General features: G+C 40.9%; 3 protein-coding genes and 1 non-coding gene across 15 annotated transcripts; all 4 read left to right on the top strand.

Annotated features, from left to right (window-relative positions):
* The first annotated feature begins 201 nt into the window (after positions 1-201).
* Positions 202-103,685, top strand: AKAP10 (A-kinase anchoring protein 10). Of its 8 annotated transcripts, none has more exons than XM_045199325.2 (15): positions 202-444; positions 14,204-14,251; positions 15,917-16,068; positions 18,306-18,462; positions 38,153-38,251; positions 42,552-42,636; positions 43,425-43,548; positions 44,943-45,079; positions 47,247-47,391; positions 49,696-49,866; positions 58,116-58,225; positions 60,974-61,056; positions 68,406-68,458; positions 69,073-69,168; positions 100,782-103,685. In XM_045199325.2, exons 1-15 carry the CDS (start codon positions 357-359, stop codon positions 100,836-100,838), a joined length of 1,605 nt encoding a protein of 534 aa, XP_045055260.1. In that variant the 5' UTR covers positions 202-356; the 3' UTR covers positions 100,839-103,685. The 8 variants fall into 8 exon arrangements, with proteins under 8 accessions (XP_045055260.1, XP_045055257.2, XP_045055256.2 ...); XM_045199322.2 differs by having other exon boundaries at positions 15,942-16,068; positions 17,905-18,462; XM_045199321.2 differs by having other exon boundaries at positions 15,949-16,068; positions 17,905-18,462.
* Positions 103,686-108,806: 5,121 nt separating this feature from the next.
* On the top strand, positions 108,807-232,619 carry ULK2 (unc-51 like autophagy activating kinase 2). 5 transcript variants are annotated; one of them, XM_053930761.2, is made up of 29 exons: positions 108,807-108,874; positions 110,668-110,760; positions 111,864-111,905; positions 125,568-125,625; positions 128,143-128,175; positions 128,473-128,509; positions 139,955-140,128; positions 140,947-141,020; positions 143,102-143,203; positions 144,309-144,367; positions 145,731-145,813; positions 149,439-149,486; positions 149,820-149,908; positions 155,459-155,630; positions 165,338-165,398; positions 174,965-175,102; positions 177,415-177,560; positions 181,763-181,843; positions 184,514-184,800; positions 185,642-185,829; positions 186,205-186,308; positions 189,604-189,633; positions 218,613-218,762; positions 220,144-220,352; positions 222,247-222,425; positions 222,879-222,997; positions 224,950-225,107; positions 227,176-227,311; positions 228,106-230,345. In XM_053930761.2, exons 5-29 carry the CDS (start codon positions 128,170-128,172, stop codon positions 228,162-228,164), a joined length of 2,889 nt encoding a protein of 962 aa, XP_053786736.1. In that variant the 5' UTR covers positions 108,807-108,874; positions 110,668-110,760; positions 111,864-111,905; positions 125,568-125,625; positions 128,143-128,169; the 3' UTR covers positions 228,165-230,345. The 5 variants fall into 5 exon arrangements, with proteins under 5 accessions (XP_053786736.1, XP_053786735.1, XP_053786734.1 ...); XM_053930760.2 differs by lacking the exon at positions 125,568-125,625 and having other exon boundaries at positions 108,808-108,874; XM_053930759.2 differs by lacking the exons at positions 108,807-108,874; positions 125,568-125,625; positions 228,106-230,345 and adding exons at positions 109,249-109,381; positions 230,886-232,619.
* On the top strand, positions 218,335-218,503 carry LOC112308986 (U1 spliceosomal RNA). The gene has a single exon (XR_002975194.2). It is a non-coding gene; the product is annotated as a U1 spliceosomal RNA (small nuclear RNA).
* A 32,177-nt stretch (positions 232,620-264,796) lies between the features above and the next one.
* On the top strand, positions 264,797-272,324 carry ALDH3A1 (aldehyde dehydrogenase 3 family member A1). The gene is given in 13 exon segments (XM_071219271.1): positions 264,797-264,921; positions 265,098-265,178; positions 266,614-266,834; positions 266,837-266,884; positions 267,317-267,402; positions 267,646-267,854; positions 268,465-268,582; positions 269,071-269,212; positions 269,836-270,002; positions 270,336-270,435; positions 270,810-270,940; positions 271,035-271,239; positions 272,239-272,324. Coding segments are annotated over 12 exon segments (1,443 nt in total). The 3' UTR covers positions 271,050-271,239; positions 272,239-272,324.
* Positions 272,325-277,406: the final 5,082 nt, after the last annotated feature.

Consider the following 277,406-nt stretch of genomic DNA (forward strand, 5'->3'; position numbering starts at 1 on the left):
GGGCCTGCACCACTCCACCGAGGGCCGGCGCCAGCCACAGCAAAGCTGCGGCCAGGGTCAGGGCCCTAGCTCGGTGGTAAGTGGCGCAGGCCGCACAAGCGCAGGAGCACGCGGGCTGCACGGGTAGAAGCGCGCGCCACAGCACCCTGGGACGGGGGCGGGGCCTGACGCGGGCCTCCCGTGAAGCCTCGCGCGGGGAAGGACCGGAACTCCGGGCTGGAGGCTTGTTATTAATATGGCGGCTGGACCTTCCTGGGCTTCTCGAGGAGGCTGTGGGGCCCAAACCTGGAGAAAGGGTCTCTTTTTGGGCTAGTGCGGCAGCCGCTGCGGACCCGGACGTCCGGGCCGGTTGCTGAATGAGGGGAGCCGGGCCCTCCCCGCAACAGTCCCCCCGCGCCCTCCGCCCCGACCCGGGCCCTGCCATGTCCTTCTTCCGGCGGAAAGGTAGCAGAGGGGGCGCCGGCGGGGAGTCTGCTCGCCCTCAGGGGCAGCGTTGGGGCTGGTGGGCCTGCAGGGGCTTCCTACGGGGCGGCAGTGAGGCAGACGCCCCTTGCGTGCCTCGACTCTGCAAGGAGGGAGAAGGTAGCTTTCTCACGCGAGGTCATTGGGGGGATTGTCCACTGGTCCAAAATCGTTTGGTGAAGCGTTTGCGAGTTAATGCCTGTTTGCGTAGGCAGCGCTTTCCGGGGGTGTGTGTGAGTGTGTGTACACTGTGAATCAAACAAAAGGAAGTTCCTTTAGTAGCTTGTTGCGAAATGTTCTGGCTTTTCAGAATATTGAGGGTCTTTTGTCTAAAAGCAACGTATGAAAAAATTGTTTTCTTCAGCTAGTGCTACTTTCCAGTTTTCCTTTTTTGGGGGGGAAGAGGAGTTGTGCTGTTCCTAAAATCACATTACTTACTGTTAAACGGTCCCTAATGAAGAAGACTACTTTTGTTAAGTTTACTAACTACTGGAACGCTACGTTTGTAAACACTACTCGTATTTCTGATTTTCAATTTCAATAACAGCTGCCCAGTTTTTAGGTAGAGACAGCATGATTTGTGTGTATGTGTGTACTGGATTGTTGCATTTCATTAAAAAAATAGCTGCACAAAGTGAACAGTGTATTTTGGGATGATAGTGGTCTTGTATCACTTCTTGCTGCTTCAGAGAAAGGTACCAGACAAAAACTGGTTTTGCAAAAAGCACTAAACTGTAATAAATCAGGGACTTGGGTTTACATGACAGCTCCACTGCTGAGTAACCTAGGACAGAAAAGTGTTCACCGACTTTGCTGTCCTCTCTCAGCTGAGAATTAAAATTTCCCTAAAGGCTCCATTATACTAAGACTATAAATTAAAGAATTCCTTTTAAGTACATACAAAGTTTGGTGAATGAATGAAAACAGTGCTGAGTAGATGAAACCCAGAACTCTGTAATTCGTTTGACAGTTTTGAAGTGGGTATTTTTTTTGTCATTATTCTATGTATAGTGAGACAAACTGCATGTTGCACAATAGACTGTTGTCTCAATTTATTCATCGAATACTTTTTGAAGTCTGCTCTTTGCCAGGCACTGTGCTAGGCTCTGAGCATAAGAGAGCACTAAACAAGAAAAAGTCCCTGCACTCATAAAGCTTACTGTCTTCACTCTCTTCTGGAGCAGACACACAGTAAATCAATGTCAATCTCTCTCAGTTGAGGAAGGTGTTTTGAAAGAGGTAGCTTGACAGAGGAAACATTTAGGTTAGATATTACAGAAAGGCCTCAGCAGATGACCTTGAAATTTAGAGCTGCAGGATCAGCAGGAGGTAGCATACAGAGGCCAGGGAAGAGCATTCTAGGCATAGAAGAAAGACCCTGTCCAAAGGTGGGGGGGCAAGAAAATGTGCCCTTCAAGAAAGGAAAAGAAAGTTACGCGATTCAGGCTTAGAGAGGTAGATGAGTCAGATGATTCAGAGCTTTATAGGCCATGGTTAGGTTTTATTCCAAGTGCAGAGACAATACTAAAGAGGAGTGATTTAATCTTGTATTTTGTTTTAAAAAGATTATTGTGGATGCTTTTTGGAGACTGCGATGAGAGTGGAAGCTGGAGGTGGTCTTACTTAGGGATTCCGTCCAGTATTTAAACACCATTATTAAATACTACCCATATGCTTATGATTCTCAAGTTTACATTTCCAGCTTGGATTATCTTCCTTGAATCCAGACTTGCATATCCCATTGTCAGCCCACTTTATACCTATTAAATATCTCATAAAGACTATTAATGGATAGTTAATTCTATTGATAGATATAGTAGATTAATAGATAAGTCTTTAACTGACTGTATCTAAAACCTAATTTCAGATTTAGTTCTCCCAAATGTTCATCAGCTTTCCCCATCTCAATAAATTTCATTTCTGGCTTTTTAATTGCTCAGGCTAAAACTTCAGAACATTCTCAGACCTCTCTTTCACTCCTGCTCTGTATCTGATCCAGCAAATCTGTTCTATGCCAGAACACCTGTAAATTTAACTACTTCTCACCATCCCTAGGCAGTCACCTCTCTTTAGATCAGGGGGTAAGGGAGTCCTCTGAGAGGATGCCATTCCGACTTCAGCTTAAATATCAAGAGGAAGCTGGTTTTATGAAAATTGAAGAAGCAGGATTATTTTGCTTACAATTTGGTTTCCCTACTTTCATCCTTGACCTATATGGTATATTTTCAAAATACCTCTGTTCAGTTTCCTCCAATGGCTTCCTGTGTACGTGGCCCTCAATAATCTAGACCCTGTTTCCTCTTTATGTTCACCTGCTTCTCTCTTCCATCACTCTTCCATTTATATTGCCCTCCTTGTTGTCAACTATATTTCCATTTCAGTGCCTTTGTGCTTCTGTCTCTGCCTGGAAACCTCTGCCCACAGATACCCACCTGTTCTGCTTCCTCATCTCTTTCAGGGTTGGTTTGCTTTTCTTTAAATATTTTATTCATTTATTTTTAGAGAGAGAGAACGGGAGGGAGAAAGAGGAGAGAAACATCCATCAGTGGCCTCTCGCACATCTGCAACCAGGGACCTGGCCTGCAACCCAGGCATGTGCCCTGACCAGGAATTGAACTGGCAACCTTTTTGTCTGCAGGACAGTGCCCAACCCACTGAGCCACACCAGTCAGGCCTCTTTCAGGTTTTTGATCAGTTGGCCTCTTAGTGAAACTTTCTTTGACCATGCTACTTAAGATCGTAGTCCCTGGTGCCTGCACTCGCATCCCCTTGCCTTTCTTTATTTTTTCTCTAGCATTTATCACCATCTGCATTACTATACATATTATTATGATGGAAGCCCACTTTTATTTTTAAGGGCTATATCTATGTCTACGTCAGTGCCTGCAATATAATTTGGAATTTAGTAAATGTTGGTTGAATCAGTAAATAAAAAAAGAAATATCAGTTAGCAGTAAGTTCTGTGCAGGGAATTTAAATAGCAGTGTAGGAGCAGATCACCAAGGGAGAGCCTAAGAAGATGGAATCTGAGACCTGGATGAAGTCAGAGAGCCAGCCCTATCAAGATAAAAGGAGCTGCATTCTACCCTGAGAGAACTGGTAATACAAATGCCCTGAGGCAGGAATGAGCTCCGTGTGTTCTGGAAACTGAAAGGCTGGACTGACTTGGAGAGGAGGACATGGATTTTAGAAGTAGAGACAGCATAACTTGAATGGTGATTGGAGTGAAGAAAAACTGAGAAAGCTTTGGGCTTAGAGCTCGGGATAGGAGGAATCAGAAATTGTGTTTTGACAGTTGTTAGTTTGTGATTAACTTTTAGACATCCATGTGGGTATGTCAAGGAAGCAGTTGGACATAAAAGTCTGTAGTTCTGGAAGGAGGTCAGAACTCGAGATCTGGATCTGGATTTAGAAGTACTTTGCATAACTGATCATTAAAGACAAGGGACTAGATGAGATCACCTAGGGATCACATATGAGTTAGGTTGAAAGGCTAAGCTTCCATAGCAAAGAAACATGCAAGAATAATGGCTCAAATAAGACAGACCTTTATTTCTCTCTTGTGTAACAGTCTGTATTCCTGGTCATCAGGTGGCTTTGCTTCATTCAAGGATCATTTTCCTCCCATATTGTTATTTCTCTTGTGCTTGGATTGTGTTCTGTTTTATCAAAGGCAGGTGGTAGCCTCTTCTGACTTTTCTCAGTCCTCTGACCCATGCATGGTAAGAGGAAAAAGTATAAAGGAAAAACAAGCTTTGGCCAGAAAATGGCATATGCCAATTTTATTTATATTCTGTTGTGAGAGCCTTGTCATATGGTCATGGATAATTGCAGAGGCTTCTGGGAAATGAAGAGTAGCTAGCCAGTTCTGTGCCAGGCTGTAGCTAATAAGGGGAGAATGAGTTCAGTGGCCAGGTAGCATCTCCTGCCATACTGTTGACAAGAAAGGAGCCTTGGAGAGGGCTCTGAGGTTAATCCAACTTTTAGAAGTTAAGTTGAGGAACATACCCAAGGGCAAAGGAGAATTGAAAATAATTGAAAATAAAATGTCAGGGATATAGGAGTGCAATGTCATGGAAGCTAAGGGAAGACGTTTCCAAAAGGAGGGAGTATTGTGTTGAATGTCATCTGCAAGGTCCAGATAATGTGGAAGTAATCAAACACTTTAAGCGGTGTCAGTGGAATTGGTGGAGGGAAGAATGTGAAGTGAAGAAAACAGTAAAAACACCTTTTTCAAGAAACTTTGCAGTGAAAAGTAACAAAAAGTGTCAATAGCTGGAAGGGGATATATTGGGTTGAGGTGTGTTTTTGTTTTGTTTTTAAGATAAAAGATACCAGAGGATATTTGTTTGCTGATAGGAATGATCCATTAGAGAGGGATAAAATGATACAGAACAGAGAGGTGTTGCGTGCTTTTGAGTACAGTTCTTGAGGACACAGACGTGTGGAGTGGGGAGTAAGCCTGCCGACACCAAGATTGCTCAGGACACGCTGCTGCTGGAAATATCAGTGCAACTGCTCGTGTGAAGTTAAAAAACTTCAAACAGTATTATATATTGTTCATAGATAACATAAATCTGTTGAAGAATAAAAATGTGGGTGGCAACAGTAAACATTCGATTTATGAATTTGTTTCTCCAGGGAGAAGGGTAACGAAATCAGGGTAATATTTCATTTGCACCTGCAGTGTTTTATTTCTTTAAAAAATTTTTCTGGAGCAAATACAATGTTAAGATTTGATAAACATGAGTATTCCTCATATTAAGTTCTGGTCTTATTTTTACATTTTAAATGTTTCATAATAAAAAAAATCATATAGTACAAAGTAAGGTGGCAGGAATGAACCTAACTGGATCAGTAATCACAATAAATGTAAATAGACTAAAATGTATATGGCTAAAATTCTAGTAAAAGTTCATATAACTAAAAGATAAAGACACAGGTTGGATGATAAATTAAAATCCATCCATAAGTTATTTATCAGAGATACAACCTAAACATAGGGGCATAAAGAATTTGAAAATAGGAGAGAACCAAGATGGTGGCGTAGGTGGACACACTGCGCCTCCTCGCACAACCAGAACTGACAGAAAATCGAACGGGGAGGAAGTCCAACACCAAGGAAATAAAAAATAAACATTCATCCAGACTGGTAGGAGGGGCGGAGACGGGCACCGGGGCGGAGAGGACTCGTGTGGCCGTGGCAAGACTGAGACTGGCGGAGTGTGGGACGAGCGGGGCAGGCAGTCTGAGCACTGGCAGACCCTGCGACCCCACATTCGCGCACAGATAAGTCGAGAGGGCCGGACTCAGAGTGGCAGAGAACAGGGCAGGCAGAGCAGTGGGTAGCACCCCGGGGCCCCACATTCGCACACAGATAAACCGGGCGAACGGCGGGGATCGAAGCAGACTGCACAACCCAGGGCTCCAGCACAGGGAAATAAAGCCTCAAACCTCTGATTGAAAGCGCCCGTGGGGGTTGGGGAAGCAGCAGGAGAGACTCCCAGCCTCACAGGAGAGGTCGTTGGAGAGACCCACAGGGGCCTAGACTGTGCACAAGCCCACCCACTGGGGAACAAGCACCAGAGGGGCCCAGTTTGATTGTGGGTATCGGAGTGAAAGATTGAAACCCGGAGGAGAGTGAGGCAGGCGCCATTGCTCCCTCTCAGCCCCTCCCACACGTACAGCATCACAGCGCAGCAACCAGCGTTACCCCGCCCTGGTGAACACCTAAGGCTCTGCCCCTTAAAGTAACAGTAGCGCCAAGACAAAAAAAAAAAAAAAAAAAAAAAAAAAAAAAGGCCCAAATGACAACACTTCAAAGCTCCAGAAAAAATACAACTAAGCGACAAAGAGATAGCCAACCTATCGGATGCACAGTTCAAAGCACTGGTTATCAAGATGCTCACAGACTTGGTTGAATCTGTTCGAAAAGTAGATGAAAAAATGAAGCCTATGCTAAGAGAAACAAAGGAAAATGTACAGGGAACCAATAGTGATGCGAAGGAAACTGGGACTCAAATCAATGGTGTGGACCAGAAGGAAGAAAGAAACATCCAACCAGAAAAGAATGAAGAAACAAGAATTTGGAAAAATGAACAGAGGCTTAGGAACCTCCAGGACATCTCGAAAAGTTCCAACATCCGAATTATAGGGGTGCCAGAAGGAGAAGAGGAAGACCAAGAAATTGAAAACTTATTTGAACAAATAATGAAGGAGAACTTCCCTCATCTGGCAAAGGAAATAGACTTCTGGGAAGTCCAGGAAGCTCAGAGAGTCCCAAAGAAGCTGAACCCAAGGAGGAACACACCAAGGCACATCATAATTACATTATCCAAGATTAAACGCAAGGACCTACATCCAAGATTACTGTATCCAGCAAAGCTATCATTTAGAATGGAAGGGAAGATAAAGTGCTTCTCAGATAAGGTCAACTTAAAGGAGTTCATCATCACCAAGCCCTTATTATATGAAATGTTAAAGGGAGTTACCTAAGAAAAAGAAGATCAAAAATAGGAACAGTAAAAATGACAGCAAACTCACAGTTATTAACGACCACACCTAAAACAAAAACAAGAGCAAACTAGGCAAACAACTAGAACAGGAACAGAACCATAGAGATGGAGATCACATGGAGGGTTGTCAATAGGGGAGTGGGAGGGGGAGAGGGGGGGAAAGGTACAGAGAATAAGTAGCATAGATGATAGGTGGAAAATAGACAGGGGGAGGGTAAAAATAGTGTAGGAAATGTAGAAGCCAAAGAACTTATAAGTATGACCCATGGACATGAACTATATGGGGGAATGTGGGAGGGAGGGGGCGGGCAGGATGGAGTGGAGTGGGGGAGGAATGGGACAACTATAATAGCATAATCAAAAAATATATTAAAAAAAAAGAATTTGAAAATAAATGGGTAAATACACTAGGCAAATGTTCACCAGAAGAAAGCTTGTGTGGCAGAGGAACTATTGTACTTTAAAGTATAAAGCATTGTTAGGGCAAAAGTCACTACATTATGATAAAATGAACAGGATACTAGGAAGATAAAATTCTTAACTAGTTTGTATCTAATATCAGTATCAAAATATATAAAGGAAAATATACAGAATTAGGAGAAATCAACAAATTCATAGAGCTTTAAGAATACTCTGTTTTAGAAATAAAGATCAGTAATCACAATAAACAGAAATGGGCTAACTCACATGGTAAGAAGATGGTGATCTTCGGATTGGACCCCTGCTATTTATATTTAAATATAAAAAAGATAATGGGAAGGTTAAAAGTAAAAGGATGGGAAAATACATTATAGCTATACAAACATCACAGATACACAAACATCATAGATAAATATATTTCTGCTATACAGAAATAAATTCCAGGTAGGTAAGAGCCAGAATTTGAAAAAGCAGAACTTGAAATCATATAAAAGAAAATGGAGGCAGAAAATCTGATCTTGGGGTAGGAAAGGATATTTTTAAAATAAGATAGGAAAGTACAATTCATGTAATGTAAGTTTGACTACATTAAAATAGAAAAACTTGCTCTTGCCAGGCAGCTCGGTTAATTGGAGCACAGTCCTATGCACCGAAAGGTTGTGGGTTTGATTCCCAGTCAGGGCACATACCTAGGTTGCAGGTTCAATGCACAAGTGGGAGACAGCCGATCAATGTTTCTGTCTCTCCCCTCCTTCCCTCCCTCCCTCTCTCCTCCCTCTCAAATCAGTAAATATAACCTGGGGTGAAGATTGGAAGGGAAAATAAAAAAAAGAAATAAAAACCTCATACAATAAAATATACTAAGGTATTTGCAATGCCAACAACAAAGGATTAGTATCCAGAATATGTATGGGATTTCTAGAAAAAGTAAAGAACATAAATAGGCAGTCCATAAAAGAGAAACCTGAATAGCCAACAAACACAAAAGGGTGTTACATTGAAGGAAATCAAGGAAATGAATTAAAAACATCATCAAATACCATTTGAAAACTATTAAGTTGGCGAAAATTAAAAATGCCAAGTATGCAAATATGAGCACAAGGATTGTGTAAATTGATAGAACTACTTTGGTGAAAAACACATAATTCGTTACCTAGCAGCTTTATTACTAGGGATTTATCCTGGGTAAATTCTTACATATAGATATAGGAAGACATGTACTAGAATGTTTGTCCCATCAATGTTTGTGAAAACCAGAAAATAAAATGTAGATTTTTAAAAAAGATTTTATTTATTTATTTTTAGAGGGAGGGGAAGGGTGGAAGAGAGGAAAACATCCATGTGTGGTTGCCTCTCACACCTACCCTGCTGGGGACCTGGCCAGTAACCCAGGCATGTGTCCTGACTGGGAACCGAACCAGTGACCCTGTGTTTCTCAGGCCAGCACTCAGTCTACTGCTCCACACCAGCCAGGGCTAAAACCTAAATGTGACCGAACAGGAAAATGGGTAAATAAAAGTGTATTTATTTAAAGGAATTGAGCAGCTAAAATAAACTAGAGCTACATGAAAACTAGAATTGCATCAATATAGACAAATGTCAAATTATTGTATGAGTACGAGTGTAAGATAAGTGTAGAAAAAGGCAAACCTCGGAGATAATGTGGGTTCAGTTCCAGACCACTGCAATAAAGACAGTGTTGTAATAAAGTGAGTCACGTAAATTTTTTGGTTTCCCAGTGCAGTAAATATAAAAGTTATATTTACACTATAGTCAATGAAGTGTGCAAGCAATAGCAATTATGTTTAAAAATTAATGTACATATCCTAACTGAAATAAATTTTGATTAAAAAAAGCTAACCTTCATCTGAGTGAGTGGAGGGTCTTGCATTGATGTTGACGCTGCTGACTGATAGGGGGGTGGTGGCTGAAGGTTGGAGCGGCCGTGGTAATTTCTTAAAAGTATGACAACAATGAAGTTTTCCACAGTGATTGACTTCCTTTCATGAATGATTTCTCTGTCGCTCGCGATGCTGAATGATAGCATTTTACCCCTACTAGAACTTCTTTCAAAATTGGAGTCAGCCCTCTCTCAAATCCTGACACTGCTTTATTAGCTAGGCTTCTGTAATGTTCTAACTCCTTTGTTGTCATTTCAAACATCTCTACCGCTAATAGATTCCATCTCAAGGAACCACTGTGCTCCATCACAGGAAGCAACTGCCCACCCGCTCAAGTTCCATCGGGAGATTGCAGCAGTCCCATCACACGTCCGGGCTCCACCTGTGATTCTCGTTCTCTTGCTATTTCCACCACACGTGCAGTTACTTCCTCCACGGAAGTCTTGAGCCCCTCGAAGTTATCTGTGAGGGGCGCTATCAACTTCTTCCAAACTCCTGTTAACGTTGATATTCTGACTTCTTCCCATTAAACACAAATGTTCTTAATGGCATCTGGAATGGTGGATCCTGTCCAGAGGTTTTCAATTACTTTGCTCAGATCCATCAGTGGAATTCCTATTTATGGCAGCCATAGCCTTACAAAATATTTATTTTTCTTTTTAAAGATTTTCTTTATTTATTTTTAGAGAGAGGGGAAAGGAGGGAGAGAAACATGATGTGCCAGAGAAACAGCAATTGGTTGCGACCTGGCCCACAACCTTTCGGTCCGGGGGCTGGCACTCAATTCACTGAGCCGCACCAGCCAGGGCACAAGATGTGTTTCTTAAATAATGAGATGTGAAAGTCAAAATTACTCCTTGGTCCCTGGGCTGCAGGGTGGCTCTGTTAGCAGGCATGAAAACAACACCAACCTCATTGTACACCTACCTCTGTCAGAGCTCTCAGTTGACCAGGTGCATTGTCAGTAGCAGTAATACTTTGAAAGGAGTGTTTTTTCCTGAGCAGTAGATCTCAGTAGCGGGCTTAAAGATTCAGTAAACTATGTTGTAAACATCTAGATGTGTTGTCATCTAGGCCAGAGGTGTCAAACTCATTTTCACCAGGGGCACCATCAGCCTTGTGGTTGCCTTCAAAGGGCCGAATAATTTTAGGACTGTATAAATGTAAATACTCCTTAACTGTTATGGAGTTGAAATTACATTTGGCCCTTTGAAGGCAACCAGGGGGCTGATGTGGCCCCCAGTCAAAAGGAGTTTGACACCCCTCATCTAGGCTTTGTTCCATTTACAGAGCACAGGCAGTTGATTTAGCATAATTCTTAAGGGCCCTGGGGTTTTTGGAATGGAAAATGAACACTGACTTCACCAGCTGCATTTGTCCCTAACAAGAGAATCACCCTGACCTTTGAAGCCACGCCTTGTGTTCTCTCTGGCTATGAAAGTCCTAGATGGCAGCTTCTAATAAAAGGCTTCTTTGTCTACATCGAAAATATATTGTTTAGTATAGCTGCCTTCATTGTCTTAGCTGGGTCTTCTGGCTAACTTGCTATAGCTCCAACATGAGTATTTGATGCTTCACCTTGTCCCCCTTGTTTTTAGATTTTTATTTTTAGAGACAGGGGAAGGGAGGGAGAAAAATATGAGTCAGTTGTCTCTCACATGCCCCCAGTAGGGGGCCCGGCCTGCAACCCAGGCATGTGCCCTGACTGGGAATCAAACCGGTGACCTTTCAGTTTGCAGGCCAACACAATCCACTGAGCCACACCAGCTAGGGCCACCTTGAAATTTTATGTTGTGGAGATGCCTTCTTTCTTAAAGCTCATGAACCAGCCTCTGCTAGCTTCCAACTTTCCTTCTGCAGTTTCCTCACCTCTCTCAACCTTCATAGAATTGAAGAGTTAGGGCCTTGCTCTGGATTAGGCTTTGGCTTCAGGGAATGTTGTGGCTGGTTTGATCTTATCCAGACAACTTAAAACCGTTTTCATATCAGCAATAAGACTGTTTCACTTTCTTATCATATGTGTCTTCACTGGAGTAGCACTTCTGTTTTCCTTCAAGAACTTTCCTTTGCATTCACAACTTGGCTAACTGGTACAAGAGGCCTAGCTTTCGGCCTGTCTTGGCTTTTGATATGCCTTTCTCACTAAGTTCAGTCATTTCTAGCTTTTAATTTAAACTGGTTCACTTGAACACTTAGAGGCCATTATAGGGCTATTAATTGGCCTAATTTCAATATTGTTGTGTCTCAGGGAAAAGGGAAGCCCCAGCAGAGGAGGAGAGATGGGAGTGCCTCGTTGGTAGAGCAGTCGGGCCACATTCAGTATTTATCAATTAAATTCATTGTCTTGTATGAGAGCTTGTCAAAATCATTAAAATAGTAACATCAAAGGTCACTGATCACCATAACAAATACAATAATAATGAAAAAGTTTGAAATATCACTAGAATTACCAAAATGTGATACAGAGACACAATGAACAAAAGCTTTTGGAAAAATGGCACCTACAGGCTTGGCTAAATGCAGGGTTGCCACAGACCATCAATTTGTAAAAAAAAACTTGCAATATCTGCGAAGTACAATTAGGTGCAGTGCAATTAAAGAAGGTATGCCCAAACCATTTACGTAATTTTTAAAGGTGTGCAGAATAATACCATGTTTTACTTTTTTATATATTCATACGTAGTAACAGCCTAAAAACATGCATGGCAGTCAATGCACCTAATTTAGGATATATTTATCTATGAGAAGAGAAGAGGAACATAGAGATCAGGTAGTGAGTGATAAGAACCTTTAACTATATGTATAATATTTAGAGGGGAAAAAAGGAAATAAGGCTGAATGCTAATATTTGGTGAAGTCAGGTTGTGTGTGTACTTTCATGTTTGAAATATTGAATGGAAGATCTGATGGGTTAGATAATAATGCACTGAGTGTGGCAAAGTGGAGCTGTAGAGGTATATTTTGGTGGTAGAATCAGTTGGTTTTCATTACTTACAAGTAATGATTTGGGTGTGGGAAGTAAGGGAGAGACTATGTTAAGGATGAGTCCAGATTTGGGGCCTGAGAAACTGTTTGGAGAGATGGTGTATCATTCATGAGAGAACACTAAGACTGCGGTAGGAACAGGTTTGGGGAAAGATGGTACATTTCGCTTTGGGTAAAGGGAATGATCGATGTAAGGTAGGTGGTTAAGTAACTGAATTTAAGATCAAAAAACGATTTAGACCCCTGGCTGGTGTGGTTCAGTGAATTGAGTGCTGGCCTGCAAACCAAAGGGTCACAGGTTTGACTCTTAGGACACATGCCTGGGTTTCCGGCCAGGGCCCCAGTTGGGGGTGCACAAGAGGCAACCACACACTGATGTTCTCTCCCTCTCTGTCTCCTTCTCTTCTCCTCTCTAGAAATAAATAAATAAAATCTTAAAAAAAAAATGAGTTAGATTAGAGATACAAATTTAGGAGCCATGGCATATCTCTGGTATTGAAAGCCTTAAGCATAGATAAGATTATCCAGGAAATACATACACTCATACTCACAGTGGGGCAAAGTAGGTTTACAGTTGTGATACAAATCAGTAACACAACAATTAATAATAATATGAGAATAAACTTTTGTGTACTTACAATGGTAAACCTACTTTTGCCCATGCTGCTATGTGGTGAAAAGAAAGGGGATCCAAATCCTTTCCCCTAGAAACTCCCAGTGGTCAGAGGAGAGGTCAGCAAGGGGACAAGCTAAGTAAGGAGTGGCTAGAAAACCAGGACAGTAGGGCGTCATGGAAGCCAGGATAAATTCGTGTTTCAAGTGGATGAAGTCCACTGGCAGATGCTGGAAGGGCTGCAAAAACCAGTGATCTGCACCTGAAAGATCTTAACTTTTGTCCACATTTGTCTCCACACACTTGCATGCGGACTCCTTGAAGGCAGGACTGTCCTCTCTGAGTGAGGAGAGTGTCTGGTATGTAATAGGCACCCAAATATTTGTTGATGGATTGATTTATCAGATACTGTGAGAACTAGTTATTTCCTGCTGCTGCCCTTCAATGTTTAAGAGCACAAGTAGAGAGATGGTTACATTGTGGGATTCATTCTGATAATATTTTCATGGTGAGGGTAAAGAAAATTTCATGTTGGAAAAACACCAGAAAAGAGGGTTAAAAATACTCTTATGTTAGATCCTGTAAGAGTTCGTACTTGGCCTAGGCTGCCATGCACCTTCCTTTCTAGGGCATATTGTTAGAGTATCTTCAATAGCAGCTCCATTGTTTTGTGTGATAGAGGGGGATTGTGTGATTTTTTAAGAAACAAGTTGTTAAACCTTGAGTATTAGAAGTTTAGTATGTTTGTAAGTTTAGAATGTTTGTATTTGATGCTGTGGTGGGGGATACACAGCAAGTAAGATGTGATGCACAACCAAAGAGCTCTTTTCCTTCACTAGTGGTTAGTACATGGTAACATTAGTTAACATCCTAAATTTACTGTGTGATGGTATTTCCCCTAAGCCCTTTAGAAGTATTTATTTTTTCATCTACAACCCTCTAAGGTAGGTATTATTATTGTTGACCTAATTTTATAAATTAATGAAATTGAGACAAGGAGGAGTCAAATTACTTGTTCATGATCCCGTGGCCAATAGGTGGCAGAGCCAGAATTTGAACCCAGGAATTCTGACATTGTCTCTTCACAGCACACTCAGCGTTCAAGACCGAATGCTGTTCAGAGGTCACTTCCTTAGAGATACCTCCCCTGTGACTGCGTGCCCTGACCCCTCTCCCAGTCAGTCCAGCCATGTATAATAGAATTTTGAATACTCATCTGTTAGAATAAAGCTTATCTAAGTTTTATAGTGTATAGAATGTATCTTTTTTACTGGAAATGTTGGTCATGATGCTCTTTTATCTTCTAGTGAAAGGCAGAGAACAAGATAAGACCTCAGATGCCAAGTCAGTTAAAGGTGAGTTCAGCAGCATTCCATTGTATTAAAAAGTGATGCGCTTTGCACTTACGAGATTTTTAATCCTGTTATCTTCTCCCTTCTTTTGCCATTAATCATTTCTGCCTTTTCTTAGAATTATTTATGATTGACTTATTTGCAATTTAACTTTTATATGCTCTTTGACACCTAGCATATGATGGGCTTTTACTAAGCACCTGTTGGCTGTCCTAGTGATTACAGTGAACCACTGCCTTTCTTACTAATCCCACATTTAATTGTTCCCTGTGATTAGTTGACTTTATTTATTTAAAAAACAATCACGAAAAGTACTGTTAACTTACAGATGAGTGATGGCACTGCCAGCACAGGCTTGCTTTTCTGTTTATCCAGAAGTGTGGGTGGTTACAGTTCACACTTCGTTACTTTGGATGAATGGCCTTAACTTAAAACTTATTCTGAGTACTTTATTGGAATCAATGTATTGACCCTATTCAGAAGAATTTCTTAAGTTATAACCTCTGCTGTAGTTTTGACTGATTTCATTCTGTCAATGTATAAAGATTAGAATGGGAAATTTATAATGGAAGTTATTTCCATAGCCATTACGTATAAATTTTATAAATGGAATTTATTTACATGATATCTATGGATTGCTACTTATTTAGATTTTTCTTTCAAATGTTTATATGTTGTGTGACTAGCATTGAATATTAAGTCTATAAGCTCAGTTTGCCAGTGTGACTAATTATAACTTGTTAGAGATTTGTAAGATGATTACTTGTTTATTTCTAATAATTAAAAGCCAGTTGAATTCCATGTTAGGTCATACTGCCCTCTAACATGATTGGCGTTGATAGAGGCTGAAAGCCCTTAGTAAGCAGAGCCTTGTGAAGACTAGATCTGGTTGTACGAGAAAAGAGGGACTTGGATGTCTCAGGCACACCACCCTTGTACACTAACAGTACAACTTTGGAAGTCATGTCACTTTCTTTAGAGTCTTCATTTGTAGAATGAAAGGATTGGCCTACCTAACTTCTAAATCTATACCAGGCTAAAAAAAAAAAAAAAATTCATGCTTGCACTCTTTTTATGACAGTAAATAATCCATGTCTAGCATTCCTAACTTAATTGAAAAAAATCATTTGAAGATAACTTCATTGCATAATTCTCCCAGCTCTTGTTGAATGGCCAATAAATATAGATACCTGAAAACAGGTATAAATATTCATGTTCTTATCTGCATTCTTTTATAAACACATCTCAAGGAGTAATAGATTAAATTACCGTCTTTATTCTGCAGCTTTAGTTTTATTCCTTGGGCAAGCAAGGGTTAAGGAATGAAAAGGGCCCATTTTCAGAAAGTTTGCTGGCCTTAGTATTGTCTGTCCTCAGAGAACTTCTCAAAGAAAGATCTCTCTTTTTTGTTCCATTTTGGCACAGTATTTTGAGAGTTGTAAATAGTAATATGGCATTTCTTTCTACTTTTCTGCTGTTTGATTAATTTACCTTTCCCTTAAGTCTTGTTGAATGTGCTCACTTAAGAGAAATGTTACAGAACTTAACTTTTGAAGTTCTTCTTAAGCCCTCTTTTGAGACACTTTAGAAACTACCAATTTTTGTTTAATTTTTAACAATTTTTTGAAAAATTATAGCCTCAATATCCGTACATTCCCCACAAAAAAGCACTAAAAATCATGCCTTGCTGGAGGCTGCAGGACCAAGTCATGTTGCGATCAATGCCATTTCCGCCAACATGGACTCCTTTTCAAGTGGCAGGACAGCAACACTTAAGAAGCAGCCAAGCCACATGGAGGCCGCTCATTTTGGTGACTTGGGTAAGTGACAGTCACTTTTTGTTAACTTATAAAGAAGGAAGGAGTTGAGTATAGTATGTGAAACTGCTGTAAGTGGATACTGAACTGTATAATTGGAAGGAGCTTTGCAAAAAGTGTATTTTAATTAAAATAGCAGCTATAAGTGTAATGGAAGCACTGTTGTGTTCCTATAAACACAAAATATAAAGCACACCCAACAGAAAAATTGGCCATTTCCAGAAGAAGATATACATTGCCTGTTGAAAAAGATGCCTCATTTCACTAATAATCAGGGAAATGCAAATTAAATAAAAAGTTAATGTTCCCCCTAACACATTAGCAAGTATTTAAAGTTTGATGATTTGAGTGTTAACGTAGATGTAGAGAAATAGCCACTTCTTTTTAGTGGAACTCTGAATTGTTGAAGAATTTTTAGAAGGCAATTTGGAAGTATTTATCAAAATATATACAATCTAGTCCTTAGGTACACTCCCATATATTCATAAAGATGTATACATGACTATGTATAAGGCTATTCATTGCAGTATTGTGATAGGAAAAAATTAGGAACAACATATAAATACCCATTAATAGAGAGGTGGGCAAATTTTGGTATACCCATCCTCAGGAATACTATGTAGCCATTTAAACATCTGAAGAAGACATAGAGAAATATCTAAGATATGTTAAAGTGAAAAAAGCAGGTTACATAGCAGTATATGTAGTAGAATCCCTGTTGTGTTAAAATAACTTATTATCCCCCCAACCCAAAAAAGATATGTGGGAGATTTCTTACAACTGCACATGAACCTCCTATATCTCAAAATTAAAAGTTTAGTTGAGAAAATTGTAAGTCTTGGAGGGAATCAGGATTTCCTGAAGTTCATGAAACTGATGTCTACAAAGATGGACTAGTTAACATTGACAAGAAAGTCAGCAAGGATGATGACATGTGAATTGCTTCAAAGAATATGATTTGAATAGCAAAAGATTAAGAAAGCCCTTTTGAAAAATTGATGAAGCCATCAGTTAATATTATGAAAATGAACCTCTTTATGTCATCCTGTGACAGTTAAAAAAAAGATTTAATATTTTTCTGATAGCTGTGGTTATAACCATAATTTAAATTTAATTAAATATAAAACAAACTTGTTTTTATTAAGTTTAGTTTTATTTTTAAAGATAAAATTCCAGAGCTGCTCTTTATTCTGTTTTAAATAATGCTGAGAGTTCATAACACTTTCTAGCTATATCTACACATCCACAATTGTTCCTTAGGGTTAGTTCCTAGAAGTGGAGTTATTGGATTGACAGTCATGCATATTGCTAAGGTTTGCTATCTGTTACTGAATGCTCCTCAAAAAGGTTTTGCCAGTTGACATTCTCATCATCAGTGGCTGAGGATGCTTCCTGTTTTGTTGTGTCCTTGTTAGTGCTTGTTATTGATTTTTGAAAAAATATCTTTCAATTTGACAGGCAAAAGTGTTATCTTGTATTAATTTGCTTTCTTGGGATTTTTAATGAAGTAGAATATTTTTTAAAAATTTTACTAACCTTTTTTTCTTGTTTTGGGACTAGTATCGTAAGATTTTTAAAAAAAGGATTTAAATGGTCTGAATTGCCATTAAAAGAGATAATAAGGATTATTTGAGTAACATAGAGCTTTTTAATAATTTTAAAAAGTTTTGGACAGTTGTTTCTTTGCTTGTTTAGGAAACAAAACCATAATATTTCTAGTTCTTTATTCATTTACAGTGCTAGGAAGTAAACTTTTGAAGAACTTTGCTAAAGGTGAATGACTAACTTGTCATTCACCTATTTGTTACTGAACTGCTAAAATTCATTTGCTGTTTTTAGGCAGGTCTTGTCTGGACTACCAGATTCAAGAGGCCAAATCAAGCCTTTCAAAGACCCTTGAACAAGTCTTGCATGACACTATTGTCCTCCCTTACTTCATTCAATTCATGGAACTGCGGAGAATGGAGCATTTGGTTAAGTTTTGGTTAGAAGCTGAAAGTTTTCACTCCACAACGTGGTCCCGAATAAGAGCACACAGTCTGAACACAGTAAAGCAGAGCTCGTTGGCTGAGCCTGTCTCTCCATCTAAAAAGCAAGAAACTGCAACATCTTTTGTAACAGAGTCTCTTGACAAGGGATTAGAGGATTCTAGCTCAGCCCAGTTGCTTATGACTCAATCAGAAGGAACTGACCTAAATTATAGAACTAGCAACACCCAGAATCACTTGCTCCTTTCCCAGGAATGTGACAGTGCCCATTCTTTCCACCTTGAAATGGCCAGAAGAGAAGCTCATGAAGTTTCCACAGACACCCAAGAACCCTCCCTGAGACTTAAAGTAGCCAGGACAAATAGTCTCTCTTCTCCACTAAAGGAATTATCGGGAAAACTAATGAAAAGTAAGTATGTGATATCCATCTCTCTCTTTTTCCTGGTTTTGTTTTGTTTTTAGCAATGTACAAAATGGTGCTTGAGGTAGGGAATAAAAGGACTGGAATAATTTTTTTTCTCCCGTATCAACGTTCAAATTTGGGAGGATTTGGCAAGTGCCCTGGAATAGGATCAGTGTATAGAAAAAGAACCAAAGGGATATCTATTGTGATTGGATCCTCTAAGGAGAATGTTAGGAGAATTAACAAAAGAAGAAGGGTCAACTGCCATCCTGCTTTTTCCTTCTACAGATTTTGAAATCGAAGCATTATCCAGATAGGCTTAGTCCATCCTGTCTGTCTTAATTTTATTACAACCTGACTGTACTTTACAGATAAGTTTATTTTTTAATTGCTGGTAGTGACATTTATTGAGTTCTGTGCTAAGGGCTATACTTAGATTTCATTTACTAGTAACAACACGTCTGTGAGGTAGGCAGCATTATCCTGTTTTACATGAGAAAACCGTGGCTTAGAAGGGTTAAGTTGAGGTAGGCTATATAGTAACTGGGGAGTTAGAGAATAGCCTAGGCACGGGACAATAACACCTTTCTTTTTTAATTCTCCATTTGGAAATTGTGCACTCATTTTTCAATTATCACCTTCTGGAATTCTAATTAGACAGCCTCTGTTTTTTGTCTTATTTGTTCCTTGTTTCTCAAAGGGCTAGATGATTTCTTTTTCTTGTTCACTTTTTTCTTTTTCTATTAAGATTTATTTTTTTAGAGCAGTTTTAAGTTCATAGCAAAACTGGGGGGAAGGTGTAGATTTCCCATGTACTGCCTAGGCATTGTTTTGGTTCAATCTTCTGAACCAAATGATTCAAATGGTTCAAACATTTTTTGAGCCCTGAGCAATAGCCCTTGAAACTGCAAGCTCTAAGTCTCTTGAACTTGGTGGTTTTTCTCAGGTGAATACCCTCCCTGTCTTACACTTTTACTCTTGATTTACACTGGCTTCTATGGGTCCACAATTCCTTACCTACAATTCAGAAATCCGGCAAATGTCAACTGCTACAAGTTATTTTTAAAGTCAACGAAACTTGACCTGAACTGGTGTGAACTGGTATTATTGCAGAAATATGAACGTGTTTGATTATGAGGTACTGTCCTCGTGTTGCTGGGGTGTTGGTACAGTATATGTTAATACAGTGCGTGACCTCTGTAATACCCTCCCCCCAGTTCTGAATTCAAAAAGATTACCAGCTCCAGAGGGTTCAGATAAGGGAGCCACCTGTGCTTGTTTCTGCCTCTCATTTCCCATACTTTACCACAAGCTCTGATACACTTTTTAAAAGCATTTCAGGAGAATTTAGTGTTGGGGAGAGCTTGGTTGGGCATCTAGCCTACCCTGTTTCTAGAAATGGAAGTACAAAGTCTGTTTCTATAATTGTAATATCCTTTATTGTTTTGGGAAACTGTGTTTTGGTGGTACTTTATTTCAATAAAAAATAGAAATAGTAGTGGAGTTATTAAAAGAGTACTTGTTTTTTTCCTTTTGCATTACCTTTAAAATTTATGTGCAGTTCAGTTGACCTTTTTGATTTATACTTGTATGAATTTTGACACATGCATAGAATCCTGTAACTGCCATCACAAGCAGGCTAAAGATTGGTTTTGCCACCTAGGTAGTTAAATCCCTCTGTATTCCAACACTTGTGAATGAAATCACTGACCCATTCTCATTGTCTAGTTTTGTCGTTTCTGGAGTGCCATGTAAGTGAATTTACATAGTATGTAGCGTTTTAGCCTGGTTTCTTTTACTCTGCATAATAGCTTTGAAGTTCATCTATGTTGCTTATATCAATAGTTCATTGCTTTTTATTGCTAAGTAGTATTCCACTGTATGGTGGTACTATCCATCCACCTGTTGAAGGACATTTGGATATTTTCCAGCTTTGGTGATTATGAATAAAGCTGTTATAAACATTTGTTTACAGGCTTTTGTGTAGACAAAGTTTTTATATCTCTAGGGTAAATACCTATGGGGGTGCTGGATTATGTGGTGTGTATTTAATTATGTAAGAAACTCCCAGACTGTTTTGTAGAAGGTCTCTACCATTTTGCATTCTCACCAGCAGTGTGTGAGTTCTGATTGCTTGTCTCTTTGCAAGCACTTGGTAAAACTGGCTTTTTGTTTATTTGGGTGTTTTTAAGCCATCCTAACAGACGTGTGGTGGTATTTCATTATGGTTTTACTTTGGCTTTCCCTAATGATTAGTGATGTTGAATCATGTACATCTTTGCCATCTGTATATGTTCTTTGGTGAATTGTTCAGGTCTTTCTCCATATTTTTTTGGATTGTTTTATTATTGTTGAATTTTGAGAGTTCTTTTTATGTTCTGGATATAAGCCTTGATTTTCAAATGTTTTCTCCTAGTTTATAGCTTGATTTCTTCCATTCATTTAATAGCATCTTTCACAGAGCAAAAGAACTTTATGATTAAACTCAGTTTATCAGTTCTTTTTATGGATTGTACTTTTGGTGTCATACCTGAGAGCTCTTTGCCTAATCAAAGGTCATGAAGATTTTCTTCTATGTTTTCTTATGAAAATATTATGATTTCATACTTTACATTTAGATATATGATCTGTTTTGAATTAATGTAAGGTATGATGGTTAGGTCAAGTTTTTTGTTTTATTTTTGCATGTGGATACCTGATTATTCCAACAGCACTAACTGAAAAGACTGCTCTTACTACATTGAATTACCTTTGTACTTTGGTTGTCTTAGTGTAGGTCTTTTTCTGGACTCTGCCCTGTTCTATTGCATATGTCTATTTCTTCACCAATGCCAACCCTGTGTAATTTTGAGACTTAGGTTAAGTCTTAAAATTGGGTAGTATGATTCTTCCATCTGTGTTCTTTTTCAAATTGTTTTGTCTGTTCTAGTTTATTTTATTTTAACATAGATTTTAGAATAATCTTATCTCTATCTATGAGAAACCCTGCTGGGATTTGTATTGGAATTGCATTCAAACAGTAGGTCAGTTCGGGGAGAATTTACAACTTAACTATGTTGGCAGGGTGTGCCTCTTCATTTGTTTAGCATTTTATAGCTTTTAGCATAAAGATTCTTTACATGTTTGTCAGACTTATATCTAAGTATTTTTTTGGTGCTATTGTAAATGACATTTAAAAATTTTTTGTTTCTGATTTTTTAATGCTAGTTTATAGAAATATGACTGACTTTCATATGTTGACCTTCTATTATGACCCTATTAAACTCACTGATTACTTTTAGGAGCTTTTTGGGTAGATTGCTTGGGATTTCCTACAAAGACAGTCATGTTATTTGTGAATAGAGACTGGATTATTTCTTCCTTTCCAATCTGTTTTTCTTTTTCTTGTCTTACTGCACTAGCTGGGACTTCCTGTACCATATTGATTAGGAGTGGTGAGTCAGTTAAGTATGAGATTAACTGTGGGGTTTTTGTAAATGCCCTTTATCAAGTAGATGAAATTCCCTTTTCTTAATTGTTTATTTAGGGCGGTTTGAATCTTGAATGGTGTTGAATTTTGTCAGATATGTTTTTGTGTCATTTGATATAACCATGTAATTCTTTTTTGTCTGTTAATAGAACGTTGATTTTTATTTAATATTTAATAAGCTTGTGTTCTCACGGCAAGACACATTTGGTTGTGGTATATTATTCTTTTTATGTTGCTGGATTTGTTTTCCTAAGCATTTTTATTTCTAGGCTTATGATGCATATTGGTCTTTAGTTTGCCTATACTGCTTTTGTCTGGTTTTGGTATCAGTGTGATGCTGGCCCCAAAAATGAGTTGGGAAAGTTTTCCACCTCTTTTGTTTTCCAAAAGAGATGGTGTAGAATTGGCATTAAATGTTTGGGCCCTGGCTGGTGTGGTTCAGTAGATTGAGCGCCAGCCTGTGAACCAAAGGGTCTCCAGTTCGATTCCCAGTCAGGGCACATGCCTGGGTTGCAGGCCAGGTCCCAGGGGGAGGGGGCTTGTGAGGGGCAATCACACATTGATGTTTCTCTTCCTCTCTCCTTCCCTTCCCTTCTCTCTAAAAATAAATAAATAAAATATTTTTTAAATGTTTGGTAGAATTTCTAAGAGCCTGGAATTTTGTTTTTCAGATATTTTAAAGTGTGAATTCAGTTTCTTTAGTGTGTGTAAGACTGATCAGATTATCTTGTTTTTTAGTGAATTTTAGTCATTTATGGTTTTTAAGGAATTGTTAATTTAACCAAATTCTTGAATATATGGGTATGTAATTATCTACCATTACCTTAACACCTGTTTAATCTTGGGTGTACAGTGATATCCCTCTTTCATTCCTGATATTGGCAGTTATGTCTTCTTTTTTGTTTGTAAGTATGTGTAGGGACTTATTTGTCCTTTTCAAAGAATCAGCTTTTGATTAATTGAGCTTTATTTGTTGTTTTTCTGTTTTCAGTTTAATAAATTTTATGCTCTATATGTTTTCTCTCCTCCTGCTTGTTTTGGATTTATTTTATTTTTCTAGTTTATTAAGGTGGAAACTTAGATTGCTCATTTGAGATCTTTCTTTTTTAAGATAAGCATTTAACGCTATGTTTCCTTTTAACCACTGCTTTCGGTACATCCTACATCTTTTGAACTGAGCAAAAGTTAAATGTCTAACTTCCCTTGGTTCTTACCCATTTGCCCGTGGATTAATTAGAAATATGTTGAGAGGATCCAAGATGGGAGCAAAGGAGGTAGAAGTCACACTCATCTCCTCCCAGGACCAAATTGGAATTGCAACTAAAATATAGAACAATCAACCTGAATAACCAACTGAAGACTAGCTGAATAGAAGTCTTTACACAAGGATTTACACAAAAAGCCACATTGAGACTGGTAGAAAGAGTGGAGGTGCAAAAAGTGCTGGTTCCACACCCATGTGCAGCGGCTGAGAGACCAGAGGGATATCTCATCTGTAAAGGTGCCACCCCTAAGGAGCATGGGGTCTTAGCCCCACACTGGGCTCCCTAGCCCAGAGCACCAGAGCCAGGACGAGGAGCCCACATATCATCTGGCTGTGAAAGTCTGTGGGGATTCTGTCCATCAGGGAGAGACAGGAATCTTCTACAAACTCAGGTGCCCTCTTAAAGGGCCAGTGCACAAAATCACATTCACAGCTACTCATGCTGGGCTCTGGTAGAGGGCAGGTGACTCAGAGCAGACTAGAGTCATGCAAGGAGAGACTGGGTTTTATGGCTCCAGGGAGAGAGCAGAAGGAATAGCCACCAGTGTCCCTGTACTGAGTTCCTCTCCCACATAGCTCACAGATGCCATCTTTCTTGGGTTAAGCACTCCCTACCATATGCCATCAACCTGTGAGAAGGAAATTGCCTCACAGTCACCCTGCGATGTGGAGTTCACACCATGCAAACCAGGTACTACCTGGGCCCCTGTTACAGAGGTATGGGCACGCTCGGGTATATCACAGACTGAGTTGTGTGGCTCTGGGATAGGGACCATCCCCCACCACTCCCCAGAGCCTGAGCAGTGCCCACACCTACCCCCACAGGGGATCCGCAAGCTCAACCCTCCTGACTTCTGAATTCCTACTCTGCTGAGCTCGAGCTCTTGAGGAGCCTCAGGCAGAATGTGGGACAGATGGATTGTGTGGCTCTGTGGTGGGGGGCAGGGCAGCCAGTTTACCTTTGCATGCGTGACTGTTGCAGAACCCTACCTTCACACAGCCAAATCTTGGTCTGTTTGGGCCTGATATTCTCTGCTGGCCTCACCCTGATGACTCCCTGAGACCTCGCCTCGTAACAAAGATTTGCAGTCACCTGGTGATTCACTGAGACCCTACCTCATAGAACTCATATGCTGCAAGATGCTCTTTCAGTGAGTGAGCCTAATAGGCAGCTGGCAGGTGGAGGCTGATTGCAAGGTGTCTTAGGCCTTTTGCCTACCTGGCCCTGGACTTAATAAAGGTGGAAGCTGGTTTTGGGGCACAGCTTGGCCCTTCCCACACAAGCCCAAGCCCAGGCCCAGCAGAGACAGCCACAAAACTAGATCACTTTGTAGCTCCAAACAGGTTGGTGAGGGCTAGTCACAGTCAGTGTATGACATTGATTGGCACCTGGTTCCTCCGAAAGAGACTCCAGAACCAACAGACCCAGTGGAAGACTTAAACCATCATCAGAGCAGGACCCAGGTAGCTCCACAAGTGGCACGTCCAAAGGGAGATCTTAGAAGGCACCAGACCCTCCTGAGTCGAATTGTGCTTTCTGTGGTCAGCACCTGAACAGCTGCTAGTACACTGTGGTTGGCGTTGATCCTCATAATCAGCCAGCCTGAGGGTTGACCCCATGCACAAGTGGGCTAACAGCAATCAAGACTCAACTAGAACAAGAGGGTCCACATCCACACAAAGGACATTCCCAGAGCACCCATATCAGGTGATCAGGGAGAGTGTACCTCTGGGTCCCACAGAACACCTATTGATAAGGCCACCATACAATGACTGGGAGACATAGCAAGTGTACCTAACACACACACAAACACACAAAGGCAGCCAATATGGAAAGACAAAGAAACAGGCCCCAAATGGAAGAACAGGAGAAATTTCCAGAAAAATAAGTGAGATGGAGACAAGCAGTCTACCAATAGAGAGTTCAAAACAATGGTTATAAGAATACTTAAAGAACTGAGTGAGAAGTTTAGCGGCATAAAAAAGGACATAGAAATCATAAAAAAGAACCAGTCAGAAATTAAGAATACAGTATCTGAAAAGAAGAATACAGTAAAAGGAATCAAAAGTAGGCTAAAGTAGAAGATCAAATCAGTGATTTGGAAGACAAGATAGAAGAAAACAGAATTACAGCAGCTAAAAGAAAAAAAGAATTAAAAATGTGAGGATAGTTTAAGAGACTTTTGGGATAACAAAGTAAAACAACATTTGAATCAGGGGTACCAGAAGAAGAAGAAGAGCAAAGGATTGAGAACCTTCTGAAGAAATAATGACTGAGAACTTCCCCTAATCTGGTGATGGAAAAAGACACACAAATCCAGGAAGAACAGGAAGTCCCAAAGAAGATGAATCCAAAGAGGCCCACACCAAGACACATCATTATTAAAATGGCAGTGGTTAAGAACAGAATCTTAAAAGCAGCAAGAGAGAGACAGTTACCTACAGGGGAGCTCCCATAAGACTTGTCAGCTGATTTATCAACAGAAACACTTCAAGCCAGAAGGGACTGGCACAAAAATTCCAAGTGATGAAAAGCAAGGACTTACAACCAAGACTATCTACCTAATATGGCTATCACTTAAAATTGAAGAAGAAATGAAGAGCATCGTAGAGAAGAAAAGGCTAAAGGAGTTCATTACCAACAAACCAGTATTGCAAGATATGTTAAAGGGCATTCTGTTGTATTACAAGAACAAGAAGAAAGGGAAAAAAAAGAACTCCACAGAGGAACATAGTTAAAAGAACAAAAGGGCAATAAATAAGTACCTATATCAATAATCACTTTAAATGTAAATGTCTTCAATGCTCCAATCAAAAGACAGGGTAGCTGAATGGATAACAGAACACGATCAAGATATATATATATATATATGAAAATATATATACATAAGTAAATAGAAAAGGTCCAGCCATTGTTAATATAATGAGAACAGTTTGGGTGACATTGATGTAACCTGGCAGCCAAGGAGAGTGGACTGGAATGCGCATGCGTGAACAGTGACAACTTCACTGTACCAGTGAGTGAGGTCAGTAGACACCATTGAGTTAGCATGTATACTGTGTGGCCATCACATTCAAAATGACTGAGTGAGTAAGTAGAGCAACAAATCTGCATTAACTTTTGCCTTAAGCTTGAGCAGTCCTCCGTGGAAACTATTCTGATGATTTAGAAGGCCACAGCTATGGGTAAACTGGTGATTGGCAGCTTCATCACGACAATGCACCTGCTCATGCGTCATGTCTTGTTCAGAGTTTTTCTGCAAAACATCAAATTACCCAGGGGACTCAGCCCCCCTACAGCCCACATTTGGCACCCTGTGACTTCTGGCTTTTCCCAAAACTAAAATCACCTTTGAAAGGGAAGAGATTTCAGACGGTTGTTAAGATTCAGGAAAATATGACAGGGTAGTTGATTGATGGTGATTGGGAGAACTATGTGAGGGGCCAAGGTGCCTACTTTGAAAGGGACTGAGACATCATTGTCTTACATACAATGTTTCTTAGATCTACTTCAATAAATGGCTCTACTTTTCATATTGCATGGCTGGATACCTTCTGGACAAACTATAGTGTGTGTGTGTGTATGTGTACTGTCTACAGGAGACCCACCTCAGAACAAAAACACATACATAGACTGAAAGGAATGGGATGGAAAAAGTTATTTCATGCAAATGGAAATTTTAAAAAAGTTAGGATAACAATAGTTACATTTGACAATATAGACTTTTAAAACAAAGGCTATAGTAAGAGACAAGTAAGAACACTATATAATGATAAAAGGAGCAATCCAACAAGAGGATATAACCCTTGTAAACATTTATGCACCCTACATAAAAGCACCTAAGTATATAAAGCAAGACTTGATGGACATAAATGGAGAAATCAGTAGTAATACAATCACACTAGGGTATTTTAACACCCCATTGATATCAGTGGATAGATCTTCCAGACAAAATCAACAAGGAAACAGTGGCCTTAAATGGCATACTAGGCCAGATGGATTTACTTAATATATTCAGAGCTTTCACCCCCAAGCAGCAGAATATACATTGTTTTCAAGTGTACATGGAGCATTTTCTAGCATAGAGCACATGTTAGGCCATAAAACCAGACTCGATAAATTTTAGAAGATTGAAATCATATCAAGTATCTTCTCCAACCACAGTACTATGAAACTACCAATAGATTACAAGGAGAAAGCTGAAAAACACAAACACGTAGAGGCCAAGTAACATCTACTAAACAATGAATCATTTAATAATGAGAGCATGAAGAAATCAAAAGATACCTTGAGACAAATCAATATAAAACTACAATAACCTCACATGTATGGGACAGAGCAAAAGACATCCCAAGAGAGAAATTCATAGCATTATAGAAAGAAGAAAAATCTCAAACAGTCTAACCTTACATGTAGAGGAACCAGAAAAAGAACAAACAACAAAGCCCCAAATTAGTAGAAAAAGAAATAATAAAGAACAGAGCAGAAATAAAAGTCTAACAAAAGCAATATAAAAGATCAATGAAACCAAGAGCCAGTTCTTTGAAAAGATACACAAGATTAATAAACTTTTAACCAGACTCATCAAGAAAAAAAAAAGGATTCAAATATATGAAGTCAGAAATGAAAGACAAGTAACAGCTGACACCACAGAAATACAAAGGATTATATGAAACTATTATAACTATATGCCAACAAATTTGACAATCCAGAAGAAATTAATAAATTCCTGAAAGCGTACAATTTTCCAAAATCAAGAAGAAACAGAAAATTTGAAGACTGACTAAAAGTAATAGAATCGAAGCAGTAATAAAAAAACTCCCAATAAACCAAAGTCCTGGATCGATGATTTCACAGGTAAATTTTACCAAACATTCAGAGAACTAACACTTACCTTCTCAAACTATTTCAAAAATTCAAAAGGAAGGAAGACTGAAGCGTATTTTAAGAGAGAAGTACCCTAATTCCTAAACCAGATAAAGACACTACAAGGAAAGAAAATTAGAGGTCAATATCCCTGATGAATATAGGTGCAGAAATCCTAAACAAAATATTAGTAAGCTGAATTCAGCAATACATTAAAAAGATCACAGAGATCAAGTGGGATTTATTCTTAGGATGCAAAGTTGGTACAATATTCACAAATCAATTAACTTGATACACTGCATAAACAAAATGAAAGATAAAAATCATATCAATAGACACAAAAAATGATTTTGATAAAATCTAGCACTCATGATAAAAACTCTCAGCAAAGTGGGAATAGAGGGAACCTATCTCAATATAATAAAGGCCGTATATGACAAGCCCACAGCTAAGCTTACACTCAATGGGGAAAATACTGAAACCATTTCCCTTAATATCAGGAGCAAAACTGGGACGTTTACTTTCACCACCCTTATTTGACATAGTACTGGAAGTCCTGACCACAGCAATCAGACAAGAAGAAAAAAATAAAAGGCACCCGAATTGGAAAAGAAGAAGTAAAACTGTCGTTATTTCCAGATGACATAATGTTCTATGTAGAGAACCCTAAAGATGCCACCAAAAACTACTAGGAGTGACATCAACAAAGCAGCAGGATACAAAATAAATATTCAGAAATCAGTTGCATTTGTATACACCGATAATGAACTATCAGAAAGGTAAGCTAAGAAAACAATCCAATTTATCATTTTATTTAAAAAAAACCCTAGTAATAAATTTAATCAAGAAGGTAAAAGATCTGGACTGGGAAAATTATAAGCCACCAAAGAAAGAAACAGGACAATACAAATAAAAGCATATATTGTGTTTATGGATTGGAAGAATTAACATCATTAAAATGTCTATACTTCCCAAAGCAATCTATAGATTCAACACAACTTCCTTTCAAAATATAAATACTGTTTTTAACAGAACTAGAACAAATAATCCAAAAATGTATATGAAACCACAAAAGACCTCAAATATCTACAGCAATCTTGAGAAAGAAGAATGAAGTTGGAGGAATCATGCTACCTGAATGAAAATATACTTAAAGGCTATAGTAATCAAAACAGCATTGTGCTGGAATAAAAAGAGACATATAGATCAATGGAAAGAAATAGAGAGCTCAGAATAAAATTCACACCTATGTGGTCAATTAATATTTGATAGAAGTGGCAAGTACATACAATGAGGTAAAGGACCACCTTCATCTCTTCAATAAATGGTGTTGGGAAAATTGGACAGATAGTGCAAACAAATCTATACGACTTTATTTCACCATATACAAGAATAAAGTGAAAATGGGTTAAAGACCTAAATGTAAGATTGAAATCATAAATCTTTGGGGGAGAAATATAAGCTGGAGCATTTCGGACATTTCTCGGTAATATGTTTATGATATATCTCCTCAGGCAAAGGACACAAAAGAAAAAATAAATGGGGCTACATTAAACTGAAGAAATTTTGTACAGCTAAAGAAACCATTAACAAAAGTAAAATACAACCCACTGAGAGGGAGATGATATTCACCAAAGATACATCTGGTAAGGGGTTAATATGCAAAGTTTATAAGGAAATCACACAATTCAATACCAAAAAAACACAAACCAATTTTAATATGTGGAAAGTCCAGTGTCACCCCAATACATTTCAGTAAAAAGGAAAAATATGGGCAAAGGACTTCACTAGACAGTTCTCCAGAGAGGACCTACAGATGGCTGACATACAAAAAGATACTCAACATCACTAATAATTAGAGAAATGCAAATGAAATCCACAATGAGATATCACCACACACCTCTCAGAATGGCCGCCATAAACAAATCAACAAACAACAAGTGTTGGAGAGAATGTGGAGAAAAGGGAACGCTTGTTTATAAACTGTTGGTGGGAGTGCAGATTGTTGCAGCTACTGTGGAAAACATTATTCAGTAACCTCAAAATATTAAAAATAAACCCTCGACTATGTGACTCAGTTGGAGCATTGTCCCATTACCGAAAGTGTGTGGGTTTGATTCCTGGCCAGAGCACGTACCTAGTTTGCAGGTTTGGTGTTCTGTTGGAGAGCATACATCTCTGGTTCAAGCATGAATGGCCCTCAGTCTAGTATGTTTGGAAGGCAACCAGTCAATGATTCTCATATTGATGTTCCCCCCCCTTTCCTCTCTCTAAAAAGCAATGAAAAATTGTTCTTGGTTGAGGATAAATACATATTATGAATGAATGAGTGCATGAATTGTGTTATGACCTGGCAGTTCTACTTCTGGGTTCATATTAGAAGAAACCCAAGGCACTAATTTGAAAGAATTTATGCACCCCTACATTCATTGCAGCATTATTTACAATAGCGAAAATATGGAAGCAGCCTATGTCCATCAATAGATTATTTGAAAAAGTAGAATAGGTACATATATACCATGGAATATTATTCGGCCATAAAAAATAAGGATCTCTTACCACTTGGACAGCGTGAATGGACCTAGAGGGTATCATTGCTAAGTGAAACAAGTCAGAGACAGACATGATTTCAATCATATTTGGAATCTAAAGAACAATATAAAAGAACAAAGAAAATAGAAACAGACTCGTAGAGAATAAACTGATGGTTGCCAGGGGGAATGGTGTTAGGGGACTAGGTGAAAAGGTGAAGGGATTGAGAATTACAAAATAGTCATTAGGATGTTAAGTGGAGCATAGGAAATATCATCAGTGATATTGTAATAACTATGGATGGTGCCAGGTGGGTACTGGCATTATGCAGTAACCTCAAAATATTAAAAATAGACCCTCGACTGGAAATATTGAGGGGAACACTTTGTAATGTATATGATTGCCACTATGCTGTGCACCTGAAACTAACACAAAATAAAATTGAATGTAAGCTGTAATTGGAAAAATTAAATTTAAAAAAAATATATTGTTTAGTTTCCTAGTTTTGGGAGAATTTTTTTGTTATTGATTCCTGAATTATATTATGGTCAGAATATATTTTGATGGCTTCAACTTTTAAGTTTTTTAAAATTCTTCAGTGACCTAGGACATAGTATGTTTTGGTGAATATCTTATGTACAATGTAAAGAGTTTGTGTTCAGCTGATGCTGGGTGCCATGCTCCTGTTTATCTGTGGTAACCTCCATGTTCTGAGGTAAGAACTATCTGCTGCCAGATTTATATAGCCACTCCAGTTTCATTTGATTAGTGTTTCCGTGGTACCTTTTCCCATGTATTTACTTTTGACCTACCTTTATCATTCATTGTTTAAAAAATACTTTATTTATTTTTTAGAGGAGAAGTGAGGGAGAAAGAGAGAGAGAGAGAAACATGAATAGGTTGTTTCTCTGATGCCCCCAACTAGGAACCTGGCCAGCAACCCAGGCATGTGTCCGTACCCAAATTGACCTAGTGACCTTTTGGTTGCAGGCAGGTGCTCAATCCACTGAGCCACACCTGCTTGGGCCATTGATTGTTTTAAAAGTGAGTTTCTTGTAAGTAGCATGTTGCTGAGTCAGTTTTTTCTTAATCTGTTCTGACAATGTTGTTTTTTGTTGTTGGTAAATTTATTTCAGTCTTAAGTTTTAGAGTAATTATTTACATTAAATAATTATTACAGTATGATTATGTGAATTGTAATATGTAAATATAGTTATTGATATTTGTTATTATAACCTAAATGTAATTGCATTAAGTGTAATCCTTGGATTTAGTTTACCATTTTATTATTTGTTTTTTGTTTCCTCTGTTTTCCATTCCTTGATTCCCTAGTTTCTGCTTATTATGGATTGTTTAAATTTTTTTAGAATATATTTATTGAGTTCTTGGTTATATCTCTTTGTGTAGGGTTTTTAATGGTTTCTCTAGGGATTGCAATATACATAGTTTTCACAGTCTGCTTAAATGTGATCCTTTATCACTTCAAGTGGAAGGTAGTGACCTTACCACAACATAGTCCATTTAATGTTTCCATTTACATGTTGTTAGTTGTCATCTACATATGTTAAAAAACCCATCAGACAATTTTAAATTTTGCTTTCAACTGTTATATGTGAAGAATTTAAGAGAAGAAAAATTGTCTATTTTATTTAAACCAGACATTTGCTGTATCTCTTCCTTCATTCCTGAAATTCAGTTTTCATTTCTGTTATGTCACTAGTGTCTCAATTTCCTTTAGGCTTTTTTAGAGTAGGTCTGCTGTCAAAGAATTCTCTCAGTTATCCTCCATCTGAGAAATGGTTTATTTTCCTTTTTCTTGAAATAATTTTCACTTGATAGAGGATTCTAGGTTGATAGTTCCTTTACCACTTTAAAAATGTTGTTGGCTGCCTGTGTCTTCCATGGTTTCTGGTGAGAAATCTGCCATCTTGGAATCCTTACACTTAACATGGAGTCGTGGGTGTCTGTGAGTGTGTGGCCACTTTCAAGATACTTTCCTTACTTTTCATGTTAGCAGTTTGCTTATAGTATCTAGACATGGAGTTTTGTAGTTGCTTCCTGTTTGAGATTCACTGAGCTTCTTCCTTGATTTTATAAATTTGGTTTCATGCCATATTGGGTTTTTTTGTCATCATTTCTTTAGGTATTTTTTTTTGCTCTGTAAATTTTTCCTTTCCTTCTGGAACTTCAGTGACCCAAATCTTATACATTTGTCATCCCCTTGTAAGTTCTATTTACTTTTCTTTATAAATTTTTTTTGGGGGGAAAATTTCTTTTCATCTATCCCCAAATTTACTGACTCATTCCTCTATCATTTCCGTTGTGCTTTGTCTTTCTAATGAATTTTAACTTTTGGGTTGTTATGTTATTTAGTTCTAAAATTCCCTTTGTTTAAAATCTTCTGTTTCTCTGTAGTGGCAGTCTTCTATATGTTTCAAGCGTGTTTGACCTAATGGAGCATGATTATAATTGCTTCTTTAAAAAATTTTTTTTGTTGTTGTTATATAATTCCAGCATCTGTGTCATCTTATTAGGTTTAGAGGTTCAACCCCTGGACAGGGCACATACAAGAATCAACCAATGAATGCATAAATAAATGGAACAACAAATTGCTTTTTCTCTGTTTTGCTCTCTCCCTCTCTGTCTCAAAATCAATAAATAAAAAATTAGAAAAATAAAGTACTTGTTGATAGGGTGGGATTTTCTGTTATATTCTGGTTTTCTGAGTGTCTTTTAGGTCTCTTCTCCCTCTTTTTCTCTCTCCCTGTTTTCCTTTTTTTTTTAATGTAGTGGGCTTACATAGAAGGTCTTAGAGTGACAGCAATCTATTTTAAGCCAATAACAACTTAACTTTAATCACATACAAGAACTCTATGCTAGTAGTTCTCCCTGGCCCCATCCTTACCCCAGCACTTTTTGACTCAACTAAGTCATTTTAGTTTTTTGTACATAAGTTTCTTTTCTATAAAAATAGGATAAGCTACTCTGCTAACCCCACAGGTTCTATAAGTATGATTTACACACCCAGCGAGGGTCCCTGAGGCCTTTTCAAGGGGTCCATGTGACCAAAATGATTTCCACAACAATTCTAAGATGTTGTCTTTTTTGTGTGATCATGTAGGAAATATGCAGAAGCACTTCTGCATACTGAAGCATTTTACTTCTGTTAAGGAAAAGTACATGTGTAGCTGATTGTTTTTGTGAATTCAAGTAGCTGCTTTTTAAATGGAATACAAGTTTTACTTGTAAGAATGACTATAGACTATGGTTATGCAGAGTTGGATATTCAGCAAACATTTTCTTGGGAACAAATGAAGTAAACTTGTTATTTCAAGAACAGCTGACAGTATTTGTTGCCCAATGGTAAAATTTAAGCTTTTTGAGTGAAAATTACAATTTTGGAAAACTTGTATTCCCCACTCTGTGCCTTCACATCTTTAAAGAGCGTCCTGATAAGATCATTGCTAATACTGAGGATGTGATTTCTTTTTCTACTCTCTGATGCAACATAGATTTGAAAGATCTGCATAAGCCAGTAAACCAGTAGTTTCTAAAATATATGATGGAAATATCTGATGTTATAAAATCATGAGGAAAGAGATCCATGAAATTTGGGAGCTAGAGCAGTCAATTTTAATATAACAGAATATAAGTTCATTGTTGTGGTTTCAGAGTCTACATTCTTTTTTTTTAAATATATTTATTGATTATGCTATTACAGTTGTTCCATTTCCCCCCCTCCACTCCATCCTGCCCACCCCCTCCCTCCCAAATTCCCCCCCTATAGTTCATGTCCATGGGTCATACTTATAAGTTCTTTGGCTTCTACATTTCCTATACTATTCTTACCCTCCCCCTGTCTATTTTCCACCTATCATCTATGCTACATATTCTCTGTACCTTTCCCCCCCTCTCCCCCTCCCACTCCCCTATTGACAACCCTCCATGTGATCTCCATCTCTATGGTTCTGTTCCTGTTCTAGTTGTTTGCCTAGTTTGCTCTTGTTTTTGTTTTAGCTGTGGTCGTTAATAACTGTGAGTTTGCTGTCATTTCTACTGTTCCTATTTTTGATCTTCTTTTTCTTAGGTAACTCCCTTTAACATTTCCTATAATAAGGGCTTGATGATGATGAACTCCTTTAAGTTGACCTTATCTGAGAAGCACTTTATCTTCCCTTCCATTCTAAATGATAGCTTTGCTGGATACAGTAATCTTGGATGTAAGTCCTTGCGTTTAATCTTGGGTAATGTAATTATGATGTGCCTTGGTGTGTTCCTCCTTGGGTCCATTCTTTGGGACTCTGAGCTTCCTGGATTTCCTGGAAGTCTATTTCCTTTGCCAGATTAGGGAAGTTCTTCATTATTTGTTCAAATAAGTTTTCAATTTTTTGTTCTTCCTCTTCTCCTTCTGGCACCCCTATAATTCGGATGTTGGAACGTTTCAAGATGTCCTGGAGGTTCCTAAGCCTCTGCTCATTTTTCCAAATTCTTGTTTCTTCATTCTTTTCTGGCTGGATGTTTCTTTCTTCCTTCTGGTCCACACCATTGACTTGAGTCCCAGTTTCCGTCGCATCCCTATTGGTTCCCTGTACATTTTCCTTTGTTTCTCTTAGCATAGGCTTCATTTTTTCATCTGGCTTTCGAACAGATTCAACCAATTCTGTGAGCATCTTGATAACCAGTGTTTTGAACTGTGCATCCGATAGGTTGGCTATCTCTTCCTCGCTTAGTTGTATTTTTTCTGGAGCTTTGAAGTGTTCTGTCATTTGGGCCATTTTTTGTTTGTTTGTTTGTCTTGGCGCATCTGTTACTTTAAGGGGCGGAGCCTTAGGTGTTCACCAGGGCGGGGTAACGCTGGTGGCATGGCTGTGACGCTGTATGTGGGGGAGGGGCCGAGAGGGAGCAATGTCCCCCGCTTCATTCTCCTCCGGATCTCAATCTTTCACTCCGCTACCCACAATCAAACTGGGCCCCTCTAGTGCTGGTTCCCGAGTGGGTGGGCTTGTGCACACTCCAGGCCACTGTGGGTCTCTCCAACGACCTCTCCTGTGAGGCTGGGAGTCTCTCCTGCTGCCACTCCAACCCCCAGGGGCACTTTCAATCAGAGGTTTGAGGCTTTATTTCCCCACACTGGAGCCCTGGGTTGTGAGGTCTGCTTCGCTCCCTGCCGTTTGTCCAGTTTATCTGTGCGTGAATGTGGGGCTGCAGGGTGCTGCCCGATGCTCTGCCTGCCCCATTCTCTGCCACTCTGAGTCCGGCCCTCTCCACTTATCTGTGCGCGAATGTGGGGTTGCAGGGTCTGCCAGTGGTCAGACTGCCTGCCCTGCTCGTCCCACACTCTGCCAGTCTCAGTCCTGCCAAGGCCACGCGAGTCCTCTCCGCCCCGGTGCCCGTCTCTGCCCCTCCTACCAGTCTGGATGAATGTTTATTTTTTATTTCCTTGGTGTCGGACTTCCTCCCCGTTCGATTTTCTGTCAGTTCTGGTTGTGCGAGGAGGCGCAGTGTGTCCACCTACGCCACCATCTTGGTTCTCCCCGGAGTCTACATACTAACTAACCTTTAAGAAAGTACCACTTGGTAAGTTTTGGTGCAGTATCAGAGAAGACTATGTCCACAGTTATCTTAAAAAGCTAACTGCTTTTAACACTCCTTTTTCGAAGTACACATCTCTGAAGCCAGATTTTCTTAACATATAGAAAGAAATCCATTTTTCTCTTCACAACACTTCTGATACAAAATGTATGCTTTTCAAAGCAGTTCTCTTTCTGTGGACAGTAACTGGGAATTTTCCAGTTTCATTCATTCTGACAATAACTGCCTGGATTTAGTGCAGAATCCACAGGCTAAGGGCTCAGTCTCACAAGACTGCTCCCACCACTACTTCACGTGCCAGTTGTAAGTCCACTTACAACTGCTTATCTAGATACAAATTGTCACCTGTACTTCTGGCCAACTAGCTATAAATCAGGGATTTTTACAACACCTTCCTCTTCAATAATTTGCTATAATGGCTCACAGAACTTAGGGAAACACTTTGTTTACTGGTTGATATTAAAGGATAATAGAAAGTAAACAAAAGAACAGCCAGAGGAAGAGGAACATAGGGCAAGGTTCAGAAGGGTGTCAAGTGCAGGAGCCTCTGTCTGTGTGGAGTTCTGGTGTGCTATCCTTTCGGCACATGGATGCATTTACCAACCTGGAAACTGAACCACTTCATTGAGGGTTTTTATGGTTCTGGTATATGGGCATGATTGATTAAAATGTTGACCATTGGTCCTGGCTGGTGTGGTTCAGTGGATTTAGCACTGCTTGTGAACCAAAGGGTCGCCAGTTCAATTCCAAGTCAGGGCACATGCCTGGGTTGCAGGCTAGGTCCCCAGTAGGGGGTGCTCGAGAGGAAACCACACATTGATGTTTTTCTCCCTCCCTTCTCCTCTCTCTAAAAATAAATAAATAAAATCTTTAAAAAAATCTTTAAACTTTAAAAAAAGTGTTGACTACTGGTTATTAATTTATGATACCCAGCCTTTCTACCTTCCCCAGAGATCTAGCAACTAGCACCCTTTCTGCCAGTCACCTCATTACCATAGACTTTTCTATGGTTCAGAGGGGCTTATGAATAACAGAAGATGCTCATTTTGTCCCTACCACTCAGGAAATTCCAAGGATTTTAGGAGCTCTGTGCCAAGAACCAGAATGGAGAATATATGTATGTGTGTGTGTATGTATACACACACATTTTCTGTTATATTATGGTGTCACAATATACGTCAACCAAAACAAAAAAACCACACCCGATTGAATGCCAAAGCAGATGTGAGAGTCCAGTAATTTGCTCAGGACAAGTGTTAAACACTGCCCTCTTCTAACTAAATTTTTCAATTTGGAGAAGTCATTTTCCATTAAACAAATGTCTATGTTAACTTCTAGCAGATTTAACATTATTAATTTTAACTGAGTTTTCTCCTTTTTAATTTCTAATACCCTTAATATCTATAAATAAAACTCACATAAACAAAAATTGAGGTCCTCAATTTTTAAGATCATCAAAGTCCTGAGAAAACAAAGTTTGAGGTGCATTGTATTAACATTCTAGGGTTTTGAAGGTCAAATGAGTGAAACATTCATGAATGTGAAATTATTTTGTAACGTATTTAAAATGTAGATTTATAAATAATTTTTGAGCTCCTCCCTGTATATATTGCTGAGCAAGTCCTTCAAGTTCAGGCTTTGAAGAGGAGACTGGAAAGAGAGCATGCATGTGTCATTGCTCTTACAGAGCTTGTTAGCTTAGATGAGGAGTGGAGGGGAAATACACATATAATTCCTCCTTTCCACAAATCAGACTGCGAACAGCGATACTATGATGAGATCTGTTTTGTCCTAAATATATTTTCATGTGTATTTGTATGTGTAGTATGCATACAGGCACACACATTTGTGTGTGTGCACATGCATGTGTGTTTAGGCTCACAGCTGACTAAGCCCTGCTATTCATGAATATAATCCATTGCTAGTTCAATTTGCATTGTGAGTTTCAAGTTTTCCCCTTCTTCCTTTACAGGCATAGAACAAGATGCAGTGAATACTTTCACCAAATATATATCTCCAGATGCTGCTAAACCAATACCAATTACAGAAGCAATGAGAAACGATATCATAGGTAAGCAGTGCTTGAAGCTATGGCAAAAAGAAAGGTCTATTTCTCGTTATAAAAAGTTATCTTTTTATCAACATGGAATCCTAGTCTGTTTTCAGATATCTTTTTTTTTCCCCAGGTGTAATAAAGCATGTTTATTTTAAATATAACTTACAGGCTCTTAAGCACAGTTCTGTGTCCTTTCCAAATACTGCCACACAATCTGACATTGCTTCCTTTTAGAAAAACTCTAATCTTTTTCTTTGCATTTTTAAATCATTTTATTTTTTAATTACAGTTGACATACATTGTTATATTAGGTTCCGGTGTTCGCCCCAGTGATTAGACATAACTTACTAAGAGATCATACCGACATATCTCATACCCATCTGATACAATACATAGTTACTACAACACTATTGACTATATTCTGTGTGCTGTATTTTGCATCACATGACTATTCTGTAACTACCAATCTGTACTTAATCCATTCATCTTTTTCACCCACACCTCACCCTGCCTCCCATCTGTTTTCAGATATCTGTAACTCACTTACAAACTTACTCTCTTATATGTTAGGCCCAAATTCTTAGACTTTGACTGGAATCAAACAACAGCAAGAGCAATAATATCACACATTTTTGAGTACTTACTGTGTCCCAGACAATATTCTAAGTACTCCATGGGTAAACTCATTTACTCTTCTAAAGAATCTTGCGGTTTAAATGTAGTTATTTTATAAATGAGGAAACTGAAGCATGGAGAGTAAGTAATTTTCCCAACATAACACAGCTCAGATGTGGCAGAATCAGGATTTGAACCAGACCTGTACACATTAATCAGTATGCTATTTGGCAGTGTTTTTTAAACTAGATTGAGACTAATCTCTGTCCTCATCCCACTGCCAAAAAACAATAGACTAGAAAATCAAAGTGCTTCACAGTAGTAAAGGCAAAGAAACATAATTTCAGGAAGTTGTTTCCATTTTATATACACATGTATGTGTGTACTGAGTCACATAAGTATGTTTGTCTGTAAACCACACACACACAAAAAGTTAAGGCTTTTACTGTGTTTCCTCAGCAAGACCTTAGGTGCACCTGTAATCACAGGTAAAAATGGTTCATTTATTCATTGAACAGCTATTTCCATCAAGTTCTAGTAGTAAGTTCTGTATTTTTGTTACAAAAATTAGTAGTTTTGATTTATGAAATATAACATGTTATTCAACTCTTAGCAGATTCTTCCCAGCATGAGGTTCTTTCAGTCTTTACTGTAGGTCCTTTGCATTCTCTCATTATTGGAGGCAGCAAAACCTTCCCCAGTCTCAGCTGTGCTTCTTACAGTTGTCCTACCATACTGGCCAGTGAACAGCCATTGCTGTTTTTGGGTCCATCAGATGCTGTCCCTGTTGTTTTCCTTTTCTTTGACAGACACCTGTAACACATAGGTCTTAATGGCTCTTGGTGGTTTGTCCTTATCTACTAGTATTTGGGGATTTTCACCCAGTTTTGTTGCAAAGTTGTCATGGGATTTTGGTTTTTCTATGTAGTTCCATTGTCTGTTTTTATATGGGAATTTGTTGCTACTGTCTTCCAGACTTCCCTAGACTGACTTTTTCTAATAATACAACTGGAGTGTCTTAACTGATTAGAACTGGGCTAGTTAAAGAATTGGTTGGCTATTGATTCCTTAGGAGGTTTGTACCAATTGATAACCAAACTGGGGTAGGGGAGAAACAGAAGACGTTTTGAGCCAAATAAAACATTTGAAAATGAAATGTCATGGTAATTCTAATTTTTCTTGTTTTAAACTTTATCAAATTAATGATATAATCCCATGAGGAGAAAAATCTTCTGAAGGGTCAAGATGACAACATCTAGTGATTGATGGATCTGAGAAAGTTTCCATCCAGTGTCTATTATTATGCATTTTAAAAGGTTAATTACCTATATATCTTTAGAGCAATCACTTTTCCTTTTTTAAACTCATTCTTCTAAAGCCTGCCCTAATTATTTGTCTCTCTTCGGTTTGCAAACCGAATTTTAATACAGCTGTACTTTAAGTAAGTGGTTATTTGAAGAAGTCTACACGTAAGCTATTGTTATTGCGGTTTTTGTGTTATTATGGGTTTTTGTTATTGTGTTATTATGGGGTTTTGGTGTTTCTATCTAATTACTTAGTTTTTCTGTGGGGGTTCAAACTGACCCAAAGTCTGTGCTTCCACAGCGTCCTCCATTTTCCACAAATCCTTGAAGTGGTGGGATATTAAAAATACTTTGAAAGTACAGCTGACAGAATTTACTTTTGGTTTGAAAGTGAGTGTGTGATAGGGAAAAAGGAATCCAGCATGACTCAATATCTGAGAGAGTAGTTACCATTTACAACATGAGGAGGAGAGTGGGTGTAATAATAGCTTGTGGGGAAAGTCGGGAGTTTGGGTGTCGGATATCCAAATGGTGAATGTCAGGTAGGAGTTTGTACATCTGTGTGAGGAGTTCATGAGAGAGGTACAGGTTGGAGATAGGTGTTTGAAAGTCATCAGCATATAGATGGGTTTAGTCATGAAACCGGATTACTGCCAAGTGTATGTGATGAGTTAAGACAAGAGACCTAAGGACTGAATTCTAGAGCAGGCCTAACATGTAGAGTCTGTCAGATGAGAAAGAACTAGCAGAGGAGAGTTAGAAGTAACAGCCAGTAGTAATGTAGGCCCTTCTACATCAACTGTGTATGAAGAGAGTAGTTTTTTCTGGAACTGAAAAATGTTTCTGGGGGGAAAGGAGTGATTGGAGGTGTTAAGCCATGCTAATAGGTGAAGTAAGATGAATAGTAGGAATGGAATGGATTCGGCAACCCTATGGGCAATTGGACCAATGGTCATTTTAATTAGAGTGGACCTTTAGGGACAAAAGCTTAATTGGAAGAGCCTTAAGAGAGAAAAGGAGGAATGAAGACAGCAAGTACAGGCAGCTCTTAAGAGGCATTTTGCTCTACAGGTGAGCTGGAAGGGGATGTTACATCAAGGGACAGTGGTTTTTTGTTTTGTTTTTTTTTAAGTGACATGTTAAAAACAGATGGATGGTAGCATACAAACAAGTATACAGTGTATTTAGCTGGTGGGAATGAGGCAATCGCAAAAACAAAATTGATGCAGAGGAGAAGGGGGGACAGTTGGTAAAGCAGTTGGTAGAGAAGGCAGACGAGGATGGGGTCCAGTGCTCAAATAAAGGGTTGCTCAGGCAGGTGCGCGGACCGTTGATCTGCTGTTAACAGGAGAGATAAGTAGAGATACAGGTGGGTTGGTAGACGTGGTGGGAAGTTACAGAAATAATTTTCTGATTGCTCCTATTTTATTAGTGAAGTAGGAAGCAAAGAGAATAGAAGAGGTGTTAAGATGTGGAGAAGATGTGCCATGTCTAGGAGAATGTGAGAGAGTAAATGGACCGGGAAACTGTAGTACAGGCCTTGGGTTTCAGTAAGTTCCCACTGAGGTCATGGACTTAAAGTGAAAGCAGCCATCATGGTCGTATGGTTTTTTTCTAGTGATGTTTAATAGCTAAACAGCTTATTGATGTGCTGTAGTTTATTTAGGCAATTTCTAACATTAGCACATTTTATGTCTTTAAATTTTGGTAAACTTTTTTCCACATAAATCTTTACACAAATCCATAATCCTTTAGGTAACAGTCCTAGAAATGAAATCCCTGATGGAAAGGGTATGTTCATTTTTAAAGCTTATGCTAGAAACTGCCAAATGGCCCTCCAGAAAGATATACTAATTTATATTCCCACTATGTTAAGCATTTAAACACATGGATTGTTAAGATACTTTTGTGCCGGTTTACTAGACGAAAGGTGGAGTACCTTCTTATTTTAATTTGTAATTATATTTATTTGATTACTAATGAGTGTGCATATGTTTTCATATTTGCCATTTTATATTTGTTCTTTTGTAATTGTCTTTTCATGTCCTTTACTCTTTTATTTTTTGGGACATTTCTTATTAGTTAGTAAGACTCTTGATATACAAAAGATAATCTGTCATACATAGAGGAAACTGTCATACATGCTACAAATTTTTCCCCTATTATGTTTTTGAAGTGTTTTGATGTGTAGAATTAATTTTATGGTAAATCTTTTGTTGTCTGCTTTTGCATCTGTATATGCTTTGAAAGACCTTCTGTACCTCAAGATCAGCTGTTCTGTATTTTCTTTTAGTTTCATTTAGAACCTAATTTATTTTTCTTTATAGTTATTTCCTATTTTGATTCATAAATTTTGGGTTTAATAGAAATTTAATTATTTATCGTTTCTTTGACAGCAAAGATTTGTGGAGAAGATGGACAGGTGAATCCCAACTGTTTTGTTTCAGCACAGTCCATAGTCTTTAGTGCAATGGAGCAAGAGTAAGTTAATTTCATACTTTTACATTTTGCATTCTTTCTTGAGAGTTTGGGTTTAGTATTAGGAATGGGTTTCACTGACTGAAAACAATTTATCTTTGAGGATATAAGTATTTTGAATGTTTGTGGGATCTTACAGGCATAACTCTAAGACTATCTTAGTTAATTTTTTTAATGTAAATTATGAACTCTTATTAAAAATAAAACAAGTTTTCATTTTTGATGTTAATATTTTCTAAGTTAAAAGAATTTGTTTTTAATTTTGAAGTCATTTTGGTTTAATCGTAACTATTAGAATTGGTTTGTTTATTCAAACAATGCATGTGTCTTTGGGTAAATATCCTAATTTGTTAGTGCATGCTAGTGAAACTGCCTCCAAAGGGCTTTTTTTTTTCTTCTTAATTACTTACTGCTGCATGCTCTTAAAAAGAATCTTTGTATTCATTCTTATATTTAACATTTGTGAAAGGGTGCTTTCTGTTCAAGGCCTAGTTAGATATATTACCTGCCTGGAAGGAAGTTGCAGCCTAATGAGAGAAATAGGGCATGCTCTTCTGTTACTGTAACATGAGGTAGCATGTGTTAAATATCAGAGGAAAGCTATAGAGTCACCAAGAGGTGGGAGAGATACTTAGAGGGAGAGAAATCAGGAGCAGCCCCATGGGGAAGGGAGGTGGTGTTGACCTAGGCTTTTAAGATACAATAGGCACATTACGGAAAGAGTGTATTTTTCCCAGTTAAGCTCTTTCCCTTGGTCGTCCCTCAAATTGTCCCTTTTTGTCCATGTGCAGGCACTTTAGTGATTTTCTGCGAAGTCATCATTTCTGTAAATACCAGATTGAAGTGTTGACCAGTGGGACTGTTTACCTGGCTGACATTCTCTTCTGTGAGTCAGCCCTCTTTTATTTCTCTGAGGTAAAATCTGCATTTCCTTTCATACTCTGTTAGAGCATTTCAGCCTCTAAACTATAAATGCTGGTGCCCTGTCTATAGAAAATATCATAGAAGAGACAAATGATTTTCCAATAGGTCAACTGGATTTGAATAATTTCATTATTGTTTAAGTTGTATGTAATGGCAAGAGAACTCTAATGACATATTGGTCAGATTAAAGAGAGAACATGAAAATTCAGTGTAAAATAACTATTTTGAAAAACCTAATTAAGAAGAGGCATATTTTTAGTTATTTGGAGCTGTTTTAAAACTACAAAATTTGATGCTTGGTTCTAGTATGTAAATATTTGCAGACCAGACTTCAGAAGAGAAAAAGGAAAGTAGTAAATTTTTTCCTACTGTCACCACCTTTGCTTTAGCCACTTAGTGGGATGGCACAGTAAAGCATCTGCAAAATGCAGTGAGTATACTAATCTCTTTGGGGAAAACATTTTACATACCATATTTTGTGTATAACACGCTCCCATGTATAATGTGCACCCACATTTTTGACTCAAGCTTTCAGGAAAAAATCTTCCGTTTTAATTTTTTAATTCAGTTTTTATTTATTTATATTTAGATACTTGGGAGTTTTTTGTATTATAAAGGAATTTTAGCATTTATTTTTGAGCATATTATATAACAAATAATTACAAAACACAAGAACAGATACAAGGTATTTCAGGTACTACCCATGTATAATGCACACTCTTATTTTTCCCTCAAAAATCTGGGCAAAAAGGTGCACATTATACATGGCAAAATATGGTAGCGTAACAGTATTTGTAGGCTTCAGCAAATGAAATTCTTTTGTTGCAAGCAAATGACTATGAAGCAGAGGTAAGAGGATTCCCAGTCTCACTAAGCAGTAACTTCAATCCATGCTTGCATTCTATATCTTCACAAGAATACAGTTTAGTTGATTTATTTTTTCACTCCCTCTCTTTGCCACAAGTTTATGTCAGCATTTGTTCAGGTTACTATGGCTGCATGGAATGATGGAAATGATCAGGTATAAAAGGGTTGGTCTGGTGACTTTATTCTTTGCATGTTTGCCAGCGAGGAACCACTAATCCATCTTCACTGTAGTTTTTACTCCAGTTCATTAAAGTTTGCATCCAGCTGTGTGGTGGTTGTATTTTTGTAAGTTTTTTGGGTTTTTTTCCCCAAAGGAATGTTTTTAAACTTTTCGATTTCAAGTGACTGTAAGTTGTGATTGGCATTAACTAAACACATGGACCTGTTAGGGTTTTTTTGTTTTGGGGTTTTTTTTTTGCTCATATCCTATATTTTAATAGCTAGAGCTTACAAATCAGGGATGGTGAGAGAAATCTGAATGTAGTCTTATTTTCCTCTTTTGTATTTTTCCTTCCTAGTACATGGAAAAAGAAGATGCAGTGAATATCTTACAGTTCTGGTTGGCAGCAGATAACTTCCAGTGTCAGCTTGCTGCCAAAAAGGGCCAGTATGATGGACAGGAGGCACAGAACGATGCCATGATTTTATATGACAAGTGAGTTTTATTGCAGATATATTCAGCATTTACCAAATATTTTCCGAGTATTTGATACGTACTTCAGAAATACAAATGAATGAACTCAGTCTCTGCTGTCAAGGGACTCACAGGGAGCTGCATAGAGCTGCTTTGCATATGGTGTGTGTGCTTACAGGAAAACTTTCTGCTGGAGAAAAAGGGGAGTCTTGTGTGTGACAGGTAGAACAGTGGTGTGGAGTTTGGGGAGGGTTTCACAGAAGAAAGATTTAAATTGGGTCCTGAAGAATGAATTGAATTTTGCTAGCCAGAGAAGGCAGAAAAGAACATTCTGGGTAGAGCACTGACAAGCAAAGTCATAGAAACTTGAGAGAATGTGGTACTTTCAAGAAACTTAAGTTTGGGTAATTGAAACTTGGGCATGGAGTATTAGAGGAAGATGTAACTAATTGGAATAGGCTATAAAGGGTCCTGAATGAATATGTATGGTGTATTGTATTTTCTGGTGCAAATCTGCTCAGCCAGCTTAAGTATTCAGTGAATAATTAGTTTTCACTGAAAAGGAGAGGGCAGTGCAATCTTACAGTGAACAGAATTGAAAATACCAGGCAAGTGATAAAGCTGAGGCCGGCTTCACTTAACTTTTCTTACTTTGTGAAGAAAAGTAATGTGTTATTTGTATCCACAAACAAGTGCTAGGGGAACAGCTTCAGGGAAGAGAACCCATGAATGTTAGGGTTGGAAGAAAGCAGAGAGCCTCCAGATCAGTGATTGCTGAGCGTGGCTCTGCAGGCTGGGATGGCTGTCTGCCGGAGAGTTGCCGGGAGCTTATTCAGAGTAGGTTCCAGTCTTCTCTGAGAGATGGTGATTCAGCAGGTTTGAGGTGTGACTGGGAATCTTTATTTTTAGAAGACACCCAGATGATTGTGATGAATAGCCAGATTGAGGATCTCAGTCTGATTTTCCCTATTTTGCAGATAATAAAACTAAGGCTCAGAGAGGTAGTGACTTTCTCAAAGTTACAGAGCAAGTTAGTGGCAGCACTTGGACTGGAATGTAGTTCTTCATGTTTGTCCAGTGTTTATTGTAGTATATTTCTGGAAAATATGTAAGAAATATTGTTATATGGTCATTGAAATAGCAGGTATTTACATTTAGAGATTTAGTCTGGGGTGCCCAAAAATTCAAACCATGAAGGAATATTGATGAACTTATTTGTTACAAGATGGAAGATTCACTTTTTGCCAAGAAAGCACTGACAACAAAAAACAAGAGTTTTCTTTCTGCCGTAACAGAGAGTGGCCCTAGTAAGGTCCTGGCTGGAACTCAGTCACCACGCAGGGCACAGACCCTGTTTCCCCAGGGCTCCCATGTCCATGCAGGGAGCCATTTCTCAGTGAAGGTTACTATTAGGGTCCCTCACCTGCCTGTCGGCATCATCACAATCACGCCTCATCTGCCTTCCTATATTTGTATCACACAGAGGAGTCAGAAGCCCTAGAATGCTTCGTAGAGACCATATACATGTTTTTCTCCTTTAATGCTTTTTTCCTTTTAGTATCCACTTTACAATCAGCTTACCAAAACACTTAATTGCATTATATCCTGTTAAGTTAAAAATCTTTAAGTTATCATTGATTATTCCTTTTCCTTTAATACCAGTCATCAGCAAGTCCTATTATTCAATCCAAATAAATCAAATCCATCTACTTCACCCTCATTGTGATTTTGTTTTGAATTTATACACATATTTATGTGTGCCTCATAGTTTTGACAGTGTGTTCTCACTGAATCCTGTGCAGGGGTTTTTTTCTGTTCTGTTTCCAGGGGAAATGACTGTGTCTTACCCTAGTTCAAATCCATTGCTTTCTACCAAGTGCTGAACAGAGAATACATTCCCATTAAATATGTGTGATTGATCTATTTATTTGTGTGATTATAGCCTGACCCTAGAAAATCTTAAACGAGAGCTAAGTGTGAGGGAAGGCAGGTAGAAGCAGCAAGCAGGCTTGGCTGTCTTTGGCATAATGGGAGTAGAGGTTGCAGCCCGGCTGTCAGTGCACAGCTCTGTAATCCAGGTCTGCAGGCTGAATCAAATTCCCGCAGAGGAGGGTCTCCGGAGTAGATGCCAGATGTTGTGTGTATTTGCTGAGGAGTTTGTTTTACTTTGGCTGTCTTTCTGCCATAGGTACTTCTCCCTGCAGGCCACACATCCTCTTGGATTCGATGATGCTGTGAGATTAGAAATTGAATCTAATATCTGCAGGGAAGGTGGGCCACTCCCTAACTGTTTTACAACTCCATTACGTCAGGCCTGGACAACCATGGAGAAGGTAACCAAGAACTTTGAAAGTGTTAAACTGTAAGATTTACTGTTAGAACCCAGAGAATACAAAATGAGAAAAAACAAATCAATAGGACAGTGGAAAATTTCAGTAGCACAGTATAGTGATTAAGAGCAGTCTTTGAGTCTGACTCTTAACCTTTATGAGCTTCAGGCAGTTACTGAAATTCTTTAATGCCATTTTCCTCAGCTGTAAAATGGGGGTGATATGGATACTTATCTTGAAGTAATTTTGAGGATAAAAATGAGGTAAAATGTATATGAATAAAGTGCTTATTAGTTATATAGCCGTATTGGGGAAAGTTAGCTTAGGAATGATCCAGATATTTCACCAATATTTTTCAACAGGGTTGGAGCACTAGTTTTGTATAGTATCTTGATCACTTATTAGGGTATCACTACTAGCTTATTAATAATAAAGTACTAGAATTTGTGGGTGAATTATTCTTCTAATGAACTAGAACAGCTTTTACAAGGAATTGCACAGAGCCCAGGATAAGCCCATGAGGTTATATCGCTTACATGTGTCATGTGTATCTAGGTAGAGGAGTTAAGTAAGCACTGTTATGTAATACCTACATAAAAACTGAACTCCAGTAATATGGAAGAGTTAAATATAAAAATCAAATCATTAAAAAGCTAGTGGTAAACTGAATAGAGTATCAGCTATTGCCTAGGGATAATACATTTTCATGTTTAAAATTAAAATCTTTCTGATCTTAAAGGAAAAGTTCCAGGTCTATATCATATAAAGAATGTAAACTTCCTGGGTAATAAAGAAAATGAAAACACAGAGAAAATGAATTCTAATAATATATTTTATCAAATGTGTGTATGTAAAGAACTTACACTAATTCTAAGAATCAAGTAGATAAATAGGAAAAAGACAGGCAATTCCTTCACCATTTCTATGGGTATTTCTGCACTAGCTCTTGGTGTCAGTGGTACACGAAAGACATGTGACTTCTGCCCTCCTGGAGCTCTGTCTGTGACGAGGCACACATTAAACATGGGAGTAACTATGTACAGTTGTGCTGAGTGCTGTGAAGGAAAGATTGATAAGAGCAAATGCCAGTAATAAACATGAGAACTTATTCAGCATCGTTCATAATTTTTGAATGTGAATAAGAACATTCATGCATTATTAGGCATTTATTTAACAGTAATTTGAAAAATACAACCCCCTGTTAGAAAGCCTGTGTCAAAACAGATCCCTTGATATGTTGCTAGTGGGACAAAATGACAGCATCCTTCCGAAGGATAAATTGGCCATATATGTCAAAGCTAAAATGTACATATTGTTTAACTCGGTAATTGATGAAGACCCCGGCCTGCGGGATCCATGTGTTGTGGCTGCAATAAACAAATTGACACGGACTACAGAAGTCCTGTGGAGAAAAAGGGACAGCATGGCCTCTCTCTAAGAGAGAGAGAGGGCGTGAGGGCCCCCAACCCCTGCCTGGACAGGCTTTTATTGCTTTTCTGGGTACATTACATTGAGGATGGTCCTCATTTACTATGCACAGGTTTGCTGTTAGGTGATTACCTTTTACAGATAACTAAGGAAAGAATGTTGCTAATTACTTCAAAGAGAAGGATGTTACAGATCAAGGGGAAAAGTGGTTGAACTGGATACACTCCATACTTGGGAGGTTTAGCACAGATTTTAGGAAGTTACTTGAGAGACATGCAGTAAACATTTGCTGCCTCAATCCAGGGTGACGGAGTTTTAGCAAAAGCAAGTCTCATAGCAGCCTATGTACAATGCAGGCCTGATTCCCCATGGGAGAACCCATCCGAGGGCGTGGGTCCTGTGCGCTGGACCTCGCTCCCTACTGGCCTTTCTGAGTGGGGACTGGGCTACATTCCCCACGCCAGGCAAAACGGTTCCTATAAGTAATCACCCTCCTAGTAACTTATAATAAGGAAATCAGTTTAAAAGTAAAAGTCAATACATGCCCAGAGACTTCAATATTTATAACAAACCAGAAAAATCTGGTTTCAATATATATCCACTGCCTAGACTATTTCCTGGTCATTAAGAGTCTAAATATCAAGTCTATGTAATAGTTTCAGCAAATGGTTTTTTTTTGGGGGGGGGGCCTATAAATTGCCCACATATAATTTTAGTTACAATGTAAACTGTGTATAAAGGGATAATACCTGAAGTGTAAAAAGGAAAAGTGAAATTATTTGTGCTAGCTAATAGAAATATAGGTAAAATTTTGTTTTAAAATAAGGTTTTGGTTGTATTTGATTTCATTTTTAAAATTATGCTGGTCCTCTTGTTTAGGTGTTCTTGCCTGGCTTTTTGTCTAGCAACCTTTATTATAAATACTTGAATGATCTGATCCACTCGGTGCGAGGGGATGCGTTTCTGGGAGGGAACGCCTCGTTGACTGCTGCCGGCTCTGGCCCTCCTGATGACCCTCCCCAAGGCGGTGCTGACAGCTTGGCCTCTCAGGTACTTGCCAATTTGCCTCTGCCTTTAGAAAGTTGTACTAATCCTTTCCTTCAAATCCAGTAACAGATCCCATTTGTAACTTTTAAGTTGAAGAAACAAAGGAGGAATAGAATTAGCCTCTACTGTATATTCTGATCAAAGTGTTTGGGCCCTGGCTGTGTACCTCTGTTGATTAGAGCATCATCCCAATATGTCTGGGTTGCAGGTAAGGGCACATGCAGGAGTCAACCAATGAATGCATGAGTAAGGTGAACAACAAGCCAGTGTAGCCTCTGAAGAGTGCTTTGTGTACTTATTTGGGAAATTTTAGTAACTAAATTTGGGGTGCTTTTTTATAGAATAATTGAGTGAACTGCTAGATTTCTTAATATTGTAGTTCACTGAAGAGCTTTTGATTTCATTTTGAACTATACTGATTTTACATTTTCTTTTTTTTTGAGTGCTTTCATATATCAAACCTTATTGATTCTCCTCCAAATCCCATGAAATAGGTTATCCTCAGGAGAAGAGATCTAAGGAGGCACTAAGTGAACTGATTTTATTAAAGTCCCACAGTAAGTGCTAGAACTAGAACTCTCTTCCCTGTCTGGTGTTCCTCACCATAAGTTTAATAACATAGCATGATTATTTCATCATCTTTTGACAAATAATAACACTTTGGATTTTGGACCCTGGGCCTTGGACAAATTTTCTTAATTTATAAGACAGTACTATCTTATTGCCATCACCAAGGCTCGGTACATTTTCCTCCTCTGGAGGTTACATAGGAGGTAACCTGCTGGATGTGGTTGCCATTTTGTCTCTTTTATATAGGCTGGAATGTTTGGGGCTTTTTTAAGCATTTTAAAGGTCTAGGTACTAATTGTAAAAAAATATTTTTACATTTTGGTTGAAGTATAATATACATATCATAACTAACACAGCTTGAAGACTTTCCATTGCTAAGAACTAACCCTTAGCCAGCATCCAGACCAAGAAACAGAGCTTTATCAGTACGTCAGAAATTCTCTTGTAGCCCTTTCTAGTCACTAGCCTCCCCCTGCCAGGATGGCTACTGTCTGACATCTGATGGCATAGACCAGCGTTTTATTTGTTTTTGTCATTTTATAACTGAAGTCACACTGTATGGGTTTTTTTCTGTTTCATGTACAGATTTATTGAGATACAATTCACATACCATACAGTTGACTCATTTACATTGTATAATTTGATGGTGTTTAGTATGTTCATAGAATTGCTTACCTGTCACCACAATCCAAAGGAACCCTGTCCTTTAACTGTTGCCCTCCGAGCCCTCCATTCCTCCAGGCTATGCCAATCTACTTATTTCTTTCTCTATTGAGTTGCTTATTCTGGATATTTCATATAAATGGAACCTTACTGTAAATGGTCTTCTGCGACTAGCTTCTTTTACTTAACATATTTTTTCTTAGCATAATGTCTTCAAGGCTCATCTCTGTTTAGCATGTAACAGAAGTTTATTACTTATTGTGGCTAAATAATATTGCATTGTGCAGACACACCACATTTTGTTTATCCACCAGTTGGTAGACATTTGGGTTGTTTCTGCCTTTGGCTATTAGAAATTTGTGTTGCTATGTTTTTGTTTCTCTTGTGTGTTATACAATTGATAGGAATAGAATTGCTGAGTCAAATGGTAACTGTCTTGATTACTGTTGCTTTGTAATAACTTTTGAAATCAGGAAGTGGAAGTTTCCAGACTTAGTTCTTCTTTTTCAAGATTGTTTTGACTTTTCGGAGTCCCTTGAGTTTCCATTTGAATTTTATGATCGACTTGCCAATTTCTATGAAGAGCCAGTCGGGGTTCTGATTAAAGAGTGCATTGACTCCACAGATCAATTTGGTGTATTGCCATCTTAACAGTATTAATCTTCTGGTCCATAAATATGGCATGTCTTTTCATTTATTCAAGTGTTCTTTAATTTCTTTCAACAGTATTTTGTAGTTTTTTAATATGTTTTGTATTTTTAAAAATTTATTTCTAAATATTTTATTCTTTTTGATGCTATTATACATAGAATTGTTTTCTTAATTTCATACTCAGGTTTATTATAAGTGTGTAAGAATATCAAATAATTTTTTTTTCATGTCTAATTTTTATTCTGAAATGTAAAGCTCTTAATTAAAGTACAGTTGACATACAATGTTATATATTAGTTTCAGGTGCAGAACATAGTGAGCTTTCACATTTATGCACCTTACAAAGTGATCACCACAAAAAGTCCACTATCCATCAGTCACAATACTAAATTATTGTGATATTAACAGTCCTTACGTTGTCCTTTACATCCCCATGACTATTTACATTGTACCTCCTAATCCCCTTGGCCTTTTTGTCCATACCCCCACCGCCCAACCCTTTGGCAATTATCAGTTTTTCTCTATCTATGGGTCAGTTTGTTCTGTTTGTTCATTTTAGTTTTTTAGATTCCACCCCTAAGTGAAATGATACAGTATTTGTCTTTCTCTAACTTAATTTCACTTAACATAATAGCATCTGGGTCCCTCCGTGTTGTTGCAAATGGCAGGATCCGTTTCTTTTATAGCTGAGTGACACCCCAGTGCGTTGTGTGCACACACACACCAACTTCTATCCGTTCATCCAGTGAGGAACCCCTGGGCTGTTTCAGTGACTTGGCTGGTGTAAATAATGCTATCCCAGCTTCTCCTTTTTTTTCATTTCCATTTCGATATCTTTTCCATTTATTTATTTCCAGTCTCTGTGTAACTTTCACTCTGGAGTCTCATGTAGGCAGTATATGTAGGGGTCTTGTTGTTTTTTTTTTTAACCATTCAGACATCCTGTTTTTGCAATGGAGCACTTAGTCAACTTCAATCAAAGTAATTATTGATAGGTATATGCTTATTGCCATTCTAATTGTTTTCATACTACATTTATAAGTGATTGGTCTACTATCTTTACTATATGTTTGCCTTTACCAGTACATATTTTTTCATCTTATTTCTAGTTTTGGTCTTTTCCACTTAAAGTATTCCCTTTAACATTTCTTGTAATGCTGGTTTAGTGGTGACGGACTCCTTTAACTGTTGCTTGTCTGAGAAAATCTTGATCTCCCCTTCTATTCTGAATGATAACCTTGCTGGGTGGAGTATTCTTGGTTGTAGGTTTTTCCTTTCATCATGTTGAATATATCGTGCCACTCCCTTCTGGCCTCCAAAGTTTCTGTTGAAAAGTCAGCTGAGAGTCTTATGGGAATACCCTTCTATGTAACTAGTTGTTTTTCTCTCGCTGCTTTCAAGATTCTCTCTTTATCTTTAACTTTCAACAACATAATTATAATGTGTCTTGGTGTGGGTCTCTTTGGGTTCATCTTGTTTGGGACTCTCTGTGCTTCCTGGACTTGGATATCTGTTTCCTTTGCCAGATTAGGAAAGTTTTCAGCCATTATTTCTTCAAATAGGTTTTCTGTCCCTTTCCTCTCTCTTCTCCATCTGGGACCCTTATGATTCTAATGTTATTATGCTTGATGTTGTCCCATAGGCCCCTTATGCTATCTTCATTTTTTTTTTAATTCTTTTTTCTTTTTGATCTTCCAGTTGGGCGACTTCCACTATCCTGTTTTCCTGATTGCTGGTCCATTCTTCTGTGCCATCAGATTTGCTGTTGATTCCCTGCAGTGATTTTTTTCATTTCAACTGTTACGTTCTTCAGTTGTGTTATGTCCCATCTTGGAATGTTTAGGTCTTTGTTCAAGTTGCTGAAGTTCTGACTGAGTTCCTTCATTTGTCTGCACAGTTGAATGAGCATCTTCATGACTGTTACTTTGAACTCTTCATCTAGTAGACAGCTGACCTCAGTTTCATGTATTTCTTTTTCTGAGGTTTTATCCTGTTTTTTTGTTCGGAATATATTTTCTATTTTCATTTTGCCTGTCTGTTTCTATGTATTATATTAGGTAGGTAAGCTAAATCTCTTGGTCTTGAAAAAGTGGCCTTATTTTCCTGTGGGGTCCTTATTTTGATGTTCCCCTTGTTACCAGAGCCAGGTGGTCTAGAGGGGGGACTAGTACAGCCTCCTGTTGTGGCTGGGCCACAACTTCTGTGGACACACTAGCAGGCAAGGCTGCTATCTGGCCTGCTGGCTGTGAGGTGTGGCCATGACTATTGCAGGCTCAGTGGAATGCAGGGCAAGGCCTTGATGTAGCTGGTTGCAAAGCCCACCGCCACTGTTGGAGACACACTGCTGTGTGCCAGTGCTGAGTGATGCTGTCCACTGTGTGTGGCAGGGCAGGAAGTGCTTTAGAGGGGTGCTACCCTGGGTGGGCCCTCAGGGAAATGCCAGGGTGGGGGCGAACAGTGATAAGCAAGGTTAATGGATAGTGTCAGACCAGCCAGGTTCAAGGAAGTGGAAAAATGGTGCCCACCAGCACCTGTGGCGCTAGCAAGTTCCAACAGATCCCTGTCCCTCCAGCACACACCCTAAAATTAGTCAATGTATCACCTTCATGTATGACCTAGCTGCTTTTCAAACTGTTCCCTCTGTGCCAGAACTCAGAAAGAGTGTGACTTGGGTTTCCTACAGCCCTTTGGCTCTCCCAGATGTAAGCGTTGCTGGTTTTCAAAGACATGTTATGAGGGCTCCACTTCCTGATTCAGGTCAACCAGGCTAGGGTTCAGACCCTTCACTCTCCAGGGATGACCTCCACAGGTGTGATAACCCTCCCACTCGTGAGTCACTGCATGAGGAGTAGGGTGGGTGCTGACTAGGGTTAGTCTCCACCCCTCATACCCTTCTCAGTGTGGCTTTTACTTTATATCTGTAGCTGTAGAGAATCTTTCTGCTAGTCTTCAGGTGGTCTCAGAGATAGTTGTTCTATATGTAGTTGCAGTTTTGGTGTCAGTGACAGGAGGTGAGCACAGGATCTTCCTACTCTGCCATCTTGAACTTGAAGTCAAGGGCCTTGCTCTTGAATGCCAATTTAGTTTGTCCGTGAAAACTTGTTCCCTGTGGTCGGGGCACTGCCCCTGCCAGAAACGTGCCTCCAGACCACGCCGCCTAAGTCACTCGAATATCAAGTAATTTTTTTATTGAGGTAAAATTCACTTAACATGATAAAGTACACAAGTGAGTGACATTTGTATATTCCCAGTGTCGTGCAGTCAGCACTATACTGTCTGCTTCCAGACTTTTTCATTACCCTAAGTAGAAACCTTGTGCCAATTAGGCAGTCACTCCCTATGGCCACCTGTTTTCTTCTAAGAGTTTTAGGCTTTTGATCCATTTTGAGTTAGTTTTGCATGTTATGTGAGGTAGGGTCCAACCTGATTCTTTCGCATGTGGATATCTAGTTGTCCCAGCACAATTTATTGGAAAAAGAAACAACAACAACTGTTCTTTCACCATTGAATGGTCTTGGCATCCTTGTCAGAAATCATTTTACCATAGATATATGGGTGTATTTTTGGACTGTCAGTCCTGTTCTGTCAATCTGTGCTTCTATCCTTATGTCAGTACTACATTGTTTTGAGAAGTATTTGTCTTCCAACTTTGGTTTTATCATTTGCAGCAATGTTTTGGCTGTTCTGGGTCCCTTGCAATTCCTATGACTTTTAGGATCAGCTTTTACCATTTTGATCAGGATTACACTGACTCTGTAGATCGCTTTGGGAGTGTTGTTATCTTAACAATATTAAACCTTCCAGTCCGTGAACATAAGATGACATTCTGTTTATTTAGGTTGTCTTTAATTTCTTTCAGCAACATTTTGTAATTTTCAGTGTGTAAGTTGTATACCTTTTTAAAAAAAAATTTTAATTACACTTTATATTCAATATTATCTTATATTATTTTCAAGTGTACAGCATAGTGGTTAGACAATCATATGCATTACAAAGTGTTCTTCCCCAGTATCTCAGCTAACCCACCTGGCCCCATACATAGTTAGTACAATTAACTGTATTCCCTGTGCTGTAGTTTACATCCCTGGGACTATTTTGTGACTACCAATTTGTGCTGCTTAATACTTACACCTTTTTCACCCAGCAGAATTGTTTTCTTAATTTCATTTTTTTAATTGATAAACTGTTTATTTGTAGGATATATCACATCTGCCCACTTTTTCAATTTAAATATTCTGTAAAGTTTTGTTTTTTTTTAATATCAAGCCCCTGGGTAACATTAACTTGTGATTATATTTATTTATTGGTTGCTTATTGCTGGGAGGGTTCTTAATGAAAATTTTCTTCTAGGAGTTAATCAGGACTAGGCAATTGAAGTTACACAGTTCAGCTTTTGTGCTTATGTTATTTTCCCTGAACTTGTAAATATTTTTCTTAAAACTTTTCCTTAAGCTGTCACTTGTTTTATCTTGAATTGGATCAGATTCTTCCTTTCCAAAAGTGCTTTTAATTTGTGTGTGTGTTGGGGTCTTTGTTTGTTTGTTTGTTTTTACAGTCTGGGAAAGTAAACCTAATACATCCTTCTATTCTAAAAACATCATACATTATGAAACTGCCCTGACCAGTGTAGCTCAGTTGGTTGGGCATCATCCCACAAAGCAAAAGGTCACTGATTTGATTCCCGGTCAGGGCACATGCTTGGTTTGTGGGTTCTGTCTAAAGGCAACCAATTGATGTCTCTCTTTCACATCAACGTTTCTCTCCCTCTCTTTCTCCTTCTGTTCCCTTCTCTCTGAAAATAAAATAAAATCTTTAAAAAACATTATGAAACGTTGATTTTATATATAATTAATCTCATTTTTTGATTCATCATTGATAATGCATAGAAATGTAACTGCTTTTTGTGTGTGATCTGCCTTCAACATTACTAAATCCATGTTAACTTCAATAGTTTTCTTGTGGATTATTTAGATTTTCTGCGTATAAGATCATGTCATTTGTGAATAGAGTTTTCTTTCTTCCTGTCCACTTATTTCCTTTTCTTGCCTAATTGTTCTGTCTAGAACTTCCAGTACATTGTTGAATAGAAGCATTAAAAGTGAGCATCTTTGTGTTGTTCCTCATCTCAGGAGGAAAACTTTCAGTTTTTCATTATTTAGGAATATGTTAGGTGTGTGTTTTTCATAAACTCCTTTATGAAATGGAGGAAGTTCCCTAGTATTCCTAATTTGTTGGATGTTTTTTATCAAGAAAGTGTGTTGGGTTTTGTCAAATACTCTTTCTTCATCAGTTGAGATGATTATTTATGCAGGCTCTTGGTTTTTACTCTTGATATAGTGTGTGCACTACATTAATTGATTACCAGATATTAAGCCAGCCTTGCTTTCCTGGAATAAATCCCACTTGGTGGTGGTATATAATTATTCTTGTATGTGTCTAGATTTGGCTTGCCAGTACTTTATTGAGGATTTTGCATCTATAATGAAGACACATTGGTCTGTGGTTTTCCTGTGCTGTCTGGCTTTGGAATCCAAGTATCAGTGGCCTCACAGAAGTGCTCCCACTTCTTTACTCTGGTGCCTCTTTTTCTTTTTAGCCATGTGTCCTTCTTGCTGCATTAAGAGAACCCTCCCTCACCTTCACCCTCAAAGTATCTTCTCAGTTACTTACTTTATTAATTTAACCTGTACTTTAGTCGTGAGTATTAAGTGTGTTCCTGTCTTTTGTTTTTTTCAACAATGCCGCAGTGAATAATCTTGTTTATAAGTCATTTTGCAGAACCGTCAGTGTATAATTAAATCTTTAGAAGTGGAATTTCTGGGTCAACCCATGGCTACCCATGGCTCTGTATTTCATAAAAGCATCAATTTTAACTTGCTTTTTATGTGCGGGTGAGGAGTAGAGAAGTAGAATTGTGGAGGGGACTTTAATACACTCAGGTATTAATACTCTCATGGTCATCTTAGAAAGTTCCCTTCAGCTTGTTTTGTCATCTGGCATTCATGCTTATCTTGTGCAAGCTGGACTTTACATTCATTAGGCATATGTATCTGTATAGATAGGAGTTTTGCACACTAGGAACCCTAATGCTGTGAAGACAACACATTTGTGGGAACTTCAGTTGTTAAGAAAAACAGATTTGGCATGTGAATTCATCTTGTACATTTTAATAGTTGTTTTTTCCCTGTAGTTATATATTGATACATTTCAGAATCATTGCTGTTAAGCATCACAGTAATGATGGGGTTGAGTGAAAAATTACATGTATTTCAAACACTGCAGATTTTGTAAAAATCTGTTACATTCCAAAACCAGGAGTGATTTGATTCCTAAATAATATACTACTAATTTTACAATTTCTCTTGTAGACCAGTGTGAAAAAAGCTAGTGTTAAAATTCTGAAAAATTTTGATGAAGCAATAATTGTGGATGCTGCAAGTCTGGATCCAGAATCTTTATATCAACGGACATATGCAGGGTAAGCTTAGCACATGTCTAGAATTTTTTCAAGTGTAGGGAATTTTGCATCTTTCTATATTTTAACTTAATCTATTTTAATCTACTATTACATGCCCAGCACTTTTACATATAGTGTACAGTAGGACATGTTTAAGAGTGAAGGCTCAGGAATGACTGCTGGGTTTTAGTCGTGGCTCAGCCACTTACTGCCAAATACTTCACCTCTTTGTGTCTGAGTTTTCCATCTGTAAAATAAGGATAATGCTACTTCATTGGGTTGTTGAGGGGATTAAAGGAGATAACACATAAAAGCATTTAAAGCATGCTTACCATCTAGTAATCAGTCCACAAGTATTATTACCATCATTATTCCCTCACCATGTATGGGTTGGATGCAGTGTCATGTTGAAATGGTACATTTGGGGCTATTTTGTCCATATTTCATTTGATCCACATGTTAACTATTTCAAAGTCCCTGTCTTAAAACCAAAAATAAAATTCAAGTACAAAGATGCTAATATCATTTATTATGGTACAAAGATGCCAATATCATTTTACTGTATAACTAATACTTGTAAAAAAGGAATAAAATTATTCTTATGTATTTGAGAATTAAGTTGGTTGTTTATATTAGCCTGTAACAAAAGACAGTGATTTATAGGGTATGCCACTTACTAAATTTTATGAAAGATCAAATCATAAAATCACTTCCTCTTGCCTAAATAAACCTCTGTAATGGCTTGATTACTCAACCCCAACCCCAGTCCCAGCAGTACCATAAAAAAGGGATTTCAACACATTTAATTGCTTTTATCAGAAAGTAACAGTGATAGTTGGAAGAATAAGGAGTCTGAAAGGTGCTTTCAAGTAAGTGAAAGGTTATTTGACCACATTGTCTTTGGAAAGCACACTTCGGCTGTGCCAGCACTGATTTCTTTTAGGAAATGGTGGACTATAATCCTAAATGAGTTAATTTCCAAAGGTGATATTTATTCTTAAAGAATGGTCGGTTCATTTATTTAAAACCTTAAGAAAATGTCAATTGCAAGATGTTCTGTAGAGTTTCTTGGGTATTAAATATAATTTAAAAAAATAATTATAAAATTGGTCATAAATAGAGGTGATTTTTCCCCATCCTTTTTTTAAAGACTTTATTTATTTATTTTTAGACAGAGGGGAAAGGAAGGAGAAAGAGGGAGAGAAACATCAATGCATGGTTGTCTTTCATGCACCCCCTACTGGGGAGCTGGCCCGCAATCCAGGCATGTGCCCTGACTGGGAATTGAAACTGGCAACCCTTTGGTTCGCAGGCCACTGCTCAATCCACTGAGCTACACCAGCCAGGGGAATTTTTCCCCATCTTTAAAGGTAGTTTCCAGTGTTTACTTTTATGATTTTAGCATCTTCCTGAAATTTTTCTCAAGGGAAACAAATTTCTGTCAGCTGGTATAGTGGACCCATATATGAAATGACTTACTAGGAAGGCTGTCTCTAAAATCAGATCCACTTTGCCTGAAAGGAAATAATATATAGGCATCACAAAAGTTTGTTTTTCTTTTTTTAACTCACTTTTAATTACAACTATATTAATCTCTTCCTATAAAAAATTAAATGTATAGATAACACTAATGTCCCCTTTGATCACACACCAGTGCATATTTTCTCTCCTTCCTGATGAGGATAATCATTGTTATAATATAGTGTATATTTTTGTTTGTTTTTATGTAATTGATAATCACAATGTATTCTGTTTCTTGTACTTTCAGTCATAGTTTTGTAGATTTTTCTATGTTAGTCTATACAGATTTACCTCATTTTAACTATCTCATAGTATTCTACATATAATATTAATTATAGCTTATAACTATGGCAAAATGTTCCATATAACATATTGTGTCACTACTTGGTCATTTTGATATTGAGTATTTAAGTTTTCAATTTTTCACTGTTAGACACAGCATAGCAAAGCACCTCCTTTTATATCCTTCCTTGTTCCAAGAAGCAGATTTAAAATTTTAATAGATCTTACTAATTTACCTTTAAAAATATCTGTACATTTTACATTCTTACCAGTCATTAGTAAAGATACCAGTTTTCCCCACATCATTGTCAACTTTAATATCAAACTTTAAATTTTTTTTTAACCAATCCTGTATTATTGCTCATGAGATGGAGCTTCTTTTGGCATCTTTGTTGGTTGTTTAGGACTTTCCTTGAATTGACTCTTCATCTCCTTTTCACATTTCTCTGTTGGGTGATTCTGAGTGACTTGTTGGAATTCTGTATGTTTTTGGATATTAACTATTGGTTAGTAATAATCTGTTAAAAATAAGACCTTTCACTATGTTTTTTACCTTTTAAACTTTGCTTTATATTACTTTAGCTTTTTAGCATAATTATGTTATATGTTACTCTATTTTCATAGTACATTTTGCCCTACCATTTTTTCTCTTCTTTTACGAAATTATCTGGCTATTGTTGTGCTTTTTCTCTTCTTTTTGAATCTTAGAAATGTGGATTACCTGTGAACTTGTCATGTTTCATAAACCTTTTTGGGAATTTAAATGGAATTGCATTAAATTAAATATTATTCTGCTTTTTGTGGGGAGTAGTTCTATTTAAAATAAGCCTCACTTTGAATAATATGGGATAGCTATGAATTGTATTTCTTGCTTTTTAGATTTAGATGAGATGCTTTAAATTTGATATTTTTCTTCTGAATTTAAAATTGATTGTTAGAAATTATATTCTTTTCATACTTACATAGGAAGATGACATTTGGAAGAGTCAGCGATGTGGGACAATTCATCCGGGAATCTGAGCCTGAACCTGATGTAAAGAAATCAAAAGGTTTGTGCTGTTTTTATACTTCATTTTAAGCCCTTAGTCACATTAGTCATTGACTGTAAGTGAAGGATCATTTCAGATTTAAACTTATTTATTTTATAAATTAATCGACATATTTCACCTGTATTTACAGTCACAAGTGAGTATAAAGGCTTCATGTAATCACATCTCTCCATATATAGTCTCTTTCTCTCTGAATCAAAAGTTACTTAACTTGCTTTACCATGCAGAAGACACATCTGTGTAAAAAAAATATTCATCACCTTTTTATTTAATGATGAAAATACCCACTCCAGGTTGAACTTGAGGTTTATCTTGAGACCCTTTATCTTATTAAATTTCCTCTAAATTGCTGAAAGTTGTTATGAAATGTATGTGGAAATTATTAATAGGTGAAATTCAAATCCTTTGTTTAATTGGCAGAAGAGTACTTGGTCAATTCCAGGAGTCAAACACAAAAATCCTTTTTCTGACAGTGCATTTTTTTGTAACTAATTTCAGCTTATGAACAATTGGTCTACACAGGAAGACTTTGGAAATCAATGTGGATCCATTTAGATGATACCTAGAACATTTTCAGTGTAACTGGACTGACAGTATTGTCTTGAGTAAAAGATACTAACTTTTATAAGAAGAAAATACTCCATTTTAATGGGTGTTAATAATCTTCCTATTGAACTTAATAGTACTGTGTTCCTATTATGTTTATCTTACTTTTTAATGCAACTGTTGTTGGGCTAATGAATCCTACCAGTTTGGTTGATCAACAGTCTCCTTTTGGATTATATATACCTTGACAAAGTATATAAAAAATACAATCGTTAAAATAATTTAGACCAAAAAAAGGGCCTGTTAACCTACTTGACCTCACTAGTTTATCCAAGTAATTGATTTTATTTACTGTTTTGCCAGAGAAAGGAGTCTGAGCTACACAGTTGGGGAAAATGTAAAGACTGAAGAAAGTCTACACAGTTAATTCAGTAAATAATTTTTGAATGCCTCTGTGCACTCACATGCTCAGGGCAGGATAGAAGATACAGATCCTGCCATTAAGACACAGTTTTGTAGTGTCTTTCATTGGGTAAAAGGAGGAGGTCACTGGTGGCCTTAGGAAGTGCTAGACAGCCTCTTTGGGGGCTTCACCAGAAACCAGTCTGCGTGGTCAGCAGGGCTCCAGTATTAATAGAATCTCAGAGCTGTTTTGTTTTTTTATTAAAGCGGGTCTTATTTCTCTGACAGTTCCATGAAGAATGTTACTGCTCCAGAGTATCGGTGCTGGGTACTTGCAGTTTGTTATTGTTTTGTGTGAATCAAAGTATATTATAAGTAGTTAAAGACATATGAGAACATTTACCCAAACCAGTGTCTCTGCTCATTCTATTTAAGTCTCTTCATTTTATTTATTCATTCATTCTAAACTGTGAGTGTCTACTATATGCATCTACCATTTTGGGCATTGGGAAGAAATAAAATTCTTGCCCTCGAGGAGCTTACATTACAGTGGAGGAGACAGTGAATAAACAAATGCCATGTATGTGCATGTGTTTCTATACTTAATGTAAACATGCGAGCAGGGTAAGCAACTGGGAGAGCAGTGGGGAGTGCTGTTTTAGCAGTGGTTGTTAGGAAAGGTCTCACTGAGGAAGTAGCGTTTTGAGTAGCGTCCCAAGCAAAATGGGGCAGTAAGTCTTGGCAAAAGGAACAAGAATAGAGGCCCTGAGGCTTCAGAGCTCAGCATGACCAAGGAAGAGCATGACCAGTGTTGCTAAAGAAGGGTAAGGAAAGGTGCTATGGCTGAAGGTGAGTAAGGTTGGGACTCAAAAGTATAGGGGACACATTGCAAGTTGGAGCAGGGAAATAACAGGATGTAATTTATGTTTCGAAGCAGTGGCTCTAACAGATGTTTGGGAAATAGAGTCTAGGGGTTTAGGTGGAGAAGCAGGGAAACAACATTTTTGCCATGGTCTACGTAAGGGATAACAGGGGTGGCTGTAGAATAGGCAGTGGAAGAATGATTGTATTGGGGTTATATTTGAAAGTAGAGCCAACTGGATTATATCTCTCCTACAAACCCACCCATCAAGTTACCTGCATTATTAATTTGAGACATGCCTGTGTAAAGGAATGACTTTTGACTAAATAAATTGAGTAAATAAATCTGTATATCCTGGTACTTTCTCTAGTTGTCCAGATGTCTCTTTAAGTCATGTACTATTTTGGCAAGTAAATGACATAATGTAGGAGCCTACAGATTCAGTTCATTCACTCAGAAGTCATTTAAGTGATTCCTGTGTGCTGAACACTGTACTAAATGCCAAGGATACAAATAGGAGGATGTAGTCTCAGTTTGTTTTAATCCTGTTTACTCCCTTTGTTATGAGGCTGACTTGGTAAGCCTGTAGTAATCCTATAAAATGCAGGGGTTTTGTCTATCTGATTAGATACTATATTCCCTATTCAAAAATTATGCCTGGCACATGGTGGACACTCATTGCATATTTGTTGATTGAATTAACCTAGAAGAGTTTCAGTAGAGATTACTTCGGTGGCAAGATTATGGATCATATTTATTTTAAGCAAAAAATAATTTTTTAAACTGGCATAGACACTAAAGATTACTTTATTCTTCTGAGAATAATCACAGAGCCTCATTCCCCCCTTCTCAGACCCAAAATAGTGGAGATTTTCTTAGCATTTTCAAGTTCATGCAAATCTTAGATGGTACATCTGTGGATACCACCTCCTTATCCTATAAATGAAGAAGTTGAGGATGAGGGAAACTGTAATTTGTTAGGGATCACATGGCAGGTTAATAGCAACCCCAGGGCTTTGGTTTTTGACAGTGGTTGGCAGTTCAGCCCCACTTCTCCCTTCTTCTCCTTCCTTGCTGAGGGCTCCTGCAAAGAGTATCCATCAGTTACCAGTCTACAGTTTCAGTTTGGGTTTTGGAACCCTGATAGTAGAGCACAGAGAAAAGGATTGAGTTTTGAGAAGGGTGTGTCTCAGGGGCTTCTGAGAGTATAAGAACTTTGCTTGCAGGGCACACAAGGTAATTTTAAAAGTTACATTCAAATCATCTAGGAGAAAATGTAACAACGGGGAATTGTAAATGGTATTGTGAGCATATGGTCCCTGTGGTGGCTGTCCTCTAGTGTCTGGATGCAGTGGTGGGAGATGAAGCTGTGTGTACATTGTGTAAGTACTTGTGTCTCTTCTTAAGAAACCTGGGTTCCTGTCACATAGGTATCTGGGATTGCTAAGGAGAATACTAACTAGATGCATTTTTCTGACAGTGGTGTAGGAACAAATTGCGTCAGGTAGTAGAATTAGCTAGTGCTGTACGTAGGGGGAAAAAAGAGGATTTGAAGGTAGTTGGTAGCAGGAATTAGAAAGAATGTCAGATTAATAAAACTTCCAAGGGGGAATGTAGAGACTGCATCCAAGGTAGAACTTTGGTGGCAGATTTCATGTGGAGAGTCAATGAGGAAGGTAAATTCAGTTTTTAAAAATGGGTTCTCCGGATGAAAAATTATGTTAATTTTCAATAGAGGATTAAATTAATTTCTGAGATAGAGGATAGGCTCCCTTTGGAACATGTAAAGTTTAGGATGCCTTTAGAACAATCTGTAAATACGGGTTTGACACCCAGGGATGAGTTTTTGAGTGACTTGGATTTTAAGGGAAGTTAAAACTACAGGAAGGGGTGAGATCTCTTAAAGAAAATGTGTTGAGGGAGAAAAAAAGGATGGGAATGGGATCTCGGAGAAGCCTCATGTTAAAGGGAGAGAGAATACACAGATGTGGATACTAAAAGAAAAGGAGAAGACTTCCCTTTCAAGATGGGAGCATGGGTAAACACAGCTCACCTCCTCACACAACCACACCAAAATTACAAATAAACTACAGATCAACCATCATTCAGAACCACCAAAAGTAAAGCTGAATGGAAGTTCTGCAACTATGGAATTAAAGAAGAAACCACATCAAGACTGGTAGGAGGGGCAGAGATGCGAAGCAGGCTGGCCCCACACCCATGTGTGCCAGATGAAAATCAGGAGGGATTAACAGGAGCAAGAGACTTCATTTCCATACCAGGTCCCCCTAGCCCAGGGTTCTAGTGCCAGAAAGAGATGTCCCCATAACTTCTGACTGTAAAAACCAGTGGTGAATGAGGCTGTGGAAGACAAACTGCTAGAGTCCCTGGCAGTTCCTCTTAAAGGGCCCATGCACAGACTTACTCAGACTCACTTCCTTTGAGCTCCAGCACAGGAGCAGCAGATTAAAAGGCACCAGAGGTAGTCAGGGAGGAACTGAAGTGTCTGGCATCAGAATGAAAGCTGAGGGAGCTGCTTTCCCCCAGACACAAGTGCTGGCAGAGGCCACTGTTCCTTTTCTGAGCCCTACCCTGGTGATTCCCTGAGGCTGTCCTGCCCAACTTTTGGGCCCACCCAAGCTGTTCCCCGTGGCTTTTCCATGCAAATGTCTTGGCTCATGCTTCAGATTTTCTTAAAATGCTCTCAAACAAGCAGCATCTGGCCTCAGCGTGCCCTGAGCCTATTGCTAAGTGGCCCTAGGCTTGTCACTACCAGCAGCTGGCCTTGGTTTATAGCTTGGACTTGCTTGGGCACCTCCAAGCCAGCAGAAGTAGTAGCCATCTGTAGATTACTTCGTAGCTTATGCCAGGTGGCCCTGGACAGAACACAGATGGTGGCTGACCTTGGCCTGTACCTTCCAGGATGCACCAGAGCCTGTGTATAATGTGGACAGCTACAGACTATAGTGGAGTACCATCACTTAACCACTTCCACAAGTGGTATACTCAAGAGGTGGATTCAGCAGGAACCAGAGCCCTGCTGAAGTGAGTCTTGCTCTGTGGAGTAGGCCCCTACACAGCTGATGTTCCATGGGGGTTGGGGGTTGGGGGTCAGTGGTCACAGTTACTCCTTGCAGCTAATCAGAAATCAAGGCTCAACTACAGGAGGAAGGTATACACAGCCCACAGAGTGGGCACAGCTCCAGTGCCCAGGTTGGGTGATAGGGGAAGCTGTGCTACTGGACTCTATGTGACACTTACTACATTAACCCACTCTTCCAAGTCAGGGAGTTGTAGTAGCTCTACCTAATACATGGAAATAAACACAGGGAGGCTGATAAAATGAGGAGACAAAGAAACATGGTCCAAATGAAAGAACAGAACAAAACTCCAGAAAAAGAGCTAAACGAAATGAAGATAAACAATCTACTAGATGCAGAACTGAAAACACTGGTAATTAAGATGCTCAGTGAACTTCGTGAGAACTTCAGCAGCATAAAAAAGGGCATGGAAATCATAAAAAAGAACCTGTCAGATGAGGGATACACTAACTGAAATGAAGAATAATTTACAGGGAGGAAGCTGAGAATCAAATCAGTGATTTAGAATATAAAGAAGCAAAGCATACCCAGTCAGAACAACAAGAAGAAAAAAGATCAAGAAAAAGGATGATAGTGTAAGGAACCTCTGGGACAACTACAAGTGTACCAACATCTGCATCATGGTGATGCCAGAAAAAGAAGAGGGAAAGCAAGAAATTGAAAACCTATTTGAAAAAAACAATGATGGATAACTTCCCTGACTTGGTAAGGGTAATAGACATACAAGTCCAGGAAGCACAGAGAGCCCCAAATGAAATGAACCCAAAGAGGCCCACACCAAAGCACATCATAATTAAAATGCCAAAGGTCAAAGACAGAATCTTAAAAGCAGCAAGAGAAAAGCAGTTGGTTACCTACAAGGGAGCTCCCCTAAGACTGCCAGCTGATTTCTCAACAGAAACTTTACAGGCCAGAAGGGATCGGCAAGAAATATTCAAAGTGATGAAAAACAAGGACCTGCAAACAAGATTACTCTACCCAATAAAACTATCATTTAGAAATGAAGGACAGATAAAGAGCTTCCTGGACAAGAAAAAGTTAAAAGAGTTCATCACCACCAGACCAGTATTATATGAAATGTTAATGGGTCTTCTTTATGAAGAAAAAAAAAGATTAAAAATATGTACAATAAAATGGCAATAAATACATATCTATTAACAACTGAATATAAACAACAAAATAAACAAACAAGCAGAACAGAAACATTCATAGATACAGAGAATGTTTTGATGGCTGCCAGATGGGCAGGGGGTGTAGTAGAGTGGGTGAAAAAGGTGAAGGGATTAAGAGGTACAAATTGGTAGTTACAGAACAGTTATGGGGATGTAAAGTACAGTATAGCAAATACAGTAGCCAAAGAATATATGTGCATGATCCATGGACATGGACAACAGTGTTAGAGTGAAGGGGGTTCTGGGTTGGGGGTGCCAAAGCAGGGGAAATTGAGACAACTGTAATAGCATAAACAATAAATTAAAATTAAAATTTTTTAAAAAGAAAAGGAGAAGCAAAATGTGGTATTAAATGAAAAGGAGATAACATTAGCAAGTAGGAGATCATCAACAGTGTGACTGACAGAGGAGAGCTTTGAGTAATTCTGTGGACATTTGAGGCTTTATAGGTAGATCATGGGATGTTGGCCCTGTTGACTCTGCTTGGCCATAAAATTTGACCAGACCAGTATTCAAACTTTTAGCTAGAAATGAAAAATATTAAGGGAAAAGGATCAGGTTTTGTGTTTTTCATGAATGCTATGTATGGTTTTATCCCAGTCTTTGAATGAATCAGGAACTTACCTAAGAGATAATCTACCAACCACTTGGTTTAAGGCAAAGTTAGGATTTGAGCCTTATTTGCATTAGTGAAAGGATAAGCTATGTATTTCATTCATGGAAATAGAGGTTAGCTCACTACCTTGGTGATTTTTTTTTTTAGCATCTGAGTACAGTTGTAGATAGGCTTATGTGTCTTCTAGGAAGTTGAGGTGTGCTGTGGCTTAGACAGAGTATGGCTATTTAAAACACTGCTCTTATGCAGATGATTTATATAACATGTCATAGCATAATCTGTAGTTGAAGCTCTTATATAGTAGCTGCTCTGGAAGGTTTGATTATATAACAAGTAAATTGATATCTCCTGAAGTATTCCTATATTTTTACCCCAAATCAAATCCAAGTCATGGTTTTGTTCTTGATTTCAGTTTGCTGCAAATCTACCACTAGATTATAGTTTCTTTTATGAAGTAAAGAAAAATCCAGAACTCAGAAACAGCTTTTCAAAGGTTTTCCAAGTTTCTATTGATAGTAATATTCCTTAATGTTCAAGGGAGATGGTACAAAGAAAAGAATGTCCATGTCTGAAAGTAGCTTATAAGTAAGAGCATTTTTAATGTAAAATTATGCATGAAATTTACATTCAATTTTGGCTTTGTTTACTAGGATCCATGTTCTCACAAGCTATGAAGAAATGGGTGCAAGGAAATACTGATGAGGTAAATTCTACTTTTAGTGTAAAGAGATTCCTGTTTGTAAGTGGCACTTTGTCTAACTAAGGTTTCAGGATTTCTCTTTAGTCGTATGTTGAAGCAGCTTGGCACATCATTACTTCTTTATCCGGTATATAAGAAGAAAGGGTGAGCCTTCTTAACATCTATTAATTGCCTATTGGAGGCAGTGGAGGTATCTTCAGCCCAGAGATACCTCCTGGTCACTGAAAAATAACCATGCCTTTGAGTTTACCTCAACTAGCAGGCATCAGTAATCATTAAAGAAACAAAAACTGAAAAGTGTCCCTTCTGTCATTCAAAAAGTCTTTGTTGTTAAATAGTTAAATGCATTGAGAGATGAGAGGAGGGGAAAAAAATGTTTTGACCATCTAACATGAAAATTGTGTGATGTTGGGTACCCAGTGGCTGACTTTGGAAGACAGGTATGTGTTAATATATCCTAGCCAGAGGGTGACCTGAGTTCTTCAGTACATGTCCATGTGCTTATCTAAATAAATAGAAATGATATGCATATACAGTTGTCTTTAGAGCACTGGTAATGTATGTCTTGATTCTTCTAATGAATAACTGTTATCACCAGTTTCAATTACTTCTTTTAGGCTCAAGAAGAGCTAGCTTGGAAGATTGCTAAAATGATTGTTAGTGATGTTATGCAGCAGGCCCAGTGTGATCAACCATTAGAGAAGTCTACAAAGGTAAGGATGACTCGTGTTCTGATAGAGCTTGTTTAAAACTGACAAGATTTGGATTCCAGATATATAAAAGTAAAAAAAGACATAAGAGAGCTTATGCTTCTGCCTTTGAAGGCTTAATTACTATAGGAATTACCCTCTTATCATAAACAACTAGAAAACTGACAAACTAAATGAAACAACTATTTCCAGATACCAAGTAACAGGCAGTAGAGGGCTGAAATCTATTTTAAAAAGGGTTGCATTGAGATGATCCATAGCTCACTGATCAGAAGAAATTTCCAAAACAGGTAGGGGAAAGCCTAAGAGAGCTCACAGTCTCGCTGAATTGAGGAGTCAGAAATCGACATTTAGGGAGCCTAAGCCAAGGTAGCTAGAAGTCACAGAACAGAGTACCAGAAAAGGAGCTGCACGGAAAGAGAGCTCCAAAGATACTTAGCGAGGTCCCTTCAAGTTTTGGGTGAGTACATATGTTGGATGAAATGTCGATGGCCAGGGAAAGAATACTGCAAATTAGTGGGCTGAATAATTTCTGGAACATGAGGCTAGGACTAGGTCACGTGTCTACTTGCCAGTGTGGACAGGTCTTGTAATAACACAAAGCATGGGTAGTTCTTAACTACTGGGCAAGCCTTACTACTGGAGCTACAGTAGCCCTAGAATAAAGCACCTTAACCAAGCTTTAAAAGCAGTTTTTGGAAGACTCAAACTGCTCTGTAAGTAACAACTGCATGCCAGAACAAAGGCCAACCCTCCTTAAATGAACAACAAAATTCAGCACTTAACTGTAAAAATACAATGTCTGATATCCCATCAAAAATTACCTGGCATGCAAGGAAGCAGAGAAACTTGGCTTATAATCAGGAGAAAACAAACTCAAAAAAATACTAAATAGAAAAAAAACTCTGGAAAACAGGAGGAAAAAAAGGGATCAATGGGCAAATAAAAGACAAATAGCAAAATGGTAGATTTAAACCAAACCACATTAATAATTACATTAAACATAAATGGTTTAATTAATGTTTAATTAATTTAAATAATCTAGTTGAAACATGGAGATTGTCAGATCGGGTAATAAAGCAGAACCCAATCCTTTTATATGTGGTTCACTTCTGAACAGCACAGATTTGAACTGCATAGGTCCGTGTATATACATGAAGTGTTTTCCGTTGACTGAAGTTCATTTGATCCATGCAATTTAAACCCATGTTCAAGGGTTAACTGGCAGTTGGGAATCCATGTATGAAGAGGGCTGACTTAAGTCACATGCCGGTTTTCAGCTACATAAGCAGTTGTGGCTGCTAACCCCAAATTCATTCAAGGGTTAACTTGTACTATCAGAAACACATTAAATGTAAAGATACAGGTTAAAAATAAAGGGATGGAAAAGATATACCATGAAAAAACTATAATATAGATAGCAGCATTACTATAAGTCAGAGTAAACTTCAAAAAATAAGGAATGTTACCAAGCACAAACAAGGACATTATATATGATAAAAAAAGGTCAGTTTCTCAAGGATCTAAATGACATTTTTTAAAACAATGCATCCAGCAACACTAGAATATACAGTCTTTTGGTGTGTACATGGGACATTCACCAAGATATACCATATTCTGGGCTATAAAACAAGTTTCAATAAATTTTAAAGCATTTAAGTCATGCAGTTGTTCTCTGACCACAAAGGAATTAAACAAGAAATCAACAGCAGTAAGATTATGTGGAAAATCCCCTAATATTTCAGAATTAAACAACATACTTCTAAGGTAACTCATTAGTCAAAGAAGAAATCAAAAAGGAAGTTGAAAGAAATACTTTGGACTGAGTTAAAATGAAAATAAAACATAGTATTTTGGGGATAATGCTAAAGCAATTCTTGGAGGAAAATTTGTAGCATGAAATACACTAGAGAAGAAAAAAGTCACAGTCTATTTTAAGAAATTAGGAAATGAGAGGCATCTGGTCAAGATGGCAGCATAGGTAAACATGATACTCACCTCCTCCAACAATCACATCAAAATTAAAACTAAACTATAGAACAACCATTATTCAGAACCACCTGAAATCAAGCTGAATGGAAGTCCTACAAGTAGGGAATTGAAGAAGAAGCTACATCAAGACTGGTAGGTGGGGTGAACATGGAACAGACTGGTCCTACACCGACTTATGGCGGGTAAAAATCAGGAGGGATATCTTAGCTACAGATGTCCCCTGAGGAGGGAGCATTCCCAGTTTCACACCAGGCCCCACAGCCCAGGATTCCAGAGATAGGAAGAGAAGTCCCAATAACTCCTGGCTGTAAAAACCAGCAAGGCTTGAGGCTGAGTAAGGTGGAAACTTGTGTAGTCCCAGGCAGTTCCTCTTAAGGGGCACACACATGGACATGCTCAGACTCACTCCCTCTGAGCTCCAGTGGTGGGGGGGAGTAGGGGTGGAGGGTAGCAGCTTAAAAGGCACCAGAGGTATACGGGGAGGAACTGAGTTGTCCAGCATCAGGGCGAGAGCTAGGGGTCAGCTTTCTCCCAGACAGAAGTGTTGGCAGAGGCTACTGCTGCTCTGACGAGCCCTCCCTGCACAGAGCCAGCAGGTGGGCACTATATCTGATGAGATTCTATCAACCTGGTTCACATTTTTGGCCCCACCCTAGTGATTCCCTCAGACCTCACCCCACCCAACATTTTAAATTCACTTTAACTTTATTATTTTTTATTTTCTAAGTCATTTTTTTCAATTACAATTGATATACATTATTATATTAGTTACAGATGTACACATCAGTGATTAGACATGAAATAACTTGCTAAGTGCTCATCCCTATAAATCTTGCACCCAACTGACACCATACATAGCTATTAGAATATTATTAACTATTCCCTGACTGTACTGTAAATGCCCATGGGTATCCTGTAACAACCAATTTGTACTTCTTAATCCCTTCACTTATTTTATCCATCCTCCCAACCTGCTTCCCATCTGGCAACTGTCAAGAAGTTCTCTATCTGTGAGTCTGTTCCTGTTTTGCTTCTTTGTTAATTTTGTTTAGATTCAGTTGTTAATAGATATGTATTTATTGCCATTTTATTGTACATATTTTTAAGTTTTTTTCCTTCATAAAGAAGACCCATTAACATTTCATATAATACTGGTTTGGTGGTGGTGAACTCCTTTAGCTTTTTCTTGTCCAGGAAGCTCTTTATCTGTCCTTCATTTCTAAATGATAGTTTTATTGGGTAGAGTAATCTTGTTTGCAGGTCCTTGTTTTTCATCACTTTGCCGATCCCTTCTGGCCTGTAAAGTTTCTGTTGAGAAATCAGCTGGCAGTCTTAGGGGAGCTCCCTTGTAGGTAACCAACTGCTTTTCTCTTGCTGCTTTTAAGATTCTCTTTGCCTTGCTTGGTGTGGCTGAATGGATTGAGCACTGACCTGTAAATCAAAAGGTCACTGGTTTTATTCCTGGTCAGGGCACATGCCTGGGTTGCAGGCCAGGTCCCCAGGTCAGGGTGTGGGAGAGGCATCTGATCTATGTATCTCTCACACATTGATGTTTCTTTCCCTCTTTCCCTCCCTTCCCCTCTCTCTAAAAATAAATAAAAATGAAATAAAATAAAGATTCTCTCTTTAACCTTTGGCATTTTAATAATGATGTGTCGTGGTGTGGCCCTTTTTGAGTTCATTTCATTTGGAGCCCTCTGTGCTTCCTGGACTTGTATGTCAGTCTCCTTCACCAGGTTGAGGAAGTGTTCCATCATTTTTTTTCAAATAGGTTTTCAATTTCTTGCTCACTCTCCTTTTTCCAGCACCCCTGTGATGCAAATGTTGGTGTGCTTTCAGTTGTTCCAGAAGTTCCTTACACTGTTCTTTCTCTCTCTCTCTCTCTTTTTTTTTTTTGCATTGTTTTTTGCATTGTTTTTTGTTTTGCTGTTCTAATTGGGTGTTTTGGCTTTCTCATATTCCAAATCACTGATTTGATTCTTGGCTTCATCCATTCTGCTGTTGATTCCCTGTAAATTATTCTTCATTTCAGTTAGTGTATCCTTCATTTCTGACTGGAACTGTTTTATGCTGTTGAGATTCTCACTGAGTTCATTGAGCATCCTTACAACCATGTTTGAACTCTGCATCTAGTAGACTGCTTATCTCCATTTTGTTCTTTTTCTGGAGTTTTTTTTTTTTCTGTTGTTTCATTTAGGACATGTTTATTTCTCTCAATTTTGGCAGCCTCCCTGTTTTTATGTATTAGTAGAGCTGCTATGTCTCCCTGGCTTGATAGAGTGGCATAGTAAAGTAGATTTTCTCTAGGGTCCAGTGGCACAGCCTCCCTATTCACCTAGGCTGGGCACTTGAGGTTCACCCTCACCCTGTGTGGGCTGAGTATACTCTCTTCTTGCATTTGATCCTTGACTGCAATTGGCACATCAATGGGTGGGATTTACCCCCAGGCCGATCAGCTGTAAAGACTGCCTGAGACCACCGACCACTGTGGAGGGTCACCTGTGCAGAGCAAGACTTCCTTCAGCAGGGCTCTGATATCTGCTGAGTCTGTCCCTCGAGTGTGTTGCTTGTGGAGGTGGTTGGCAGGTGATGCTTTGATGTGGCCTGAAGCTTTCCACTGGCTACACTGGCTCTGGGGCCTCCTGGGAGGTGCAGGCCAAAGTCAGTCACCACCTGTGTTCTGTCCAGGGCCACCTGGCATAAGCTACAAAGTGATCTGCAGATGGCTGCTACTTGGCTGGGCTTGGAGGTGCCCTGGTGAGTCCAAGCTGTGAGCCAAGGCCAGCTGCTGCTAGTGCCAGGCCTGGGGCCACTTAGTGAAATTGTATGGGGCTTGCTAAGGTCAGATGCCTCTTGTTTGAGAGATTTTAGGAAAATCTGAAGCATGAGCCAAGAAAGGCCATTCATGTAGAAAAGCTTTTGGAGACAGTTGGGGTGGGCCCGTAAATTGGGTGGGATGGGGCCTCAGATAATAACTAGGGCTGAGGGAACAGTGTAAGCCATGTTGATGGACTCTAAGATACGGCACCTGCCTGCTGGCTCTGTGTGGGGAGGGCTTATCAAAGGAACAATGGCCTCTGCCAGCACTTTTGTCTGTGACAAAGCTATTCCCCCAGCTCTTGTCCTGATGCCATTCAGTGCCTCCCCGTATGTTCTGGTGCTTTTCAAGCTGCTGCCCCAGTGCTTGAGCTTAGAGGGAGTGAGTTGGACTAAGTCTGCAGGAATTGACTGGAAATCCAGAGTCCTCTGATTCCCTGCTGATTTTACAACCAGATGTAATGGGGACTTCTCTTCCTGGTTCTGGAACCCTGGGCTGGGTGGCCTGGTGTGGGGCTTGAATCCCTGGCTCCTCTGAGGGACCTCAGCAACCTAGATAATTTCCCCCTGCATTTACCTGCTACATGTTGATGTGGGATCAGCCAGTTTTGCATCTCCACCCCTCCTACCAGTCTCAGTGTGACTTACTTAGTTCCTTAGTAGTATGGCTTCCATTCAGCCAGAATCCTGGTGATTCCAAATGATGGTTTTCACGTAGTTTAGTTGTCATTTTGTTGTGATTGTTGGAGTAGGCAAGTACTGCATTTACCTACTCCATCTTGCCAGGAAGTCCTGGCAAAGATTTCTTACTTCATACAAAGCATGAGACAAAAAAAGAAATTGATAAACTGAATTTCATCAAAAGTAAAAAATTGCTCATCAAAAGACATTGTGAAGAAGAAAAAGCAAATTATGAAGTGGGAGAAGATATCTGCAGAACATCTTTCTGATAAAGGAGTTGTATCCAGAATAAGAGCTCAAACTCATTAAGAACAACTATCTGATGGTTTTTAAATGGTCAGAAAATATGAACAGACACTACACAAAGCAGATAGACAGATGGCAAATATTCATATGCAGAGAGCTCAGCATCAGTAGTCATTAACTAAGGTCACAGTGATACACAGCTGCATACAAGTAGAATGAGTAAAATTAAAAGGACTGACAGTACCGTGTGTTTGCAAGGATGTAAAGCGATTGAACTCTTAATTCATTACTGATGGGAATGCAAAATGCTACAGCTACACCATTGGCAGTTTCTTAAAAAGTGAAACATAAACTAGCCAGGTTTCCTTAGGAAACTGAGTTCTTTCTTTTTGGCCTGATCATATTCTCCAGAGAAAACTTTACCAGTCTCTTTCATATCTTGCTCCTTATTCTGCCTGGCAGATAAAGACCAAGCTACCAATGCCTAGGAAAGCTAGTGAAGTCTCCGGAGTCATTATATGGACCCTTCCTTAATCCCCTCTTTTCATTTTAGCAGCACCCTTGTCCTTGGTCACACCTCATATATCCTAGACCAAAGACCCTATTTTTAAACTGCTTAGAAAGGCATTCTCAGATTCTTCTGCTTGGGTTGGTTTTCAGGCTGAGCAGTCACCTCACTGATCAGAACTGCAGAACAATAACTATAGATGGTTCATTTCTAAAGATGGGCTTTTAAGAAATCCTTATATTTGCTTCCACCTCTGTTCCCTTTTCCACAGGTACTGGTGAAACCAGTTCCCAGGCTCTGGGGCTCTGCTTTGGCAAGCAGGGCGTTTTCGTAGCTTTTTCCACTTCACTCTTAGGATTGAGGTTTCATGCATCTTCTAAGTGACTTCCATTCATCCATTTGCTTCCAGCTTGAAATTTTGTTGTTGTTCCCTCTTCTCTCAGGTTATTCATTCATGTGAATTTGTGGGTTTTATTAATAATGCCATTTTACGACAGAATGAGTGTGATCAGAATGCCACCCTTACCTGGAGTTCAATAGCTACAATTGTTAGGAATGTTTGACTTGCCACAAGCTAACACTCTGTTTGTCTAGAGCTTCACCCGTTACTTCTAGTTTTACCCACAAGAGCCACACAAATAATGGTTAGAAAATTGCAGGCAGCCACTTAGTCCCCTCCCAGAGTTTCCTTCAAGTCAAACATTCCCAGTTGCTTCACCAGGTTTACTTTCTGTAACTTGAATTGATTCACAAAGACTTAATGTGACAGAATTTCTGTGAAGTCAGTAAACTCCTCAATCATTTACATTAGCCAAAGCTTAGGAATCAGAGTTAAATTGTTCAAATAGCACCCCATATAACCCTCAGCAGTTTCGAAGACTTGAATTTATATTTAGGTCCAATATCACCCTTTCCTTGTTGACTTTCTAGTCAGCTTTTCACTCTAAGACCTGTTGTTACGGAGCTTGGTTTAATTTTTTTTTAGTTTTTATATTTTTCGATTATAGTTCACATACTGAGCTTGGTTTAATTTTGATCTTTTCACCGAACTGATTCTTACCAAAGATCTTGTTCAGTTTTGCAGACTCAGTTTTCTTTTCTATGTGAGGGTGATAATTTTATCTATATTTAGCTTTATTGGCTCAAACCTAAAATAGCAAAGAGCAAGATAAAGGTGTTTTAAGAAGTACAAGGTAGTTATTTTTGTGATTCCCCATTATCATGTTGATGGTCAAATGTTTGAGAATATGAAGTTTTTTTTTAGAAACCATTTTGGAGAGCAGATGTTTAAAATTAGGCTTTTTGTTTGAGGTGTGTGTTCAGATTTTATCACCATGTGCTATTCATGTTGGGATATACAGATATATTTCGCAATATTTTCTTTTTTAATCTCGCCAGGCCTTCTCTTTGGCTGGCCAGGATGGATGTCTGTCTGGCATGTCCCTGAGGGCCCAGCAGTTTACTAGTATGGAAAAAGCACTAGGCTGGCAGAATTCATTTAGTCCATTTTTAGTCAATATGTGTGACCCCTTACAAGTTATTTTCCTTCTCCAGTCTCTTATTTTCTCATCAGTAGATCAGAGAAATTGGAGAAGAAAATATTGTAAGACCCCCTTCTAACTCTCATACTATGATTTTATGAATGTGAGAAGTCCTACATCCGTAAAGGAATGATCAACCTCTTTATTCTATACCTCTCTGCTTTGAAGCTCCTACTCGACACTTGCCTATAGACTGTACTCGGCATTTAACGTAAACTGCCTGCCAGCATTACTGAACTGTTCCATGTGTGTATGTCCCATCTCACAAATAAGAAAGACCAACGCTTCTGTGACGTTTCCTCCCCAGTGCTGTGAGTAAACAGGGACTGCCTACAAGCTTGGTCTTTTTTTCTTCCTAAGGCATTTGACTGTTTCATATCATGACTCTTTCTTCATTTAATGAGTCCCCTGTGGATGGTCATTTAGGTTGCTTTGTGGCTTTTCCCTGTTACAAACAATACTTTAATGAATATGTATATAAGTCTGTGCCCTCTGTTATGAGTATGCCGTTGGGTTAATTCGGAGAATCAGCAATATTCTGTCAAAAAGCAGATATTTTGCCCTGGTCGGGTGGCTCAGTTGGTTGGAGTGATGCCCGGTAAACTGAAAGGTTGTGGGTTTGATCCCTAGTTGGGGTGTGTACGGGAAGTCATCAGTTGATGTTTCTCTCTTTCCCTCTCCCTTCTTCTCTCTGTAAGAATGGTGAAAAAAATACGTCCTTGGGTAAAGACTAAAAAAATAAAAGTAGACATTTTGTTCTAATCTATATATATATTGCCAAAATGGAGAGAGAAAAGCATCACTGGGTGCCAATCCTTCTTATGTAACCTGGGGTGAGTTGCTTGACCTCTCGAAGCTTCCATTCACACATTTGTAAATAAAGATAATAGTAGTATTTTACTTTACACATTGTCATCAGTGCTGGTATATAGTAAACATTTACTCAATGTTGGTTCACTTCTTCTTTAATCTGTAACATCGAGTATCCCTGGTATAGAAATGTACCTTACCTTTTTCTTTTTCTTTTTTTCAGCTATGACTCAATACCTGAGATAAAGGAAATCAGCTTTTGAAAAATAAGAGAATGTTTTTCCTTTGGTTGGATTCTTAACACAGCCAATGAAAACAAAGCACTGTATTTCTTTTCTCTGATTTATCAACTGTTGTTCCCAAGAAAGAACGGCAGACAATCCTAGACTTCCACCCCAAGCAGAGTGACATGTAGACATATTTGCTGCACATCATGATCACAAGTGAAAGTCATAAAGAGACAAAGTGGTATTGTTTACATTATAGAAGATTGGTAGTTTTCTAATGGCAATAACCCACTTACGTGAGAGTTTTAGTCACTGGAATAGACAGGGACCACATACTGTGGCAGGCACACAAGCATAGCGCTGGTATTTGATGCACATCCTGTAACGTAATCCATCCTTAACAGCACTGTAAAGCAGGTACCCGAGGGGTTTTGCTTTGGCCTCTTGAAATGAATGGGAGTGAGCCCCTCCGAGAGCCAGGCGGCTCTGAGTGGTGGTGCGGTGCCAGCAGATGTTTTCCTTCCATGGATCAGGGTGGAGGATCAAGTATAGGCTGCCTTCACAGAGGCATTGATTTGGAAGAAAGCTGATAATGTCACAGGTCAGGTCTCAGTGACATGATCCTTCCTTTTGCTGGCAGTATACAATTCTCGCATCTCAACTGCTCCTGAGATGCCATGTACTTAAAGCCAGTCTTCCCCTGGTAACCATAGGGTGCATCGGCTTGATTTTGAGTGTTAGAACTTGCTCCTCTGGAATTCTGTGCTCCGGGTTACTTAACTTTCCCTTCAGGATACATGTGGAAAGGAGTAAATAATAATGATCACTCCATTGCCCCCCCTGTGGGGTCTGGGACAAAATGTTTATTCCCAGATCGTATGATGTTTTTTTTTAAGAAGGGAAGCAGGCAGGGGTTGAAGGGAGGAAAAGCACTCAGTTTTGACTGCCTCCCCTTTCTTTGCTCTGAGCTGGAAAGTATGCAGTTGTGGCCTTTTTCCTGCCTGTCTTCAGGAGAGGGAGAGACTGCCCATTGCACTCCGGCTCGGTCAGCTTCGGGTCTGGACTGTGCCGCGTTCAGCAGGGTGCCCCGCAGCAGACACGCTCCACTGGCCAGGTGAGGCTGGTGCTTCCACACCACGTGTGGCTATTGGAGGGGAAAGAATGTTGTCTTAGGTGTCACTGCTTTTGCTCAGACTTTGCAAAAAAATACACATATATATAATTATTAATCACCTCTGTCCTCGAGGAAGTCTTGAATGAATAGAGAATTTATTCCATTGCAATATTTGACTGTGTAGAGAGAGGCACACTGTTTCATCCACAGAAGAAGCAAAAAGGCTGCGTATAAGTGTTTGGTACTATGTACCACCTCTGTTACTCTTGTAAAGCTGAAGTATTAATGTACTTAAATCATATTCTATTTAATTGTGTTTGATTTTAAATATATATATATATGAATTATATTTAAAATTGTGTCAACTTTTCTGCTTTCAGGGCATTTATAGCTCTTCTATTAAAATGTGTTAATTCTCCGAAACATTTCCATTTGCTTTTCAAAAACCCAGAACATGAGCCATTGCCGGACTCAGCCTTGTGTTTGGAGCATATGATGTAGACCTGAGGTTTTATGAGGTGTATAAAGTGTGGTTTCAGTGACTCTTGCTGCCTCTGCATGCTTTGGAATAACAATTTCTGTGAAGCTCTAGGTTATTTAAATTAGTGCTTTCAGTTAAGATACTATTTAATCATTTCTTTGTATATATTTTGTACTTCTGAGCTAGAGATAATCAGTAGTTGTAGGGTTCTTCTAAGAACAGCAAGCTTGAGACTCAGTTTTTTCATCCCTTCCTGCTATGGGACACAGAAGCAGAATGTGTCCTGAAATACTAGCTAGATTTAATATTTGATCTAAAGTAGATCCTTGTACTTATTTTCCATTGGAATTGAACTCACCTAACATGGATCACCCCCTGTGTTCCCAGCTCTGTGCAGTGTGCCCACAAAGTATGACTCCCTGACAAGATGTTTTTAGGTTCAAGGAAGTAGTTGACTGTCCATCCCTCTTATGTTGCTGAGATAACACAAGTTGTTAGACAAAATGTTAGTGGGAAAAATGATACCTTTTGTAACTCGATGTATGTCTCTCACTCCTATAAGATTTAATGAAAGTAAAGCACAAATGAGAGCCAAGTCCAGTGAAGAGCAATGAAACAGGAAGTGGCGTTTAGCTCTACTTGGCTGCAATTTTCATAGAGGTGTATGGAATGTGAGTAATTCACTGTGCTGGAACTTGGATTAAACAGGAATTTGGAGGGGAGGTCACTCTGAATTGTAGAAAATTACACGCCTGGCTGTTTAAGTACTGGTAGCTAAGCACCTGATGTGGCTGGCCTCTCTTTGACGACATTGTCAGGGTACCGGCCTGACTCACACTGAACCCACCCTCCCCCTCCCACATACCCGTCGATTGGACCCAGATTGAATTCCTGATCCAAGCAGGCCCAAGAAAATTCTTCATCTTAAGAATTTTGCAGGGGACACAAGGGATACCAGCCATCATCTCACAAAGTTGGAACCTGGAGCCAGCACTGTGTGCACAAGCAGAGGGTTAGACATGGAAGTGCAGAGAGGATGTGGGTCTGAGGGAGCAGTGCCTTGGGCACCTGAGGACTCGGCTGGTTTGTGAACCTCAGTTCACAAACACACACCCTAGCAGGGGACACCAGGTGCCCCTTGGGTAGCCCTAGAATGAATTTTAGCTTTTTGAAAATCAGTCTAAAGTGAGTTTTTATTACCTGCACTCAAAAGGCCTTGATTAAAATACTACCAGCCTGCTCCAGTTACTAATCACTAGGTCTGTTTACTGTGTTTGCCACGTGCCACAGGATTCTGAAAAACATTTCTTTAGTAAACCTTCCTTGGTCATTTTGTGTATACTCTTCAAGGTGAAATTCTGAACTAATGGAAATAAAAAGACACTTCCTTGTCTTTACATGGAGGAGCTACTGAGCAGAAGGCCTAGGGGAATGGCTGGTCCCTGCTGCGTTGTGGAAGGGTCCCCCTTAGCATTCAGGCCTTCTGCACCAGGGGCTTCCCACACTTCCCACCCTCCTCCTGAAGGACAGGCACCATCCCACTTCTAGCACCTGTAAATAGACCCAGAAATTAGAGGGCCTTTCCCTTAATGAGTAACTGATGTGAACTTAAAATGATGGAGGGCAGTAATTATTAGAAAGTTTAAGTGCTGGCAAGGTCTCTGGCCAGCTACTGGCTGAGGGAAAGCAAGTCCCAGCAAAACCCTCCAGGGCTACGACTCAGAGGCCCCAGGAGTCCCTCTCTGAGGCCTGTTATAGAGAGCACTGTGGGCCTGCAGGAGGCTTCGATTAGGTAGCACTGGGATGGGCCCAGAGTAGGAAGTGTGGCACCATGGGTTTCATGGAGGGCTCTGGAGGGACCACTATCAGCAAAGGTCCAGAGGGCATTTATGTTCAGAGGCAGAAGCCTATATGCTTTCCTGTCACATAAGGTGATGAGTATTTCTGCCTTAGTAATTTTATGCCAACATTTGCTCAGTCTGTTACCTTCCCACTTCCTGCTCTGGCACAGTCACGGTGTCAGAACTCACATGGGATAGGCCAGCCCGTTGCTTCAGGGCAATAGTGCATCCATTCCCCCAGCCACTGCTGGGGCGCCCATGACTGCTCCTTCGTTGTACCCTGAGTAGCACTTGGGAGCACAGCCTGGGCAGTTGGGCCCTCTGGACCTAGCCTGTGCTAGGGGTGAGAGGGGCAGCATGCCTAGAAAGTGAGCTTAAGTTCAACTTGATGGAGCTGGGATTTGCCAAGAAGCAAGTGCACTATCCTGACTTTACCTGTAGGCTCAGCCGTCAGTGACTCCCAGTTGGCCTTTGCCTGTCACAGTAAGCGCCCCACATTCTGTAACCTCATGGAAGCGGCTCTGGCTGAAGAGCGCCTGGGGCCTCCAGATACCTACGTGTGCTCAGCAAAGACCAGCAGGCTCCCCGCAAACCTTAGGTTTGGCAGAGAGCAGCCTTTGTTCCTTCCAATTACAGAACTAGTTTAGCAAATGTTCACACACTTGGAAGTACTTTAATGCCTACTACGTGCCAGACACTGGTGCAGGGACACAGGGATAAAAGAAACTCTGAGCCCCTTGGAGCTTCCATTCTACTGAGGAGGAGATAGAAGTCTGACGTTTCATCAAAAAATGTGTGCTGGTGTTTTTGACTCAAGATGACCTCTTGAGCCTGTGATACAGCACCCTTTCCTTACCAAGTCCTGTTGGAAGTCACCAGGCTTTTCCAAGCCCACAGGGAGACCCTTAAGGAGGGGTTCCTCCTGTGACCTCTCACCTTACCTTTTCTCGAGCCCTCCAGAGGCCCTGGAGGACCATTGCTTTGCCATTCCATGTGCCCACTGCAAGAGTGGGCACTCAGGTGTCCAGCATCTGGTTGACAACAAGGGGTGGGCCCCCTGATGTCCAAGGCTGGATAGGGTAAGTTGCTCTGAATAGGGTAAGGCCTATAGGAGGCCCCAGGATCAGTCTCAGCCCTGTGGGGCTCTGCAGAGTTTTGGAAAATGTGACTTCTTGGGCACTAGAAATAAGACTAGTATGAAGTTAATTCTCTGCATGTGATACAAAATCCTGACCTTGGAAGAACCCTGGCCAGCCACTGAGCTCATTACCTGAGGTGCCTGGCTCCTTCTGAGTTCTGCTTTAAGGAGAATAATAACCAGCAGAGCTGAGTATGTACTGTGTGTCAGACCTCATCTCTGATCTGTAAAGGAGTTTCTCCAGGGCCCACATCCAGGAGTCAAGTGCCGGCAATGAGACCACCCTCTTCCTCACCACCTGCTGTCCTGCAGACCTGCAGCTCTTGTCCCACAGAAGACTGGTATATCTGATGTCAAAGGGTCAAGACAAATTTAGGGGATTGTGACTTTAAACACATCCCCCTTTCCCTCTGGTAACCACCGTGCTGTGTATGAGTTTTTGTTTGTCTTGTTTTTTCATTTCTTGCTTTCAGTTGTCTATCTCACATGAGTGGAGTCATATGGTTCTTGACTTTTTGTCTGACTTATTTTGCTAAGCATGATATTCTCAAGATCCATCCATGTTGTCGCAAATGGCAGTATTTCATCCTTTCTTGTGGCTGAGTGGTATTCCGTTGTATGTATGCACCACATCTTTATCCAATCCTATATTGAAGGACACTTCAGTTATTTCCACGTCTTGGCCACTGTGAATAATGCTGCAGTGAACATGGGGGACATCTGTGCGAATAAATGTTTTCAAAGTTTTCAGGTAGATACCCAGAAGAAGGGTTGCTGGGTCATAAGGATGGTAACTCTGTACTTAATTTTTTGAGGAACTGCCACACTTTTCCATAGTGGAAAACTGTATACATTCCCACCAGTAGAGAATGAGAGTTCTTTTTCTCCAAAACCTGTTAATTGTCTTGTTGATAATAGCCATTCTGACAGGTGTGAGGTAGTATCTCATTGTGGTTTTGATTTGCATTTCCCTAAGAGCTAGTGAAGTTGGTCATCTTTTATGTATCTGTTGGCCATTTGTATATTTTCTTGAGAGATGTGTCTGTTCAGGTCCTCTGTCCGTTTTTTAATTGGATTGTTTTTTTTGTTTGCTGTTATATGAGCTCCTTATATATTTTGGATACTAACCCCTTGTTGCTGTCTCCAAACATCTCAAATTTGGTCAATTACCTTTTTGTTTTGTTGAGTTACTTTTGCTGTGCAGAAGTTTTTTAGTTTGGTATAGTCCCATTTATTTATTTTTGCCTTTGCTTCCCTTGCCTTTGGTGTCAAATTCATAAAATCCTCTTTAAGACCAAAGTCCATGAATTTAGTAACTATATAAAGGGTAAAAGGAGTAAAATGTAAGGTGACAGAGGAGATTGACTTTCATTGGTAAACACACAATGCAGTATACAGATGACAGCATAGAATTGTACATACACAAACACACAAACACATCCCATCCATTACCTTAAAGCAGTGCTTCTTAAAGTTGCACATGCATCAGGATCCCCTGGAGAACTCATTAAAACATGGATTGCTGAGCCTAACCCTCTTGAGTTTTAGTAGGAGTTAGTTGGTCTGGGGTTGAGCCTGAGAGTTTGCATTTTTAAGACTCCCCAATAATGCCACTGCTGCTCCAGAGACCACACTTGAGAATTGCTGCCTTAAAATCTGTGTATGTGGAAATGCATATTTTCATTCCTTTTTATTGGAAAAGCCCGTGCTTTACAGATGTGTAATTTGAGACCTGTTTGTTACTCGTGGTTCACTCAAATAAGCACATAAAGTTTTGTTAGTATTCAGATGTTTATCAAAGCCAAGAGCACCCCAACTGTCTCTGTCACCAGGCAGGTCCAAGACCACAGAGGCAAGTCTCTCCCCTGGAGTAAGGCTTTGAAGAGGCCATTGACAGGTCTCAGCCCTGCAGTCTGCAGCTCCCCTGACCCCAGTGCCTTCGCTGGAGACAGTGCCCCTGACACACTCCTCTGGGCTGACTTTGGGCTATTGGGTCACACCCACGGTCCTAGTGGAACCTTTTGCACAAATGCCATGTGGTCTGTTTCCTTTTAGTTTGCCCCCCAGGTCCTAGATGCCAGCTGCCCTCTGAGGTCCAGACCATGCCTCTCCTGACCCATCTCTTCCTGCTGTCCTCGCCCAGCCCCCATGGGCCACTGGTACCTCATTCTTCCTTTCCCCTCTTCAGTTCTCCCTCCTCCCTGTTTCTCCCTAACCACATCATTTGCTGAGGCCTGTTTTGTGCCTGTTCTTGCTCAGGGTGTAGCAGTGCCCAGGACAAACATACTGCCTGCTCTTCCTGCAGTCTAGAAAACATGAGTATTATGGGAGTGAGCAAGGAACCTGTCGGGGGGGAGGGTGTGCGAAGTCTAGGTGGACTCCCCCTTTAGAACCCACAGACGTCCGATCATGCCAGTCTTTCTCCAGGACCTTTGTATGTATCTTTTCCCTCAAGATACCAGAATTTCTTCATTCCTGCTGTGTGCGGGTCACTCCTCCCCAAAGGACCAGGGCTTTGTAACAGCATTGTCCATGCCCACCCACCCCTGGCCAGTGCTGCTTCTAGGCCCTGCCTCCCTGTGCTGCACTGCTTTCTGAGGGGCTGTCCTCTCATCTCCGTCACCTGCTCAGCTCCAGGACTCCCCACACCATCTCTTTCCAAGTCTTTGATATGCCACTCCCACCTTTTGTCACTTCTTCATTCTCACTCCAGGACACGTCACTATCCATGATGACGATGGCTCCACAACCTGAACTAGAGCTCTTTGGCCCTTTCTATTCCCAAGAACACATTTTACCCTTCAGACACTCCCATAGCCAGACTTCAGCGTTTCCTGCGACTGCTCTACCTCTGGTTTCTCCTCCTATGTTGCCCACAGCGACCTCCAGTGATGCAAGTTTTGTGGGGTTGTGATTCCTCGTATTGGAATGAGTGAAAAGAGGGGAGCAAAGAAATGTAATTATTCCAGAGGGTATACGATCCCTATTACAAGAGTCAGGTTTTGTAAACCAGCCTTTTAAAGAGCAATTTCAAAAGCAATAAGTACCCAGTTCGTTTTAAGGATTGCAAACACGCACCTACGTGGGGAGCTGGGGCGGTGGAGGACCGTCCTAACGTCATGACTTGGATCAGACTTTCCAATGACGTTGTCATCCAAGTGTTATAAAATGCTGCATCTCAAACACCTTAGATGTGAGTGAAGGAGATAGGCTTCAAGAAACTGGCTGTAGATAATGAGGAAGACACTGATGTCCAAGATGCATGTAGAGAGTTTGAATAAAATTTTTACCTGAAATGTCAATGGAGGAAAAAAGCAATATTTTGTATTATTGTATATAATGTTATTTTAAACATGCATGTGTAACTAAATTAATAAATAGTATAACCAGACATCTGACTACTTTGTCAACATTCCTAAGAGTTAAATACTCAGATCAATACCTTAACTTTTTTCATTTACCTTAAATATAGTGTCACATACCATTAATGAACTCCCTGTTGTCTGCTGAATGAAGCCCAAATTTCTTATTTAGCATTTAAGGCCCTGACTGCTAAGCATCCTAGACCTTGGGACATGGCCTTAAGCCACACCTCTCACCACTCTTTCCTTACCATCCTACACTTCAGAGCCCCTGCCTTTGCTCAAACAATGCGCACAATTTAAAATGTCCTCCCCCACAATCTGTCTAAAGACATCTATCTTTGAAGGCTGGCTCAATTCCTCCTCTCCTCCCAAAACCTTCCCTGATTTCTGTCTCAGCACACCTTACACAGCATCCAATTTGACATCAGCGAGGGTCAGTTCTGGACCTATCTGCTCCAGCAATTTTGAGTGAGTGTTTCCTAGGGGTGGCCTGGGTTTGACTCAGCACATGGCTCAAGAGATGATGGGGTGGCCAAGCATTGACGGGGAGAGGGGGCCCTGCTTTAAATGAGCTAGGCCCAACTAATGGCCTTCCACCTGCCCAGGATTAGAACTAAGCTTTCCTATGCCTTAATGGTTGAAGGGGTCCCTACCCATTCCTAACAATGGGTTGGTGTTAATTTGTCTCTCTCATGCTATCATGAAGTGTGACTTGAGTGCCTGAGTGTCCCTGAGACTGTCTCAGGTCTGTGAGGTCAAAGTACTTTCATAGTAACACTAAGACATTAACTGCCTTTTTCACCCTGTGAATTTGCAGTGATAGTGCAAAAGTAATGGTGGGTGAAACTTTTGGCACCTTAGCAGGAATCTGGACAGTGGCCCCAAAGTGTACAGGTAATCATTGTATTCTTCACCACCACGTGCTTGCCAATAAAGAAAAAAAAAAACCCAGTTTCCCATAAGAATGGCCTTGATGAAGCACTAACGATTATTCCATTAAGTTTCAACCTGCAGCCCTGGCCAGGTAGCTCCATTAGAACATCATCCTTATGCACCAAGGTTGTGGGTTTGATCCTTGGTCAGGGCACATTCAAGAAGCAACTAATGAATGCATCAATAAGTGAAACAACAAATCAATGTTTCTCTCTTCCTTTATCAAAAACTTAAAAAAAAATTCCACCTGCCGTACATGTTTTTTAGTATGTGGGACAAAAAAGGAAGCTCACATCAAACACTTCTGCACACTGGAGTGTCATGGCTGTCCCAGGCAGAGCGCTTCTGCAGGAGTTGGAGCTGTGAGCAGAACCTGCCACCGTTGAAGGGAAAACCATGAAAGAACACACTGGGTTTTCAGGCATTTTCTTGAAAAGGAATGAAGTGAGCCTGTCACTTCAAGAAGAAAATATTGACATTTATTGCCAAAGATAAACTTTGAATTTTCAAGTAAACATTACAATTTTGGAAAACGACATTCACCACTGTGAGCTTGATAGCTTCCCAATACTTAAAGACATTTCTGATGAGGTCTGATTAACAAATGTGATTTTTTAGCCCTGACTGGTGTGGCTCAGTGGATTGAGCACCGGCCTGCGAACCAAAGGGTCACAAGTTCCATTCCCAGTCAGGGCACATGCCTGGGTTGCAGGCCAAGTCCCCAGTAGGGGGCACATGAGAGGCAACCACACACTGATGTTTCCCTCTCTTCCTCTCCCTTCCCCTCTCTCTAAATATAAATGAATACAATCTTTAAAAAAATGTGATTTTTAAAATACACTGTTGGATGAAATGTGTCAGCATTTTCCAGATGACCAATGTGTGAGGTACAAGACCATGCACTCAGGTAAAAGATCCGTTCCAGGTGTGGGAGAATAAAAAGCCCATGGATATGGTCTCAGATTCGATGCTGCAACTTGCCTTTAAGAAATACTTGTCAGGTTTTGGTGCTGGGTCAAATATCCACAAAGCTATTAAAACACTCTTCCCTTTTCCAACTGCAAATCTTTGCAGCCAGAACTTCTTCATATGCTTCAGCCAAAACAACAGATTGAATGCAAAAACAGATAATGATAATCCAGCTGTCTTTGTTTAGCCAGATACAAAAGAGATTTGCAAAAATGCAAAACAACACCCACTAAATTGTTTTAAAAATCATTATATTTATATAATTACATAATATTAATGCATATGGTCCTTTTTAAATAAATATATTAAGTGTTTTTATGTTTTAACCCACACAAACCAAAGTTCTTTGGAGATCTTCAAAGCATTTGAAAACTGAGAAGGGTTTCTGAGATGAAAAAGTTTGGGAAGCACCTGCTAGTCCACCCTCAGGCTAGTGGTGGAAGCCACAGCAAACAGGCCAGAGCTTGTCTCCACTGTGTCATTCTCTTGAAAGCGGGTTCAGTTCTGTATCAGGCCACATCCTTGCTGTGGGATCTCCAGCACTTCTCTCACCTACCTCACCTCCCTGGACCTCATTTCGTCCATAGAAAGGCAGGTAGTGATGCTTTGGCAGCTGCTGGTGGCAGAGTGAGAAAAGTTCACTGACTTGGAAATATTTGTAGTGTGATTAAAAGATCTTAATTTTTAAAAAATCTTTATTGTATTTTTTTCCATTACCATTTAGTCCTCTTATACCTCACATCCCCCAGCAATCACCACATAAAAGGTCTTGATAATGATGATGGGTGGTGTGGCTCAGTGGGTTAGGTGCCAGCCTGTGAACCAAAACGTCACTGGTTTGATTCCTGGTCAGGGTACATGCCTGGGTTGTGGGCCAGGTCCCTTGTTGGGGGCATGCGAGAGGCAAAAAATCGATGTTTCTCTCCCGCTCGCTCTAAAAATAAATAAAATATATATTGTTTTAAAAAGGTCTTGATGATGTATTATGAAGAGTGTGAAGAGTTGGTTTTCTTTGGTTTATTACAAAGAAATCCTCTTTCTAATAACCATATTTAGTGAAGGCTGCTGTCATAGTGAAAATCCAACATTCATGCAGACCTTGCATCTCTAATCCTGAGGGTTTATTTTTAGTTGTGTAATTGCCAATACAGGGAAACAGACTTCCTTTCCTCCCCACTGTGGTGAGAATTGCTGATCCAATGTCTTTACCCAGTTCAAGAGGAAGTGAATGTTGTGCCCTGACCAGAGAACCCAAAGCTACCTCTTCTGTCTCTTGAGCACCTGGCCTGGACACCCTCCCACCTGAGGTCAACCACACAGCTGACATGCTGGGCCTCTCGGGAAGAAAGAGCATGGAGGGTGTGGCCTTCCTCAAAAGAAGGAAGAAGCAGACTAAGGGCAGCAAGAACTCACTGTGTGTGTGGCCTCAGAGCAGAAGCAGCAGAGGTCAGGGGAACCAGATGGAAAGCCCTGAGGCACTGGCTGACCCTGGCGGGGAGGAGGGCGGTTAGACACCAGGAGAAGCTAGCAGTTGCGTGGTCCTCCCTAGCCTAAGGGGCACCTCCTCTAGGCAATTCACAGAAACCTGATTTCATGGCACCCAGAGGACAGGGTGCAAGTTTCTTTCAAGAAGAGTTCACATTAATCAAGTCCCCAGAGGCTACGACACTAATATATGCCAAAGAGGCAATTTATTGATTTATGAGGGGAAAAAAATTAACATTTAAAAAAAAAGTAAACCAGTAAGAGCACTTGACAAAATCTGTACCCAGTTGTGATAAAGATTCAGAAAATTAGGAATAGAGAGGAACTTCTCTCAACTTTGACATTCATCAAACCCCATAGAATGCACAACAGCAGGAATGAACCCTAAAGTAAATATGGACTTTGGGTGGTGATGATGTGTCAGTGTAGGTTCATCAGTTGTCACAAATGTCCCACTCTGGTGCTGGATATTGATAATTTGGGAGGCTGGCTGTGCATGTGTGGGGGCAGAGGGTATATAGGAAATCTCTGTACCTTCCCCTCAATTTTGCTGTGACCCTAAAACTGCTATAAAAAAATTAAGTGTGTGTGTGTGTGTGTGTGTGTGTGTTTAAGTAAACCAAATGATGTTGCTCCCTTGTTTAAAACCATACAAAGTCACCCTGGCCAGTATGACTCAGTTGGTTGGAGTGTCCTCCTGTACACTGAAAGGTCATGGGTTCGAAGGGTCAGGGCACATACCTGGGTTGCATGTTCAATCCCTAGTTGGGGTGCATATAGGAGTCAACCAGTCAATGCTTCTCTCTTACATCAATGTTTCTTTTTCTCTCTTCCTTCCTCTCCCTCTCAAATCAATAAATATATATATATGTATTTTAAAAACATACAAAGTCTTCTTATCTGACCCAGGGGAAAAGCCAAAGTCCTTATAATCACCTATGAGACCCTGCAGCATATGGCCTATTGTCGCTGTGACCTCATCTCCATCACCCTCCCCCTTACTCTGACCTCATTGGGCTACTAGCATGCTCCTGCCTCAGGGCTTTGACACTTGACATCCTTCAGCCCCAAGTGCTCTCTCTCTGGCCCTGGCTGGGTGGCTCAGCTGGTCAGAGCATCATCCTGATACACCAAGGTTGTGGGTTCCATCCCAGGTCAGGGCACATACAAGAATTAACCAATGAATGCAAAAATAAATGGAACAGCAAATTGATGTTTCTCTCTCTCTAAAATCAATAAATTTAAAAAATAAAAAAGAAATGCTCTCCTTCTTCTGATGTTGACTCAAAGGTCACCTTCTCAGTGAGGTGAGGCCATCCCTGGTCATCTTTTCTCAAGCTTTATCCCTCCCTCCATGCTTCCTGTCTCCCTTCCCATAGTAGTTTTCTCCTTAGTAACTGTCACCAGCTAACACTCGCAATACCTGACTTTAGACAGATGCCCTGACTTCTTTTCCCTTAGATTGTCAAATAAGAAAATGACAATAGTCTAGTGTAAATGAATCAAAATCATACCTATTTTTGTCAGATCAGCAAAAAATATACCATATTTTTTGGTGTGCCACAGAATTTTGGTAATTAGTTTATGTGCGCCAAGAGATGGAAAGGGCTGAAAATCACTGCTCCAGAGAATTAGCTCCTTGACAGCAGGTGCCTTGTTAGTTTTGTTCACTTATCAACTCTTGTTGAATGAATGAGTAAGTGATGATCTGATGGGCTAGAATGCTTGTGTCAGAAGGTCATGACATGCCTCGGCACTGCAAAGCCACATGGGCAGCCAAATCTTCAGAGGTACTGAGTGAGCTAGAATCATATCCAAGGTTATCTGCTGATGTTGGTTAATGGTGTTGCAAGCACTTACCACATCAAGGCAACTAAACTTGTAACCAATCCCTGGTCTCTCCATTGTCTCCTTGACTCCACCTTTGTAGTCTTGCATGGTCCACAGCCCCTCTCTGACTGACACAGACCTTCTTAATTTATGCTCAACTTTAAGATCTTGGTGACTTGGCAGTTGTATTTTTTTTCTCTAAAATATTTTGCATAAACTCTGCAGCGAAACATTGTGCTGATTTTGAGCTTTGACTCTTGGAGCCCACATTCTGTACCTGCGGCCTTCCTGTGAAATGTCGATGGCACATACCTGTGTCCCGGTAGTCCCAGTGCCTGGTGCAGTGCCCCAAGCCCTGGAGGAGCCTCATGTAATACATTAGTCTGGGAAGACTAATGAACAATTTTTAAAAGTAGAGTTTTGGACTCCCAGTCAAGACGGCAGCATAGGTAAACATGGTTTGCCTCTTTGTACAACCACATCAAAATTACAAGTGAAATACAGAACAACCATCACTCAGAACCAATCAGAAATCAAGTTGAGACCAAGATGGAGGCGTAGGTAGACACACTGTGCCTCCTTGCACAACCAAAAGGATAACAACAATTTAAAAACAAAAAACAACCAGAACTGACAGAAAATCGAACTGTATGGTGGAAGTCCGACAACCAAGCAGATAAAGAAGAAACATTCATCCAGACCGGTAGAAGGAGGGGAGATGGGCAGCCAGGCAGAGAGGACTGCCAGCAAGTCAACTGCTGGCGGACACAACAAGGCGGTGGACTGGGGTAGGCAAAGCTGCAGCTGGCCAGCGAGGCAGTAGCTGGCGGACTGGGCGACAGACCATGCAACCCAGAGTTCCACATGGGGAAATAAAGCCTCAAACCACTGATTGAAAACATCTGTGGGGGTTGAGGCAGCAGCAGGAGAAACTGCCAGCCTCACAGGAGAGTTCGTTGGAGAGACCCACAGGGTTCTAGAACGTACACAAATCCACCCACTTGGGAAGCGGCACCACAAGGGCCCAATTTGATTGTGGGTAGCAGAGGGAGTGACCAGCAGAGAGTGGAGCAAGTGACATTGCTCCCTATTGGACCCCTCCCCCACATACAGCATCACAGTGCAGCGACCAGTGTTACCCTGCCCTGGTGAACACCTAAGGCTCTGCCCCTTTACATAACAGGTGCTCCGATACACACACACAGACACACACACACACACACAAATGGCCCAAATGAAAGAACAGATCAAAACTCCAGAAAAATACAACTAAGCAAGAAGAGATAGCCAACCTATAAGATGTACAGTTCAAAACACTGGTAATCAGGAAGCTCACAGAGTTGGTTGAATTTGGTCACAAATTAGATGAAAAAATGAAGGCTATATACTAAGAGAAACAAAGGAAAATGCACAGGGAACCAACAGCGATGGGAAGGAAACTGGAACTCAAATCAACGTTGTGAACCAAAAGGAAGAAAGAAACATCCAACCAGAAAAGAGTGAAGAAACAAGAATTCAAAAAAATGAGGAGAGGCTTAGGAATCTCCAGGACATCTTGAAACGTTCCAACATCTGGATTATAGGGGTACCAGAAGGAGAAGAGGAAGAACAAAAAATTGAAAACTTATTTGAAAAATAATGAAGGAGAACTTCCCTCATCTGGCAAAGGAAGTAGACTTCCAGGAAGTCCAGGGAGCTCAGAGAGTCCCAAAGAAGCTGGACCCAAGGAGGAACACACCAAGGCACATCATAATTACATTATCCAAGATGAAACAGAAGGAGAGAATCTTAGAAGCAGCAAGGGATAAGGACACAGTTACCTACAAAGGAGTTCCCAGGAGACTGTCAGCTGATTTCTCAAAAGAGACCTTACAGGCAACAAGGGGCTGGCAAGAAGTATTCCAAGTCATGAAAGGCAAGGCCCTACATCCAAGATTACTGTATCCAGCAAAGCTAACATTTAGAATGGAAGGGCAGATAAAGTGCTTCTCAGATAAGGTCAAGTTCAAGGAGTTCATCATCACTAAGCCGTTACTATAGGAAATGTTAAAGGGATTTATCTAAGAAAAAGAAGATAAAAAAATAGGAACAGTAAAAATGACACCAAAATCACAGTTACTAACAACCACACCTAAAACAAAAACAAGAGCAAACTAGGCAAACAACTAGAACAGGAACAGAACCACAGAAATGGAGATCACATGGAGGGTTATCAACAGGGGAGTGGGTTGGGGAGAGAGGTGAGAAAGGTACAGAGAATAAGTCGCATAAATGGTAGGTAGAAAATAGACAGGGGGAGGGTAAGAATAGTATAGGAAATGTAGAAGCCAAAGAACTTATAAGTATGACCCATGGACATGAACTATAGGGGGGGAATGGGGGGGGAGGGGGTGTGCAGGATGGAGTGGAGTGATGTGGGGGAAATGGGACAACTGTAATAGCATAATCAATAAAATATATTTTTTAAAAAATCAAGTTGAATTGAAGTCTGACAACTATGGAATTAAAGAAACCACATCCATCCAGACTGGTAGGAGGGGCACAGACGTGGAATGGGCTGGTCCCTCACCCACACATGGTGGATAAAAATTTGGGAGGGATATCTTGGGACCAAGTAATTCCAGCCCATACCAGGCCCCCTAGCCCAGGGTTCCAGTGCCAGGAGGATAATTCCCAACAATTCTGGCTGCAAAAAACAATGGAAATTGAGTTGGTGGAAGAAACAGCTGGAGCTACAAGCAGATCCTCTTTAAAAACCCATATAAGAACTCACCTACTATTGAGAACCAAGATGGCAGCGTAGGTAAACACACTGCGCCTCCTCGCACAACCAGAACTGACAGAAAATCGAACGGCAAGGGGGTCCGACACCAAGGAAATAGAAAATAAACATTCATCCAGACTGGTAGGAGGGGCGGAGACGGGCACCAGGGTGGAGAGGACTCGCGTGGCTGTGGCGGGACTGAGACTGGCGGAGTGTGGGACAAATGGCACAGGCAGTCCGAGCACTAGCAGACCCTGCAGCCCCACATTTGCACAGATAAACCAGACGAACGGCGGGCAGCGAAGCAGACCGCTGCGCAACCCAGGGCTCCAGCTCAGGGAAATAAAGCCTCAAACCTCTGATTGAAAGCGTCCGTGGGGGTTAGGGAAGCAGCAGGAGAGACTCCCAGCCTCACAGGAGAGGTTGTTGGAGAGACCCACAGGGGCCTAGAGTGTGCACAGGCCCACTTACTCGGGAACCAGCACCAGAGTGGCCCAGTTTGATTGTGGGTATCGGAGTGAAAGATTGAAACCCGGAGGAGAGTGAGGCGGGCGCCATTGCTCCCACTCGGCCCCTCCCCCATGTACAGTGTCACAGCGCAGCGACCAGCATTACCCCGCCCTGGTGAACACCTAAGGCTCCGCCCCTTTAAGTAACAGACCCGCCAAGACAAACAAACAAACAAAAATGGCCCAAATGACAGAACACTTCAAAGCTCCAGAAAAAATACAACTAAGCGAGGAAGAGATAGCCAACCTATCGGATGCACAGTTCAAAGCACTGGTTATCAAGATGCTCACAGACTTGGTTGAATTTGTTCGAAAAACAGATGAAAAAATGAAGCCTATGCTAAGAGAAACAAAGGAAAATGTACAGGGAACCAATAGTGATGAGAAGGAAACTGGGACTCAAATCAATGGTATGGACCAGAAGGAAGAAAGAAACATCCAACCAGAAAAGAAGGAAGAAACAAGAACTTGGAAAAATGAGGAGAGGCTTAGGAACCTCCAGGACACCTTGAAACGTTCCAACATCCGAATTATAGGGGTGCCAGAAGGAGAAGAGGAAGAACAAAAAATTGAAAACTTATTTGAACAAATAATGGAGAACTTCCCCGATCTGGCAAAGGAAATAGACTTACGGGAAGTTCAGGAAGCTCAGAGAGTCCCAAGAAGCTGGACCCAAGGAGGAACACAACAAGGCACATCATAATTACATTACCCAAGATTAAACACAAGGACCTACATCCAAGATTACTGTATCCAGCAAAGCTATCATTTAGAATGGAAGGGAAGATAAAGTGCTCCTCAGATAAGGTCAAGTTAAAGAAGCTCATCATCACCAAGCCCTTATTATATGAAATGTTAAAGGGAGTTACCTAAGAAAAAGAAGATCAAAAATAGGAACAGTAAAAATGACAGCAAACTCACAGTTATTAACAACCACACATAAAACAAAAATGAGAGCAAACTAGGCAAACAACTAGAACATGAGGGTTGTCAATAAGGGAGTGGGAGGGGGAGAGGGGGGTAAAGGTACAGAGAATAAGTAGTATAGATGAAAGGTGGAAAATAGACAGGGGGAGGGTAAAAATAGTGTAGGAAATGTAGAAGTCAAAGAACTTATAAGTATGACCCATGGACATGAACTATGGGGGGGGAATATGGGAGGGAGGGGGGTGGGCACGATGGAGTGGAGTGGGGGGGGAATGGGACAACTGTAATAGCATAATCAATAAATATATTAAAAAAAAAAACCTCACCTACTCAGATTACTCCCTCCGAGCTCTGGGGTAGCAGCTTGAAAGGCACCAGTGCTATACAGGGAGCAACTGAAGTGTCTAGAATCAAGGTGAGGAGAGGCCATTGTCCCTTTTCTAAACCTTCCCCTCGTAGAGCCAGCAACTTGGTGCCATATCTGAGACTCTATCAACCTGGCTAACACTTTTTGAACTGCCTTGGAGATCCCCAGAGACTGGCCCCACCCAACTTGTAGACCCACCCAAGCTTCTTTTCCATATGAATAGCTGGTCTTGGTTCATGCTTCACAACTTCCTAAATCCTCTCAGACAAGCAACAGCTGGCTTCAGTGAGCCCCAGGCTCAGCACTAGCAGCAGCTGGCCTAGATTCACAGCTTGGCTTCCCCTGGGAATCTCCAAACCCAGAACAAGTAGCAGCCATCTCAGATTGCTTTATAACTCAGGAAGGGAGACCCCGGGCAAAACACAGGTCGGGGCTGACCTTGGCCTACACCACCCAGGAAACCCCAGGGCCTATGTACCCACTGGAAAGCTACATATTATATTGGATCACCAGCACCCTCCCCCTGCACAGCTGATCCTCTACAGAGGGGAGAGGTTGGTGGTCAGTGGTCACAGGCAATCCCTGTAGCTGACTGGCCTGGGTAAATCCCTCCCATTGATCTGCCAACAGCAACCAAGGCTCAACTACCAGAGGAGGGTGTACTCAGCCCACATGAAGGGCGCACCTCCAGTACCCAGCTTGGGTGATAGGGGAGGCTGTGCCACTGGAACCTACAGGACACCTACTACATTAGGCCACACCACCAAGACAGGAAATCATAGCAGCTCTACCTAATACATAGAAAGAAACACAGGGAGGCTGCCAAAATAAGGAGACAAAAAAACATGGCCCAAATGAAAGAACAGACAAAACTCCAGAAAAAGAGCTAAACGAAATGGAGATAAGCAATCTATCAGATGCAGAGTTCATAACACTGGTTATAAGGATGCCCAAGGAACTTAGTGAGGACCTCAGCAGCATAAAAAAGATCCAGTCAGAAATGAAATATACACTAATTGAAATAAAGAACAATTTACAGGGAAATGACATTAGAGTGGATGAAGCCGAGAATCAAATCAATGATATGGAACATAAGGAAGTAAAAAACAACCAATCAGAACAAGAAGAGAAAAGAACCCCAAAACATAAGGATAGTATAAGCAGCCTCTGGGACAACTTCAAGAGGTCCAACATTTACATTATAGGGTTGCCAGAAGGAGAAGAGAAAGAGCCAGAAATTGGAAATGTATTTGAAACAATAATGAAAGAAAATGTCCCTCATTTGGTGAAGGAAATAGACATGGAAATCCAAGAAGCACAGAGTCCCAGACAAGATGGATGCAAAGAGTTCCATGCCAAGACACATCATAATTAAAATGTCATAAGTTAAAGATAAAGAGAGAATCTGAAGCAGCAAGAGAAAAGAAGTTAGTTACTCCCAAGGGAGTTCCCATAAGATTTTCAGCTGATTTCTCAAAAGAAACTTTGCAGGCTATACGGGATTGGCAAGAAACATTCAAAGTCATGAAAAGCAGGAACATACAGCCAAGACTGCTCTACCCAAAAAAGCTACCATTTAGAATGGAAGGGCACATAAAGTGCTTCTCAGATAAGGTCAAGTTAAAGGAGTTCATCATCACCAAACCATTATTATATGAAATGTTAAAGGGACTTATTTAAGAAAAAGAAGGTGAAAACTATGAAAAATGAAATGGTGAATCTAAAAAACAAACTAAGCAAACAAGGAGAACAGAGACAGAATCATGAGTACAAAGAGTATTTTGATAGTTGACAGATGGGAGGAGGGTGTGGGGGAATGGGTGAAGAGGTGAGGGTTGAGAAGTACAAATAGGTAGTTACAGAATAGCCACGGGAATGTAAAATACTGTATAGGAAATGGAATAGCCAAAGAACTTACACACGTGACCCTCAGACATGAACAATGGTGTGGGGATTGCCTGAGGGAGTAGGGGTGCTGGGTGGAGGGCAGCAAAGAGGGAAAAATTAGGACAACTGTAATCAACTAAATACAATTTAAAAATAAAAAATAAAAGTAGAGTTTCAATTTAATATTTTTGGAAAATCTAAATTTCAGATAGATTTAAAAAATTAAATGGAAAAAAGAAAACTACCTAAGACAGGAAACCCGAAAGTTAATTGGGAAAAAACCCCAGAAAGATCTGTTTGAAAATCAAAAGTGTACCAAGAAGGATACCCATAAACTAAGCCGACAGGTAAATTGTAGATTTGGAAAAACAATGTGTTCAAGGCAAATGACAAGCATGTGTGTGTGTGTGTATGTTTTACACTGTTTTACACTGTATTTACATTGTGTGTGTATGTCCTACTCTATTAGAAGGAACCTATGATTTTCCACCTCATTTCTTCCCCCCCTTTCTTCCCCCCACCTCATTTCTGTCTCCTTTACTACTCACACAGCTGACACAACACTTCTGGCCCCAGGTGTGTGGGGAGTTTTCCCCACAACAAGCAATCCTCTGCTACACCAGCTGGGTGCTCTGCAAGTTAACTCAATTATCTACTTGGAAAGAGTGTCAGATCTCAAAGGTTAAGGGCTCAGTCCTACCAGACTGCTACCACCCTCCTTCAGATGTCAATCACAAGGGATAGGTCCCCAGGTTACCCACAACTTCAGTCCTACTCTCCTATAAATCAGAGGTTCCCATGACCCCGTCCTCAGTTGGATTAATTTGCAAGAACGGCTCACAGAACTCAGAGAAATGCTTACTCACATTTACCAGATTATCAAAGGCTATGATAAGGACACAGATGACTGGCCAGATGAAGAGACACAGGATAAGGTCTGAGAGAGCCCTGGGCTTCTCTCCTCGTGGAGTTGGGGTGAGTCACCCTCCTGGTGTGTAGTTGTGTTCACTGACCCAGAAGCTCTGAGATCCCCCTACTGGTGGGATTTCATGGAACTTCTTCTCATGGGCACAACTGATGATTATTTCATGTCCAGCCCCTCTTGCTTCTGGGGAGATGTGGGGGCGGGGCTAAGAATCCCAAGCTTCTAATTAGAGCTTGGTCTCTCTGGTGACCAGCCCCACCCAGGAGCCACCCAAGGTCTCCTCATTAGAACAAGAGGTGCTGGTAGCAGCCCTGGCCAGGTTGCTAGGTTGATTGGAGCATTGTCCCATACACCACAAAGTTGCGCGTTCAATTCCTGGTCAGGGCACATACCTACATTGTGGATTTGGTCCTCTGTCAGTTGGGGAGCCTACGGGAGGCAAGAGATCGATGTTTCTCACATTGATGCTTCTCTCTCTCTCCCCTTGCTCCTCCTTCTTCTCTCTCTAAAATTAAAAAAAAAAACCACATTTCCTTGGGTGAAGATTAAAAAAAAAAAGATGCTTGTAGTGCTCTTATAATTTAGGAAATTACAAGGATATTAGGAGCTCTGTGCCAGAAACTAAGGGCAGATACTAATATATATGTTTTCTATTATTTCACATCTACAAAAAGCTCTGACATATTGCCAAATATTAAAATAAGCAAATCACAAAAGAGCAAACCCAAATGGCCTACAAATATATGAAAAGATGTGCATATTCTTTAGTTTCTAGGGAAAAAACACATCAAAGAAAAATAAAATGCTATTGCCATTAGACTGACAAACGGTAAAGAGGTAAAAGTGGAAACTGTGACAGCATTTTGGAAAAATAATCTGGAAAAGTTCATTACATTTAAAAATCAATATACTGTTAGACCTAGGCATCCCACTACTGGGAATCTATTCCAGGAAGTAAAAGCACCCATACATAAAGGATAAATGCAGTACAGTTCATAGTGGCAAGTAAGCATGGCCACACACACACACACACACGCAACAGGCAGCGGTGACTGTCCAACCTCAGGGAATGATGGAATATATTCTGGTGCGTCCACACTAGAATATATTCTAGTGGGCTATCATGCAGCCATTAAAAAGGGTTAACTAGATCTGCTCCAGGTCATTTGAAAGTATTCCATTGGGTAATATGTGACAATAGCAAAATGCAGGACACTGTGTGTCATATGTTCCCGGGTTTGTCATACTCTGACGTGTGTGGGAAAGGTATTTTCCATGTTAGGTGTATAAACACCATTTATGTGTGTTTCTCTATGACTTTGTTTACATGGGGTAAATCCATGACAGGTTATTAACATGTGCCCCATGGGAAAGAAAGAAGGGGGAGGTGAACAAAAATAGAAGAAAAATAAAAAAGAGAGTAGTGAAGCAAAAGCCTAGTATGTATAGTACAATACCATTCATACTATTTTTAAAAATCTTCATAAGTGATTTCATAAATAAACTTTAAAATAGTAAAACATACAAAAATCAGAGGCACTATCCCTCTCATTTCTTAAAATTTTAAACATGGAAAAAACTATGACTATGTATGACAAGACTGGATGTCCCTTGTATTTTCAAAATTTTTGACAATAAATTACTATTGCTTTATTGTAAGTAAAGATCATATTATAAACCAAAAAGTCAGGAAGCATTTCTTAACACCCTCCCACGAGAGTGGGGGATGGGGAAAATGGGAGAAAGGGGTCAAAGGTACAAACTTGTGGTTATAAATAAATTTCATGAGGATGTAATGTACCATGTTATGACGTGGTAGTTTCCATGTCATAAATTTCATGAGCACGGAGACTACCCTGCCTTGTGTATTCGGAAGTTACTAAGAGAGTAGATCTTAAAAGTTCTCATCACAAGAAGTTTCTGTAACTATGTGTGGTGGTGGATATTAACTAGACTTATTGTGGCGATCATTTCACAATATACACCAAAATCAAATCATTATGTGTGCCACCTGAAACTAATATGTTATATGTCAATTATACTTCAATCAAAAAATAAAAATAATTGTAAAATAAAAAACCAAAATGAAAGCATAGGAATCCTAAAAAAATAACTCCTCCCCCAGACGCTTGAATGGCTACTGCTTCCTCTTAAGATTTTGGGGTTTCCAGCATCCTCCCTCCTCTCTTTTCTTGTCTTTATTGCTTCAACCCTCCTCACTGAGTTCACTGATGACTTCCAAACCTCTCTCTTGTCCAGGTATTAAACAGGTGTGTGCTGAATGAAGAAAGCTGGATCCCCTCATTCCCTTCCTAGCTCCATCTTCATCCCCTGGTCAGTCTCTATGCTCCGGCCCCACCGGGTCATTTATAGTTGCTGGACCTGGGCACAAGTTGCTGACTTGGCCTGGGAACACTGTCTTCCTTGTGAGCACCTGACTCACTTTCCAGATTCACCTGAAACACCATTTGGGGCCTCACCTGACTCCATCCAGATATGATCAGTTGCTTCTAGTTCTAGTTCTGTTTTCAACACACCGCCCTGGCTTGTGGGAAGAAGCCCCATCACTGTGTGAAAGGTAAGTCAAGAGATAAGATGTATACACACAACCAATCGAGCCTGTCTGTGTGTCAGGCACCATCGAGGTGTGGGGTTAGAGCAATAAACAAAGCAGTCACATCTCCCTGCCCTCACAGAGGAGACAGGCACTGGAGAGACCAATGGGTAAAACAGATGAGAAAACAGTGAGGGGCCATGTGGAAGCACGGGGGCTGCCGGCCCAGGGACAGTGGATGCACAGGCTTTGATTGCAAGGTTTGCTGAAACTTGCAGTGAGGGGATCCAGCAAGGACTGGAGATTCCGGGGGAGCTTTACTGAGAGGGTGACATTTGAGCTAGGCCTTTAAGCACAAAAAGGGTTTTGATAGAGAATCAAGTCATGCTGGGCAGAGGGATTACAACAGCAGTCAAACCTCAGATGGGTGAAGGGGCAGGTATATTTGGGAAATACCTGGTCCCCGGAGTGTCTGGGGCAGAATTCAGGGCATGTGAGGAAGAGTGTGAGAGAAACACGGCAGGAAGGAATCAGGATGCAGATCCAGGTCTCCAATTTGGGAGATGTCACAAGACTCTGGGGGAACCGAGAGAACGAAACCACCCACCCATACCCCAAAATTAACTTCCACTGATTTTCAAATCACCATCTGCTCAACTAGTTGTCAGGAAGTAGCCATGCCTGACGACTGGGCCTATGGCTCCAAGGTGAGGTGGCTCCCCCTCTGCCCCTGGCACCAGCCCCTGAGGATTTCCCGGGGCATACAGTGTGGCCTGAGCCCTGAAGGAGGAGCAAAGACTGTCTGGTACTCCCACCCAATTGGTAACCAGGACTGATGTACTCAAAGCATCGTGGGAATGCAGAACGACTGGAACGCCTGGGCTCAGCTGGTGGGATGAAAATGTGTATGACTGCTTTGGAATGCCCTTTCTTAGGGTCAGTCAGTGCTGAGTGGGTGAGCTGTCTGTGACCCAGCAATTCCACTATTAGGTATATAACAAACAGAAATGTATACGTATGTTCATCAAAATCCATATCCCAGTGTGCTCATAAAAGCCTTCTCTGAAATGGACATAAACTGGACACCACCTAGATGTTTATCAGAATGGACGAGGAAGTTGTGGGCCTTCTTACCACGTGATACTGAACAGCAATGAGAATGAACAATGACAATTGCAGGCAGCAACCTGGATGAGTCTCCCATGCATCATGCTGAGTAAAGGAAGCCAGACACAAGCCAAACAAAAGTAAGTCTAGAAATTGGGATCATGCTACCCTTTTAGGGTGGTGACAAGATTCGGGCAGCAGGGCATCTCTGAGTGAGTCCAGCCCACACCACATGAAGAGGCCTGGCTTTCTGTCAGCTATTCAAGCCAGGGCCTGGGACAGGCATCAGACATCCCAGTGAAGCTGTCGTGGACCCTGCAGCCTCCATGGAGTCACCGCAGCCAGTGCCATGTAGGGCAGAAACGAGCCATTCCTGACAGGCTCTGCCTGGATTCCTGACCTGCAGAACTGTGAACAATTTAAGAAGAAGGTACTTCTTTGAAGTGATTAAGTTTTGCAAAACAGCAATAGATTACTCATCCTGGAGGGGCTACTGAGGGCAGAGACCAAATCTTTCCTGTATTTAGTGTATGACCAAAATATTTAACAATATTTGTCCTGGCTGGTATGGCTCAATGGATTGAGCACTGGCCTGAGAACCAAAGAGTTTGCAGGTTTGATTCCCAGTCAGGGCACATACCTGGGTTGCAGTCCAGGTCCCCAGGTGGAGGGGACCACACATTGATGTTTTTCTCCCTCTCTTCCTCCCTTTCCCTCTGTCTAATAAAATCTTTTAAAAATAAATAAATATTAAAAATAAAATCTTTAAAAAATTAACAATATTTAATATATAAACAATATAAACAGCATTTAACAATATTATGTATTAACATACAAATGCATAAATAATCTCAAACATTCTATTTTATTCTCTGAGAAAACTAACAAGATAAGATGTAGCACAAATTATGTATTAAGTGATGTAGAGAATATCTCTTAATATTAACTATATTGTTCATAGCCCTGAATCCTCTTAATCCTTATAATAATGTCAGAGTTTTTACATATATTCAACATCTTTATTTTCAGGTTTACATAAAATAATTTGTTTGGTATGTCTTATTTAGTTAGTTCACATAATTTTATTAATTTTTGTTCATCTTTAGTCCATGGGGTTAAAACGTCATTTGGACAAGTTTCAGAATTTGATAAATGGAAAGATTTAAAAGTTCACTATAATTTTCACTTTTGTCATTTAAAGCTCATTTTCATATCTTAAACAACCTAAATGTTTCTCTTAGAATTGATACTTTCATTTCTAATAGTATATCATATCTTTGTTTTTTTTTTCTTTTTTTCACTCTCTTTTCATAGTTTTCCTTATTTAGCTTTATGTGCTCAGTCACTTTTATCATTTTCTGGGTTAATCCAGCAGTTCACAAACTTTTTAGTCTCAAGACCCCCAACATATTTGTTGTATTAAAAATAAAAACTAAGAGCCCTGGCTGTTATGGCTCCGTGGATTGAGCACCAGCCTGCTAACAAGAGGTTGCCAGTTTGAATTCCAGTCAGGGTACATGCCTGGGTTGCGGGCCAGGCCCATGGTTGCGGGTATGCGAGAGGCAACTGGTTGATGTATTTCTCACACATGGATGTTTCTCTTCTTCTCTTTCTCCCTCTCTTTCCATCTCTAAAAATAAATAAATAAAATAATAAACAAATAAAATAAATAAAAACAAAGAAATTCAAGATATGTTTATTCTTAATTTATTTAAAACAACAGCAATAAGCCATAGTAAATTAACACAAATAACATTATTAGAAAAAATAAGTATATTTTCCAAAACAAATTTAGTGAGGAAAGTGGTTTTGCATCATCAGGGCCAATATTGATACAGTGAAAAGGGCAATTAGTGTCTTTGTGTTTTTATGAAAATAGTTTTGACCTCACAGAATTCCTGAAAGTGTCTCAGAGAACTTCAGGAGTCCTCAAAGCTCTTAGGACCACTGAATTGATCTCAGCTTCAACCACACTTTTGTAAAAATAAAGTAGTGGCTTTTCTATTATAATATATAGTATCATTTATTAAAGCCAAACTTTTTTAAAAAAGTATTTTATTTACTTATTTTTAGAGGGAGGGGAAGGGAGGGAGATAGACAGGGAGAGAAACATCAATATGGGAGAGATACATCGATCAGTGTCTCTCGCGCACACCCTGACCAGGGACTGAACCTGCAATGCAGGCATATGCCCAGACTGGGAATTGAATGGGTGACCTTTTGCCTTGTGGGATGATGCCCAACCAACTGAGCCAGACTGGTCAGGGCTAAGATATGATTTTAAGATATGATTTAAGGTTCCTGCTTGTTCCACCTAATCCGCAAGACCCACTAAATGATCTTCCAAATCTTCTATTTTGCACTTTAAAAGTATTGAAATACTTTTATGTGAAACAATAGACCTGTCATTCATTGCTAATGATAGAAATTTTACAGCTTGACTCCAAAGTTTTCTAAAAAGTTGTTGTAGTTGCCTCTGAGATGTGCTGCTTACACCCCCTGGGAGAAAGACCTAAGGCCTGGTTGGGGAAGAAGTATGGTCAGCCTCCAGCTCTCTGCCCCGTAGGAGCCTCAGCCCCAGAGAGCTGCCTAGGGTGCTCAAGGTAGGGAATGCAACACCCTCCTGGGCAGGCCCATCAGGCAAGTGAGTGAGCTGGGACACTGGCTCAATACAGGTCAACTCTGATGTTTTGCTCGCAGGGCTGTCCAACCTTTGGGCATCTCTGGGCCACCCTGGAAGAAGAGTTGTCTTGAGCTACACATTAAATACATTGTGACACGTAATCACAAAAATATCTCATAATATTTTAAGTAAATTTACGATTTTGTGTTGGGCCGAATTCACAGCCATCCTGAGCCGCATCCTGCTAGAGCTTTCTGCTAGGGTGGCCCAGGCCTGGTCAAGCTGGCATCACTGTTCTCTCTCTGCCAGTCTTGCTTCCCACCCCCACCTGTCACGATGTGGATCCTCAATAATCATTTTGCACCCCAGTTCCAGGTCAGCATCTGTTTCTGGAGAACTCACCTGGGGCAGTTTTCTACTTTCAGTAGGCACGTGCTTTAGAAGAGGGAGCTTAAATCTAGCTTACAACGTTACATTAATACTGATTAATCTTTTTCAAAGTTCTAATAAATCCATCATGGCTGAAGGTGTTGTGTCCTTTTTAAGCCATACAATAGAATGTTTAAATTTTTGCATAAAATTTTTTTAAAAGTTGAAAATGTTTTCATTTTCTTTATCATCACATCAGTAAAATATTTCTTTCAGGAGTTTTAATATTTTGGTTGTTTTATTTGGGAAACTGACTCACTATATTTTTTGAAATTTATCTCACTAATGTTTGTAATTATTCTTTATTTCGACTCTTAGTATTAACACAGCATTGTGACCATTCCTATAAAATACGCACTTAGCAGTTTTAACTTTTAATGATTCAAGTTTTGAGCACTGTTTGTGTCTAACAGTTATAGCAACAGTAAAAATAAGCTACTTCTATTTTTATTTGAAATAAAACTGTTTTTATTTTAGAAATGAAAATTTGATACTGATTCTTGCACAATATACAAAGATGTCCCTTGCCGTTCTCATATTATCATAGTTTCAGAAAAATTCCTAGGTTATAGTTTACTTTTGATAAAATTTCAAAAGCTTTATGTTTATGATTCAGATTTATGGTTATGGTATTTTCTAAAATGTTTAAGAAATGTATCTAAACTTTGTTGTCTCTTTATGTTTTATTTCCATATTTTATTACAAATTCATGCATATATGAATCAAAGCTGTACACACTAACTATTCACAAGAATTTTAAAGTATCAGCAATGTAATTAAAGTAGAAAGAATGGACCCCAAATGGAAGCCACAACAATAATGATGTGATTTGAACATACGAACAAATTGGTGATCCTCAGAATTGTTTCAGAATTGGAATTTGTGTTCGCTGCCCAGGAGACTGGGTGTGAATGTTTCTCATGCTTACTTTCACAAAGATCCCTCTATCATTGGAGTAGCCTACAGTTTTTGGCTGATAAACTAAGTTTATAGTATTAAAATGTACATTGGTAATTACTTTTATCTCTCATTGCAGTTACTATTATAAAATTACTAACTGACACTGAAACATTCCAGTAGTTTATCAACAGTCATGTTTACACACACGGTTAATGGGAAAATTAAGAACAATGACAGTGAGTCAGACTGGCAACTTTGAGTGGCTTCAGAAGCAAACTAACCCCCCGCCCCCATTCCTGAACTGAGCCTGAATTTGTCCTCTGGCAAACACTTCCTGAGTCACCTGTCTAGCACCTGCATCTGGGGATTGCCCCCTCCCTCCCTCGGACACCCACAAGTGTGTTTGGGGAGCAGCCTTAGTTATACAACTCTACTTGACTCCCTCGACTCCAGTTCCTGGCTTCAGAGGATTGTTCAGAGCACCTCCCCTAAACCGTGCCAACTGGAACCCCTTCCTTAAGAATCTGGGTTTGAGGCTGGTCACTGTCAATGCTTTTGCCCTGAGCCATGTGGAGGGGATGCTGAGGTAAAAGGGGAAAGAATCAGGGCAGGGATGGGAAGCAGCCCTCTTTGAGTCCCTGCTTCCACTGCTAGTTTGCTTCTTAGGCCCTGTCTGTGAACTGAGAGGCACACCTGTATCTGTATCTACATTCCTTTCTTGTCTTTTGCTTTATCACACTTGGTGTTTGTTATTTGCTACTGATACAGTCCTAAGTAAATATTACCTTATCAAGTTTCCCCACACCGCCACTTCTTTCCAACAAAGAGCCCCAAGGTCAGAACGCCTTATGTGTGCAAGCTACACACTATTTTTTAAAGCAACAGAATGGTGTGATCATGAGGCCCAAGCTTGGTCTGTGCATACAGGTTGTGATGCAGGTCCAAATTAAGGTCCTTTTGTTTTAAGAAGCCCTTAAGGGGCTTCTCCATAATGTCCTAGTATGGGGTTATGATGACATTGTTTTGATGACATTGAATATAAGCAGTTCATTTCCTAGCAGATGTGACCTTGTGGACAGGGCCAGATTATGAATTATGACCCACGACAAAATCTCTGAGACACAGATGTGCACAAATTATGCATTGGCTCAGCTGACAATGCAGGAAGGTTGAAGTGCTGCTCCTGCAGGGTACTGAGTCTCAAGAAAGTGCCTCGTTGGACAGACCTCCAGGCCAGCAGTTTCAGCTGCCTCTGGGCTGCTTAGGAGGGTTCCCCCTGTGCTCCCTGGGATGTCAGCTACTACCAGGTACTACGTGGGAAAAGCTGCCAGACTTAGTTCAGGTGTGATAGCCCACTCCCATTTGCTTTCCTGCTCTCCAAAAATTTTATACTCATTGCTTTCACAGAGGAAGTTTATAGGAAGTCTTAAAAATAACACAGCAGGCCCTGGCCAGGTGACTTAGTTAGTTGGAGTGTCGTCCTGTTCACCAGAGTATTGTGGGTTTGATTCCTGGTCAGAGGTCACACTGGAAAGACACTGGGAAGCAGGGGTTCTCGTTAGAGCCCTTGAAAATATATATAATACTGAGTCTGCCTGCGTAAGCGTTTTTCTGGGAAGAGGTTTCTGAATTGTTACCAGCTTCTCACAGGAGCCAAAGCACCCAAAAAGGTACATGACCCCTGCTCTACACCATTTCTTCTAGGACCCTGAGCAGTACAGACAGAAGGGTGGGGGATAACGTGCAGTTTGCCAGCACTTCTGGTTTTGTTATTGAACTCAAGGGGTCCACCACTTGGGGTGCTCTATTAAAATATGAAATGTGGTTGTAGTAAGGCAGTTTTATTTACTTGCAGCATGTAAAGGAGGCAGGATTCACAAAAGTTCTGCTCGCAGGAAGGGAGACCTAGCCATTGCTTCTAAGCACTATTTGGTCAATTACATGTTGACTTCTTTGCAGTTGGCTACACTTATCAGGTTGGGCTCCTATCAATCTTATCCTGTTTATAGCTGGTCTCCAAAATGCTATGTTACATTTAACATTTTGCAAGAATAGCAGTTAGCCCTGTATGGTGTGGCTCAGTCAGAGGGCACATGCCTAAGCTGTGGGCCAGGTCACTAGTTGGGGGCTTGTGAAAGGCAACCGACTGATGTTTCTCTCCATCTATTTCTCCTTTCTTTCCCCTCTCTCTAAAAATAAATAAAGTCGAAAAAATATTAACAATGACCCTGACCTTGAGACTCTTGTCGTAATAGTTCTGGAGGGTGCAGTAACGGCATCTAGGAGATGCTCCTTTGCCCTCACCGGATCTCTGGGGTCTACACCTGCACAAGCTCTTCTCTGGTCCTTCTGACACCCGGAGTTCAAGACCCGCTTCTACAGCCTGCCTCCCAGCCAGTCTAGCCCAGGCCTGGCAGGCTCGAATCTCTTTCCACGCCCTCGCGGAGGCTGCAGCGAGCAAACAGAGTGGCCGAACGTCGAGTACCCCTAGTCTCTGACTCGGCGATTGCCTGGGGACCACCGGGGCTACGGGCACCGCGCCGAAAAGGATGCGCGCACTCCTTTTCCTGGCGGAGGGAGCGTGACACTCCGCGTGCGCTGTTCTACAAGCCTTGCTGACGTTGCGGAGGGCCGGCACTCGGTGCGGGAGTGACCGACGCGCGCGTGCGTTGGGCGCCGCCGTGAGGCCGGGAGGCGCGAGGGGAAGGCGGCCGCGTTGGTCTGAGGGCGGCGGCTGCTGTAAGAATAGCGCCCTGGGCCGAGAGGGTCAACGCGGCCGCGAGCTGGGGATGGGGTGGATCGGATCTCGTACCTCTTCCGGGCGCGCGTGCGGCTCTGGAGGTGCACAGTGACGGCAGCGGCGCCCCTGCCCGAGTAGCGCCGAGGCCGTTCTCCAGGGAGGCCGCGGCTCGCGGCGGGCCGGGCCATGAGGAGCGGCCGGGGCCGGGCCAGGCCTTGCTCACCCCGGCCCCGTGTGGCAGCTTCTCCCCGTTTTCGCCTCGGTCCCTCGGCATGAGCGTCCGCCAGTGCCCGGGGCCGCGGCTGCCCCAGTCCGGCGGCCCGCGGGCGCGCTCCCGGTCGGCGGGCCCGCGGTGCTAATCCCGGCACCGCGCTGCACTGCCCGCTTGCCCCGCTGTGAGCCCTGGGGGTGCGGCCATGGAAGTGGTGGGCGACTTCGAGTACAGCAAGAGGGACCTCGTGGGACACGGGGCCTTCGCCGTGGTCTTCCGGGGGCGGCACCGCCAGGTGAGCCCCGCGGGCCAGGGTCTGCAGCCGCGCGGGGCCTCGGCGGCCGGTCCCGTCTCCCGCCCGCGCGGCCGCAGCTGGACTGGGTGGTCCTGGAATTAGGCGAAGTCGTGGGCGTCGAGGCCCCTGACTTGGCTCGCCGCCGGAGGCCTGCCAGTGACAGTGCTGCCATTGTGCGTGCTGTCAGTGCGTGTGGTTTGTTTTGCTCGGGCGAGGCTGTTTGGGGGCCGAAGCCGCTAGACAGCGCTCCACCTACCGACGGGCTGCCGGAGCTCTGATTTCCATTCCTAGCCCGGGCGCCTGGTAACGAGCGCTCGGAGGGACGCATCCTTTGGGCTGCCAGGGGAAGCTTTCACCTAAATTTACCCGAATCCTAGAGGACTGCAAGGTTCCCCGCATAGCTTGGGGCTCTGGGGTGGATGGAACTTGGATTTGAATCCCCTCCTTGCGTGGCCGGGAGTCGACACCTTTGAGGTCGGTAATTGCAGTCCCATCGGGAAACTGCCAGCTTTTCCGTTAGCCCGAGGCTTTCTCAAACTCGGGAGGATCCGGTTTTCCGGCTTGGTTCCCCTGCACCCCGACTGGCCCCGGACTGTCTTCACTTCCTGGGGTTACATAGGCTGGTGCCGAGTGGAAAAGATGGTTGGACGCTCCATTTTCCAACCCAAGTCAACATGAAAGCAGGTTCAGCTTTTTTTTTTTTTTTTTTTTTTTTTTAAGTTTTTGCCATTTCGACAGTAGGGTCGTAGGAGGACTTAGAATCTAAAGAATTTGGAAAGTCACCTCGGGAGTGAAGATAATCATACAGGGTTGGGTAGTTCCTGATTGTTGCCAAGGGGCTGGCTTTATTGCTTATCTGATAAAGTAATAAATACTGCTTTTCATTTGTTATGAAAATAACTTAAAACTCAAGAAAAGATAGTTAAAACGCGGCTTAATCCTGCCAAGTTATCAAATACTGTTTTCAAGTTAATCATACTACCTTCCAGTTTGTTACCCACATTTCTCCATAACTTCAATAGTTGTAATTTGTTCATTTTTCATTTAATGCTAGGTACTATGTGGCCTTCATATTTTTTAGTGATGTCTTGTAGAACATTAGCTGCTACACTGTAATAAATGAAGTCATTTTCTAGTGGTTGGAGATTAAGGGTCTTTTCACTGCCCCCCCCCCCCCCAGTGCTGTACATGAATTTGTTAAAACATTTTTAAGCTTATAGATTTTTTTCTTGTTGAATTATTTCTGTGAAGTAATTTCCAGGAGTAACATTATTTTTCCTTTTCAGAAAACTGATTGGGAGGTAGCTATTAAAAGTATTAATAAAAAGAACTTGTCAAAATCACAAATACTGCTTGGAAAGGAAATTAAAATATTAAAGGTATGTGGTATTTCATACTGGATTAAAACTTACTTTAAATTAAATGAACACGTGATGACATACTTTGTAATTTTGGTAGTTGGAACCAAGTTTGAGAGTTTTCTTCTGTTCTTATTTTTGCACATTCAGTTTTCTAAAACATTGAGTATTGACTGGGAAGCTATTTTTAAAAATAAGCGTTTGGGGCTCTTGTCAAATGCTTAGAGGGATTCTGTGAAAACTCATTTTAGTTTTTCATAATTTCTTTTCCTCTTTCCCCTATTTTTTGTGTTACTGTTTGGAAGGAGGCAGGCCCCCCTTATACATTATTTACTTCTTCTGTTGATCCCTTTCACAGTACAGTTTATGAAGAACTGGGCGCACTTGGGATCTTATTTTCCTTGTAAATTGAAGAAAGCTATTTTCCTTGAAAGTGGGAAGTGGTCTTTTTAGATTACTCACAGGCAGTGTTACCCAAGTGAGATACTTTGAGGAAAAAAAGAGTCCTGAGGTCAAATAAATTCTGTTTACTAAATACTTCTTGGAGAGTCTCAGAGCATTTGGCTTATTAAAGAAAGTCTGAAAATTATACAACGAAGAACCAGGTTTAAGTGTATTAACCCAGTGTATCCCAAACTAGTGTGAACATGGAACCTGCATCTAACACCAGTGTGAATCACTGCTGCTATTCTGTGGACGGCGCTTCGAGCAAAGAATTATACTTCATTTTCGTTCAGGCAAATAATTATTTTTAAGAAGGACTTTGGGATTTTGTGCCTCTATTGCTGTTAGAAATTGTGTATTAAAACTTAAAAGACTAGCAGACAGTCTGTAGTCATACTTACTGTAACATTTATTTTGTAAACGAGAGTGTTTTGGTAAGTACCTTGTTAAGAGTCTTAAAAAAATGATAGTCTTGAAAAAATATTTAGGCCCCAAGTAAATTTTCATCATGCACATTTCTTATTTAGTATATTGAATTTTCTAGTAACAGAACTGTAGTGTACTAGAAATAATATAATATATGTGTGTATGTACTTAAATTAGTTTTTATTTGCATATTGAAATATATTCACATTATTAGAATAAATACAAATATTTTGAATTCTTAATTTTCTTAACAGGAACTTCAACATGAAAACATTGTAGCCCTCTATGATGTTCAGGTACCTTATTTTGGATTTTTAAAAACTACTTTCATGTTTGTTAATAAAGAACTTACATTTTTTTCTATTTCATAGAAATTTAAGTGAATCTTAATAGAAATAGAAAATTGTCTTATTGTTGAAAATATAGATATCTTGAGTTATATATTAAATTGTTTAAAATAGCATAAATAGGACAATAGGATAAAATAAACAATTGCTACATGAGTAAACTTTTTAATAAGTGATAATATACTATAGTAGTGTTGTTTTAAAGGTCAACTGGAGGAATACTGATACCAGATCTAGCATTTTTGTGATAGATGTAAAAAGACTACTGTGGACTAATAAAGAATTAGAGCTTTTTTCTTACTGCAAAAGCAACATTTACTAATTGTAGAGATACTATAAAGTAAAGTAAATATAAAGGTAACTGGCTCTGGCCAGGTGGCTCAGTTAGTGGGAGCGTTGCCCTGTACACCAGAAGGTTGAAGGTTTGATCCCCAGTTAGGGCACATACCTGGGTTTCTCCCTAGGTCTCCCCCTCTCCCCCTCTCCCCCTCTCCCCCTCTCCCCCTCTCCCCCTCCCAACATCCTGGGGGTGAGGATTTAAAAAAAAAGGCAACTGCATATTCATACCTGAGATGTATTTGTGACTATCCATATGGCATAATGTAGATTCACCTTTAATTTGGAGGTGGAAAAGCTGGTTTCTGAAGTTATCTTTTAAGGCAACATTTCTTAACGTTGCGAGTTACCTCACTTTGTAAGGTTTTGAGTGGCTACTATTTGCCAGGCATTGTCCTGAACTGATTGGAATACAGCAGTGAGTAAAACAGTCCTTGCTTTCTTGTGTGCTTACTTTTAGTGGGGTAAGAAAAAGTGGACTTTTTTCTTCAGTCAGTCATTGATCATGTAGTCATACCACTTCACAAAATATTTAACTAAACCCATGTTGTAAGATGTTTAGGTTTTTCCCATAATAGAAAAGTGCAATGAGGATAATACAGGGTGGGGCAAAAGTAGGTTTACCATTGTTTGTAAGGAAAATAATACGATCATTAATAAATAATGTGAGAATAAACTCAACTGTGAACCCATTTTTACCCCACGCTGGGTATACCTTCTGAACATACCTAATTTTTTCTTTGAGTTTCAGTTTCTAGTATTGGAATTACCATGGAAAATAGCATGCACAGTTTTAAAGTTCTTTGTACAGTGTGATTGTTCTCCAAAAAAATTGTAATTTAAACTCCATACATGGACTATGTGAATGCTATGGGGTATATTTTATTACCTGTTTAAATTGGTATAACTCGTTCCTTCATTTCAGAAATTCAAAGCAGCATAGAAACAAAGTGGGAAAAAGTTTAAAGTCAAAACTAAATTGATCTCCTGATCCCTAGTTGAAATGTCATTTCTCCTCAGAGCTCTTTGTGTGGCTTGTCCTAGTTTCTGTTGTTAGAGGGCACCAAGTGGTACATGTCAGTGCCTAGTATAACAATTGTTAAATAATATTAACTTAATTTCCCATCTTTTGAGATGCATGGAAAATTTACTTGGAGACTAAGTTTTGCTTTCTGAGTACTTAGATTTTGACTATCAGAATGAAAAGTACCTTTTAAGTGTTATCCTCCTTGGCTGTAGAATGAGATATGTACTCAGAAACCTGACTTACCACGCAGTCAGGAATTTCAAGGTGACTGCATTAAAATGTTTATTATTTTGTGTGTTGTATAGTACTGGAACTATTGTATGTAATTTATAAAAATTGACTTAAGAAATATCTGTCAGGGGAGTACAGTCTTAAGCATTTGGCTATGGAGTAAACAGTCTTGATCTAATATTTCAAGTTTGTGTCCTTGACTCTGTTTATCAAGGGTACAGTTTGTTTGTAGAGAGTAGTACAGTAATTTTATCAACTTGGACATCATTTTTACTGGCCATCAACTTTAAAGATCCTTCGGAAGTTTATGCACATACTTTTAAAAACTGAGAACTTTTGACATTCTTTATAAAAATTAGGTTGCAGTTTATATGACACTTGAAACACATTTTCCCTAGTTGCAAAAGTAATATATTACCATAATTAGTTAAACATTGTCAAAATGAGTAAATTAGAAATGTCAATTCCCACAGATAACCACTGTTGGTTATATTTCTTCTAGAGTTTTCTAAATACATATATGAATCTATAGTAATGTAGGTTTTAAGCTTTTCCTTGTGAGAAAATTATTAATGGTATTTTTATAGAAAAGCAACTTGTTTTATTAAACTTAATTATCTTGGATTATCTTCTCCTTATAGGATATCTTCTTATATCAGTATAATACTGTAGGGCTAAATAATTTATTTACTTGAAACCAGATTGTGGCTATTTGCATTGTTTCTTTTATTTTTCTATTGGAAACAGTGCTGCAGGGAAAGCTGTGTACATACATCTTTGCTTGTTTGTTTGGATGTTCCTATAGAATAAATTCCTGGATGTAGGATTACTTAGTCAAAGATATTACCATGCTGCCTTCCAAAAGGTTGTACCAATTTATTTTGACCAATAATCACCTGTGTTTTTCTTTTTCTTTTTTGGACAATCTCTTAGGAGAAAAATACCTTAGGTTTTATTTTTTATTTTGTAACTTAGTAGTGCACTGACTATCTTTGTACTTTATGTGACTTTTCATGTTTCTTCTGTGACTTTCCTGTTGCTATTCTGTGATACTTCTGCTCATTTTCCTTCCTGATTTCTTCATGATTAGTACTTCTTGGGTCAGTTAATGAGGTGTAGAGGGGTATGGTGCCGAACACAAGAGAGATGATCCCTGCCCTGGTGGAACTTGCAGTAGTAGATTAGGGAAGATAACATGAAGCAAGTAGTACTAATTCTGAATGTGCTCAGCGCTGCAAGGGAGAACTATAGGAGAGATTTGGAGGAAACATATGGGGGTTCAGGGAGTCAGGCAGCCCACTCTGTACTGCTAGGGAAATTTCCCCGAAGAAAGGATGTTTAAACAGCTTGAGGGAAGAGTGGGAAAAGGTTAGGCTTGGGTAGGTGGGAGAAGAGCAAGTAAGCCAAGCTTCCCAAGCAGTTGAAGCCTTCTGCGAAAAGCAGACAGGAAAGATCAGAGTATGAGTAACTGGAAGAAGGCCAGTGAGAGGGGCGTGCCGGAGTGAGGGAGGGAGTGATCTTAGATGGTTCCAGAGAGGTTCACAGGGGGCACATGTGACCTTCATTCGAGGCCATGGATGAGTTTTAAAAGCAGAAGAGTAATTTCATCTCTCTTACGTATCTTTGAGAATATGGGCATGAGATAAGTATTGTCAGTTAGGAATACTTACCTACATAGCTGTCATTTATCTGGATAAACATCCATGTCGGTAATTTTTAGCATGGGGGAAAAAGATGACTTCAAATAATAGATGATGCTGCAACACTGAGACATCTTAGAAAAAATAAAGTTCTATCCCCATTCTCATTATTTTCTAAAATAATTTCCAAATGAATTAAAGGCTTAAATGTATAAAATATGTAATAACAATTTTAGAATAGTATTTATATTACTATATATAGTTCAAGAGATAGAAAGATATTTTAAATCAAGAGAAGAAACTCAGAAGCTATAAAGGTAGGGACATGTAAAAATTTTAAAAACATTTTATGGCAAATACTACCATGAACAAATTGATAGCCATAAAAAGAAGCAGACTCAGTACATGCCATGACATAGGAATCCCAAACATTATGTTGAGAAAAAGAAGTCAGCTACATATAGCTACTGTTTGATTCTATTTTTGTGAGTTTTAGCAAGAGGCAACTCAGCCAGGGTGGAGGGAACTTTCTTGGGTGATGGAAATGTTACATATTTTGATTAAAAGGGTAGTTACATGACTGTATATATTTGTTACAACTTATACACTTTAATCAGTCTGTTTCAGCAGATGTAAATTATACCGTAATAAAAATACAGTTGACAGTTTGAGAAAATACTGTGTGTTGCAAACACAACAGGCTAATGTCTAAAACATATAAGTCCTCTCACAAGTTGATAAGTAAAAGGTAACCCGAAGAGAAAGTAAGCAAAGGATATAAATTGTTGGTTTTCATAGGCATAAAAATGGCTAAAATGAGATACTCTTTATGAACAAGTAGTCAGAAACGTATAAATTAAAGTAACAGTGAGATGCCACTTCTTACCCTCCAAACTGGCAAAATTAAAAAGTGCAGTCATTCTTCACAGTGGAATTGGGGAGGAGGTGTAAAATATTTTCATGTATCACTTGCAGAAATGAAAATTATTAGAATATCTTTGGAATGCTGTTTGGTTATACTTTGTTTCCTTACCCCGAAGAATATTCCCCCATGTGGCAAGTAAAGTATCCCTGGTAATGCAGGTCAGGGTCTGCTAGCCAGACCTCTGCAGTGGCTCCCCACTTTTATGAATGGAAGCCAAACCCTATTGTCTCCAACTCCACCTCCTCTGTACCTTGTTGCTTTGCTTCATCACATGGGCCTCCCCAGGCATTCCACACTCTGGTCTGTTGCTCTTTTTTTACTTTTGCCTAGGATCTTCCTCCTGCAGGTGGACTCTGTATGCAGATATGTTTCAGTCTCTATAGTGTACACAGCTATATTCCCAAGCTTTTTTAGGTTTTTACTCAAACACTGCTTTCAGTAAGCTTTCTTTAGCCACACTAAATACAATTGCAGCCTCCTTGCCCTCACTATTTATCCTCATTCTATGCTTTTTTTCCTGGAAGCATCTTATCACCCTCTTCCATACTCTGTATACTTATTTGTTTTGATTATTGTCTGTCTTCTAAACCTTCTGTCTTAGAATGTAAGCTTAAGGAGAGAGCATTTAACTCTGTTGGCTTTCTGCTATATCCTCAATGCCCAAAATAGTGTCTTATATATAGTAGGTAGTTAAAAAATATTTGAACGAAGACACATACCTGTCACTATTAGAAGTACCCTTGTACTAAGCAACTTGGATTCCTGGCATCTATCTCATAGCCCTAAAGCGTGAGATTTAGGATATATGTCCAAGAATCAGTGTAGCATTCTGTAGGCTTATAATGGCTCAACAAACAGTGAAGTAGTCACACTATGAAATATTATACAGTTACTAAAAAGTTGTGTATATATAGCTGATTTGAAGGGATTTCTATAGTGTATTATTGAGGAAAGCAAGATTTAGATATCTATTTATGATACCCCATTTTTTCAAAATAAAGTGTGTGTGTGTGTGTGTGTGTGTGTGTTTAACTTACGATTGTATGAGCAGAAAAAAAGGTATGGAAGGATACATGCCAGATATAAACTGGCTGCTTAGAGAGGTGAAGATGAACAGATAGAAATGGATTATATTAAAATAAACCCAACAAGCACACACTTCCTTTGGGTGTGTGTGTAGAGATAGATTCATGTAAGCATGCTCACTAGCATGTTAATGGGGCCTCTTTCAGATGGTGAAATAAAGATAATTTTAAAAATTTTCTTCCTTGAAAGTTTATGTATCCTAAGTCTTTGCAATAAACAATTTTTCAATAATTAAGAAAAATCAATTTTTCTTTTTTGGGGGGTTTAGGGAGTACCCACTTTGCTTGCTTGCTTTCTATAATCATTGGGTAATTTCTGATTATGAATTAGTATTCCAGGTACTTTTATATCAGTAGTGGACTAGATATGATTATATATATGAATATTAGACTTAACCATTGTGGTTAGGGAAAGGAGTATTCTCTATTACAAATTAAGTGGCATAAGAGTTTATTGAAGTACATCAAATGCTGGCTGCTCTGTGGAGAATGGACAAGAGTGGATTTGGGTTCACCTCGTAGTAGGCTTTGGGGTGGTTATGGACCCAGTGGAAATGTAGAGGCCTGGAGAGATTGGTGAGATGTTTAGAAGATGGGGTTTTGAGGACTTGGTACTTGGCCTGTGGGAGGTTAGGAAGAGGGAATCAGAGTTGGTAGCTCTTTGTCGTATGTATTAAAATGTTTTCTCTCTCTTTTTGTTCTCATTTTGGCCTCTTTTTGATACATGGAAGTTCTTATATAGTTAATTTATCTATCTGTTCTTTAATGATCTCCAGGTTTTATTTCATGTTTAGGATTTTTCCACCTTGAGATTATAAAAATGATCCCCAATGTTTTCTTTTAGTACTTACGGTTTCTTTTTTTTCATATTTACATCTTTGATTTCTGGAATTTATTTGTGTATATGTAAAAGTGATAGGGGAGAACCAAGATGGCGGCGTAGGTAGACACACTGCGCCTCCTCGCACAACCAGAACTGACAGAAAATCGAACGGCAGGGAAGTCCGACACCAAGGAATAAACATTCATCCAGACCGGTAGGAGGGGTGGAGACGGGCCCCGGGGCGGAGAGGACTCGTGTGGCCTTGGTGGGACCGAGACTGGCGGAGTGTGGGACGAATGGGGCAGGAAGTCTGACCACTAGCAGACCCTGCGGCCTCACATTCGCGCAGATAAACTGAGAGGGCCGGACTCAGAGTGGCGGAGAACAGGGCAGGTAGAGCGGCGGGTAGCACCCCGCGGCCCCACATTCGTGCTTAGATAAACCGGGACAAACGGCGGGGAGTGAAGCAGACTGCGTAACCCAGGGCTCCAGCGCAGGGAAATAAAGTCTCAAACCTCTGATTGAAAACGCCTGTGGGGGTTGGGGCGGCAGCAGGAGAGACTCCCAGCCTCACAGGAGAGGTTGTTGGAGAGACCAACAGGGGCCTAGAGCATGCACAAGCCCACGCACTTGGGAACCAGCACCAGAGGGGCCCAATTTGATTGTGGGTAGTGGAGTGAAAGACTGAAATCCGGTGGAGAGGGGAGTGGGTGCCATTGCTCCCTCGGCCCCTCCCCCACGTACAGCGTTACAGCGCAGCGACCAGCATTACCCCGCCCCGGTGAACACCTAAGGCTCCACCCCTTTAAGTAGCAGATGCGCCAAGACAAAAAAAAAAAAAAAAATGGCCCACATGACAACACTTCAAAGCTCCAGAAAAAATACAACTAAGCAAGAAAGAGATAGCCAAACTATTGGATACACAGTTCAAAACACTGGTTATTAAGACACTCACAGAATTGGTTGAATTTGTTCGAAAACTAGATGAAAAAATGAAGGCTATGCTAAGAGAAACAAAGGAAAATGTACAGGGAACCAATAGTGAGGCGAAGGAAACTGGGACTCAAATCAACGGTGTGGACCAGAAGGAAGAAAGAAACATCCAACCAGAAAAGGAAGAAACAAGAATTCAGAAAAATGAGGAGAGGCTTAGGAACCTCCAGGACATCTTGAAACATTCCAACATCCGAATTATAGGGGTGCCAGAAGGAGAAGAGGAAGAATAAAAAATTGAAAACTTATTTGAACAAATAATGAAGGAGAACTTCCCTGATCTGGCAAAGGAAATAGACTTCCGGGAAGTCCAGGAAGCTCAGAGAGTCCCAAAGAAGCTGGACCCAAGGAGGAACACACCAAGGCACATCATCATTACATTAGCCAAGATTAAAGATAAGGAGAGAATCTTAGAAGCAGCAAGAGAAAAGGACACAGTTACCTACAAAGTAGTTCCCAGAAGACTGTCAGCTGATTTCTCAAAAGAGACCTTACAGGCAACAAGGGGCTGGCAAGAAGTATTCCAAGTCATGAAAGGCAAGGGCCTACATCCAAGATTGGTATATCCAGCAAAGCTAACATTTAGAATGGAAGGGAAGATAAAGTGTTTCTCAGATAAGCTCAAGTTAAAGGAGTTCATCATCACCAAGCCCTTATTATATGAAATGTTAAAGAGAGTTACTTAAGAAAAAGAAGATAAAAAATGTGAGAGGTAAAAATGACAGCAAACTCACAGTTACTAACAATCACACCTAAAACCAAAACAAAGAAAACTAAGCAAACAACTAGAACAGAAACAGAACCACAGAAATGGAGATCACATGGAGGGTTATCAACAGGGGAGTGGGAGGGGGAGAGAGGGGGGGAAAGGTACAGAGAATAAGTAGCATAGATGATAGGTGGAAAATAGACAGGGGGAGGGTAAGAAGAGTGTAGGAAATGTAGAAGCCAAAGAACTTGTATGTATGACCCATGGACATGAACTATAGGGGGGGAATGTGCGAGGGAGGAGGTGGGCAGGATGGAGTTGAGTGAAGGGGCGGACATGGGACAACTGTAATAGCATAATCAATAAATATATTAAAAAAAAGAAAAGTGATAGGGTGATTCACTGTGGAAGTGGATGATATCTTCTGTATGACTTAAAAAGAGGTAGGACTTAAGCAATTTGAAGTATTATGGGCAAATCAGGGTCAGATTAGGTGGGTACTTTGTTATCAATTTACAGATTCATTTGAGGCTAGTTTTATGGTTGAAAGCTTGTTTTTTCCAACACCACGAAGCAATTAACCCAATTTTGACACTATCAACATGGAGATAGTATCACATCACACAAGTTAAGGGCTCAGTACCACAAGACTAGCCCTACCCCGCCTTTGGACACTAATCACTAAGTTTAGGACGTTGCCAGTGCTTCTGTTGGCAGTGAGATTGGCATTAAGAACGGTACCAGGTGTTAGGCCAGTGGGGTCAGACTGGACCTTGGTTTAGCAACTTAGTACTTGAGTTTTGGCTAGGAAAGAATTCAGAGCCAAGTCTCAAAACTACAGGGTCTGGCAGAAGTAACACCTGCCTGAGTGTGATTGGTAGGATAATAATATGGGCATAATTTATAGTTTTAATTTGAACACTTCACCTAAAATTTCATATGGTGTGCTTGAGGGTGATATTGTTATGTTACAGAATTACGTGCTTATGATTTTTTAATAAAAAGGGGGTGTTACTTGTGCTGGACCCTGTGTAAGCAAAAGTTTGTTTAGAAAGTCACAGGTAGAAGTGAGTAGTAGAAGAAGTGGGCTCAGGTTACAGAGGCAAAAGAAGGGCCCTTGGAGCTTAGGAGAGAGAAAGGTGAGAGTAACATGCCTGGGGCAGGAGTAGGGAGGAGGTGGATAAAGGGGGAGGGAAAGGCCAGGGAAGGAGAGTGCACTGGGTCCTCTGCCCTGAGGGCTTTTAAGGGCAGAGATTTTTAGGCGAGGACCCAGGGGAGAATCTCAGTAGAATATTCATCAGCTTTTCAGGTGTGTCCTTTCTGGCTCATGATCTCTACTTAGAGGTTGTCACCAGAGTTGGTCATTAGTCATTGCAGCTGGTACTGAGGTCAGCATGGTATTGCTTGCTGCTATTCTGGGCCTGGAGCTGAAACACAACTGAGGCCTAGATGTATTTGATGTGGGTCAGAACCTCATTGTCCTGGGGGCTTAATGCTTAAGGGCTGTTCTCCAGCCCCCTTGTTTGTTCCTTCTCTAAGAGGAAGGTTGCTTGTGACTAGCAACATGCCAGGCGAGGAAAGGTCAGTGGAGGGTTCGAACCGCATGACCAGCAATATGAAAGATTAGAAGGTCTAAACTGCATTACCAGTGGTATGCTAGGGGAGGAAAGGTCACTATGGTGGCTAGGTGCTTGGTTTCCCACTTTTGCTTGTTGCTAGGCACTGGGGCACTTTCCATCCTGGTAAACTTCTGTACCTGGCCCATTGTCCTGCTCTGCTCAGGTCTGTCTACCACACTTCTGACCAGCCTCTCCTTGGGTTCAGTAAATTTGGTAGAGCAGCTTATAGAACTCAAAGAAACATGTTATTTACCAGATTATCAGTTTATTATAAAAGGATATAACTTGAACTGCCAGATGGAAGAGATGCATAAAACAAGGTCTGCTCTCTGGGTGTGGGATTCTCATAGAACCTCCATGTGTTCACTAATGTGGAAGCTTTTGGAAGCCTGTCCTTTGGGGTAATTATGGAGGCTTTATCATATAGGCACAACTGATTATTAATTCATTGGCCATTGGTGATAGGACTCGCCCTCCAGCCCTTTCTGTTCTCTGAGGTCAGGGAGTGGGACTGAAGGTCTCAGCCCTCTAATCAAGTGGTTGGTCTAGGTAACCATCCCCCAACTTTAGCTTTCCCAAAACCACCTTATTAACATATTAAAGGACATCACTCTCATTTCTTTGGAAATTCCAACAGTTTTAGGAGGTCCGTGCCTGGAACAGGAATGTAGAACAAATATGTATCTCTTATAAATTGTAACATCACAAATATATTTTGAATATTTTTGAAGTCTTTTGTATAATTAGTATTATTGAGATGCAGATTAAGGAAAAGGTTTTTCTGCAAGTCTGTGTTGGTTTGTGTCAGGTCAGGTAAGCTAGAACTGTCTTTCACTATTGTATTTTGTGTCTCTGAGTTTTTAGAGCATAATGGAAGCATCCTGGATGGAAACGAGGAAACCTAAGTGTAGAGTACTGCTTTTATATCAAACTCAATTTAGGATTTTGAACAAAACACTTTCTTTTTTAACAGCACCCCCTAAGTAAATTGGGGAAGATAATCCATCCTGTTTACTCATGGGATGCTATGAGGCTGTCTGATATGAGGTGATCCCAAGGGGAGTAAGTTTGAGGATTGCTATAATGGTATTGTGTTCCTCTTTTCCTGGGAGGTAACCCCATAGGTGGCCTGAGGGTCAGAGAATGAATTAGGAAAAGTAGCAGAGAAATGTGTGGTATGGGTCATCAAAGCCATAATTTTTCTTTGAATCTTTCTCTTGCTATTTACTTCTTTTGTTACTTTGTAGTTCTCCACTTCCACATGTTTGAATTCTGTTGGAGAGAACCATCTACTCAAGTTATCTGACATCTAAAATTCATTTTATCTTTTTTAATTTTTTAAATCATTTTTTATTTTTAAATTATAGTTGACATACATTATTATATTAGTTTCAGGTTTACACCCCAGTGATTAGATGTTACAGAACTTGCTAAGTGATCACTCTGATAAATCTAGTATCCATCTGACACAGTACATAGTTATTAGAATATTATTGACTGTGTTCCCTGTGCTGTACTTTACATCCCCATGACTATTCTGTAGCTACTAATTTGTACTTAATTCCTTCACTTTTTTCACCCATCCCCCCAAATACCCCTCTAATCTGGCAACCGTAAAAATGTTCTCTGTATTTATGGTTCTTTTTCTGTTTTGCTTTTTCATTTGTTTTTTAGATTCAATTGTTGATAGATACGTATTTATTGCCATTTTATTCATATTTTTATTGTTTTTTTTCTTCTTCTTAAAGAAGATCCTTTAACATTTTGTATAATACTGGTTTGGTGGTGATGAGCTTTTTCTTGTCTGGGAATTTCTTTATCTGCCCTTCCATTCTAAATGGTAGTTATGCTGAATAGAGTAATCTTGGTTGTAGTTCCTTGCTTTTCATCACTTTAAATATTTCTTGCCAATCCCTTCTGGCCTGTAAACTTCCTGTTAAGAAATCAGCTGACAGTCTTATAGGAGCTCCCTGGTGGGAAACTAACTGCTTTTTTCTTGCTGCTCTTAAAATTCTCTTTGTCTTTAACCTTTTGCATTTTAATTATGATGTTCGTGGTGTGGGTCTCTTTGGGTTCATCTTGTTTGGGATTCTCTGTGCTTCCTGGCCTTGTATGTCTATTTCTAGGTACATAGAAATGACATACATAGAAACAAACCTAGGGAGGCAGCCAAAATGAGGAGATAAAAAAAGACGGCCCAAGTGAAAGAACAGAATAAAACTCCAGAAAAAGAACTAAACAAAATAGAGACAAGCAATGGACTAGATGCAGAGCTCAAAACACTAGTTATCAGGATGAACTTAATGAGAACATCAACAGGGTAAAAAAGGACCAATCAGAAATGAAGAATAATTTATAGGGAATCGACAGTAGAGTGGCTAAAGCCAGAAGCAAGTCGGTGATTTGGAATATAATGAAGCTCCCTGCCCCACCCCCCCAAAAAAAGAAAAGAAAAAGAAAAAAAAAAAAAACTCAATCAGAACAGCAAAAAAAAGAAAAAGAGAAAAAAAATCCAAAAAAAAAGAAAAAGAGGATAATGTAAGGAGCCTCTGGGACAACCTCAAACGTTCCAAAATTTGCATCATAGGGGTGCCAGAAAGGAAGAGAGAGCAAGACACTGAAAAGCTACCTGAAAAAATAATGGCAGGAAACTTCCCTGTCCTTATTATTTTTTTTAATTACAAAATGAATAGTCCCTTACTGGGAAAACAATTCAAGTTGTCTAGCAGTGTATAATGTACCTCTTCTGATACCTCTTTCTCCTTTTTTCAGGAGAAGCCACTGTTGTGTTCTTCCCACCCCAGTGCCTCCTTGAGTTAAGAGGCTAAAAGATGGAAGTAATAAAAATGGCTTGTTGTTATGGTTTCTCCTTTGGTTCCCCCTCTTTCATCATTCCTCCTTGATGAAATGGGTCTCAATCACTAGGAAAGGAATTTCTGGATAGTAGGGTGTGTGTAGGCCCAGTTTTAATAGCTCCTGCCAGTATATTGGTGTATACTCCCACCAAGTATTTGATAGCTGAATTTACTCCATGTCCTTGCTGACACTTAACAGTTTTAACCATTCTGAGGTATCTTATTATGATTTTAATTAGGGTTTTCCTGATGACTACTGATTTGAACACCTTTTGTAAGTTTATGAGTCATTTAAATATCTTCTCTGATATTCCTACATAAGTCTCTTTTTATTGGGTTGTCTTTTTGTTATTCTTTTGTTGGAGTTCATTGAGTATTGTGGATATGAATCCTTTGCCAGATATATGTGTTTTAATGACTTACCCACACTGTGACTTGCCCTTTACTGGCTTAATGGTTTATTTTGATGAACAGAAAGTCTTAATGTAGTCCAGTTCATTGTTTCTTTCTTTTATATTGAGTGGTTTTGTGTCATAATTAAGAAAATTTTGCCTACGCCGGTGTCATGAAGATATTCTCCTATGTTCTTTTCCCTGAGTCTTCATTGTTTTTCACATCCAGCTCTATAAGCTACCTAGAAATGATTTTTGTATGTGGCATGAGGTGAAGGGGTCAGGGTTCACTTACTTTTACAAATGGGTAGCCAGTTGAGCCATTTACTAAACAACATTTCTTTTTTTTTTTTTTTTGTACTGTAGTGTCTGTTTGTCACAAATTAGTAACCACACATGTGTGGGTCTATTTCTAGACTCTCTTTTCTGTCCCCTTAGCCTTTACCTTACTGTTTTCCTTACTGTAGTTATGTAGGAAGTCTTGCTGTCTAGTAGTATAAGTTCTCCAAGTCTTTTTTTTCCTAGATATTAAGTTATTTTTGACCTTTTGCATTTTTTTAAATCCTCACCTGAGGACATTTTTTCATTGCTTTTAGAGAGAGAGGAAGAGAGAAGAGAGAGAGAAGCACTGATTGGTTGCCTCTCACACATGCCTGAACTGGGAATCACACATGCCTGGACAAGGGATCAGAACTTCAACCTAGGCCTGCACCCTGACCAGGACTTGAACTCGCAACCTTTTGGCTAAGGGATGACGCTCCAACCAACTGAGCCACACTGGCAGGGCTTACCCTTTTGTATGTCCACATACATTTTAGAATTAGCCTGCTAATTTCCCCATATGAAGAAAACATTGCATTTTGCCTAGGATTACACAGAAACGTAAGGGGAATTTGTTGGAAAGGGTGTAAATTATAATTTATTTCTTTAATGAATATGAGCCTTTTCTTTTTTAAGATTTTATTTTTTCATTTAGAGAGAGGAGAAGGGAGGGAGAAAGAGAGGGAGAGAAACGATGACATGAGAGAGACTTGGTGAGTTGCCTCCTGCACGCCCCCAACCCAGGACCAGGTCTCCAACCCAGGTTACCCAGGGAATCAAACCGGTGAACTGCTTTTGTGGGGTTTTGCCCAACCAACTAAGCCACACTGACCAGGGTTTGAATATGGGCCTTTCAAAATTTTTCTTTTTCTTGTCAATTTTAGTAAGTTTTGTTTTTCCTTAAATTATTTTTCAATTTGTTTATTTCATCTACATTTTGGAATACTGGCATAAAGTTGTTCATAATATCCTTTTTTTTCTTTGGGGATTTGGTATTTAACTTAGTTATTAAGGAGTTTGAGTAGGAAAATGATAAGATGAAATTCACTAAGTTTACTTTTGCTGATGGAATTGCTGGGGAGCAGTTCAGGATGAGGATATCTTAATATTAGGAAAGGAGGACGCACATGTGTTCAGCTTTGGGAAACCCTGAGGGGTGTGGCTCCCAGGTTATACTGGCCTCACTTCTTGGCTTGTCTGACCCAATGAGCATCTCTTCAAATTATTCTCTGGTGCCCAGTACCATTTGAGCTTCAGTCTGTTTATAGATGATGTGGTTGTTTCATTAAAAAAAAGAATACTTTTTTCCATCTTATTATTTATTGAATGAGTGGGGGAAACAAAGTGGTTATATATAACCCCCAACTTGTGAATACTAAAATAGAAATTTGATTTCTTTATGCTGAGTGAACAGGCGTTCTTCATGGCTGTTTAGCCTCTCCTAGGAATTCCTAGCTTTCTTTTCTCTTCAATAGTTAGAATAAGGTATTATTATCTGATTAAATAATACTGATTTTAGATACTATTTTGTTCTTTATACTTGAGAAGGTGAAAATTTTGTTGAAAGTTATGTTTAATGATTTCTTGGTATTTTTAGGTATGATAGGATAGTTTGGTCTGGATTTGATCAGGTTTTGTGATTAAGACTAGTTTGCAGTGGAGATGACTTAACAAAAGCAAAAATATATTTTTGTTTTTATTTGTGAGAAAAGGAAGTAAGTATTTCTTTCTAGCAGACTTACTCTCCTAGCCTGCTGAACTCCGACTGTTGTCTGCCTCCTTTCTGACTTGTTGGGGGCTGCTGCTCTGAAGCCAGGCCTGTGCTAGGCTTGCAGGCTGGCTCCACGTCCCCAGCACAGAGCTGGAGGCATTGCCATTCTTCTGAACCTGCATGTGCCATTGGGGTTGGGGGTCAAAGAATTGGGTGTGGTACATTTCAATTTTTTACCCAGTCCTCTTGATAAATGAGTGAAATAAGCCATCTTTCGTCACTGAGTCTCCTGTAGGACATGATTTTATCCAGGTCCTAACTCATGGCCCCATCCCTTGGTGGATGTGGGACACCACTCAGTGGCAGCCCTTGTTTGCTCCTTGTCCCACAGAAGTGCTCTAACCCAGCTACTGCGAAACACCTGTTTTTATTGTTAATCTGTGTGAACTGATACTTGTATAAAATCCAATAAAAATGAATTAATATGAAAATGAAATAAAGGTGCTACAAACATGTTTAATATTTTTATTATTAGGGTCAGCAGACATAAAATTATTTTGTTTACTTTAAACCTTCAAAAATTCTTACTCCTGATTTCTGTAGTTATTTCATTGTGAGCCGCTACCAGATAATCTGCTGACTGGCACTGGATGTGAACCTCACTCTGAGGAATGCTGCCCTAGACCTGCCCTCTTTCTACCCTGGTTCTCCTCTGGTTTCCTGTGGAACTCCTTACTCTTGAATTTAGGATCTTGGTGAAGCCAAGTGGTACTTGAAAGGGCTATCTCTTAAATCACATTTGAACAATGGCTCAAGTTTAGCTGTAGGGAAGCCCAATTTAAAATTTAATTAGTATTATAAAAATTGTTATTGAAGAATCAGCTAATGTGTCGTTGACTTGCTTGACCAGGCAACAGAACTGGAACTATGTGAATTTGAGAGACTGGGTAAAATTCCTCAACTCAGTTCCGTAAAATCAGTCTGTTACCAAGATGTGATGAAATGTTTTCAAGGAAATTGCCAAAAATTCCCAGATAATGTGATTGCTTCCAAATAAACATAAAAACTAGAAAAATAAAAAATTAAGGGTCCTGGATCATGTATTCCAGAAATTAGATTGTGCCTGTCATGTTGCTAAGGAGGATATCAAGCTGTTGCCCCCCGATCATGAACTTCCAAAGCAGGAGTGCTCTGAGGACAAGAGGGTCCTCCCAGTTTTTCACCAGTGATAGGTTGACCATAACTATAACCAAAAGATGAGGCTTTCTTGAGTTCTTCCCATGAACAGAACAGAACTTCTTGATGACTACCTCTGTGTCATCAAAACCTGATTTGGCTTGGAAGCTGAGATGCTTAAGTCATTGTGTTGGGGATTTAAAATTTACTTGCTAATGGATTTTGGATTTCTTTTTACTTGTTTAATAATGGGAAATAATAGTATTTTTGTTAAGGTTATTTTTTAAATTTGTACTTAATTTTTTTCTAATCTAAATGATGTTTAATATTGTGTATTTTTTAGGAATTACCCAACTCTGTCTTCCTGGTGATGGAGGTAGGTGGTATACAAGCTCCTGTTTAATTTATTTCAAATTCCTTTTGATTAATATGCCCTTTAAGAGTAGAAATTCCTCAAATTTTCAAATTTGAATTAATAAATTGATTCAGTGATTGAGATTCTGTTTAATAAGGAAAATAGTATTAACATTTTTGATTCTATAATTCTTATGTTTTTCAGACTAATTTACTTGTATACAAATGAACTTTTAATTAAAATTAACTGAAAATGGATTGAATTAACCTTAAACTGATGTCCTTATTTTAATTACTTTTTTTTTTATATTTATATCAGTATTGCAATGGTGGAGACCTGGCAGATTATTTGCAAGGTAATATTTTTGTCTGTCAGTATTCAATAAAGATAGTCCTGTAATCTGTTTAATTTTGATATATAGTCTCTGTTTTCCACCCTTTATCACTCTTATGTAAATATTTGTGTACTTGTTTAATTATGTTCACTTTGCTCACTAATTTTAGTTTATTGTGGTTTTGTTCTCAAACTATACTTGTGTATAAGTACTTTGTGTGTGCCTCTCTTTGACAGTGTTTGAGAGGTGAGTCCTCTTCCCAAGAGAGAAAAGAAATCAAATAGATTTCTGTTCTTCAAAGGACTCTCCTGGGTTGCCGTCAGTGAACCTTTAGCCCCTTTCATTTCTTTCAAAATAAAAGGAAAATTATAATGGAAGAATGTGTGCAAGAATGTGTTGATTAATGTGAATGTTTTATGTAAATTAAAAAATGTTATAAGGGATTAAAGGTAATATTGAAATTATTTCCTGGCACAGAGATAAGATTTTAGTATTAGATAATTCTTGAAATTCTGTCTCCAAAATTTGTACATGTAGGGTACAGGATAAGCATTCAGGTCAAATTGGGTCTCTCAAAAGTATTTTTTTAATGATGTTAAATGAAATAAGCCTCTTCTTGTATCCCTTAAAGATGCAGGGGAAATACGCAGAAACATAATAGAAGGTTCAAAATCAACCTATAAACAGATCATAATTGATGATAAAAACACTAAGACATCAACAGATACAGCCATAAAAAAGTATGGACAGTTTTCAAAAGAGAAATAGCATAGTAAAAATGCTCAGTTTCACTGAGTAATCAGGGAGTGCAATTAAAAATGAGACTTAGCCCAGGCTGGGTGGCACAGTTAGTTGGAGCATCCTCCTGTACACCAAAAGTTTGCGTGTTCGATTCTGGGTCAGGACACAAACCTAGGTTGTGGGTTTGGTCCCCCATCAGGGCATGTACAGGAAGCAGATGATCGATGTTTCTCCCTCTCTCTTTCTCTCTCTCCTCTTTCTCTAAAATCAATAAACATATCCTTGGATGAAGATTTTTAAAAACTGAGATTTTAAAAAATATTTAAATTTTAAAATATTGATGAATTCAGAAAATGTGTAGAGAATTATATAAAGAACACTGGTATTGTCCATTCCCCAATAAAGAAGAGAAATTATAAATACAGTTGAAGTTCTCTGTCAGTCCTTCTGTAGTCCCATTCCTGCCTTCCCCTGTAGAGATAACTATCACCCTGAATGTGGTCATTTATTACACATGTGTTTCTGTATTTTTCCTAATGCAGATTCTTTTTTTTAATAAATATGTCAATTTGGTAAAAACATGTGTTTCAAAACTTAATTTACTAGTAGAAAGCAGTGAAACAGGAACTATTACTCACTACTGGTGGAAAGGAGTTCAGGCTAGTGGACTCCTTGCTTCCCCTTCCCCCAGCCTCAATCCTGAGTCCTCAACATGCTTAGTAAGTCAAAGCACTTCCTTCTGCAGGCAGAATGAGGGGTGCCTCATCAGTTCAGAGCCCTCATTAGAATATCAGTTTCCTTCATTAACAAAATTTTTATTCACTCATATAGGCACTAGTAGTGGTGTGGCAGATAAAAGTTTGCTTTGACAGTAGCTGTGTCGATGATGTTGAACTCTGTATTTCATATTACAGAGCAATAATGTTAGAATAGGAGACAGAGGAGTGAAGAGCTTACTTGAACATTGGAGTCAGATAGGCCAGCTGGTTTGCAACAGTTCCACTGTTTACATTACATAATTGCTATATGATTTTGATCAAGTTTTTTAACTTCTCCCTTGACCCTGTTTGCCCCAATTCTAGGTACTTCCACCATAATCATCTTTGCCGTAGACAACTGTGCTGCAAGCATTTTTGCCACAAACATTTTCACCAAATAACTGGCTATAGGCAATTTTGCCATGAAAAAGATAAAATCTCAACAAAAGGGACCTTAAAAAGGATGTAATAAAACATGAAAAATGAATAACAAAATTAAAGACACTTGTGAAGCTCTGGCTGGTGTGTCTCAGTGGATTGATCACTGACCTGGGAACCAAGGGGTCACCAATTCAATTCCCAGTCAGGACACATGCCTTGATTGTGGGCCAGGACCCCAGTTGGGGGTATGCGAGAGGCAACCAGACATTGATGTCTTTCTCCCTCTTTTTCTCCCTCCCTTCCCCTCTCTTGAAAAATAAATAAATAAAATCTTTAAAAAAAATACTTGTGGAATATAAAATATTTATGTGCATTTAAAATGTGTTTAGATTCATGGCAGTATTGGACCAATAACTGATTTTATTTTGTGAATTGTAACTAAGCACTTATGTGGGAAGTGTGAGCGCAACTATATGCTCCCAAAGAAAGAAACCAGCTTGGACATCATCATCACCACTTGAAAGAAATGCTATTTTAGATGCCACTGCATCTGCTTGTCACTACAGATCATTATGAGGGCTAGCTAAGATTTATATGGAATAGAAAAATAGAAGTAACAGTATGAACTTCATCAATGAAGTAAACAGAGTTATGAAACCAAACAATAACAACAACAAAAAAAAACCCAAACTGTCAACCAGTTATTTTATCTTTTTTTACAGCAAAATTGCATTATAGCCAATTAGTTTTACAGCAAAAATGCTTGTAACAAATACGTACTGCAAAGATGGCAAAAATACCTGACAGTCTACCACAGTCCTTGTAGTTTCAAATGCTTGGAAAGACATAAATGTCATTCTCAAAAAATTATCTATGGTTATACTGTCTAATATGGTAGCCACTGACCACATAGGCTAGCCTGAATTGAGGTGTGCTGTTATGTAAAACACACTTTGGATTTCGAACACTTCATAGGAAGAAAACAATGATTATATTTTACTAACTTTTTAATATATTTTTAAAATTTTTATTTGTCGGGTTTTTTTGAGAGACAGAGAGATATCAACTCGTTGTTCCATTTGTTTGTTTATTCATTGGCTGATTGTTGTGTGTGCCCTGACCAAGGATCAAACCTGCAACCTTGGTGTACTGGAACGATGCTGTAACCTACTGAGTTACCTGGCCAGGGCCAAGTTCTTCATATTGATTACAAATTTGAATGATAATATTTTAAATATATTGCAAGTTTGATAATATTTTAGATATATTAGGTGAAATATATACTATTACTGTCACCTGTTTCTTCTCACTTTTTAAAATGTGGCAACTAGAAAATTTAGTTACGTATGCAGCTCAAATTTCTGTTGAGAGCACTGGTCTAGAAGATCTGGAATGTCTAAAAAGTTTAGAGTCTATTGCCATTATAGCACAACACAGTTATTTAGTCCTTGTTTTAATGAAAAAGTACCTTTCACATTTCAAAAGATAGAAAAATTGCAAATTTAAAATAAAATTCTAAATTAGTAAGTTGTACTTTAACATTAATTTTAGCAGAACACATTAAGTGTGGCAGCTACAGTTGAGCCTACTCTCTAAGGACTAACTTGCTCAAGAATTCATTCATTTCAAAGAATTATGATGTTGGGAATGACTTTAAAATACAGTTGACCCTTGAACAATGTTGGTTTGAACCACACGGGTCCACTTGTACATGGATTTTTTATTATTTATTTATTTTATTTTATTTTATTTTATTTATTTTTAGAGAGAGGGGAAAGGAGGGAGAAAGAGGAGAGAATCATCGTTCAGTTGCCCTAGCCTGCAACTCAGGCATGTGCCCTGACTGGGAATTGAACCAGTCACCTTTTCTGCAGGCCAGTGCTCTGTCCACTGAGCCACACTAGCCAGGGATATATGTGGATTTTTAAAAATATATAGTTTGCTCTCCTTATCCCTGAGTTTTGCATATGTAGATTCAAACAACTGGATCAAAACAGTATTTTCTTTGTTTTAAATTAAAAACATTAAAAAAGTTTAAACTCGACATTCAATATTATATTAGTTTCTGGTGTACAGCATATAGTGGTTAGACATATATATATTTCATGAAGTGATCCTCCTGAGAAGTCTAGTACCCACGTGGCACTATACATAGTTACTACAATGTTATTGGCTATATATCCTATGCTGTACTTTATATCCCCCTGAATATTGTAACTATCGGTTTGTACTTAATCCCTTCACCTTTTTCAACCCCCCCCCCCCCCAGCCCTCTCCCGTCTGGCAACCACAGTCTGTTCTCTGTATCTATGAGTCTCTCTGTTTTATTTGTTTATTTTGTTCTTTAGATTCCACATGTAAGAGAAATCATATGGTATTTGTCTTTCTCTGACTTACTTCAGTTAGCATAATACCCTCTTGGTCCATTCATGTTGTTTCAAATGGTAAGATTTTGTTCTTTTTTATGGCTGACTAATGAACCACAACTTTTTTATCCAATTATCTATTGATGACCACTAGGTTGCTTTCATATATTGTCTATTATAAATAATGCTACAATGAACATAGGGGTGCATATTATTTTTTCTTTTTTTAAATACATTTATTGATTATGCTATTACAGTTGTCCCATTTCCCCTCCTTCACTCTACTCCATCCTGCACACCCCTTCCCCCCCACATTCCCCTCCTATAGTTCATGTCCATGGGTCATACATATAAGTTCTTTGGCTTCTACATTTCCTACACTATTCTTACCCTCCCCCTGTCTATTTTCTAGCTACCATCTATGCTACTTATTCTCTGTACCTTTCCCCCCTCTCTCCCCCTCCCACTCCCCTGTTGATAACCCTTCATGTGATCTCCATTTCTGTGGTTCTGTTCCTGTTCTAGTTGTTTGCTTAGTTTTCTTTTGTTTTGGTTTTAGGTGTGATTGTTAGTAACTGTGAGTCTGCTGTCATTTTTACCTCTCATATTTTTTATCTTCTTTTTCTTAGATAAATCCCTTTAACATTTCATATAATAAGGGCTTGGTGGTGATGAACTCCTTGAACTTGACCTTCTCTGAGAAGCACTTTATCTGCCCTTCCATTCTAAATGTTAGCTTTGCTGGATACAATAATCTTGGATGTAGGGCCTTGCCTTTCATGACTTGGAATACTTCTTGCCAGCCCCTTGTTGCCTGTAAGGTCTCTTTTGAGAAATCAGCTGACAGTCTCCTGGGAACTCCTTTGTAGGTAACTGTGTCCTTATCCCTTGCTGCTTCTAAGATTCTCTCCTTCTGTTTCATCTTGGATAATGTAATTATGATGTGCCTTGGTGTGTTCCTCCTTGGGTCCAGCTTCTTTGGGACTCTCTGAGCTCCCTGGACTTCCTGGAAGTCTATTTTCTTTGCCAGATTAGGGAAGTTCTCCTTCATTATTTGTTCAAATAAGTTTTCAATTTTTTGTTCTTCTTCTTCTCCTTCTGGTACCCCTATAATTCAGATGTTGGAACGTTTCAAGATGTCCTGGAGGTTCTTAAGCCTCTCCTCATTTTTTTTTAATTCTTTTTTCTTCCTTCTTTTCTGGTTGGATGTTTCTTTCTTCCTTCTGGTCCACACCGTTGATTTGAGTCCCAGTTTCCTTCGCCTCACTATTGGTTCCCTGTACGTTTTCCTTTGTTTCTCTTAGCATAGCCTTCATTTTTTCATCTAGTTTTCGAACAAATTCAACCAATTCTGTGAGTGTCTTAATAACCAGTGTTTTGAACTGTGCAACGGTTGGCTATCTCTTTCTTGCTTAGTTGTATTTTTTCTGGAGCTTTGATCTGTTCTTTCATTTGGGCCATTTTTTTGGTCTTGACGTGCCTGTTATGTAAAGGGGCAGAGCCTTAGGTGTTCATGGGGGCAGGGTAATGCTGGTCACTGCACTGTGATGCTGTACGTGGGGGACGGTCTGAGAGGGAGCAGTGGCGCTTGCTCCACTCTCTGCTGGATTTCAGTCACTCCTTCCGCTACCCGTAATCAAATTGGGCCCCTCTGGTGCTGGTTCCTGAGTGGGTGGGCTTGTGTACACTCTAGGCCCCTACGGGCCTCTCCAAGGAACTCTCCTGTGAGGCTGGGAGTTTCTCCTGCTGCCACCTGTACCCCTGCGGGTGTTTTCCATCAGAGGTTTGAGGCTTTATTTCCCCGAGCTGGAGCCCTGGGTTGCGCCATCTGTTTTGCTCCCCTGCTGTTCGTCCTGGTTTATCTATGCATGAATGTGGGGCCACAGGGCCCACCTGCCACCACTTTGTGGAGTCTGCCAGCTGCAGCCTGGCCTGCCCCGTTCCACAGTCCGCCACCTCGTGGGTCCGCCAGCAGCCGCCTTGCTGCAAGTTCTCTCCACCCTGGCTGCTCGTCTCCGCCCCTCCTACGGGTCTAGATGAATGTTTCTTCTTTATCTGCTTGGTTGTTGGACTTCCATACAGTTCAATTTTCTGTCAGTTCTGGTTGTTTTTTGTTTTTAAATTGTTGTTGTCCTTCTTTTGGTTGTGTGAGGAGGCACAGCGTGTCTACCTAGGCCTCCATCTTGGCCGGAACCTGGAACCTTTGTATATTATCTTTTCAAATTAGTGTTTTGGATTTCTGTGGATAAATATCCAGAAGTGGAATTGCTAGGTCAAAAGGTAGTTCTATTTTCAATTTTTTGAGAAACTTCCATACTGTTTTTCATAATGACTACACCAGTTTACAGTCCTACCAACAGTGCAAAAGAGTGTTTCCCTTTCTCCACATCCTTGCCGGCACTTGTTGTTTGTGGATTTATTGACGGTAGCCATTCTGACAAATATGAGGTGATACCTCATTGTGGTTTGAATTTGCATTTCTCTGGTGATTAGTGACATTGAGCATCTTTTCATGTCTATTTAGATTTATTTTGGTGTTAAGTTGTATGTGTTCCTTATATACTTGGGATATTAAACCCCTTATTAGATATCTCATTGGGGAATATCTTCTCTCAATTGATAGGTTGTCTTTTCATTTTGTTGATGATTTTATTTGCTGTGAAAACACTCTATAGTTTAATGTAGTCCCATTTGTTTATTCCTTCTTTTGTTTCCCTTGCCAGAGGAGATGCATAAGAAAAAAATGTTACTAAGAGTAATGTCAGAGGTTTACTGCATATGTTTTCTTCTAGGAGTTTTATGGTTTCGGGTGGTATATTTAGGTCTTCAATCTGTTTTGAATTTATTCTTGTATATGGTGTAACAAGGTGGGCTAGTTTTGTTGTTTTAAGGGAGCTCCCTAGTAGGTAACTAACTGCCTTTTTCTTCCTGCTTTTTAGACTTTTTCTTTGTCTTTACCCTACTAGGGGTGTCCAACCTTTTGACATCTCTGGGCCACACTGGAAGAAGAAGAGTTGTCTTGGGCCACACGTTAAATACACAAACACTAACGAAAACTTACGAGCAAAAAAGAAGGGATTTAAGTAAATGTATGATTTTGTGTTGGGCTGCATGTGGCCCACCTGCCACGGGTAGGACACCCTGCATGCTATTCTAATTATGATGTGCCTTGGTGTGGGCTTCTTTTGGGTTCATCCTATTTGGGACTCTGCACTTCTGGATTTGTATGTCTCTCTCTCTCTTTTTTTTTCTTTCAGGATAGGGAAGTTTTCAGGCATTATTTCCTCAGATATGATCTCAGTCCCTCGCTGTCTTCGCTACTCTGGTACCCTGTGATGTGGTTGTTGTTACACTGGATGTTACCCTAGGGGTCTCTTAAAGTATACTCATTTTTTAAAATTCTTTTTTCTCTTTGCTGTTCTGATTGATTGTTTCCTGCTACCTTATCTTCCAAATGGCTGATTCAGTCCTCTGCTTCATCTACTCCATTGTCGACCCCTATTAGTGTAGTCTTTATTTCAGTTATAGTCTTCATTTCTGGCTGGTTCTTTTTTATGGTTTCTGTGTTCTTTATTATGTTTACTATTGCTTGTTGATGTTCTTACTAAGTTCCAGTTTTTTGAACTCTGTTTCTGGTAGGCTACTTGTCTCTATTTCATTTAGTCTTTTGTTTTGTTTTGTTCCTGATTTCTCCTGTTCTTTCATTTGGGGCATGTTTCTTTGTTCTCCCCACTTTGGGTGTCTCCCTGTGTTTGTTTCTAGGTATTAAGTAGAGCTGCTACATCTCCCCATCTTGGTAGAAAGGCCTTGTGTAGTGGGTGTCCTGGACCCCAGGGGTGCAGTCTCCCTGGTCACCTGAGCCAGGTGCTCCAAGTATATCCCTCGCATGGGTTGTGCGTGCCCTCCTATTGTAGTTGAGCCTTGACTGCTGTTGGAACCTCAGTGGGAGGGATTGACCCTCAGGCTAACTGTGAGGATTGGCTAGGACAACAGTATAGAGCTGTTGAGCTTGTACACTGGGGTTCACCTCAGCAGTCTCTGGTGCATGCCAAGACCACCTTTAGGGCATGCTTCTGTGCAGGTATGTGGGAGAGGCCACGCTGCAAACGAAGGCCAGCTGCCACCAGTACCAGGCCTGGGCTGCTTAGCAAAAGATACAGGGCTCACCGAGGCCTGCTGCCACCTGCCAGCTGCCAGTGACACACAGCCACTGAAAGAGCCTCTGCTGATACCTGAGTTGTGTGAGGTGGGTTTCAGGGAGTCCCCAGGGTAGGGTGAATGATGTTTACTAGTTTAATGCAGATTTAGATTTGAGAACAGTGCTGTGTTTGTGGCCACTCAGAAAAAGGCACAGGGCACACCAAGGCCAGCCGCTGCCTGTCTGGGGCCTGCAGACCTTGGAGAGTTTTTTTAAGAAAATCTGTAGAATAGGCCACAATTGGCTGTGTGGTGCCAAAGGAGCCTCCAGTGGTAGTTTGTTGGGTGGGGTGGGGTCTCGGGAGTCATTAGGATAGGGCTTGTGGTGTTCGCCAGGCTAATACAGATTCAGATTTGGCCATGTGGGGGGAGGAGTCGATATAGGAAATATGGTGCCACTTGCCAGCTGTATGGGAGGAAGGTTTAACACAGACACAATGGTGGCTGTCCCTTCGATCCTAGCTGAAGCCACACAACACTCCCCATATGTTTCTGGTGCCTTCTGAACTGCTGACCCTCTGCCAGTGCCCAGGGTGTGTGCTTGCAAGTGGGTAAGTGTGTGCAGGAGCCCTTAAAAAGACACCTGGGTTTCCAGCCGCCTTCAGGCTCACCTGGACGGATGGAATCCCTGCTGATTCTCACAGCCAGATGTTATGGTGGCTCCTGTTCCTGGCCTTTGTGCTCAGCGTGGAGCCAAGACCCCACTCTGCAGCTGAGATATACCTCCCAATTCTCTACTGCCACTTTTGGGTGTGGGGCCAGCCCATTTTGCATCTCTGCCCTTCCTACCTGTCCCAGTGTGGCTGCTTTTTTATGTCCTTAGTTTTATAGGACTTCTGTTCAACTTGTCTTCAGATGGTTCTTCAGGTTGATTGTTCTATAATTTAGCTGTAATTTTGATGTGGTTGTGGGAGGAGGTGAGCATACCATTTACCTACTTTGCTATCTTGATTGGATCCCAGAAAACATTGTTTTGGATCTGAGGCTGGGAATCCACAGCTGCAGGAGGCTGATGGTATATGTCATTGTACACCATTTTATATAAGGAACCTGTGCATCTATTGTTTTTATTATCAGTGGGGGGATCCTAGAATCATGTCCCCCAATGATACTGAGAAACTAGTACATTAAGTTTTTAATGTGGGAATTTGAGTTTATTGGATTGTGTTGAGAAACGCACATCTCATGTTCATAAAAATATGTGAGTTTTTACTACAGTTTGCACCCAGAAACAGCCTATACTAAATTAGATCATTAGTTTTCCCCCAGAGGAACAGTGTTAGAATTTGGATTCTGAATTAAATAAATTTTAAGTATATTCAATTGTGCGTCATGGGGCAGAGATACAAGTTCTAAGTAGTTACAGTCATTTAAAGTAGTGAAAATTTTTCTAAGCCACAGAATGATAATGTAAATGAATGAAATGGAAAAAAACGTCCATACTATCCATTTTAATTGTTGCAATGTAATTTAAGTAAAACATGACAAAAAAAAGCTCCCTCTAGTGTTACTTTGACCCATTTATTAATATGTAATAATTTATCTGTTGTCATTAGCAAAAAAGTAGTTCTGGAATCATGTACTATAAATTTAAACAATAGTCATCTCAAGGGTATGGGATTGTGGAAAATTTTAATTTTTACTTGTCTTAGGGTATTTGAATTTTTATTGTTTTACAGTGAGCCTCAGGAACAGAATTCCAAAGAATTAAAAAATGGGGATAGTTTAAAAATAGTCCTCACAATAAAGAGTATTTGATAATTTTTAAACCAAAAGGATTTGTTTTATTTGGAGATATGAAGACATAAAGTGCCATTTAACATGTCATTAAAATGATTTTAAAACTATATTATTTTCCTTGTTCCAAATATTAATTTTCCTATCTTAATGGCATATAGGAAGGTAATATAGAACACATTCTGGAGTTGTATGGATGATTTAGATATTAAATCCCAAATGGAGTTTCAAGGAATTATACTTGTTACTTTTAGTTTCATTGCAATAACGAGTTTATATTTATGTACTGACTATATTTGAGTATCTATGTGCCAGGCCTTTATCTAAAGTCTTCATGATTCAATATACTGTCTTGTTTGATTTCTCAGCAACCCAATGTGATTAGCCTAGTTTCAGCTTTTTATAGATGAGGGGTGGGCACAGAAGGGTCATCTTGCAGGGTTACACAGTAAACAGCTGGAGAAGCTGGGATTTGAACAAAGGCACTCTGACTCCAAACCAAACTGTTAAGCATTACACAATTCAGCATACATACAGAAACACTGTAACATTTACTGAAAAATGACTGTCCTTAAAAAGAATGTTCCTACTACCTCTTTGTCATAGTGAGAACAGGTTAAAACATTTTTTCCGAAAGGTGTCTTTAGTTATGAAAGGTGCTGTGGTGGGGCAGGAGTGTGGGTGGGTGGCAAGAGAGATTAGAGGGGGAGGATGTAGGGACACAGGTCCTGACAGGTCTAAGTGGCAGTAATGACCAAGTGTCTCCATCCTAGGACTTGATCTGCTTCTAATTTGTGCTCATATAATGGTTGGAATTGAATATGGACGTTTATCCCAGATATTTGACTAATATGAAGGGGAACTTACTTTCCAGTTTGTAGAGGGGACTCACATTTGTTGAGCACCTGCTGTAAAAAAAAAAAAAAAAAGAGTAATGGACAACAGTGTGGTGATTGCTGGGGGCGGGAGGACGGGTATAAGAGGACTAAATGGTAATGGAAAAAAATACAATAAAGATTTTAAAAAGTAATGAGAAAGGAAAACCAAAAATGAACACCAGTGAAAACAAAAGATCCAGATCTAAGTCAGTTCTCTTTACAACACATTTAAACTTTTGAGATATCTGCTGTCTCTCCATAGACTTAAATTATTAAAGTAGAAAAAGGAAAAAAATGTGAATCCAGTTCTCTCCATGGTCTCCTTAGCAACCTGATTCTATTGGTGTCATGTACAGTTGGTATTTGATTTTGTGTGCTTAAATATTTATGTGACTCCTTTTCTCCTAGTGAAAGGAACTCTCAGTGAAGATACCATTAGAGTGTTTCTGCATCAGATTGCAGCTGCCATGCGAATTCTGCACAGCAAGGGAATAATCCACAGGGATCTCAAGCCACAGAACATCTTGCTATCCTACGCCAATCGCAGAAAGTCCAGTGTCAGTGGTGTTCGCATCAAAATAGGTCAGTGTCCATGTGTTGTTTCATGCAAAGAACATCTTTGAGACTCAGTATTTTTAGATAATTTGATTTCAGCTTTGTTAGAATGAGTGATGCGTTTGGAAATTTTTATTGAGTTCATTGAGGTGTGAACCCTTTTTGGAAGCATATGGTAAATTTTAGACAGGGCCAAACGGCTCATGTTAGGAACTCTAAATATGCATCCTAGCAGGAAATCCTGCTTCTCCTCATCAGAGGGAAGCTGAAGTATTGCAGTTGTTGGCAGAAAATTAGTAACCCAGATTTTTTACAACTCACGGGATTTTAACATAAGAAATCTTAAAAGACCATTTTGTTCAGGCTGCTTATTTGGCAGTGTTTTTAGCTCTCTTATATCTCAAAATTATTTGAAGCAGTTTGTAATGCTAGACTTTAAAAAAAAAACTTTTTGTTGTTAGAAAAATCATTTCTTAGCAATATCTTAAGAAATTTCTGATGTTATATATGTTACACCTGATATCTGGAGGACAAAGACAGTTCAGTTTTAGTAAGAGCTATAGTAATGCATTATTTATTATAATCAGTGTTTTGCTCTAGCAAAGTTTGGTGCTTTCTCCTTTGTTACAAAACTGGCAGAGCAGTGACTTGTACAATTGGTGACTTCTTTCTCTTAGCCTGTTAAAATTGAGGTAGCTACTTTTTTCTTTGGTAAACAGTTTCATTCAATGGATGTTAATTTCTCACAATTTTTTTGTGCCCCCTTGTATCTTGAAGAATCTTATTCTGTGTTAAGTGTGAGCAAAGGTATCATTTGTTTCTCTCTTCTTTATTTTGTGGAATAGCGGATTTTGGTTTTGCACGTTATCTACACAGTAACATGATGGCTGCGACACTGTGTGGGTCCCCAATGTACATGGTGAGTGAGAGTCTTGTACTCCTGTGTTTGCAGAGCCTTACACATTGCGGCATACGCATAATGCTTGTTTCCATGCAGGACGGGAGTTTATATCGCGTCCGAATTGTTATTTATATTACGAACATTAATTATATTACTGATAATGCTATAATACACACATATTTTGCTTTGACATAGCAGACTGTAAAAGTTAGTTATCCTTGCCCATTGGTTTTTTGTTTTTTTTTGTAAATTAGTTATTGTGGTAGAAATTTCCTATTAAATTAAATTGAAAATAAAAATTGATAAAGTATGGTCATGCTATACTTGATGTGTAATATTAGGAATACTCAAAAAAACCTTTTGGGGATACCCCTTCAGCTCTAGGATATGCTAACCTTTTGCACGTTGCCTCTCTTGATAGGATCCCTGTCTAGAAGTTTTTTTTCATTAGTGTCGCACTTAAAGCTGAAAAAGCTTAGTGAGCTTCCCCTTTCTCCTTTGACCTGCACAGTATCAGGTCTGACAGGGTAGGGCTCTGAAACTTCTAGACTGATGTGAAATCGCAAGCCTAGAAACACCTTAATTCTGCAACTTCAGAATCTTGTGAAGTAAATAAATATGCCTGTTTCAATTCTAAGTTTAAAATGGATTTATTTTCAATTGGGATTTTTTTTCTTTCTTTTTTATCTTTTTGAGAGATAGAGAGAGAGACAGAGAGAGAAAAACATTGATTTGTTGATCCACTCATTATGCATTCACTGGTTGATTTTTGTATGTGTCCTGACTGGGGAATCGAACCCAGAACCCTGGCATAAGGGGTGACGCTCTGACCAACTGAGCCACCCGGCCAGGGTTTCAATTTGGATTTCATCTAATCTTAAAATCAACTTTGAAATCATGGGAACTAGTAATCAAAGTTCAAGAAATTTTTTCATTAGATTTACTTTCTTGATCATAATTTTACTGCTTATTATAAACTTTTAAATTCAATGTAATTTAAAAGTTATTTTGTACTTCTTAAGTATGAAATTAGTCCAGCCTTGGACTAATAGCTTTAAAGATAGAGTGCTTGGGCTGCTTTTTAAAGGAAATTGACCCAAATTTACAAGAGACAATAGAAAATGTTATGCCTGGAAAATAAAATTTCACTACCTTTAATATATATACATTTCTATTTAATGTTTGTCCTTATTGATGGTATTTGTAAAAAGCACCATCTAATGAGAGGTAGGAAAATAGCTATAACAAAGCAGCAGGGAAATGCCTTTGCTTTTAAGACAATTTTTTAAAAATCTTTACCTCAGGATGTTTATTGATTTTAGAGAGAGGAAGAGAGGGAGGGAAGGAGGCAGGGTGGAGAGAGAGAGAGAGAGAGAGAGAGAGAAATATCCATGTGAGAGAAACATTGATTGGTTGCCCCCCTTGTGCACCCCAACTGGGAATTGAATCACAACCTAGGTATGTTCACTGACCTAGGATTGAACCCACAGCCTTTTTTGGTGTATGGAACTATGCTCCAACCAACTGAGCCTACTCAGCCAGGGCAAGATTTTTATTATGTGTTTTGTGGTACAGTTTTTCTATTATTTTAAGAGGTTTTAAATGACAGATAAAAAGGAATAATATAGCAAACACTTGTGTACTTACCATCGATATTTAACAAAGTTTACGTTTTGCCATGTTTGCCTTGATCTTGTTTTTAGGAAAAAAAATTATTTCAGACAGTCCAAGTTTTTATTGTACCCTCTCCCTTTTTCCATTTCTCACTCTTCTACTCTCATAACCCAGAAGTAATCTCTGTCCTGTAATTGGTGTGTATATTTCTTTATTATTATTTTACTACTTTTACTGTATTTTATGTGTACTTAATAATACATAGAAATGGTTGTTTCTACAACTTGTTTTCATGCAACATTGTTTTTGAGATTTACCAGTAAATGTCAATGTATTCATTATAGTATCATTTTGATTAGGGAATATCACAATGTGTTCTTTTTATTTTAGTAGTTTTGTTAGTGTGACCTTTTCCAGTTAATTAACATATGCATATTAATTATGTAATAATCTGTTGCATGTCTCTTGAATGTTCTCACCCCCAGGCTCCTGAGGTTATCATGTCTCAACATTATGATGCTAAGGCAGACTTGTGGAGCATAGGAACAGTAATATATCAGTGCCTAGTTGGAAAACCACCTTTTCAGGTATCCTGACTTTTTTCTTGTGTGCTCAGTTTTGGGATCTTCTCACTTTGCAGTTGCCTTTTTAAAATGGAGAATACTTTGAAAACAATGTTTTTGGTTCCTTTGTGACTTACCTTGATTTTGCTACAAGGCAAAAAACTGCTGTAGTGAGCCAGAACATTTTTTGCTTTTCCTTTTTTGTCTGTCTTCCCTTTGTAGTTGGGCCAAGTGTGAAACACATTTTCCAGGGTAGTAAAAACTAGTGAGGGCCAGGGCTAACCACCTGGTGGGGAATGGGTGTGAATTGCGATGTCGGGTGCTTTCTGCCTCTACTGGTTTGGGGTCCTGGAACCCAGGTAGGGCCAGGGCTAGTCTGGGAATAGCACAGGAAGCTGTGTCTCCAGATACCTATTCCTTTCACTGATGGGTGAGAGAGCTAGTTGTTTAGGCTCTATGGAAATTGTTTTGGCTCTGTCCCCATTCCTCCTTCCCCCTAACATCTTGTCAGAAAGACGCCTCTGGAATATAATCGTGATGATTCCTCTTGGGTGCATGTTGCATAATTACATAGAGGTTCTTTGAATCTGAATACTGGATCAAAGTGAACTCATTTGCCCAAGATGGTATTTAAAGAATCAGTGATATAGCCAGGTTAAGCAGGGAATTTTCAGATCTGGTTTGTGTGTAGGGGTAGCTTTGCTAGTTCCGTAGCAGTTAGGATGAAGGTGCTATTTGTTATTGTGGAGACTGAAGAGTGGCAGCATACCCAGTTCCTGCTCTTGAACCTTGAGGTCCTAAGGTAAAATATTTGTACACCCAATTTTACACAATAGTGTGCCTGTCGGATAGGCCATGAATATGGGTTCTTAACCTCCAGAATAGTGCTTCTTAACCTTTTCTAAGTTTCAGGTCTCTCTGAGAGTCTGACCTCAGTGCCAATATGCAGACTTGGCATGTAATTTCAGAGGTTTTATTAAGTTCCTGGTGGCCATTTATGTACTTTAGCAATCCATTGTTTCAAGTTCAGAATCTATATTGTATAGCAAGAGTATAAGCATCGATCATATGATTTGGAATTTTTGCCCCTGTTATGTAGTAAATTAAACCTTTTTTTTTTTTTAAACAGGCCAATAGTCCTCAAGACTTAAGGATGTTTTATGAAAAAAACAGAAGCTTAATGCCTAGGTATGTGTTTTGGTTACACTGAGCTTTACAGTTTGTAAATACAGTGTTATTTATTTGAACTTGTGTTTTATGTATTTCCATCATTGAACTTTTTTCAGCGACAGTAATGAGGGCATTTGTTTTAACAGGAAATTGAAAAATTACCAGTGTTTCATAGGTGCCTGTGTAGTGCTGTATCATTTGTCCTTCTTTTTTATATTTAAAGGAAAACCTGTGGAAGTTATATGTGTTCTGTGAGGAGGAGAGGCGAACAGAATAGATGAGCATAAAGCAGAAAGTCACTTCCCCCTAGGTCTCGCCCTCTGTCTAGGGATGATGAGAGTTTGCTGTGTAGCTTTCGAAATCTTCTTGTGCAAGTTCTTTGTCACACATTTGAATGCTTATTTATGTATATATTTATAAACGCACATATCATTCAATATAAATTACATCATACTTGCAAATTGCTCTGCAACTTTTTCTACCCTGCAGTATAGAATAGACATTGTTGAGCAACTATTACATTCTTTTGAATGGCTACATGGAGTCTCATAGATGTATCATATTTTGTTTAACCAGATGCTTGTTCTCACTTTCTGATTAGTACAAACAGGCTTTAGTGGGGGCAGAGAGGGAGAGTACATACACACACTTGTGCATTTCCTTAGGACAGACTCCTGGAAATGGATTGTTGGACTGGAGGTGTGCTCTCCAAAGTGGCTGCTCCCACTCACACAGCAGAGAGGGCTCCTTTCCCCATGTTGTTAACAGGTGGGGTGTTGTTCAACTTGATGCCTCACAAATGGGGGAGAACACATTAGCTATTAATTTAATTGGCATTATTCTCTTTACTAGTGAGGCTGGCTCTTTTTTTATTTGATGTCCTTTTTGTAGTTTTTATTCTGTGAATTGTAATTCCTATTACTTCCTCATTTTTCTGTTGCCTTGTTTGTCTTTTTCTTATTGGATTTCAGGAAGCTGTATTATTTCTCACTTGTATTTATTTAAGTTCTGCCCTTTTCCAGGAAGAATTGGAGGTGGCTCTTTTTCTAACAGAGAACTCTGTAGCAACCTCTTAGTGCCAGGTTGAAGTTGCGTTAAAACTCAAGATGGCAGTCCTTGTGAAGTGCCTTATTCATGTAGCTGTTCCAGCATATCACAGCAGTAAGCACAATACAGGAGGCTTCCCAAATTGGTGCTGTCTCTCAAAGGCAGTTGCTTCATGTATTTTTTTTCCTTTAAGGAGTAAGGCTTTACTCTGGTCCTCCTGGTGTAAAGGTAGTATTTGTGAGACTGCACATCCATTTTGTTTACTCTGTTTAAGTCAACAGTCACATAGTTTATAGAAACTCACTACTTCAGTTGTTTTTTGCCTTTCCCTCAGCATCCCCAGAGAAACATCACCTTACTTGGCTAATCTCCTTTTGGGTTTGCTTCAGAGAAACCAAAAAGATAGAATGGACTTTGGTAAGTGATATTTTCAGATTTCACATGCTTTCTAATTTTATTTCGTTGTAGTCCAAAAAGATTTTTTTTAAAAGATTCTATTGAGGTTTCAGAAGAAAATTAAAGTCAATTTCACTTTTCTTTCTCTGTCTTTTTTCTTTCACTTATTTTGTAAATATTTATTGAGTGCCTGTTATGTTTTAGATATGGGAGGTAGAGTAGTAAACAAATTCCCTTCCTCAAGATGTAAAAATTCTTGTGGGGGAGAGACACAAACAAATGATAAGTTCTAATTATGTGCTCTATTAGAAAGTGATAAGTACTGTGGAAAAAATAAAGAAGGAAGAGGAAGGAGGATGGTGGATTAAAATGTTAAATAAGGTAGTCAGTGAAGGCCTTTCTGAGAAAGTGACATTTGAGCAAAGGCTGATTGACATATGTGGGCCACTGAGCCTTGCAGGTGTCTCTGGGCAGAGATTTTCAGCAGTATAGCCAGTACAAATGCCCTGAGCTGGGGACACGTCATGTAAGCAGTTAGACTTGGGCTTTTGCTTAAAGTGTGGTGGGGAGCCATTGAAAGGTTTTGAATAGAGGACTAATATGAGCTGACTGATGTTTTGGAAAGGATCAGTTTAATTGCTTGGTGAGAACAGATTGGGGTGAGGGACGGGAGGTCTGGGAGGAAGCTGGGAGACTAATCAGGAGACTATCACAGCCACCAGGCGAGAGATGATGTAGCTTAGACTTTGGTAACAGCAATGGAGGTGGTAAGAAATTGTTGAACTCTGGATCTTTTTGGAGGCAGAGGCCACAGCATTTCTAGATGAATTGGATGTGGGGGTGTGAGACAAAGAGAAGACTCAAAGATGACTCTCAGGATTTTTGGCCTGAGCAACTGAAAGGATGGAGTTATCAGTTACTGAATGTGAAAGACTGTGGATAGAGCAGGCTGTAGGGGCCAGATGAGGAGTTTAGGTTGGACACGCTGAATTTAAGATGGCCATTTGACATCTACATATGATGTCAAAAGGTACCTGGATATCAGAGGAGAGGTTGAGCCTGGGGAAATATTTGGGAAAAGATCTGGGAATAAAGAATGAAGGAAAAACACCTCAGAATCCTGAGTAGAAAAGTCCCGAACCTCAAAAATGGGGTTTAAGGACCAGCAAAGGGCATCTCCTTGTATGGTGACTCTTGTGAACATGTGCTGCTTTGTGTCTTAAGAATTTTGGATTCCTTTTTTTAAATTTATTTTTTTAATCCTCACCTGAGGATATATTTATTTTAGAGAGAGAGAAGACTGGTGGGGAGAGATCAGTTGCCTCCAGTATTTGCTCCAACTAGGGATCAAACGTTGCAACCTTTGGTGTGCAGGACGATGCTCCAACCAACTGAGCCACCCTGCCAGGGCTGAATTTCAGATCCTTAAAGTGGAAGTTCATATCATTGATTTAAACCTTCTCTTATAATGTAGGCATTAAAGCTAAAAATTTCCCTCTAAGTAATTTATCACAATCTATTTCAAACACTATTTCACTACATCTTGTGTATCAAAGAACTTAGAACGCTTACTATTGTAGGGATTATCCAGTATTTGAAGGTTTTGAAAGAACATTTATCCTTGAAACTGTTTGGGTCTCAGCTCCTCTTTGGGGAACAGGGGACAGTTTGTTAACTTGTTCTTATCAATCTGATGTAAAAATAGGAGGACATCAGAATGACAGACCAGAAAAACCATGTAACATGTTTAATGAAAATACTTATCAAATTAACTCAGACCTTCAAATTTTTAGGAAAAAGTTTGATGTTTTTCGATAGCAGTAAGTATAATAATTATAGAAATTTGCAAAAATTTATTCCATAACTTTGGTCTGTTAATGGGTATTATGGAAATCCACATAAGCTTCTGGATAAGACAGACTGGGATTGGAATTCGGGTCCCTCAACCTGCCCGCTCTCTGACACTGGCAAGGAGCTGTGGCCGGTGTGTGCTGTAGCTCCTGTCTCTGTGGGAGGAGGAGGGTGCCTGCAGACTGTCGGTGAGAACGGCACAGGAGCTGGTGTGCAGAGCACTCAGTTCACTGTCCTAGTCGGTGTTCTCAGCAGGCGACAGCCTGGGTAGTTTCTGTATAAGGGGATATATATTTTCTTAAAAGTTTTACAAAACTGAAATTAACTTTAGTTCATGTCGTTGGTCAATATTTTTATCTTTCAGAGGGGGAAATTAAATTGAGAGTTGCTCTGTCTCCATGAGAAATAGGGGTCATCAATGAAACAACATATTTATGAATAATAGTTTTAAAATTAAATTTATAAATTTTCCATGCTGTAGCAGTTGATTTGGAAGGTGGTCATAGAGTCTTTGCATTCATCTATCTAGTTTCTTCATTTATATCTTTTCTTTTTCATCCCTATTATGTCCTCTGTAAAGATCAGCATAAAAAATCTTACATATCAAACTAGAATTTATATTATATATATTAATTTTTGTTTTAAAAAGATCTAAGGTAGAAAACTCATGTTTCTCTTCAAAATTCTCCACATATCCATCCCTTAGCAAGTGTTGTGATTGGTATATACTTTGAGGAGTTTTGGGTATTTCGGTGAAACTCATGAGATCCTTCAGAGTGGAAAATAATTTAGTCTGAATATGAGTTAAGTTTATTTCTAATTTTGTACCTGTATTACCTAGTAAACCTCCAGGGTGGTTTCATGCTTTTCTCCTTGCCTACTCTGTGATATTTAATACTATACAAGTCAGAGACTTAATGATAAACAAGGTTATCTGTGTGGGTGTTTAAAGAAATAATGAAATAATTTACACATACAGGAAAATAAAGAGTAAAATAATGAATTATCATGTAGTACTCATCTACTTATAAATTTTCTTTATCTGATTAACAGGCTTATTGTGTAGCTTTTATTCTTAGTGGATAGTGAAGAAATTAAATTAATAGTTTTTTTAACATTTTATTTTAGATTGACTTAGAGAGAGGAAGGAGGAGAGAGAGAGAAACATTGATTTGTTGTTCCATTTATTTATGCCTTCACTGGTTGATTCTTGTATGTGCCCTGACTGGGGATCAAACCTGCAACATTGGAGTATCAGGACAATGCTCCAGCCAACTGAACTGCCTGGCCAGGGCTAAAATAGTTTTTTCTTTTAAATAGTTTTTGAAACTAGCTCCAGGAATACTTCTCCTGGGGTAGAAGGCTAGAATTTATTGTATAAATCAGCTACCAGATTTCCTCTTAGGACAGTGAGCAGCTGAAGCTCAGAAATATGCCTGGGAAGGGCCTGGTCATACAGTGTGGCACTCCTGGGGCTCTCTGCTTTAGGGCGTGCATACCAGAGGTCACGGCTGCTCCAGGGTTGCTCCAGGGGCCTAGTGTGTTGTGCTGGGAGTGATGTTTTGAAAATTCACAGTTACTATTTAAAATTTTTCATTGATTAAAAATTCCTTAAAATTAGAATGTTTTGATTTATAAAAATAATATGCTTTTACATTTAAAGGAATTGGAGGCAACATAAATAAATTAATAATTATTCATGCTTTCAAAGACATTATGTTGATTACATTGACAAGATTAACCTATTTGCTAGTCAACATTATTGTAAAGGTTGCATTCTCATTTTTCATTACAGAAACATTTTTTAGCCATCCTTTTCTTGAGCAAGTTCCAGTAAAAAAATGTGAGTATCCACTTTCTGTGTTTTTATTAGAGTGATTGCAAATTTAAGGAAAAATTAATATTTTGTATTATATAATTAATTTTTTATTGTGCTTCTCAAGATTTTATTGACCTTTTAAAAAAAATACCTGTAGTTGTGTTTATTTAATAAATGTTATGTTTTTCCTTCCAAATCCAAGTTGAAGTGGTTTTAGCAATTGCTGCATTTAATAAGTAGATGAATGCGAATTTTTGGTCAACACAGAAATGCAGTAGTCTTGACAGGTTTTTCTATTAGACACGTCATTTTACTTGAACTACAAAGGGGTATTTTTCTCTGTGTTTCTCCTCACAGCCTGCCCAGTGCCGGTGCCTGTGTACGCCGGCTTTGTCCCTGGAAGTGCCTGTGGCAGCTCTCCCTCCTGTCGTTTTGCCTCTCCACCAGTAAGTTCTGGTTTTATTAAAAATGATCTGAGATTTTGAGCTTTTGTGTCTGTTCACAAATGGAGTCTGTAAATGCATTGTGGGAATTCTTTTTATACACGGCATTTACTAGTACAGCTGGGGCTCAGGTCAAATGGACCTGGATTTTGACCTATGCAGTTATTTAGCTGTGTAAGCTTCACCAAGAAATTTTATCTTTTGGGGCTCTTTTCCTCTGAACAGTGAGTATGCTGCTTTCACCTTTGCATGCCTTGAATGATACTTGCAAACAAAGAGTAGCTCTTACTTAAATGTGGATAGGTAATTAATACATATTTATTTTATCTGAATGTCATAAACAGTTTGGGTATTTATTATGCATAGAATTTCCAATGGTGGAGGCATGACCCATAGTCAGATTTCACTGACTTAGATTCCCTTAGTTGTGATTACTGGCCCAGAAAGGTTGTTGTACTCCAGCCTCTTTCTCCTGCTGAGGTTCCCAAGCCGTTTCCTCCATGGCTGTCTTCCTTCCAGTCCAAGTGCTTCTTCCTGATCCTGAGAACTTCTGGTCATTTCTGGTCACTACATCTTCCTCCTCTCTGCTCCAGGATGTTACTTTACCCTCTTCTGTACTTTTCTAGACTGACCCTCTCTCAGATCTCTATTGCAGCCTGAGAATGTTGTGACCTTGAGGCTTTCCTATAGGCTGAAGGTCCAAGGACTCTTGTGTCAGCTCTTGTATTTATCAGATTAGCCTGGCAACAGGAATTTCTTCAACTGTTGGCAGAAGGGGAAGGGGAGCTGTAGAGGAAGTGATTGTATAATTAGCTGGTTGAGGCCATTGAGGTTTCAAACTATGGGGCTTAGAAGCTTTCACAACCCTTGCCATATTAATCTCTGAGCCTGTTTCTTATGTAAAATGAGCATAATTTATCACTCCATGGGTTTTTAAAAGGATAAATGAGCAAAAAGTCCTTATTACAGTGCTTGACACACAATAAATACTTAGGAAGTGGCAACTGCTATTGTTTTCCAGGGAAGCCTGACAGCCCTCAGCTAACGCACATGCTGATCAGCCTATTACAAACAGAAGAGTCTTAAAACTGGGAGAAAACAAAACAAAACAAAATAAAAAAACAAAACCTTTTTGTAAAACCTGCAGACTCAAGCCAAGTAGAAAAAAAACAGATGGACTAATAAGACTTACATTGTAGTTCCAGGAGTTTAAGGAACTGAAAACGCTGGATTTGGAGTGATCGGGATACATGTAGAGGAAGTATATTGGCAAGGAAAGACTCTAGACTTTATTTGGATCTGGACACAGCTGACTGCCGAGCCTGCTCACTCTGTGACTTTGGGCAAGTCCAGTCCATAGCTGAGCCATGGCCCTCATCCATAAGGCAGGCCTTATATAACCTTTGCTTAAAGGGCAGTATGTGTGCAAGGTGCCTAGCCATAGTGAATACTTGATAAACTGTAGCTATTGTTAGCAAGTATCTTGTATATTTGATGCAATGTGATACATAATATGGAAAGCAAAGCTTATGCTAGAAAAAGGAAGAACCGGAAGACTGGATGAAGACTGGACTGTGTGGGAGAGGTGTTGGAGAACAGGAGTAAAGGCGCAGCAGGATGGTTGAACAACCAAGGGATGAGGAAGAGAGAGTCCACTGGGAGGACACTGAGTTGGAAATTGCTCTGACTGGGGAGAGCACGGTGGTGTTCTTTGTTGGCTAGACAACACTGAGGAGAGCAGAGCAGGAGCCAGGCCCGGGGCTGCTGGGGAAGAGCAGGAGGGAGTGCTGACCAGAGGATCCAGGAAGCCTATGCAGGAGGGAGGGAGGAGATGGATGCAGGAGGGAGCGAGAAGGCAGATTTAGATGCTAAAAATGTTAGTGGGAAACTGTTTTTAGAAGGCCTTTATTAAAACCTCATGCTTAAAGTGAAAATAAAAAGGAAATCTGGGGAATAAAAGGAAAGGGAGAACGTTTCTGTATAATTTCCAGTTAGTGAGATTAGAAAATGGGAGTTTGATAGACTTTTAATATAATCTGCCAAAAGTAAGATGATTTCATACCTGCATCTCTTCCTTCCTAGGACTGAACTAGACTCACTCACTAAGGGTTAATACGTACAGGTATGCACATATAACAGTCTGTCTTTTTAAATGCTCTTCACACAAATATCCAGCTGCTGCTTATTTCAGAAAAATCTTTGAAAGGCAAAAACAAAACCAAAAAAACCCCACAGCCTTAAAAAAACAAAATAAAACCCATTAATCCAAATCACTTTTTTAGTTATACTACTGGCTAGCAGTTAAGTACTATTTAGATAATATCTCTTCAATATCTACTTATTGATCTCATATCATTTATTTATTAAATGCCTGCTTTGTGTGAGATTCTGGTTGATACTAAATGAGTGCTCTACCAGGTCCCTTATATTAAGGAGTTTTTAACTGTGTGGAGAAGATGCAGGTAAACCAATCACTATTAGAAGCCTATATGTGTATTTTTACTGAATGTGGGAATGTGGGTGAGGGGCATGACATCAGACCGAGAATTAAGGAAGGCTGTTCAGAGAGGGCATGGAGCTTAGGTGGAAGGAGGAGCCAGCCCAGGAAGCTAGTGAAAGAGCACACCGCAGGCAGGGCAGTCTTCATTTAAGAGGCCATGGCAGCATGACCTACTGCAGGAGAGCTGCAGCCCTCCACACTACTGAAGATTAAAGTTGTTAGAATTAAGTCAAATTTAAAATTCAGTTTCTTAGTCCCACTAGCTACTTTTCAAGTGCTCAGTAGTCGTATTTAGCTAGTGGCTGCCATACTGGACAGTTTAGATACAGAACTCTTCCATCACTGCAGGAGGTCCTTGTGGACAAGACTTCTGTAAGCAGTTCGGTCTGGTGGATGGAAGGAGCATGGTGAGGGGAAAATAAGGGTACAACCCTGGCTGGGTGGCTCAGTGGATTGAGCGCCACCCTGCACAGGCCTGGATTGCATCAGGGTCCCTGGTTGAGGATGTGCGAGAGGCAGAAGATTGATGTTTCTCACACTAATGTTTATCTCCCTCTCTTTCTCTCTCCCTTCCCCTCTCTCTAAAAATAAATAAATAAAATCTTAAAAAAAGAAAGTTACAGAGGGAGGGAGAAGCTTAATCTTGAAAGAATTTGAGTGTTGAGTAAAAGAGTTCAAATTTTATCCTAAAGCTGTGTTATTTGAATGATGTTAAGCAGAGGCATGATATGATCCACTGTGTGTTTTAGCTAGCTTCTTCCAAAAGCATGGTGGAGAAGTAGCCTGGAGACCAGTGGAGGGGTCTCTCCTAGAGGAAAGAGAACAGCTGGAGACAGTTGCAGCTGTGTGTGTGTGTGTTTTAAGAATGAAGGCCTGACCTAAGGCAGCAGTAGGAAGAGAGGGGAGTGGGAAGCAGGTGAGAGAAAGGTAAAGAGTTTGCAGAGCTTGGAGATTGCTTGAACTGGGGACGTAAGGAAGAGGGAGACCCTGAAGGCACTAGTGAGGGAGAATGTGGAGCAAGGCCTAGGAGTATAAAGGGGGATAAGTTAACACTGTGTGGGCCAGGCCCAGGGGCCAGGCCTCTTTTGAGAGGGTCTGGGCTGCAGAGGAATCACCACGCGAGTGGTAGTTGAAGGGAGGGTGAGAGTGGTCTCTGAGGTGAGCATACAAAATGTGAGGTGCAGAGGGCCAGGGTGGGTTCTTGGGGGATTCTATACACTTGTCCTCCCTTTAAGGGTCAGAGTGAGCAACAGGCACCCACAAAAGAGAAGTAGGAGGAAAACCAGGAGAGCAGGGTCACTTAAGGAAGGGGTAGAGTATCAAGAAAAGAATGGTCCACAGGTCAGCTGCAGCAGAGAATTCAAGGAACTTAAGGAACAGAGAAAGCATCCACAAGACTTGGCAACAGAAATTGGTAATCTTAGTAAAGGCAGTTTTACTGGAGTTTTGAAGGCAGGAAGTGGGTTAGGGTTGGTTAAAGGATACATGAGAAGTGAGGAAATTGAGTCAGTGGTTATTGGTAATTTCAAGAAACATTGTTAAGAGAAGGTGGTAATTGAGAGGACTGCAGGGATTCAAGAGGTGAGAAAATGAAACATGTTTGTTTTACAGAGGGAAAAAGTCAGAAAGGGGGGAGGGTGAGAGTATCAGGAGGGAGGGAATTTGATCTAGGTCCTTGAAGAGGTGGGGAGAATGGATTTAGAACACAGGTGGAGAGACTAGCTTTGGGTGAAGAGGAAGCCTGTCTTTCACTAAGATGGTTGTGGACACAGATGATTTTATAAATAGCAGAGGAAGAAGTTCAGAGAGTTTCTGCCTAAACCACTTCAGAGAAGTTGTGGACATACTTGGAATCCCATCTTAACTCGACTGCTTTTTAGTTGTGTGACCTTGGGCAAATCCTGATCTTCCGAGTTTTGTTTATTTAAAAGTGAAATGATTCATAATGGCACTGAAGTTAGGTGATGCCAGGAGACTTCTCAGCAGTGCCTAGCCCATGGCTGATGTTCAGTAAAGTTTGTCCTTCCATCTTCCCTTCCTAGAGACACGAATTCTCTTTAAAAGTAATGAGATTTTATGTCATGTGTATGTCACGTGCACACACACACACACAGTGATAAGGAGATTTCAGACAGACTTCATTGTACAGTGACGTTCAGAGAAGCACCAGCAATGGACTGGGTGTTTAAGACTTGGGTTTAAACAGCATTGTGTAGTATTGTTTCTTTTCTTAAATAGAAACAAAAGTTAAACTTAATGGGGATTTGACACAATACACATTATAAAGTTCATTGTTTTAGAAAACCATCGTATAATCAAATCAACACATTCAATTAGAGTTGTCACTAGAGTCCTTGAACTAGGCAAATTCCAAAAAATAAATAGCTACTTATACCTAAGTATTTGTTTAAGTATATTTATATGTTTTTCTTCCATTTCTGTCCTATCTCCCACAGACTAACTCCTCCCTGTAATAAAAGAAAAACAAAAGAAATATACCCACACCTTTCAGGTTTTCCAAATCTTTCTTTTTGTGAATGTAAATAAATCTCTAGGCTTGTGGTTATTTTTATTGATTTGTTTACTTTTTTACATAATATAGTCTCTTCCCTATTTATAGTTTTCTTCATTGGAGATTTAAAACTTTGTGTGCTTGCAAGATGTCATTCAAGTTCCCTGGACATTTTGTTTTAGTCATTAAGGGAACAGTTGCTGAGTATCTGCTTTGTGAGGCCACGAGCTGAAACTGGGGACTCTGGGATGGGGCAAACTCACCTCAGAAGTTTTAGGAGAGGCCTATAGGTATTATACATGTGATTGGTGGCATGATATATTTTTAAGTATCACTTTTGGAAAACATTTTAAAAGTCTTTATGCAAAGAGATTTAAAGCTACTTTTCTAAGGGAAAGACTTCCAAAGAGATTTTTTGAAATTTTAGATGGAATTGAACTTTATTCCCACTTTTATGAAAAAAAGAATTCTTTAGTCTAATGGCTATTCTGACTTGTACTTTCTTCCTAGGCCAGTTTTAATTTTATGTTGTTAATTTTAGTCCCTTGCAGATATGCAGCATATTCAGGAAGAAAACTTATCCTCCCCACCATTGGGTCCTCCCAACTACCTACAAGTGTCCAAAGACTCTGCCAGTACTAGTAGCAAGAACTCCTCTTGCGACACGGATGACTTTGTTTTGGTTCCACACAACATCTCGTCAGACCACTCATGTGAGAATCTTTTCTGCTTGTACACATTCTGTTTCTTAATTTACTAGACTAGCAATTTTTTAACCTTTATTTCACACGCTCTTGGGTAGGACGTTTTCAAATGGGCATTTTATTTAGTTGTTTAAATTCCTAATATTATGTACCTACCTTTCTAAAATCTGCTCCATCATCTTCCATAACACAGTAACTTTGAATTCTGAAGGTAGATGAAAACTTTATAGGAAATGATCTCAAACTCTGTGTGTATCTAAAGAAATAGAAAAGCCAGCAGAATAAGAGAAATAAAATTAAATTTAAGGAAAGGAATTAAAGGAGGAGACCTCTTTTGGAAAAAAACCCCTAAGAGTAAAAGGAGTCTTAAAATAATTTGGATGTTGTTCAGAAAATAATGGTGTTTAAGTTTAGGAATGAACTTCATAAATATATAGGAAGAATTTTTGCAAAGGGAGATGAATCTGTTACAGAACCCCAGCCTGTGCTGTTGTGGAACAGCTGTGGCATTTGATTGCCCACTGCCAAGAGGTGTGACTTCCAATGCAAGAGTTTGGTGAAAAAGGAGAGGGGTTAAAGGTTAAACTGACTTAAAATAGTGGCAGATTTCTGCTGTTAAGTCCTGCTGCCTGCCAAACCAAGCCATTTTCAGAATACACCACTCAGAGGTATGGTCTTTCAGAATCGCAGAAGTCTGCAGCTCAGCATTCCCAGTCACAGTTCAGCTCCAAGCATCTCGCATGAATCCGGGTGGCTAGGCAGCTGCCCACAGCTCCTTTGGCTGTGCCACCATCTTCTCCAGGCAGATTTCCAGGCTGACTCATGTCAGACTCAACTGACTTTCAGACCTCCTGGTGGACCTCTTCTCTCACTGCAGACCTTGTGGTGCTCATGCTCTCTCTTTCTCCCTCTCTCTCCCTCCCCCTCCTTCTCTGTCTTTCTCTCTCTCTGACTTTCTCTTTCTCTGACTAGCCCACCCTGATTTAAATGCTCAGCCTGGAACTTTCTTTGTAACCTCATATCCAGCCCTTCCTGTGGTGTGTCAGCATCTGCCATTTTTTGCCAGTTCCCCAGTGTCTTTTATCCTCTTTCGGCTGCGGTCTTCAGTCAGCACGAAAGTCCCTGGTGACACAGGGGCATCCTGGGTGGGCATCTGCCCTTCCACCTCCACGCCCCCCCCCCCCCCCCCCCACCGCCCAGTCACAAGTCCCTGAATGTTCTCAGTCACTTACACAGTTTGCGCTGGAGGGCAGCACTCTTCCCTTCAGGAAGGCATGGCTGTTAACTTACCGTTGTCATGCAGTGTATCTTAAACACTGTACCTTCTGCTCTCCCCCTTCCCCTATCCTGCCTGAAGACAGGATTGTGGGGGCTTTTCCCCTATTTTCAGGGGACTCATGCTCTGCACTCCATTACAAATCCAAGTTTACTAAATAGTATGTGCCTATTTATATTGTCTGTTTCTTCATGTGTGAGTTTTGGCAAATTGTATGTTTCACAGAACTGGTCCTTTTCATCTAGGTTATCAAATTTGTGGGTGTGGAGTTGTTCATAGTAGTTCTTTATTATCTCTTTTCCTCCTCCCCCTAGTATCTATCTTTTTCATTTCAGTGGTATCTGTAGTCATGTCCCCTCTTTCATTGCTAATACTACAATTTGTGTCCTGTTTTTTTCTCAGCTTGGCTAGAAGTTTATCAATATTCTGAATCTTTTCAAAGAAACAACTTTTCATTTTATTGATTTTATTGATTTCCTGTTCTCAGTTTCATTGATTTCTGTTCTAATTAGTATTATTTCTTTTATTCCACTTTCTACTTTCTAGTTTCCTAAGGTGGAAACTTAGATTATTGAGTTTAGATCTTTTTTGTTTTCTAATATGTGCATTTGATGCTATAAATTTCTTTTCAAGCACTGCTTTCACTACTTCCCAAAAATTTTGATAAGTTGTGTTTCCATTTTCATTTACTTCAAAATACTTTTACGTCTCCCCTGAAGTTTGTTCTTTGACCCATGAATTATTTAGAAGTGTGTTGTTTAATCTCCACATATTTTGGGATTTTACAGTTATCTTTCTGTTACTGATTTCTAGTATCATTTCATGGTTGTCTGAGAGCAGACATTGCATGATTTTTATTCTTTGAAATTTGTTAAGGTATGTTTTATGGTCCAGTCTGTAGTCTTTCTTGGTCAGTGTACCATGGGAGTTTGAGGAAAATGTGTGTTCTTTTGTTGTTGGATGCAATAGTCTGTCGATGTCAGTCAATGCTGAGGTGATTGATGGTGTTAAGGAGTTCAACTCTGTCATCACTGATTTTCTGTCTACTGGATCTGTCAGTTTCTGAGGGAGGGTTGTTGAAGTCTCCAACTATAATAGTGGATTCATCTATTTCTCCTTGGCATCTATCATTTTTTGTGTTACATGGTTTGACTCTGTTGTTACAGAGTACATGTTAAGAATTATGTCTCCTTGGAGAACTTATATTTATGTAAATATGATTTTATTATTATGTAATGCCCTTCTTTATCTCTGATAATTTTTCTTAGTTTAAAGCCTGCTCTGTCTGAAATTAATATAGCTGCTTCTTTCTTTTGATTAGTGTTAGCATGGTTTATTTTTTCTATCCATTTACTTTATTTTTTAATCCTCACCCGAGGATATGTTAATTGATTTTAGAGAGAGAGGAAGAGGGAGGGAGAGAAATGTCAATTGGTTGCGCTCTGACTGGGGATTGAACTTGCAACCTAGGTATGTTCCCTGACTGGGGATCAAACCCATGACGCTTTGGTAGATGGGGTGATGCTACCGCCAACTGAGCTATCCAGCCAGGGCCTCCATCCATTTACTTTTGATCTATATATGTCTTTATGTCTTAATGTGAGTTTCTTACATGCTTGATACACTCTGAAATCTCTCTTAATTGGTGCATTTAGACCATTGAGATTAAAAGTGATTATTGATATAGTTAGATTAATATCTACCATATTTGTTACTTTTTTCTGTTTGTTGTCTCTGTTCTTTGTTTCTGCTGTCTTCTACTCTTTTTTTGTCTTGTTGTTTTAATTGTTATAATTTCATTTTCTTTCTGTTAGCACATCAATTATACTTAGAAAATTTTTTCAGTGGTTGCCCTAGAGTTTGAAATATACATAATAATTCAAGTCCACTATCAAATAACACTATCAAAAAACACATTATGATGTTTTCACGGGTAGTGGGAGTTCACTTTATAATAACAAAATAATCCTCCATCTTTCCTCCTGTCCCTTGTATCATTGTGGTCATTCATTTTGCTTGTATAAGCATTTGTAAGCCTATATACGTATGTATACATATAATGTATACAAAGATATGTAACTGAATATAGACATTGTTGCTATTATTATTTTGAACAAACTGATACCTCTTAGATCATGTAAAAATAAGAAAGATGAAAGTTTTTATTTTACCTTCACTTATTCCTTTTTTGGTATTCTTCTCTTAGTAGACTCAATTTTCTGACATATTATTTTCCTTCTCTCTAAAGAACTTTTAACATTTTTGGCAAGGCAGATCTTTCCCTCAATTTTTATTTGTCTGAGAAAGTCTTTGTTATTTTCCTTCACTTTTGAAGAATAATTTTTAGGGTACAGAATTTAAGTTGATGATTTTTTTCCTTCAAGCCTTTAAATATTTCACGCTACTCTTTTCTTGCTTGAATCAATGTAAGAAACATTCATACCTGTAGAGAGTTTTTGTGAGTTTATTTGAGACAAACTGACAACAGTTGGAAGGAAGCAAAATCTCAGCAGATTGAGAAAATGCTCTGGGAAATGACAGTTTTGCACCTTATTTTATACATTATAATCAAAAGAGGAGACATAAGGGAGGCTACATGAAATCCGTTGGATAGATTAGGGAGGCAGAGAAAGCAAAGGTTGGGGGGAACCTCTGGGATTGGATAAAAAGATAAAACAGAACACATACTTCCTTTACATGGTTAACAGTCAACAATTAACATAATAACAATAGCAATGAAGGGATTTGGGGTCCCTCTCTGGTAGGTGGTTGTGCCCCAGAGATTTGGAAAAAAAAGGATGTTATCTAACACTCCAAAAGTCTGTTATCATAGATGCAAAAAGACAATAGGTTCATTGAAGGTAAAGATTGACTTTTGTCACGGAAGATTCTAGCTTTTGACATGACTGCCTGCTATGATCTGCTTTTAGTTAGTAAGTTTTAATTGCAGACCATCCTGTGTGGTTACTTTAGGTCTCTGTTTGTAAGGCCGTCACACAGGCCTCCCCTGAGCTTGTCAGGTTTCCTTGTGGCCCCTTTTTGTCCACACTGAGGAGAGGTAAATGAAATGTTTATCTTTGTTCTTTTATAGGTATAGTGTTCTTTCCTGCTGGTATCTTGCAGAATATTTCATTTTTGATTTTCTGTAATGTGAACCTGTTATGCCTAGGGGTACAGTCATGTGCCACATTATGATGTTTTTAGGTCAGTGAAAGGCCACATATACAAAGGTGGGTCCATGAGATTGTAATGGATCTGAAAAATTTCTGTTGCCTAGAGATGTCTTAGCCTTATAACATCTTAGAGCTACACATGAAACAAATACTATTGTGTTATAATTGTCTAGCAGGGGTGCCCGATCTTTTGGCATCTCTGGCCCACACTGGAAGAAGAAGAGTTGTCTTCAGCCACACATTAAATACACAAACACTAATGAAAACTGATGAGCAAAAAAAAAGGTTTTAAGTAAATTTACGATTTTGTGTTGGGCTGCATTCATAGCCAGCCTGGGTCACATGCAGCCTGTGGGCCTCAGGTTGGACATGCCTGGTACAGTATTCAGTACAGTAATTTGTACAGATTTGTTCTTAGGAGTTCTAGGGAAACAGAACTTGTCACTCCCAAATATGTCTCTTTGCCATAAGGATTATTTTAGGCTGGTTAATTTTAAGAAATAGACATAGGAAAAGCTCTGCAAACCAATAGAAGTTACCCTTTATAAAAGATATTTACCTTTGTAAAGGAGGTGGCCATTGTAAGGGTGTTAGGGAGAGGGGGATGACCTTTTTCTAGAAACTCTTATCAATGCAGAAGACAAGGGACTTCAATATGCACAACAACCTTACTGTTTTGGGCTTTGCTTTTCCTGATAACCTTTGATAACTGACCCCCACCCCACCCATTTTTCTTCTGTGTTGCTTCAGCCATTTTGGCGAGTACTCAGTTTTCCTGGGTCTCTTCCGTGTATACAGGAGTATATGTGTTATTAAACTTTGGTTTGTTTTCCTCCTGTTGACCTGTCTTTTATTATGGGGATGTCTCAGACAAGAACCCAGAGGGCTAGAGGGAAAATTATTTTTCATCTTCTGCAGAGCAATAGGTTATACTGTATAGCCTAGGTGTGGAGTGGGCTACACCGTTTAGGTTTTATAACTGCACTCTGTGATGATCCCACAATGATGAAATGGCCTAATGATGTGTTTGTCAGAATTGCTAAGCGATGCATGACTGTAGCTGCGTGAGGCATTTATCCACTTGGTGTTCCCTGAGCTTTCGGATATGTGACTTGGTGTCTGACATTATTTATTGTCTCAGATATTTGCTTCTGTTCCTTTCTTTCTCTTCCTTTTGGTAATCTCGTTACACATATGTTACACCTTTTGTAGTTGTCTCACAGACCTTGGATACTCTTTTTTTAAAGACTTTGTTGTCTTTGTTTTTTGGTTTATGAGGATTCTGTTAATATATTGTGTAGCTCAGAGATTCTTTCATCACCTGTGTCCAGTCTCCTAATAAGCTTATCAAAGGCATTCTTCATTTCTGTTACAGAGTTTTATTTGTTTTTATCTCTCACCTTTTTATTTTTTCTTAGGATTTCCATTTCTCTGCTTGTATTGCCCATCTGTTCTTGCAGGCTGTCTACTTTTTCCATTAAAGCCCTTAGCATATTAATCATAGTTGTTTTAAATTCCTGATCTGATAACTTTAACATCCCTGTGTGTCTGGTTCTGATGCTGTCTCTGTTTTTTCAAAGTATTTTGCTTTTTGGTATGCCTTGTAATTTTTTTCTTGATACCTATACGTGCTGCACCAGACGAAAGGAACTGCTGTAAATAGGCCTTTAGAAGTCGTGGGGCAGGGAGGAGGAGGGGCAGTGCTCTGTAGGCCTGTGAGCCGCTCTCAGTCTTTGAGTGAACCTCTGGTGTTAAGACTTCAGTGTTTTCCAGTTTCTCTTGAGTTAGGTGGGACAGGATGGCTATAGGGGCTGGAGTTGGGTGTTTCCCTTCCCCCAGGTCAATTAGGCTCTGAGTTTAACCTGAGCAGATTAATAGTTTGGCATTGTTAAAATCAGAATGCTCTGATTGACTTAAAAATGTTTCCATTTCCCTCTCCCTGCTGGAAGCAGGTAGGGATTTTTCTCCCATATTTACTGTGGGAATCTGATTGAGCTCCTAGAGGTATATCTGACAATACCCTGAACCTCACTCTGACTGGGTTTTCCTGGAGTTTGTAACTTAGACTCGTCTGCACTGGGCCTCTAGCAAATTGTTGATTTTCTGTCTTGAAAAGCTAGGCTCTTGTGTCCTGGCTCTGGTTTCCATGGAAGTTTCTGCTTGGAATCTCTTCTCAGGTAAGCCAGAGCTCCCTGTATCTGCCTGTCTCTCCAATCTTGGGAGCTCGGTTTGCTTTGTCCTCCTCTCCTTTTAGACCCAAGAAGAGTTGTTGATTTTTCAGCTGTTCAGCTTTTTATGTGTTAGGGTGGAATGGTGACTTTTAAGCTCCTTAGTAGGAGCTCCTTAAGCGCCTTAAGAACTCATATAAGACATTTAAAACATCCATACAATTTAAAAATGATGATAATATCTCAATAGCTTTCCCGATTTTATCCTTTTTTTTTTTTTTTATCTGATTTTCTCTTTGTCTTACTGCTCTGCATTTTTAGGGAAATTTCCTTAATGTTTTCTTCTAACTATTTTGTTGAGTTTTTCATTTATGCTCTCATATTTTGAATTTTCATAAGCTCTTTATTCCCTCTGAATACTGCGCTATTTTACTTCAGGGTACACTGTTTTGTTTTATCTCTGAGGTCATTAATTATATATATATTTTAACTTTTCCTTAAAAAATACGTTGGTTCTTTCCCCTCGTCGTTTGTTTTGGAGTCTGGTTTTCATATTAGTTCTTCCCTTGGATATTTGGTGATTGTTGTATGCTTATAATCAAGAATGGACAGTAAGATGTTTGAAGGCTCTGTATGTAGCGGGTCTCATGAACGGCAAGCCTCTAGACTGGGTGACATAGCTGTTATTGCTTCAGACTGCTTCCTTTGGGGGGATTTCTCAGGTCCCCCAGAGAAGTCTCAGACAGTATTCAGCTTAGAGTATATACTGATAGCATGTGGGGGAGCCAAACACGGCAAGAAGCCTGGAGGTCTCAGTAGCCCAGTGTGTAGAACTTCACTTACCGCTGCTGTTTTCCCCAGCCATTTCTCACAATGTGCTGCTGCTTCCTCTTGGCCTGGTGTGCTGCAGGTCAGAGAACCTTGTGTTTTATTCTGTCCCAAGTAAAGACATCCAGGCTTTTCCTGTATATAAGTTGGTACTTCTGGATTTTCCTTCTGCTGACTACGGATTATATCTTCTTGGGTCTTCTAGGTCAAATACCACTTATATCAACCTTTTAGCTTCCAAATTTGGGGGGCTGTTAACTTTTCTGTTCTTTTGCCCTTGTGAGTGTAGGCTCTTTTTCTCTCCTCTCCCAATAGTTTCAAAGTAACAATATGACATCAAAATAACAATATGATTACTAAAAAAATATTTAAAACATTTTGTAGGTCTTTTTGTCCTTAGGATAATCTCATTAGGAATGTCCTGTTAAATTACTGAGTTTAAAGTTTCTTGAAATAACTCATTTTGGTGACTGTGCTATCTTTGCTTCATTCTACTTTTGATTTCTAGGGATTGTTCTTTTTTAATTTAATTTTGTTTCATAATTATGCATAGTTTCAAATTCAGAGCTACAAAATGAAGTACAGTTAGTGAAATCTAGCCTTTGTCCCAGCCCATCTACCCCGTTCCCTCTATCACCCTGTAGGTAACTGCGGTCTGTAGAATAGAGGCTTCCTTGCCGCCTGCTCCTTGCCCTCTTGTTCTCATTTATTTTCCTCATCCCTCTCCCCAACTCCTGACATTATCACCTCCTTTCACTACTAGACTATAAGCTTCAGAATAGGTACAAAATAGGTACACTTCTCAGTGCCCATTTAGGGCCACTCAGAGGGGTATTTGTGATTGTTTTCTTCCATTTTTGAGCATAGGTTAGCAGAATAGTTTATTTTTTTTAATTTATATTATTTGGTCAACACTGATTTCACTTCAACACATACTAATTATACTTTTAGTGCCATTTAAAATCACACAAGCAATGTGATACAGTGTATATGACAGCGACAAGGAATCCGGGGTCCCTGCCCTCTGAGCTGTGCTCTATTCCCGTAAGTGGGTAACTGAGGAGTAGATGACCTGTGGCAGGTGCTGCTGTGTCTGGAGGCCCCAGCTGCCACGACATCTTGTTCAACAACGCAAGCAAGACCCAAGGGAGTGTTTTGCAGCAGGAGGAAGTGCTTTCAGCCTTAGAGGGGACTGTGCTGTGTTTACAGTCAGTTGTGCTAGAACATGACATCTGTTTCTAAAAATGACTACAACCTGCAAAGCTGTTCACTAAAAACATAAGAGTTTAGGGCCAAATTGGGATTGGGGGTACAATACTCAAAGCCTTTGTCAGTAATGCATTAAAGGAAACACAATAAAACAGTAGCATTTTTTGCACATGTTAAATGGTGAAGAAATACATAAATCCTTAAATGAATGTGACACTTTACCTTGAAAAGAACTGATGTTTGCTTATAGAAGTGGGCGTTAAGAGGGCTGCATCCTGTGCGTCCAGCTGGGCACAGTGTTCTGTGTCTACCTGTTGTTCTTCATGGATGAAATTGCAGGTCAGCACATGGTTGTCCTCAGATTGTTCCCTAATTTCAACATAAGAGACATTCAAACCTATAGAGAATTTTTGAGTTTATATGAGCCAAACTGACGACAGTTCCTGGGAAGCAACATCTCAGTGGATTAAGAATGGTAGTATTGCTCCTTACTTTATACATGGCAATCAAAGGAGGAGGCCTAAGAGGGTTACATGAAATTCACTGGTGATAGACTAGGGAGGTGGAAGAAAGCCAAGTAGGGAAACCTCTGGGATAGGATAAAAAGATAAAACGATAGACATAGGTGAGTACAGTTAGCAATGACCATTTCTAGCACAAAGAGATAGTACTTGAGAGAACCTGATAACAATGGGGTCTCCTGCTACGGTGGGAGGTTGTACCGTGAGGGGTCTGGGAGGGGAATTACGCTGTTATCACATATTCAGAAAGACAATAGTTAGGCCCAAGTAAGGTAAAGACTGACTATTGTCAGGGAAGATGCTGGCCCAAGACCTGACTACCTGATGACTTGCTTTTAGTTGGGAAATTTTCATTTCAGACCATCCCATATAGTTACTTCAGATCTCTTGAGTTTGTTAGGCTGCCATGTAGGCCTCTCCTGAGCTTGTCAGGTGGAGCATGTGGCCCCTTTTTTATCCACACTAATAATCATGTAAGAACAATTTATGTTTAAGTAGATGATGTAGCTAAAATGACTATATTTTTCTCTTTTTCCTTTAGATGATATGCCAATAGGAACTGCTGGCAGACGTGCTTCAAATGAGTTCTTGGTGTGTGGAGGGTATGTTTACATGTAATTAACTAAAAGGTTTTTTTATATTTTGGGGGTTTTCTTGTAAGTAAAGTTAAAGAACTTTGTGTGTTCTTGACTCTAAAATTTATTTTGTTTCTCAATTGATAATTTTTTTAAAAAATTATGGTAAAAACATAAAATCTGCTGCCTTAACCATTTTTAAGTTTACAGTTCAGTAAAGTATATTCAATGCTGTGTAAAAGATCTCCAGAACTGTTTCATCTTCAAAACTGAAACTCAGTCTCATTGTGTGACAACACCCCATATTTCCCCTTCCGCAGGCACTGGTAACCACCATTCTACTTTCTGTTTCCATGAGTTTGACTGCTTTATAGAACCTTATATAAATAGAATCATATAATATTTGTCTTTTTGTGACTGGCTTAGTGCAGTCAGTACAATGTCCTCAAGGTTTATCCATGTTGCAGCACGTCTTAGAATTTCCTTTTCAAGGCCAAATAGTAATACCTAAATATTAATACTCCATTGTATGGATATACCACATTTTGCAGTAGACAGTAGACAGTTGGAGTGCTTCTGCCTTTGGGCTATTGTGAGTAATGCTGCTATGAATGTGAATGTGCAAATATCTATCTGTTCGAGACCCTGCTTTTAGTTCTTTTGGGTATATACTCAAAAGTGGGGCTGGTGGATCATATGATAATTCTATTTTTAATTTTTTAGGAGACACCATACAATTTTCCATAGTGGATGCATCATTTTATATTCCTACCAACAGTGTACAAGGGTTCTGATTTCTCTACAACCTTGCGAACATTTGTTATTTTCTGTTTTTTTAAAATAATAGCTATTTTTTATAAAGATTTATTTGTTTTTAGAGAGAAGGGAAGGGAAGGAGAAAGAGAGAGAGAAACATCAATGTGCAAGAGATACTGCATTGATCGGTTGCCTCTTGCATGCCCCTTACTGGGGACCTTGCCTGCAACCCTGGTAATGTGCCCTGACTGGGAATTGAACTGGAGACCTTTCAGTTCTCAAGCCAGTGCTCAGTCTACTGAGCCACACCAGCCAGGGCAATAATAGCCATCTTAATGGGTGTGAGGTGATACCTCATTGTCATTGTGATTTGCATTTCTTTAATTATTAGTGGTTTTGAGCATCTTTTCATATACTTGTTGGCCATTTGTATATTCAAGTCTTTTGCCCATTTTTTAATCAGGTTATTTTTTTGTTGTTGGGTTGGAGTTCTTTATATATATTAGATCTTAACCCTTTATCAGATATGCAATTTACAAATATTTTCTCCCATTTGATCCAAACAATTCTTTATTTGGATCTCTGGTGTTCCCTCCCTGGAACACAATGGCTCAGATACCATCTCCATGGCTTGCAGACCCTCTGAGGTAGGAAGGTTGGATTGTCACCTCCTGGGGTCAGTCATTCCAGTTCCTGGAATAACAGCTTTTCACATGCATCAGTCACTTAGTGTATCAACTATAGCTAAAATCTTTAATTCTTGAGTTCCCTTATTACCTTCTTTCATTTTTGATTTTGAGTGTTCTCCCTTTTTTTGTTAGTTAATCTAGCTGAAGTTTCGCCAGTTTAGTTGAATTTCTAAAAATACCAACTTTTTAATTTTTCAATTTTTATATTTTCTATTTTCTCAATTTTGTTTATCTCTGCTCTAATTTCTATATTTTCTTCTTATTTTCTTATTTTCTGCTAGCTTTGGATTGAGTTTGTTCTTTTTCTAGTTCTTTGAGGGGTAAAGGTATGTTGTTTTGAGAACATACTTTTTTAATGTGGGTGTTGATAACTTTTATTTTTGTTCTACTTTCACTGTATCCCATAAGTTTTGTTATGTTGTTTTTTCATTTTCATTGTTCTCAAGATATTTTCTGGTTTCTTTGTGATTTCTTCTTTGACCCATTGGTTGTTTAAGAGCGTGCTGTTTAATTTCTATGTATTTGTGGGTTTTTCTAGTATCCTTCTACTGTTGATTTCTAGTTTCTATTCGTCGTGATTGTAAAGGATATTTTTTATGATTGGAATTTTAAAAAATTTGTCAGGATTTGTTTTGTGGCCTACCTAACATGTCATCTGTCCTGGAGAATGTTTTGTGTGCACTTGAGAAGAATGCATTGTTTTTCAGTTGGTGGGAGTGTTCTATATATGTCTGTTAGATTCACTTGTCTGTGTTATTCAAGCCTGTGGGTTTTTTTATCTGTTGTCTGGTTGTTTTACCCATTATGGAAAATGGGGTATTTGAAGTATCCAATTATTACTGTAGAATGGTCTGTTTCTTCCTTTAAATCTGTCAGTATTTGCTTTATATATTTGAGAGTGGTGATATTTGGTGCATAAATATTTATAAGTACAGTATCTTCCTAATTAATTGACCTTTTTATTATTAAATAATGTCATTTTTGTCTCTTGTAACAGTATTTGACTGAAAGTCTGTTTTTTCTGATATTATCAGTACTATAGCCACCCCTGTTCTGTTTGGTTATCATTTGCATGGAATATCATTTTCCGTCCTTTTTAGCCTAATAGGGAAAGATTTGTCATTGTCGTTTGTTATCTTTGTCTTGTGGGTTTTTTTGTCCCTCCCTTTCACTCTGACTACCTTCTTTAGTGTTATGTTGATTCTTTGTGGTGATATACTTTGAGGCTCTCCTCATTTCTATTGTGTACATTCCATAGATACATTCTTTGTGGTTATCATTGCGATTACGTAAAATATCTTGAAGTTATAGCACTCCATTTTGAACTGATAACTTCAGTTGCATACAAAAACTCTACTTCTACTGAGATTAAAGGAATATACTCCCCGTTTATTGTTATTCATGTCACAGTTGCATCTTTATCTATTGTGTGTCCATTAACGTAGTTTTTGGCAGGGGGTTGTTGGTGTTTTTGTCACCTAGATTCTCTATAAGAATTTAGTACATGCTGATCTCAGTGGAGACGGGAAAGAGTTCATGGCAGAACTACATAATGGCTCTGAAAGCTTCTGGTCTGTCACCAGTCTGTTGTCCTCTGCTTTGAGGACAGCATGTCCCAAGTAGGAGCTGTGCTTCCAACCTGCTTCCCAGGTGTTGTGACAGGACGTACACAAGGGATGCAGAAGTGGGTTCAGAGAGACATAGTGAATATTTTGGGAAAAAAAAATCATACACTCTACCACAAGATATTAAGTGCAACTGAAAACATAAATATAAAAATAATATTTAAAATTTTGCTGTGTGAAAAATTAAAATAGTTTCCTGTAGATGAAGCACTTATTCTTCATGGCGCCATTAAGGTTTTGTATCTCCTTATACAAATTTGTATCTCCCTTAATATATTAGGAAAATATAATTCAGGATATAGAATTTTACTTTGTAGGACCTATTGACAGAAATCTGTGTACATGTTGGTTGATGTTAACTAAAGCCGTTGAAAGTCTTGGCATCTGAGGTTTTTGGCCTGCAGTACTTTGGCTGCCTGGGCACAAATTTAGTCTGCCATTTCAGGAAAGCACTGCTTAGGCTAGGAGCATAGGATGGATTTACAGTGTCGTGTAAAAGATATAGACACTTGTGAGCCACACAAATGGCTCTTTTCTTACCTTAGCTGTATAGGTAGTGATTTCAAAGTACCATCTCCCTTGAGGTTTTCATTTCAGTATCTTCTAAAAAGGTTTATGAAGTTGCTGACCTTTCTCCTCACTGAATGCCAGCTGCATAATATAAGCCTACTAGGTTACTCAGGAAAGCTTACCATGTGCCCATGAAAACTCAGTAACAACTTCTTAATAGTGTTGGTGCATTTCAGCACTTTGAAGGAATTTTTTAAATAGGAAAAACTTCACATTGAGACTAGGCATTTTGGATCATGTGGTAGTTTATCAGTAAAATATGTAAAGTTAGATGTTCCCCTAGTGTTTACTGAAACAATTTTTAGCGATGCCTGTATGCTCATAAAATACCTAACAGTTGCATTTGTTACATAGTTCTGCCCAAAGATCTTAATAGTAATTTTAGTTTAGAGTAGTGGTAGTTTTTCCAGAGTGTCTGTATGTTTACTTAAACAATGTAATGCACTCTAAGGCACCCCTTGAGTAGCAGAGGCACCCTGGAGTACCTGACATACCGTTTTGGAGCCAGGAGGATAAACAAATTTTGTGAAGACTTGTTTTCTGCCTTTCTTTGAGGATAAGTTTTTAAGATTTATTTATTTATTTTATTTTTATAAAGATTGAATTTTTAAAAAAGATTTTATTTATTTGTTTTTAGAGAGAGGGGAAGGTAGGGAGGAAGAGAAGAGAAACATCAACGTGTGGTTGCTTCTCATATACCCCCCCACCGGGAACCTGGCCCACATACCCAGGCATGTACCCTGACTGGGAATTGAACCAGTGACCCTTTGATTCGCAGGCTGGCACTCAATCCACTGAGCCACACTAGCCAGGGCTAAGGATATTATAGTATGATAATTATATATGATGCCTCAGTCCCCTTCAAAGTAGGCATCTTGGGACCTCACACAGTTCTCCCAATCACCATCAGGTGTCCCATTGTATTTTTCCTGAGTGTTATCAACAGTCTGAAATCTCTTTTCTTTCAAAAGTGATTTTAGTTTTGGGAAAAGCCAGAAGTTGCAGGGTGCTAAATCTGGCCCGTAGTGGGGCAGAGTCACCTGGGTGATTTGATGTTTTGCCAAACCCTCTGCACAAGATGAGATGCATGAGTGGGCTCATTGTCGTGATGAAGGTGCCAAATGTCAGTTGCCCATAGCTGCGGCCCTCTGAATCATCTGAATAGTTTCCATAGAGGAACCTTCAGGCTTAACACAAAATTTGATTTAGATTCATTGCTCTATTTGCTCAGTCATTTTGAATGTGATGGCCACATGGTATACATGCTCAATCAGGTCACCTACTGCCTCCACTGACTAGTACAGTGAAGTCGTCATTGTGCACACATGTGCATTCCAGTCCACTCTCCTTGGCTGCTAGGATACATCGATGCCATGTACACTGTCCTCCTTATATTAACAATGGCTGGACTTTTTCCAGACAGGCCTCGTATTTCCAGGTTTTCACTTCTTTTGATTTGCTGCCATTTTTTCTTCTTCTTTCCTTCTTCTCAGCTTCTCTTCCTAAAGTATAATTTTCGAACTTTTTCCACTAATAAGTGCATTTCCACCTAAAGAAACACTTCTCAGTGTTTAGCTACCCATACAACAGCCTTCAGTATGTATCTATTCCTTATGCATGCAGTCACGTAGACACAGGCATAGGACTTAGGATATCAGAATCCTTTTTTAAAGATTTTATTTATTTATTTTTAGAGAGGGGAAAGGAGGGAGAAAGTGGGAGAGAAACATCAATGTGTGGTTGCCTCTTGCATGCCCCTCACTGGGGACTTGTCCTGCAACCCGCATGTGCCCTGACTGGGAATTGAACTATCAACCCTTTGGTTCACAGGCTGGCACTCAATTCACTGAGCCACGCCAGTGAGGGTCACAGTTTTTTTAATTGAACAATTTTTGTGCCGTGGCTGGTGTGGCTCAGTGGATTGAGCATCCAACTACGAAGCAAAGGGTTGCCGGTTCAATTCCCAGTCAGGGCACATGCCTGGGTTGTAGGCCAGCTCCCTGGTAGGGGGCCCCTGAGAGGCAACTGCACATTGATGTTTCTCTCCCTCTCTTTCTCTCTCCCTTCCCCTCTCTCTAAAAATAAATAAATAAAATCTTCTAAAATATAAGTTTGTTTTTTAAATTTTGTTTTGGTTGTTATTCTCCCTCTCCATCTTTTGTTTTTAGTTTTACGATATCAGAATTTTGATGGAGGCCAAATGTGTGCACAACACAGGGTGCAGTAAGGTGAGTCATCTCTAGTGTATTCCTATATTTGTGGCCTCTCTACAGACACTAGCCCCTTATTTACTGGATCTTTCATCTGCTTTTCACCTGGAACTATGGCTTGTATACCAGCCTAGGCAGTTACTTCTCTTTTGCTCCTATTCACTTAGCCACAGCCCTGTGAGCATGAGCTGACAGATCTGGCTTGGCACTTGGCTGCAGAGATTGGGCTTCCCGGAACTCATTGCATAGGTCCTTCCCTCTTATCTCTGTCCTTGGTGTTACATTCCAGCTGTATTACTGCTATCCTGATCACTTAACCCTTTAGGGTTTTTTTTTTTTTCATGGAGTCCTTCTAAAACGGAGAGGGACATTTGGGAATCTTCTGTTGTAAAGGTTGTGAATTTGAAGACGCTTTCATGAAATCACCTCATCTTTTATTTGTCCATTTGCATTTTTGTTCTTCCTCAGCATTTGTGAGAGTAGATAGAATGACATATGATTGTGTTACTGTTTCAACAGACTGCTTGGTTTTCCTGGTATTCCATGTGGGTCTAAGATGACTTTTCACATAGAGAATCCTTGAACTTATAGGACCTAGTGTAAGTGAGGACCAGCTGAAGACTCAGGGCTTACATAGACAGGCCTTTCCTCTCCTCACGTTGGGCTAGGGAGTTGGGTAATGGTTAAATATTGATATTAATGTAAAGCTAGACAAAAAAGTAACTGTAGTGGTCTTTGATAGCTGGAACTCTGGGGATTTGTCCAGGGAAGACTTTTTAGACTGAGACTTGAAGGCCCTGTTCAGTAACTGAGACATTACAGAACCCCTGCCATGGCTGTTCATCTCCTGGTATGCTGGGAAGGGAGGAACCAGAGTTATTAGAGAAGCCATTTGGTTGCTTGGGATTCCCTGAGACAGATGCCTTGAATTATGAGGTTGCTAAGTTTATATCTTAGGGTATCTTTATCCAGCTTCTTAATTTCCCTTTAGTGATTAACAGGAAGATTTTAGAACCTGACAGTGTATAAGTTAAAAAAAAAACCTAATTAAAAGATGCTTAACGTTACTAACCATCAGAGAGATGCAAATAAAAACCATAATGAGATATCACCTCACACCTGTCAGAATGGCTATTATCAATAAATAAACAACAAGTGTTGGCAAGTATGTGGAGAAAAGGAAACCTACATGCACTGTTGATGGGAATGTGGACTGGTGCAGCCACTGTGGAGAACAGTAAGGCATTTCCTCAGAAAATTAAAAATGGAACTACATTATGACCCAGCAATTCCACTTTTGGGAACATATCTGAAGAAACCCAATCACTAATTCAAAAGAGTATGTGTACCCTTATGTTGATTGCAGCACTATTTATAATAGCCAAGATCTGGAAAGAGCCCAAGTGTTCATCAGTAGATGAGTGGATAAAACAGCTGTGGTACATTTACACAATGGAATACTATGTGGCTATAAAAAAGAAGGAAATCTTACATTTTGCAATAGCATGGATGGACTTGGAGAGTATTGTGCTGAATGAAATAAGCTAGCCAGTGAAAGACAAATATCATATGATCTCACTTACAGGTGGAATCTAATGAACAAAATAGAAACAGGCTAATAGATACAGGGAATAGACTGGCAGCTGTCAGAGGGGATAGGGGTTAGGGATTGGGGGCTGGGTGAAAAAGGTGATGGGATTAAGCAGAAGAAAAAACAAACCCTCATAGACCCAGACAATAGTATTGTGATTACTCGAGGGAAAGGGGGTGGGGACAGTTAGAACAGGGTAAAGGGGAGGTAAATGGTGCCAGAAGGAGACTTGACTTTGGGTGATGATCATACAATATAATATACAGATGATATATTATTGAACGGCACACTTGAAACCAATGTAATTTCATTAACCAATGTCACCCCAATAAATTCAATAAAAATATTTAAAAATAAAATAACAAATTTCCAGATGTACTTGCTTCACCAGCTCATTATGTACTACTAAGCTGAGACAGTAGAAAGATGGCATTTATTCATTCACCTGCTGCTACTCGATGACTGTGTGGGTTATTCTGTTCTTGAGCAACTCAGGCCGTCAGCCTGTATGTGTACTGGGTTGCAGGCTCCAGAGTTGTTTAGTAAAAGTCTTGTAAAGCTGTTCAGTTTTGAGAAGCAGAAGTGTTTTGTTTTGCTTTTAGGTTATAGGTAAACTTTATAATCAGATGTGTAGATATTAAAAACATAAATAAATCATTGTATTTAAAAGATAATAGAATTAAGTAGTGAAAAATAGTGAGAACTATTTTGAATGGTGTATCAGTCAGGAATTCCACTTGACTATAAACAACAGGGTCCTGACTATAGTGTCGTTGAACACTAAAGCTTTTGTTTTCATACATGAAGAGAAGTCAAGATAAATAGTTGTCTTTTCTGTGGCTCAAGGAAGTTTTCTCTAATTTTTTTGGCCTTCACGGTTCCAAGATAGCTGCTGAAGCTTCAGTAAACATGCCCACATTTCAGGTAGGAGGGAGAATGGATAAAAGACTTACCCTTAGTGTCCAACCCGTGGGCCACGTGTAGCCCAGGATGGCTGTGAATGCAGCCCAACACAAAATTGTAAATTTACTTAAAACCTTTTTTTGCTCAGTTTTCATTAGTGTTTGTGTATTCAGTGTGTGGCCTAAGACAACTGTTCTTCCCGTGTGGCCCAGAGACGCCAAAATACTGGACACCCCGGCCTTATATGTTATTGACTAAGAAAGACCTATGACTGCTCAAGGTTACAAGGAGGTCTGGGATATGTCATAATTTAAATGGGCAAAATTACTACCTTCCACAAAATTTGAGTTCTGATAGTAAGGAAGAATGGATGAATGGCTATTGGGAACGCAACTAACATCTCTGCTACAGATGAAATTTTCTTTTGATTTACATATAAAAAACTCTGATGGTTTAAAAAGTTCTAAAGTGATACTGTAATAGATAATCATAGTTTTTGTTTAGATAACTACATAATCTCTTTATATCTGTGGTGTAATTGGGATTAAGTGGGAGATTGTGGCTTTTTTAGAATTCTAACAGGCAGAAGAATAAAATAAGTCATCTTTGTTAAGGCTCTGTATTGTTCCTGATGTTTCAAGGTATGTTGTAAATTGAATTGAAAGTCATCTAAGGACATACTATTTCTGAATTTATGAAAATCAAGGAAAGAGACTATTAAGAAATCAAATACTAACATTTAAAAATTTGGAGCTCAAATCAGTTCTGTACTTTGAGAGTTACACAGTGTACTTTCTATCTTCATAAAAGTCAGGGTTCCTTGGGGATGCCTACTGCATTCATAACTTTTGTAAACAGTCTGGTTACCTTTGCTCCTGAACTTCCTGTTCATTTACCCTGCCTATTTTCCTAGAAATATTATTTTTCTCTCACATAATAATTAATAGCAAAATGTGAGTAGATGAAACTGAGTTTTGCCTATCTACTTTTCCTGTTGTAAAGGAATGTTTTTCAGTTCTCGTTATAATTCTTAGTCCTCAATATGTATATGAATGCCAGGAGGGTTCTTTAAATGAAAATGAGATATTTTTTGCTTTATATATTTTTATAAGATGGTCATTTTCTAATTACATACCAAAGTGTTCATTTGGCATCCTCTAAAATTTTCTCTAAGTGGCACCAATAGGTCAAATGGAAGAAAAATGGTCTCACTTGGATTTCCTTCTTTTTCAACAAATTATGGTTGCAGGCAGTGTCCACCTACTGTGTCACCTCACAGTGAAACAGCACCAATTCCAGTTCCTACTCAGATAAAGAATTACCAGCGCATAGAGCAGAATCTTACATCTACTGCCAGCTCTGGCACAAATCCACATGGTTCTCCCAGGTGAGCTGATATTTTAAAACTTTCTAATTTTTCTTATATTAAAAATTTGGGGGATTCTGGCCAAAATGGTGGTATGAGTAAACACAGTATTTGGAACCTCCCATAACCACTTCAAAATTACAGCTAAACTCCAAAACAACAGAACAGCCTGAAAATCTAGTTCAGCCATGATGGGAAACTGCTGGCGCCTTAAAATGCATCAAGTTAGTGGCGCTCGACTGCGCTGTTAGTCTCTGTGTTCTTTACCACCACACACTTACAGTGCCAAGGAATTAAGGCAGCAGTAAAAATTACTGTTTGCCTTTGAAAATCTTCAATAAATGTTGGCATAAATCACTTTTGTTGCACATTGGAGTAGTTGTTTTAAGGAAAAGCACTTGTGAGATTGTTTTAGTTGCAAGCTCAATGAATCCTTTTTTTGTGGAACACCATTTTTACTTGAAAGGACAAAACTATGATTATGGGTAGTTGGCAGCCATTTTGTCAAAAATGAACTAAGTCTATCACTTTGGAGAAAACAAGTGACATAGCCCTGACTGGTGTGGCTTAGTGGGTTGGGCGTTGTCCTGCAAACCAAAAGGTCTCTGGTTCCACTCCTCGTTGAGGCATATGCCTGGGTTGTGGGCTGGTCCCTGGTCAAGGCACACGTAAGAAGCAACTGATCCATGTTTTTTTCCCTCTCTCTCTCTCTTCATTTCATTCTCTCTCAAAATAGATAAACATTTTTTTTAAAGGAGAAGAAAACAAGTTACATTAATATCAGCTCTTGAGTAAAAATTAGAATTTTGGAAAACTTCCATTCACTGTTGTAAACTTTATAGCTTCTGTTACATATTGACAGCCATTTCTGTTAAGACTGGTGGTGGTATTTTGATGTGAATGTGATTTTTTGATATTGTATAATGTGTCAACATTTGGAATATCTGTATAACTCAGTCAACCAATATTTTCCAAATGACCATGTTTAAAAGTACTCATGCATGGATGAACGATTTATTCCAAGGACAGGGTACTTTGCCAAAGAATGGAATTTAATGTAACAGAGTACGTAATACCCCTGAGGTGGTTTCAGATTCCACACTATAACCAGTGTTTTAGAAATGGCCACTTGCTGAGTTTTGCTCTAGTATCAAAGAAAAGTATCTGAAAAGACTACCAAACTATCCCTCCCCTTTCCAGTTAAATATTTGTGTAAGTCTGGGTTTCCTTCATGTACTTCATGTGGTGCAATAGATTGAGTGTAATGGTAATAGAAATGGTAATGAGCATCCATTTGTCACCTATTTGGCCAGGCATTAGATAGAGATTTCCAAAAATATACAATGATACCATGCTTCTCACTAATTTATTTTGTTTTGGAAGATATAATTATTTTTCATAATTATGTTACATGTAGTAAGCTTACTTTTAATGAATTGATGATTACAAAAATTTCTCAGTTTTCAATAGATACAAGTTGCATGAACAAAACCTCCTTGGTATCTTCAGTAATTTAAATGTAATAGGGACCTAAGACTCCCAAAATTGAAAATGGCTGTTCTATATAAACATTACCTTTGTTAAAATAAGATGATAGTATGATTACATAGCAGACCTTGGAACAGTACAGGGTTTAGGGGCACCAACCCCTTGTGTAGTCAAAAATTCAACTTCCCCAAAACTTAACTACCAATAGCCTGCTGTTAAGAGAAATCTTACCAATAATATGAACAGTCGATTAGGAAATATTTTGTATGTTATATATATTGTTTACTGTATTCTTGCAATATGGTAAGCTAGAGAGAAGAAAATATTGTTGAGAAAATATATTTACAGTATTACTGAAAAACATCTGTATGTAAGTGGACCTGTGGAGTTCAGATCTGTGTTCTTCAAGGGTCAGCTGTATATTCAGTTTTAAGTTTGTTTGTATTTGAATTATGGAACTCTGGAAGGATATTAGAAACTAAAAACAGTGATAACCTTTTGAGTAGGACTGAGGAAGTGTTGAGAATTAGGCAGACAGGATGCAAGGATAAGAGGGAGACCACTAAATGTAATTTCATACATTTTATGTTTGTTCCATATGACTGTTACATTTTTAACATTGTTTTTTATTGTATTTTTTTCCATTACCATTTATCCTCCCGGACCCTCTGCTACCTCTACCCCGCTGAGCCTCCCCCACTACACACATGCACCACAATCACAACGTGTGTTACATGCTTTTTAAAATATCTACTCCATGGCATATTTCTAGGAAGTTTCAGGAAAAAATATAGAAATAGCTATAGAACCTGTGAGATAGGAAGTCATTATATTTTTCTTTTCAGATCTGCAATGGTACGGAGGTCTAACACCAGCCCAATGGGCTTTCTCCGGGTGGGTTCCTGCTCCCCAGCGCCAGCAGACACAATGCAGACAGTCGGACGAAGACTCTCTACTGGGTCTTCCAGGCCTTATTCACCTTCCCCTTTGGGTAAGGAGAGTTTAAAGCAGTTGTTTTCATCCCTTTTCACTATGACAGATCTGACATGACACTCTCTTTGGAAACACTGGCTCACAGTGACAGTGAGTCTCAGCTGATTGGGAACCATATCCCACCCCTCCAAGTACACCCTGCTTCCTGATCACTCTTGAGAATCTCTGTATAAATCTGCTAGTGTGTCTATTGGAAATATAATAATACAAAAGGATCTTATGGATAAAAAGTATCTCCATTGGGTTTGGGCTCTAAATACAAAGTCAGAAACCCTAAGTTAAAGTATATAAAACACCTTCTCTACTTACCACTCAGATTTATGAGGTTGAAAAGACGATAGAGTACATAGCAGCACTGTGCTGCATCCATCCGAGGTCAGAGAGCCCCTGGAGGGATAGGGTGACAGCTTCATTACAATTCCCACCTCTCCTGGAAACCATGCACAGCAACAACAACAATGCTAAAACAAAGCAAAAGCAAACAGCAAAACAACAGCAACAACAAAAACCCAACCAAACATAAACACACATCTCAATGGAGAGTTTTAGTGAAACTAAGAGAAAAAGAAATGCTTCAACTTCAGAATACATGTGAGAGAGGCCAGAGCACCCAAGGTAGCAGAACTTGTGAGAAATCGATAAGGTGGGGAAGGAAAGGTAGCACTGAGAGGGCCCAGTGCTGGCAGATCTCAAAACTGGAAAAAAAAAAAAAAAAGATACACACACACACACAGGCACACCTCGGTAACTGGTCGGCTTTAGAACTTGTTAAACCTTGTACTTGCTGCATTTGATGAAAAGAAGATGTTTCAGCACTCAGTGCTTGCTCAGGACTCATCACACTTGATATAACTTGTACAAGTCACGACACCACCCTGCAAGAGAAAATGCTTCATCACTCGTCACATTCGGTACTGGTCGGGTTTGGCACTCGTCTCAAGTTCTGGAACGAATTAATGACGAGATCTGAAGTACCACTGTACGTACAAATATGCCAAAACTGCTGGTGTAGGGCTCACAGGGAATGGAAAGGAATCTTGGGAGGAGGCAGAGCAAGAAGGATTGAAGTAGTGCCCAGAAGCCCTGATTTCAAAACAAAACAAAACAAAAAAACCCACAAAGATAATGTTTATTTTTTTTAAAAAAGTTAGTATCGGCATATCATCTGTTGCAAATGGTCTTGAAGCTGTTTTTATTTTTTATTTCAGATTTGGGTTCATTATTTTTTTTTATTTTAAATTATATTTTATTGATTATGTTATTATAGTTGTCCTGATTTTTCCCCCTTTGCCTCCCTCTACACTGTACTCCCCACTCCCTCAGGCAATCCCCACAATTTTGTTCATGTGTATTGGTCGTGTGTATTTTTTTGGCTACTCCATTTCCTGTACTGTACTTTACATCCCCATGGCTCTTCTGTAACTACCTATTTTAACTTCTTAATCCCCTCACCTCTTCAGACCCATTCCTCCAAACCCTCCTCCCATCTGGCAACCTCCAAAATGCTCTCCACATCCGTAATTATGTCTCTGTTCTTGTTTGCTTAGTTTGTTTTTTAGATTAATAGATACGTATTTATTGCCATTTTATTGTTCATAGTTTTGATCTTCTTTTTCTTAAATAGGTCCCTTTAACAATTCATGTAATAATGTTTTGGTGATGATAAACTCCTTAGTGTTTTAGTGTCTGGAAAGCTCTTTACCTGCTTTTTGATTCTAAATTATAGCTTTGCTGGGTAGAGTAATTTTAGTTGTAGGTCCCTGCTTTTCATGACTTTGCTTATTTCTTGCCAATCCTTTCTAGCCTGCAAAGTTTCTTTTGAGAAATTAGCTGACAGTCTTTTTTTTTTAAGATTTTATTTTATTTCAGTTTTTAAAAAGATTTTATTTATTTTTAGAGAGGGGGAGGGGAAGGAGAAAGAAAGGGAGAGAAACATCAATTGTATGGTTGCCTCTCTCTCGGGCCCCCCCTATTGGGGATCTGGCCTGCAACCGGGGCATGTTCCCTGACTGGGAATTGAACCAGTGACCCTTGGTTCTCAGTCTGCATTCAATCCACTGAACTACACCAGCCAGGGTTATTTCATTTATTTTTAGAGAGAAGAGAAGGAAGGGAGAAAGAGGGAGAGAAACATCGGTGTACGAGAGATACATCGATTTGTTGCTTCTTGCATGCCCCCAACTGGGGACCTGGCCCGCAACTCAGGCATGTGCCCTGACTGGGAATCTAATCGGTGACCTTTTGATTTTCAGGCCAGCACTCAGACCACTGTGCCACACCAGCCAGGACTCAGCTGACAGTCTTTTGGGAATTCCACTGTACTAACTGCTTTTCTCTTGCATCTTTGAAGATTCTCTCTTTATCATTTACCTTTGGCATTTTAATTATGATGTGTCTTGGAGTGAGCCTCTTTGCATCCGTCTTGTTTGGAACTCACTGGACTTGCATGTGTATTTCCTTCACCAAATTAGGGAAGTTTTCTTTCATTATTTTTTCCAATAGATTTCTGATTTTCTTGCCTTTGCTATTCTACTTCTGGTACCTCTATTATGCGAATGTTGGAGCACTTGAAGTTGGCCCAGAGGCTGCTTATGCTATCCTCATGTTTTTTTAGATTCTCTTTTCTTCTTGTTCTGCTTGGTTGTTTTTTGCTTCCTTATGTTCCAAATTATTATTTGGTTCTCAGCTTAATCCACTCTACTGTTGTTTCCCTATAATTGTTTTTTTTAATTTAGATTTTATTTTTACTTATTTTTAGACGGAAGGGAAGGGAACAGACAGGGAGAGAAACATCGATGTGTGAGAGAAACATTGAGTGGCCTCTCTCATGTCCCCAGCTGGAGACCCAACCCACAACCCAGGCATGTGCCCTGATTGAGAATAGAACCACAGACTTTTTAGTTCTCAGGCTGCCATGACAAAGCTGCCAGTTACCAGCTGCCCATAGCCGCAGCCTTCTGAATCATCTAAATAGTTTCTGTGGAGGAATGTTCAAGCTAATGCAAAATTTGATGCAGATTTGTTGCTCTACTCGCTCAGTCATTTTGAATGTGACACATGCTCACTCAATGGCATCTACTGCCCCCACTGACCAGTACAGTGAAGTCATCATTGTTCACACATGTGCATTCCAGTCCTCTTTCCTTGGCTGCCAGATTGCATCAATGTCACGCAAACCATTCTCATTATATTTTATTTATTTATTTATTTATTTATTTATTTATTTATTTATTTATTTATTTTTAGACAGAGGGGGAGAGAGAGAAACATCAATGTGTGGCTGCCTCTTCCACACCCCCCACTGGGGACCTGGCCTGCAATCCAGGCATGTGCCCTGACTGGGAATCGAACTGGCAACCCTTCAGTTTGCTGGCTGACACTCAATCCACTGAGCCACACCAGCCAGGGCCATTCTCATTATATTAACAATGGTTGAACTTTTTCTGGACAGACCTTATATGTCTCTTGTCTACTTAAACTGCCTAAAGTCTTCCCCAACTGTTCTTTTTGTTGGTTTGGGCTCTTAGAGGTACATGCAAAGAAGGTAGGTACAGAGATGTGCAAGAGACGGGTTGGGGAAACCTGTGATGGGCAAAGGGAAGAAAGCAGGAGTTGACAGGGAGCCATTCAGTCCACCATGCAGATGTGACCTCTATCTGGGGGAGAGGAAGGAGGGAGAAATCCTGACAATAGTGAATGCTAAGAAGATTTCAGCCAGGCTGAAGGAATGTCCCTGAGCACTAAGTTGTCCAAACTTCCTAACTTGCTTGAATAGGCCTGAATTAGTGCCTCAACCACATGCAGTCAATGGCTGGGTGTAGCCCATGGCTGGGTGCAGCCCATGGCTGGGTGCAGCCCTGGGGAGCATGCTGCAGTAGTGGCTCAGAGGGGCAGCAGCTGTTCTGCTGGTCATCTCCACAAACCCCATCCAGTGTGTACAAACTCTTTGTACGTTACAGGCATTGATTTATTTACATGACTCTCTTTCCTACTGATCTTGTTTTAAGGCAGATCATAGGTACTTTTGATCTTTGTGTACCTAGCACATTGGTTGCTTAGTCAGTGTTAGCTGAACTAAATCTTTGCTAATTAAATTTGTAAACTATATTATATTGTGCAATTTGTGCATGTGTTGCCTGTTTCTGTTCTTTACTGGTTTTGAATCATTCCTCTTTCCTTTCCCCATTTCCCTCTTTATAGTTGGTACCATTCCTGAGCACTTCAGCCAGTGCTGCTGTGGATATCCTCAGGGGCATGAATCCAGAAGCCGAAACTCATCAGGTAGGAAGAGTATTTGGTATGGTGATAATTTTAATCCTGTTATAATGGATTTGAGTTATATTTTTCTAGTCTTATAGAATAGAATTGGTATGAAGTATTTTCTCAGCTGTCCTGTTTTTTAGAATCTTGTTCATTACGTTTTAGCAGTCAGGCAGTTGAATATCTCATTTTGTGTATATGATTCTGTTACGAAAATAAGTCTTAGTACCTTAAGACTTATTTTAAGGTACTTAAGAATTAAGTACCTTAACTAGGTTTTGGTCACTGTCACACAGATAATGAAAATCAACCTAGGGAATGAAAATTCGTTACTTTGATTATTAATACTGTTTTTTTTATCCTCACTCAAGGACATGCTTATTGATTTTAGAGAGAGGTGGAGGAGGGGAGAGAGAGAGTGTGCAACATTGATGTGAGAAGGAAACATTGATATGTTGCCTCTTTGTAAGCTCCCCGACTGGTGACCAAACCTGCACCTCACCAGGAATGGAACCTGTGACCTTTTGGTTTATGGGGCTATGCTCCAACCAACTGAGCCACAGCAGCCAGGGCTGATTAATAATATTCTTGATAAGAGCTACCAGTTAGCATCAAAAAAAAAAAGAAACATTTTTTTTTTTGCTTTATTATAAAACATATGCCTCCAAAGTTCTATGTAAATTATATATTTGTTAAGGTTTCATTTATTTATTTTTAGAGAAAGGAGAAGGGAGGGAGAAAGAGAGGGAGAGAAATGTCAGTCTGTGGTTGCCCCTGGTACGCCCCTAACTGGGGACCTGGCCTGCAACCCAGGCATGTGACCCTGACTGGGAATTGAACCTTTGATCCTTTGGTCTGCAGGCTGGTGCTCAATCAACTGAGCCATAGCAGCTAGGGCTAAATAATACTTCTTAAAGTCAAATCTTATTGTATGTGCATTTGAGGAGTTGGTCAGTTGAAGGGATTCTGTGTTTCTTAGGAGAGTGTAAAACTTAGCTTTTTCCAGAGATAGCACTTTGCCAATAATTGTACATATTTGTGTGTATATGTATATGTATATACACATATATGCATGCATATATGGGTGTGTCTGTGGGTGTGTTTGGTTGAACCCTGTTCTAAAAGATTAAATATCAAATTTAGGATGAGATTAAACCAAGAGCAGCCAGTAGCAAAAGCTCCTACTGGTGTTCATTTTTGGAAAGATGATGGTTATAGATCACTAATAAGATTTGTATGTTCTTAATGTTCTTGGTGGTAGTTTGGCTTGCAGGAAATGCCAAAGAATGTATGTGTAACTGGAGCTCAAGCCTTAGTGGACCTTAGGTTGACAACAAGTTGTGTGGGTCAGTCAGTTCCCTTATTGTTGCCAGGTGTGTAGCATACAAGACTGTCTCCCAGGCCCTTGATATCATATCCCCTGAAGAGTCAAAAATATCTGTGGACAAGTATTTTCTTTGTAGAGAATTTGATACTTTATGTTTTTAAATGAATTTCATTAATAAAATTGACAACATTAATAAATTATCCATCAGCTTGTTATTTTTAAATGAAAGTCTGCAGAGGTGTATTTTCTAATACACCTAGTCTTCTTACACTTTAGTGTAAGAAGACTTTACACTTTAGTCTTACACTTTAGTCTTCTAGTCTTTCTTACACTTTATATATATATTTTTTAAATAAGGGTTTTTTCTGGGTTAGTTTGAAGTTTATTTTAGTTGCAATGTGAGAAAAGGGAATAATACATTGATATACCCAAGTATGTGTTTGTATAAATGGACAGATCATCTTGTTCATTGTAGATTTTTGTTGTTTTCATGAAGTTTAACCATTTACTATATAGTTCTTGTTGGGTCTGTGACAGGGATCCTGGCCCTCGGCGGGATCCGTGTGTTGTGGCTGCAATAGACAAATACACATGGACTACTGAGTCCTGTGGAGGAAAATGGATGGTGCGGCTACTCTCTCAAGAGGAGAGAGCTCATCGACCCTTGCCTTGACAGGTTTTTATTGCTTTTCTGGGCACATTACATTGAGAATGATCCTCATTTACTATGCACAGGTTCACTTTAGGCAGTTACAGAAAACAAAGGAGAGGGTGTTGCTAATTACATAAAAGAGGAAGGATATTTGCAAATGTAAAGGAAAAAGTGGTTAAGCTGGTTACACTGGTCCTTGGAAGATTCAGCTTAGATTTTAGGAAGTTACTTTAAAGATATGCAGTAAACGTTTGGTGCCTCAATTCAGGGTGAGGGAGTTTTAGCAAAAAGCAAGTCTTAAAGCGGCCTAGGTACAATGAGAGCCTGATTCCCCACGGCAGAACCTACGCCACGCCAGAACCTATTCGTTAGCGTGGGTTCTGCCCACCAACCTCGTTCCCCACTGGCTTTTCTGAGTCGGGGCTGGGCCACATTTCCCACGCTTGGAATGGTTCCCCATAGGTCTGATTAGACCTTACATAAATCTGAGTTATTTGCTAGCTGCTGGTTAAAACAGCTGCGTTCTTTCTTGTCACTGTTTTTATAAAGGATACCAAAAAATAGTCTCCTGCCAAGTAAACACCTTTAGAATATCGCATGAAAAATACGATGTACATTGGAATTCTCATTTTAAGAACCAACTTCTTAATTCTTATGTTTTTGCCCTGTACTTCTTCACTTTGGGTAAACGCTGCACCCGTGTCCTTGGCAGGTTCTTCAGGGCCGCAGGCGCAGTCACCACAGTCCTTCCTACTGGGGGCCAGGCTGCCGAGCGCTCCCACCCTCGCCGATGCTCACCAGAACAAGCAGAAGCTGAGGAAGCAGCACTCGGACCCTGTGTGCCAAGCCCACATGGGAACCGCACACAGTGGTTCACCTCAGCCTGGCCGGCCTGGCAGCCTTGGGACTTCTCCCACCAAACACACGGGGTCCTCTCCACGGGGGTCCGACTGGTTCTTTAAAACCCCTTTACCAACAATCATTGGCTCTCCTACTAAGGTGTGTTTATTAAACCTTTTGTAAGTGTTATGACTTGGTTAAAATAACATTGGCAAAGTGAAGCACAGGGTCCCAGATGGAGGTCCAAGGTTCCACAACAGACCACAAGAGAAATTGAAATCGAGGTTTGTTCCTCACAGGTCCTGAAAGAAAAACCCTGCACACCCTGGGGTAGGGGGAGGGGACCCAGGGAATTGCAGGCAGGGCTTAGACCCGGAGAGAGAGGACCTGGACTTGTGCACATGGCCTTCGTGGGTGGAGTGTTGTGGGGTTCCCAGCTAAGACTGGGTCAGTCATTTCAAACCAAAAGAGCAGGGTTTTGGTAAGCTCCGTGGGGTCTGATCTAAGGGGTGCACAAGGAAAAGATCCTGGGAGGTGGGGAATCACCTCAGGAGCTTACATTTGCTGTGACGCTGTAGACTGCTATCTAGGGTGTGCGCTTGCAAGCGGGCTAGGGTCAGTTAAGGTCCCTGCACTCCACTTGGCCAAACAGAATGGGCATGGAGGTACAATACCATGGAGTAGCTTAGCTGAACTCTCTGCAGTAGGTCATGAACTAGCATAGTAAGTACTTTATGGAAAGGATTCATGAAGGGAATAGCTACAGTTCAATGAACACTTGCTGTGTGCCAGGCACGGGTAGGCCCTGTACTTGCTGAATGCTTTATAGACATTATTCCATTGAACTGTCCACAGTTATAGAGGCTGTAAGTAGAAGAGCCAGTATTTAAATCCAGGTCCAATGGACTCCAGAGTCTCCTCCGGACTGCTGGGCCACACAGCCTTGCAAGACTTGAGCACTTTATACATCTTAATAACTAACTTACTTGTGTTTCTCTAGACCACAGCTCCTTTCAAAATCCCTAAAACACAAGCATCTTCCAACCTGCTAGCCCTGGCTCCTCGTCATGGGCCTCCTGAAGGACAGTGTAAAGACGGGAGTGAGCCACGAGAATGCTCTCATTGTCTCTTAGCGCAAGGAAGTGAGAGGCAGAAGGCTGAGCAGCAGAGCAAGGCCGTGTTTGGCAGGTAAAAGACCCCATTTCCTTCCAGTGTTCAACATGAAAACTGTAATTGTATGTTTATTTCTATTATAAAAGCAACAGATTAAATTAGTTTAGTAGCTGGATATGAACTGTGTACATTTATAATGTCTGAAAACCATAGATGCTTCCTTTAACTGTAGATACAGAGCTCTGCATTTCCTGAATATTCTATCTCTGTCTATTTGGGTTAATGAAGTTTATCTCTACCTTGAATCGTTTGTTATTTTTTTTTTTTTGTCTTCATGTTCTCTGACTTCCCAGTAACCCTTTTATGGCTTGGCTCAAATCATTATTATTTAAAGGTCTGGATTTCTTTTAAGTATACTTTTTCATTATTAATATCACTCTTCTTTTTTAGATCTGTCAGTACTGGGAAGTTATCTGATCAACAAGTAAAGACACCTCTAGGTGGACATCAGGGCAGCACAGACAGTTTAAATGCAGAACGACCAATGGACACAGGTAAGAAAATCTAGTTGTTTTGGGGGGGCGGGAATGGGGGCAGGTTAGCTTATGCATTAATTTCCTATTTTTGCTATAATAAATTACCACAATTTTGGTGGCTTAGAACAACATAAATGTATTATCTTACAGCTCTGGAGGTCAAAAGTTTGAAATAGGTCTCCCTGGACTAAAACCAAGGTGTCAGCCGGGTTGCGGTCCTTCTGGAGACTCTAGGGGAGAGTGGGTTCTCTTGCTTTGGCAGCTTCCAGACTGCCCTCTTTCTTTGGCTCATGCCCCCTCCCACTCTGAAAGCCAGCAGTGGCCAGTCTAGACTCTGACCTGCCTCCCTGTTCTGCATCTCAAGCACCCTCGTGATTATAGGGACCCACTGGTAACTCAGGATTAGCACTGTATCTTAAGGTCATTTGATTAGGAATTCTGGTTCTATCTGCAACTTTCATTTTCTTTTGCCATGTAACATTGCCTCTTTGAAGGTTCCAGGGGTTAGTACATGAGTATCTGGTGCTGGGGGTAATTGTTTAACATAACTGCTTCTGTCCATAGAGCACGCACTTAGTGACCCGGATTTTTTCATGCTGTCCCTGTTCTTTATCTTCTATCTCAATAGCCCATCAAGATAGGGGCTCATTCAGTATCTTGATGATCAATAGCCTGTGCATTGAGAAGGATTTCTGACCAAGGTTGTTTTTATCAGTAGGATAATACTGGCTAAAGTTACTAGCCAGTAACTTTAAACATATGTGTACTCTTGAGCGTTTCTGACCCAGCAGTCGATCCTGTAAAAAATCATAGGTCACCGAGATCCCTAGCCTTTTCATAGTTGTTCCTGGGACTGTTACATCTATGGATACACGTCTAGATTACTCAACTGCTTGTCACAAAATACAAACAAAGGGCAGATTCCAGATCCTAACTTAGACTTGTTTAATCACAATTTCTGGGACTGGATTCTAGGAATCTATACCTTTAATAAGCTTGCAACATGATTATTCAGTACACTTAAATTTTAGACTCACTATTATAAACCTATATATTGTTGTTTTTTCTTTATTTTTAAAAGTCATAATTGTTTATTAAGATCTTACATAGGAGTAGGAAATGGGTAAACATACAGTAGTGGCTCAACTCTCCAGTCACTTTAATATCTCAGTTTTTACTATTTTACACACCTTAATGCATATCAAATGTATAGAACTAGTCATTTTGGGAAGCCACAAAGAATTTCTGAGAATTGGTTTCCTCTTGGGCCAAGGTCTGTTGTGACCTGGGAGCTGTGACACAGAGAAGCTGTGTTACAGTTACAGGGAGAGGTTTCTTGTAACAGTATAATTTTTTATTTGACTTTCCCGTGAGCATCCAAAGGAGGTAGTATCTGGACTAGCAAATGTCTGATTGAACATGGTGCCCTTCTACAAGGGAATATTGTAGGACCTGTTGTTGCACTCCGCTTGAGTCTTGCTTGCATGGTTCTGAAGGGAAGTCTGGTATATTTCTTACCCATGTTCCTCTCTAGTTGAGGTGTTTTTTTTTCCTTCGGCTTATTCCAAGATTTTTTTTTTTCTTTGTGTTTGATTTTCTGCAGTTTGAATATGATGTAGATTTTTTGGTATTCATCATGCTTGGTGTTGTGAGCTTCCTGGAGCTGTGGTTTAGTTCTGTCATTAATTTTGAAAAATTCTCAGTCATTTGTACTTCAAATGTTTCTGCTGTTCCTTTTTCTCTTTCTCTCCTTCTGAAATTCCCACTGCGCGTGTGTTAGTCCTTTGCAGTTATCCCATATTCTTGGATATTCTGTGGGTTTTGTTTCTTTTTTTTTTTTAATTCTTTTTCTCTTTGCTTTTCAGTTTTGCAAGTTCCTGTTGACATATTTTTGAACTTGCTGATTCCTTCCTCAGCCATGTCCAGTCTGCTGATAAGCTCATCAAATGCATTATTCATCTGTTTAAGTGATTTTGATCTATTGCATTTCCTTTTTATTCTTTCTTAAGAGTTTCCATTTCTCTGCTAATGTTATCCATCTGTTCTTACGTGTTGTTTACTTTTTCCATTGGAGCCCTTAGCATATTCATTGTAGTTATTTTAAACTAACTACAGTTATTTTAAATTTTTGTTCTGATATTTGCAATATCTGTGCTGCATCTGAGTCTGGTTCTGACACTTGCTCTGCCTCTTCAAACTGCGTTTACCTTGCCTTTTAGTTTTTTGCTGAAAGCCAGACATGATACACTGGACAAAAGGAATTGAGTTGAATAGTGTGAAGTTTTTTTGTTAATTGGACTAGGAGTTAGGCTGTTTAGTGTTTGCTATAGCTGTGTCAGAGGCTAAACTCTCCTCTGATGTCCTTGTTTTTGTCTCCCTGTTGTCTTTTGAATTTCCCTAGGTGCCCCTTCTTAAATAACATCTGAACTTTGCCTAACTCTGTACTTTCTTCTAAGAGGTTTGTAGCTTAGCTCTTACATTTAGGTCTTTGATCCATTTGACTTAATTCTGTGGATAAGATGTTGTATAGATCCAGCTGCATTTGTTTGCATGTGGATATTCAGGTCTCCCAGCACATTTCATTGTAAAGACTATTATTTCCTTCACTGAATTGTTTTTTCTAGCTTGGATTTTTAATTGTATTTCATTGATCTATATGTCTATATGTATGCTGGTTCCATACTGCCTTGATTTCTATAGCCTTACAGTAAATATTTTTAATTTTAATTTTATTTTTTACAGTAAATTTTGATACCAGGAAATGTGAGGCCTCCACCTTTGTTCTTTTTCAAGATTGTTTTGGTTATTCTGGGCCATGAATTTTAGCATTATCTTGCCAGTTTCCAAAAACCAGCCAGAATTTTGATAAGGATTTCATTAAATCTGTACATCAATATGGGGAATGTTGCCATCTTAACAATTTTAAGTCTTGATTTATGAACATGGGATTTCTTTCCATTTATTTAGGTCTTCTTTAATTTACTTCATCAGTGTTTTATAGTTTTCAGAATAGGAGTTCCACACTTCTTGTGTTAAATTTATTCCTAATTATTTTACTACTTTTGATGCTGTTTTAAATGGAACTGTTTCCTTAATGTTTTTTCAGATGGTTTATTGCCAGTGTATAAAGAAATACAGTTGATTTTGTATATTGATTGTACGCCCAAATAGTTTTTTAGTGTATTATTTAGGATTTTCTATATACAAGATCATGCCATCTGAGAACACAGGTAGTTTTACTTCTTCATTTTTAATATGAATGCCTTTTATTTATTTATTTATTTATTTATTTTTGCTCATTTACCCTTGGCAGGAACCTCTGATACAACATTGAGTGGAAGTGGTAAGAGCAAACATCCTTGTCTTTTTCCCGATCTTAGGGGGAAAAAGCTTTTAGTCTTTCACAGTTTAGTGTGATATTAGTTTTCGGTTTTTCACAGATGTTCTTCATTGGGAAAGGAAATTCATTTCTGTTCCTGCTGTGTTGAGTGTTATGTATTAATTACTTTAATTGATTTGTGCATGTTAAACCCCTTTTGCAGTCCAAAGATAAAGCTCACTCCATTTTGTTGTATAACCCTTTTTAGGTGTTGCCAGATTCAGGTTGCTGGTATTTTTTTGAGATGTTTACATCTATAGTCATAAGAGTTATTAGTCTATAGTTTTCTTGTGATTTGGTTTTCATACCATGGTAAGACTGACCCCAGAGTGTGAATTAAAAAGTGTTCATGACTCTTTATATTTTTAGAAGAGTTTATTTATTTATTTTACTTTATTTTTAATATAGTTTATTGGTTATGCTATTACACTTGTCCCACTTCCCCCCCTTCACTCTACTCCATCCTGTACACCCCTCCCTCCCACATTCCCCCCCTATATTCATGTCCATGGGTCATACATATAAATTCTTTGGCTTCTACATTTCCTATACTATTCTTACCCTCGCCCTGTCTATTTTCTACTTACCATTTATGCTGCTTATTCTCTGATCCTTTCCCCCTCTCTCCCCCTCCCACTCCCCTGTTGATAACCCTCCATGTGATCTCCATTTCTGTGGTTCTTTTCCTGTTCTAGTTGTTTGCTTAGTTTGCTTTTGTTTTTGTTTTAGGTGTGGTTGTTAATAACTGTGAGTTTGCTGTCATTTCTACTGTTCCTATTTTTTATCTTCTTTTTCTTAGATAAATCCCTTTAACATTTCCTATAATAAGGGCTTGGTGGTGATGAACTCCTTTAACTTGACCTTCTCTGAGAAGCCCTTTATCTGCCCTTCCATTCTAAATGAAAGCTTTGCTGGACAGAGCAATCTTGGATGTAGGTCCTTGCCTTTCATGACTTGGAATACTTCTTTCTAGCCCCTTCTTGCCTGTAAGGTCTCTTTGCAGAAATCAGCTGACAGTCTTATGGGAACTCCTTTGTAGGCAACTGTGTCCTTTTCTCTTGCTGCTTCTAAGATTCTCTCCTTATCTTTAATCTTGGATAATGTAATGATGATGTGCCTTGGTGTATTCCTCCTTGGGTCCAGCTTCTTTGGCACTCTCTGAGCTTCCTGCACTTCCCGGAAGTCTATTTCCTTTGCCAGATTAGGGAAGTTCTCCTTCATTATTTGTTCAAATAAGTTTTCAATTTTTTGTTCTTCCTCTTCTCCTTCTGGCACCCCTATAATTCGGATATTGGAATGTTTAAAGATGTCCTGGAGGTTCCTAAGCCTCTCCTCATTTTTTTGAATTTTTTTTCTTCATTCTTTTCTGGTTGGATGTTTCTTTCTTCCTTCTGGTCCACACCGTTGATTTGAGTCCCAGTTTCCTTCCCATCACTATTGGTTCCCTGTACATTTTCCTTTGTTTCTCTTAGCATAGCCTTCATTTTTTCATCTAATTTGCAACCAAATTCAAGCAATTCTGTGAGCTTCCTGATTACCAGTGTTTTGAACTGTGCATCTGATAGGTTGACTATCTCTTCGTTGCTTAGTTGTATTTTTTCTGGAGCTTTGATCTGTTCTTTCATTTGGGCCATTTTTTGTGTGTGTTGGAGCGCCTATTATGTAAAGTGGCAAAGCCTTAGATGTTCACCAGGACAGGGTAACGCTGGTCACTGCACTGTGATGCTGTACGTGGGGGTGGGGGGGGGGGATCCGATAGGGAACAATGGCGCTTGCTCTGCTCTCTGCTGGTTTTCAGTCACCACCTCTGCTACCCATAATGAAATTGGGCCCTTTTGGTGCTGCTTCCCGAGTGGGTGGGTTTGTGCATGCTGTAGGCCCCTGTGGGTCTCTCCAACGACCTCTCCTGAGAGGCTGGTAGTTTCTCCCGCTGCTGCCTCAACCCCCACAGGTGTTTTCAGTCAGTGGTTTGAGGCTTTATTTCCCATGTTGGAACTCTGGGTTGAGTGGTCTATCACCAAGTCCACCTCCTGCTGCCTCGCTGGCCAGCTGCAGCTTTGCCCACCCTGCCCCAGAATCCGCAACCTTGCTGGGTCTGCCAGCTGCTGCCTTGCCATGAGTCCTCTCCTCCCGGCTGCCCATCTCCACCCCTCCTACTGGTCTGGATAAATGTTTTTTCTTTATCTGCTTGGTTGTCAGGCTTCCATACAGTTCAATTTTCTGTCATTTCTGATTGTTTTTTGTTTTTAAATTGTTGTCCTTCTTTTGGTTGTGGGAGGAGGCGCAGTATATCTACCTATGCCTCCATCTTGGCTGGAAGTGCAAAATCGATTTTTGGAAGAGTTTATAAAGAATTGATTTTCCCTAAATGTTTGGTACAATTATCCTGTCAAGTTTTCTAGGCCTGGACTTTTCTTTGTAAGAAGTTTTTGATTACTGGTTCAACTCTCTTTACTTGTTATAGATCTATTCAGATTTTTAAATTGTCACTTTCAAAGGAATTTGCTCATTTCATCCAACTTACCTAATTTGTTTGCATAAAATTATTAATAGTATTCCTTTAAACTCATTATTATTTCTCTAAGTCAGTAGTGATGTCCACTCTTCTATTTCTGATTTTATTATTTATTCTCTGTTTTCTTAGTCTAGCTAAAGATTTGTAAATTTTGATATTTTCAGAGAACCAACTTTTGATTTTGTTGATTTTCTCTGTTCTTTGATTTCCTGTGTCACTGATTTCTGCTTTAACCCATATTACCCCTTCCTTCTGTTTGCTTTAGGGTTGGATTGCTCTTTTTCCAGTTTATTAAGGTAGGAGGTTAGTTTATTGATTTGAGCTCTTTCCTCAGTTTTATTAGGCATTTACAGCTATAAATCCCCCCTAAGCACTGCATCCCATAGGTTGGGTATGTTGTATATTTATTTTCTTTTATGTTAAGTAGTTTCTAATTTCTCTTGTGATGTTTGTCTTTGACCTTAGTTATTTGAAAGTTGTTCTTTTCCCACATATTTAAGTCCATTAAATTTCCTTCTAGTGTTGATTTTAACTTTATTCTATTTTGGCTGGAGAACTGCTTTGTTGGAATTCAGTCATCTAAAATGCATCAAGGGGCATTTGTTGTGCCCACAGCCTTGCCAGGCACACTGGCATCTCCCAGGCACTGTGTCAGCTATGAAGTCTGTCCTGACCCCTAAATTTATCTCTGAAGGCCCACGTGCTCTTAAGTTTCCCTGGAAACACCTTTTCCCTGCAGAGCTTGCTTGTGCCTGTTGACCCTTAGGAAAGGAGGGTCTTTCATGACCACTCTTTAGAAGGGTGCTGTTTTTATGATCCAAGTCTGGGAAGGTGGCGTGCACGTCTGACAAGGGAGGCTGTGAGGGAGTGGGTGACTGTGGTGCATCAGTTGTCACCCAGGGTGGTTACTGGATCATCTTCTTTCATTAACAAGGTAAACTCCAAGCTTGGAAGCAGCATGAGCCTCATTGCAGTAAAAATGAGCCCACTTCTATCTACCTTGCTTCCCTCACATGGATTCTGTGTCTTCTTTTGGATCCTCTGCTACATTTAATGCTTCTGACTTTACCACTGAGCCAGAGAATGATGATGGAGGAAATTGTGAAGTGTTCATACAAAAATATATTTTTTGATCTGAGCTGTTTGATATCTCTTCACCTATATACACATGATAACTTAGGCCATTCATAAGGAATGTCAACAGAGTAATGAAAACTAAAATCTAAGAATGCTATAAAAGAAACCTCCAGCCCTGATCAGTGTTGCGAAGGAAAACAGCAGTTGGGTGTCTCTTGCAAAGTGAAAGGTCACTGGTTCAATTCCTGGTCTCGGCACATGGCGGTTCTGTCCCTGGTCGGCGTGTATGTGAGAGGCAAACCAATCACTGTTTCTCTCCCTCTCTTTCTCCCTCCCTTTCCCTCTCTCTAAAAATGAATAAATAAAATCGTTTTAAAAATTAAAAAAATAGAAATCTCTATTTTTACTATTGGGAAGGTGGAAAGTTTTAAGAAAGTTTTACATGTCTACAGAAAACACAAAAGGAATTTATTATTCCAATATTTCAAATATCTTGTGATTTACTAAGTGTAAAGAATAAAGTATAAAAATCACTAAAGCATAAGAAGGCTTTAAGCATATTCAGAGTAATTTTTAACTCCTTGCTAACAATCTACCATTTTCAGAAGACCAAATTGACATATTTCAAAAGTAATCAAAGGTGGTTCAGAGGAGGGGGAGGTTGGGGGACTAGGTGAAAGAAGGTGAAGGAATTATCCAGAAAACATATATACATGAGACAGAGACAACAGTGTGGTGGTAGCCAGAGGGAAAGGGGGTGGGAGGTAGGTGGAGGTGGGCAGAGGGAAAATGGGGATAGAAAGACGTTATTGGAGTGATAGATGCATGATGCAGTGTGCAGGTGATGTTTTAGTGAGCTGTGCATTTGAAACCCGTATGATTTTGTAAACCAATGTCACCCCAGTAAATTCAATTTAAAGGAGTGAATGCTCTGTAAATTAATTGAAGAAAACTAAGCAACAACAAAATAACCCTTTCTGCATATGTGTTTATATTAATTGCATATTTTTATACCCGTTTTTGCTCAAAAACATGTTTCTCTGTACAATTCTAAAGTAGTATGTAGATTTTGGGAGATTTTTAGAGGCCTATGCCCTTGGGAATGAGCTTACATAGTAAAAGTTTGAAAAAAGTGATAGTTTTGAAAGGTTTCTAGTGATCAAAGCAGAAAGCTGCACTGGAAGATGGGTATGTTTGTAAATTGTATACACACTGGAACAGTTTTGAGAATTCCAGACAGGATTAAGTTAATTATGGTTTAATACTTTTTATGTCTTTAAACAGTCTAGAGGTGATTATACAAAGTTCATTTTAGATAGATTAACATTTTCTTTGTTAGCAATAGGAATAACATTTATTACTTACCCAATAAATGTTTGAGATTTTCTTACGCATTATACAGAGGGTGGTGAAACAAGATAAATACAACCCCTGCTCTTGCGAATCTTATAATTGGGAAATAAAGATAATAAATAGGAAACATGTTGAGAATTAGAATAAGGAAAGTGATAGAGATAACATATTAAATTGTTATAGGTGCTGAAGTAGAAATTTTAATATTCTTGTGATTTTTTTTCTTGTGTATTTCTTTCTCTTTCAACAAATGTTTTGATCATCTGCTGTATGTCAGGCAGTAAATTTATAATGTTTCTGAACTCTAAGTAATATGGTATGTAGGTAATTTATAATTACTATTACTAATTCAGACAGATAATAACCCAGTTTACCAAGTATGGACATTGTCTTTTAATGTTTAGGTATTTTAGTATTAGGTAAGTATTTTAATGTTTAGGTATCTTATGTTAGGTAAATTTATCACTTTTATGTGGAAAAATATAGATGAGCATATGTGGCCCTGGCTGGGTAGCTCAATTGGTTAGAGGGTTCTCCCAATACACCAAGGTTACAAGTTCCATCCTTGGTCAGGACACATACAAGAATCAACCAATAAATGCATAAATAAATGTAACAACAAATCGATGTTTCTCTCTCTTCCTTTCTCTCTCTATCTAAAATCAATAAATAAAAGTATAGGTTAGCATATGTAATGGATGTTATATTGACTGACAAAATTACCTTATTTCTGATATGCTATTGCACGCTATACAGTTAGCTTAACCTTGAGTCCGTTTATTTATTCAGCCAACAAACAATAGCCTGCTAGGAGTTTGCCCCCACGTAAGCACTGAGGTTCAGCAATAAAAGTTGAGTCCCTGCTCTAAAAAAATGTATCGAATATTGTTTTATAACCTACAATATGGTCTCAGAAAGTATTGTATGTGTGCTTGGGAAGAATGTATGTCCTGGTACTTTGGGGTATAGTGTGCTATAGATGTCTGTTAGGTCCAGTTGATTTATATTTCCTTTATAATATTCTGCTTACTAATTTTATTATTAAAGGTAGAGAATTGAGCCCTGGGTGGTGTGGCTCAGTGGATTGAGCAGTGGCCTGAGAACCAAAGGGTCACTGGTTTGATTCTCATCAGGGCACATGCTTGGGTTCTGGGCCAGGTCCCCAGTAGGGGGTGCTCAAGAGGCAACCACATATTGATGTGTCTCTTCCTTCCCCTCTGTTTAAAAATGAAATAAATAAAATCTTTTTTTTAAAAAAGTAGGGAATTATCCAACTACTATTGTCTGTTACTCTCTTCAGTCTGTCATTTTGCTTCATGTATTTTGGGGGTTTTATTGTTAGATACAATATGTTCATAATTGTTATATCTTTCTGATTAAGTGATGCTTTTTAAATTATTAAATGTTCTTCTAGTAACATTTTTAAGGTTTATTTTGTATGGTATTAATATGACCTGTGCAGTTTCTTATGGTAGTTGTTTGCATGATCCATCATTTCCCATCCTTTTACTTTAATGGGGTGGGGGGCTCCGCCCACAGGGCTCCCCCTTTCCCCCTGCCCTGGCTGCCATGGATGAGAATAAGTCTACCAAGACATGATTTGCTTGGGGAGAAAAGGTGGCCAGTCTCAGAGGAGAAGGGCCTTGAGCCTTTTCCTCTATTGGGCTTTTATTGGGTTCAGTTTCCACAGGAATACAGGTAAAGCTCATCAATCATTGTTAGGCAGTAATGATCAAACAATAGATAACATTTAAAAAACTATGAGGGCTTATTCTGAGATAGCTAAAGGGCCATAAAACTTTAGGAAACAAACTCATTTTATGCTTGGACTCTTATCAGAAGATTGAGGGCATTCCTAGCAAAACAGGTTTCACAGGATTTTATGCATTCTTTCTTAGACCTGATAGCCCTGGGGAACTGCCTTTTCTTGCCCAGGGCTGCACTGCCCTCTGTCATTGTTTCAGGCTTAAGTCAGTCAGGGGAAGTAAGGCAGCCAAGAGATTAGGAGACGTCTTATAGACAGAATGAGGATTCAGGCTATGTCAAAGCCAAGGGGTGAGGGTCCATCACTCCCTTTTCTATAGCCCGACAAGTCCTTCCCTGTTGGCCCCATCATGACCAAGCCTGTCTTAGGTCATCCCTCCCTTGAGGAATCTTACCCATCATTGGCTAATCAGTCATCCACCTGGGAACAAGCAGGGCAAATTAAAGGCAGCAGAGGTGGTGCCCCTGCTGGGAAGATAAGCTTTGTCTCCTTAGTGGCTTACAGTCCCAAGGTCTTTCTACTAAGCCTTTACAGCTTCTGAAACCAGGCAGGGCAGTTCCCAACACTTTCAGCCTGTTTGTATCTTTGAATCGGAAGTATGTCTTCTGTACAAGACATGTAGTTGGTCTTGTTTATTTAATCTAGTCTAACAATCTCTACCTCTTGATTGGATTGTTTAGTCTACTCACATTTAATGTTATTGTTTTTTTAACTTTTATTAATTATTTAAAGTAACTTTTACTAATTTTTTAAAAGAGTTTATTTTTAGAGAGGGGAAGGGAAGGAGAGAGGGAGAGAAACATCAAAGTGTTGTTGCCTCTTGAACACCCCCTACTGGGGACCTGGCCAGCAACCCAGGCATGTGCTCTGACTGGGAATTGAACTGGTGATCCATTGGTTCACAGTCCAGCACTCAATCCACTGAGCCACACCATCCAGGGCTAATGTTATTACTAATATAATTAGATTTATATCTGCCTTGTACTTTTGTGTTTTATACATGTCATGTCTTTTTTTGTTCCTCTGTTCTTCCTTTACTGCTTTATTTTGCATTAAGTGAATATTTTCCAGTGGAACATTTTGTTCCTTATGATGATGTTTTTCACCTTTTAATTTTCTTACTGTTAGCTTATAATATATATGAGTTATTCGAGTCTACTTCAGCTTTACACTAACTTAATTCCAATGAAATACTGATGCATTATTCCTATATAGCTCAATTTCCATTTGGTTCTTTCTAATAATTTTTAGTGCAAATATTGTTATATAAATTCTGTATATGTTAGAAACTCACTGATACATTGTTATAATTTAGTCTTTTAAAGAAGCTAAGAAAGGAGATGAAGTATATATTTATAATTTGTTATAATAACCTTATTTACCACCTCTCTTTCTCTTCACTTTGTGTGTCGGTGTGCGTGTGGGTTTGAGGTACCGTTTGGCATCACTTCCTTATTCCAGTATAGCTTTGCTTCCATCTGCCTGTCATTATCAAATATGTTACACTTCTATATCTTACGGGTTCTATGATACACTTACACACATGTTTTATACAGTTACTTTTTAAGTCAGTTAAGAGAAAAAAAGTGAGGAAATATGCAATTACATTGTGTTTTATGGCAACATAATTACCTTTATCAGCACTCTTTTCTTGTCCCATGTAGACTGAAATCTCCATCTAGGGTGAGTTGCTTTCATCTTGTTGAAATTCTCTTGTTATTTCTTATATGGCAGTTCTGCTAGTAACAAATTCTCCCAGTTTTTGGTTGCTTAAGACTGTCTCTATTTTGCCATTATTTTTTAAAAGAGTTTTACCTGATACTTTTTCCATCTTTTTAAATCTGCCATCCCACTGCCCACTTGCCTCCATTGTTGTTGATAATAAGTTAGCTGTTGGTCTTACTAGTTTCCTTTGCATGCCACAGGTCTCAAGATTTTCTCTTAGTCTTTGGTTTTTACTGTTTTACTGTGATGTTTCAGGGTGTGGATATTTTTGAGTTTATCTTACTTTGAGTTTGTTGAACTTTTTTGATATGCAGGTTAATGTTTTGCATCAAACATGAGAAGTTTTCAGCCATTATTTTTTGCTATATTTTTTGTGCTTCTTTTTGTCTCCACTCTCCTTCTCGTACTTACATTATCCATATATAGGTATATTCAGTGATATCTTAATTTCTCTTAAAGTTTTGTTCATTTCAATTTATTCTCTTTTTTTCTCTTTAGATTGTATAATCTCTATTGATATTCAAGTTTATGGATTCTTCTGCCAATTCAGATCTGCTGTTGGGCCTCTGTAATGATTTTATTCATTTTAGTTATTGTTTTTTTAACTCCAGAATTTCCATTAGATTCTTTTTAATAATTTCTCTTTTTTGATATTGGTTTTTTAAAATATATTTATTGATTATGCTATTACCGTTGTCCCATTTGCCCTCTTTCCCTCCACTCCATCCTGCCCACCCCCTCCAACCCACATTCCCCCCATGTAGTTCATGTCTGTGAGTCATAAATATAAGCTCTTTGGCTTCTACACTTCCTATACTATTCTTACCCTCCCCCTGTCTATTTTCTGCCTACAATTTGTGCTACTTATTCTCTGAACCTTTCCCCCTCTTTCCCCCTCTCTCCCTCTCCCACTCCCCTGTTGATAACCCTCCATGTGATCTCCATTTCTGTGGTCTGTTCCTGTTCTAGTTGTTTGCTTAGTTTGCTTTTGTTTTTGTTTTAGGTGTGGTTGTTAATAACTGTGAGTTTGCTTCACTTTTACTGTTCCTATTTTTTATCTTCTTTTTCTTAGATAAATCCCTTTAACATTTCATATAATAAGGGCTTGGTGATGATGAACTTCTTGAACTTGACCTTCTCTGAGAAGCACTTTATCTGCCCTTCCATTCTAAATGAAGGCTTTGCTGGATAGAGCAATCTTGGATGTAGGTCCTTGCCTTTCATGACTTGGAATACATCTTTCCAGCCCCTTCTTGCCTGTAAGGTCTCTTTGGAGAAATCAGCTGACAGTCTTATGGGAACTCCTTTGTAGGCAACTGTGTCCTTTTCTCTTGCTGCTTCTAAGATTCTCTCTTTCTCTTTAATCTTGGCTAATGTAATGATGATGTGCCTTGGTGTATTCCTCCTTGGATCCAGCTTCTTTGGCACTCTCTGAGCTTCCTGCACTTCCCGGAAGTCTATTTCCTTTGACAGATTAGGGAAGTTCTCCTTCATTATTTGTTCAAATAAGTTTTCGATTTTTTGTTCTTCCTCTTCTCCTTCTGGCACCCCTATAATTCAGATGTTGGAATGTTTAAAGTTGTCCTGGAGGTTCCTAAGCCTCTCCTCAATTTTTTGAATTTTTTTTTCTTCATTCTTTTCTGGTTGGATGTTTCTTCCTTCTGGTCCACACCATTGATTTGAATCCAAGTTTCTTTCCCATCACTATTGGTTCCCTGCACATTTTCCTTTGTTTCTCTTAGCATAGCCTTTATTTTTTCATTTAATTTGCGACTAAATTCATCCAATTCTGTGAGCTTCCTGATTACCAGTGTTTTGAACTGTGCATCTGATAGGTTGGCTATCTCTTCGTTGCTTAGTTGTATTTTTTCTGGAGCTTTGATCTGTTCTTTCATTTGGACCATTTTTTGTGTGTGTTGGAACACCTGTTATGTAAAGGGGCGGAGCCTTAGGTGTTCACCAGGACAGGGTAACGCTGGTCACTGCACTGTGACTCTGTATGTGGGGGAGGGGCCGAGAGGGAGCAATGGCGCTTGCTCCACTCCCTGCCAGATTTCAGTCACTCCTTCCACTACCCGCAATCAAATGGGGCCCCTCTGGTACTGATTCCCGAGTGGGTGGGCTTGTTCACGCTGTAGGCCCCTGTGGGTCTCTCCAGCGAACTCTCTTGTGAGGCTGGGAATTTCTCCTGCTGCTGCCTCAACCCCCACAGGTGTTTTCCATCAGAGGTTTGAGGCTTTATTTCCCCGAGCTGGAGCCCTAGGTTGCATGGTGTGCTTGGCTCCCCCGCCATTCCTCCCGGTTTATCTATGTGGGAATGTGGGGCCACAGGGTCTGCCAGCCACCACCTTGTGGGGTCTGCTAGCTGCAGCCTGGCCTGCCCCATTCCACAGTCTGCCACCTCGCTGCGTCCACCAGCCGCTGCCTTGCTGCAAGTCTTCTCTGCCCAGGCTGCCTGTCTCCGCCCCTCCTACCAGTCTGGATGAATGTTTCTTCTTTATCTGCTTTGTTGTTAGACTTCCATACAGTTCGATTTTCTGTCAGTTCTGGTTGTTTTTTGTTTTTAAATTGTTGTTGTCCTTCTTTTGGTTGTGCGAGGAGGTGCAGTGTGTCTACCTATGCCTCCATCTTGGCCGGAAGCCAAAAAATAAAATCTCTTTTTTGATATTCTTTATTGATGAAACATTGTCATCATATTTTTCTTTATTTCTTTTTTTCCCATTATTCTTATTGTTGACACAAATACAGATGTTCCCATTTTCTCATTCTTTGCCTGCCTGCACCCATTCCCCATTCCCTCTTCCCTCTGGTCATTATCATACTATTGTCTATATCTATGTATTATGCATATATGTTCTTTAGCTAATCCCTTCACCTTCTTACATCCAATCTCCCCTCCCCCTTTCCCTCTGATAGCTGTAAGTCTGTTCCATGCATCCATGCCTCTGTCTCTGTTATGTTTGTCAGTTTATTTTGTTGAACAGATTCCATATATAAGTGAGATCATATGGTATTTGTCATTCTCTTACTGGCTTATTTCACTTAGTATAATAATCTCCACATCCATCCATGCCGTCACCAAGGGTAAGAGTTCTTTATTTTTTACAGCTGAGCAGTATTATATTGTGTAAACGTATGATTTTTTTATCCACTCATCTACTGTTAGCCACTTGGGCTGTTTCTGGATCTTGGCTATTGGAAATAACACTGCTATGGACATAGGCCTGTATATATCCTTTCTGATTGGTGTTTTGGAATTCTTAGGGTATATTTCCACAGTGGGATTGCTCTGTCAAATGCCATTAGTTTTATGAGTAAACTCCATACTTGTTGTCCACAGTGGCTGCACCACTCTGCATTCCCACCAGCAGTGCACTAGGGTTCCTTTTTCTCCACATCCTTGCCAGCCCTTGTTGTTTGTTGATTTGTTAATGAAAGCCATTCTGACAGGCATGAGGTGATATCTCAGTGTGGTTTTAATTTGTATTTCTCTGATGATTAGTGACATTGAGCATTTTTAATATGTCTATTGGCTATCTGTATGTTCTCTTTGGAGAAGTGTCTATTTAGGTCCTTTGCCTACTTTTTAATTGGGTTGTTTGTCTTCCTAGTGGTTAGTTGTATAAGTTCTTTATACATTTTGGAAATGAACCTCTTACCAGATGTATCATTGGTGAATATATTCTCCTATACAGTGGGTTCCCTTTTTATTTTGTTAATGGTATCTTTTGCTGCATAGATGCTTTTTAGTTTGATGTTGTCCCATTTATTTATTTTTACCTTTATTTCCATTGCCCTAGAAGACCTAGTGGCAAAAATATTGCTACAAGTGATGTCTGATATTTTACACCTATGTTTCTTCTAGGATTTGTATAGTTTCAGAGCTTACATTTATTTAAGTCTGTTACCTTTTTTGAGTGTATTCTTGTGTATAATGTAAGTTGGTGGTCTAGTTTCATTTGTTTTTGCACTTACCTGTTCAATTTTCCCAACACCATTTATTGAAGAGACTGTTTTTACTTTATCATATAGTCTTGCCTCCTTCATCTAATATTAATTGACCATAAAGGTGTGAGTTTAACCTTAGCTCTCTGTTCTGTTCCACTTACCTATATGCCTGTTCTTACGCCAGTACCAGGCTGTTTGATTACACTGGTTTTCTAGTATAGTTTGATATTAGGTATTGCAATCCCTCCAACTTTGTTCTTCTTTCTCAATATTGCTGAAGCTCTTTAGGGTCTTTTTGGTTCCATGTAAGTTTTTGGAATATTTGTTGTAGATCTGTGAAGTGTGCCATTAGTATTTTAACAGAAATGTTAATTCTATATTCTGCTCCTTTGCCAAGTTCATTTAATAGCGCTATTGCTTTTGGTGGAGTTTGGGGTTTCCTTTTTACAATGTCCTGTCATTCATGAATAATGACAGTTTTACTTCTTCCTTTACAAATTGGATGCCATTTATTTATTTATTTATTTATTTATTTATTTATTTATTTTGTCTGATAGCTATGGCTAAGGCTTCCAGTACTGTGTTGAATAAGAGTGGTGAAAGTGGACATGCCTGTCTTGTTCCTAGTCTTAAAGGAAACATTTTTAGGTTTAGCCCATTGAGTATGTTGTTGTGTGTGGGTTTGTCAAATGTGGTCTTTATTACATTGAAGTATGTTTCCTGTATTCCCACTTTGCTGAGAGTTTTTATCATAAATGGGTGCTGGATTTTATCAAATGCTTTTTCTGTATCTACTGAATTGATCATGTGCCTTTTATCCTTTATTGGGTTTATGTGGTGCATCACATTTATTGATTTATGAGTATTGTACCAACCTTGCATCCCCAGAATAAATCCCATTTGATCATGGTGTATGATCTTTTTAATGTGGGATCTGTTTGCTAATATTTTGTTGAGGATTTTAGCATCTATGTTCATCAGGGATACTGGTCTGTAATTTTCACCTTTTGTAGTGTCTTTATCTGGTTTTGGAATTAGGATAATGCTAGCTTCATTAAAAGAGCTTGGAAGTCAGTTTCAGGGATTGGTAAAATTTACCTATGAAGCCATCTGGTCCAGGGCTTTTTTTTTTTTTTTTTTTTTTTGGATTACTGCTTTAGTTTCACTAGTTGTAATCTGTCTCCTCAGATTCTCCAACTCTTCCTGAATCAGTTTGGAAGATTGCATGTTTCTCAGAATTTATCCATTTCTTCCAGATGTCCAATTTGTTGTTATATAGTTCATAGTATTTTTTTTATAATCCTGTGTGTTTCTTTGATGTCAGTTGTTACATCTCCTCTTTCATTACTGATTATATTTATTTGGGTCGTCTCTCTTTTTTTCTTTGAGTCTGGTTAAAGGTTGTCAATCTTGTTGATTTTTTCAAAGAACCAGCTCTTGGCTTCATTGATTTTTTGTATTGTTTTTTAGACTCTGTTTATTTCTGCTCTGATCCTTATTATTTCCTTTCCTCTACTCACTTTGGGCTTTATCTGTGGGTTTTTTCTAGATCTTTTGAATGAGAAGTTAGATTGCTTATTTCAGTTTTTTCCTTGTTTCCTGAAGTGGGCTTGTAAAGCTATGAATTTCCTGCTTGGGACTGCCTTTGTAGTGTCCCATAGATTTTGGGTTGTTCTGTGTTTGTTTTGATTTGTCTCAAGGTACCTTTTGATATCTTCCTTGATCTGATTTGTTAACCCATTCATTTTTTAGTAATGTGTTATTTAGCCTCCATGATTTTATGTGGCTTTAAGTTTTTTTCCTGTGGTTGATTTCTGGTTTTGTACCATTGTGGCCAGAGAAAGTGCTTGATATGTTTTCAGTCTTTTTATATTTATTGAGAATTGTTTTGTGTCCTAATACATGGTCTATCCTGACAATATTCCATGTGTTCTTGAAAGGTATGTTTTACTGCCTTGGGGTGAAATAATCTGGAGATATCAGTTAAATTTATCTGCTCTACTGTGTCAATTAGGGCCACTGTTTGCTTGTTGATTTTCTGACTGAAAGATCTCTTCATTGATGTCAGTGGATGTTAAAATTTCCTACTATGACTATTTCTGTCAGTCATTCCCTTTATGTCTATCAAAATTTGCTTTACATATTTTAGGTGCTCCTATGTTGGGTGCATAAATGTTTACCAGAATTATATCCTCTTGTTGGACTGCTTCTGTTGTCATTATGTAGTGTACTTTTGTGTCTGTTTTGTCAGATATAAATATTGCTACCTCAGCTGTTTTTTTCATTTCCCTTTGCATGAAATAACTTTTTTCATCCCTTTACTTTTAGCCTGTATATATGTTTTGTTCTGAGATGGGTTTCTTGTATACAACATATGAGGTCTGTTCAGAAAATGTCCAACCATTGTTAATATAACCAGAACAGTTTATGTGATGTCGATGTAACCTGGCAGACAGAGGGTGGATTGGAATGTGCATGCGTGAACAATGATGACTTCACTGTACCAGTCGATAGGGGCTGTAGACACTTGTTGAGTGAGCATGTGTACTGTGTGGCCATCACATTCAAAATGACTGAGCAGACTTATGGCCAAGATGGAAGTGTAGGTGGATACACTGTGCCTCCTTGAACAACCAAAAAAAGTACAAAAACAAATTTAAGTACAAAAAACAACCAGAACTGACAGGAAATGGAACTGTATGAAAGTCTGACAACCAAGGATTTAAAGAAGAAACATTCATCCAGACCGGTAGGAGGGGCAGGGATGGGTAGCCGGGCAGGGATGGGTAGCCGGGCAGAGAGGCCTTGTGGCAAGGCTGCAGCTGTAGGACCAGGGCCAGCAAGGTGGTGGCTGGCAGACTGGGTAGTCCCACATTTGCATGTGGAGAAATCAGGAGGAACAGCTGGGGAGTGAGACAGACCATGCAACCCAGGGTTCCACTGCAGGGACTCAAAGCCTCTGGAGTGAAAAAACCTGTGGGGGTTAAGGCAGCGGGACAAACTCTCAGCCTCACAGGAGAGTTTGTTGGAGAGACCCACAGGGTCCTAGAATGTACACAAATCCACCCACTGGAGAATCAGCACCAGGGTCCATGCAATGGAAGTGATTGAAAGCCAGCAGAGAGCTGAACGAGCAGCATTTTCCCCTCTTGGACCCCTCCCCACATACACTGCTACAGCACAGCAATGTGGATTGCCCCACCCTGGCAAATACCTAAGGCTCCACCCCTTACTACAGAACAGGCATACTGAGACAAAGAAAAAAAGAAGACCCAAATAAAAGAACAGATCAAAGCTCCAAAAAAAAATACAACTAAGTGATGAAGAGATAGCCAACCTACCAGATGCACAGTTCAAAACACTGGTAATCAGGATGCTCGCAGAATTGGTTGAGTTTGGTAGCAAAATAGAGGAAAATGTGAAGGCTGTGAAAAGTGAAATAAAGGGAACCAACAGTGAATGGAAGGATACTGGATCTCAAATCAACAATTTGGAGCAGAAGGAAGAAATAAACATCCAACTAGAAAAGAATGAAGAAACAAGAATTCAAAAAAAATGAGGAGAGGCTTAGGAACTCCAGGACAACTTTAAACGTTACAACATCTGAATCATAGGGGTGTCAGAAGGAGAAGAGGAAGAGCAAGAAATTGAAATCATAATGAAGGAGAACTTCCCTAATCTGGCAAAGGAATTAGACTTTCATGAAGTCCAGGAAGCTCAGAGAGCCCCAGAGAAGTTGGACTCAAGGAAGCACACACCAAGGCACATCATAATTAACATCTCCCAAGATTAAAGATAAGGAGAGAATCTTAAAAGCAGCAAGAGAAAAGGACACAGTTACCTACAAAGGAGTTCCCATAAGACTGTCAGCTGGTTTATCAAAAGAAACCTTGCAGGCAAGAAGGGGCTGGAAAGAAGTATTCGCAGTCATGAAGGGCAAGGACCTACATCCAAGATTACTTGATCCAACAAAACTAACATTTAGAATGGAAGGGAAGATAAAGTGCTTCCCAGATAAGGTCAAGTTAAAGGAGTTCATCATCACCAAGCCCTTATTATATGAAATGTTAAAGGGATTTATCTAAGAAAAAGAAGATAAAAATCTCAGCTGTAACATGACAACAAGCTCACAACTATCAACAACCAAACCAAACCAAACCAAACCAAACAAAAAACTAAGCAAACAACTAGAACAGGCACAGAATCACAGAAATGGAGATCACATGGAGGGTTATCAGTGGGAAAGAGGAAGGGGGGAATGGGGGAAAAGGCACAGGGAATATGTAACATAAATGGCATTTTGAAAATAGACAGGAGGAGGTTAAGAGTAGTGTAGGAAATGTAGAAGCCAAAGAACTTATATGTGCGGCCCATGGACATGAACTAATAAGGGGGTGGGGTGATGCGGATGGAAGGGTGCCGCGGTCCAGCCGCAGCAGAGTCCAGGGGGTCCCGAAGGTGCTATGAGGTGTCGGCGCGTGGAGATCAGGCAACTACACAGCTCAGAGGCAAGTGAAGCACTGATTCGTTTATTCCAAGTACAAGTGGATTTTTATATTTTCTTTTTTGGCATAGATTAACATTTGCAAGTGTATAGCATGATCAGTTAAGCAGAAACATCAATACAAAGGTAACCAGGAAAAGTACGAAAGTTTCCATGGATTTAAGTATATTAAACAAGGACTGTTTTGACCAAAGTTGCCATAGATTCAGTTATAGTGAACAAAGATTATTTTAACTAGGAGAGTCATAAATCAGACAATTAGACATTTTCAGAAATTGTTCATAGGGCAAAAGTATACGGTAGATTGAGCAGAGGCAATAAGGCTTTTGTGATATCTAACTTAGCTATCTTTTCTGTCTAAAATGTTTCTCTGTGTACTATAAACTTTAACTTCAATGTTTCTCTGTGTACTATAAACTTTAACTTCATAGTAACTGTTTCTGTATACCTAATAGCTAACCAGCTTTTCTTATTTCTATGGCTGTCTAATTGATATATATTCTTATTTAAGGTAAAGGAGGGGGTGTTACTCTAACGACTTTTAGACATTCAGGGGCTTGTTGACTAGAAACGTATTGGTCTGATTATATCCTGTTTGTGTCAGCTGCTGATCAATTCGAAGAGTGGTGATCATTTCCAGGAGATTCCAGATGATTAGGGCAGTAAAAATACAGATTCCAAGAAAGAGAAAGGACAAAATCACACACAGATCCCAAGTAACGCCACGTCCCCCAGGCCAGGATATGCTTCCTTGAAGACATATCCCCCATGTCTGGACCTTGTCAAACAACATGGTTGACCGTACTGGAACTGGACGTGGCAGGAGGGGGTGTGCAGGGCAGAGGGGAATTTAGGGGGGAAAATGAGACAACGGCAATAGCATAATCAATAAAATGTATTTTAAAAAGTGACTGAGCAAGTAGAGCAGTGAATCTGCATCAAATTTTGCGTTAACCTTGAACATTCCTCCATGGAAACTATTCAGGTGATTGAGAAGACCACAACTATGGGCAGCTGGCGATTGGAAGCTTCCTCATGACAATGTACCCACTCTTGTATGGCATCTCATGCAGAGGTTTTTTGGTGAAACATCAAATACCCAGGTGACTCAGCCCCGCTACAGCCCAGATTTGTCGCTCTGTGACTTCTGCCTTTTCTGAAAACTAAAATCACCTTTAAAAGGGAAGAGATTTCACACTGTTGATGAGATTCAGGAAAATACAATGGGGCAGTTGATGACGATTGGGAGAACTGTGTGAGGTCCCAAGGTGCCTACTCTGAAGGGGACTGAGGCGTCATAGTCCTATGTACAATGTTTCTTATATGTTCTTCAATAAATATATCTTATTTTTCATATTACACAGCTGGATACCTTCTGTACAGATCTCGTGGGTCTTGGTTTCTTATCCATTCAGCTACCCTACATCTTTGAATAGAGCATTAAAGCCATTTACATTATTGTGATTGGCTTTATGATTATCACAACAAATGATTATTGTGAGGTATATGTTTATTGGCATTTTGGTGTTTTGGTTTAGTCTAGTTTTGTTTGTTTTCCTCTCCTACTTCCTAAGTCAATCCTTTTTTTTTTTTTTTTTTTTTTTTTTTTTTTTTTTGCTTTTTTCTTTTTTTAATTGAAGTATTATATACATATAGAAGCATAGACAGTTTGTGTACAGCCTAATGTACCTACTATCCAGAAAGATTTTTTTTTAAAAAGAACATTATCAGCACAACGGAAGCCTTCCTTGGGCCCCTTCCCAGTCATTACTGCTTTCAAATGTAACCACTCTCCTATTATTGTCAATTAGTTTGGCCTACATTTTAACTTTGTAAATAGTTTAAATATCTTTAAACAAAGATATAGTACGAGGTCTGTCCAGAAAAAGTCCAACAATTGTTAACATAACAAGAACAGTTTGCACAACATTGATGTAAACTGGCAGCCAAGGAGAGTGGCCTGGAATGCACATGCAAAAACAATGATGACTTTCCTGTACTAGTCAGTGTGAGTGGTAGATGCCATTGAGTGATCATATGTACCGTGTGGCTATCGCATTCAAAATGCTAAGTCAATCCTTTAACATTGTTGGTAATGCTGGTCTGGTGGAAACTCCTTTAACTTTTTTTTTTTGATCTGGGAGGCAGGATCTTTATTTTTACTTTAATTTTAAGTGTTAGCTTTGCTGGGTAAATTAGTATTGGTTGTAGGCCCTTGCTTTTCATAACTTTGAATATTTCATGACAGTCCCTTCTGTCCTGAAATGTTTCTCTGAGAAATCAGCCAACAGTCTTACGGGAGCTCTTTGTATGTAGTTATCTACTTTTCTGTTGCTCCTTTTGAGATTTTCTTTGTCTTTAACCCTAAGCATTTTTAAAATTTATTTATAGACATGGGGGAAGGGAAGGAGAAAGGGAGAAAAACATCAATGTATGGTTGCCTCTCATGCACCTCCTACCTGGGGACATGGCCCGCAGTGCAGTGTGCCCTGACTGGGAATTGAACTGTTGACCCTTTCGTTCACAGGCTGGTGCTCCACACCGGCTGGGGCTAATCTTAGGAATTTTTTTTTAAGTTTTTACTTATTTTTTTTAGAAAGATGGGAAGGGAGGAAGAGAGGGAGAGAAACATCGATGTGTGGTTGCCTTTCCTGTGCCTTCAACCAGGGATCTGGCTTGCAACCCAGACATATGCCCTGACCAGGAATCAAACCTGTGAACTTTTTGTTCACAGGCCAGGGCTCCATCCACTGAGCCACACCAACCATGGCAAGCCTTAGACATTTTAATTATGATGTGGCTTGGTGTGGACCTCTTTGAGTTTATCTGGTTTGAAATTCTATGTCTTCCAGGACTTGTGTGTCTCTTTCTTTCACCAGGTTAGGGAAGTTTTCAGTCATTTTGTCAGATAGGTTCTCAATAGGCCTTTCTTCCTCTTCAGGGTCCCCTGTGATGCGGATGTTGTTACATTTCATGTTGTTTCAAAGTTTCTTTAAACTATCTTCATTCTTTAAGTTCTTTTTTCTTTTTGCTGCTTTAATTGGGTGGGTTTTTTCCCTACTTTGTTTTCTAAACCGCAGGTCGAATCCTCTTCTTCACCCAAACTACTTTTTATTCCTTCCAAGTGTATTCTTGATGTCACATATTGTATTCTTCATTTCTATTTTGTTTTAGAAAACAAGTTTTATTATTTTTTTTAATACTTGGACTTTTATTGTTGTTCAAGTACAGTTTTCTGCCTTTTCCCTCATCCCTCCCCACCACCCCAGCCATGCCCACCTCCTCCCCTCTTTCCACCACCCCTCTTGTTTTTTTGTCCATGTGTCCTTTATAGTTGTTCCTGTAAACCCTTCACCCTTTCCCCCGATTATCCCCTCCCCCGCTTCTGGTTACTTTCAGTTTGTTCTTAATTTCAATGTCTTTGGTTATATTTTGCTCGCTTGTTTGTTTTATTGATTAGGTTCCAGTTAAAGGTAAGATCATATGGTATTTGTCTTTCATTGCCTGACATATTTCACTTAGCGTAATGCTCTCCAGGTCCATCCTTGCTATTGCAAAGGGTATGAGCTCCTTCTTTCTTTCTGCTGCATAGAATTCCAGTGTGTAAATGTACCATAGTTTTTTGATCCATTCATTTACTGATGGGCACCTAGGTTGCTCCCAGCACTTGGCTGTTGTAAATTGTGCTGCTCTGAACATTGGGGTGCATAGGTTCTTTTGGATTGATGTTTCAGGGTTCTTAGGATATAATCCTAGCAGTGGAATTGCTGGGTCAAAAGGCAGATCCATTTTTAGTTTTCTGATGAAATTTCATACTGTTTTCCATAGTGGCTGCACCAGTCTGCAATCCCACCAACAGTGCACTAGGGTTCCCTTTTCTCCACAATCTCTCCAACACTTGTTTGTTGCTTTGTTTATGATGGCCATTCTGACTGGTGTGAGGTGGTATCTCATTGTGGTTTTAATGTGCATCTCTCTGATAGCTAGCAATACTGAGCATCTTTTCATATGTCTCAGCTCTCTGTACGTCCTCCTTGGAGAAGTGTCTGTTCAAGTCCTTTGCCCATTTTTTAATTGGGTTGCTTGTCTTCTCAGAGTGGAGTCGTGTGAGTTCTTTATATTTTGGAGATTAAACCCTTGTCTGAGGTATCATTGGTAAATATGTTTTCCCACACTGTTGGTTCTCTTTGCATTTTAATGCTGTTTTCTATGGCTGTGCAGAAGCTTTTTAATTTGATGGGGTTCTATTTGTTTATTCTATGCTTTATGTCCCTTGCTCTAGGGGACATATGAGTGAAAATATTACTGCATAGAGTATCTGAAATTTTCCTGCCTATATTCTCTTGAACTTTTATGGTGTCATGACTTATATTTAAGTCTTTTATCCACCTTGAATTCATTTTTGTGTATGGTGTAAGTTGGTGCTCGAGTTTCATTTTGTTGCATGTAGCTGTCCAGGTCTCCCAACACCATTTGTTGAAGAGGCTATTTTTACTCCATTTCATGCTTCTGTCCCCTTTGTCAAATATCAATTGACCCATACAGACTTGGGTTTATTTTTGGGCTCTCTGTTCTGTTCCATTGGTCTGTGTGTTTTTATGCCAGTACCAGACTGTTTTGATTACAGTGGCCTTATAGGACAGTTCGGTATCAGGTATTGTGGTCCCTCCTACATTGTTCTTCTTTCTCAAAATTCCTGTAGCTGTGTGGGGTCATTTTTTGTTCCATATACAATTTTGAAGTATTTGTTCTAGATCTGTGAAATATCCCATTGGTACTTTAATAGGGATTTCATTGAATCTATAAATTTCTTTGGGTAGTATGGACATTTTGATGACGTTAATTCTTCCAGTCCATGAACACAGTATATGTTTCCATTTGTTTGTGTCTTCCTTAGTTTCTTTCTTCAGTGTTGTGTAGTTTTCTGAGTATAGGTCTTTTACCCCTTTGGTTAGGTTTATTCCTAGGTATTTTATTTTTCTCGTTGCTATATCAAATGACTTTTTTGTGTGTGATTTCTGTTTCTGATATTTCACTGTTGGCGCACAAAAATGCCTTTGATTTCTGAATATTGAATTTATATCCCTCTGTTTTGCCAAATTCACTTATTAAGTAGAGTAGTTTTATGGTAGAGTCTATAGCATTTTCTACGTATGCTATCACCTGCAAACAGTGACAGTTTTGCTTCCTCTTTTCCAGTTTGGATGCCTCTTACTCCTTTTTCTTGTCTGATTTCTGTGACTGGGACTTCCAATACTATGTTGAATAGAAGTGGTGAACGTGGACAACCTTGTCATGTTCCTGATCTTAGTGGAAAAGATTTTGTTTTTGCCCATTGAGTCTGATGTTGGCTGTAGGTCTCTCATATATGGCCTCTATTATGTTGAGGAATGCTCCCTCTATTCCCACTTTGCTGAGTGTTTTTATCATAAATGGGTGCTGTACCTTATCAAATGCTTTTTCTGCATGTATGGATATGATCATGTGATTTTTGTCTTTGCTTTTGTTTATGTGATGTATTACGTTTATTGATTTGCAAATATTGTACCATCCTTGCATCCCTGGCATGAATCCCACCTGGTCATGGTGTATGATCTTTTTGATGTATTGCTGGATGCGGTTTGCCAATATTTCATTGAGGATTTTAGCATCTATGTTCATCAGAGATATTGGCCTGTGGTTTTCTTTCTTTGTTGTGTCTTTGTCTGGTTTTGGGATTAGGATGATGCTGGCTTCATTAAACGAGTTTGGGAGTCTTCCGTCTTCTTGAAGTTTTTGAAATAATCTGTGGAGGATGGGGGTTAGCTCTTCCTTAAATGCTTTGTAGAATTCTCCTGTGAAACCATCTGGTCCAGGGCTTTTGTGTGTCAGGAGTTTTTTGATTGGTGCTTCAATTTCATCTGCTGTTATTGGTCTGTTCAGGCTTTCTGCTTCTTCTTCACTGAGTTTTGAGAGGTTATATTTTTCTAGAAATGTGTCCATTTCACCTAGGTTTTCAAATTTCCTGGCGTACAGTTCTTCATAGTAATTTCTTACAATCCTTTGTATTTCTGTGGTATCAGTTGTAATCTCTCCTCTTTCATTTCTGATTGTGTTTATTTGGGTCCTCTCTCTTTTTTTCTTGATGAGTCTGCTTAAAGGCTTGTTGATTTTGTTTATCTTTTTGAAAAACCATCTCCCGGATTTATCGATTCTGAGAATTGTGCTTTTAGTCTCTATGTTGTTTAATTCTGCTGTGATCTTGGTTATTTCCTTCCTTCTACTTGCTCTGGGCTGTCTTTGTTGTTGTTCCACGAGTTCTTGTAGATGTAGGGTTAGGTTGTTTATTTGAAATGTGTCTGTCTTTTTTAGGTAGGCCTGTATGACTATGCACTTCCCTCTCAGGACTGCCTTCACTGTGTCCCATAAGTTTTGGGTTGTGTGAGTTCACTTTTGTTTGTTTCCGGAAACTTTTTGATTTCTTCCTTGATCTCATTCTTGACCCATTTAGTAGCATGCTATTCAATGTCCATGAGTTTGAGTGTTTTTGAATTTTTTCGTTGAGGTTGGTTTCTAGTTTCAGTCCCTTTTGGTCAGAGAATATGCTTGATATGATTTCAATTTTCTTGAATTTGTTGAGGCTTGTTTTGTGTCCTATCATGTGGTCTATCTTCGAAAATGTTCCATGTGCATTTGAAAAGAATTTTTTTTTTTTTTTTGCTTCTTTGGGATGAAAGGCTCTCTATATATCAGTTCAGTCCATTTAATCTAGGACATTGTTCAGTGCTGCAATATCTTTGTTAATATTTTGTTTGGAAGATCTATCCATTTTTGACAGTGGGGTGTTGAAATCCCCTACTGTAATTGTGTTGCTGTCAATAGCTTTCTTGAAGTCCTCCAAGATTTTCTTTATGTATTTGGGTGCTCCTATATTGGATGTATACATATTTACAATGTTTATGTCTCTTGATGGATTCTTCCCTTGATATTATGAAGTGACCTTCTGTGCCTCTTTTTATGGCCCTGTTTTTGAAGTCTGTTTTGTCTGATACGAGTATTGCTACCGTGGCTTTTTTTTTTCCTATCCATTGCTTGGAAAATTTGTTTCCAGCCCTTCACTTTCAGTCTGTATAGGTCTTTTTGTTCTGAGGTGGGTCTCTAGTAGGCAGCATATGTGTGGGTGATGATTTCTTATCCATTCAGCTATTCTGTGTCTTTTGATTGATGAATTTAATCCATTTACATTTAAGGTTATTATTGATAGGTATTATTCATTGCCGATTTTTTGTACCTGTGTTCCTCTCTCTCTCTTTTCCTTCCTTTCCTTAAAGCAGTCCCTTTAGCATCTCTGGCAGAGCTGGTTTGGTGGAGGCATATTCTTTTAGACCTCTTTTGTCTGGGAAGCTCCTTATTTGGCCTTCTGTCTTGATTGAGAGCCTTGGTTTCAGCCTCTGGTTCTCATTACTTGAAATATTTCTCGCCATTCTTTTCTGGCTTGGAGTGTTTCCATTGAGAAGTCAGCTGCTTGTCTTATTTGGGCTCCCTTATATTTTACTTCCTGTTTCTGCCTTGCTGCCTTTAAGATTCTTTGTCTTGGAATTTTGCCATTTTAATTATGATGTGTCTTGGAATGGGCCTTTTTGGGTTCCTCTTGATTGGGACTCTCTGTGTTTCCTGGATTTGTGTGACTTTTTCTCTCATCAAATTAGGGAAGTTTTCCATCATTTCTTTTTCTTTTTTTTAAATATATTTATTGATTATGCTATTACAGTTGTCCCATTTCCCCCCCTTCACTCCACTCCAACCTGCCCACCGCCTCCCTCTCACATTCCCCCCTATAGTTCATGTCCATGGGTCATACTTATAAGTTCTTTGGCTTCTACATTTTCTACACTATTCTTACCCTCCCCCTGTCTATTTTCCACCTATCATTTATGCTACTTATTCTCTGTACCTTTCCCCCCATCTCCCCCTCCCCTGTTGATAACCCTCCATGTGAGCTCCATTTCTGTGGTTCTGTTCCTGTTCTAGTTGTTTGCTTAGTTTTCTTTTGTTTTTGTTTTGGGTGTGGTTGTTAATAACTGTGAGTTTGCTGTCATTCTTACTGTTCCATCATTTCTGTTTCAAACAGGTTTTCTACTCCTTGCTTCTCTTCTTCTGGTATCCCTATTATATAGATATTATTACATTTCTTGTTATCTTGCAGTTCCCTTATCATCTCTTTGTTCTTTCTAAGTCTTTTTTCCTTTCTTGCTCTTTCTGGGTGTTTTTTTCTACCTTGTCCTCCAGCTTGCTGATTCGATCCTCTGCTTCATCCAGCCTGCTTGTAATTCCTTCTAGGTGTTTTTTCTTTGCCAGGATTTTATTTTTCATTTCTTCCTGGTTTTTGTTTATACTTTTTTTTTTCCCTTTTTCATACTGTTGGAGTTCTCACTCAGTTCCTTGTTGTATGTGAGTTCCTTGAGCATCTTTATAACCATTTTTTTTGAATTCTATATCTTGATAGTTTGAAGAACCTTCTTTGCTTTGTGAGTCAGGTGCTGGATAGAGATGGAAGCCTCTGCCCTCCTTGGCTTGTCTCTATTGGTATGGGACCTTTGCCCTTAGTGGTGAGTGAACCGTGGTGAGGGCACTGAGGGCCCTAGTATTTGATTGCTGGCCTAGTTAGAGCTTCCACTCCCTGAGAAGGGGCCGGTGCAGGGAACACAGTTCTTTCTCACTGAGAAATTGTGATATTCTTGTATAAATTTTCCTCAGGACAGTTTTCAGATACTGGAAATAGTTGCTTTTTAAAAAATAGTTGTCACCAGGCTTGGCTGTCTCCCAGGGGACCAAGCCTGTAGTACGCCTCACACTGCATACTGCTCTTCTGGAAGTCACTCTTTTTCTACTTGCTTTTCACCCAAGTCACAAGAAGTTGGGACACTTTTTGGAAACAGCTTGCCTGAATGTCTATTTCTAATTCTCCTTTATAAATAAATTTAAATTTCATAGAACTTGTAAGTTCTAAATGAATATATATGTCCATATTTATGGATGTGCAACCAGGTATTTTTCCTTAATTTTCAGGCATAAAATTAATCTTTGATGATTTTTATACTCTTTTCTTTCTTCCACATGAAATTTATCATCATTTGAAATTATAAATTTATTTTTCTAATCATGAAGTTTCAATTTCTGAAAATAAAAACTATTGATAGTAGGAAACCTTAAGCCCTTAGGGAAAAAAAAAAAAACAAGGTCACTGGCTCTTAAAATATACCTATGACCACCCTGGCTGGCATGGCTCAGTTGGTTGGAATGTTGTCCCATGGATGGAAGGGTTATAAGTTCGATTCCTGGTTAGGCCACATACCCAGCTTCTGGGTTCAATCCAGTTGGGAGACGTATAGGAGGCAGTCAGTAGCTGTTTCTTTCTCACATCAATCTTTCTTTCTCTCACTCTCCTCCTTCTCTCCCTTCCATTGTCTCTAAAAGCAATTTTTTTTAAAAGTCCTTGTATGAGGCTATATATATCCTCAATATTTATATATTGGGTTGGCCAAAAAGTTCATTTGTTTTTTTTTAAGATGGCTCTAGTAGTGCTAAGTTGTCTTTAACTTCATTCGAAACAATTTTATCAGACTGTATTGTGACAGCTGCTGTATCCGCACACATTTAAAAAAAGTTATCAAGCCCTGGCTGGTGTGGCTCAGTGGATTGAGTGCCGGCCCGCAAACCAAAGGGTCTCTGGTTTGATTCCCACTCAGGGCACGTACCTGGGTTGCAGGCCAGGTCCCCAGTGAGGGGCGCACAGGAGGCAACCACACATGGATGTTTCTCTCCCTGTCTTTCTCCCTCCCTTCCCCTCTCTAAAAATAAATAAAATCTTAAAAAAAAACCCAAACTTATCAAAATTGGTGAATTTTTGTGCAGCCATTTTAATATTGATGATGGAAGAAAATACACAAGATTGCTGACATATTATGCTTTATTATTTCAAGAAAGGTAAAGCCCTGGCTAGTGTGGCTTAGTAGATTGAGTGCTAGCCTGTGAACCAGAAGGTCACCAGTTCTATTTCAAATCAGGGCACATGCCTAGGATGTGGGCCAGGTCCCCGGTTAGGGGTATAGAGGCAACCAATCAATGTTTCTCTCTCACATTGCTGTTTCTGTCCCTCTCTTCCTCCCTCCCTTCCCTTCTCTCTAAAAATAAAAAATCTTTAAAAATAAAAGAAAGATAAAAATGCAACTGAAACACACAAAAAATTTTGTGCTGTGTATGGGGAATGTACTGTGACTAATCAAATGTGTCAGAAATGGTTTACAAAGTTTTGTCCTAAAGATTTCTCCCTGGACAATGCTCCACCGGTTGGATAGACCATTTGAAGTTGGTAGCAGTCATATAGAGACATTAATTGAGAACAATCAACATTATACCACACAGGAGATAGCTGACATAGTCAAAATATCCAAATAAATACAGTTAGTGGTGAAAATGAAAAGTGTGTCTTTTATTTTGCAGAAAAAACACAAGACTTTTTGGCCAACCCAATATACTGTATGTACACACAACCCACCCACAGCCATCTTTAAATACTTTTATATCTACTAAAATACAATCATAGAGATACTACATTAAGCAAAGAGAATTGTCTCTGTCATTTTGTACGTCTGTGACAATAGGAACTATTTAATTAATTTCCACTGATTGATCCCTTGCTTCCTGGAAGGTTTTTATGAATTCCCTTTCCTGCTGTTAAGTTTTTTGTGCTCTGTTGATAAGATGGACCCTGAGAGGCAGTTATTTTCTGTGTCTGGGTCAGAGTCTCTCCTTTAAATTTATGATTTATGTTGTTAACTCCCGCCTCCATTCTCTGGTCTCAGAAATGAAATGTTCTTCAGATGCTTGAGTGTGAAAATGCTTTGGACAACTTTTATTGATTCTGCTTAATTTGGTGGTTGGGTGGTTGATTTTTCACCTTCTCTTCATTTAGCTCAAATTCAGCCCATCAGGCCCCTTTGACCTATCTTATCTCCCTTTCTTCCTGACAATTGTAAGGGTGCAATTCCAAGGCATAAAAGTACTTTGACAGTAAAAATGTACCATATTTTTCAGACTATAAGACGTACTTCCCCCCCCCAAGTTTGGGGGGGAAATGGTGGTGCGTCTTATAGTCCAAATGTAACTTACATTTACATTGGTGAAATACTATGTTATTTATGTTATTAAATATTTTACCACATTTTTTGCTTCATAATTTTTTTTCCTATTTTTCTCCTCTAAAACCTAGGTGCGTCTTATGGTCTGAAAAATACGGTAATTTTCTACATCTTTCTATAGCTCTGTTGCTGTGGAGACTCCTGATCTCCTTTCAGCTTTACCTCACATTTTATTTTATTTTTTAATACTCACCCAAGGACATGTCCATTGATTTTAGAGAGAGTGGAAGGGTGAGAGAGAAAGAGAGAAACATTGATGTGATAAACATCGATTGGTTGTCTTCTGTATGTTCCCTGATGGGGGATCAAACCAACAACCTTTTGGTATACAGGTCAATACTCCAACCAACAGAGCCACCTGGCCAGGGCTTCCTCACATTTTATTCCCTGTTCTTGGTTCCCACTTTTTCAAATTACCCTTAACAGGAGTGACTACAGTTTATGTATTTTAAAAGTATACAGAAGTGACTAAATACTAGGCTTTGCTGTGAAGAAGATTGACAGCCATGAAGAGATTACTATAAAATAGTTTTAGTTGGATCTGTTGTGAATGCTTGTTGTAAAAAAAAAAAGAAAGAAAGAAAGAAAGAAACCTAGTATACTTACCTGGCAGGGGAGATACTATGATCAAGAAGGTGGTTTTCCCAGGGTGAGGTTCAACCATTGCACTCCAGGTGTGCTGACCCCTGCAATTTCCCCAAATGTGGGAAACTCGACTGCATTTGTGGTAGTGGGGGTAGTAGAGACTGCATTCGCACTCTCCTCTGAAAAAAAAAAAAATGAAGAGACCTAGTATAAAAGTAGAGGTCTCCCTATAATCCTACCCTGAATATAAACACTATCAAAGTAATGTAACATTCTGTAACTTTGTGGCAGCCCCTGCAGGAGCCTGTGGTGTGGTCCTGGCACCTCCAGTGGGAACAGCACCAAGTTCTAGGGCTGTCCTGTTCACAGTTGGGTCTCCTCCGCACAGTGCCACAGCCCTGCCCTGTGCCCATGTGGTCCTCCGAGCAAGAACGACCTCAGGTGAGGAGTGCTCTCCTGCAGTCTTTGGCTAATGTTTGGGGTATAGAGTTCTGATAGTGACTTAATTGGGCAACTTAGATAAGTCACTTTACCTCTCTGGAATTCATTTCCTTTTTCCAAATGACATGGAAATAACTATTTTTCTTTACCTTAAAGGTTTATAAGGAGTAAACGAGGTAATATTTATAGAAGAAAAACCTGTATGAAGTAAAAGTACTATATTATATATTTAAAATAATATATATAATTATATTACAGTGTAAATGTGACTTTTGATGATGAAGCAGGGATGCATGTATAGTGCTTCCTAGCTTATATGGAAGGCTTATTTTAATACATCCAGTAAACTTTTTGAAAACGATAGATTATTATCTTTCTTTTGTTTTTTCAAAACTTTAACCTTTTTTTAAATACTCTGGGTCTCATTCTTTGCACTTAATCATATATACATTTAGATAGGCTAATAGATTGGATTTTATCATTCATATTCTATAAATAGGTTATTAATACCAAAGCTTAAGAGAATATTTAGATTGGACTTGAATTATCATTTGACATTATTTTATTTGTTACTTGTGTCCTTTAAGTTCTTTTATGCTAAATAAGTTATTAATCAAGATTTAGTAGGTTAGCAAGCAAAGGACATGAATAGATAACGAGAGGAAATAGAGCTAATAATCTTGTTTTCAAGATATTAAAAGTATTAAATAATGTATTTCTTAAGTATTAAATTAAGAGAATGTCATTTTAAGAAAGTGACATTTTATACCTATTAACTAAACCAATATTTAAAACGACATAATGTCCAATGTTGAGGACAATGTGAGGTCTGTTTGCTCACTCACAGCTGCTTCAGAAAGCAGTGGCAATTCTTACAAAGAGCTGTTAAAAATGTTTATGATATTTCCTCTGTGGTAATCACATTCCTGTTCATAATACTACTTTGGAGTAGTAACCACAAATAAATCATTCAAAAAGAGGAAAAACTTTGGATTTTATTGTAGTGTTATTTATTATATAAAAAACATAGTGTAAATGCTTTCAGATAAGCATTATGTATATAAATTTAGTGAACCACCATTGCATCCACTGAGTTTTATAATTATAAGGACTATGTAGAAACAGGGAGAAATGATTATACTATAAATTTGTTTAAAACAGAGTATTTAAAAACTGGCTGTGATGATGTCTATATATAGACATATAAAGAAGGAATAAATTGAACATGGCAAAATAAAACCTGTGCATATGTTCAGATAGGAGATCAGTGGCTTTCCTTTTAATGTTCCCTTGTTCCTTTTATAGTATGAATGGGCAGGGTAGCTCCTGGCCCTGTGTACTCACTCTGGGCCCTGTGCCGCCTTATCCTGTTTCCTTGCAGCGGGCTCCAGCAGCTCCGGAGGCTCCTTGTGTTCCGCAAGTGGCCGAGTGTATGTGGGCTCCCCACCTGGGCCATGCTGGGGCTCTTCGCCTCCAGGAGCAGAGGCAGCTCCTAGCCTGAGATACATGCCTTATGGTGCTTCACCCCCCAGCCTAGAGGGGCTCGTCACCTTTGAAGCCCCTGAACTGCCAGAGGAGACGCTGATGGAGGTAGAGAAGAGACCGTTATGACATATCATAATTTTGATACCATAGGAGAACGTTCTAGTGATGATAAAAGAGCAAAATGCTATCAGGAGTTCTGAAGTCCTTTTCTTCTCTTCAATGTACCTTTTCTTTTCTATTTGAAAAACATTGCTGATAACATTTTCAAAACAGTGCTGGCCGTGACACTCATCCCTGACAAACTCTGGTTGATAGGAAGTGACACAAATAGATTTTGTGGTTTTTTTTTTTTTTTAAGATTTTATTTATTTTTAGATGGGGGGGGGAGAAAGAGAGAGAGAACTCTACATCAATGTGTGGTTCCCTCTCTTGCACCCCCTACTGGGGACCTGGCCAGCAACCCAGGCATGTGCCCTGACTATGAATCAAACCAGTGACCCTTTGGTTCACAGGCCAGCACTCAATCCACTGAGCCACACCATCCAGGGCTTTTGTTCTTAATTTTTTAATCTGAAGTTCATTTACTACTTACAGGACTTTTGAAACATAATCTTTCTCCTAAAACCATAACTTTTTATTCTCAAAGCTTGTTTTTCTTTATAAGGTAAAAATAATACACTTAAACTCAGCTTTGAGGGAAAAAAACACCATAATGCCAGTAGTCACTAACATTGAGGAATAAACCTGCCATCCAGACTGGATGCTCACTCCTATTTGTAGACCAGTACCTTCCCTCCATGGACTCAGTTCTACAGGGAAAAACAAATCACAATCTGAAGCTTGTTGAGCACAAGTCTAGAGCCAGAGAAGTCAGTGTTATGATTCCAAAGATGCACCAGCACCATTCCTCAGTCTGGCTCTAGGAGAGCAGTCAGTGGGCCTGCTTTGTATCTTCTGACCCCTGAATACAGTGCCAACTTTGTCTGCATTTCAGATTAAAATGATTAATTCTCTAGACCAACTAAAGAGTAAATTTTCTCTCTAGGCAGGACCTGTTACATTTCTATTTTGTGTGAGTGAGAATTAAATATTTCACATAAAAAGTTACAACATACTGCATACAAAGTTCTAGTAGGGATTTTGTGGTAAGGTTAGTAGTAATCTTGAAAATATGTGTTACAGTCTAAGACTAGAAAAGCAATCTTCAGAGCAAGCTTCATAAAGTTTGACATAAACTTTGTTCCTTTATGTGTGGAATGTCATTGATGTACATATTGGAACATACAGTTCAATATGCTGTTGTGAGCAGAGAGACTTTCAAAAGTTAATTGGTTTATTCTCCTGTCTCTAGGAAAATGATCCTCATCCTTTTTTTAACCATGAAAGGAGAGTAAGAATTTTAGTCTTATTTGATATTTTAAATTATACTTACAGCTGAAAATAAATGTCAAAACATTCGTTTTAGAATACCCATTTTTACTGCATGCTCTTGTGTCTGTCTGTACTTCCCTGTCTAACTGAAAAGGTCATAGGAATTTAGAGCATTGGTATTAACTAAAAAAACACCAGAAATTAAAATAAAGCATTGCTGAAATTATAAGTCAGTAGAATTCACCAAAATATCAAGAAGTATGGTTTATTATATAGAATATCCTTATAACCTTCACATCTATTTTATCATGTTTTTGTCTCATGTATAGTGACTTAATTGTTCAGTATTTCATTTTTTTCTGGTAAAAGCACAGTGACCTCATATCTTTGGAGCTTAATTTTGTGAGTGCTCTCATGCATACACACGAACATGTGCTCACATCATCCCTGTTTGGTTTTATTTGTGTTTTTTTTTCTCACTTGTTTCCTGGGATTTAAAATTTTCAGTCTTCTTTGATCATTCTGATATTCATAAGTATAGAAAAATATTAGCAGTGCCATGTTTATGTATGGAGTATGCACCTCTTCTTAACCTGAAAGTTTCTAAGATGAGTTGGCTTTGCTGCAGCGAGAACACACAGACGCCTTACGCCACCTGAATGTGATGCTGATGTTCACTGAGTGTGTGCTGGACCTGACTGCTGTGAGGGGGGGGGACCCAGAGCTCTGCACGTCAGCCGTCTCCTTGTACCAGATTCAGGAGAGTGTTGTTGTGGACCAGATCAGTCAACTGAGCAAAGACTGGGGGTAGGTGCCTCCTTTGTCATTTATTTTGAGGTTCTTTATGCTTTCTGTAAATTCAGGTCTGAGATAGAGGACTTGTCATCCACTGAAGATCATATCTCATTATTAAAAGCTCCAAGGAAGTTGCTAAGGTATTTCATTGGCTCAGTTTCACTGCATGAGCCCAGACCCAGAGATTCTGCAGCCCTAGTCTTGCCTTTTCCCTGTGAAGCATACTGTTCAAGATATTTCATGATAAAGAGATCGTTTTGAGTTTTATCTGAGTGTATCATTGTATTCAAAGTACACACATCTTTTCCCATGCTGAAACTTCCCCCTTCAGGAGTTATTTGTGCACTAAAAATATCAAGGAGAATGATATTCCCTTAGAAAGGCTATTTTAATGATGCTGTGATGTGTAAAGAGCCAAGTCTGGCGTATGGTTCACAGGATTCTGCTTGCTGTCTTCCGGCACAGGCGTGTGGAGCAGCTGGTGTTATACATGAAAGCTGCTCAGCTGCTAGCAGCGTCGCTGCATCTTGCTAAAGCCCAGATCAAGTCCGGGAAGTTGAGCCCATCCACGGCAGTGAAAGAAGGTATGTGTGGAGTGCTTGAGCTGCCCCCTTTCCCCTTACACTAAGAAAGTTTTTGATGAGGTGTCACTGTTATTACATAATCTTAAATGGGGGGAAAAATCTGGCTTTTCTGTTTTCTTGTTTTTGTCACTTAATTGATACCGAAAGCAAAGTGCTTTATTCTCAGTCTTCTAAACAGAAAGCGAGAGCATTTGAAAGAATCTGATTTTCAGTCATTTCAGAATTTTTGATTTTTGTTTTTGTTTTGTTTATTGTTTTGTTTACTATTACAGATGTCCCCTCTTTTCCCCCTTTACCCCCCTCCATCCAGCCCCCACCTTCCTCCTGGCCTTCACCACATTGTTGTCTGTGTCCATGGGCTATGCATATGTGTATATATGTTCTTTGGCTAATTTCTTCCAGTCTCCCCCAACACCTCCCCCTCTGAGATTTGTCAGTTTGTTCCATGTATCCATGCCTCTGGTTTTCTTTTATTTGCCACTTTATTTTGTTCATTTGATTTCACATTTAGTGAGATCATATGGTATTTGTCTTTCTCTGACTGGCTTATTTTACTTAGCATAATGCTCTCCACATCCATCTATGCTGTTGCAAAGGGGAAGAGGCCATCTTTTTTATAGCTGCATAGTATTCTACTGTGTAAATGTACCACAGCTTTTTTTTTTATCCACCCATCTACTGATGGACACTTGGGGTGTTTCTGGATCTTGGCTACTGGAAATAACACTGCTATGGACACAGAGGTGCATATATTCTTTCTGATTGGTGTTTGGGTTTTTTGGATATATTCTCAGAAGTGGGGTTCCTGGGTTACAAGGCAGTTCCATTTTTAATTTTTCAAGAAAATTTAATACTATTCTGCACAGTGTCTGCACCAGTCTGCATTCCCACCAACAGTGCACAAGGTTCCCTTTTCTCCACACCTTGTGGACACTTGTTTGTTGATTTATTGATGATAGCCATTCTGACAGGTGTGGGGTGATATCTCATTGTAGCTTCAGTTTGCATTTCTCTGGTGATTAGTGACATGAACATTTTTTCATGTCTATTGGCCATCTGTATGTCTTCCTTGGAGAATTGTCTGTTCAGGTCCTTTGCCATTTTTTTGAGAAGATTGTATTTGTTTATTTTTAGAGGGGAAGAGAGGGAGAAAGAGAGGGAGAGAAACATCGATCAGTTGTCTCTCACACACTCCCAACTGGGGACCTGGCCACAACCCAGACATGTGCCCTGACTGGGAATCAAACTGGCAACCTTTTGGTTTGCAGGCCAGCACTCAGTCCACTGAGCCACACCAGCCAGGGCTCTTTGCCCATTTTTTAATTGGCTTGTTTGTCTCCCTGGTGTTGAGTTGTGTGAGTTCTTTATATATTTTGGAAATTAATCCCTTTTGAGATTAATCTTTGACAAATATATTCTCCAATACAGTGGATTCCCTTTTTATTTTGTTGATGGTTTCTTTTGCTGTGCAGAAGCTTTTTAGTGTGATGTAGTCCCCATTTGTTTGTTTTTTGTTTTGTTACCCTTGCCCTAGGAGATATATTACAAAAAATACTGCTACGAGAGATGTCTGAGATTTTACTGCCTGTGTTTTCTTCTAGGATCTTTATGGTTTTGCAACGTACATTTAAGTCTTTTATTCCTTTTGAATTTATTCTTGTGTGTTGTGTAAGTTGGTCATGTATTTTTATTTGTTTGCATATACCAGTCCAATATTTTCAATACCATTTATTGAAGAGAATTTTTGCTCCATTGTGTACTCTTGCTTCCTTCGTTAAATAGTAATTGACCATATAGTCATAGATATATTTCTGGGCTCTGTTCCATTGATCTGTATGCCTGTTCTTGCTATCGTTTAGTGTCATTTTCCTTAAATCAGCAGAGAAGGTATATGTCAGTGTGACTTTATGTCTGGAGGAAAATTAAAATGTATTCTTTCAACTTTTTTTCAGTTGTGAAAAACCTTAATGAACGATACAAATTCTGCATCACCATGTGCAAGAAACTTACAGAAAAGTTGAATCGCTTCTTCTCTGACAAGCAGAGATTTATTGATGAAATCAACAGCGTAACTGCAGAGAAACTCATCTATAATTGTGCTGTAGAAATGGTAACCCTTTTTAAGGTTTAATACTGTATAATGTTACTTATCTGGAAGAGTATCTTTTGAATGAAATACCTACTTGACATTATCTAGACCTTTAAAAAGCATTCGTGCCCTACCACTCCCCCAGGTCTCGAGTATTGTGATGGCCTCTTACTAATCTTGGACTTAATATTTAAGTAACACATTAAGTAATGTTGGTACCACATTTGGTAAAATTCTATTATTCCTCTTAAAAATTTCTAACATTGTATAGTTTGCATCTAAAAGCTTTAGCTGGGTCTGTTTCTGCATTTTCTACAATATAAGAAATTATAGCTTGATAAAATTAGAAAAAATAGCTGTTTTTTTAATCCACAAAAATTCATATGCTCAGATTCCTGAACTAAAATCTACTTTTATACCTGTCTGGTTATACTTTTGGAAATAACTTGTTCTCTGTCTCATAGGGGAAAAAAATTGCTCTAAAGTATAGATGAAATTAGGGCCTGTTAAAGAATAGTGGTAAGCGGGAAAAATTATTGACAGATCTTATTTTTACCACATTAACATAGACCTCCCTTCTTCCCCCCGAGATTTGCGTCTTTGCTTTGTACTGTTATATTGCACCCTTGGACTTAATTTTGAAAGCCATTACAATAAAAATCATATGAAAACAACTTTGGAATATAAACTGTTGACATGAATAATATGCATTGTATCACTCCATACTGAATCAAGACTTCATATGATAATTTTTTTATCCTCACCCAAGGACATGCTTATTGATTTTAGAGAGGGGGGAAGGGAGGGAGAAAAGAGAGGGAGAGAAACTTTGATTGGTTGCCTCTTGTATGCACCCCAACCGGGGATCAGACCTGCAACCTAGACATGTGCCCTGACCAGGAATTGAACCCGTGACCTTTCAATTTATGGGACAGTGCTCCAACCAACTGAGCCACACTGACCAGGGCAATAATATTTTTTTTGTAGAAGTAGTGCCAGGAAGAATGTCCTCTCAAAAGGATTTATGGTGCTTCTTTATTTTCTGATAAAAAGAGCCATGTAACTTCAGTAAGTCCCTTTTTTTGCCCTGGCTGCTTAGCAAGCTTAGAGATATTACCACTTATGTTTAGTTACTTAATTCCTCTTCCTTTTCCTGACTCTGATTTTCTATATTCATGTTATTTATTTTATTATAAGTGGCTTTAAATTATTTTTTGAAGGAGACAGAGCATATTGACAAGTAAACTAGGAAACTGGATTACTGACAGTCCTGGCTTTTAATGATTACAGAGAAAACCGGAATGCTGTTGGGGAAACTCAAATACTCATAACCCTGTGAAAAACACTACTGTCCCCCAGTTTTGGAAAGCCCCCACCTACCTTTTCCATCACTTAGCTCACTCCTACTACAACTTCATGACTGGTTCAAATGTCACTTCCTGGAGGTCTTTCCTATGCTTACCTCCTCCTGTGACCTCTGTGCCCCCTGGGGCTTCCTCCTAGCGGATCATGTTGCCCTTAGAGTGAGAGCAGCACGTTTCGCAGGCTCCTCTCCCCCAGACTGGGAGCTCTCCTTTGTGTGCTCAGCGCCTAGCACTCAGCAGGTGCTCAGTGAGGATCTCTGAGTGAGTGAGTGAGTGAGTGAGTGAGTGAATATACCAGACAATTGTTTAACTGAAAGATGCAGCTGAGAACTGACTTTTAACACCATTTAGTTATTTTATTGTAACAAAATCTACCCTAATGAAATGCCAGCTTACCCTAGTGTGAAGGTGTATGTTTAACATAAGCCATAGAAGAGCCAGTTTAGAAGTGGAAATTCCATGAACATCTTATCCTCAGTCATGAATGTCTGAGGTTAAGAAGGCTATGTTTGAATGCAGAGTAACCCTTCTGTCAGGAAGCTCCTTCTTTGTATTGCTCATCCGATGAATCTTTTACCTTTTAAGTTTTATCTAGTTTGGTAGATTTTAATCGTTTTTTCAAAATGTGTTAGTTTTAGATAGGTTCCACTTAAAGCTACCTTGCCCAAATGGATTTGTATTTTCTTGGAAAAGCTGAGTATCTCCTTTTTGTTGGCTGGCTCCAGGTTCAGTCTGCAGCCCTGGACGAGATGTTCCAGCAGACGGAAGACATTGTCCGTCGCTATCAGAAGGCAGCCCTGCTTTTGGAAGGCCTAGCTAAGATTCTCCAGGACCCTGCGGATATTGAAAACGTACACAAATGTAAGTTGACTTAGCAGTATTTCTCACACAGGTACAGTAGGAAAAGCTTGGCACTGGGAATCATGCTGCCTGGGTTTGAAGGTTGGTTTTACAATCTTGGGTAAATCACTTGACCTTTCTATGGTCTCAGTTTCTTCTTCCAAAAGATAAGGGAACAGTGCCTTCCTTGCAGAGCTGTTCTGAGGATTAGAGATAATGCTTTAAAGCACTCATAGTTTTTGTCCTAACTCTTTAGATTTCTATCCTGCACTACTGTGTTGGTGGGCGTGTGTGTATGCAGAGAACTTTGTTTTTATTATTAAATAATACATGCAATTACCTTAAGTCTTGTGGGCTTAGTGACGGAAGAATCCTAGGAAGACCCTGTGTGCTGCATATTTGGTATAGATAGAATGGAGGTTGATAGGATACCAGCATGATCTCATCACTGGTCAGATATGAGCACAGTGATTTGGTTTTGGGGGAGGAGGGTAAGGGACCTGTTGGAGTATATGTGGTCATACCATGTTCTGCAGAGCCACAAGGGTTGGCAGGTCTAAAATTATTAGCAATTTTTGTCTTTATTTGCTGTGCTAATCTAAATTTTACCAATGTGCAGCACTAAACTACAAGTCATATCCTGGCAATTACCAGGCAGAAAGAAGAAAAAGTGTTCAGAACTGTTAACTTTGGGGTGAAATAGAACAGAGATGAGGATGTAGGTAGAGAGTTAGTGATTTTTAATTAGTTTTTCTTTCCTTGGTTTTGAAAATATAAATGATCTTTATTATGATTTTAATTTATTTTATTTGTAGATAAATCTAGTATTGAAAGAAGATTGTCGGCACTCTGCTATAGCACTTCCACAATGTGAGCGGCGGCAGGCCTGTCCCATGGCCCCTTGGTGGGGTTTGAGGTGACGCATTAGGGGTACAGCTTGGGTTCTGTTGCCCCATCCCCAGGAAACTAGTTTCTTACCTGGTGACAACCAAAGAACACGTAGTGATCTCAAAACAAAAACAATCCAAAAACTACACATGTGTAGGAAATCTGCCTTATTGGAGAAGCCACCCCTTTCCTTTTCCATCATAGAAGCAGAAGCAAGAGTATTCCACTTAGCTCTCAGTTTGAACTTGGTAAATAAATAAATGTACCTTAGAACTAGAATTAAGAGTACATTTATTCTTAAGGAAAATTAAGAATGAAACAAGTGAGTAGCTCTTCACTCAGTTCACCAGAGCAATGTGTGAAATTCCACATGTTTACTGAGGTATAAAAAAAACCCTCCATCTCATCCGGGCAATTTTGATACTTGGGGTAAGTTTGTCTGAATCTGAGCAGGCATCCTTGAACAGCTCAGGAAGACGGAACCTAAGGAGACATGACAGATGGCTCTTAGAAGGACTTGTGAAATGTTCCATGTGACCTGATACGGACACTTGTTAATCTTCCAGATCTTTCATATATTGCACTAATTTATTAAAACAACTCTGTATTGGACTTTGCAATTTAAAACTAACTGAGGCACAATGGACTTGTTTTGAAAATATTTTACTTGATTATATACACACACTGTTTCCAGAATTCACGTGTAATCTCTGATGGGCTTTTCAATGGTAAAAAATTTGTGTTCATGTGAATCTTTGCATTTTTTAACCTATTCATCTATCTATACCCACAGATTTCCTCAGTGATATTTTTGAGTTGCTGGTTATTTGCTTTTGGTTGCATTTGTGTGTGTGCATGCAGGATGCGCATTGATGCCTGTGACTTCTGGGTTCGTTAAAGGCTAGGTCTGGTTTATTTGGGCAGTATTAGAAAAAAATGTCAATCAAGGGATACCCTCAAGAATTTTAATAGGACCAAATCAAAGTTGGTGATTTAAAGGCTTATTAATGATGTGGAGTTTCTACATGAAATTAGTGAAAAGTGAGATTTGTTTTCTCTTAGGAAAATGGGCAGCTCTCTCTGGCCTAAAACGTATTTTTATGTTAATCCTGATGGTTCACCAAGTAGCTAGTAGTGGAGAATGTGGGCAGTTAACATCCCTCCAGAAATGTTTCCTAGGTTGTATATTATTTGTTTCTTTTATTTACCTGCTTGAATACTTGAATAAACCATTCTTCAGTTTTAATCCTTTTATTTTAATCCTTTTAGATAATAAATCTGAACTCTGACAAATTGCATAGAAGCTCTTTGGCATTAATCTAATTTTAGTGTGCTGATAAAAACAAAAACATGGTTTTCCTTTTCTTTGATGATGTAATGTAATTTTACCTTATTTATCTGTATGAAATTCCAGCAGTTAATTTGAACATTTATTTATATGATGTTTGTGTATTTTTAGGTCTTTAATACAGTGTTTCTACCTCTAATTTGTAACTGCATGTGTTATTCTTGAAACTAGGTAAAATTCACCGGATTGTTGTATGGTAAATAGTCTTTTTATAACTGCCTATACAGATGTAAATTAAGGTAAACCTGGCAAATTGTTTCTAGGGTCCATATCACATGGCTCTTCAAGCCAGTGCCTTCCTCAGTGCATTTGGAGGCTCTGCCCCGCTCCAGGATGTCAGGCTTAGGTGGCTGTCACAGCGCAGGAACAGCACATGTGCAGTGGCAGCTCCTGCTGCTCTGCCGGGCTGAGGGCACTGTGTGTCCTGTAACTTGTTAGGTGTGTGGTTACCTCCAGGCTGTCTCAGTTCATCCTCCAGGGCATGGGTTCATTCTGGGCCTTCTTCCCCTCTCCAGTTTTGTTTTTTTTTTTAAATGAAACATAGAATAAAACAGGGTCACAGCCAGCAAGTGATGGGTCTGAAGTCTGGTAACTAGGGGGAACTAAGCCAGGCTTTGTGACTTCCAGGTCCATTCTTCTTCCACTTGTGTAATAAAGGTTTTGTGGTGGATAGTGTTTGTGAAACTGAAGTCTCAACAGCAGAGAAGATCAAACTGCAAAGTCATGAATAATGGTTCTCATTATGCCATTATCAAGGCTAATTGTTTAAGAGATTTTGCCTTGATATAACAATAATAAACAAATACTTTGTTTCCATTAGTATTTTTTAATTTTATATCATCTATTTCATAATGTAGAAATTGTCCAGTTCATACATTCATGGGTTGACACCTATATTCAAGCCATAACCCAGAAAGTCACTGACCACACAAATGTAAACCAGTGAATTTGATGATTGGCTCTATTCCTGCTGTAAGGATTTGCTTTACCTACACTGGTGCTAGACCTGGTGGTTCCCATGGTTCGAAGCTCCCTGCCCCCAACAAGAGGAGAAACCAGAGCAGCAAGTGTTCTGTCCTGGCTGCGATGAGGGACAGAGGGACAGGAGCCGGGAGAGGAGCTTACTGTTGTGGGTGGGTGGCCTTGGTCTCCACAGGGTAATAAGGAGGATGTTGAGCTGGACATTGTGGACATGAGGTCATTAACTCAGGTATCTAAAGAATTCTTGAGGTGCTGAAGTGATTTGAGCATAGGCCTTGGAGGATGACATCCCACTTTTAACGTTTGCTTCCTCCTCATAGTTTCTATAAGCATTCTTAAATTCTTTCTGGAATAAAGCAAGGTGATGTGTTCTCTCAGAGGGTTGCCTGCTGATGGACTTGACAGGGAGTAGCTGCTGCTGAAGACCTGCTGTCATCCCTCCATCGATAGGTGCATCTGAGAAGTGTCTGTGCCACCACTGTGCGGCCTGGAGACAGTTCATGTCCAGATGACGTACTGTTGAATCTTCAGCCATGGAAGCTCTTAGGCCTACCCAAGTCTCTTCCTTGGCTGTTAAAGCCCTGTGAAAATCCTTTCTTTGGGAGAGGGGTCTAGAGGGTACTTCCTCACCTGCCACAGAGGAAACGGCACCAGAAGCGATTCGCCTGGGAAAGGCCCTGCTCTGTGGGAAATGGACAGTTGTCCCCAAAAGCTCCACTTCTGTGGAAGAGGCAAAGCCAAACCAGTGAAGGGCCATTGTGAACTCAGTGACCACCATCCTGGAGAAAGGAACAGAAGCGGAAAGGCCACTGATGGTGCAGCCCCACTATGTGCGAGGACTAGGACACCTGGGCCTAAATGAGGCTGTGTCTACACTCTGCAGGCGAACTGAATCTGTGGGTTTTTTCCTTTTCAGAGAGGGCCTCTCAGCCCAATTTTTAAAGTGCTAGAGGTCCCTGCTGCCTCTGAGAGGGATCTGAGATGGGAGGCTCTTCCAAAATCTGCAACCTGGGAGCCACTAAGCGTGTGGGGGTGTGTTAGGTGTGCTTCGATTTCCTTCTTTGCATGGTCTGGTCGGCTGTCTCAGTGCTGCTCCCTGCTGAGTCCCTCCCCTCCGAGGCCACACCGCTCTGGGAGAGTTTCTTCACATCACTAGGAAAGGCCAGCAGAGCCCTTGTTTGTGGAGAACTTCTGTCCATCTTTGGGCATAGTGGTGCACTTGGTCTCAGACTCCAGCTCTCCCATGCGTCACGGTGTGTCTTTGGGCACGTGCCCTGACCTCTGTGTATCTGGCAGACTGGGGAAGGGCACAGCTCACAGAGCCTTGGTGTGAGTGAAACAAGGTAGTAAGTGTGAAGTTTGAACAGCTCTGAGCGAGCACATTAAGTCCTTGGGAGCATCAGCTGTTGGAGTGGTGGTCCATCTGTAGCTCCTTGCTGTTCTGTTTTGGAGAGAGGTGGTGAGCAATTTGTCTTTGGGGGTGGTTTTTGAGGCAAAGCCTGGATTCAGGGCTCACTGGAACCACATTTGCTTTAGCCAGACAACTAAAGGATGCAGCTCCCTTCCCGGCCTGCCCACCAGGCACTCTGTTTTCAAGATATCCTTTACTTACCCTTTTAGGTCAACCTGGCAATTTTAATGAAAGATGTGTCAATCTTCTATTTATTACTTTGATGCTCATACCAACCCTTACATGCCTTATTTTACAGATGGAAAAAATTCACTTGGAGAGTAATTTTCCTAAGAGAAGGCCACATGCCTAGATACAGTAGAAGCAGAGCACTGCGGGGGTCAGACTGCCAGACTGCCGGGTGGTGCGAAGCTTGCTTCTCTCCCACGGTGCCCCAGAGTGCCACACCTGTACGCAGGTGTCCTTCTAGGGAGAGGGGAGCGAAGGCAGCTTTATGACATTTGGTATCCAGGTGCCTCCTGCTGGAGCCATCTTGTAGTAGCAGGAGGCAGCAGATGCCAAGAAGTAGATGAAGTCAGCAGCTTTGTGCAGCCCCCTTGGGAATGGTGCAGTAGGAGTCCAAGCACAGTAGGTTTAAGAAACCACCCTTGAAACTTGTGAGAGGGCTTCTGTGACGTGAATAAACTCAAGCCTTTGATGGACCCACTTTACATTTCCTTGTTTGTTGTTGACATGCGCCAGTGAAATGGAATAGCAGGGGATTGTCCAGTCCCAGGGGGAGTGGGGCTTCAACCCCAGGTTTGCCCAGGGGCCTCCAAGGGCCCTGGCTGTCTCCTGGGCCCAGTTCTTTCACTGATGGCTGGCCATAGATACAGACCCCTTCCCAGGAAGCTCCTTAGCCTGTCCTCACCATCGCTGTGTGGTTTCACACTCTCCACTTGGACTTGACCAGCAGAGAGTTCAGTGCCAGCCCTCTCTGTGCACCAGGAGGAGGGTGGAGTGCATAGCCTTTGTCTCAAACCAGCAGGCCCCCACCAGGTTGCTCCTTCTCCCCCTGCCTGCCTTCCCATTTCAGCCCAGTCAGTGTGAGGGTCTTGATGTCCACTGGGTGTGTCTGCATTAGTAGCTATCAGTATTTGGGCTCCGTGTCCTGCAGGGAGAGGTGGGGAGGAAGGTGCTGAGTTGGACAGGGACATCTCCGGAAGGCCTTTCCGTGGTTGTCCTTCTGGGCAATAAAATTGCTTCCTGCACACTTGTTCCCGTCCGGGAGCAGCTGCAAGAAGCCTGCCATTGAGACTGCTGCTCTGCCCCAGCTGGAGGGTTTGTGTGAAGGGGACAGGCAAGTGGGCTGCACCCTCCAGAAATAAACCAGGTGCAGGCCATTGGAGGAGCTGTCATGAGGAGCAGAAGTGCAGGCGGCTGGCTGGTGCACAGCACCGTAAGTTACGGGTGCAGAGCAGACCCATGGTTTCTAGTGGAAGAAACCCAGGGTGTTGGGAGCATGAATTTTTTTCTCTACAATGCCTTTTTACTATGAAAAAGTAGCAGCCCCATACACCTGTCCCCTGTGGAGGACTTTTCCAAACCTAAATACGATAAAACAATTCACAAAATAAAAGATTTGAGTGCATGTCAAGTGTCTATAAGATGATAACGGCAGGCATACACGGCTGTCCAATGGAGTGACAGTCTCCTTCCCTGTCAGTGGTGTCTGGAAGTGGAAGTTGTCATGAGAGGTGGGTGGAGGGGCCATTAAATATAAGGCCCCTCCACCCACCATGAGCCCATAATGCTGATAGTATTTTCCACCATGAGCCCATTATAATTATGTAATTTCTAAATCAGGTTTTTAGGTATAGGCAAAATTATAAAAAGCAAATAACCAGTTAGGAAAGGTATTTGCAGTAAATATAACAGATAAAGGGAGATTAAGGTGTGGGGGAATCCTAGGAGAAAATAAGGAAATCCCCTTTGTTACTGACCACTCCTCCCCCTGCCCCCACTCTGCATCAGAAGCCTTACTGTGAACAGCTGAATGCATGAGCCCCTGGGTGGGCAGATCACAGGGCCCCACAGTAATATTCTGAGTCACCTGGCTCAGAACACAGAAGTAGACTCCAGAGCCCTTTGTGTCCTCGTCTTCCTAGACTGCATGTCCCTGTGTCACCCCTGTGTCACCCTCCATGTGTGCAGACCATTGTGAGCCAGATGCTTTGCCTCTTGGCTTCGCTTTCCTCATCTCTAAGTGGGGATCGTATAGAACTTGCCTCTCTGGTGCACTGAGGGATTAAATGAAACAGGAGTGCATGGGGAGGGATCACACCAGTTCCTGACCCGTGAGCCCCAAGTTAGCACGCAGTGAAAGGTGAGTTTTCAGTTGGAGAGTGGGGCCTGAGGCCTGAGGCCAGGGGATCCGGACCTGTCTGTTCTGCTGAGAGCATGTTTCTTCCCTCCGTCAGTCACACGCTGTGTTCTCTGTCACATGTTTTTCTGAGATGTGAACCCTCTTTTCCACTGAGGGTGTGCTCAAACAACATTTCTTAGGTTGGTCTTGCGCACAAGTCAACATTTATTAACTCACAAGGGAGGGTGATGGAAGCCTGTCAGAAAGGGTGTGAAAACAGGGCAGTGTTTGGAAAGCAGAATGCTTATTGTGGTACATAAACAGCTAATTGTAAAGATCACAGTTTCCTATCACAGGGTCATAAAAACATCTGTGTTCCTCTGGCAGGAGAATCCTGGGGCCGGACGGTCCAGGATGCCAGGTGTTCGCACACTCTGTGGGGCCAGATAGTGTTTCAGAGTTGGAAGCCACACTGCTGCACCTGGTCAGCTCAGCTGCTGTGCCTCAGAAAGCAGCCATGGACAGTACGCACATGAATATGGCTGTTCTAGTAAAACTATTTACAGACTTTAAATTTCCATCTCATACAATTTTCAGGTGTCATGAAAGAGTTTAAATTTTTTTCCATCCATTAAAAAAAAACCCATTTTTAATGTGCAAGCTACGGGCTGGAGCTGGCATTAGATTAAAAGCAGGAGAGAGAGACATGCAAGGTTCACATGGTAACAGTGGAGACATCGTGGTGCCCACCAGCCCAGTGGATGTGAATGGGGAAGTGTCTGTGGGTCAGAAGGACCAAACTAGTGACCATCTGCTTTTAAACGATTTGTCGAACTGTTGGTAAATATACAGAATAAATATAAATATATAGAATGCAAAACTTGCACAGTTCATAGCCTTAGAGCATTTTTTTTTTTTGGAGCAATTTTGTTTTTCTGGCTCTTTTACGAATGAGGTGCATCATTCCTACTCTTGTTGTGGGCCTTGAGCAAGTGGTCTCACCTGCCTGAGCCTCCTGTTTTCTTCATCAAAGAAAAAGTAGTGCCTCCTAATACAATTTTTGGGGGGAAAATGCCCTTTCCACATGGATTGGTATTTACCAAGTGCACAGTAAGTTGTGGCAGTTTTGCTTTCAATACTCAGCAACGCAGGGCTGTGTGCCCCCACTGTCTGTCTGTCTCCTGCGCGTCTTTCAGCTAGTCCAAGCTTGGCCACTTAGAGCTGGAGCCGTTCTACCCCCAGTGTGTGTGTGGGAGGGGGCTGCTTTGTCTGCCCCTGGGGCATTTCTCTGCCTCCACTCTTGCTCTGCCACTCCTGCTCCTGCGTCCAGCTTCCTGAGCCTCTGCTTGTCCTTCAGGCAAGCTCAGGGAGGACAGGGCCAGCACCCGCCCCCAGGGGGGCTTAGCAAGTGGCCCCATGTTGATAGGATTTAAGGGGGGAAATGTGTATTGTGGTAAAATACACAGAATATAAAAATTAACCACTCTAACGTGTTCCATTCAGTGGCATTAAGCACATTGGCATTGTTGGGCTACTGTCACCCTATCCAGACAAACTCTGAGCCCACTTCACACTACCTGCCCAGTCTCCTTTCCCTGCCCTGGCAGCCACCACCCAGTGGAACCATTCAGTATTTCTCCTTTTGTGACAGGTATTTCACTTGGCCGAATTTCGCCAGGTTCACCCAGGTTGGAACGTGTGTCAGAATTTTCTTCCTTTTCAAGACTAGGCAATTCCCCACTGTGTGGGTAATGCGCAGACTGTTGGAAATGGGGCCGTGCACGCTGTAGATGTCTCAGTGGTCCCAGGAGCAGCTGCCCGCCCCTGTCCAGGGTCACCACGGTTGGACACAGGTGAAAAATGGCATGTGCTTCAATGGGGTTCCCCTGAGGGACTCTGCCAGCCCACTATCCCCACCCCCAGCTCCCAGGGCCTGCTGTGCGCCCTGTGTGCCGGGGAGACCTCTGTCCGGGGTGCGGGAGTGAAGGGCTCGGTTTGTCGTCCTGGCATCTCTCTGCCACCTAAACAGAAAACTAGACACTGGAGAGCTGGGGAGTTGAAGGAATCATGAGCCTAAGGACACTTTTTCCTTCTTCTCTAACCACCCCGCAGTGGATTCCCTACCCTCGGAACCAACTGAGGGGCTCCCTAGATATTTACTGAGAGAGCGGGGGTGGCGTTTCATCGCCACACTGGCATGTATCCTCAGGAGACTTGCCAAAGAGACGGGGGCGGGAGCCTGCGCCCCCCACTTGGCACCCTACAGGCGTGCAGCTCCTCCAGCTGCCACATGCAGAGGACCCCTGTGGGGGGACCTTCCTGTTGCTACCAGGGGGCTACTACCTGGGTAGGGGACCCCGAAGGAGGGTGCTGTGGAGGGCGGGGGCGGGAGCTGAAGGACAGCAGCGGATCTCCCTCCCTGTACCGTGCAGCAGACGGAGATTTCGGTACTGGCAATTGACCAGAAGTGATACTGGCAATTGACCAGAAGTGAAGGCAGCGGCTGGGGATGTTTGAAGGGATGGAAAATAAAGATTCCAGGAGGCACCGCTGGAGGCAGTAATTGCAAACATTTAAAAATCTATTTTGTATTCATACTTCACTTTGTCCAAGCACTAGTCTAGAATTAAAAGCACAAAACTCTCCAGGGAAGAGGAAGTACTACAGAGCACCGATGCTGCGCAGGCTCAGGTAAGACCCACCCCAAGGCTGGACCAAGGCCTTGACCAAGGCCGCACCAAGGCCTGGGGTGGAGCCAGCAGGGAGGAGGTGAGGGCCACCTAGGCTCCTGTCTCACACAGAGTCACAGCAGAATGAATGAGCTGGCGTTTTGCTTTTGGACAATTGTGGAAGAATGAGCATCTGAATCTGAGAGCGGGGAGTGGGAAGGGACGGAGGATGAACAGGGAGGTGGGAGAGCTGACAACAGGGAAAGGGGAGGGAGTCAGGATCATTTGGGAGAAGAACAAGGTCAACAGACACCATAGAGGAATGGGAAGAATAACATCAAGATTTTCAGTCATTATTCTAAACAAGAGAGAGACTCATATATAAATAAAACAAACCCCAGCTGTACGTGATTGACAAGAAATGCTTGCAAAGCAGCATGAATAGAGAAAGGCTGGAAATAATTAGGTGTGTGGGCAGATGTAAACAAAAATAAGATAGGACTGTTGATGACTTTAAAACATGATGAGAAGAAGAACAGCAAAAATTACAAAGATGAGTTATAAATCTGTATGAACAAAGCAAAATGATGGCTTAAATACACAAGGCAGGTGTACTAGAAGTATAAGGAGAGGTTTCACAACACATCTCTCAGAATTAGACCAAGAAAAATATCGAGGAGAAATCAATAAATACTATTTAATAGGTAGAAATTCTTACATATATGAACAGAAAACATACATCTTTTTCCCCTCAGTTGTTGAGTTTTCATAAAAAATTTTGTTGACTTTATTGGGGTGACATTGAAAACATACATCTTATTATTCACATGCCCCTGGAAATGCTACAAAAATGAATCATCTATCTGACCATGAAGAAAACCTGAACTGATACAGAAAAGTAGGGAAAAGGCCATATTTGTATCATCATCTGATAAAATTGGTAAATAATAAAGACGTGACCAATATAATATTAACTACTTGGACGTTAGGAAACAAACTTCTAGAAAACACATAGGCTAAAGAGGACATCGAGAGGGAAATTCAATTAAAAACTTCTGAGAGAGCAATGAGGATGGGAATGTTTCATCCCCAAACCTCTGGGACAGCACAAAACTGAATCCAGCAGAAAATTAAATGCCTTCAGTATTAAGATAGACAAAAATAAAAAGACCTACATGCTCAGGGTAAGTACCAAAAGGAAGAAGGAAGAACTGACAAAGATAACAGAAATTAATGAACCAGAGGACCAGACCGACATTTACCTTCACATGTCAAGAAAAGATAGATGAGTGTGAATCAGCCTCTGCAAACCCGGGGGCAGAAAGCCCAGGCCCACCATGACTTACACTTTCCTTGCAATAGGCAAAATGAGATGGTAGAAATATATCAGATTGGGAATGAGAAAGGAGACAAAAGAGATTAAAAGAATTTTAAGGAATGCATATTCAACACTAGGGCAACAAGTTTGAGAACCTGAAAGAAATGGGTGAGGCAGCCAGGTAGGAGCCTAGGACCAGGGATGCTGAAGTCAGTGGGAGGCTGTGGCCAAAACCTGGCTCCATCCTCGCTAGCCAGTCACTCTGCCCCTCTGCGCAAGAGTTTCCTCATCTATAAACTGCAGAGGATAAAGGTTTCTTCTTCTCAGGTGGTTGTGAGGATTAAATGAGTTAATACATGGAAAATCCATCATTACTGTTGGTATTTTTATTAAACAGGGTTAGCACAACAGGTTGTCTATCAAAAAGAAAATAACATGGATTCTCTTTTCATGTGTAAAATAATTTCTTTACGTACTCAGAGTGAATAATAAAACAATAAAAATCTTACAGAATATCTGAGGAATTAGATGAACAGCCTAGGATCAGAGAGGACTCTCCTCGTCCAAATTAAAAAGGAAGAGTTCTATTTGGCTTTATAAATATTTTGTATAGCAAAAGATACCATAAATAAAGTCCACAGACAAATGACAGACTAGGGAAAATACCAGCAACCTAGATGGCTACAATACAAAGAGCCCTTAAGTAAACATTGACCAGGAAAACACGAAACAGACCTTGAAGCAGCAAGTGGAGGCCTGCACTTCCCAGACACAAATGCAGATCGCCCAAGCCGTCCGAGCCCAGTGCAGCTGTCTGGGCCTGGGGCTGCTGCTCCAGCCTGTGGAGTGCTCTCTGGCAACACCCGTGAAATCAAAAATGCAAATATTCCTAGGAGTTTATTACAAAGAAATAAAAATCACCTGGAAGTTCAAAGTTTACCGAGCAGTGGTCAAAAAGTGGAAGCAAAGAAATGTCCCACAAATGGGAAACATGACCACATGCTTATAAATATTATTAATATTAAACAGCCACAGAGTGGATAGAATTGATGCACCTGTCCCCACGGCCTTGGAGGGAGGTGGGCCCACATACCACTGAGTAGCACCAGAAGATGCAGGAACGTGTCTAATAAGACCCTGTTTTTGAAAACAATGACAGCCCCATTTGTCATGTACATTTTAACGTTGTGGGACATTACCCAAGCGTTGAGAAAAACACAGGGAAAACATACTAGAGTTATTGGGGGTGCTGCCAACTGAGGGAGAAGCAAGCTGAGTGTTGAAGAAAGACTGGTCTAAAAAAATACTCCTCACATTTGTGCATGTTTGTGGAGTTGTATTTGTGTGTTATTGTGCAGAAATAAAACGGGTTCTCGCCATTTGGGAGTACACAGTTCACTCCATGTGTGATGGGAGTGTGCTCTGCATGCTTGTCCTGATTCGGGGTGCAGCCGCAAGGAAGTGCCCAGGCAGCTGCCCAGGTGACTTTCTTGCCAGCCACCGGCCAGGCTCCCTTCAGGGAGGCAGGGTGCCTGCAGGCGGTCAGAGGGGGCTGCAGATGGGTCTTGGGTGGCTGCCAGGCGGCGGTGCCTAGCTCACCATGACTGGCACTTTGCTGCAGCTCTGCCCCGCCCTTGCCTACTGTGCCACCCGGCTGCCCTTGGTCCCTGGACAGGCCCTGGCTTCCTAGGAGTTCCTGGGAGCTTGAGTGGCGGGAAGGTTGGAGGATTAGGGTGAGAAGAGGGGACCTCTGCATCATCCCTCTGCCTCACACTTCTCTTCCCCGCACCGACCCCAGGGGTGCAAACCTGCAGCTTCTCCCACACGAGGCACTGTGACCTGTGACCGGCAGCAGAGAGCTGCAAAGGCCTGGAAGTCCTTTCCTACATTCTCTCAGGAGGTGGAGGCCCAGTGTCAGGGTCTTTCTGCTCCATAAACTCCCCTAGAGGGGCAGGCTCTGTAAACAGTAGCAGACAGACTGATAACAAACAAACAACAGCAACAAAAAACCAAATAGAGTCATCTTGCGGCTCACCTGGGATGACTCAATTTAAGAATTGTTGGCTAGTACCCCCCTGCCAACTGCAAGGATTGAAGGGGACCCAGGAGTGGGAGCTCCTGGTCAGAAACTACGTGCACCTGGGTGAAGCTAAGTTCAGCTTGCCCCACCCCATCCTTCCTCATCATCTCTCCATCCTCACCCCAACCAAGCCCTGCCAGTCAGCCCTCTAGGTTAGAGGGTCCCACTGTTGGTGCACTATCTGGAGTCTGAGTGTGAAGGACCCTCACCCAGCTGGAGGGTGCTGCCATGGGGCTCTCAGTGGGGAGCTGATGGCTGGTGGCGGAGAGGGCTTGCACCGGGAAGTGTGAAGAGCAGGCTGCAGAGAGAGCCACTGCGGGGGTTGCATGGAGAGCCAGGAGGAAAGAGTTCGGTCCACTGCAGGTGGCCAGAGGCAAAGACCTATGTATACATATTAAATAGGAAAGCAAGCATGTTTGGTGACTAAAACACGAGTAAATTTTGTAGGTAATCAATGTAGCTGTTTCAGAGGATTATTTTGGAGGGAATTTCACTTTCCAAAGTTCTTTAATACATGTTGTTTCATTAAGATCCTACCACAATGGCTGGAGACTATGGCACAGCCATGTTTACTGGCGGGGAAAATCAGACCCAGAGAGGGTGTCTTTTCCTGTCACACAGCTAAGGAGCCATGAAGCTGTAACTCATTTAACCCTACGTGCTGTCTTCAAATGAGTTTTTAAAATATACTTTTTGCCCTGGCCTGTGTACTCGGTTGGTTGGAGTGTTGTCCTGTAGAACGAAAGGTTGTGGGTTCAATTCCCTGTCAGGGCAGGTCAGGGCATGTACATCCACATGCATCAATATGCCTTCCTCTCTCTAAAAAGTAAAGAAAAAAATACCCTCAGCCCTCACTGGTGTTGCTCAGTTGATTGAGTGTCAGCCCCAGTTTGATTTCGGGTCAGGGCACATGCCTGGGTTTCGGGTGAGGTCCCCAGTAGGGGGCATTCAGGAGGCAACCACACATTGATGTTTCTCTCCCTTTCTTTCTCCCTACCTTTCTGTCTCTCTAAAAATATAAATAAATACAAATCTTTAAAAAAACAAAAGTTTGTACCAATTAAAGTCCTCATGTGAGGATTTAAAAAAAAATACACATTTCACTTTAGAATTGATTTCGATTTACAGAAAGTGGCTAAGGTAGTTGTGACAAATGAATGCCACCAGTGCATTAATGAACCAACATTGGCACATTCCTACTAACTCAGGTCTGTGCTTTATCTGGATTTCTTTAGCTTTTGCTTAGTGTCCCTTTTCCATCTGGATCCTTCCCAGGAGGTCACCTACATTGTCATGTCTCCCTAGGCTCTCTTGGCTCACACTTCCTTCTTTCTGATAACTCAACAGTTCTGAGTGCTCATCAGGTGCTCATTCAGGAGAATACCCTTTAATTTGGGATTGTCTGATGCTTTTGTCATGATTGGACTGGGATGATGAGTTTGGGGTAGTAAGACCACAGAGGTGAAACGCCCTTTTCATCACATCTTATCCATGGAGCATGCTGTCACTGGGACTTGTTACCGATGGTGTCGGCCCTCACCACCTGGTGGGTTGTGTGCCTGGGGTTTCCCCACTGCAGTTGTTGCCCCCACCTGTCCTCAGTGGCCTCCCTGAAGGAAGGCGCAGCCCTGACCTGCACCAAAGGTGAGGGTGCGGGGTTATGTTCCACCTTCTTCAGGGAGCATGATCTACATAAATGATTTTGAATTCTTCTGTAAGGGAGATTCCAAAAGGATTTTCAATTCATTTTCCTATTTTCTTAGAGTGAAGATACTGGACATAATATAAATATTTTAATAGCTTTATTGATATGTAATTCAACACCATATTATCCACCCATCTATGTGTACAATTTAACACTTTTTAGTGTTTTGTGTAGCCACCACCGCAATCGAATCATGAACTCTTTGGTCCCTAAATGGAAGCCCGTGCCCAGTAGCAGTACCCCCACTCTCCTCCTCCAGGCCCCTCCTCAGCTTCCTGTCTATGAATTTGACTTTCCTAGATGTTTCGTGTGAGTGGAATCATAGAGTATGAAGTCGTGTGTGACTGGATTTTCTCACTAATCATGATGTTTGCAAGACATGCCCGCGGTGTAGTGTGCGTGGGCACTTCATCCCGCAGTGGCCGAGCACTGCCACTGCGTTGTGCGCGTCTGTCGCTTTATCTCTTCATCGGTGCAGACGGACGGTTGGTTGTTTCCAGTTTTTGGCTACTATGAAAAATGCTGGCACAAATATTTAAATATGAGGTTTTGTGTGAACATATGCTTTCTGTGTTCTTGGTTATGTATCTAGGAATTGTTGGGTCGTATGGTAACTTTGTGTTTAACTTTTTGAGGAACCGCCAGATTGTTTTCCAAGGCAGCTACACCGCACTCTTCCACTCCCACCAGAAGCTCAGGAGGGCTCCAGTTTCTCCACATTCTCAACATTTGTCATTGCCTGTCATTTTCAAAGTGTGTGTGGGGGACAGTGGGAAGTGGGGTTTACAGGAACTACTATAAAGACACATGGACAAAATCAAGGGGGAGGGTGGAGGTGGGGGAGGGAGGTGGGTTCTGGTGGGGTGGAGGGATGGGGAGAAAATGCAGACAACTGTAATTGAATAACAATAAAAAAAATTTTTTTAAAGACTTAAAAAAAAAAAGTATGTGGCCATCCTAGCGGGTTTGAAGTGATATTTCATTGTAGTTTTATTTTGTATTTCCCTAATGACTAATGATGGCAAACATCTTTTCATGTGTTTATTGGTTATTTATATATCTTCTTTGAAGGAATGTCTGTTCAAATGCATTGCACATTTTTAAATGGGGTTCTTTGTTTTTTTTATTATTGAGTTGTAATAGTTCTTTCAGTATTCTGATACAAGTCCCTTGTCAGTAGATGATTTGCAAATATACTCTCCCATTCTGTGGGTGTTTTCACTGTCTTGATGGTAGAATTTGCAACACACAAGTTTTTAATGTAGATGCAGTTCAATCATGTGTTTTTTCTTTTTTCATTTATGCTTTTGGTCTTGTATCTAAGAAATAATTGCCTAACTCAAGAACATGAAGGTTTACTTCTCTGTTTTCTTGTAGAAATTTTACAGTTTTAGCTTTTACATTAAAGCTGACGATCCATTTTGAGGAAATTTTGGCACACAGTGTGAAATAAGGGTCCAGCTTTATTCTTTTGCATGTGGACATTTTGTCACCCCAGCAACATTTGTTGAAAAACTGTTCTTTCCTCATTGAATTGTCTTGGCATCCTTGTCAAAAATCAGTTGACCATATGTGTTAGGATTTATTTCTGGACTCTCAGTTCTATTCCGTAGATCTATGTGTCTCTCTTTATGTAAGTATCTCAGTCTTGATTACTGTAGCTTTGTCATCACTTTTGAAATTAAACACTCCAGCTTTGTTCTTCTTTTTAAGATTGCTTTGGCTATTCTGGGTCCCTTGAGTTTTAAGATCAGCTTCTCTATTCCTGCAAAAAAATCCACCTGGGACTGAACAGAAATTGCATTGAATCTATAAATTGATTTGAGGAGTGTTATTATCTTAATATCACCTCTTCCAATCCATGAACATGGTATCTCTTTCTATTTTGTTAGATCTTCTTTAATTTTTTCAATAATGTGTTGCAGTTTTGAATGTACCAGTCTTGCAATTCTTTTGTTAAATTTATACTTAAATTTATTTCTTCTTGCCCTGGCCAGGTAGTTCAGTGCATTAGAGAGTTCTCCCGATACGCCAAGGTTTCCAGTTTGATCCCTGGCCAGGGCACATGCAAGAATCAACAAATGAATGCATCAATAAGTGGAACAACAGTTGATGTTTGTCTCTCTGTCTGTCTCTCCCTCGTCCTACCTCCCTCTCTAAAATCAATCAATAAAAAACATTTTTAAATATTAAATTTATCTCTTCTTTTTGACGCTATTGTACATTGACTTGCTTCTTCTGGTCAGCATCTTTCCTCAGGGCTCTTCAGAGCCATTCGTCTCCCTCATGCTTCCTCTCTACCCACAGTGTCCAATCTGCCTGGGCATCTGCCTGGGGTACCAGATGCCCAGGCTAGTTAGAACTGCCTGTGGAAGGAGACAAGACGCGGTGTGTTCGAGGTAAGGCTGGAGGGGCTCTGCTCTAAGGCACAAATATGGATTGTGTTGCTTCCTGTGGGGCTGCTTTGGGATGCATCTCACTTCTCAGGGATCAGGGCACATTGGGTGGCTGTGCCTATAATTTGGTGCCTACCAAGCATGGATTGAAGTCCTGGTTCTGCCACCTATGAGTGCCTGGGTGAAAGTCCTTATGCGCCTTCTTCCCCACTCCTATAAAAATGGGGGTGATAGCACCGTCCTTGTAGAATTGTGATCAAAGGTCCCACTGTAAGGGCTCAGGAAATGGTGGCAGTGACAGTTGGGCAGCCTGGGCCTGGCCCGAGACTTGCCGTTATCTGATGACATCATGGTTGCCACTAAAGACATTTCATTTGCCCCAGAGGACAATTTATTATAAGGTTTTATGCTGTCACCCTAGCTCCTCGGACACTTTAAAAAGTGTAAACTTAATTCTGTGCCACATACCAATATAAAATCTTATATTCACACCATTGCCATGAATCTACCCAGCTTTGTTTAATTATAAAATACAATTTTAAAAATATTTTATTTATTTATTTATTTTTAGAGACAGGAGAAGGGAAGGAGAAAGACAGGAAGAAAAACATTAATGTGTTGTTGCCTCTCATGCACCCCCAGATGGGGACCTGGCCCACAACCCAAGCATGTGCCCTGACTGGGAATCAAACTGGTGACCCTTTGGTTTGTAGGCTCATGCTCAATCTACTGAGCTATTCCAGCCAGGGCATAAAATACCGTTTTGTGAATGTATATTGAATTAGGTTCCTGGACCCAATTCAGTGTGTGGGGGGTGGGGGGGAGTGAGGGGAGGATGCCCCACATCAAAAAACAATTCTCAGACAGCAGTAGGGTGTCCAAGGCAGCATGGGATGTCCCAGGTTACAAGGCTTGCCCTGTAAGACTGCCACACCTCAGATGCTGGACATAAGGCCAGGCTCTTACCTATGTTCTAACCTGCTGGCCATAAATCAAAAGGTCCCCAAGCCCCTCTTTGGGTTTGATTAATTTGCTAGAATGGCTTACAGAACTCAGAAACATGTTACTTACTAGATCACTGGTTCATTGTAAAAGGATATAACCCAGGGACAGCCAGATGGGAGAGATGCACAGGGCGAGGTATGTGGGAAAGTGTGCGGAGCTTCCGTGCTCCTCCTGGTGCTGCTCTCCCCACATCTCCGCTTGTCCACCATCTTGGAAAGTCTGCACAAAAGAAGACCATGCCCTGGCTGGGTAGCTCAGTTGGTTAGAGTGTTTTCCCAATACTCCAAGTTTGCAGGTTCCATCCCTGGTCAGGACACATACAGGAATTAACTGATGAATGCATAAATAAGTGGAACAAATTAATGTTTCTCTCTCTCCCTTCTCTCTAAAATCAATCAATAAATTTTTTTTTAAAAAAGGCCAAAAAGGGAGAGGGAAGATGGCAGTGAGATAGTGGGAGCAGAGTCCACACCCCCCTGTGCACAGGTGAAATACCTAGCTGATCTTCCGAGGAACAGAGGGAACAGCCAATGGTATTCCAGCATATATGAAGATTGAAGACCAAAAAGTGTAGAGGACATTGAAAAATCAGACGGTAAGGAGAGCACTTAAGGACAATAAGGTCCCTGGGACCAGTGCAAGGACCAGGGCAGTTGCAGCCCCAGCCCCAGTGCCAGCTGGATCTGCTGCAAGATTCCTGGGTGAGAGCCAGGCTGGGCTGTGTGAAAGGCCAGGTGCTTGTTTGGACTGGCGGGCTTGAATAGAAGGAATTTTTCAAAAAGAAAAAGAGAAAAAAGAGGCACTCTGTGGCTTTTTGGGGAATTGTCCACAGCCCCTGCCCACCTCTTGCTCCCCTACCCCCGCAGCCCCTGAATGGTGCACACCCAATCCAAGGACCAGCTGCTGCAGGCACCTACTCCGGAAGCACCGGGCTCAGTAAGGGACCAATCCTCGGCCCTTTGGTGGCCCACAGGCACCCACACCCAAAGCACCGGGGTTGGTGCATGCCCAATCTGCAGCTTGGAGGCGGCCTACTTGTGCCCACAACTGAAGCACCGTGGATGGAGCACCTCCCACCTAGCTCCTGTGCCCAGAGACCTGCAGGGCTGACTAGCTCCCTAGGAGGAAGTCAGAAATGCCCTGCAGAGGGGAGCTACAGGGCTCCGGGAGACAGCAGTCCCTGGAAAGACTTGACTTAGTGTGGGGGACTGAACTACCCTGAAGGGGTGCTGAGAGTCCCAAGCATCTAGGACAGAAAAGAGCAAGAAGGTGGTGTGTGAGTTGCCCCTAATTGGTGCACCTCAAGGACAGTGCAACTGGTGGACTAAAGGCCTAGACAGGGCGCAGGGCACTGAGAAACTGGGCTGGAGGTTGAACAACAGCGAAGAGTGCAGGTCAGAAAGAGAGACAAGTGAAACCAATCCCTCCTAAGCCCAATGCAGCTGGGAAGACCAGCAGAACCGGCTTGGCAGGTTTAAAGCAGGCAGGTGGCCTTTTTTTTTTTTTTAATTCCTTCTTCCTTTCTGTCCTTTTTTAAAATATTCTTCCTTCCTTCCTTCCTTTCCTTTTTTATTCCTTCTTCCCTCCTTCTTTTATTTATTTATTTTTTAAATTTTAAATTAAAAAAAATTCCTTCTTCCTTTCTTTCCTTCTTTCTTTTTTTATTCCTTCTTTCTTCCTTGCTTCCCCCCCCTCCTTTCTTTTCTTCTTTTCCCACAGGTGAGACAATAAAATCTGGAGCTGTGAAAAGACCAGAGTTAGACCAAAACAGGGGTCATCCTAACAACAGAGACAGTGAGACAAATTTCACTTTGCTACTCCAGAGAACTTGCAAGGTACGAATGGTGAACACCATTACACCTGCTGCAAGAGGAAACCCACCAACAAAGGAACCACCAATAGATAACAGCAGAAGAAGATGAAGGAGGGAGTAGAAGCCACACTAACCTCCACCCAGGACCGATCTGGAAATACAACTAAATGGTGGAGAAATTACACACAACAAACAACAGAACAATAGTAAGAGAGAAGCCTCAAAACCTTGTACACACAGAAGAATAAGCTTCAACACAACCTGTCCACACCTGCACAACAGAATACAAGACTTGGTGGACAGAGTGACCCTCAGTTAACCAGCTGGAGGGAAGGACCCACCAAAGAAAGACCCAACAACAATCAAAACCCAAAGACATCCACAGAGCCAACATAAATGACAGCCTAAGACCAGCAAGCTCAGGAGATTAAGGAGACTGCACCACTGAATCTCACAGGTCTTCTACCATAGAAGTTCACACCATAAACCCAGGGAGTCAGAACAGATCAATTTAAGAATCAGAGGCTAACAAGAAGAGTCTCACAAACAATGGGAAGACAAAGAAACAATCCCCAAATGAAAGGAAAGAAGGAAGCCTCAGAAAGAATGCTAAATGAAAAAGAGGCAAGTCAACTATCAGATATTGTCCAGTTATCAGGAAGCTCAATGAGCTCATAGAGAATTACCAGAAACTACAGGGAAACTACAATGAACTCATTGCAAACTATATCAACATGAAAAAGGAAATAGAAACTATCAACAAAGGCCAAGAGGAAATGAAGAATATAATTTATGAACTGAAGAACACAGTAGAAGGAATCAAAAGCAGACTTGATGAAGCAGAGGATCGGATCAGTGAGATGGCAGATGAGATAGAAAAAAACACCCAGAAAAAGCAAGAAAAGGAAAAGAGGCTCAGAAAGAATGAAGAGGGATTAAGGGAAGTGTAGGACAACATGAAAGGTAATAATATCCATACAATAGGGATACCAGAAGGAGAAGAAGAAGAGCAAGGGATAGAAAACCTGGTTGAAAGAGTTATGATGGAAAACTTCCCTAATTTGAAGAGAAAAAAAGTCACACAAATCCAAGAAACACAGAGAGTCCCAATCAAGAGGAACCCAAAGAGGCCTACTGCAAGACATCATAATTAAAATGGCAAAATTCCAAGACAAAGAGGATCTTAAAGGCAGCAAGGGAGAAACAAGAAGTAACATACAAGAGAGCCCCGATAAGACTAGCAGCTGACTTCTCAATGGGAACACTCCAAGCCAGAAAAGAATGGCGAGAAATATTACAAGTAATGAGAACCAGAGGCTGCAACCAAGACTACTTAACCCAGCAAGGCTCTCAATCAAGACAGAAGGCCAAATAAGGAGCTTCCCAGATAAAAGAGGTCTAAAAGAATACGCCTCCACCAAACCAGCTCTGCCAGAGATGCTAAAGGGACTGCTTTAAGGAAAGGAAGGAAAAGAGAGAGGAACACAGGTACAAAAAATCGGCAATGAATAATACCTATCAATAATAACCTTAAATGTAAATGGATTAAATCCATCAATCAAAAGACACAGAATAGCTGAATGGATAAGAAATCATCACCCACACATATGCTGCCTACTAGAGACCCACCCCAGAACAAAAAGACCTATACAGACTGAAAGTGAAGGGCTGGAAACAAATTTTCCAAGCAATGGATAGGAAAAAAAAAGCCACGGTAGCAATACTCGTATCAGACAAAACAGACTTCAAAAACAGGGCCATAAAAAGAGGCACAGAAGGTCACTTCATAATATCAAGGGAAGAATCCATCAAGAGACATAAACATTGTAAATATGTATACATCCAATATAGGAGCACCCAAATACATAAAGAAAATCTTGGAGGACTTCAAGAAAGCTATTGACAGCAACACAATTACAGTAGGGGATTTCAACACCCCACTGTCAAAAATGGATAGATCTTCCAAACAAAATATTAACAAAGATATTGCAGCACTGAACAATGTCCTAGATTAAATGGACTGAACTGATATATAGAGAGCCTTTCATCCCAAAGAAGCAAAAAAAAAAAAAATCTTTTCAAATGCACATGGAACATTTTCGAAGATAGACCACATGATAGGACACAAAACAAGCCTCAACAAATTCAAGAAAATTGAAATCATATCAAGCATATTCTCTGACCAAAAGGGACTGAAACTAGAAACCAACCTCAACGAAAAAATTCAAAAACACTCAAACTCATGGACATTGAATAGTATGCTACTAAATGGGTCAAGAATGAGATCAAGGAAGAAATCAAAAAGTTTCCGGAAACAAACAAAAGTGAACTCACACAACCCAAAACTTATGGGACACAGTGAAGGCAGTCCTGAGAGGGAAGTGCATAGTCATACAGGCCTACCTAAAAAAGACAGACACATTTCAAATAAACAACCTAACCCTACATCTACAAGAACTCGTGGAACAACAACAAAGACAGCCCAGAGCAAGTAGAAGGAAGGAAATAACCAAGATCACAGCAGAATTAAACAACATAGAGACTAAAAGCACAATTCTCAGAATCGATAAATCCGGGAGATGGTTTTTCAAAAAGATAAACAAAATCAACAAGCCTTTAAGCAGACTCATCAAGAAAAAAAGAGAGAGGACCCAAATAAACACAATCAGAAATGAAAGAGGAGAGATTACAACTGATACCACAGAAATACAAAGGATTGTAAGAAATTACTATGAAGAACTGTACGCCAGGAAATTTGAAAACCTAGGTGAAATGGACACATTTCTAGAAAAATATAACCTCTCAAAACTCAGTGAAGAAGAAGCAGAAAGCCTGAACAGACCAATAACAGCAGATGAAATTGAAGCACCAATCAAAAAACTCCTGACACACAAAAGCCCTGGACCAGATGGTTTCACAGGAGAATTCTACAAAGCATTTAAGGAAGAGCTAACCCCCATCCTCCACAGATTATTTCAAAAACTTCAAGAAGACGGAAGACTCCCAAACTCATTTAATGAAGCCAGCATCATCCTATTCCCAAAACCAGACAAAGACACAACAAAGAAAGAAAACTACAGGCCAATATCGCTGATGAACATAGATGCTAAAATCCTCAATGAAATATTGGCAAACCGCATCCAGCAATACATCAAAAAGATCATACACCATGACCAGGTGGGATTCATGCCAGGGATGCAAGGATGGTACAATATTTGCAAATCAATAAACGTAATACATCACATAAACAACAGCAAAGACAAAAATCACAGGATCATATCAATAGATGCAGAAAAAGCATTTGATAAGGTACAGCACCCATTTATGATAAAAACACTCAGCAAAGTGGGAATAGAGGGAGCATTCCTCAACATAATAAAGGCCATATATGAGAGACCTACACCCAACATCAGACTCAAGGGACAAAAACTAAAAGCTTTCCCACTAAGACCAGGAACAAGACAAGGTTGTCTACTTTCACCACTTTTATTCAACATAGTATTGGAACTCCTAGCCACAGCAATCAGACAATAAAAAGAAATAAAAGGCATCCAAATTGGAAAGAAGGAAACAAAACTGTCATTGTTTGCAGATGACATGATAGTGTGCATAGAAAATCCGGTAGATTCCACCAAAAAACTGCTCGACCTAATAAATTAATTTGGCAAAACGGCCGGATAAAAAGTCAACATCCAAAAATCAAAGGCATTTTTGTATACTAACAATGAAACATTAGAAGCAGAAAGCAGGAAAAAAAAATCCTATTTGATATAGCAACAAGAAAAATAAAATACCTAGGAATAAACTTAACCAAGGGGGTAAAAGACTTGTACTCAGAAAATTGTACAACACTAAAGAAAGAAATCAAGGAAGACACAAACAAATGGAAACATACACCATGTTCATGGATTGGAAGAATTAACATCATCAAAATGTCCATACTACCCAAAGCAATTTATAGATTCAGTGCAATACATATTAAAGTACCAATGGCATATTTCCAAGATATAGAACAAACACTTCAAAAATGTGTATGGAACCATAAATGACCCTGAATAGCTGCTGCAATTTTGAGAAAGAAGAACAAAGTAGGAGGGACCACAATACCTGATACCAAACTGTCCTATAAGGCCACTGTAATCAAAACAGTCTGGTACTGGCATAAAAACACACAGATAGACCAATGGAACAGAACAGAGAGCCAAGAAATAAACCCAAGTCTCTATGGTCAATTAATTTTCGTCGAACAGGGCAGCAGTATAAAATGGAGTAAAAATAGCCTCTTCAACAAATGGTGTTGGGAGACCTGGACAGCTAAGTGCAACAAAATGAAACTCGAGCACCAATTTACACCATACACAAAAATAAATTCCAGGTGGATAAAAGACTTAAATATAAGACTTATATTTAAGTCATGACACCATAAAAGTTCTTCAGGATAATATAGGCAGGAAAATTTCAGATATTCCATGCAGCAATATTTTCACTCATATGTCCCCTAGAGCAAGGGACATAAAGCATAGAATAAACAAATAGAACCCCATCAAATTAAAAAGCTTCTGCACAGCCATAGAAAACAGCATTAAAATGCAAAGAGAACCAACAGTGTGGGAAAACATATTTGCCAATGATACCTCAGACAAGGGTTTTATCTCCAAAATATATAAAAAACTCACACGACTCCACTCTGAGAAGACAAGCAACCCAATTAAAAAATGGGCAAAGGACTTGAACAGACACTTCTCCAAGGAGGACATATAGAGGGCCCAGAGACATATGAAAAGATGCTCAGCATCACTAGCCATCAGAGAGATGCAAATTAAAAGCAACAAACAACAAGTGTTGGAGAGGTTGTGGAGAAAAGGGAACCCTAGTGCACTGTTGGTGGGATTGCAGACTGGTGCAGCCACTATGGAAAACAGTATGGCATTTCATCAGAAAACTAAAAATGGATCTGCCTTTTGACCCGGCAATTCCACTGCTAGGATTATATTCTAAGAACCCTGAAACATCATCAATCCAAAAGAACCTATGCACCCCAATGTTCATAGCAGCACAATTTACAACAGCCAAGTGCTGGGAGCAACCTAGGTGCCCATCAGTAAATGAATGGATCAAAAAACTATGGTACATTTACACACTGGAATTCTATGCAGCAGAAAGAAAGAAGGAGCTCATACCCTTTGCAACAGCAAGGATGGACCTGGAGAGCATTATGCTAAGTGAAATAAGCCCAGTGGTGCAAGACAAATACCATATGATCTCCCCTTTAACAGGAACCTTACCAACAAAACAAACAAACAAGCAAAATATAACCAAAGACATTGAAATTGAGAACAGGCTGACAGTGAACAGGGGAGAGGGGAGGAAATTTCAGGGGAAAAGGGTGAAAGGTTTGCTGGAACAATTACAAAGGACACATGGACAATAATGGGGGTGTGGAAACAGGAGGGAGGTGGGGAGGGCTGGGGGGTTGGGCTGGGGTGGGGGGAAAAGGCAGAAAACTACTTGAACAACAATAAAAATAAATAAACAAATACAATAATTTCTGCACTGTGTTTTCAGCTTTAAAAAAAAAAGGGCAAAAAGCTGTCCCCCTGGGTTTTTATGCACACTTTGTTACATAGTCATGATTGACTAAGTCAGTAACTTTCAATGTTTTTCATCTCTTTTATGGAGCACATAAATTAATCACTGAAATTCTGTAGCATAGCAAAAATATATTTTTCACTTTTCCTACAAAAAAATTGGTATGGTTTTGATTTATTCACACTGGATGACTATTGTTGTGTTGGATATTGTCGTTTTTTATTTGACGATCTAAGGGACAGAGGTCAGTGCCCCTGACTAGAGTCAGGTATTGCATGTTTTATAAATTCTTGCTGCACACCTGTTGAAAATCGCTGAACTGTCATTGACCACTGGTGATTGAATTTAACCTCCAATCCCTCTCCCCTCCTTGGAGGTCAGGGAGTGGGACAAAGTTTCAACCCTGTAATCACGTGGTTGGTTCCCCTGGCAACCAGCCCCATCGTTTGTGTTTCCAAAGGTCACCTCATTAGCATAACAAAACACACCATTATTCTCCCAACAGTTAGGAAACTCCAAGGGTTTTAAGTGCTGTGAGCTAGAAACTGGATGAAGGTAAATATCTCATAAATCACAATCTATTTACAAATTTATAACATGTAGCAGATGTTGAAGAGTATATAACATGCTTTTCTTATAGCAATTTGGTATTTTTTAGATTTTCATACAGCTTAGTTTATTTATTTTAAACCCCATTTTGTTTCATTTAAAAAAATATATTTTATTGATGATGCTATTACAGTTGTCTCAGTTTTTCCCCCTTTGCCCCTCTTCACTTGGTACCCCCCTTCCCTCCAGCAATCCTTTTCTTAGTTCATGTTTATGGGTCGTGCATATAAGGTCTTTGTCTTCTCCATTTCCCATACTATTCTTACCCTCCCCCTGTCTATTCTGTATCTACCAATTATGCTTCTTAATCCCTGCACCTTTTCCCCATTCTCCCCCATACCCCTCCCGCTGATAACCCTCCAAATAATCTCCATACCTATGATTCTGTTCCTGTTCTGGTTGTTTGCTTAGTTTGTTTTTGTTCTTGTTCTTATTTTTGTTTTTTAGATTCAGTGGTTGATAGTTGTGAGTTTGTTGTCATTTTACAGTTCATAGTTTTTATCTTCTTCTTCTTAGATAAGTCCCTTTAACATTTCATATAATAAGGGCTTGGTGATGATGAACTCCTTAGCTTTACCTTGTCTGGGAAGCACTTTATCTGTCCTTCAATTGTAAAGGATAGCTTTGCTGGGTAATCTAAGTTGTAGTTCCCTATTTTTCATCACTTTGAATATTTCTTGCCACTCCCTTCTGGCCTGGAAAGTTTCTTTTGAGAAATCAGCTGATAGTCTTATGGGCACACCTTTGTAGGTAATTCTCTGCTTTTCCCTTGCTGCTTTTAAGATTCTCTATCTTTAACCTGTTGTTACAGAGCAAGAGGGGGGGGGGTGGTTCCTTCACGATAAATTATTACAGAAAGGATTCCCCCTTTCTGTCTCTGGACGTTCCTTCCCCCACGCCCACCTGCTAGGTTCGCAATGCCCGCCGCCAGAGGAAAGACGTCTCTCAATGCCAGAGACTGGTGAAAAGGAAAGGAATTGTTTATTTAAAAGTTACACAAACTTAGAACAATGACCTAATGTCTTCAATAAGATACTAAAGTCCTCTAGAATACCCACAGATGCACAGTCCTTCCCTCTCCCCGTGCCCAGTCCGGGGTACCATGTCTCAGGAAAAGAAGTAGAAGTCCGTGATTCAGGCTCCCGGCACCATCCGCTGTGTGGCTGCTGCAACCTCCAGTTAATCCAAAGCCGTGTGGCACCTTCTCATGGCCCACCAGCAAGAGTCCTCTCTCCCCTTTCTCTATGGCTGCAAAGTCTCTCCTGCTGCCTAAGCTGCGTGGCAAGAAGAAGCACTCCAAAACCTCATGGTCCTCTTTACTCTCCTTCAGAACCGCGTGGTCCTTTTCCCCATTTACTTTGGAGCCGCGTGGTCTCCTCCTTCTCCCCCAAAACCTTGTGGCCCTCCTCTACTACTATGGAGCCGCATGGTCTCTTCTTTACTTCAGAGCCGCATGGTCTCTCTTTTACTTCTAAAACCTTGTGGTCCTCCCCACTACTTTGAAGCCGCGTGGTCTCTCCTTCCCTTCAGAGCCGCATGGTCTCTTCTTCCCTATGGCTGCCGGGCCTAGGTTTAAATCCCAGTTCCCATCTTCCTTTGCAGCCCATTTCCGACTCCTCCTACAGTCAGCTACACCTGCCAGCATCCCCGTATTCTTCCAGCTTTACTGGGCTGCCATAGTAAGTCTGGGCAGGTGTGGCCCCATGGCTTGGAGCCAATCATCTCCAAGCTCTCACGCAGGCCCTGTAACCAGGGGGAGTTGCTTCCCAGTCCCATCTTGGGTGGAAGCCACTCCCATCTCCCTGGCTCAAAGCAGGGCCACAGCTATTTAACACATCCATGAAACCAGTTAAAGGTTATAGATATGTTAAATGACTGCCAGGGGTTAGCTACAAAGCTGTTGCTACCCAAAACAGCTCTGAATGGCCCTGTTCCATGTGTCCCATCCCCCCTGGCTCAGGCCTGTAGGGGTGAGGACATCCTATATACATTTTTCTAATGTTTCCTGGACACCCCGAGTCCTGGACCCCATTACAAATCCCTTCTTGGGGCCCTCCTCTTGGCTGCACCCTGCTTCACTTTGGCATTTGAATTATGATGTGTCTTGGTGTGGGCCTCTTTGGTTTCATCTTGTTTGGAACTCTGTACTTCCTGGGCTTGCATGTCTATTTCCTTCACCAAATTAGGGAAGTTTTCTTTCTTATTTTTCACATAAGTTTTCAATTTCTTGCTCTTTCACTTCTCCTTCTGGCTCCCCTTTGATTGGGATGTTGGCACTTTTGGAGATGTCCCAGAGTCTTCTTGTTCTCTTCTCATTTTTTTTTTTAATTCTTGCAATTTCTTAAATAATAAACAGTGACTGCTTCAATCAGTGGCTCTCAAACTTCACCGGAGGCACCAGGCCCCTTGGCAGACATGTGGCAACAGCGATCGTGGGGCCTCCTACCAGCGTGTCTGACTGAAGGGAATGGCTGGGCCTGGAAATCTGCCTCCCTCACAGCTTCCCAGGGGATGCTGCTGCTGCTGGTCTGGGGGCCACACTTTGAGAACTCCTGACTTAGTCTTGTACTTTTGTAGTAGGTGCCATTAAGTCCTGGGGTCATCAGGTAGGTTCCCATGGGGTTACATTTGTCTCCGTCACTTCACTGTGGTTTAGGGTGTGGTCCTCACAGACTCATGGGCCCAGAAATTTGCCCGCGTCGGCACAACACAGGCTGGATCCCCCGTCTGGGGCAGCATAGATGTGAGCTGAGCTTCTAGACATAAACCAAGAGGCCAATGTGGTGCACTCACATGTGAGATATCGCCTGACAGGAGAGTCAGCCTAACAGTGGGTCTGCCCATGTGGACAACCTATGGGTCGGCCAAACAACAATCAGAAACAACAATTTGTCAATTTTACAACAACAAGAGTAACTGCCAGGGTAACTGTGCCAGAGCCCCCTCTCCTTGTTTGCAAATAGCTGGGGAGACCAAGGTATTGGAAGATAGCTTGGTGAGCACAAGCCCCCACCTCGCTTGCGGGGGGGGGGGGGGGGGCGGGCTTCGCTGGGCCCAGCCTGCAGAGCTAGGACCCCCCTCTGGGAGGGCCGGCAGAGGAGCTTGGCCAGCAAGAGCTCTGTGGTACTCCTTGTCTGGCCAAGGCTCCCCCCTCAGGTCACGTGGTCTTCCTTCCAACAAATGCTTAATTAAGTTTCTGCTTATTAGGGTTCCCTACCAGGCCTGTACCCAGAGAGTTCCATTTTGGCTGGAGTTTTGGGTGTTCCTGAATGTTCCATCATATGTTCACAGAGAGTCTAGTCTCTTACCCCTCACAAGAGGTGTCGTGCCTGAGTTTATGGGTTCCTCTTACAGTTCCAAGCTTCACAGGGCACCTCAGCATCTGGTCACCAGCTCTTTCCCAGATTCTAAGTCCAAGCTCCCTCATCTCAAAGACCACCTGGACACTTGGATATGCAGCCTCAGCATGTGGGGCAGCGGGGCCCTTCTGAGAGTTTGCATGCATCCTGCCGGTGACTTCAGCTGTGGGGCAGACCCTCTGGGGCGCTGGGCTTTCCAGCTCAGGAAGGAGGCCAGGGTGTCACCCCCATAGACTATGCACAACGTGTTCCCGCAAGTCCCCTGTGCCTGAGCCCCTCCTCCCAGCCTCTCTCTAACGGAAGGAGGGAGAGAAGCCCACAGACCCACTGTTCAATTTTTTTCTTTCTGCTCTTAAACAGAAAGTGGTTTTCCCCTCCAAACATCTAGTTCTAACCTGAGCAAGCATCCCTTGAAATTTAAGCACAATAACTTTTTAAGCTAATTCTTTCTCTCATCTAAAAAAATGTCTTCTAGCTTTAAGTGAATTTGCTGAAAATCATCTAGCTAAATGACTGATAATTTCTCTTAGCCTCAGTTTAGACCCTGCCCAGCCCCTCTGCAGGAGGATTTGATGCACTGGCCAGTTTCCGTTATCTTCTGAGGTCTTTCTACGTGCCAGGCACTGTGCTGAGTGCTGAGGATATGTGAGCTGAACAGGAGTTGTGACCAATGCTTTCATGGAAATTCCAGTCTGTGCAGGGACATGGAGCAATGAAAAATAATCAACAAATAGTCACACAAACAAGTATATGATTGCACTTTGTGACAGGTTCTGGGAAGTAAGGGAGGTATTATTTGGGGGTGGGGGGAGCTCAGAGAAGCTGAGGTGTGAACTGGAGTAAGAATGTAAGAGTTGCTGGGGTACAGAATAGATGGAGAAGTGTTCCAGGGTGAGAAGAGCAGGTGCGAAAGCCCTGAGGTAGGAAACTGACTGGTGCATTCAAGGAACGCCAGTGGACTGGGACGCAGTGACAATGTTGGAAAGTTGTACAAAACAAGGCTGGTGAAGTGGCCAGAAGTCAGGCCATTCACACTCTCAGAGACCAGGGGAGGTTTTTTCCTTAAGAGCAGTGGGAAGCCACGGAAAGGTATTAATGGGGGAGAGATGTGCTCAGTTCCTCACTGTCCACAGGTCCCTCTGGCAGCTTTTTGGAGAAGGCGCCATAGAAGGTGAGCATGGACTCAGGGAGAGCAGGCAGGCAGCAATGACAGTGGCTCAGAGAAAAAAGTGACGACCTGGGCTAGGGCAAGCCGTTGGGATGGAGTGTTAGGGCTTACAAAGATTAAACTCTAAAAAGCATGTATCTGTAACACTTTCTATGACAACTCAAGCTGTCCCGGGTACTGAAACTTAATAATGATAATAAAATTTTAAATCTAAAGATTTTGTTCTCCATAGATATAAACAAGTCTTAAGGCTCCTTGCTCCATACTACCAGGACTTAAAAGCCATTACTTGTAACAATAGCAACAACACCAACATTTACACAAAGTTTCTGTAAGCCAAAAGCCTCTCAATCCCTTTCAGAGTTACAGTTGCCTTTGCTTGTTTGTTTCCATTTGCTTCCAGTGGTTCTCCTCAGGGGGGAACTCCCTGCTGAAAGGTGAGGGAGCAAATGATGGACCCAAGGACCAAGAAGAGAGGGCTCGGAGTCTATCTGTTAGCTTCTTTCCATTGGACCATTTTTCAGCTGAGGAAGCTGAGGCCCAGAGAAATTAAATAGTTTGTTGAAGGACACGCAGCTGTTAGCATTAGCAGTTGAGTGAAAGTTTCCACTGAATTGAGAGGGAGCTGAAAATCAGACCAGGGCTGGGTTGGGGCTGGGGCTGTCGGGGAACCCAGCCAGCCAGCCGCTGTCATGATGAGTCAGCTTCTTTGGCCTCTGGTCTTGCATCCTGCTCTCCATGCGAGGCAGTCCCAGCAGAATCTGGGTGGCCTCATGGGGACCCATGCTCACCTTGGCTAGTCTGCAGCTGAGCACCCTGGTTGACCACCTCACCAAGTCTACAAGCAGAGGGGAAGGGTCATCTCCAAAGATAGTCAGGAGCGGGGGGAGGGTCCCAGGTTGGCACAGAGATCTGGCCCACCCACCTGCTCCTCCCCATCTCAGAGGTGGCTCACCTTCTGCCCACTACCCAGCCTGGGCACCACAGGCACCAGAGCCTACCAGTGTTGCCTTCTGCTATCCTGGAATGTCTCCCATTTCATCCGTCTAAATTGGGGTCTTGTAATTTCTTGCCTCTATCACTTGAAGCTTCGGCTTCCAGTCTAGACCTCGTTAAGACCAGGGACTCCCTAAAAACAAAAATCTCAGATATAGATTATATGCTAAGCTCCTTCATGCTGCCCTGCCCCCACAGCCTGGCTCAGCCCACAGGCTTCCTTGAGCCCCTGGACCCCAGAGCCTCACTCATCCCCTCACCTCCTACTGTGCCAGACACAGGACTTTGTTCCCTGCCTCTGTGCCATCGCTTTCGCTGTTCCAAGCCCTCCTCTGTTCCTTGCCTTAATGCCTCCCATTTAGCTCAAATGTTGCCTATCGTGGGATCCCCTTCTGAGTCCCTGCAGCATCTTATGCATATTTTAGTTGCCACAGTTTCCATATTGTTTTGAAATTTTCTGTTTATCCCCTCACTCAGCAAATATTTATTGATCACCTACTAAGTGCCAGACACTGTTCTAGGTGCTAAGGATTGCATCAGGGAACAGATCAAATTCTAGTTGGGTGTTGGGGGGCTTGACAGGTAGCAAACAAAATAAGTAGGGAAACAGCATGTCAGAGGGCAGAGAGATGTTGAGGGGTTGGTGCTATTTTTACATCACATTTGAGCAGATCTACATGGGTGGATGTATGGGAAGGGTATTCGAGGTGGAGGGAGGGGGAAAGGCAAGACCCCAGACTCAGGGGCTGGTAGGCCATCCTGGAAAGTTTGTATTTTCTTCCAGTGAAATGGAAACCAGGGCCCAGACTGCTGGCTGGAAAGCAGCCCTCAGGCGGATGAGGGTGGCTGGAAGTACCTGGGAAGAGGAGACCAAGAGCAGATGTGACTGTGACCGCTGTGGTTTTCCACATCTCCCTCCATCCCCGCTGCATGTCACAGAGCAGACGTCAGCAAACGTCTATTAAATACTAGAGGAAGGGGCTTCCAGTTTCCTTCCTTCCCAAGCACGTCTGGTTTCCAGGATGAGCACACAGGAAGATCCCTGGCCGTTATTACTGGTTCCTGGCCTCTTTGCTACTCAACAAGCCAGCAGACCCACATATCGGTGGAGAAAGCCCCCCTCCCAGACTGCAGGTCTCCAGGGCTGGAGATCTGTGTCGCTGGGGGCCTGGCCCGGCGCACAGGGTCAGGTAGGGGGGATGAGAACATTCCTGTGCATTGGCACATTTCCAGGCAGCTGTGTGCACACTCACCATAATTGGTCCCTCACCCGCTGCTGATCTTACGTAACTGTAACTGGAAACATCAGGAGCCCAGCATCCGGCAGTTGCCCTTTGGGAAATCTGGATGAGGTTGACGTCAGGCTGAATCAGTCAGCAGAGCCCACACCCAGGGCAAACACATGTATGGGCTGCTTTGGAAGATTGGGTGTGAGCCCCACCCAAGTCTTCAAAGATTCATTCTTGCATTTTAGAGTAGGACAAAGGCCTAATCCCCAAAGCTGGGGCTGCTGGGGAGCAGAGGCCCTGATTAGGCTATACCCCACATTGAATACTGTTTTGGTCTGTTACACAACCTTCCAGGGTCGGGATGCAGGGCTGAGGGGGGGTGGGAAGGGCCGACTGATCAGGGAGAAGGGTTCTTAAATGCATCCCCTCCAGTCTGATGCTCTTTCCCACAGCTCCAGCCACTGGGAGAGACTGTGTCAAAGGTAAGCCTCTTCCTTCCAAGTTCTCCACCCCCACCCCCAGCCTCCCTGTGGGACCGTAGGACTATCTAGCTGGAGCTTGCTCTAGGCTAAGGGTCCATCTCTGTGGCTGATCCTCCCCACCCTCCAGGAGTGTCTAATGAGAGTCCTCAGACTGGGTCCCCTGAGAGTCCAAAGCCCACTTCTGGTAGCTCTGCCATCCTTGGCCCTGGGGATCCAAGAAGCAGGGGCCAAGGGGATGGTGGGTGAAAAGTCCTAATGACCTCCTCTAGAAGGCAGCAGAGCTCAGTAGTTAAGAGGTGTAAGCAGAGGATACAGATAGAAACGGGTTCAAATCCTGACTTTGCCTGTAATAGTTCCAGAGTTTTTTGAGAGGATAACGAAAGGGGAGTCATCCACAGGGATGCAGGGGCACGGGACTACGTCAGCACAGGTGAGGCGGACGGGACACAGGGATGCAGGGAAGAGGAGTCTAGCTGCTCCCCCCTGGGGTGCCAGGCACAACATTAGATGCTTTCAGCTCTAAAATCTTTGTGATAATGGTGAGGCGGCACTGTCCACAAGGGAGGCACAGGGAGGCTTCTTCCTTGAGACCACACAGTTCTGAGTACTTGAACTGCGGTGCCAGCTCACCCTGTCCCACTTGCACCAGGCTCTCTGCCCTGGGCTGCCCAGCCTGGGTGGCAGGTGGCCAGAGGCTGTGGCTCTTGTTTGACCACCTAAGGCAAGGGAGGCCAGGAGGGCCTTCCTGTTGGGCTGTGTGTTTGGGGTCATGGTCAGCAGGGGTGGCCAGTGAGAGGGTTCCATCCAGCCTCTCATGAGAACTAGGGAGGGTCCCATGACACCTCCAGGTGGGAGGTGTTGGATGCCAGCAGAGTCCCCTCTCCATGCAGAAAGCCTGGGGTGAGGGTCAGTACCATGGGGAGGACAGGCTGTGAAAGGGATCAGCAGACACTTGCTGGGACTCAAACAGGAACACACACAAATACGCACACAGGAGGCTAGTTCCATTTTTTGAAAAAAATCATATGTACCATGCATAACACACACCATATATAGTACATACCATATATGCACCCATACATGACATATCTGCCACACACATTACAGACATATATGTGGTATAAATACATATATTATATATGGCTATATATATATTTTTTGTAAAATGGAAATAGCCTTATTGTGGTGTTTTGTTTTTTACTATTGTTTTCTTCTGAAGTTGGAAGTTACCCAGTGTCTGGCAGTGGGCCTGGCATCTCTGGGAGGGCAGTAAGGAATTGCTGAGGGAGAAGGGAGACTTTCTCTGGGATCCCCTTTTTTTGTATCTTTTACATTTTCTACCATGAGCATGTATTACCTATTACCGAGGATCTTCATCGAAAAGTTAACAAATATCTTTAAAAGATAACTGCTCATGGCACGAAAATGAAGCACTACAGAAGATGAAAACAAAGATCACTGCTAGTTCCACCCCCACCGATCAGCACGCAGGGGCTGCCTGTCGGGGCTTTTCTTGCACGTGCACATGCCCATGCCCAGCGCACCTAGTGAACCTGCTGTTGTGTGTCCTGCATTTTTTCTTTGCCCCGTGAGGTGGGGGAGGCGGAGGTGGGGGGCATGGGAAGAGGGGGGTGGGGCGTACATCTCCGGCCCAGTGAGAGCACCTTTAGGAAGGTGCAGGAGCACTTGCTCTGCCTCTCTCCTGTATGCAGCGCCGCTGGGAGGCGCGTCGGAGGCAGAGTTCATTCCAGCATTGCTCTCTTGATACCTGCGCCCCCTGCTGGGCACCTGGCCCGCAACCCGCACGTGCCCTGAACTGGGAATGGAACAAGCGACCCTTTGGTTCACAGGCCCGCACTCAATCGACTGAGCCACACCAGGCAGGGCTTAATAAGTTTTCTTTTCTTTTTTTTTTAAATATATTTATTGATTATGCTATTACAGTTGTCCCATTCCCCCACTACTCCACTCCATCCTGCCCACCCCCTCCCTCCCACATTCCCCCCCTATAGTTCATGTCCATGGGTCATACTTATAAGTTCTTTGGCTTCTACATTTCCTACACTATTCTTACCCTCCCCCTGTCTATTTTCCACCTATCATCTATGCTACTTATTCTCTGTACCTTCCCCCCCCCCCCACTCCCCTATTGACAACCCTCCATGTGATCTCCATCTCTATGGTTCTGTTCCTGTTCCAGTTGTTTGCCTAGTTTGTTCTTGTTTTTGTTTTAGGTGTGGCGTTAATAACTGTGAGTTTTGCTGTCATTTTTACTGTTCCTATTTTTGATCTTCTTTTTCTTAGGTAACTCCTTTTAACATTTCATATAATAAGGGCTTGGTGATGATGAACTTCTTTAACTTGACCTTATCTGAGAAGCACTTTATCTTCCCTACCATTCTAAATGATAGCTTTGCTGGATACAGTAATCTTGGATGTAGGGCCTTGCCTTTCATGACTTGGAATACATCTTGCCAGCCCCTTCTTGCCTGTAAGGTCTCTTTGGAGAAATCAGCTGACAGTCTTATGGGAAGACCTTTGTAGGTAACTGTGTCCTTTTCTCTTGCTGCTTCTAAGATTCTCTCCTTACCTTTAATCTTGGATAATGTAATGATGATGTGCCTGGGTGTGTCCCTCCTTGGGTTCAGCTTCTTTGGGACTCTCTGAGTTTCCTGGACTTCCTGGAAGTCTATTTCCTTTGCCAGATTAGGGAAGTTCTCCTTCATTATTTGTTCAAATAAGTTTTCAATTTGTTGTTCTCCCTCTTCTCCTTCTGGCACCCCTATAATTCGGATGTTGGAACGTTTCAAGGTGTACTGGAGGTTCCTAAGCCTCTCCTCATTTTTCTGAATTCTTGTTTCTTCATTCTTTTCTGGTTGGATGTTTCTTTCTTCCTTCTGGTCCACACCGTTGATTTGAGTCCCAGTTTCCTTCGCCTCACTATTGGTTCCCTGTACATTTTCCTTTGTTTCTCTTAGCATAGGCTTCATTTTCTCATCTGGTTTTTGAACAGATTCAACCAATTCTGTGAGCATCTTGATAACCAGTGTTTTGAACTGTGCATCCGATAGGTTGGCTATCTCTTCCTCGCTTAGTTGTATTTTTTTCTGGAGCTTTGAAGTGTTCTGTCATTTGGGCCATTTTTTTTTTGTTTGTTTGTTTGTCTTGGCGCATCTGTTACTTTAAGGGGCGGAGCCTTAGGTGATCCCCAGGGTGGGGTAACGCTGGTGGCTGCGCTGTGATGCTGTACGTGGGGGAGGGGCCGAGGGAGCAATGGTGCCTGCTCCACTCTCCACTGGTCTCCAATCTTTCACTCTGCTACCCACAATCAAACTGGGCCCCTCTGGTGCTGGTTCCCGAGTGGGTTGGCTTGTGCACGCCCCAGGCCCCTGTGAGTCTCTCCAACGACCTCTCCTGTGAGTCTGGGAGTCTCTCCTGCTGCCTCCCCAACCCCCACGGGCGTTTTCAATCAGAGGTTTGAGGCTTTATTTCCCAATGCTGGAGCCCTGGGTTGCGCGGTCTGCTTAGCTCCCCGCCGTTCGTCCTGGTTTATCTGTGCGCGAATGTGGGGTCGCAGGGTCTGCTAGTGCTCGGACTGCCTGCCCCATTCGTCCCACACTCCGCCAGTCTCGGTCCCGCCACAGCAACGTGAGTCCTCTCCGCCCCAGCTGCCCGTCTCCGTCCCTCCTACCGGTCTGGATGAATGTTTATTTTGTATTTCCTTTGTGTCGGACTTCCTTGCCGTTGGATTTTCTGTCAGTTCTGGTTGTGCGAGGAGGCGCAATGTGTCTACCTTCGCCGCCATCTTGGTTCTCCAATAAGTTTTCTTATTTGTGAATGTTTAGAAACGTCGTAATTGCTATAAGTTCCTGAATGTATACCTACAATGCAGAGTAATACCTTTTAAAGCAGGGTTTTCAAAGTCATTTCACCAGGGGCCAGGCTTTTGAGAACAACTGTGGAATTTTGACTTTGGGCTTTCTTTGATCAGCTCGGGTGTGGAATCTCAGGCTGTGGCATCCAATCTAAACTGGGAAGTGGACTGGCTGGGTGTGCAGAGCTCTTGGAGTGCTGGCCTGGGAGTGTCCCCAGCCTGGCCAGCTGGGAGAGGCAGGAATGGGACATGAGAGGTGGCAGGAAGGGCCTGCCCCAGCACACTGCCCAGACCACCCATCAGCACTTACATTTGGGGTCTCCGCCGTTACTGCCCGGCCCACTGCAGATGAGTTTCTCATCCAGAGGTCCAGAAGGGTCCAGGCATCTGGGTTATGGAACTGCTAAGAGAAAAGCATGCCATTTTTGCGGTGCTCCCGGGGAAGTCTTCCTCTCCCCATGCTTCACTATGTTCGACGGCCCTCCGCCTCCCTTGCTCCAAGGCGCTGTGTCTCTCCCCAGGCGAAGTCGTGCAGTGAACCAGAGCCGCCTGCAACTCCGGCCAAACTCGCCCCCTGCAGTTCCGGATCCAGGAGCTGCAGGCGCTGCGGCGCATGATCAAGGAGTGCGAGAATGACCTTGCGCGCTGGCCGCGGACTGCTGTGCGCTCCCCCTGCCCCGGGCCCCCAAATCCTCCCCCACCCAGGGCGGACCTCTGGGCGCCAGGTTGCAGTGGGGGCGGGGGGAGCAAGGGTGGACAGGAATGGGAACAGTCGCTGCTTGCCTGTAGGGCAACTGCTGTGCGCTTGGAGCTCAGTGCCCAGCTCTTTACGTAGAGCCGTTTAGTCCTCAAAATCCTCAGCGAGTGTCAGGACCCTTCTACAGAAGAAGCAAGTGCAGCTCAAACCATCAGGCGCTAAGATGGGGTGGGCTGGCCTCTCCTTCCTCCCCATTCTGGGCCCCAGATCCCCAAGCCATAGCGCAGGAGCGCACAGCTCCTTCCCCACATCTGTCTGCCATCCATTCCCTCCCTGCTTCACTTCCTTCTCCACCCAGCTTGGAGCAGGAGCCCCTCCCCTCCCCCCGTTTCCACAGTCTCCTGTGGATGTTCCCTCCCAAGCCTCTGGTCTCCTCTCTCCTCCAGTCCGGATCACTGGGTCTCCCTATGCACCAGGGAGCAGCGCAGCTTGGCCCCCACAGGGCACCGGCGCTGCGCAGCATCACCCTCCCTCCTCATCAATCCCTCACCCTGAAGCAAAACCAGACACCTCCAAATTCTCAACCCTTCACCTTGCTGCACCTCAGACAGTGGGGCCCTGCCTCTCTGCTTACATCTCAACTTGGAGAAGGGCAGAGGGCCCTTTGCTGTTGTATTTTGTTAATCTCTCAAGATTGCTCATCTTAAAACAAACGAAAAATTAAAGACAAGAAAACCCATTCTGTTGACTTCACGGCTCCGTTTTGCCCTTCACAGACAAAGTTCGTGGAAGAGCTGCATTTTCTCCTCGCCCACCCAACTGCCTCCCTGCCTTGGGAGGGTCCCACAGCCACTCCCTCCTTCCCTGGCCCAGTTTCTTCTGGATTTCCTCCTAACTCTCTCTCTGGCAGCCTCTTTCCTGTACTCACTTCTTGAAGCTGGTCTTCTTAGGGCTTCGTCCTGGGTTCAAGTGCCATTTTAATTGGCAAGTGTTCCCGGACACTTACTGGCTTGGTCCCCCTCCATTCATAAATGACTGTCAAATCACTGCCCAGGGCTGAGCTTCCTTTCGGCATCTTCAACTCAATGTGTCCAAACCTGCCTGGACCCTCCCCTCCCCCACCAGCAGAAAGGGGCCCTTGAAGACCACCATTCCAATGGCTACTCCTCAGCTCTGTACCCTGTGTATCCCCCTGGGAAGCCCGTGGTGAATGGTCCCCACCCGTTCAGTGTGCCCACCCAACAGCTGCTGTTTTGTAGATTGGGAGACTGAGGTTAGGAAAAGGTAGCAGGTCATTCATGGTCACAGTGTGAGGGAGCAGTGATCCAGTCCCCACAGCCAGCCCTGGTATCCCCCACCCAGAGCTCTGGGGCCAGTGCTTACAGGGGCTCTCTCACCGCAGAACGAATGGAATGCCCACCACGATGAGGTGGTGTATGTCCTGGAGGAGATCGAGTACGTGATCCAGAATCTCCCCGAGTGGGTTGTAGACGAGCCCATGGAGAAGACTGCCAATACCCAGCACGATGAATGCTACATCCACTCAGAGCCTCTCGGCGTGGTCCACATCATTGGCACCTGCAACTAACCTTTGACCTCACCATTCAGCCCATGGTGGGCGCTATTGCTGCAGGTACAGCAGGCCTCCTCCCAGGAAGGGAGTTAGAAAGGATCACTGCCCCTCACTGCAGCGTTGGGCAGGGCCTCAGGCCTGAGAGCGGATGGGTCCTGTGGTCAGGTAGGAGTCTGAGGATCTGTCTTTCACAGGAGGCTGCAGGGACCAAACTCTTGAGCCAGGCCGGATGCCCTGTAGCTAAAATGTTTCAGGGTTTTCTTAGCAGTCAGCCTGTTCCATTTGGGCCCAGAGCTCTTCTCTCCCCTCTTTCCTCTTTCCCCACATCTCCTCACCTGTGCGGGGCAGGCGGGGCAGGTCCTGTGGGGTGTGCCCATGGCTCTTCTGCCCACTCCTCTGAGGATACAGGAGGTGAAGGGAGGCACCAGGCTCTGTCACTGGGAGGGCAGAGCGTTGGGGCGGGATCAGCCTGACTGTCTGTGTGCTCTGCAGGGAACACAGTGGTCCTCAAGCCCTCTGAGGTAAGCGAGAACATGGCGAGCCTGCTGGCCACCATTGTCCCTAAGTACCTGGATAAGGTGAGGCGCTCTCTTGGGTACACGGAGAACTGTGTTGGGCCCAGGTCTTGGGGTTGAGATATAGTAACTTTATGCAGCAAAGGGCCAAGCCACTGGTGTGGGTGAGGACAGCTGGCCTCTCCCATTAGAGTGACCAGAGCCTCTGAGTCAGGAGAGGGGGTCTACTTGGTGAAGGCTACCTGGACAGGGTTGTGGGGTGGGCTGTGGTCCCTTCTGAGCTTTACCTCTCTCCTCGAATGGCAGGATCTTTTCCCAGTGACCAACGGGAGCATCCCCGAGACCACGGAGGTGCTTAAGCAAAGATTTGACCACGTCCTGTACACTGGGAGCCCTGGTGTTGGGAAGATCGATATGATGGCTGCAGGCAAGCACCTGACCCCTGTCACTCAGGAGCTGGGGGGGAAGAGCCTCTGCTACATGGATAAGGACTACGACTTGGACTCGGCCTGCAGGCGAGGAGGCCTGGTGCCTGTCGGAGTAGGAGTGGCCATCCCGACTGCTGTCCAGCTTGCAGGGCCACAGCTCTGCTCTGAGTGGTGCGCTGTCCCTACCCTCACAGAGCCTGTGGTCCTGGGAAGGAGCTTAGGGTGAGGGGGCAGGAGTGGGCAGCCTGGGAAGACTCTGTGTACTGGAGAGGCTCAGCTGGGCTTTGCCCAACTTCCATATCCCATGCGCGTAGCCTCTAGGGTGGGGGCGTCCCAGCAGCAGCAACTCCTGGTTGGCAGGACTCCAGGGTGTGAACAGAGGGACACAACAACCATGCACCCCAGACGCCCCCCAGAAATCCCCAGCAGTCACTGACGAGGTTAACAAGTGTGCTGCCACAGGTCCTGGGGGCATGTTTAGGGACAAAGGTCTGCTCAGTCCTGAATCCATAAGCTAGTGGGCTGACTAGGGAGACCCCTGCTGGAAAGCTCACAGCCTCTGGCTTCTCCCAGCCCCGGAGCTCTCCCCTAGCATGCTCAGCCCTGAGCCTCCATCCGGAACTTATGGAATAAAGTGCTTGTTCTCGGGCAGCCTCCCGTGTCTTGAAAAATACCATTTAATCTGGGATTTTCACAGGCGCATTGCCTGGGGGAAATACAGGAACAGCGGCCAGACCTGTGTGGCCACGGACTACATCCTCTGTGATCCCTCCATCCAGAACCAAGTTGTGGAGAAGCTCAAAAAGTCCGTGAAGGTGGGTGCTGGCCCACAGGGGTGAGAGGCTGCCAGGCAGAGAAGGTGGGTATGGACTTTAGAAAATATTGGATATTTTTTCCTGATCTTAAAAGTAATCAACACTGTGTAGATAATTTGGAAAAGATTTAAAGGCATAAAGAAGGAAAAACATGTTCCACCCAGAATCCTGCCACACAGACAGTCACTGCTAAATTGTTGGCTTGTGCCCCTCCGTTTTCCTTTCTGTGAACACACACATGTGTTCCTTGCATGGTGCTCGGACAGCTGTGCAAATATGCATTTGAAGCAATGCCGTCTCACGGCACTTCACGTGCGTGAAGATGGTGGTGCGACCCAGTGGTTCCTGGTGTCATCGCGCTGCTGCCCACGGCACTGGCCAGGCAGCGCCCACGTGCTCTCCCAGGCAAGGTGCCATTGGCCTTGCAGCCTTTAGCTGTGACCAAGGGTCCATGTCCTTATCTGAAGCTTGTCACTTCTTCTCCACAGGAGTTCTGCGGGGAAGATGCCAAAAATTCTCCTGACTATGGAAGAACCATTAACTCCCAGCACTTCCAGAGAGTGATGGGCCTGTTAGAGGGCCAGAAGGTTGCCTATGGAGGCACCGGGGATGCGGCCACCCTATACATAGGTGTGTACGCTCACCCTTTGGAAGATCACCGCCCGGGCTGCCAGGGTCCCGCAAGTTGGCAGCAAGTAGGCCCAGATACTTGAAGAGCAGACAACCTTGTGTGGAGTTGGGGCAGACCTGAGGTGGGCTCTGGTGCTCTGGTGGGCAGGGACTGGGCACAGCTCCTGGGAAGCCCTCCCCCAGTCCAGAAGCCCCTCTCCCCACAAGGCCCAGGGCCCTGCCCCTACAGCAGCATCAGCAGGGGATGTGCACAGCAGAGCCACCAGGGGCCCAGGGTGCAGAGCTGGTGGAGCCCCGAGTACCTAGGCTTGAGGGTCACCAGACAGGGCTCTGGTTAGCCTCCAGTTTGCCAGGGACTGAAGAGCTTCAGCAGAGGCTCAGATGGCCAGTGGGTGGCAGCACCTCTGGGTGCAGACCCTGTACTCCCTTCCACACGAGTTAGTGCATTGTTCTCTGCAAAGGTGTGCCAGGGTGGAGCGGGGCAGGTGGAAGCCTTGTCCCTACCCCTCTCTAAGCCTTGGCAGCCTTATCAGTAGAGTAGGTGAAGGAGGCAGCTAGCTGCCTGGACAGGCCGGGTGGGGGTGGTTCTTGGCACCAGCTGACTGGCTTGCTTCCTGCCTCAGCCCCTACCATCCTCACAGACGTGGACGCTGAGTCCTGGGTGATGCAGGAGGTGATCTTTGGGCCCATCATGCCCATCATGTGCATGCACAGCCTGGAGGAGGCCATCCAGTTCATCAGCCAGTGAGAGAAGCCCCTGGCCCTCTGTGTGTCCTCCCAAAATGACATGGTGGGCCTTGGGCTCCGGGGAATAGCACCCAAGAGGACAGGATCTGAGGGTCCACAGACCTGGGCTCAGTCCTGGCTTCCCTGCTCACTGCTGTGTGGTCCTCAACACTGTGGTCATGGGAACTGCTGCTATGGCCATTTCCCCCCAATCCTTGATGAGCGGGGAGAGTGGGAGACCCTGCCTGGGGCTTGGGGAGCAGCCCGAGGCTTGGAGCCTCAGGACCTCCCTCCACCCACTCTGTTCTTGAGGCTCCAGGATGTGCCCACATGGGGTGGGGAGGGGGCCTGGGGTGTCCTGGGGCAGGAGACTGAGGCTGGCCTGGTGCTGTTGCAGGTGACTAAGAAGATGATTGCAGAGACATCAAGTGGTGGGGTGATAGCCAACGATGTCATTCTCCATCTCTCCATGCACTCTCTGCCCTTTGGGGGTGTGGGTGAGTCTGGAGTGCAGTTTGCTGCCCACCTGCACCCTGGGGCTGGGAATTGGGAGGGGCCAGAACAGCCCTGGGCCTCAGACTCCCACTGACTTTCCCGTGTGGGCCTCTGGCCTCTGCCAGCAATCCATCAGCCACACCTAGCCTTGGGACCCAGAGGACTTGAAAGGTCCTCTAGTGCCCTGGGCCCTGGGAGAGACAACACAGGCTGGAGGGTGCCAGCCGACTGGTGTCATTACTGGCATGGAGCTCGTCTTGGGCACTCTCTCTATTTTTCCCGGCATGGGCACTAAAGGGACACCTGAGGGGGAAGCCCTCCCTGGGAGGGTCTGGGGGTCTAGGGGCCCTCAGGCCTGAGTGTCTCCCCCATGCAGGGAACAGCAGCATGGGTGCCTACCACGGCAGGCACAGCTTTGTGACCTTCTCCCACCCCCACTCCTGCCTGGTGAGGTCTCTGGGGAAGGAAGACGCCTTCGGAGGCAGATACCCTCCAAGCCTGAGCAAGGTGAGAGGGGGTTGCTGTCAAGAAGGGCAGGCCTCTCGGTGTCTCTGGGTCTGCACAGGACAAGGGCCTCACTGCCACTGTGTGCTCCTCACAGATGACCCGTCACTGAAGCTCATGCACTTGGCCTCCTGTGCTGTGCCTTCACCCTGCTCCCAGCACCTTGGAGACTCGTTCCTGGAGTCCCGCTGGCTCCTCCGTGGATCAGTGTGTGTGCCACGGCCACACAGGCTGGCCTCCCCTCCCCAGGACCCTGACCTCTTTCAGGCCACGGAAGACAATAAAGTTTCCCAAGTTCACAAGTGAGTATGTACTTACGCGTCTTTACAGCCCTGCCCCCACCTGGCCTCTGCAGTGAAGGGCTCCCCAAAGTCTCATGTCAGCACCCCTCACACCGGGCCTCAGCGCAGGAGGCACTAGTGTTTGTCTTCCATCTGAACTGTGGGGTATCAGCTTCATTTCTGGTGTGTAGAGGTGGCTACAGAGGCTGGGTCTTGACGACAAGCAGCTCAGAGACCAAGGACCCAAGCGCTGCTCTCAAGTTAGGTTTGGCATCTAGAGCAGAGGCCCCTGGGTGAGACCACGCGGTTGGCAACACGAACCCAGCTGGGTGATGCAGAGCACTGCTTCTGGGGGCAGAAGGACAGGCAGCCAGGCGAGCCTCGCTCACCCCGATCCCTGCAGGTGGGCCCCCACCACCTCCGCTCCACTGAAACCGCTCTTGTCCAGGCATCACGGACCCTGTGGGCCCTGTCAGCTCCCTCAACCCCTCAGCCTGGCCACCCCTCCTCCCAACACTCTCTCCCTCATCTCTGGGTTCCTGGGGCCCCACAGTTCAGTTCTCCTCCTCCCTCACCAGTTTCTTCTCCCAAATTAAAGTCTCCAGCCCTGGCCCTGAGCCTTGACTCTTGTATCCAACTGCCTACTTGACACATGAACTTGGATTCTTAATAAAAAGTAATGCTAACCTGCCCAAAATAGAACTCTTGATTTCCCCCTCTAAGCCACTCCTTCCCAGTGTGGCATCATCTTCCAGAGGACTGCTCAAGCCAAAGCCTGAGAGTCATCCTTGCCTCCCTGACTTTCTTCATGGCCGAGACCTCAGCTAGCCCTCCTCCCAACCCCCAGACTCCTGGAGTCCGCTGTATTCATTCTCAATGCCTAAAGTGTAGAACAAGGACTAGCACATAATAAGTGCTCAATGTATATTCATGTAAAGGAATTTAAGTGGCATCATTGGTGTTTTGTTGCTCTGAATCCTCCCTTCCTGCATCTTTTCATTTGAAATTACCTTATTTCAGATGATGAGAAGCTCACACTGGCCAATTGTGAGGTACAACCGCCCAGAGGTTCAGACCCTATCAACAACAAAGACAATAAGGTGCCCCTTGTCCTCCCAGCACTGAGGCCCCGGAGTGGCCACTCTGGTAACAGAGAGCAGAGTCACCCCAGGCCAGAGGTGGGCGGAGGGAGAAAACATTGGCTGCCCCACCTCCTTGTTGCCTTCCCCCCACCCTGCTAACAGCTCTGCAGGGAGGGTTGTGAACCCCTTTACAGATTTGGAAATAGGGGCTCAGGAAGTCATGTCAACTTGGTCTCACGGGCCGGTCACAGGAACTGAGTCTCCTTCTTGACACCACTGACGTGCCACTTGCAGCACCATTTGGAGGGACTCCTCAAAACCTCTGTGTGAGGAGCTGTTGAGAGAGCTGGAAGCACTTGGCTTGGAGGAGAGAGACGAGAGGGCTTGCCATTTCCAAAAACGCAGCCTGAGAGTTCCCAGAGGGAAACACTGGAGCGCAGGGAGACATCACACAGTCTCCCTGCCCCTCCCCTTCCTTTCCTCCCATCCCCTGCTCTCCCTAGTTTCTATTCACTCTTAGAACACTTACAATTTACAGCATGACCCATTTTATTCATAATGTCCTAAACCGGGCTTGTTCTGGACAGATGCTATTTCCAAACTGGATTTGCACTGTAAAGAAAACAACTAAAATGAACAAACAAAAAAACCCCTTGATATTGCCCCAACACTGCACTGTGATTCAATCCCTTGTTTTTCCTTTCTACTGTTTTTTTTTTTTAATAAAGGATTAGGTTGAAAAAAATTTGCACAATTATGAGTCAACCTTTCTAAAGAATTGCCATTGTCCAAAATATAAACGGCCAAGACTCGTCACAACTCACATGTCACCAAGTGTGAGCAGATGACATTTTTGGGTGTTCTCCACCACATCTGGACAAAGTGCACAAATGGGCACATGTGACTTCTCAATGGGGGCCCCGTAGCCCTGACCTTAGTAGCTCATTTTTCAGTTCAATCGTCCAGCTGCTTCTAGTGTTTAGATTCTCAGATAAACACAAAACAAAACGGAAGACGATAAAGAAAAAGCAGCACAATCTATTGTAGTCACAGTTTCTTCCAAATGATACATTTTGGTGGTTGTTACACAACAAAGGGAAGATTTTCTTCACTCATTTCTCCACGCAACAATGTTAGCGAGTGGACAGGCCTGGGTGCTGGGGACAGTGGAGAATAAAACAGACAGGGCCTGTACTTTTGAGAAACTTACTTGTGATTGGAGCGGCTTAGTCAGGACAGGCTAGGTTATGCTTTGGTAACAAAGTTAGCTTCACAGCGTCTGTGGTGAACACAGCAGAGGTTGGTGAGCTGTGCTGCACGGGTCTGTGGGGACTGGGGCAGGTGGAGGCGGCCTGCGGGGCCCAGCACAGCCGGGCAAGGGAGGTCTGCAGCATACACCCTGGACCACCTCCACTCACAGTTGAAAAGGTGCTGGGAAGTGTGGAGAAATAATTGCTTTTTGTTGAGCAGCAAATGTCTCTCTCACATGGGCAGAGAGAGACAATAAACGCATGAATAAACAGACAAAAAAATACCTGAAAAAAAGGACAGGCTATGCAGATATTGAAGAACCTGCTAAGATTTAGAGGTTACCAGATGAGGAGCTGACCCAGGGAAGGGTTCACTGTGAAGCCCTCGGTCAGCCCTCTGAGACCTAACCCTGACAGGCAGCGACACTGTCTCTCCTTCCCCGGGTTGGGACTGCTGCTGTCTGGCCTCATCCTTCTGTCCCCAGAGCATGCTGGCGCCGCCACCAGAGCTCCACTGGTCCCTGGTCTCTCCTAAAGGTGAAACAGTGGGAAAGCCGCTGGGACAGAGGGCAGACGCCAGGTGTGGACTCCAGACCCCAGCTCTGCACCTGAGCTTCTCCTGCCCTTGCCTCCGCTGTGGGCAGACCTTGCCTTCTGCCAAAGCCAGGATGCCTCTTCTCTGATCCTCCTGCTTTCCCAGACTTTCTGGCATTGTCCTGACTGCTTTGGACTAGCCATGGGGACCTTGTGAGAGCAGCAGCCGTGCCCATGCAAAGTCCTCGCCCTCCTTGCTAATGCAATCCCCATTTCCTTCAGACATTCACCTCAAGGAAAGGCCGCTTCCTCCCCGGCTCAGAGGTAAGTCCCAAACAGTCTCAACCAACAGGCCCTCACCCCCGGTGGCACCCTAGAATAGTGTAGTCACTTCAGGAACTTAACAACAATTCTAATGCCTAGGATCCTGGGCTTAACATTTTTAGTAGGCTTTATTTCTTATTGCAGTTTTAGGTTCATAGCAAAACTGAGTTGAAAGTACAGAGATTTACCACGAACCTCCTGCCATCCAGAGGCACAGCCTGCTGCCTGGAGCACTTGCTGCCATCCAAGGACACACACTGATGTTTCATCCTCGTGGAACCCGAGCTTTGGTTCCATGTTTCAGGGTGGAGCCTGGGTACTAATTACCTTTTTAAAAGTTCTTCAAGTGATTTTAATGTACTGCCAGGGTTGAGAGCCACTGACATAAGCCCATAATGAAGTGTGTTTTCCCGTCAGGAATTAACTAAGAACAAGCTTGTGACCTCACTGTGGGCCCCAGGGGCTGGGGGGAAGTGTAGTGGGGACTCTGGGAAGTCTCCGTCCCGAGAAGGGATGACAATGAGGGATTTCTTTTGACGATGGCATGTCTGGATGTGAGGTTGGGTAGGGCAGCTGTCTGTGGCCTGAGGACCGTCCGCCTGAGGAGAAGCAGACCTGCTGAAAACTGTGGCAGAACGACGGGAACAACTCGCTCCTCAAAGATGTTACCGAGCTACTGGAGCTGCCCTATCTTTGGACTCTTTGTTATAAATGATGGTAAATTTTCCCTCCCCCATCTGTTTAATAACTATTTTGAAGTGCATTTTCACTTATTTACACTTATTTACTTATTTTTTGAAACATCCTAATGGATGGAGGGGATCAGCCATTTTTTTCCCCCAGGAAAGACTCCAACCTCTTCCTCTCCCCTCAGCTGGTGTCCATTTCTCCTTCTCTTGCCTCGTGGTCCACTCCTGGCTCTGGGGACCTCCAAGTAGGCCATCTTGGTTCCCTTTCCAAGACTTTGCTAATGCTAGCAGTTCCTCTGTCCTAGCCCCTCCCTACCCCTACAAGCAGGTGTCAGCTAGGCCTCCTGGTCCTAAACACCCATACACTTTGCTTTTGCCCAGTACTCTGAAGCAACGGGAAAGGACAGAAGGCCTCTGGGGGCGGTGCCCAGGTGTGGGCCCCAGTTTGCCTCCTGTACTATCAGGAAGTGGAAGTCACTGTGGGTATTTTCAACAGGAAGAGATTCAATAAAGGGACTTAGGTATCTCCCAAATCAGGGAAGAGCTGGGCCTCTGGGACTGATTCTATATCCAAACTAGATTTGAGCAGAAAAGAAAACAATTGAAAGAAAAACCAAAAAACTTGATCTTGCCCCAACACAACACTATGATGCAATCTTTTGTTTTTCTTTTTTACTGTTTTTTTTGTTTGTTTGTTTTTTAAATAAAGGAATGGGTTGAATGCATAATAGTTACCCATCAGGAGAATCACCTCTCTGACTAAGGAATCAGAAGCCACCTCCGGAACTCACTCCATGGGCTGGGAAGTGTCACTGCCACCAAAACTGCCTCTTGACCCTGCCCAGAGTGGTGACTGGACACACAATGCCTGGAACAGAAAGCTCCATGTGTCCTTGTCCTTGCTTACTGGCCCAAGCAGTCACATCTTGACAAGTGCATGTAACAGACAGAACTCAGTTCTTACCTAGAACTCTGGCTGCGAGAGTCTGGAAAACCTAGTTTTTAGGTTTCTGGCCACTGCTACACTGAAAGTTGCTAACAGGGAATGGGAATGGGAGTTGGAACCAGTTGGCCTTATGCACCACTGTGAAATAGGGGTGGGTTGCTCGGCCGCTTGAGCCTGTTTCTTTGATCTCCAAGTGGTTACAATATCAATGCTTACCTCCAGGAATTAGTGTGAGGATGAAATCAGATACTTCAGGTATAGCACTTGGCATGATGCCTTATCAAGGGCTAATCAACATTACTTCCTTATTCTAGCTCTGTGGTTCTCTAAGCCTCAGATAGGCCCCTTCCTCTGAAAGAGACCCCTGAGACCACTCCCTTGGTGGGGAGTTTGCAGAAACTTTGGAATGAATGACTTTGGGAGGGTGGCCCAGCTACAGCCACAGACAACAAAAGCCCTTATTCATCACTGGCCTTCTGGGCCTGCTGCCCTCTGGACTCCTGCTGGCCACTGAGCCCTGCCCGCAACAGCTGACTCTGTAGCCAGGGCTATGAGTTATATAGCTTGCTTCTTTTGCTTTGTTTATACAAAATTTTGAAAACACAGACTGGGTGTGACCTATGCTGCTTAACTTCTCAGAGGCAATAGGGGTTGTTTGAGCAGGCAAGGCAGCCTGGGGCAAAGCTGCCTGGGACTGGGCCCGGGCTCTGGCCTGACAGCACAGGTGGCCGCTGGTAGTCTCTTAGTCAGCCCACTCTTTGTGGGAGGACGCAAGCCCAGAGTGCCCCGGGGAAGCCAGTACTCTTGGGTGTGCAGCGTCTAGTCACGCGCACTGTGCTACAGAACCGAGCCCTCTGCCTCTGCTTCCTGCTGGGTGATACAGTTATCCGCAGTGAGGGCAGCCCTTTGCTCCCAGATGCTGAGTGAGCTGGCGACTCTGTCTGCACTTCTGTTGACACTGTGGACGGGCCTCAGTCTCTCAGCAAAGCAGCAAGAGAGGGAGGCCCGGCAGGCTTGGTGGGGAGGGGGACAGACTCTGTCGGAAGATGGTTTCACCTGTGTGGTTTGACTCAAGCTTCTAAATCAAGAGGTGGGGAGCAAGCTTACACCCTTTGCTCCCTCACATGACAGTGGTGTCTTGCAGGTTCCAAACTCCCTGGAGAACTGCCTTGGCCATGCCAGGAATGCTGCCCAGTCCCCCTCCCAGGACACTGCATTTGCAGAACATCTTGCCTTTGAGCCTGGGCCAGGCATGAGCTCACAAGTCCTCACATGACCCTCTGGGAAAGAAATGTTTGTGCTAGTTTCTATTGTGCTTGAGAAAGACAACAGCTCTCTGTTTCCCCAAGCTTGTCTGCCTGGT

This window comes from Desmodus rotundus, chromosome 9 (genome assembly GCF_022682495.2).
Source record: "Desmodus rotundus isolate HL8 chromosome 9, HLdesRot8A.1, whole genome shotgun sequence".
In the NCBI taxonomy this organism is placed as follows: domain Eukaryota; kingdom Metazoa; phylum Chordata; class Mammalia; order Chiroptera; family Phyllostomidae; genus Desmodus; species Desmodus rotundus.

Coding starts and splice junctions, on each gene's coding strand:
- AKAP10 (XM_045199320.3), top strand. CDS start 357: ATGAGGGGAGCCGGGCCCTCCCCGCAACAGTCCCCCCGCGCCCTCCGC. Junction 18,463..38,152: donor ATCGGGAAAACTAATGAAAA/GTAAGTATGTGA, acceptor CTTCCTTTACAG/GCATAGAACAAGATGCAGTG. Junction 42,637..43,424: donor TTTAGTGCAATGGAGCAAGA/GTAAGTTAATTT, acceptor GTCCATGTGCAG/GCACTTTAGTGATTTTCTGC.
- ULK2 (XM_053930757.2), top strand. CDS start 109,292: ATGGAAGTGGTGGGCGACTTCGAGTACAGCAAGAGGGACCTCGTGGGA. Junction 145,814..149,438: donor AAAAGATAGAATGGACTTTG/GTAAGTGATATT, acceptor TTTTCATTACAG/AAACATTTTTTAGCCATCCT. Junction 184,801..185,641: donor TCATTGGCTCTCCTACTAAG/GTGTGTTTATTA, acceptor GTGTTTCTCTAG/ACCACAGCTCCTTTCAAAAT.